Here is a 288,358-nt window from a genome sequence, read left to right on the forward strand (position 1 = left end):
TGCTCACATGCTGGCCTGTGCCCATCTGCGCCCAAGTCTAGGGAGAGTTGAACTTTCATGGCTCTATATATAAATTGTTCCATATGGTGGAGTTCAGCAGCTTTCTTTGTTCCTTTGACCATTAACTATATCTATATCCATATCCATCCATTCATCCATCCTATTTTCTGTCTACCTGGAATCTTCTGACTCCTTCCTATCCCAGGACTGGGTGATTTTGATTGTGTTTCTGCTGTCTATTTACTTTCTTTCCTTCTGTTAGTGGGCTCTGCATTCTCATCACCAGAGGCTCTCTTCTCTTGCCAGGGGAGATGGCCCCTCTCTACTTTTCTACTCCTATACCTTAGGCATTTGTCGTGTTCCCTGTGACAGATAATACTGTATAGGAGAGCAAAGAAAGACTTCCTCAACAGTAGCTAATCAATCAGAGAGATAAAGCTATTTTTACTGGAAGTAAGATATACCAGGGAAGGAAAGGGATCCTAATAAATTATTTAAGATTGAGCTCAGATATTCACTTGTGGGGTGTGTGTGTGTGTGTGTCTGTGTGTGTGCGTGCGCATGCACGAGAGAGAGAGAGAGAGAGATGCTGTTAGGGAGAGATTTAGATCTTACATTTCACTAAAAGGCAAAGGCCATCTAGTTTCTGATTTTGGTTTTTCAACAGTCTTCTATATCTCTATAGTTTTTTGCTTTTTGCTCCTGTTGAAATGCAAAGACATGTCCTTACGACAACCAAGAACAGCCCCTCTATGTTAGTTTTCGGTTACTACCATAACAAATTACCACGGACACAGTGACTTAAACAGCATAGATTTGTTATCTTACAGCTCTGTAGGTTGAAATTCCCACAGCGGTCTCACTGGGCTAAAATCAGTGTTGCCGGGTCTGCATTCCCTTCTGGAGGCTGGAGGGGAGGTTCTGTTTCCCTACTCATTTGGGTTGTTGTGCTGCATTCAATTCCTTGTGATTACAGAACTGATGTCCTGTGTCCTTGATGAACTTCAGCTGGGTTGGTCTCCAGCTTCTAGTGGCAACTGTATTCCTGGGCTCCTGGCCTTCTTTCTCCATTTCAAAGCTAGCAAACATGGGTTGAGTCCCTCTCATAGTTTGAATCTCTCCTTCTTTGGCTTTATCTCTGACTCACTCTTCTGTCTTCCTCTTTCACTTTTAAGGACTCATATGATTTGATTGAGTCTGCCTAGATAACCCAGGATAATATTTTCATCTCAAGGTCTTTAAGCTTGACCGTATCTGCAAAGTCCCTTTGCCAAGACAACATAGTCACAGGTTCCAAGGATTAGGGCGTGGACATTTTCTGGGGCCATTACATATAACACTTTGCCTCTTTTTCTTCTTTTCCCTCTTTTTCTTCCTCCTCATCTTTCTTCTCCCTTTCATTCTTTCCTTCTTTCTTAAAAATGAAGATGAGAGAGAGAGAGAGAGCGAGAGAGAGAGAGAAAGTGTGTGTGTGTACTATCTACTAAGTAACAGGCACTGCACAGGGCACTGGCTAAAAAAGATGAATTAGTTATAGCCTCTGCTCTCAGAGAGCTTACAATTTATTGGGAGAATTCATTTCAATAAAAGATAAAAATCAAGACAAGGTATTAGGTGATATACCTTTCTTATACATTTAATCTCTTTAATCTCTTCCTCTGAATATTCAGATCTTCTTATCCTAAGAACACTCTAACTAAATACTGGCAAGTGAATTAATAAAGAGATTTGCACAATGGCAGAAGGTTTCTAAAGCCTTACCTCTACCAGACAATAGGACATACGCAGTTTAAAAGCTATGCAGTTTATCATAAGTCAGTGTAAATGTACCATAAACTCCATGTAGTCTGAGATGTCTTCCAATCCCTCTTCACTAAGGAAATGGTGGAGTTCCTTGGTCAGGGATAGGTAAAGAAGTGTTTCTGCCTTCTTAAACCTGGGTTTCTTTCTTCTTTATTTCTGTATTTTCTGTATTGGTTCAGTTGGTTCTGTATTTTTTGCAGGCAACAACGTCTCCCTTTTCCTTCTCAGCCAAGCTTCTTAATTCAATTTATTCTAACAAATACAGAGTCCCTATGTATACTAGATACTTACTTGGTGCTGGAGGTACAACGATGAAAGAGAGTCCCTGTTCTTGAAAGCAAAATCCATTTCTGTTGTTTTGACAGCCTAGTGATCCACTCACATTTTGGTATTTGACCTTTTCCCCTTTTATCCCTCTCAGCCAAACCTCCCCAACCTGTTTGGTTAGTGTACACTGCCATGTGCTGAGATATTTCTTCCCTCAGCCCTTGGGCAGTCTGGCAGAGCCCTGGGTTCCATTTACTCTGGTATTCCATACAAAAATTATTTTCTGTGTGTGCCATAATTTGAAAATCTGAGAAGCAATACTCTAAGCCAATAGTTGTCAAGTGCAGTACCCAGACCAGCAACGTTGGCATCTTTGGAAAGTTGTTAGAAATCCAAATTCCTGGAGCCCTCAGGCTTATAGTCCCACCTTCTTCAGAGGCTGAGGCCCAAGGATCCCTTGAGGGGCCAGGAGTTTAAGTCCAGCCTGGGCAACATAGTGAGACCCCATCTTTGGGGGAAAAAAACAGAAAAAGAAATAAATGCGAATTCCCAGACCCCACCCTAGACCTGTTAAATTGGAAACTCTGGGAGTGGGGGCCAGAAATCCATATTTTAATAAGTACTCTGGAGGATTCTCATGCTCCTTAAAGTCTGAGACGCACTGCACTAAGCCACGTTCCCGGTGGTCACCTATGACGAAAATTCTTTTTGCCATTTTCATCTCAGTTCTCACCCACATTAACTTCTCTGCCGTATTTGACTCTTCTCAAAAGGTCATCTTTCCTGGCTCCTGTGACACTTCATTCCTCTGGTCCTCCTACTCTCTTTCTCTCAGATGATTTTTCTCAGTATCTTTGGTTGGCTCCTCTTTCTCTGCTCCTCCTGTAAATGTAGTCACTTCTCAAAGTCCTGCCCTCAGCCCCTCTTCTCTTGCTGTCCTTGGATGATTCCATTTACTCCCCTCATCTCTTTTCTTCAGGTGGAGAGCTCCCAACTCCTACCTCTCTGCTAAGATCCAATGCTGTATTTCCAACTCCTCTTCCACTTCTGCCCTGGCCTATCAGCAGAGCTCAGGCAAACACACAATTAGTTTTCATTTGCAGGTCAAAGTCTGCTTTTCCTCCTAGGTCCCTTAGCCTTAAAAACTAGTTCTCAAATGGATTGTAGAGTCATTCTCAGCTCCTTCCCATCCCCAAGCCCCACATTCTGAGCTCACCCTATCCTTCACAGAGGATTTCATCATGCTAATTCAGTCTCCCCAAATCTCTGTACTTTGTCCTTTCCTCTCAAGCCCATTGTCTTTTTTTGGCTCTCATCTTCTCTCACCTAGGAATTTGTAACAAGTTTTGATGGGCTTTACTTGACTCCAATCCCTCTCCACTTAGTATCTTCTCAAAACACAGATCTGATGATAAAAAAAAATATTTGATCAACACTTCTTTGTTTAAAGTTTTTACCGTGTGGTCCCAATGGACCCTTTACATTGCATTCACCACTGTGGCATCCTATCACACTCTACTTTTTTCTCCTGCCTCCCTAGAAAGAACACTCACTGTTTCCCAAACATACCAGGTACCTCTAGACTCCATGCCATTGCCCAGGCTGTTCCTCAGCCTTGCTTTCTCTAGCCCAGTCGACTCTGCTTGTCGACATCCACATGTAACTTTCAGGGTGCAGGTTGTGTCCAGAGGACGCCTCCTCTGAGGGGATTTCCCTGACTTCCCAGTTGGACTTAATCCCTCTTCCTCCGTGCTCCCCCAGCATTTCCGCAGAGCTCTGTGAGTGCTTAACTCACTTCTCCATGCATTGGAGTCAGCTATTTAAATCTCTCTCTCCTCCACTGGGTCACCTAATACATGACAAGGAGGTCTTAGTCGTCACTGCATCCCCCACAGCACATACTAGGTTCCCAAGAGTTGTCTGCTGAATTGGCCTGATTTTGTCGAAATGGTGCAGCAGTGAAATGGTGACCTGTCCCCTGAGGGGTCGTCTTGTGGGTCAGTGCTTGTCAGGACCTCAGGAGTCAGGCTTGACTGAGAACGCCCAGAGTGCAGCAGGGAAGGACAGTTCACTGGAGACCTGCAAGAGTCGTGTTCTGCCCTCCCTCTGCCTCCTGTTCCCTCCCTCCAGAGAAGGCCCTTGCTGGAGATTGCTCTTCCCATCATTAGCTGTGTTTGTGGAGATTTGCCCAGCTGCAGCTTCCTTTGGTCTTCTCTGTCTTCCATGGTTTGTTGATTTACTTCCCTGTCAGTCTCTTTCTTTGGCTGTGGTTGTAAATAGAGCTGGTGACTGTAAGCTCCGCCCTGCGCAGTGAACCTGCCTCATGTGCATGGCAGGTCCAGGAGACTGTGGGATCCATGTGAAGGGTCACCTCTCCACTCCAAAGCTGCTCTGGGCTCTGGCCCAAGCTGTCCAAGAGGTTTTGTCCTGACTCTCCAAATGGACCTTTACAGACAGAAGCATCACATTCTCCCCATTTCTCCATGATGCTTCCTCTTGCTCCTGTTCTTGCCACCACCACCCTCTGGCCACAGGATGGGCAGGTGGTCGAGGGGACAGTCAGGCTTGTTTGCAGCAGAGGGTGACAAATGACACAGAACATTTCATGCATTACACTCTTTCATGTCTAATTTTTTTTTTTGCCTCTTTGAGAAAGTTGGAGCTGTGCGTGATATAAATTGCCTTAGCCATTGCTGAAATCCTAAGCAAAAGTGGCCTTGTTGGTTAGGAAAGGAGAGCGACAACCTTGAAGCCAGGCCAGGAATATGGGGCTTTATCTTTCCCCCTTCGCCATCTCTCATAAAGCAACCACTTTCACCCTGGAATGTTTTGAGCGAAAGCAGGTTATCCTTTCTCCCACAAGCCAGTTACCCTGTTTCGCCTCCTTGTGTCCCAGGTGATCTCCTCCCTCCCTCACCTTCCCCTCTGCCATCGCCTCTGAACTCTGCCTCTCCCTGAATTCTGGAGAGCCACCAGCCCCTCGGAGGCAGCTGTCTGTGAGCGAGCTGGGAGCGGGAGAGCCACACAGGCAGTGCCATCCTGCTGGAGCCTGCGGTCCTCCCCCGACTCTGCGTGGCAGTGCGCATCATCTGTCAGAGTGCCCCTCTCCCCTCCCTCTGCTTCCCCACCCCCTCCCCTGCCGCTCACTCGCTCTTTCCCTTTTCATGAGATGCAGAGCCTGGAGAGGAGCGGAGCCGGCAGGAGCAGCATGTTGCAGCCGCTATTCTAGGGGCGCTGGGTGAAGTGGGCTGCCCTCTGCCACCCTCTCCCAGGTGCCAGGAGGAGGTGGCTGACTCTATCACTCAGGGCCTCACCGAACCATGCCCAGCTGGGGCCCGCACCAGCCACACCTTCCCAGCTGCGCTGCCCACCGCCAGGCAGGTAAGAAAGAGCAGCTGCTTCCATCAGGGCCTGAGTGGGTCCCTGGGCAGGTCAGCCCAGGCTATAAGTCTTGCTGAGAGGTGCAGGGCACTGCAGGGCAGAAAAGGTTCTGGCCTCCTGTCATTGTCCCCATTTACTCTCTGACTCCTCAGAGGTATTAAGCCCACCACCTCCGCCAGGAGCAAGGGTGTAGAAATATGCCTGTTCTTCCCAGTTAGCAGGTGCTAAGCCTCAAATGTCCTTTTTGTTCTCCATCCTCCTTCCTCAACCCTAACTCCTCAGGTCCCCTAAAACCTGCTTTCTCCTCAAAGGTGATCCTGTTTCTTCCCTCAGCTCCCTTAGGGGGCTCTGAAAATATTGTAGGTTGAATCTGGACGATAACACTGTCTCTTTATTTTTAGTTTCATTCATGTCTTTTTCTGCTGTTGTTTTAAATGGGTTGCTTGCACAGCAGTCTGGCAGCACACAGAATCTGTTTTGTTTCCAGTACATGTGCAGGTCTTTGGTGTTGCTGGTGACTAACGTTGGTGACACATTCCGATGCAGAAGAACTCACAATCACAATGAGTTGGAGGGAGATTAAAATTGGAGGTCACCAATTTCTAAGCAGTGAGTTGAGGGCACAGTTGCCTCCTACAGGGACTGAAGAGTCTGTGGCATCAGCTAAATGGGTACTTCTCAGCACTGTCTAGTCAGTGACTTTTTTTTTTTTTTTTTTTTTTGAGCACTGGGAAGAGGGTTGCTCTTCTCTTTCTGTGATAGAATGGTGACTCAATATCAACCTATTGTTGAACTACATACTGAGAACCTGGCTTGCAAGTGTTTGTAGGTCCTGACCTTGGGGTGCTTAGAGTCTAATGAAATAATGAAGGAAAGCTTACCCCATCCTGAAGTCTGGGTTAATTCTGGATTGTTTGTTCCTACAGATTTGAAGAACTTTAGAGTTTTCCTGGAAAATGGAGGAGGTGCTGGCAAGTGGGAGTGAGATAACTGTATTCATGAGATCATAGTAGTTCTTGGTTACAGTTAAAAGCTCTGAACATGTAACATGGTATTACGCTGATGATGGCTGTTATTATTTTGAGAATGAGAGTCCGGTGAGCAATCACTCCAGTAAACTAGTCTTTATTAACTGTTTGTTCTCCACCCATTCTTAGAGCAGGTTTCCTGAAAGAAGTGTGTGTTAGACTGGAAAGTTGATAAGTGAGTGGGAAGTAGAGTGTGTAGTGTGGCCCACATCTCACCATGGCCAGGTCAAGGTAAGCCTCCCTTGGGTATCACATCCTTCTAGCTTCTTCTTTGTTTAAAGATTTTTTCCACATAGTGTCTAACACAAAAAGGGATCTGAAAACTTGCTCTTATTCTTGTCCAGGTGAATGAAACATGCCAGTTAGGTGAAGGTCTTTCTCCCGTGGGTCAGTGAACTCTGACCTGGAGAACATGGTTCCTTAGTCATAACAGCCATGCCACTACAGCAAGGGGCTCTTAGAGGACAGAGCAAGAGTGTGGATGGACAGCTGAGCCAAACCCTCATCTTTCTGTTAAGAAAACCCCTCCAAGTGTGGATCTCAGCCATGGGTCAGCAGCAGCATGAGCTGAATAGGCAGAGTTGGGGTGGAAAAAGTACTGGAGGTCCTGGGTTCAAGTCTTCTTAGGGCCATTAATTGAATTACCCTGGGCCCTCCACTCAGGGCCAGCGAGCAGCTTCATCTGTAAAATGAGTGATAACAAGTGTCTGGCTCACTTTCAAAGGAGCTTGTGAGGATCAGCTGAAAGGAATGATAGCTCCCAGTGGTCAAGATGTGCTGAACAACTTTGCCAGGTACTTGCCCACATGATGCTGTTTAATTCTCCCAACTTCCTAAGACAAATTGAGGCTCAAGGGGGGTAAAAAAAACTCGATGAAGTTCAGCCAGAGAAGTGAAAGCACCTGTCCTTGTATCATCATCCCCATTTACTCTCTAACAGACTCTTCAGAACCTTTAAGCCCACCACTCTTGCCAGGAGCAAGGGTGCAGAAATATGCCTGTTCTTCCAACTTAGCAGGTGCTAAGCCTCAAATGTCCTTTTTGTTCTCCATCTTCGTTTCTCAATCCCAGCTCCAACTTGTGACTTGTGATTATAAGTAACAAAACTCACATTTGTATAGCACAACCCAACTTGTGACTGCACTATACAAATGTAAGTTTTGTTACATATAATGACTTTATGACTTAGAACAATTTTCCTGTCTATTCTCTTCCAGGCTTTCTGTTTTATGCTTTCTGGTTTCTTCTTTGTCCAAACACCTACATTTCTAGAGATGTCAGAAATGCTTTCTTGCTTCCCCTCTGTGCCTGGGGGTATTTTTCACTGTTCAAGAAATATCAGCATCATCATCAGAACCTTTGCCAGTGTTCTCTGCATGGAATTTGTCAGTGTTCTCTGTATGGAATTTCCCAAAGGCTTTTGAATTCAGCAGTAAAAGGTTCTAGAAGGAAGAGGGTCTCAGAAAAGCTGAGTGGCTTAAGGTTGATTCCTCCCAGGGCCTTGTCTCTCAAGGAAAAGTGTCAGGGGGAATTTGCTCAGCATCTCCGTGCATCAGAGTGCACCCACACAGCCCTCGTCCCTCCTCCCGCCTCCAGCTCAGACATTAACGTGCACCAGCACATGCCCGCAAGCAAGGCGTCTCACTGAGTGCTCTCAGTTCCCAGTTCTGTGTGAATTTTGGAGCAAATACCAGTGGGAGAACTGTCCCCAGAGTCCCAGGCTCCACTCCACTATTCCCTGCTGCTGTTGCTGTGGCTGAACCCCACTCCTGGGTCTGATGGCTGTGGATTCTCCTTGCTGCGTGATTCTAGGTGTCTGGCTAGAATGGAGCTAGGAGTGAGGACATGAAAGCCATTGCCTGAAGTCATTAAAAATGGAGGATTAGAAAGAGCTTATTTTATATTCAGAGAAGGGGGAGAGTGCTGAAGCTGCTCTCTGCCCACAGCTGTAGACTCTGATGGCAAATGGTAAAGCTTTTGTTACTATCTGAGAAGGGGAAGAGATTGATAACCAGCACCCTGGCACTGAGCGATAGGAGGGAAAGCCACATTTCAGTTGTGACAGGGTTTCATGCTTGCCTCTCAGCTCCATGGCTTTGAAAACTACATCCCTCTGCTTCTCCACCTTTGGCCCTCCTGTCCCATCCATGCAGCCTCCACACCTCTCCCCACTGGGTGTGGGGCTTCTGCCTTCTCGGACTCTGATGTTCTCCCTGTGACTTAATGTTTTCATAAGCCTAAGTGATTTACAGCCCATGTTTACTTATATATTTCACTGAATTCTTGCAGTAACACAGGAAGTGGGCATTGCCTTAGTAATTCTGATTTCAGAGATGAGAAGGCAAGGTCCTAAGCCAAGGAGAGCCTGCCATAAAGGGGCAGAGTTGGAGCTTGAACCCTTGCTGCTGACCCTGGAGCCTGTGCCACTCTGTGACTCCACACTGTCTCTGTTGGCCAGCATCCTACACCAAACACAGTTTCCTCACCTACCTGCTGGGGGGCTCGTGTCAGCTCAACATACATTAACTGAGCCTCTTCCTGTTGCCGGGGACCGTGCTACATTTTGGAGGTGTAGAGATGAAAAATACATTTTTTACCTAGGCAATGTACATAGGGAATGTAATGTACCCATGCCTGGGACCTTGCTTGGCACATAGGAGACACTTAAATGTTAGTCAGATGAATGAATGAATGAATGAATGAACCCATGCTTCCTGCCCTTGATGAACTTAGGGTCTGGTTAGGAGAAGAGAGTTGCAGGTACCTAGCTATGCCAGGTGCTGACATAGAGAAGTGTGCCCGGAAGCCATAGGAGCACAGAGGGCACTTCCTGAACTTGGGTGTTCAGGTGAGGCTTTTGGAGAAGTCGTCCTGAAGTGCAGCTTGAGGATGAGCAGGACTCACTCAGATCAAGGACATTCTGGGCAGAGGAAATGAAATAAAGGAGGCCCAAAGCCATGGAACCCTGTGATATGTGCTCATGATTATGGAAAGTGTAGAGTTATTGGGGCCTGAAGGACAAGCCAGGGAAGTGGTAGGTGACTCTCAAGGTAGCCAGACCTTGGGGTGTTTGTGTATCAGGATCCTTCTTAAGCTGGAACTTTATCCCTAGAGTAGGAGGGCTTAAAGGTTTTGAGGAGAAGGAAATGCAGTCATGTTTGTGACTAACCAGGTGATTATGGCTGCAGATTGGAGCTGAATTTAAGAAAATAGGCTGTCTCATGGGGACCAGAGACTGTGAGGACGTGAACCAGGACCATAAGGACATGAGCCAGAGCAGTGGTAGCGAGGATGGAGGGGAGGAGACAGATTTGAAAACTATGAAAGATTTAATCAGTATGATTTGGTAATTGGTTGTCGACAGGAGATGAGAGAAAGGGAGTTGCCTGTAATTACTTTCCTATTTCTGGCTTGAGTTACTCAGTAGATGGTGGTGCCAGAAACTGAGATCAGCAATTCCAGAGGAAGCCAAGGTTTATATGTGTGTGTAGGGGGTGCGGGTGGGGTGGGAGGTGGGCGTGGTGAGGGCGGCGGATAAAATGGGCCAAGAAAAGATGGGAATATGATGTGTCCATTATTTAGATATATTTGCAGTTGTTGGGCCTGTAGGATATCTGAGGGGTATGTTCAGCAACCCAAGGACTATCGGAGTCTACATGATTGGGAGCTATTGGTGTCTACATGATGGGAGAGGGGCTAGAGTTGGACAAAAATATTTAGAAATGGTCAATATACCCAATGTAGTTAGGACTATGGGTAAGGATGAGATTGCCCAAGTAGCATGCAAGGTGAGAGAGGCAGGAAGCTAAGATTAGAGAGGAAGGAAAATACCAGTGTTTATGGGGTGGTCAGAGGAGGAGGAGCCAGCAAAGGAGACCAAGGGGAAGGGCAGCCAGGGGAGTGTAATGTTGGGAAGTCAAAAGAGAGAGATCCAAGAAATGAATGGTCACCATGGCAAAGGCAGCAAAGAGGTTCATAAAGACAAGTACTGGAACATTTCCACATGAACCTCACAGTATGGAGGCTGTGTTTCGGGGGAATGGTGGGAATGGAAGCCAAATGGCAAAGGGGTTAGGACGGGATAGGAAGTGAGGAAGCAGAGGAGACTCTTTCAAGCAGTTTTGCTGATAAAAGGAGAAACACCCAAGGGTGTTTCCCAAGGGGAATTTTTTTAAATAAAAGAGATGAACATTGTTTTTGTTAAGTGCAGAATAACATGTGAGAAAGAGAAAATAAAGATAGAGTTCATAAAGGAGGGTCCATGGGAAAGAATAGGTGGAAGGCCACAGGAGGAAGAATTCACCTTAAATAGACACATCTGAGGGCAGCCGGAAGGAGGTCAGGGTGTGTGTAATATGGATAGATTAGTAGGAGTTGTTAGTAAGTGAAAAGAGGTCCAGGTATTTCATACCTGAGGCCTTGATGATCTTGATGGGACAGGAGATCAGGTTGTGAGGGTGTGAAGAGTTGTGTATGTTGCATGAGCTCTCTCTCTCCACTCTACCTTCCTGCCCTTCAGCTGCCCTCACAGAAACTAGTTGGCCACTGGAAAGGTCATTTGTAAAACCTGAGTTCAGTGTTTAAGGCTGTGATCATAGTAGGAACAGAGAAGGGCTGTGGAGGTGAGCAAACAGGCCATCATTTCTCTCCTTGTCCAGTGTTAACATATGGCCCTGAATTCTGCCTGTATAGATGGGCAGCTCAGCAGTGGGAACAAAGGATGTGGCTGGATTCCATCCAGGAACTCTGAGTTGGAGTCCTGGCTATGCCTCTGAGAAATGTGACATTGGACAAAGTCTTCAAAGTTTAGTTTCTGTAGGTGATGTCTAGGAGTTATACCCACTCTAAACCTCTGTGAATTTTAGCACCTGCTCCCTAGGCATAAAATAATAGACTTTTCTTAAAATGGATTTATTCAAGGGGAGAAAAACTTACAATGGAAAATGTACAGAAAATCAAGTTCCATTCAAATAGTCTCCTCCTTCTGTATTTCAGTTTTCTTGTACTTTGTTGGCTTATTTTACTGAAGCCACACATTGTAGGCACAATTTCAAATATACACAAGTCAAGAGAACAGAACAATGAGTCCCTATGTACCTACCACCCAGCTTCCCACCCAAGATGATGTTGAAGCCGTTCATGATAGCGTATCATTTCAACTATAAATATTTCAGACTATACCTCTAAAAGATAAGGTCTCTTAAAAAAGCCTCAATATCAAAATTGCACTAAAAATAACAATAATGTCTTAATACTATTAAATATCTAATCAGTGTTTAGATTTTCTCAATTGCACTGTATTATTTTTAAAATTTTACATTTGAATCAGGATTCAACACAAAGTCCATGTATTACATTTGGCTGAGGTGTTTCTTCAGCTTTATTTTTAACCCTGATGGCCATTGTCTGCGAGGCAGCACTGTGTAATCCTCTAACATCTCCTGATTTTGTTTCATTTCCCTTGCTGTTGCTATACCATTTCATTTGAGGAGACCTAAGGAAGAATCGCAGGCTTAGACACCAAAGCCTCCAAAATTTAACTTTGAAATTTCTTTCTAGACACACTTAGAAGGGGGAGTATAAAGATAGTGAATAAAGAAAAGAGGCTGGCAAGAGGAAAACCCTGCAGTGAGCGGTGAGGAGACAAATGAATGCTCAAGAGGAACAAAAGGAAATGAGAAAGGTAACAGAGACTTACGTAACCCCCAGCCACTGAGCAGCTTGAGAATCATTACAGATGTGCTATCTTATACATTTTTGTCTCACCTTGCTGAGCAGGTGGTAAAAAAATGAATCTTTAAATAATGGCATTCTATTTATATAGCACCTTTCCCCAAACAGCTTATTAAATAGCTGAACAGACATCTAAGTAATCCTCTATGTAAAATGAGGAAGTAGTAGGAAATTTAATTCCCATTTTACAGATGATAAAATATAGTTGAAAAGACTACGAATAATGATAAAAGTGGCTCACACAGAACAGCTATTTGCCGTTTGTCAAGAATTGTGATGAAGACTGCATTACATTATCTAATTCAATCCTTATAACGAGACTATGACATTGCTATTGTTATTATCTTCATTTTATCCACGATGAAAATGATACTCAGACAGGGCGAGTAGCTTGCCCACAGTTCTGGATCTGCCCTTAATCTGGAAAATTACGGAGTTGGGGTTGAAGCTCAGGGCTGTCAAATCCACCACACTTTCTTTTCCAGTCAGTCTAATCTCCACTAAATTAGGAAACTTTTTTTTTGTTTTTTTCATCTCCTTGCTCACTGGCAAAATTCCATTTAAAGGGAAGCCAAGATCATCTTCAAATATAATAATAGGGTGTGATGTACTGGAATTTACAGGGCATTTCCCCCATAGACTTTCTCATTTCTTTGCATATAATCACCCTGAGAAATAGACCGGGCAGGTGTGTTAATTTGTGTTTTACAGATGAGGAAATTGAAGTTGAAATGTCTTGGTGATGTTCGTTGGTGGTCACAGAGCTAGTAGAAGTAGTTAGTGTCATGGAGCTAGTTAATTGCAGAGTTAGTACCAAAGGCCCTTTCTTCTGATTCCAAATCCTGTGCTTCTTGGTTTTCTTTGAAAACCTCATGGGCACACAGCTTCAGCTGCTGACTTTTCTCCACGTCCCCTCTGATGTTCCTTATGAGGAGTTGAGCAGCGTTATTACAAATTAAATATGTGGATGCTTGAACTGATGAACAGGAAATGAGGCTGCTAATGCTCAGAGGAATGAGATAGAGGTGCATTTTTTAAAGTAGAATTTTGGGCCAAGTGACCTCCTTCTGTCCTGCCCTTCCATGTGTCCTTCCGGTTTCCATGGAAACCCTAAATCAATGCAGCATATGTTGATTCATGTTTCTACTGTTACTAGGAAGCTACGAAGTGGAAATTGCTTTTAAAAGATTTATGGAAGAGCTTTAGCATGCTGACCAGAATTCAAATCTAATATCCAAATGACTGTTTTATTAAAAGCTTTAAATGTGGTATTATCCTAGGTGGTATGTTGATTACATAAACACACAGGGGCATTTGGCAATAAACCTCCTCCACTCTCGTGGCTTTTAAAAATATTATATTGCAAATTTAAACTCCCTTTATCTTCAATTTAATTACATTCTCATGGCCTGTGTGACAATGCCAGGTGCTCCTTTTGCTCTTGATGAATTCCACACTGCCCTGACCAGGCTATTGGGTTAGTTTGCAAATGCCTTATGTACCTGTGCAGCTGACCCTGAGTGTCATTAGCATTCTGTTGACTTCAGTCTTGACCAGAAGGCTGCAGAAGTCTAACATGTTTCTACCATAAAGAATCCTTGGCGATTTTTCAGATTTTTTTTTCACGAACTCAAAATCAAATTTAGCCGACATTTACTCAACACCTGCTCTCTGTGAGTTAATGAGAATTAATAGTAAGGAGAGTAAGTAAAAGAGTCTGTCTTTTTGGAGCACACAGTCACTTGAGAGGCTCAGAAAATATAAATCTCAAGAATAAACTATGCCTGTGATGTGGGCTGTCAGAGGGCCTTACAGCAAGGTGGTGCTATTGGGATGGAGGGGGTTCCTTCTGATTGGGAGAATTCTGAAAAAGGTTTGGAAAGGAGAATTTTTAGCTTAAGGTAATGGGTTTAGGGAAGAAGCTGAGAGTTAATAGGCAGATCAAGGGTGGGGACATTCTGGGCAGAAGGGACAGCAGAGGAATCATGCATGTGTGTGGGATAGAAAACCTGGATAGGCAAACAGGACAAACTCATTGTCAGGCAGGACAAGGAGCTGCAATGGAGCCCATCAAAGAAGATTGCACAGATGATCCACTTTATGGTATCTGTTCAGTGGTACTCTGGTGGTAGTGTAGTGTGCAAGAAGGTTTGTGGGTGGGCAGAGAAAGAAATGAGGGCAGGGAGATCAGTTATTTAAGAGAGGGCAGGAGGTTGTGCAGGTGCTGGGGGTTGAATAACCTCTCATATGGCAGCATCAATGGATGGGAGGAAATGAAGTTGAGAAATACTTCAAAAATATGACAAGATTTAAAAACCAATTTAGGAAGGGAATGGAGAAAAAGAAGCCAGAAATGTCTGTACTTGTTGGGGTTAGGGTTAGGCTTAGGGTCCCTTGTGGGACTTGGGCAGAGTAATGTCACAAGTAAGCACAGGGAGCCCAGCAGGAATGGAGGATGGGGGAGAGTGATTGTTTAGAGACAGTATAGCATGCAGGGTCTGTTTAGAGAGAGTATAGCGTGCAGGGTCTGAGATGTGAGGAACTGTCCAGCAAACCTCTGGAAAAGCGGCCTAGAGCTGAAGAGGCAAGATTGAAGCACTGATTCTGGAGAGGAGTGGTGGGTGCCTGGAGAGGGCAGGGCTTCCCAAGAGGAGTGAGTATAGACTGGGAAGTTCAGAGAGGGGCAGGACAGCCCAGAGGCAGGAGCAGGGCTTGCAATCACTGTGTTCCTGTAAGAAACGTGAGTTGTGGCCAGTTGAGATGTCCTGTGCCAACTGCAGCTAGCAAGTCAGGAGCAGTAGCTGGAAAAGAACCCAGAGCTCTACATTCCTGGGCCTGAGCTCTAAGCCTGGAGAATGTAGAGTCCAAGGTGATGAATTCCTTTCTCACGAGCACTTAACTCTGCTTGCCTTTTCTGTTTATTTGTTTCAGGAAAGAAGACAATGCTAGAATGCTTTACTTTAGGTTCAGCTTAATTCTCCTCCCTGAAATTATGCCCTGGCCTCTTTGGAAGATTATGCTGGTGTCCTCTTGTAAGCGGGGCCTGCACTAGGTCTGTACTTCTCAAACTATGGTCCTCTGTGATTACTTTTTGGCATTTAGGAGTGTTTTGATTAGAAAAAAAAAGCTTGGACTAGTTTTAATGTTCCGTTTCCTTGTGTTATTCATGTCCACACACTTTTGTCCCTCTGCTCTTTATATTCCTGTTCTTTCTTTTACATTTTTCTTGTTTACTATAGCTCTTTTTAAACACTGGACTTATTGACTTCTTGTGACTATATTATTTTCCCAAAGGCTAATTGAAGATTCTGATGCCTGGTTAATATTGATTAGCTTCCACTTGCGACTCAGGCCCATTTGCAGCCCTGCTCTCTTTCCTTGGGGCCTTTACCCCGTGGATACTGGCCGGGGCAGCGTGAGATTTGGAGGAGGCCTTTGTTCCGCTGTTTTAGTGCTGGTAGGAAGTGTCCTATGATGGCACTACCTTTGTGTTAAAGCAAGGAGTAGAGCAGAGGCTGGAAGCATCAGGTTTGGTGCTAGATACCAGCTCTGCCACTTTTAAATGACGCGTCTCTGTTTCTCCATCTGTAAAAGGAGATGATAAAGGTGTTGGCTTTGTAAATTTGTTCTGAAAATTAAATAGATAACTCAAATGCGATGTTTGGCATAGTGTCTGGCACATACTAACTGCTCATTAAACATTAGCTATGTGGATTCACCTTATTCTATAAACATATCTTGAATTAGGGGAGTGCTTATCAATGGGCTTTTATTCACCAGTTTATCTGTGTACAAGTTTCTTATGGTGCCGTGTACCAAGAAAATGTCCAGAAATGAAGGGTTCTCTTTCTGCTTAAGTTCTAAACCCCAATTAGCAACAGGGTTCAAGAAAGGGGTAATAAGAAATGAGAAACTTTTCTTTTGCATCTTATTTTATAACACAAAGTTCCCTTTCTTTAATAGAGGGGCACTGTGGACGATATCAGAAAGAGACAATGAGTCACTGTGGAGGCAGCATCAGAATTTTTATTTCATCTTATCATCAGACAATGAGTAGTTGTGGCAGAATCATTTCACTGAGAGAATTCAGGTTATGTACCAATAGATCTGCCCAGAAAGACTGGGTCCTGGTATGATATAGTAGAAAGAGCTCTGCTGTTAGAGTCCTAAGACTCAAATTCTGGTCCTTGTGCCTCCTCTGGCATGTTGGGTTGCTTTGATAAAGGTACATCACCTTTTCTGGCCTCAGTTTTTTCATCTGTAACATGGGAATAATAATATCCTCTCTGACTGTGGCATAGGATTGTTGAGTGACAATACATGAAAATGCTTTATACATTTAAAAAGGTTTAAAAAATCGAATTCATTTCCATTATTATAAAGCCATCACTTTCTGTCGAGATTTCTCCTGCCTTCTGGGTTTCAGAAACGGTTTGCAGCAAAGGCTATGTGTCTTTGGAGCTAGTTCCTGAGTGGGAGTGTAGACTCAACCTTAGGGACCTAGAGCATAACGAGAAGACAAGCTTTCTCCCAGGGCAGCGGTTTGCAAACTTTAGCATGCATCACAGTCACCTGGAAGGCTGATTACTGTCCCCAGAGTTTCTGATTCTGTAGGTCTAGGGGTGGGGCCTGAACATTTGCATTTCTGATACTTCTCAGGTGATGCTGACACTGCTGGTTCAGGGACCACGCTTGGAGAACCACTACACTAGGGCAAGCAGGAAAAGAGTCCTCCTTCTGGAACTGAAGCAGGCAGTGTGAAGACCCATGTGGGTAAGGAGGTTTGAAAGAAGAAAGAAATGGAAGAGACAGAAAAATAGGGATCATGTGCAGATCGGGCAGAACAAAAGGAAAAGTCTCACTCCATAACAAATGCAAGTAGGGGGAAGTTGCTAGGTGATGGATGAGGGAGAGAGGTGAGTTTCTACTGTAGGAAAAACCAGGTGAGAGGCAGGAGCACAGAGTTGGAAATATGCATGTTTGGGAAGGCAGAGGAGGTGGAAATTTCTCATTAAGAAGTGGGGAGTGGTGTGGTTGGCACTGGTTAGGGTGGGAGTGGAGATGAGCTGGGGGAGAAATGCCTCTGTAGAGTAAGGGGCACAGCTGAGATGTGGCAGAGAGGGCTAATTTCAGGGCTGTGTGGTTTGGCTTGGTAGTGCAGCACAATAGAAATTGGGAGAAAGGGGGTGGAATTTAGATGTGTGACCTGCCCTGTAGCTTTCTTGCTCTCTGCATTTATCACATCACATCACACCCAGCAAGACAGCCCCCCTCCTCCTGGCTCATTAGGAGATTTGATTTGGAGTGGCTCCTGCAGTCAGCAGCTGTCTGGGGCAAGATCTTTACGCTCCCCACTCCCGGTGCAGCAGCCAACCTTCAGCCAGCAGTGGGGCTCATTAGAAGAGGGCCCCCTGGACACTTGACTTTTAGCTCACTGGTGACTGGAAAGAGTTAATACCTATTCTTTGCTGCCCCCCGCACAGCCTCTGGGTGCAGAGGGAGGCAGCTGTGGGCTGTGGGGACTTCTCCCTGAGCTGCAGCCAGAGGAGCTTCAGGTTAGTGAGGCTGAGCTCAGCTCAGGGGCACCTTCTGCATCCTGCCAATGAGGATGGGCGTGCAGACTGTGCCCGGGAGCTGAGCCGCCGCCCGCTGGGTGTAGGCTGCTTCAGTATTTACTGGATGTGACAAGCAGAGAGAAGAGCTTTCAGCGGGGCCGCTTGCTGCCTGGCTCAAGTGGTGGGAGGTGTGTTGTGCATGCCTGTGTGTGTATATGTGTGTACGTACCCCTATGTGTTCATGCACACATGCCCTTCACTCGCCGAGGATTTGACTGCTAAAAGAAAGATCTACTTTTTCCCCAGAGCACCTTAACCCGCAGCCTCTCTGACCATCCAGTTGGCAAAGACCCTCAGGCCATGAGGACTGGCCAAAGACAGTGAGTATTGCCTTTGCTTTTCTCTTTCTTCTCCGGGGTGTCTGTGTGCACCGATTGCATTATCCATATTTAATTAACTTGCCTCTTCATGCATATTGATTGCTTTCTTCCCTCGGAGGCTCTAGTTTCTCTCCCCCTCTTTGTAAATCTTTGCTCTTTGCTTTTAACTTTCATTTTTTCTTTGAGTATCCTGTCTTCCCATTATGTCTCATCCTGTCTGCCCCAGACACACCTGTGACTTGATGCCCACCTATGAGGGCACATGCACTGTGGGGGCAATCAGATCTTTGAACTTCCTGGGCTTTGGGTAATTCCTAACTCTCAGAAGTCCAGGGCCAAATGGGATAAAAGCCCTGAGGTGCTGGGATGGGTAAGGCAGCTGGGTCAGAGGGTCCTGCTGATTCTTATTTATTGGCATCTGTGGTTGAGAGCATCAAATGGGTAGTGGAGGGTCTGAGCAGCAATTTGGGCAGTGCTGGATTTGAAGGAGAGAGACAGGCAACTGAACAGCATGGGCAAGTCAGTGTGGGCTGGCAGTGGAATGGGAAGAGAGACAAGGCGGGGACAGAAGGGTGGGTGATCCCCTGCCCCAAATGACCTTGCCTGCAATGTAGGTGGGTAGTCGTCTCTGGTTCCACTTGGCTCTAGGATAATAAAGGTCCCTGCATGAGTTTCCCCTTCCCCTGGGGCCATATCCCACAGCAAGAGGCCTAGGTGCCCCAAACATGACTTCTAGGGACCGGCACAGCTGCAAAAGCTTTGATTTCACGACTTCTGAGGAAGCAAGTGTAAGCCCGGTTAGGAGAAAGATTAAGGAAATGTCCCTGCAGCCAGGGAACACAATCCGTGACAATGGACCTTCATACACAGTCTAACTAATTTTTTTTTCTAGTTTTAACAAAACAATCTTTTAATTTTATTAATTATAGTATTATTAAAGAAGCTATTTTTAAAAAGTACTTGTGAAATAGTCGCAGTAATATAAAAATAATTTAAATGGTGTAGCTCACATAGGAGTCTTATCTATCTAAATTAGGTTCCTTTTAAAATGGGTTCTATGTTTGATGTCAGAGTCCCCCAGGGGAGCCCTTTATGGATAGGCTGCTCTCCTCACGTGTTTCTTCCTATCAGAGGTCTTCTGTGGGAACAAAGGGTTTGAAGCACTGAGAATGGGACCCTCAGGAGAGGAAGACTGTAAGTCAATCAGCTTTCAACCTCAATGACCCCTGTCTTCCCACACTCATGTCCTTCCTGCTTCGAGTCAAGAATAGGCCAGGCCCCAGGCTGAGGAAGGTCATGTAGGCTCCATATGGGCAAGAAAGGGTAACTTGCATATTCATTTCTTCAGCCTGCACCTGTGATCCCTGCAGAGGAGCAAGCCTGTGTGGTGATGGTGCCTGACAAGCCTCTCTTGGAGTTCCTCCAACCTCCCTCCCACTCCCACTTTCCCGAGTCTCCACGCACTCCCACCTGGGACAGGTTCACTTGGAGGGAGGCGAGAATCAGAGCAGCATCCAATCAGATTATTTTGGAGCAAGTGCCGACCCCCTCCTCCAACCCCGCTTGCTGGTCACTTGGGCCCCACTTTAGTAAGAGAAAGAGAGCAGTAATTTTTGGTTGGCTAGGCCCACGCCTCCCCTGAGGCACACGTCCCACTTTATATTTGATGGCCAGTGGTTGGGGAATCAGGAACTCCTAACCAATAATCAACAACATGAAGCCACCAACAATTTGTTCTTGTCCATCCTTGGTTTGTCGCCCCTGCTAAGGACAAGTGGACATTTGTGGGGCTGGGGGGATGTGTGTGGGGAGGTGTTCCGCTGGCGGAAACCCATCTGAGAGGAAAATGTAGTGCAGTCAGATGAGAGAGGGTGGCCCCTCTTACAGCAGATTCTTTGATTTTAGGTGAGAGGACGTGCAAGGGTAAATTCCTGAGCCCCGCAGTCTTATTTCCTGCCCTGACGTCCCTGCATACCAGCCCAAGCGTTAACCGTAAGCGGATGCCTGTATGGCGGCCTTACTGATGCCACGCAGGTAATGAATCAATGGCCTGTTTTCTTGCCCCTGACCCTTTCCTCTTTTCTCCACCTTGTCACACCCTCTGTTATTTGAGTCTGGCCCAAGCCTTCTGAGCCCATGCGTGGTCTACTTTCATCTGTCCCCATAGGCCTCCTGTGTGAACTGCACGGTTCTTGTCTGTATGCCTCTTGCAAAGTTGTGGCCTTGCAAGCAGGACCTGCCTTAGCTGAAGCCCTCCCATTGACTGGTGAGACAGCTTGGCAGTGACTTGTGGGGTGGGATGAGGGACTGTGCATGAGCTTGTATGGAACAATTTAGGGATCTCTGTGAGTTACTGGGATGGGGCTGTAGAAAGGAGAAAGATGAGGGAAAGCCTCGTTATTTTTAAAAAAGTATCCTTAACCTTTGACTCCTACTTCTACCCTCATTATTTCAGACCTAGCTAAGAAGATTATAATTGAGGTCTTAGCTAGAAAGATGAAAAATAAAAACCATTTTGTCCCAAAGAATATTTTGTTGAAGATTTTTGCAAACTATTTGGGAGAATCACAGTTGTCTTGGTAACAAGTAGCATCCTTTACACTGGTCCCTGCTAAACCTTGTTAAATGGCTTGCGTGGATTTGCGATTTTTTGAAAGTCCTCTTGATTGCTCTTTGAGGGCAGTGACCTGAATGTTTTATGATTGATGATCCTGAGGCACGAGGAATGAACCAACTCACTGAAAGTTGGGCTTTGGTCTGTGGGGCAGCCTGAGCAGGACCTTAACTTGAATTCATGGAATGTGATGACTCGAGGGCCCTCAATCAGCTGCTCGCAAGGCGTGCTGTCAGACACCCTGCGATTTGCAAGCGCGAGTAGACACATAAGATGTCCGCTGTCGCAGGAGAGAGAATAGCAGTAGCCAATGTTTGGAAATGCCATGAAATAGATGGCTTCACAATGCGGCCTGGCTGAGATTCAAGGTGGGAGCAGGGGACGTGCAGGCCCAATTTTTTGCAGGAGAGAGGATATTTCTGGGAACTTGGATGTTCCAGCCCTAGGAGGCTCTTCAGAGATGTGCTGTGGAATACAAATGCTGTCCATCCCTGCCAAATATAATACCATCCCAGCAGAAATTTCTTGGATAAGATTTCTTTGAACAAAGAAAATTACCAGGGATGAAAATCCATTTGAAGTAAAAGAGATTGAATTGGACGACCTCTAAGGTCTCTTCCCACCCCTAGGAAAAAGAGGAAAGAAAGCTAGCCAGAAGGACTCCTTTCAACATGCAGAATGGCATCTTCTAGGACTATTTCTGTGGCAAATTGTTGCAAATGTGCAAGCGGCACTTCCTTTTTCTAAGTCACTCTTAAGTCCTGATTTGATTATACTAAACCCGTCCCACTTACCTTTGCCCTCAACACAAGGAGTTGTCATAGTTAAAGGTGAGGGGTCAGCAAACTTATTCTGTCAAGGGCTAGAGAGTAAATATTTTTGGGTTTGTGGGCCATATGGTCTGTGCTGCAACTACCCAACTCTGCCCTTGTAGTTGAAAGCAGCTTTAGACAATTCGTAAACAAATGGTGTGGTTGTGTTCCAATAAAGTTTTATTTACACAGACAGGCACCTTTTCAGGGCTATAGTTTGTCAACCTCCGATTAAAGGTTAGCAGAGGCTAGCTGGGCGTGGTGGCTTGGGCCTGTAATCTCGGCTACTCAGGAGGCTGAGGCAGGAAGATCACTTGAGGCCAGCAGCTTGAGACCAGCCTGGGTAATATAGCAAGACCGTTTCTCTAAAAAAAAAAAAAAATTAAACATATTAAAGAAAGGTAAAGTGGTAAACGGAGACTAATGTTGGGAGTCAGAAAGAGACATTAGAGTAACTTCTCACTGGATCTGTTATAAGAGATAACTATTTAAGTGCCTGATGTCATTATATAGGTCCTTTGGAAAATAAAACATATGAGAAATGTAAACATACATGTTAAAAATTTAATTATGCTTATTGAGATAAGCCAAAATGTAAATAGGAATACATGAACTTAGTTAGGCAAGCGTAAGAACTGACAAAGGGGACATTGGTTCTTAATTGCTGATTGTACCAATTACTCTTCTCCCCCTACAGGCATCAATCCTATGGGTTGGCTATAGCTAGATTTGTGGGATGAGTGGGGAGAACTTGAGTTGGAACTGGCCTGCCTTGAGGCCCTCTGCTTTGTGCTTAAGACTCTGATATGCACCCTGCACCCTGCAAACATCCCTCTGCTCCTGGTGTTGGTACCCCTTCTGGGTCTTTGCAATCAGGAGCTGCTGCTGCTGCTGCTGTTACTTTGCCCTCCTTGTGGAAAAGCAAAATGTGGATTGTTATTTTGTTGTCACTGTATTTTCTTTCCCTACAGAGAATCCTAATTTAGAAATTCTTCCAAGCTAATGACCTTCATTGACTTACCGTCAACTTGCTGTGTCAGCTTTGAAAAGCATTAAGCCTCTAGGGGGTTGGTTAGGGTACCTATTCAGGTAGTTATTGATTCTCTAGGTGGTCTCTTCCTGTTCATGAAGTCTTCAGAGACCACCTGGGGAAGGGTGGGGGCAGTGCTGGCTCCCGTAGCAGCAGCTCCAGGGGCCCTGTATAGAGCTGACAGCTGTGATCATGAGAGTTTCCCCGTCCTTCTGCCCCTGTGCTTGTTGCAGGAACAAAGGGATGAGGACTCGACTGGGATGCCTGTCTCACAAGTCAGACTCGTGTAGTGATTTCACAGCTATTCTTCCAGACAAACCCAACCGCGCTCTCAAGTGAGTAGTACGGCCACGTGCCATTCCCTGGGTAATACAGCAAGTCATATAGCTCACTTCTTTAGTGAGTTGCTGACCAGATGAGCCACTGGAAAAATCCTGTCTCTTGGCAGCTCCTTTTATATCCCTGGACATGAGTGAAAGGAATGTTTATTTTCCTTTTCAAAACGTATAGCTTAGTGATCTCAGAATGGGAATCCTCTTTTTTTTTTTTTTTTTTCCTAAGTAAGCCATATCATCCATCTCTCATAAAACTGTGGGTGGCAAAGGATACTTCTTGGTTCTACTTAGTTGTCAATCTGAGCTCTCAATTTGGAAATAACTGTTCAAATTTACTCTAAAAATATGCTTAGATTCAAGTAACCTGAATTCAGCACCTCTTCTGTGCTGGTGCTGTATTAAATATCATAGATGTTACCTTGTGTGACCCTCACACAACTATGTAATGGGCATCATTATCCCCATTTCAGAAGTGCAGACATTTAGGTGACAGTAAGAATGGAGTCAGGAGCTGAGTCTAACTTTTCTGGCTCTAAGACCAGTTTCTTTCCATTGTTACCTCGATACCTTTAAATCATGTACTTACTTAGCTTTGTTCTTTAGACTAAAAGCCAACAGACAAAATTCACTGAATTCCAGTCTTGAGGTTTTTTTTCATCAGTTACTTAAGAATGTACAAATTTACAGTGACAGAATTGCAGGAATCCAGGTATAGTCTTCATTTGCTACCTGCACCCCTCCCACATTTTTCCAATTTGTTTTCTTGAGCAAATCTTAGCGGTTGTTGAGGGCAAGGAGGTTATTTCAGAAACATTCAAGACAGATGTTTCTTTTTTTCTAGGAGATTATCCACAGAAGAAGCTACGAGGTGGGCAGATTCCTTTGATGTGCTTCTCTCTCATAAGTGTAAGTAGAATTCAGGTCGTATCATGACATGGCAAATCATCTATTTAGTGAGAGATGTACCAAAGGCCTGTGATGATCCAGGCAGGTATGTACTAGGTGTTCCAGACCTCTGTGGGCCCTGCTCTCTCAGAGCTTCCTGCCTAGAGGAGCATATAGAAAAGAAAATGAATGATTTAAATGCAGTGATATGAGGGCCTTCTTTTCTGCTTTCTGGGTTCAAAGTATGATCCCAAGAAGCCTTCGTATTCTCAGCAGTTTTAGCAAGAGAGAGTTTAGCTTAGGGGTTTGGAATGATGGGCTCACTTGGGAATGAGAGAAGCTAGGTTCCAGCCAGATCTTGTTTGTAGAATTGAATGGCCTCCCCGCAAATTATGGGAGAGTCCTGGGCTATGCATCAGTCAAATGAATATTTTGTGCATTTTATTATTCACTTGAGTTGACAGTTTTTGAGTTTTATTGTTGCTTTTTGTTTTGAGGGTTTGCTATCCCAGCTGCATTTTACCCCTCAATTTCTTATTGAGTATACATTTTACTGGAATACTACTTCTGCTATCCTTCCTTTTCCATTTTTCTCTTCCTCATCTGTAATGCCTTTTGTTTCCCACAAAGGCAGAAATAGTTGTGCATATTGTGGTGTGGAGAGGGCAATTTGATGTCAGCCTAACTTTTCATCTCTTGCTTTTTCTCATTATGTGCAAGTTCAAATTAATGGGCTTTGAAACTAGTGGCATTTAATACCTGGGCATGGCAGAGCAGGGTTGAGGAAGAGGGAGGGGTTTTGTGAAGAGAAAGAAGGCTTCAAATAGACATTTCCTGCTCCTCTTAAATATGTTGCAGTGATATTAGAAGCCCTAACTGATCTGGGAACAGAGTGCTGCTTTTAGTTTGGAGTAGGGTTTCCACTTAATTGGAGAAAATGGTTTGGTACAATTAAATGAAAGGCACTGGGTGGGAGTCAGACCTGCGTTCTTGATTTTGACTCAGCGTTGTTACTAAGTAGTTGGGTGGTCTTGACAGAAACTCTCAGTCTTCAGATGTCTTTAGAAGTGATTTTGCTTTCAATTTGATGAGCAGTTCCCTCCAGCTATGCTGCTGATCTGGATAAACTAATTAATAAATACGTTTGAATAGATTTTGTAATGAAATGCAAAATCTAAGAATAAGTACATATTGTAGCAAGCAGTTTTGTGAGACAAACAGTCACTTTAGTATTCTGTGGATTGCACTTAGGAAGAAAAATAAGACAGCATAGATATAGCATATGTAACATATGGCTACACCCCAAACAGCAAACGTATGTGATGAATTTGCCAAGGTAATGACAAATGTATAATAATATTTAGGATTTGCAGTAATGCTTTTTTTTTAATGAGGCTATTCTGACTTTTTTTCTGGAGTCACATTAGGCTAAACAAGTGTCACTACCAATGTACGCCTTCTTTTCTGGCTGGATTTCATTCAAGGTCATCTTGAAGTTTGGTTTCTATTTTAGCCTCACAACTGACTCACTTAGTTCAAGTCCCTGAGGCTGTTTCCTCATTCTAAAATAGTGAGGGAGATGCTTGCTACCTGTCACTGAATATGAGAAATTTAATAAGAGGACACCTTTCGTTGATTTCGGCTTCTCTACTTAAAGGTTCTCTACTTAAAGGCATTTTGTAAGGATATGGTGGGTTTTTAAAAAAATGATACTTTTATTTATCAAATGCAAAATAGATGTGCCTTGAGAATAATATTACAAATTTTGCTGCCAATTATTAATATTAAGCCATTATGGTCGGAGTTTATGGTGGTGAAATTAGTGATAGGAAGCTTAGGATATATTTAGATTGCTGCAGTAGCAAGACCTAGAAATGTAAGAGGTTTAATTTTATTTGTCTGATTTGATGACTTTTAAATCTGAAGACACTTGTTTCTGCTTCTGTCAGGGATGCTTTTAGTTTTTGGGAATGCAATGACACTTTTCTGAGATGGAGACTCTGATAAGGAGTTACAAGCTGACAGGTGCAGTGGCTCAGACGTATAATTCCAGCAGTTTAGAGGCTGAGGCAGGAGGATCACTTGAGGCCAGGGGTTCAAGGCCAGCCTGGGCAACATGGCAAGACCCCATCTCTAAAAAAATAATAATTCTAACAAATTATCTGGATGTGGTGGCATGTGCCTGTAGTCCCAGCTACCTAGGAGGCTGAAGTGGCAGGATCACTTGAGCTTAGGAGTTCAGGGCCAGCTTGGGAAACATAGTGAGACCCTGTCTGTACTAAAATAAAAAATTAGTGGAGTGCGATGGTGAATGTCTGCAGTCCTAGCTACTCGGGAGGCTGAGGCAGGAGGATTTTGCTGAAGCCCAGGAGGTTGAGGCTGCAGTGATCTGTGATCACACCACTATACTCCAGCCTGGGTGATGGAGTGAGACCCTGTTTCTTAAAAAACAAAACAACAAGCTGACACCAGATTGCTTCTTTGTAAAACTACTGCAGAAATAGGCTTTTTGAACTTTGAAGTTTTGTGATCCTTCTTGGAGTCTGATGTTCTGTTTATATTTCTGTGTAGTATAGAAGTAAAAAGCCAGTGGAGTGAATGTCTTCGAAAAGAAGGGGTCTTTATTCAGGAGTCACTGGTAGAATTTCAAGCTTTTAGAATTTGAACATGTACTCCCCTGTGAAGGCTATGGAGCAGTCAGCCCAGGTTATCTTGAAGGATGTTGACAACTTTCTGAAAGTCTAATTAATTTGAGTTGGTATTGTGACTCAATTAGGGCTGATTAAGCTTTTCCAAAGGGATTGCACGTGTGCTCGTCTCTTAGGAGGGGCAGTGTTGATCAGAGGTTTGTGGAGCTTGCAATTAAGACAATAACATGTCCTAAGAAGTGAAGAGTGAAGAATCCCTGAATGACTGGGCTCCAAAAAAAATGTACATGAGTCTAGAACCCACCCCCTGGTAATTCTCTACATGTAGGCAGCTGTCCCCCTTAAGATTTCTATTTCAGAAAACACAGATGATTATTCCCCCCCCCCCATTCTCAATCTACAGGACATCTTTGCCATCCCTGTTTCGTTGGGTGTTTTGGGCACTCATTTATGTTTAAAAAGATGTACCAAGTGCTCATGATGTGCAAAATCTATGGTAAGCAGCTGGAGGAGGGGAAGCACAAAGATGAACAAGGCACAGTCCATCTCTGGTGGAGAATGCAGCCTCTGAGCGAATAGGCATGCATACCAATAACACAGGAAACAATGCAGTATGCTGACTACACGCTGGGTGGCCTCAAGATTCCAAATAGAATCCTGACATCAGTGCTCCTCTTCAATTCCATCTTGTCAATATTAGAAGACCTAACTGATCTGGGGGCAGAGGCTGCTTTTGGTTTACAGCATGGTTTCCACTTAATTGGGGAACGTGCTTTTGGACAATTAAGCGAAGAGCATTGTCTGGTAGTCAGATCTGTGTTCTCGATTTTGACCCAGCTCTATTACTGGATATCTGGATGATCGGGATAGGATCTCCCAATCTCTTAGAAATTGTTTCTTCATCTATACAATGAAGGATCTGGAGTAGGAGGAGGTGTCAGAAGCTGGATCCAGGATGCTCTCTGTAGCAAACAGAGAGGCTGGGCAATAACCAATCACCTTTGGCAGGTAGTTTGACTCAGCGCTGCCTGCAGGGTTATGTAAAATACTGCTTCAGAGCTGAAATGGCTCCAGCACCAGAAGAGGGGCTATGGTGTCTGTGTTAAAAAGCTTCTCCTCTCCTTGGCTGAGCACCTCATAGGCTGAAATCTCAGGCAAAAGAAAGCAACTCTGCTATTTTTTAAACCTTAGAATTTAAAAAATCTGGAGGGCAAATGTTTGGAGCCATTTTATTTCCAATTATATTTGTTTACAAATGCCATACAAAGTGGAAGAAGCACCCATGGGGGTCCAGGAAGTAACCACTAGCTAAGCACTCTTAAAAACAAAAAAACAAACACTAACAAACGAACAATGAAATTGAAATTGCTGATGGCTTCATTAAATAGGGAAGGATTTCTAATGTGCATTAATTTGTCATCTTTTTCCTGTTCACCAGTAACAATTAGGCTCCATGTCTGTGAGTTGTGCATGTAGTCTGGCCCCAAGAGTGTGTGTGTGGGTGTGTGTGTGTGTGAATGTGTGTACACTCAGGAGACTTTCTGCTCTGCAGCTCATACCCAAGAGAGCAAAGTTTCCTCATTTGTGGAAGATCTTTTCTGACAGGTCTCTGGGAAACAGGCACAGAATCATGTGTATTCTTCTTTATTCCTCACAAGATTCATGCAAACTTTTTTTATTTGTTTAGCTTTTAGTGGAACATTAAGTCCTGAACTCTGAGTTGGTGCTCCCTTCGTCTCCTTCATTCTCTCTCTTTCTTTCCTTCCTCCCTTCCTCCCTCCCTTCCTTCCCTTATTTCTCCCTTCCTTCTTGCCTCCCTCTGTCCTTTAATACTTTTTGAACATAAAAAGTTAGATTTATTCCAGTTTTAAGGTGAAGGTGAAGGCAGGGTTCCCTCACCTTTCCTCTCACTTCTTATGTGTGACCACACACCTGGGTGAATGAGCACCTCACCCCAGGCATTTATTTGGTGTTTTCCCTTGTTTTGCTGTTTGCACAGGGCATGGAGGGTCTCCCTGACCTATCCCACCAGGCCCAGGGAATGCTGGGTTAATGGATAGTACAGTTAAAAGCTCTTCTGCATTTGCAGAGCTGTTATCTATCTCTGAGAACAGGATACCCACAGAGAAACTTTTAGTTTTAAAAAATTAGCCCCTTTTGAGATAATGGTTGAGATATAAAAATATAATGACTGGAGCTGGTCACACAGCAACCAAGCAGAAGACCCCAAACAATCAAATAAACAAACATTAAAATTATCAATTCATGAAATTTCTTAAACTATTCATCTAAATGGCCTGTAGCTCTAGAACATACAGTTGAACAGTCAGGCTTCCATTCACTGCACAGCCCTCCCCACATCCCTCTCCAAGCCAAAAGGTTCTAGAACAGCATTACTCCAAGTGGTGTCCAAGGGAGGCAGCACCAATATCTACTGGGAGCTTGTGAGAAATAAAAATCTGCGGGTCCTCTCAGACCTACTGAATCAGGATCCCTGGGGCTGGGGCCTGGGGATCTTTTTCTCACAAACCCTCCAGGAAGGTTTATGCACATCTCAGCTTGAGAAACCCTGTTCTCAAAGGCACATGAGTAAAACCAGGAATCTGGAGCATGCTGGTGGGGCAGGTGGCCTGTGCTTTCCAAGAAACATACTAAAGACTGTATCTCGTATGGAAGCTTTCCAAAGTGCTCAGACAGCGCATCCCTAGCAGTACATTGTGAAACCCAGTTTCCACATATGTAGGGAGGAGGGTTCCACAGTAAATAAACAAATATGGCAGGTGTACTTTCTGGATATATTGAGGATAAGAGCTAGAAAAAGATGTGCAAAGTAGAGATGGGTGGAAAATAAATGTCTTTGCTTCCTTGCCGTCATCTTCACATTGTTGTAGTTTGTACTTGGACCCAGAAATGTGGGTGCATTTGGTCTTTGTTGAAGGAATGCCTGGAATATATTAGGCAACTATTAAAAGCCTGTTGAGAAAGGTATGAATGAAAACAACTGGACAGGCTTCTAACCCATTCTGTCACTTACCAGCGATGTGACTGTATTCAGATTACTTAACCTCTGTGAACCTCACTTTCCTCATCTGTAGAAGGGGAATGATGAGGCTTACCTTGTACAGTTAGTTGTGAGAGTTCAGTGTGATCATGGTTCTGAAATGCTAATCATGATGACTTCTCCATAGAGGAACTCAATAAAAAATAACTATTCTAATTATTTTTGCTCTAACATAATATTAAATTCTTTGAGAAAACATGCATTTCATGCCTGTTATTTGCCAGAGATGGTGTCAGCTTCTTGATCCCACAGGCAGCTTGAGTTTGTGGATTGGAGGTAGTGTTAGAATTGCCAATAGGGTTTCTTTGAATCCCATAATACTTGTCCCCTTTGCCTCATGAGCTTTTGGCAGGCCCTCTTCAAACCTCCCCATGCATGTGAGGGAATTCCATTGAGGATGTAGTTTTTAAAAGCCCAGAAGGTAAATTTGATATATTCCCTTTTTCTTTTTTTTGTGAGTCCCTGCAGTATTTCTACATCAAACTAACTAGACCAATATTTCTGGATACTTGATTTTCAAAATCTTTTAGGCTATGGACTGGTGTTCATGAGGGTTTTCTTTCCAGGGGGCGGGGTACGGAGTCTCACTCTGTTGCCCAAGCTGGAGTGCAGTGGCACAATCTTGGCTCACTGCAACATTTGCCTCCCGGGTTCAAGCGATTCTCCTGCCTCAGCCTCCTAAGTAGCTGGGATTACAAGCGCCTGCCACCATGCCGAGCTAATTTTTGCATTTTTAGTAGAGACGGGGTTTCACCATGTTGGTCAGGCCAGTCTCAAACTCCTGACCTCGCGATCTGCCTGCTTCAGTCTCCCAAAGTGCTGAGATTATAGGCGTGAGCCACCGCGCCCGGCTACATGAGGTTTTATAATACTTCTCCTTTATTAAAGGATTCCTTCGTGAATGCTAAACCTTCACCCTGCTAGGGGGACACTTCTTTTGTCTACCCCTTAATGGAAATTTCTTGCTGATTTCTTATAATAGTTGCAGATACAGGCTCCACCTTGATTTTCTGGTTATCTAACTCAGCTTCTCCTTGATAAAATAGGAAAGAACATTGGAATAGGAGTTGTAAACCCAGGCTGTCCTTACTCTTCTGCTATCACATCCTAAGAATAAGAAGCCATGCAACCTCAGAGCTCACCATTTTTGTGTCCAGTGTAGGGTTTGATCATAGGCTCTCTCATGTCCTTTCTGGTGCAAAGACTTTAACAATCTTCAAGTCCTAATACAACTATAATAAATCATCTTGCTACATATATACTAATGAAGTAGAGATCATTGAAGAAAATTACGTTAATCACACTACTGAAGTATAATTAGCATATCAAATGGTTGCCAATAAAATGTCACAACTGGAAATAGTTTGTTCTCTACGTAATCTCTCTACATAAATATTACTTAGTCCCAGTTATTTTAAAAATTTTTTAGAGACAGGGTCTTGCTCTGTTGCCGGGGCTGGAGTGCAGTAGCATGATCATAGCTCACTGCAGCCCTGAACTCCTGGGCTCAAAAGATCCTCCTGCCTTGGCCTCCTGAATATTTGGAATTACAGGTGCAAACCACTGTGGCCACCTCCAGTTATTTGTTTAAAAACAATTTATTTCACAGATTTCACAAAAGAAGAGCTGTGATCCTGATGCTATTCTCATCATGAATTTCAAAGCAGTGATTTGTTTCTGGATCAAAGAAGTTTTGGCATCACTATTAGTATATGTATCCTGGATTTTAGAAATGTAATTTCCATTCTTTTCCTCTATCTGGTCTTGGAACCCATTCACCAGCTTATTTTCTCCAGTTGTTCGGGGATACAAGAGGACTCTGGTTTTTAGGACAGCATTTTCATAAATAGAGAACTTAAAATAAATTGTTTTTGTTGTTGTGCTCTTGTATTTTTCCAAGCCTGGGAACTGAGCTAGGCTCAAGCCCACCCTGATGCCAGCTACATCAGGGCTCCTGGGCCTTGAACTGTTACCTAAGCTCCACTCCCTGCTGTACCAGCTGCACTGCTCATTCATAGTGACCCAGTTTCCTTTCTTATGTAAGCATCCTCCATCAAATAACTAGAGGGAGAAAGCCAGCCGCAGGCAGCATGCACAGCTGAGGTGTGTTCTTGGAGATTCTGTGGATGCTCAGGTAGATGCCAATATTCTGCTCACTGTTCCAAGAATTCTGGACACAAGCCTTTCCCTTTCTGTCACTAGATGTGTATCAATCTCAAAAAATTATAATTTTCTTAGCACCCTTGACTTCTTGAAGGGTCGTACAAAGAAAACCAAAGTGAAATAAAAATGAAATGACAAAACAGCAGGTCCTTCTGTCATTTCTCTTCCCATTTTCCCAAACTGTTCACCACCTCCTTGCCTTTCAGTTACTCAGGATTGTTTTGTATTGGGTATGTTATGTTCTGTATGATGACTCCTTAAGCCACTGAAGTACAAGGAATAATAGTCACTAACCTGGATTGAACAATCACTGTCTATGTGTCAGGCCCGCATGTTGTTTACATGTATGAACTTACCACATCCCAGAACCCTATGGAGCAGATGCTGTTAGGACCTGCATCTTACAAGTGAGGGAACTGAGGCACAGAGAGGTTAAGTCTCTTGCCCAAGCTCACACTTAGCTGGTGTGGGTTAGAGCCATGACAGAATCCCAGGTGGAACAGCTTCAGGGGTCAGAGAGTAGGCGCTCTTTCCAACTGCCTGAGATCTGTTGGGGGAAACTGGGGCGGGGGGACTTCAGTTGCCTGGGCTTGGGGAGGGAGCAGGGTCTGGGGTGCATGGGGCCCCGGCAGAGGAAACACAGCTAATGCAAAGCATGTCACCCTGAGAGATGCTGGGAGACACGAATGAGCCTTTCAGAAATAAACCAGCATCCTGTATTTGGAACCAACTACAGTTCACGGACAAGCAGGAGGGTCCTGGTGGAGGGAAAGGGGAAAGATAGAGGAAGAGGACAAAAAGGAAAGAGAACAGGAGAACAGGGAGAGGGGCAGGGAAAGATGCTGAGGAGTCAGGGAAAGGAGCAGATGAAAAGCTTGCTGGGAGGAGGTGGGAGGTGGATGGAAGGGGAGAAACAGTGTGGAGCTGGTTCTGTTCCACGCAGTAGGCTAGGATTTTACGCAGTTGTGTTTGGATTTGTTTGCTTGGTCACATAAGCAGGAAAGGTGGGCCAGGGGGGTGGGTGGGGGAACAAGTGGTCTGTCCACAGAAGCCCGCTGCTGCCATCTGCTCCAGGCAAGAGGAGGGGCTCCTGCAGCAGTGCCCTCTACCACCTTCTCCCTTCCATTATTCAGACTAAAGTATCTCTTTGTTCAGTGCAGGCTCTGGGAATATAAAAAGAGTTGGGGGAGATTGGGGCTGAGAGGGATAGGCATACAAAGTGGGTGAGCAGAGGAGGAGGGGTGAGGGCAGGTGCAGTCTGCACAAGCCTTTGTGATCTGTGTCTGTTGGGGTGTCTTTGCCACAATCTGTTCTCTGTTGCATCTCAGGTCCAGACCCTCCCAGGAAGGGCCCATGAGGGAGGGCCATTCTCCCCTCCTTTCCCATCTCTCAAGCACTTCCCTTGAAATTCCAGGCAACTTTCAAGTTTCTTTTGGTTTTCCTCTCACTCTTTCTGAGCCTGCCCTGGAAATGCAGGCCACCACATTTTGGGCTGAGGCTGCCTGAGAGAACATGGCATCTTTACAAGGCCACTCAGCTGTTCTTCGTTACAGCGTCCCCTGGCCATGGTTGGGAAAGATGCCTTTCTGCTCACACTTCAGCTCTTTTGACAAGAAAAAGCCACCCACCAGGCCATCAGTTTTGTGGGAGAGAAGAGACTTTAGGCAGGTTCCAAGTTATTGGTGGCACCTAATGGCCTCAGTTCTTACCACAGAGAAGGCGACAGCAGGTGTCCTTTTGGTGGAGAATCTCCAGGTCTGTGAGCTAAATGGTACACTTGCTGGGCTGTGGTATGTGTGTGGTGTGTTTGCCTGATTTGGGCTTACAGTCCATCTCTCCTTTGGAGGCCTGCCAGCTGTCACCAGAGGAGAGAGGAGGGTGACTCCGAAGTCACACAGATGTGTGTGCAAAGTCACTTCTCACCTTTTACTGGCCAAGTGACTACAAAGTAACTCTCCATGTCTCACTTTCCTTATTTATAAAACACACTTTGCTAAGACCTAACACTTATTGACTGCTTATAATAAACTATTAGGCACTTTTCCGTGGCTTGCCTCATTTAATCCTTATAACAGCCCAATTCAGTAAGTCCTGACATTATTCATTATTCCCATTTTAGAGATGAGAACGCTTGGGCTTGGAGATGTTAAGGCACTTTTCCAAGGTCACGCCAGGCTGTGTGACGCCAGAGCCTCTGTCTGCTTAGGAGCGTTGATGTAAGGATTGAGTTAATGTATATAAACTGGGCAGCACAGAACTCGGTGATGACACTGACATTGACATTGATGAGTAGAAGGATGGAATTGTGGAGCTGTGAAAATCAATCAGCTAAGAGCTGTGTCTGATACAGGCTAATTTAAGTTGCCATGAGGACACCGAACAGAGTGCTAACTCTACCTGGGAAAGCTCATCATATCCAACCCCCTTAGTTTACAGATGAGGATGCTGGGGCCTAGTGAAGTTGAGTGTGTTGTCCAAAGTCACACAGTTAATGACGGGGCTGATTTTGGTCAGAACTTGTGCTCCCAGCTGAGACTCGTGGAGCTTCTGCCTCAGCAGGCTGCCAGGTAATGAGAGCTGGCTATGAGTTCACCACACATCTCCAACTCCAAATCTCCATCCCTGCCGAGTCGGCCTTAACTGCTTATGGTGTAACTTGGTTGAATTCTCCTGCCTATGCGCACCCTGTTTCTATGTTGACATATGCTCAGATACCCCTCTGCCTTCCTCAGTGACTTTTCTTATTTTCTCTCCACCCCACCTGGAAATGTCACCATCTGTGGTGTCACTTGTGGCCTCCTTGTCTTGCCCTACAGTGGGGGTCCTCTCCCTCCACTTCAGTGGTCACTGGCACAGGCATCCCTCAGGTTACTGTCACACAGAGCTAGAGACTAGTCCTTCTACATGCGTGAGAATGCTGGCTTTGCAGTTTAGCATCCTTGCCACTTACAGACTGTGACCTTGGGGAAGTTATTTGGCTTCTCTAAGCTTTGTTTTTTTCTCCTAAAAAGTGGTGAAAATATCAGGACCTAAGCTATAGATGTGCCATGAGAAGCCAGTACCATAAGATTCATAAACCACTAGGTGCGGTGCTGGGCCCAAAGTAAGTGTGCTATCAATGCTTGCTGATGTTACTTTAAAATTCTTTCTCTGGCTTCAACTTTTTTTTTTTTTTTAACTTCCTGCTTATCTTTCTCCTCTTCCTCTATGTCCCAATTGCCACTTGCTAAATCCTTGCTATTCTCCAGGTTCAAGGATCATCTGCCAGCCTGGAACTGATGGGTTCTCTCTTTGAATAATAGATGCACCATCAAATTAAAAGTTCTTGCTCCCTTTTTGGTGCATTGTAACTCCTCCAGGAATCTAAGTTTAAGCCTTTACAATTGTTTGACTGTTTTTTTTATCACATTCTTATTTACTTTTCCAAGGTCGCTGTTCCAAACCCTTCCCACTCTTAGAGTTCCCCACTATAGCCCACTCTGCATTTGTAATTACTCAATTGATTATTTTAAATTATCACTTAATGTCGGTTACACTAGACTAGCCTCTAAATTCTATGAGGTGGTGACTTTGTCTCATGTGTTTGTGCCGTAGCCCCAAAACCTAGCACGTGGGTGCAGCCCACATTCACAGTGACCTTATCCCAAATTAATAACAAAGATTAAGCCTGTTTGACTTGACATATCACAAATATGTCCCTTTTCTTGCTGTTTTTCTCTATCTTCCTCTACCTCTCTCTTTTTTTCTTTGCCTTTGTCCTTAAGGAAAAGAAGTTCTTTCACTTTTTCTAGGTCCTTCTACTCTAAAATTTGCCTTCACCAAATACTATTCTTTTGCTTCTTTTAATCTCCCATTTTCAATACCCTTTCCCTTCTGTCTGCACACACATCTGGAGAGACCTTGCTTTGGAGTCATATGGACCTGGCTAGGAATCTTGGCCCTGCTCTTGCTGGTTGTGTAATTGGGCCATGTATTCCACTTCTCTAAGCTTTAGTTTCTTCCTGTGGAAAGTGGAGTGATATTATCTATGGATCAGCTTTGTGAAAATAAATTGAGCTAATGTTTTGTAAAGTCCTGAGCAAAAAGCACGGTGTATAGTAAATAAGTAAAATTCCTTGCCCCACATCCTAAATAAATAAGTAAAAACAACACCCTACCTTTCCTAGGCGCTACCATCTTCTCCAGCTAACATGAGACAGACTTTCAAGTTCCTGCCTGAAATGAGAAACTTTCCTGCATTCATACATAGCTCCTCTTTTTGCTCCTTATCCTATTTCTTCTACCTTCCTGGGTGCAACATTTTGTCAGTTAGATTATTTTCTTGAACTTCAGCTCCTGCTGCTCAACTGGTCTTTTCTGATCAGATCAACATTTACACATACCCAAGTCTATCTCTTTTATTTTTATTTTTTTATTTTTGAGACAGAGTCTGGCTCTGTTGCCCGGGCTGGAATGCAGTGGTGCGATCTTGGCTTACTGCGACCCCCACCTCCCAGGTTCAAGCAATTCTCCTGCCTCAGCCTCCTGAGTAGCTGGGATTACAGGCACATGCCACTGCACCTGGCTAATTTTTGTATTTTTAGTAGAGATGGGGTTTCACCATGTTGGTCAGGCTGGTCTCGAACTCCTGACCTCATAATCTGCTCTCCTCGGCCTCCCAAAGTGCTGGGATTACAGGTGTGAGCAACTGCACCTGGCCCTACCCAAGTCTATCTTAAAAAAAAAAAAATCTCTTTCCTCACTTCATGTTTCCTTCCAGCTATGCTGTCTTATTTCTCTACTTTTTTCTCTACCAAATTTGTTGCAGGCATCATCTGAATGACTGTTTCCACTTCATTCAGTCTCATTCACCACCGTACATACCATGGGACACCTAGAACCCCATCACACCATGAAAACTCTTCCTGCCAACGCTTGCTGAATCTACTGACTGCTTCTCAGACTGTATCTAGCTTGACTTCTGGGCAGCACTAGACACAGTGACTACTTCCTTCTTGAAATAATCTCTTCCTGGTCTTTTGTAGTGCTGCAAAATTCTTCTGTCTCTCTGGCTGTTTCACAGGCCTCTTGGTGTATGTTATCCTATAAGCAGGCCTAGTCATTTTCAGCTGTATTACTATTAAATGCTAGTCTTAATGAACTACTTCCAATTACTCAAGTAAACTTTCTTAATTCTAGGCCTTCATTCCTGTGGTTCCCTCTTGCTGAAATTCTCTTCTCCTTCCTCTCCTTCCTTCCCTTGCTTAGTTGCCCTCTCCTCTACCTCCCATGTCAGCTAAGAAGCCTCTTCCTCCCACAGCTCTTCCCTTCCCTCCTCAGGGCCGGCAAAGGCACCCCTCCTGGGTCCTTCATGACCCCTCTGCTTTCTCTATCATGTAACTTATCACACTACATCATAATCATCATCATTATGTTTTCTTGGCTCAAACTTCCCCTTGATGGCATGTTCTGTGAAGTCACGATTATATCTGCTTTTAGCACATAGCATAGCCTGAGTCACATAACAAGTGAATGAATGAATGAAGATGACATTATTGCTATGTTGGATTGAAGGTGAGTATACCTTATATGAAGTTTTCAATGCTACATATTGTTAGCTATGTGAAATCGGGCAAGTCACTTTTCTTAGCATTGGTTTCCTCATCTGTAAGATGAGAAGTAAAGCAAGGCTCCTGGGAGCACTTTGCAGAAGTTATCTCTACTCATCCGCACAAAGACCCAACAGAGCTGAAACCTGGATTTAAGGAGGTGATGCCTGTACCTCATCTAGCACAGGGCCAGACAGTTTCCTTAGCAAGGCTATCTTTACAAGTACCATGAAGGAAGGCAGAAAGATAATATTCTTTCCTTGTTCATAACTGCATTCACCTTGCTCATAAGCACCTGTTTCTGTTTGGTTAAAAATTAAAATCTGACACAAACAACCTTAAACTCTCCCATTAGAAGAATGTAGTCTCTTCTGGTTTAAAACCAACAACAGGCTCTTCTGAGTTGCTTTTCCAAGTCACTTTCCAGTTATTCTTTTAGACAAATTCACAGTCTTTTAGGGCCCCCTCATTCTCCTCCTCATTCACTGAATACAGTGGAAAATGTGGTAAGATGGAGGCAGAGAGGGAACCTCTGGCCTACGGACCCTCAGGTCCTCCCTGTGTTCATTGATAGTGAAATCGTGGACTGGTCACTGCTCAGAGTGCCCCCCTTGCTAAACCAGCCCTTCACTTAGTTCTCAAGGGCACTGGGTCTCCTTCAAGGAGAAAACCTTCTCCAAGAGCACTGAGGCTTCCACAGCTCCAGCTGTTTTTCCCTCCAACCTCTGCCTGTAGCCTCTGCCTCAGGGGTCCCTCCTACAAGCAGTGGGGATCTCCTGGCAGGCAGGCTGGCTGTCTAATCCGAGTTCCCTCTAGAGACTGTGGAGACTTCTGGATCTTCTCCATGGAGAGGACAGAGTGAGGGAGGGGTGACAGAGTTTCCTTGAGAGATTTCATGGGCAAGGATTTTATGATTTTGTTCTCTGACTTACTATGGTTCAACTTATGATTTTTCGACTTTAGGGTGGTGTGAAAGTGATATATATATTCAGTGGAAACAGTACTTCAAATTTTGCATTTGGATCTTTTCCCAGGCTAGCAATATGTGATATGATACTCTCTTGCAATGCTGGGCCAAATAATCTAACACAATGTCTGTTTTATAATAAAGTGCTGAATAGCTCATGTAATTTACTAAATACTGTACCAAAAGTGTTCTGAGCACATTTACGGTAGGCTCGGCTGAGCTGTGATGTTCAGTAGGTTAGGTTTATTAAGTGCATTTTTGACTCTTGGTATTTTCAATCTATGATGGGTTTTTCAGGACATACCTCCATCATAAGTTCAGAAGCATCTGTACTTTGTTACATTAGTAGTTGTTTTAAAAGACATTGCTGAATTGAACGAATGATTCTCAGTCCATCTCTGCCTAAACATTGCCGTGTCACTGTTTCATTTTGATTTTCAGTTTATCTCGGGTTTCTATTCCCTTCCTCCAGAGTTTTGAATCCAATGTAGGAATGGGAGCAGGAGGTGCCCTGAGCAGACCTCTCATTTGAGTCTAAAGTACGTTACTCTCCTCTTCTTTTTTGATACAGGAAAATTTTATTTTCCACCTGCCTGACAGGAAGTAACCTTACATTATATTCTACTTTCTCTATGCTTTGTGGTTTAGAGTTAAGTTAATCATGTGTCCTGGGTTTTGCCTCTGGTGGTCATGGTTTATAATTATTGTCTGCATGTAATTAACAGTAATGCAGCCTTCACTCTCAAAATGACCTGACTTGGATAAGTCTCAACCTCTAGGGTTCAGGTGATCCTCCCACCTCAACTTCCCGAATCGCTGGACACATGCCACCACAGCTGGCTAATTTTTGTATTTTTTGTAGAGATAGGGTTTTGCCATGTTGCCCAGGCTGGTCTCGAACTCCTGGGCTCAAGCAGTCTGTTCACCTCAGCCTCCCAAATGTTGAGACTACAGGTATGAACAACTGCACCCGGCCATTCCTACTTTTTAAAATGACTTTAAGCTCAGGCTTCCAAACTTAAATCTCCTTGTGACTTCAAGCTTAGTGTTGGGAGTCACCCGGAAACCTTTCTCTTAAGTTCCTGGCTCTTGCAAGTAAAGATGTGGCTTTTTTGATACTGTTCTAGTATAGACATTAAAATATGTATTTTGAAAGACAAAGATATACGATGACTTTTTTATTCAGAGAAATGAAAACATTTCAAGAAAGTAAAAGTAAGCATTGAATATATCAACAGCATGGCACCAGCAATCCATCAAATGACCCTGGCCAGTGCACGGTCCTGGTGGATAGTGGTGGACGTCAGATGCCCAGGTCATCCTGTCACCTAGAATTAAGAGTTGTTGGCCGGGCGTGGTGGCTCACGCCTGTAATCCCAGCACTTTGGGAGGCCGAGGCGGGCGGATCACAAGGTCAAGAGATCAAGACCATCCTGGCCAACATGGTGAAACCATGTCTCTATTAAAAGTACAAAAATTAGCGAGGCGTAGTGGCGCACACCTGTAATCCCAGCTATTCGGGAGGCTGAGGCAGGAGAATTGCTTGAACCCGGGAGGCACAGGTTGCAGTGAGTCGGAACTGTGCCACTGCACTCCAGCGTGGCGACAGAGCAAGACTCCATGGCCCCCACCCACCCCCCCCCCCAAAAAAAAAGAGTTGTTAACATTTTGTTCTTCTGGGGAATTTTAGAAAAGAAATAAAAGATTATTGCCAGGGTCTTTTATAACCAGTAGAACACTTCTTTATTCTAGGTTGTATGTGCCCTTCCCCTGAGGACAGTTTATAGAAAACTATAGCTGTTATTTGATTAAAGGGAGTGTGTTGAGGTTGAAATAACTAATAAAAAATATTTTTAAATAAAAACATTAACTGGATGCATAAGCTATCAATAAATGTGATTTCCCTTTCTAACTTGACATGGTAACCCTGCTCATCTTGTGTTGGTTGGAAGCACTGCTTGACAATATGTATGACATTGATTAATAAAAATGAAAAGCCATATTAATTTGTTAAATCACTTGGCAGAAAAATTATGATCAATCTTAATTAAAACATAATTTGATAGGCAATATCTTTTAAAATAAAGGACACATGGAATAAAAGGTCAAAATACAGCACCTCAAAGGTTTTTTTTAAAAGAGGCTTGCAACCCCGTCCAGGTAACAGAATGAAACTGCCGACTGCATTTCAGTGGGTAGTTTACTTTCAGATTTTTTTTGGTAGTAGCAAAGGATGGGACATTCACACTTCCCTCTAGTTCATCTTGTAACAAGTTGTGTGTTTCCTCAGGGTGGTTGACTTGGATTAGGTTAGAGAACAAATAATTTGACCAAATTATTAAATAGCAACATAGCTCACCAGTAGACCCAGGGGATAGAGACACCTGTGCCCCAAATATATTACTACAACTTCCTAAATGTGGCTTCATAATATCACTATGACTCTATTTTTTTTTTTTATGAGACGTATTTTTGGTCTTGTCACCCAGGCTGGAGTGTAGTGGCGTGATCTCGGCTCACTGCAACCTCTGACCCCCAGGTTCAAGCAATTCTCCCACCTCAGCCTCCCAAGTAGCTGGAATTACAAGCATGCACCACCACACCCAGCTAATTTTTTGTATTTAGTAGAGATGACGTTTCGCCATGTTGGCCAGGCTGGTCTCGAACTCCTGACCTCAGATGATCCACCTGCCTCTGACTCCCAAAGTACTGGGATTACAGGCATGAGACACTGAGTCCAGCCCTATGACTCTTGAATATGAAGCACGGCTTGCCTCTGAGGACACTTTTGTGTCTAAGAGAATGGGGTCTTTTTTTTTCTTTTTTTGAGACGGAGTCTCGCTCTGTCGCCCAGGTTGGAGTGCAATGGCATGATCTCAGCTCACTGCAACCTCTGCCTCCTGGGTTCAAGCGATTCTCCTGCCTCCCTGCCAAGTAGCTGGGATTATAGACATGTGCCACCATGCCCAGCTAATTTTTTTTGTCTTTTTAGTAGAGATGGGATTTTACAATTTTGGCCAGGCTGGTCTCGAACTCATGACCTCAGGTGATCCACCCACCTCAGCCTCCCAAAGTGCTGAGATTACAGGCGTGAGCCACTGCACCCAGATGAGAATGGGGTCTTCAAGAGGGTGTGGAGGAGCAGTGAGCTTGGACAATTAGGGGCACCCTCACACTATTACTTCCTTTCTTTCTTCTACAGTTCTTAAACTTAAGCTGCTTCCTATCTCTCTTCTTTTCTTCCTCCCACATCCGCAGATGGGGTGGCTGCATTCCGTGCCTTCTTGAAGACGGAGTTCAGTGAGGAGAACCTGGAATTCTGGTTGGCCTGTGAGGAGTTCAAGAAGACCAGGTCAACTGCAAAACTGGTCTCTAAGGCCCATAGGATCTTTGAGGAGTTTGTGGATGTGCAGGCTCCACGGGAGGTGTGTTGGCAGCGGCGACCATCCTGTCTATCCATGGCTCCTAGCTTGCATTTCTCTCCTCAGAGAGGATCTGAGCCAGGCTTGATGAGGACTTTCTTATACTAAACTGAGCCTCATCACTCTGGTGGCCCTTGATGAAAAAAGGATCATTTTTAAGAAACTGAAACCCAGGGTTTCCATCAAAGGAGCTCCATTAGGAGTGTTTTAGTTATCTGTCAGTTAAACATGTGCTAGCAGGAACTGTGTTGCTACAGAGATTTTGCAAGAATAAGTGCTACCGAGTCTATGTTCATTTTCCTGATGGAAGGCAGCATAGCTTAATGAAATGTGGATCTGCTTTGAAATCTTGTTTCAATTTTAGCTCCACCACTTACTAGCTATGAGATCTTGGTCAAATTACTAAACCTCTCTGGGTCTCAATTTCCCCAATGTAAAAGCGTACCTACCTTTCAGAACATGAGAGATAAAGCACCTGTTCAGTATTTGCCACTGCTCATTAATGAGTAATTACAATTATTTACATTATTTAATTATACTTATTTGTAATAATAGGACGAATTTCTATTATACTGCTGTTGTGAGTTATAATACAGAATTTCACTTGGGAGGGGAGGGTTTAAATGAAGAAAAATGTTTGCTACAAGTTTAAGTGCATTGCATTTTTAGATTCCTTCAATTATGCTTTGACTTGGGATGCGAGAAGTCTTTACCAGTTGGCTAGGATGCTACAGGCCCTTTATAATGCTGTTTGGAACACAGATGTACATTCTAACCAGGGCCTCCCTCCACAGGGCATTTGTTTCCTTAGTAGACAAGAAAGGAGAGGAGAGAAAGCTTACTTCAGGGGACTTGCGTTAACAACTGGCTTGGATCTATCCCTTTGCCTGCCATGGTGAAGGTCCCTGGATTAGGGATTCAAGTAATTTGGGATTTTGCCTTGGCTCTGTTACTAACTTTCCATACTACTTTAAACAAGCTTTTTAGTCTCTTCTTTCCAGTATTGTTGTCTATAAATTGGGACTGAGAATATCTGGTCTTCAGACCCCACAGGATTCTTGCTGTGATCAAAAGGGATGACCTCCATGGAAGCAATTTGAAAAGCAGAAATCACCTTAAACATGTAGATGCTGTCATTAATAATTATTGCATAGTTAGGGCCAGCTGCCAGAAACCTTGGCCCTTGAGGGCCTGTGACCTTGCTCTCTGTTTGTATCTCTAGGTAAACATTGACTTCCAGACCCGAGAAGCCACGAGGAAGAACCTGCAGGAGCCATCCCTGACTTGCTTTGACCAAGCCCAAGGAAAAGTACACAGCCTCATGGAGAAAGACTCTTACCCCAGGTTCCTGAGGTCCAAAATGTACTTAGATCTGCTGTCCCAAAGCCAGAGGAGGCTCAGTTAGACCTCAGAAGGGAACTCCTGGAAATCACCAGCTTTCCCCTCCACTTGCTGCCAAGATCATATTCTAATGTGAAATGTCATAGGTGTTCAAAAGCGGTGGCATTGGGGGTGGGAGGCTGGGGGTGAGGAAGGAATGAAGGGCCATTCCAAAGTATGACCCAGCTGCCAGAGCTTGGACTCTATTCCATTTACCCACGTTTATGTTTTGGTTAGTGGTAGCGCCTTGCCGCTGTCACCCTTTTCTGGGTCAGCAACTTGCCCTTCATATAATGCCTTGGGTCACCTCTGCTGAGAGGGCAGATTTGCTGTGCTAGGCTAATCTGTAAATAATGCAAATGCAATTCCCACCACCTCCACACCCTCCTCGGTTAGGATTCCTGACTGTCCACTTGTTGTAAATCCCTGGGAGGAATAGCTGAAAGACTTGGGCTCAACTCTGTGATTTGTAGTGGCCAGCTCTGCTCACTGGGATCTCACAGCTTAGGAGAGAGGTTTCTGTGGAATTCCAGGTTTCTAGTTCTGTCATTGACAGGTGACCTCTCAGAGAAGGAGTGAAATCCATGGAGTTGTTTGTTTCTTCCATTTCCATTGGACCAGTGTGAAAAACTGTGATTACTTCCCATCTTGGCCTAGGAAATTCACAAGACTACCCTAACCTTACATTTCCAGAAAGAGTCTTGGGTGATGTTCTTCATGACTTCTGAAGTGGAACTGCCATTAAGAAAGATACAGCTTGCAAATCTTCCTCAATTCTACGAAGAACTTTTCCAGAAGTCAAGAGACGAGGGCAAGTAGCACCAGTAGACTTCTATTCAAAGGGGTACCATGTAACCTGTCTGTTGCTCAGTGTCTTCTCTGCCCTCACCTCTCTGCAGCATCATACATCACTGATGTCTTAGGATGACAGCTTGGCAAAGGAAGGTGAATTCCTATAGCATGGAGTGCTCCCATGGTGCCTAATACTTTCCCTGTATCTCCACCTCCCCCCTTCCATGCCGGTCATGTAATTATGATGGGGGAGAATGGGAATTTAGGCTGAAACTCTTTCCAGCATACTTCCTGGGAAAATGCTTTCTTAGAAAGATCTCTCTCTTGGATACTATGAAGCAGCTTCTTTCTTGATCTTTGACCTTTTGGAATTGAGCATGAAATAGGAGGTGTGGCTAAGAAGATCACTGTGAACATCTGGACGTGGAGAACCTTCCTAAAATGCTTTCATGGTACCCTGCAGCTGCTCTTGGAAATGTGTCAGGCAATTCTTCCTTGGAGGATGAGTGAGCAGCCTGGAACCTACTCTAGCCACCCAGGAAAAAGCTGACTTTGGCACAAGACTAGTGCCCAGGAGATGAACCTTTAGCAGAGAGACCGGAAAGTGAAAGAGGGGCATGTAAGAGGCTGGTTTCCAGGTGGAGAGGATAACAGAGTGGAGTTACTAATTGGAATAATTCACGACCAGTGGATTTGGATTCATTGCAGATCTACAAAACGTTCAGCTTGACTAAGTGGAACAGCACATGATTAGGCATAAGCTCTGGAGTGCAGACAATTGAGAACTGGGCTGAACCATTCTCCTTTTAAGGGGTGAGGGGCCTTTTAACGTTATGCTGGTGGCGTTCTAGTGCTTGTGTTCCTCTCCAGTAACTTTGAGAATCTCTTCCTTTTTTAGCTATAGCTAGACCAGGCCAAGAAAGCCCTTGAGTCCCACTAGTGCTAGGGCCACTGCACTGCTACAGCACATTGTTATCTGTGAGTGAGGGTGGGTGTGACCGTGTGAACCTCAAGGGGAGAGAAGAACACATGTCTCCTAGCCCTCACAGACACCGAAAAGACCTGTGGAATTTTGTGTTTGAGAACTCCAAAGCCTCAAATGGGTGTTCCTAGTTAGATCAGGTAGTATCCTCCTAACCGTGGTTAAAAAAACAAATCATTCTTTCTTAGATAAAGCTGCCAGAATTAATTTAATGATTAAATTCTCTAACAGGGTATTTTAAACATTGTTTACATATGAAATGTGCATCTGCTGCCAACTCTACTGTCGAATATGAGGTGCATATCAATTGGAACTGCACAGAGTTATAGAAATGTGAAACATTCTGAAAGGGGCTTTTTCTCCACTTCCACTATTCCAAGGAGAAAAGCCTGAACAAGAGTGTCGTGCGATGGCCTCATAGAGAGGCCTAGAGTTCTTGCCAACTATTGAGGAAACGAAGGCTGCAGATGGTGGTGTCATGGCGCCCTGGTGACTTCCTCCCACAATGGGGAGGTGTGAAAGACCAAGCTTGGGGATCCTGAATTTTGCAGCTAAGCAAGGGTATGTGGGCATTTGTCCATGTGTAGAGGAACGTGATAGCTAAATTTATGGTACTCCTGTGGAGCGTCTCTGTGTGTTTGTGTGTGTGTGACAACTGTGAGCATTAGACTAGTACACGGCAGACATGATCTTCCCGTGGGGTGGAGCTTTCCTCATACCTTGTATGCCCTGCTTCCCACAAGAGGCACAGAGCTCTCCACTCTGATGCCTACTTTCAGGCACTCTGGTCGTGCCAACCCAGATTTTGGTCTGTGATGAAACAAAGAGAAATGTTTACAACATCTAGAGCAATATCCAAGCATACCTCATCCCTGAGCTTCCATGTTTCCCAGTCCTGCCCTCTCTCCCATTGCCTCTTCCGCAAGCCCATGTCCTTGGGTATCACTTCCATTTATTTCCTGTCTTCCTTGGCTCCTCAAGCCGAGCCTGTGCTGTGGACTTGCCTTCTGGACTTGAGGCTTGCTCAGTCCTGGGCCTATGCAGGCTCCAGGCAAGCCAGGGCAGGGCAAGTCCAGGCAAGTCTAGGCAGAGCTGTGACTTCTAGAATTGCTCTCCATCCCTGAGTGATCTTGCCCCACTGGAGGGCTAACTTGTTTGGGGGCTGGTGTGAGATTCGTCATTGCCCTTGGCAAACTAAATAGAATACTGTCAGTATCAACCATTCATGGCCTTGGGCACCTCTGGGGTGAGGAAGAATCCTCTGAGGCAGTCCTTCTCATTAAACTTGAGCATGCACAGGAATCACCTGGAAAGCCTGTGACAAGTGCTAATTCCCAGGTGCACACCCAGAGATGCTGATCTGATAGACCTGAGATGGGGCCCAGAAATCCACATTTTTAATAAGTTCCTAGGTGGCTAGTGGCCTGTGGACTTGGAAAAAAGATGGTCTTAGACAGAGTCTCACGACCTTGGCTGCTCCTTAGAATCACCTAGGGAGTTTTTAAAACCCAGATGTCCAGGTCCCACCCCAGAACAGCCAAATCAGAAGCTTTTGTTAGAGACCCAGGCATCAGTCATTTTTAAAGCTCCACAGGTGATTCCAATGTGCAGCTGAACTTAGGAAGCATTGAGTCTAAGGAGTGAGGAGGAACACAGCGGGGGGGGGGGGGGGGGGGGCTGGGGGAGGGGGGAGACACAGCTGTGTGGGCCAAGGGGGCTGGTGTATCTCCACATGCAAGCATGTAGATACCGAGGAACCTGGCCAGCCCTGCAGCCTGACTCGGGATGGCTGCCTCTATGCCCTCTGCGTCTGACTTGCTCCTTTGAGATAAAGGTGTTTTGGCCCAAGCTGAGTGCATTGCTGGGCAGCGGCCATGCTGAAGGTGGTAGCTGAAGGGACCCTTGATCGAAAGACGCTCTGCCATGCTTTCTGAGTCCTGTCTCCTCCAAGCTTGTCTCCTAGGCTGTTTCCCCTGTCTGTTTTCCTGCACCCTTGTGTTTGGCCATTTTTGCATTAGGCTGTGTCTCTGTACCCAAGGCCACGTGACAAGGTAGTTGGAACCCCCACTCAAGTGGTGAGTGAAGAGCGTCGTGGTAATAATAATAGTAGTAACACAACTTCCAAATTTCTCAGTGGAGAGTGTCACGTCCTGGGGGTATCAAGATCTGTGAGGCCTTTCCAAGCCCTCACCATTCCCTCTTTGGTCCCAGGTTGAGTGGGCAGCTGGGAAGGTCCTAGTTGATTTTAATCTCCGGTGCTTTCCCCAGAACTGCTGCTCTGAATAAACCAAAGCTATGAAAGAGTGTTCTGCGCAGGCTGCGGGCCCAGCCTCTGGGTGCAGGCCCTGGGCACTTGAGCTGAGCAGCTCAGCTGGCTCTGCTGTGAGGGAAAGCCGTGAACTTAACTGTGCTGAGAGCTGGGTGAGGGCAGAATGGGGAAGACTGAAGAAGAAGGAGCAGGTGGGAGAGACCAGCCGCTAACATGGTGTCTACTTCTCCGTGGATCAGAGGAGAAGGGATGAGTAGCAAATGCAGAGGCAGGGTGGTCTCCCAGCAACAAGGATGTCCAGAGTTCTCCTGACCCTGTCTGCACCCACTTCCATGCAAGGCAGAGGCATCACAGTTTTCCATCCCAGGCCACCCTTCACTCTTCCAAGTGTCAGGCCTCTTTAAATCTGCATCCCTTTGGGTTAGAAGCAAGAGAGGTGGCAAAGTCTCCCTGGCACTGAGAGCCTGTCCCACCATGCCACTCGGCATGAGATGGTGGAAGAAGAAGCCAAGAGCAGAGATGCCTTCCTGTCCCCGTGGCCTCTCAGGACTCCACAAGATGCTGTGGACCAAGATGAGAGATTTCAGGATGGGGCCACTGGCCTTCCTAGGTTGGGCTCTGGGTCCTTTCAATAAACTGTTCCTTTCCTGATTCTTACTCCCTTTTGGTCCTTCCACTCCCTTCCCTCTGCCAGGTATGGAAAAGGTGGCTGGGCTCGGTGTGCGCTCCAACCCCGGTAGCATTAGCTGAGTCACGCGGCGAGCACACAACAGATTTGTAGCAGCTCATCTGCCATATAAACCGCTTGGCTGATGGAGTCCTCATTGAGTTTTTTCATTATCGTGTAAAGTGGAATCATGTCATTCACCTTTACTATAAACAAGGCTGTGAGAACATAATAAACAGAACCTGAACAAGCTGCTCTCTGCGCTCTGTCCACATTTCTGCCCAGCTGACTCTTTATGAGGAAACTGTCCACATCACACATGGACTTGCTGGAGGGAGGGCACGTGGGCCCACCTGGCAGTGGCTGGCACAGGGCTGGCCATCAGGAGAAGCAGGGGTGTGGGTGGAAATGGATTGGCCTGGCTTGGGGATGAGCGTGGGGTGGAGAGTGACTATGGGTTATGAAAGTGGCTTTGAAACTGTAAAGTGCTGGCCCAGTTTGAGGTAGTGTTTTTATTACTACCATCTACTGCTTGAAAATGCAGAGAGAAAAAAAGGATGGGGATGGTTTGTGTATTTGTTCAGCTGGAGCAATCTGGAAATGCAGTGGGTTCATACTGCTTAGGGCTGTACCTCACTTTATACAATCAGTGTGTCCCCAAAAAGTGTGTATTAGTCATCAGATCTTTAAGTGCCTCTGGTGATCAGGTCCTGTGGAGGGGATGGAAGGAGAATAAGGCACTGTATCTGCTCACAAAAGCTCATTCTTAAAGTAGGGTGATAAGACAGAGATATGCAAAACCTTAACCATCCAAATAATTGAAAATGCTCTGGAAAAGGTCTGTCTTTAAAGGAAAGCTGACATTTCTTCAAAGATGAATCCTTTGGGTTAAAAGAAAAGTCCTTTTGTAAAGCAAATGATCACCCTCAATTCCAATTTTGTAGACTGGGCAGGGAGTAGTGGCAGGTTGGGCTGCTGCAGACAGGGGTCCGCCACTTGGGAGGGGGTGTGGCTGGTTTCTGTCTTTCTGGCTTTGCTCTTCTACTCCTTCTACCCCTATTCCCACATGGGGCTCCTGACCCCTCCAGGAGAGAGTGGAAGGGGAAAGATGAGAGGTCAGGGATGAGGGGTGTGGGTGGGGGGTCAGGCCTGATGTAGATGCCATCTGAGATAGGCTGTGGGCTCTCCAGCCTTGGAGGACTCTGTGGAGGGGAAAGGGGAGTCCTTCCTGGTTCATTGGAGACCGTGTGTCTTGGGAATCTGCTCCCTGCAGTCTCCCAGTGAGGGTGAATGATTCCCTCTGGCGGGTGGACTGGTCCTTCCTGACAGTGCCCCAGCTTCTCTCTGCTGCAGTCCGCTTGCCCACTTGGACAGGTCCTAGGTTGAACTCATGCTAGTCTTCTCTCCAGAGGCCCACAGTGGGCCCATTGGGACCATTTGGATCTTATTTTTCCCTAGAATTAGAAGAAAGCAGCTGCTCTTCTTGCTCTGTAGCCAGAGCCACCAGCCAGCCCGCTGCTAACATTTTTTATTTTCCAGGCTGGAATAGACACCCATCTCCTGGGTCCTCAAGCATCAGGGGGCACATGTCAGGCTCCAAGGACCCACAGAACCCACACTCCCTTGGAGTGAGGTGAGACGTAGGCACCCTGCCCGTCCTTCCAGGGGGCTGGGGCTCACAGCACACCAATAGTTCTCTCCAAAAACTTTCACAAGTTCTCTCCAGCCCCTGATCTTTTGCCGAGGGATGGATTCTCAGTGCCATTCACTTGTTCTCCACTCCCTCCCTGGAGTGTTGGCTTGGTCTGGAACCCGCTTTGGTATCTGAGATCACTCTCCTAGGCCTTGACAGAGGCTCTTACACGTGTAAGACACTTAGCACTAAGCCTGGCATCTCACTAACACGCAGCACATGTACAGAAACAAAAGCCAAGTCCCTTCTGGTCCTAGGATCTACAAACAAAGCCATGGAGAGAGAGAGAGACAGAAGAGATCACTGAGATAACTTCCTCTGGAGGATGTGCTTCTTAGTTGGGGCCTGTCTTAATCTGTTTGGACTGCTGTAACAAAGTGCCACAGACTGGTGGTTTATAAACAACAGATATTGTTCTTCACAGTTCTGGAGCCTGGAAGTCCGAGATCAGAGTGCCAGCATGGTCGGGCTCTGGGGAGGGCTCTCTTCCAGGTTGTGGACCGTCAACTTCTTGTTATATCCCCACATGGTGGAAGGAACGCTACCCAGCTCTCTGGTTTCTTATAAAAGTCACTAATCCCATTCACAAGGGCTCCACCCTCATGGTCTAATCACCTCCCACAGGCTCCACTTTTTAATACCATCCCATTGGGCTCATGGTTTCAGTATATAAGTGTTGGGGTCTGGGCACAAATATTCAGTCCATTTTAGAGTCTGTCCTGGTCCCCTATCCAGAAAGGGTAGTAAAGCTGGAGGGAAAGGGTGGGGACATGCTATGTGTGCTGCCTCCCATGTTCATGCCTCATACCACAGCACAGAGGGACATCCCAGTCCACACTCTGGGTCACTGGCTGGATGCTCAGCCATGGAAACAGAAAAGCCACAAGCCTGAGAGCCTTTGACTAGGGTTACGTGAGCACGCTGTTCCTGGTAGTTTGGGCTGTGATGCCAGATTAGGTTTCAATCTCAGCTTTAACTCTTACAAGTTGTGTGATCCTAGGGAATTTACTTCCCTGTGCCTCAGTTTTCCCATCTGTAAAACTAAAATAATAACAGAGTCAACTGCTTGGGGTCATTATGAACATTAAGCTAGGAAGAACGTGGCACCTAGTAGGCACACAGTGTGTGCTAAGTGGCATCATTCTCTCATATTGGAATCACTAGGGAGTCAAGCCAGCACCTTATTCATAGCTCACTTGCTTCTCAGATAAGTGCAAAAGAAAAACACTCAAAGCAAATGATATTACAGAATCGACATCACATCCCTTCCCTACTAAACTCTAAAATCCCTGAAGGTAGAGAGAGATTGTAATTCCAGACCCAGACTCCCTGGGTCTCTTTTGTTTACTGCCCTAGTTCCTAAATATTTATTGGAAGAACATTACATCTACAAGTGTTTTTTGAGCACCTCTTTCTTTTCTTTTCTTTTCTTTTTTTTTTTTTTTTTTTTGAGATGGAGTCTTGCTCTGTCGCCCAGGCTGGAGTGCAGTGGCATGATCTCGGCTCACTGCAAGCTCCGCCTCCCAGGTTCACGCCATTCTCCTGCCTCAGCCTCCCAAGTAGCTGGGACTACAGGTGCCCGCCACCATGCCCGGCTATTTTTTGTATTTTTAGTAGAGACGGGGTTTCACCGTGTTAGCCAGGATGGTCTCAATCTCCTGACCTTGTGATCCACCTGCCTTAGCCTCCCGAAGAGCTGGGATTACAGGCATGAACCACCACGCCCGGCTGAGCACCTCTTATAGATTAGTCACTTGGGTAGATTGGGGGTGGAGGCAAGAAATCTAAAACCTGGACTTTCATAGAACTTACTTGATTCTTAGAAAGACTTAATGCTTTATAAGCCTTGGCACTTACCAAATGAGTGGTATAGAAAGTAAATGGCTGCATGATGAGAAGCTGCTATGCTAATAGGAAACACTTAGGGGCCAGGTACTTTACCAGCAATTTACACGGTTCATCTAGTTGGGTCCCTGCAACAGTTTATTATTACTGTTATTATTATTTTAGAGATGGGTCTCATCTATCACCTAGGCTGGAGTACAGTGGTGCTATCATAGCTCGCTGCAGCCTCAAACTCCTGGACACAACAATCCTTCCACCTCTGCCTCCTAAGTAGCTGGGATTGCAGGTGTGCACCACTATACCCAGCTAATTTAAAAAATTGTTTTGTAGAGACAGTGTCTCACTATGTTGCCCAGGCTGGCCTTGAACTGGGCTCAAGCATTCCTTCCACCTCAGACACCTGAGTAGCTGGAATTACAGGGAGGAGCCACCAAGCCCAGCCCCTGCAACAATTATATGAGGCAACGTATGAGTTTGCTCGGGCTACGAAAACAAAGTATTACACACAGAGTGGCTTAAACAAGAGTTTTATTGTCTCACAGTTCTGGAAGCTAGAAGTGCAAGATTAAGGCGCTGGCAGAGTTGGTTTCTTCTGAGGTCTCTCCTTTTGGCTTGCAGATGGCTGCCTTCTTGCTGTGTCCTCACAATCTTTCTTCTGTACTCTAACCCTTGGTGTCTCTTCCTCTTCTTATAAGAACATCAGTCATATTAAAGCCCCATCCTAATGGCCTCATTTAACTTAATCGCCTCGTACAAGCCCTATCCCCAGATACAGACATATTTTGAGGTACTAGGGTTAGGCTTCATCATAGGAATTTGGGGGACTCAGTTCAGCCCATCACAGATAAACACTATTATTAATCCCCATGTACAGGTGAGGAAACCGAAGCACAGAGAGGTACTTCAGTGATCTACCCAAGGCCGTACAGTGTGTACGTGGCAGAATTGGGATTTAAAGCCCCGGATTTAGAAATCCAGAGCTGGTGCTCTGAACCTCTACTGTGCTGTGGACTAGACGGAAATATGGGGAAGAGATGGGAGTGGGGCAGGTGCATAGGTGCCAGGGGGCAAGGAAATGGGGGTGGCGGGGTGTTGTCAGGGGTGCTGGAGCTAAATCGCTCATAGGATGTCATGGATGAGTCCACACCAATGCTGGTCTGCTACAGATGAAGGTAGGAGGAGAAATGGGAGGGTCAGTTCTCTCTGTCTTTTGCTCGCTCAGAAATCTGAGCTCCTGGAGAAGCTGGAGGCCTGGTGGGAAATGGTGGCTAAAAGACATGCTGCAAAGCCCACTGGAAATTGGACTAGCCAATTATCCACCCAAGCTGTTCGTTTCCAGGCAGCGGGTACAGGCGCAGCCATGCGAGTTTGTCCCACATCCTCGGAGCATGTCATCCTTCCTGGGGAGGCGGAGTCCTGGTCTTGCCCACAACTCCGAAGACAAGTGTTGCTCCATCCCCTGAATCTGCCGAAAGGAGAACACACCAGTGGGGCGCAGGCTGCAGGCATGCCCTTCTCAAGGACAGAGAAGTAGCCCCCATCTCCTCTCACACTAATACCAGCTCATAGGCACCACGAGTGGCAGGGGGCTCTCCCCAGAGCCATGTGATGAGGGAATAGAGGTGAGATTTGGATGCAGACAGGCCTGAGTTCAAATCCTGATGCTGTTGCTTACTCAGTGTGTGTGAGATGCCGGGGATGGTACTTGGCCACTCATAGCCTCAGTTTTCTTACTAGAAAAAGGGGGATTACAAAACCCACATTTCCAGGCAGGTTGCTGCAAGGATGAGAGATGATGTGCAAAGCATCTGGAGCAGGACCTGGTATTGAGTAGGTGCTCAAAAATTAGAAGCTGTGAGTATTGGAGATATCCTGGCTTATAGACATCTCAGCACTAGGTCTCTAAATCTTTATTTCATTTATTTTTTTTTTATGAGATGGAGTCTCACTCTGTCGCCAGGCTGGAGTGCAGTAGCATGATCTCGGCTCACTGCAACCTCTGCCTCCCAGGTTGAAGCAATTCTCCTGCCTCTGCCCCCCTGAGTAGCTGGGACTACAGGAGCGCACCACCACACCCAGCTGATTTTTGTATTTTTAGTAGAGACAGGGTTTCACCATTTTGGCCAGGATTGTCTCAATCTCTTGACCTCATGATCCGCCTGCCTCTGCCTCCCAAAGTGCTGGGATTACAGGCATGAGCCACCGCACCTGGCTAGTCTCTAAATCTTGTCTGGGGGACAGAGCATGTTGTGGAGCAGTTAGCAGCAGAGAGTCAATGGAGTTGGGTTGAATGTAAGTGTACTTGCAGAAAAGGAGGCCCTCTGTCAGCTAGAAACAAAACAAAATGCCTTTCATTCAGAATTGTGCTCTGCCCCAACTAGGGTATTAGCAGCCCTCCTTAGGTGCCCTATGAGCTAAATATAACAGGGATGATGCACTGGTCACATAGGCTTTTCACTGCAACCTCCAAAATGCAAGCAGATTAACTGGATATTTGAGGTGGCAGAGTTAAAAAAAAAACCCACAAAATCCCTGAGCCAAATCAACTGATCACGTACTTTCGACATGCTCTTATCTCATTTATCCTGAGATGACCAGAATTGTACTTTTGACTTAACTTTTGGGAAATACTGGAAACATAACTGATGTGGATGTTCTCATTCAAGGCGTAGAGTTTGTAAGTGGCTCTGGAATAGATTAAAATGGAACTCATCTTGATGACAGAATAGCTGCATGTAGGTTTGCTGGGGGTTTTTTGTATTTATTTATTTATTTATTTTTGAGACAGAGTCTCGCTCTGTCGCCCAGGCTGGAGTGCAGTGGCACGATCTTGGCTCACTGCAACCTCCGCCTCCCAGGTTCAAGCAATTCTCCTGCCTCAGCCTCCTGAGTAGCTGGGATTACAGGCATGCGCTACCACGTCTCAAACTCCTGACCTTGTGATCGACCCGCCTCGGCCTTCCAAAGTGCTGGGATTACAGGAGTGAGCCAATGTGCCCAGCCGGTTTGCTGGATATTAAGGGAAATGGTTTTAATTGTATGTTCTAAAAATGAAATTGTCAGGATTTTCCAGTAAGTGCTTTATTAGGTCAGTTTTTACCAATAAGCAAGATTGATTGAAACCTGCAACTCCTCAGAGCCTAGATCAGCAGCATCTCCCAGGAAATAGTGAGGAGGGGGTGAGGAGCTGGGAAGGGGTTGTGGGACCGTGTGTATCATAATCACATGCAAATCACAGCAGCCTAGGAGACAGTGGCATGCTAGGTCAGGGCAATCTTCCTCTCCCGCCTCCCTGCAACATGGGGAGAAGGAGAGTTGGTTTCTGGGGGATGAATATAGAGAAAGTGCTCATAAGCAGTCTTGGCCCTCATTTTGGCCATGGCATGGTTGAAATGGGGCAGGCCCAGTGAGGACTGATCCAAGACGAGAGGGAAAATAGGCTTGCATTCCGGACTCAGGGGCTGCAGTTGCTGTGATAAAGTGACTTGCAGAAGAGAAGGGGAGCTATGGGACCCTCGCTCATCCCGCTGGCTAACGGCCCTTTGCAGGTGACTCTGTGGAGAGACTTGTTTCAGCCAAGAGGACACATCCTCATGCAGAGGGGCAGCATCTGGGCCTGCTCTGCAGCCATGGAGACAAACTTGCTCTGTCAAGGGAGCAGCTGCTGGCCACCTGCTCACCAGTCCAGGCTAAGCCCTTTTCTGAGCAGGAGTGTAGGAGCCTGATCCCTAGAATACAGGGCTGGAGGTACAGTAGTGAGCGAGCATGGTGTGTTTTTGCTAGCCTGGGCCATTAGTTTTCCAAGGTGGCCCGGGTGCCCACCCCACCTAAGGTCCCATACACAGGGAACTCTCAGCATGCTGAGGTTCCATGCATAGGGACCCCTCAGCTGTCCTTGTCTGCTGACCTTTTTGTCTCAGTAACACCTAGACCTGCTCCCACTTCCTTGCACCAGAAGCAGCATCTGTTGCAGAGCTGGACCAGCTAGCAGGAGGCCGGGCAGAGATTAGTAAGGCCAGGCCACTTTGGAGGAATTCTGGGGCTTCAGCCTACTCTCCTTTGTCCTCCACAAGGACACATGCGGTCTACGCTGTGGGCCCGATCAGAGCCAACAGTTGCCACACTGCCTCTCTAATGTTCATTCTCTCCCTTTTTACCCAGACTATAAACTCTCAGAGGGCAAGACTCAAATCTGATACCTCCTGGCTGGGACACTTATAGGATACATGATTAATACCTACATGCTGTGCGATGATGCATCAAGGTAACACGGGGCTGTCCTTCTGTGCAAAGATGATATCCTGACCCTCTATATGTAGGGCTTCAATATTAGGTCATTTTTCCAGCTATGATCCACACTCTCCCCTTATCTCCCTTAAAATCTTTAGTAAATTCCACCAGAAGAAGGCCAGGCTGAAGGAAGATCTGTGGCCTTGGGAAAGAGTGAGACTCCTGTCCCTGAGCCTGAAGGGACTCCGAAGAGGGGTTTTATAGGCCCTACCACGACGTAAATAGACACAGATCGGTGAACCCTGTAAGCCTGAGGGCAGCGAACAGCTGGTGTGCCAAGGGCATATTTGCCTGGTAATTTTAATTTTTATTTGAATGCCCATCTGCCCCATCGCTGACATCATAGTGCAGCTGCAGGTCTTGTTTTTCCTTCCTGTTTCATGCGCCTGCGGCATGGCCTTGCACTCAGGGATAATTAAATGGCTCTGTGGGTGGCCTCACCCTGGTTAGTGGATGTATGGGTTGGGGTTGGGGGCAGCCCAGGCCAGAGGGCCAGAAGTCTCCAACAAGGGAGCCTCAGGCTTTGTGTCAGTGTACCATGGGGGAGGGTGGGGCCCGACTGGGGCAGAGCCTGGGAATACCTTATTTGACGGGAGGGAGTAAGTGTCTTGGGAACAGGCTTGTCCTGAAGCCTGGAAAGATTTGCCCCTTCCATAAGAAAGCCCTCAGTCCTGGAGATTAAAGGGTTCTTGTTCCGAACCAGGGCCAGAGTTTTCCTAACCTCTGGGGCTTACCCAGCATAGGCCGAGGCACATGAAAACAGGTATACAAGTGCCCAGAACCTTCAGTAAATAGAAACTCTTGTCTCAAGCTTGTATAGTTTCCTCATTACTCTGATTTCCCCCTACATCCCCCATCTCCAATTTTTTCCTCAACTTCTGTTCTTTAGAGCAGTCCTGGATTCAAATCCTGATTCTGGTTATTTACTAGCTGTATGATTTTGAACAGTCTCATTAACTTCTCTCAGCCTCAGTTTCCTCATCTGTAAAATGGACCCAGCAACTCCACTCCTAAATATGTTAATCTCAGAAACATTTTTTATGTGAACACCAGAAAACATGTACAAGAATGCTCTTAGCAGCACTGTTAGCAATAGCAAAAGACTGGAGACCATACAAAGGGCTCTCATGAGAAGAATGAGAAGGATAAACTGTGGTACATGTGCACAGTGGAATATCATAAAGCTGTGAAATGAATGAACTCTAGGGACACTATAGTAACCATATAGATGAATCTTAGCAAAATAATATTGGAAAAAGGCAAGTTATTTTATTACAATTTAAATATAATCAAAATAAACAATATATTTTAAGATTTCCATATACATGGAATAAATCTAAAAGAGAGCAAAGAAATGATTGGGGATGGGGTTGGCTTGGGTAAGGGAAGGTGTAGCAGGATGAACCGCAGACAAAACTTCTCAGACACCGAGTTAAAGAAGGAAGTGGTTTATTTGGCCGGGAGCATCAGGCAAGACTCCTGTCTCAAGAGCCGAGCTCCCCGAGTGAATAATTCCTGTCCCTTTTAAGGGCTCACAACTCTAAGGGGGTCCACGTGAGAGGGTCATGATCGATTGAGCAACAGAGGGTACGTGACAGGGGCTGCATGCACCGGTGGTCAGACTGAAACAGAACAGACCCGGAAGTTTCACAATGTCTTTTCTATACAATATCTGGAATCTATAGATAACATAACCGGTTAGGTCAGGGGTCAATCTTTAACTACCAAGCTTAGGTCAGGCAGGCCCAGGCCTGGTTTTGGGTCTGGTTCCTAGGCTTCGGGCCAACTGCTTTTAGTTTCGCTTTTCTTTTTTTTTTCTGAGTATAAAACAATATAAAACAATATGAGAAGGTCTGTCTCTCTTCTCTCATTTCCTCCCTAGTAAATAGAAATTCTTTTCTCAAGCTTGTATAGTTTCCTCATCGCTCTAATTTCCCCCTACATCCCCCATCTCCAATTTTTTCCTCAACTTCTATTCTTTAAAGCTGTCCTGGTTTCAAATCCTGATTGTGGTTATTTACTAGCTGTGTGATTTTGAACAGCCTCATTAACTTCTTTCAGCCTCAGTTTCCTCATCTATAAAATGGACCCAGCAACTCCACTCCTAAATATGTAAATCTCAGAAACATTTTTTATGTGAACACCAGAAAACATGTACAAGAATGCTCTTAGCAGCACTGTTAGCAATAGCAAAATACTGGAGACCATACAAAAGGCTCTCATGAGAAGAATGAGAAGGATAAACTGTGGTACATGTGCACAGTGGAATATCATAAAGCTGTGAAATGAATGAACTCTAGGGACACTATAGTAACCATATAGATGAATCTTAGCAAAATAATATTGGAAAAAGGCAAGTTATTTTATTACAATTTAAAGATAATCAAAATAAGCAATGTATTTTACGGTTTCCATATACATGGAATAAATCTAAAAGAGAGCAAAGAAATGATTGAGGATGGGGTTGGCTTGGGTAAGGGAAGGGAGGGGAACAAGCAGATGAATAGATGTAAGTTACCATCAGTGTAATTCCTGGGTTGGTTATAGGTTCAAGGGTATTCACCAAATCAATAAAATAAATGATTGAAAGAGAGAACAAATAAATATTTAAGACCTAAGCATGCACTAATAAGTACAGCATGAAACGAATCAAGGATTATAAAGATTAATTCAATTTTGTGCACTGAAGTCTATTAACAAATATGATTGCAGGGATTGTGAGATTGCATTAAATGAGATAATGTACATCATGACCTACTAATGCACTAGCTGTCATCCAGTAGGTGTTCAAAAATAAAGTTAATCTCTCTATTCTCCTAGCCAAGCAGGGACCTTATCATGCTTCCCATAATTCAGGATTCTTAGTGCTTTGATCCTTTAGGGCCGAATCCTAAATTGCCCACTAACTTCCTTCCATTTCTTCCCTCCCTTCCTCTACCCTCCTGCTCCACCCCAGAGCAAATAAATCTTCCCTGTCCTATGTTACAGAGTTGTGGGAACAGGATATATGAGAAGGCTTTGAGACTATTCAGTGCCCCCAGTACACTCTTGTTTTCCCGTGTGCCCTGCATTCCATCAGTGAATGAAAGAAGGCACAACTCTTGAGCCTAGGTAGCTTCCAGTCCTTTGTGAGGCTCACTCACAGGTGGAAAGGACACATGGCCATGCTCTTGGTGTTCAGAGGGGAGAGAGACTGTGTGATCTGTAATATTCTAGGAGGATACTGGAGAAGGTGGTCTGAGGTTGCACCTGAAATGACATCCATGGGCTTAATGGAAAGTATCTTGGATTGGAACTTGGAGCTATAAAATCTTGTAAAATCTTGAGAGTCTCATTCACTGGCTGTAGGTGGGCAAGTTAATTAGCCTTACTGAGCCCTGCTTTTCTCATCTGTGTAATGCAACTTGGAATGCTTGGAATGTAAACTAAGCACACATACTCACAACCAACACAATGCTGGGCACAGAGTGGACATTCCAAAAACATTTGCTGAATCTGAACCCCATATCCTCTCCAGAACCCTAGTTTCCCTCTGGGAGATTGGCTGGTGCACTCACTCCGACTGGAGTGGAAATGGCTTTATCTAGATTTGGCAGGAAAGTGTCACTTTGAGTTTCAATGCTGACAAATTGGTAGGACAGATAGGTGACATTTGTCATGGGGTTGGAAGCAGTTTCCTGATTCCCATCCATGCCTCCTGAGCCCCATATCTGTGGGAGCAGAACGCTGGGAAAAGATGTGACAAGTCACATGCACAGGTGCCTCTTTTCTCAACCATGTGCCACATGGAACCAAGGAAATGGGACAATCAGAGCAGTCCCAGGAGGGAAAAGAGATCACTGAACAGCAATTCTGGAGAGCCCTGATGGTGAGGGAAACTGGGGGAGAGGGCTGATGAGGGGCACTGGTGATTTTATAAACCATAGGCCTTTTAAAGCTTGTTAGGCTTGGCTGGAGAAAGTTACCTCTTTTTATCAAAAATGTGACTTAGCCCAGTCCAGCAGCATGATTCGGTCTGTGAGACAGACAGGAAGCCTGGAGTGAACTCTGCCATTTATTTTCAAAACAGAGATATACTGAACACCCATTATGTGCTGGCCAGGGTGCTAATTAAGCTTTTTATATACTTAAAAAAAAAATCTTCACAGTATCTAACAATTGAATGTCTCCAAATATTCATTTTCTAGGTAAGAAACAGACTTGCCACAGTTTCTTAGGTCAGATGGGGTTACCCAGAGATAAACAGTGAAAATGTGGGTGCAGAAACCAGGAGTGGGGGTGGAGGTGACTGATGGTGGTGGGTGTTGCCCGCTGCCACAGACAGGAAGTGAGGGCATCCTGTATCTTAGGTCACCCCTGCCTGTCTAACTCAGAGGCGGGGGTGGTGTCTGCGGATTTTGACTAGGGCACAGTTATGAGACTTCAGAGGGTAAGGTGGCTCTGGAGGTCCCCAGCTCAGTTAGAAATATCCCTGCCATTCATTACTGACCTTTCCACAGAGCCAATCCTGCCACACTATGTGGTAAATGGAGGGTGACTAATGTGTGCCCATCACAACAGCCACATTTGCATTTAGCTGAGACAAAAGCCTCAGTTACACCAAGTTGGGGATAACAGTTGGTGAGATTTTAAGCATCAGTCAGAATTTGGGAGAGAAGGAAGAGTTTAATCACAAGGCCCTTTGGGTGCCCTGCTCACCATGCAAGAGGAGCTGAATTTTGTCCTGGTTGAAAATGCGGCCTGTCTTCTCTCCCCTACCCTCCTTATGTTTGAAACTCTGGGATATTTGCTTGTCTTTGTGTCTTTGTGAGTAGGGAAGATATTTGGGAGCTCTTTTTTGAGATAAGGTATATGAAAGTGTTTTATAAATAGTAAAAGGTTACATAAGAGCAAGGCGATGCTTTTATTACTGCTTCCTATGGAGCCAGCTGCAGGAGAAGGCCTCTGATCTCACTCCCAATAGGAGCCTTTCTCCATTCACTGGAGCCTGACCCAGATTGGACACTCAGGAATACATCTTATGTAAGATTTGGCTAAATTGAACAAAGCCCATCTTTCCAGTCCACGTTTGGGTTGATTTATTTCAATTAAAAGTTTCTATTGAGTGTTCACAATGTACACAGGCACTGTATATAGCTAAAGATATAAAGGAGAATAATATATACATGATTCCTATCTTCAAGGAATTTACAGTTCAGTGGAGAGATTTTTAAAAAGGTGGAAATCCTTTTGTTAAAGAAAATTTTAGTTAAAACTCCAATACCTAAAATGAAAAGGGAGCTGCTTTGATGAAGGTGGAAATAGAAGAAAGGAGAGGCAGAGAAGGTAGGAGAGGAGGAGGGAGGCCAGGGTGCTGTTGGCTGGACCTCACCATTGCCCCCAGAGGCCTTTCAAGGGTTTCTCAGAGGCCAGTTCAAGCAGCCACAATTTCCATAAGGTTTCTAGAAGAAAACAGAAGAATATTGTAATGGCTTGAGGAGCGGCAAAAATTTCTTAGGACATAAAAAGCTCTAAGCATAAAAGGAAAAAAACTGATAAATTGGTCAGGTGCAGTGGCTCACACCTGTAATCCCAGCACTTTGGGAGGCTGAGGCAGGTAGATCACCTGAGGTCAGGAGTTCAAGACTAGCCTGGCCAACATGGTGAAACCCCATCTCTATTAAAAATACAAAAACTAGCCGGGTGTGGTGGTGAGCTCTTGTAATCCCAGCTACTTGGGAGGCTGAGGCAGGAGAATTGCTTAAACCCAGGAGGCGGAGGTTGCAGTGAGCCAAGATCACGCCACTGTACTCCAACCTGGGTGACAGAGCGAACTCCATCAAAAGCAAAAACAAACAAACAAACAAAAACTGATAAATTATACTACCTCAAAAATGAAAATTTCCACTTATCATGTAATACTGTTAAAATAAATAGGGAAGCCAGATTGGGAGAAGATATTTGCAATATATGTATCTGACAATAGACGTGTGTCAAGAATATGTAAAGAATTCCTACAACTCAATAGAAAACAAACAAAATACAATTTTCAAATTAATCAAAAGACTTAAACAGACACTTCACAAAATAATATATATGAATGCCAATAAACCAAATCAAAACCTGGTGAACACCATCACTTGTTAGGAGAATGCAAATCAGATAATTTGCCAAAAGTTTGCTTTGTAAACAGTGGTGCCAGAATTGGAAACAGCCTGTGCCCTTCTCTGTTCCATGGATCTCCAAGTACATTTTCCTATTTTAGTTATACAATGTTTTTCATATCCCTTCTCTGCCTCCAAATTATTTTTATCTACAGTACTAAAGCCATGAGGAGACAGCTAGATTTCCATAGATGTCAATGGTTACGTAATTCTTCACTTACGGCCCTGGAGGCCTCTTTTCTAAGTTCACAAATGACATATTAATATTTCTCTTTGCTAGGGAGTAATCTCCCAGTGAGCTGCAGTTACTGCCCTCTGTAAATATGAAACACACATTACTATTAGTGTATTACCATAATGGTTCTCTCCTGCCCATAAACAGCCGCACATGTGAAATATAAATGACAACCAAAAAGAGTGCTAAGGGGCCCCTGCTCAGAGCTGCAACAGGGTCTTCCAGGGACTAGGGACCATTAGGAAAAATAATGCCAAAACCCACAGTGAAGTTCTACTATGTATCCACTAGAATATGTAAAATGAAAATCCAGCTAACAAAAGGGGGTTGGTAAGGCTGTAGCATGACTGCAATTCTTATATAGTGCTGGTGTAAATGTAAAATGGTACAAAGCACTTTAGAAGGCAACTTGATAGTTTCTTATAAATCTAAATCTATACCTTCCGTATGGCCCAGCTACTCCGCTCACAGGTCTAAAAACATATGTCCACAAAAAGACGTATCTGCAAATGTTCATCACAGCTTTATTCACAATAGGCAAAAACTTGAAACAACCCAAACAAGCAAGACAATGAATAAGAAATTGTGGAATTCTACTCAGCAATGGAAAAAGACGCACTACTGATAAATGCACCAACTCAGATGAATCTCAAAAACATGCAGCGTGCAAGAAGCCAGATGCAGAAAGACTACATTCTGTATCAAAGTCTAGAACAGGCAAACTAATCTATGTTTTAAAAACATCAGGAAAGTAGATGCCTGGTTGGGGACAGGGTGGCAGTGGGAAATTGGAAGAGGGTACAAGGGAACTATCTGGGATGATGGGAATGTTCCATGTATCAATATTGAGGTAGGTTACATGAATGAATGCATTTGTCAGAACTTCCTGAATTAAAACTGTTAAGATCCCAGCATTTTGCTTTCTGTAAATTACATCTCAATATGAAATGTTAGGCAATGACATTCTGGAAAATAAAACTGTAGATGGTAAAAAGATCACTGATTGCCAGAGGCTTTGGAGGGTGGAATAGACAGAGCACAGAGGATTTTTAGGGCAGAGAGATGACTCTGTGTGATACTGTGATGTGGATGCATGTCATTATACATTGTCCAAACTTGTAGAACACAGGGCACCAAGAGTGAACTCTAACGTAAACTATGGACTCTGGGTGATAAGGATGTGCCAATGCAGCTTCCTCTGTTGTAACAAATGTACCCCTCTGGGGGGGATACTGATAGTGAGGGAGGCTGTGCATGTATAGAGGCTAGGAATCTATGGGAATCTCTGTACCTTCTCCTCAATTTTGCTGTGAACCTAAAACTGCTCTAAAAAATAAAGCCTAACTTTAAAACATATTAGGCAAATAAATCACTAGTTTCCTATTTCAAGAAGGCAGAGTTGAGTCCTTTCTGTACCCTTCTTTCTTAAAAACAATGGGCAAACAATTAGAATAAGAAACAGCAAAATAAACTTTAGCTTGTGAAACTAGAATAACATCTGTAACCCACATGAAGACAGACAGCAGAGGGAGGAATGACAAATGACTCACCAGAGAGGATGGAAGCCAAACCTGATCCCAGAGGGTGAGCAGGGAAGGGTGGGGTGGGGGTTAACTGACAAGGGGCAAGTTCTTTGCCTCAAGAGTCCCTGAAAGGCTCAGGTACTAGAGGAATCAGCAGGAAGGTGGGCAAGAGGGATGCTGATGGAAGCAGGACTGTTTCAGAGCCTGCTGAGAAGGGTTCACTTTACCCTTCCCTCCACTTCCCTAAGATACCATCTGTATAAACCCACAGATTCCTTCTCCTTTTCCTTTTCTGTAAACCTGAACCCTTCTAAAGGCTTTAGGTCTGGGAAATCCAAAGCCAGGAAGATCTGCAGGCTACTTTTGTTTTTCTATACTGTACAATACTTGCCTGACAAAATAAGGTGCGGAGTCAGCTATTTGCTTGAATGAAGGGAAATAGGAAATTTTAGGTAGAAAACACACACAGACACAGACAGACACACACATACATTAATATTGCCAAATATCATCTAGCTACTTACACAGAAATATTTTATGGCTTGTTTATTATCCATTTTTTAGTATTATACCTTATGCAGTATTTCCACCTTAAATAAATCTGGGGGGTAGAGCAGACACAATTATTCCCTACCATAGTGCAGATAAGGGGAATTGAGGCACACAAAGGTTATATGACTTGTCTAAGGTCAAACAACATGCTGCTGTCTAACCTGAACAACAGTCCTGGACTCTGGGCTCCAAGATCAGTATTTCAGCATTCAATGATGAGTGCTTATTGCTCTTCAAAAATATGGGCAGACAGACAAAAAAAAAAAGAGAGAGAATATACTGTATGATTCCATTTATATACAACTCTAAAAAATGCAAACTAATCCATAGTGACAGAAAGCAGATCAGTGGTTGCCTGGGGCTAGGAGGGTGGGGAGAAGGGGAGCAGGGATTACACAGAGGCATGAGAGACTTTCGGGATAGTGGATATGCCCACTCTTTTGATTGTGATGATTTCACTAGGTGTTTGCCTATGTCAAAACTTGTCAAGTTGTCCACTTCAACCATGTTAACTGTATGTTGATTATCCCTCACTAAAGCTATTTTAAAAAATATGGGCATAAATGACTCACTTGCTGGGCCTTCCTGCAATAATCATTTCCACCTTTTTAACATTTACAGAACATCCAAATACATGCTAGATATATAGAGGGGATATATGCAGAGGGGTACAATATCCCCCTGCCTTCATGGGGAAAATGCTTAAAAGAGAGGGTTTCAAACAGGGAAGTAAAGAGAACAAACATTTACCGAACATCAAACGTATTATCTTTTTCGATCTTCACTAAACTCTGCATGACGGATATTATCATCATATCCACTTTCCTGGTAAGGAAATTCTCAAGCCAGTAATAGCTGGGGTTTGAGGGAGCCAATAACAAACACCTCTGCTTTTCACTCACTTCCTGAGTTGAGAACCCTTTGACACAGGAGTCAGATACCTGATGATGAAAACGTCAGCTTTATTACAGAAAAAGCTGGTTTTGAGGGCTTGGCTAAGAGCCACATGCTGCCAAATGGGTGTGCTAACAGATTCTCCTGAATTGAACTTAATTCTCAAATTGCAGACTTCCTCTCAGGCTCCACTAAACTTACCATAGAGTAGGAATTGCGGGTCTCCTGGGGACAGGCCACTCCTGAAGAGAAGTGGGTATGTCTGGTTCCTTTTTCTAAACTCACCAAGCAATGAGTTGCTACTTCTATGGGTAGGGCTTACTAGATTTAGGGGGAAAGTTGGGGGGAGAGGTCACAATTATAACTTTAGGGCAACCCCTTCTCATGAAAACACAGGAATCAAAAAGAAGCGTTGCCCTGAAAGGTTAAGTGGGATTCAGACCCAGATTCATGTTCCAAAGCATTTACTACATCCATGGTTTTCATTCTAAAAATTTTGTGCAAACTAATTTATGTGCACCGAATCCTAAATTAAATGGACTACAGGACATTGGATTTGAAGGAACACAGTGGTGAACTTTTTGCTAATGGGTAACTTTTTATATTCTTTCATTCATTTAAATAGTTTTTGTGCACCTATCCTGCAATAGGCCCTGAGCCCATCACTAGGCAGGCCAGGATAAATGTCCTGGCCTCTCCCTGTCCTCAGGGAGCTGGAGGACTCATCAGCCATCTCCAAGTTTCAGCTCTGGCCTCAGCTTTCTTTTTCAGCATATCTTCTGTTGACTGATTCCTTTTGTGCCTGCTATAACCAACAAACAGGATTTCTCCTTGAGGCCTCAACACATAACACCCCACTCCCTTTCTCATCCCTTGACTTTACTTATACTGTTTCCTATACCTGGAATCCAATTCAGTTAAGCAAACATTTTTGAGCATCTGCTGTGTTAGAGCTGTGAGAGGTAGAGCTACAAAAAGGAATAATATCTAGCTACAGTATCCTGTAAAGCTTGGCCTTTAAATGTTTAAATCCTATCCATCCTTCAAGGTCCACTTCCTCCATGAAGTCTTCTTAGGTTCCTCAATCAGCTGTAATCACTGGTATTTGCCTCAATTGTAGCTTTGAATGATGCTTTCACCTGCTGACCGAGGACTCCTCAGCCACCTGTACCTAAGGGAGCACAATGGGAATACCCCATAGTTCCATGACTCACCTCTATAGCCGCGTCCCTGAAAAATCGAGTCTTTCATTCCCATGCCTAAAATGTTGCTGCCCAGCATACAATGGGCAGGAAAGGACACAATCAATGGATGGCAAAGACCACCACTTACTTGGCCTCTCCCTATACCTTGCTTGGCTACCTCCCCCCGAGTTCACCTTTGCCTCAATGGCAAAGGAAGACCCTCCTGTTGCCATGGCTATTGGTCCTCTCCCCATACCACTCTCCTGACCTCCCACCACAGCCCCTGCACTTCAAGCTTGAATGCGCCTCAGCTGCAGATGCTCTCACCTCCCCCTCCAGTCCAGGACCTCAGCCTTTCCGGTCCTTCCTTTCATTCCTTCCCACAGTCCTAACCCTTCGCTAGGAAGCCAGAGCTGCTCTGTCCTGGGCCCAGAGCCAGGTTATATTTTGATGCAACCCTAGGGACTCTTTGGGGTTTTTTTCCAGGTTTAGACTTATCGAACATCTTGCCAGACCAGGGAATATAGTCAGATTTCTTTTTCTGCTGCCTATACAGGAGGGAGAAGTGGGGGAGTCCCCTTCTATTATTAGAGAAATTTTGGTTTGCAACAGAGATTCAACTCAAACCAGCATGAATAAAAGGGAGTTTTGGTGAGAATACTGGAACACCCCATGGAATCTGTGAGCAGAAACAGTGAGCAGAACCCTAAGGAATGCAGAAGCCCTGACTTTCCTCCTCTTTTCAGTTTCTCTCTGTGCACTACCTTTCTCTTTTCTTGCTGACTGTTCTCTGTTTACCAGTTCACATGGCAAAAAATGGTCAATAGTTCCCACATTTACATCATCAGTCTTAACACAAAGATATGGCCAGGTGTGGTGGCTCACGCCTGTAATCCCAGCACTTTGGGAGGCCGAGGCGGGCGGATCACGAGGTCAGGAGTTCGAGACCAGCCTGGTCAACATGATGAAACCCCGTCTCTATTAAAAATACAAAAAAATTAGCCGGGCATGGTGGCGGACGCCTGTAGTCCCAGCTACTTGGGAGGCTGAGGCAGGAGAATCGCTTGAACTCAGGAGGTGGAGGTTGCAGTGAGCCAAGATCGCACCATTGCACTCCAGCCTGGGGGACAAGAGCCAGACTCTGTCTCAAAAAAAAAAAAAAAAAAAAAAGACACTGAGAGGGAAACCAATCTATCCTTCAGCCTGGGGTCCAAAATTCCCAGGTAAGAGACGGATTGGCCCAGGTTAATCTGAATGTGCTCAATCTGGTCAAGGAGGCAAGATCACATTATCAGAGCACAGCATTTCTGCTGCAACCACGTGGACACAAGAAGGGAAGGGAAACTTTCTACAGAGGGGTACTGGGGCCAAAATCCAAAAGGTGTCTCCCAGACCCTCTCATGGAGCAAATTTTAACAGCCACCTCTCTAGGAAACTGGTCCCCCTCATTCTACATCTGGCCACCTAGACGATATTGCTGATAATATGCTATTTACAGTTGTATCTTTTGCACCACTCCCCACCCCTCCTTAATCTCCTGGAGGACAGGGGCATGCTTAGGGTTGTTTGTGCCCTTCAGTGCTTATCCAGTGCCTGCACTCAGCAGGTTCATCTCATGTCTGCTGAGAGAACATGATGTTTACATGTACCAAGAATTGTTCTGGGCCCTTGACACATTAACACATAATCCTTGAAATAATCCTATGAGGTAGGAACATGTGAGGAGGGCGAGGAGAGTATGTAACTTGTCCAAAATCACAGTTAGTCAGTGTCATAGCCAGGATTCAAACCCAGGTGGTCTGGCACTCTGCTCTTAGTTCCTGGCCAGTAGACTTCACCACCTCTCCATCTGTGTTTGGTGAGTTTCTACCTTAATCCTCAGGTTTTCTCAAGAGAGCCAAATCTGTAGATGCACACAGGCAGCGGTGTTTCTGGATAAGAAGGGAAAGTAGGAGTCAGGAGGTACTTGGCTCTTCCAAGATGGAACTGGCTACTCTCTCTTTCATGCCCATACCTTACCTGTGCACAGGTAGCACCTGGAACTTTTTCCTTCACCGATTTGTTTATGTGTCTGTTTTACATACATGACCAGTAGTGTTTGTTTTTAAAATTTATTTAATATAGTCTTATTTTAAATAAAAGTATTGCTGGGCAACTGGTTTTAAGTTGTATATGTAGAAGAAAATAATAAAATTAACTATCTCTTATTCATCTCCCCTCTGCTCCACCTCCCTTTCTCCAGTGAAAACCACTTTCAATGTTAAGGTATTCATCTGGTACTTCCCCTATATTTCTAATTCACAGAGTATGTGGCTGTCTCTTGAGTCATTAATTTCAGACATTAGTTATAGACTTCCTATTATGGTAATGAAGATATTAAAATCATGTACATTTTCCTCTTTTCTGCTAGCTCCCTAGTCCCCCAATTGCTGGTTAACAAAGCTTTTGTTATTGTGATTGTATAAATATTGTTTGCTATTAGGCCAAGTAATATATCTTATTTACCTGTACATTCTTGCATATTGTTTTTCTTTTTTCCTGGAGTTAGTAATTGCCTCTAATTTTTATTTGTTTAGTTTTCTATCAGCACCTGACTAAGCCCTCCCATGTGCTCCCACAGCTCTGTGAAACATGGCTCAATAACATTTCCACATTGTCAAGTCTATCAGATTTTTTTTTTTTTTTTTTTTTTTTTTTTTTTTTTTGCCTCTGAGACATCTTTCCTGGAGCTCTTTGACGTCTTATTCAGGGTTGGCTGCTCTCATGGCCCACTGTTGTCCTACCCTTCCTTCCTTTGCCTACTTCCTGAGAACTCCTTCTACTTTCCTCTTATCTCTCAAGTTCTGTCTTCCACTCCATCCTTTCTTGTTTTATGGACTTACATATTTTCTAGTGTAGCTTTCTGTTGGTACATGGGAGATAATGTTTTTGAGACTTTTCTGACTGAAAATCTTCATTCTCTGCTCACTCTTGAGGTGGGTGACATAGAATTCCAGGTTGAAAATAATTTTCACCAGGCGTGGTGGCATTCACCTGCAATCCCAGCTACTCAGGAGGCTGAGGCAGGAGAACCACTTGAACCTGAGAGGCAAGGGTTGCAGTGAGCTGAGATCGTGCCACTGCACTCCAGCTTGGGTGACAGATCAAGACTCTGTCTCAAAAAAAAATTTATTATATTATTTAAAATACAATTATTATTATTTTCACTTAGAACCTTGGAAGTGTTCAATGTTATTGAGAAGACTGATGTTATTTCAATTCCTGTGTATTGTTTGTGGTCTGTTCCCCCATCCCCCTCAATCCCCCGGTCTCTAGGTTCTTAGGACCACCTTTGTATCCTAGGGTTCTGAATTTATAATGATGTCTGGGTTTTTGTATTCAATATGAGCTGAGCGCTTGGTAGCCTGGTCAATGTGGAGACTGGCACTTTGGGGATGGTTTGCTTATAGGATTTCTTTGATAATTTCCTCCCCACTGTTTTTTCTGGCATTCCTATTAGTTATAAATGAAACGTCTTGGCTTTATCCTTTAATTTTCTTTCTTTCTTTTCTTTTTTTTTTTTTTGAGACGGAGTTTCACTCGTTACCCAGGCTGGAGTGCAATGGCATGATCTCGGCTCACTGCAACCTCCACCTCCCAGGTTCAAGTGATACTCCTGCCTCAGCCTCCCGAGTAGCTGGGATTAGAGGCATGCGCCACTGTGCCTGGCTAATTTTATATTTTTTAGTAGAAATGGGGTTTCTCCATGTTGGTCAGGCTGGTCTCGAACTCCCGACCTCAAGTGATCCACCCGCCTCGGCCTCCCAAAGTGCTGGGATTACAGGCGTGAGCCACCACGCCCAGCTTTATCCTTTAATTTTCTAATTTATTATTTCCAATGTCCCTTTTTTTCTGACTTTCTGAAAGATTTCTTCAACATTGTTTTTGAACACTTCTGTTGATTTTTTTGGTATCACATTTTTAATTCCCAAGAGGTTATAATTTTTCTCTGTTTCTTTGAAAACAAAATTCTGTTCTTGTTTTATAGTTGCAATATTTTCTCTTATTTCCCTGAAGCTATGAATGATGGGTTTTGTTTTGTTTTAATTTGTTTCCTTTCTATTCTGTTTCCTGAATTGTTTCTGTTTCTCTTGGGTTCCCTTTTATTGTTTACTTTAGTCTCTTTCTTTCAAGTTGAGGGCTTTGCTCTAAGGTCTGGTGATCCTTGATTGTTCACTCATATTTAAAACCAAGGCAATAAGAGTGTGACTGAGAGCTCTGTGTGTATGAACAGGACTTTTACAGCAACTCACTGTTTTTTTCCATAGGGAAGCCCAAATGTCAGCATCTGGTCTCTTCTCTGGAGTGGTTTGATCTCTCCATTGGAAAGAGATTCTCCTGGGGCTGGGACATGAAGGAATAAATAGCTTCTGGATTATTAAAGCAGAAGTGGCCTGGGTCTGTTTTCCAGGGCATCCCTGGGGACTCAGCGAGAAGCTAGAGAGGATTGGCTGAGAGGGCAAGGGGTCCATAGACAGCACTGCAAGAGGTTCATACAGACCAAGAGAAATAACCGAGCAGCAGAGAGTCATCAGACTCAAGCAACATGTAGACAGGGATTGGCTATCTCAGCAGAAACCTGAGTGGACACAAGACCAAACACCAGAGGATCACTCACACCCACTATTTGGTACCTTGGCATTGTATAAAGCCTCATAATCTTGGTATCACTCATGGAGAGGTAACTTGGGAAGGTCTGATTTCTTATTTGTTTGTTTTGTTGCCTAACAGTCTGCACAAGGAAAACTCTGAGAAATCAAGGTAAGCTATAGGAAATAGAAAAAATAGTTTGTGGACTGAGATTCATAACTGGTATGCACTATTTGCATATAAACAAATGCCAAGTGTATAAAATAACAATGACATTAAATAAATTCCTAGGCTTCAAATGCAGGAGTTCTGAATAGGCTTCTTAGGCTCCCTGGCTGCCCTCAGCCTCTACATTCTGGGTCTAGGTTGTATCTCTCATTGGAGGAGGCTGAAGAATGCTTCTACCTGCATCTCTGTAGTCATACATCATCTGGGAATCACCAACTCTACAATGGGAAAGCTAAATAAATGCAGCTGAAACTGTTGACATCTCTGGAGAGAATTTCAATCTTTTAGTTTGGGAATCACACATGTGATATACATAGGCATGCACACGTGAACTGGGTTCTTAACTCTAGCCATCACGGGAAAGATGGGGGAATCAAGCTCACTTTCTTCCCAATCCCTGCCCAGGGGTCTCTAGGCAGGGCCCCACTGCCTCTGGAGATGCAACCACAGTCCTAAACAGGAATCCAGGGCAGGAGTCTGACAGTTCCAGAAAGGCAGGGTGAAAAAGAGAGATGAATTCAGAGCAGTGAGGCACACAGGAAGATGCTGAAAGGGACTGGACTCTCTCCTGAGCGCTGGTGAGAAGCAGCCCTCGCTCCCCTCCTCCATCTCCCTGAAAGCCCCAGCGCTGAGACAGTGTGTCACCATTATTTTCAGCAATTCTGCTAAGTTGTGTCTCAGAGAAGGGAAAGAAAAATCTCCAGAGGTTTGCATGTTTGATTCACACCTAACACAGCAGCTGTCTGCTGCCAGGAGAAACACTTCTGTGTAGATTTCCAGCAGCAGCCGGAGACAATCCTAAACCTTATTGCCAGTTTGCCTGTCGTGTTTTCTCAGGTCTTGGGGAAAAGTGTGAATGATGTAATGCCACTCCCCACTACTTGCTAGAAATGACTCAGGCACTGGCACTTTGGGGAAAAATAGAAACCTGACCCAGGGGAGGGCACATAGCAAGAGGGGGCAGCAACCTCTCCACCACAACCAGAGGCGATATGTTTCTCTCTTCATAGGTGCACACAGATTGCAGTTCAATAATACTTTATGCTTATCTCAAAGGGGCTTAAACAGTGCCTCATTAAAATCTCATGGCAGCCTCATGATGTATACTAAAGACTCTGCTCCATATTGCAATGGGAGAAACCTAGTCCTGAAAGGTTGGCTGGGGTAGCCCGCATTTAACCAGTAATAGAAAGGCCCAGAAATCCATATTTGTTTTTACTGCCTCTATCTCTCCTCTTTTTCCTCATTCTTTTTGACCAGATTACCCCTTTTAAAGGACTGATTTATTACTACACCACTAAGTATATGCATGCAACCTGATTAATAAAAGCCAAGAAAAAAAATCATATTCACAATACAAATGTCTTAGGGGATGATCTTTTTTATCAAGCAGTAATTTTTTCACTTTATAAGATGATTCACCTGGGAATCCATTAATGGTGAACTTCCTTGGTATATTTAAATATTGATTTATAGATTGCTGCTTGCCAAGAAAAGTAAGGAAGTGGGGGCAATAAAACTTTAAGCTAAAGTGCCTGATTGTCAATGAGAGCTGAAGAGCAGGTGGAGATTAACAATGGTTTTTGAAATGATGATGTAATCCAATCAGTATAGAATCAATTCACAAACATTCAGCTCACATATGTGTTTGTGTAAAGTGAGCCCTACCTGTAGCAGTGTAAACCCATAGGTGTAGAACCTCAGAGGACCTTTATGGAAGCTATGAGGGCTAAAGGTCAGCGGGGTGGAGGAGTCTGCCCTGACACGGGAGGAACCAAGTGGCCTCACAGAGCTCATCTACCTGGGAGGTTGGGACGGCTGCAGTGGTCAGGGTATCAGGAGGGTCTGTAGGTGGTGGGCAGGGTCAGGGGCTGTAGAGACCGTGGTCATAAATTCAGATGGAGTGTCCCCTCTCCCCACATGTCATGGCTGGGATTTTGGAGCAGGGATCACTTCTGTGCTGATAACTTTTTGCCTTTCCCCTTAGGAGGCAGTGTGTGCTCCCCAGAGCATTACAAACCTGAGTTCAAATTTGGGCTCCACCCCTTCTTACACCGGAGAACCTGGACAAGATTCCTAACCTCTCTAAGCCTTTAGATTATGCATTTGAAAATGGGGAGAGTAATTAACTACCTTGCAAGGGCTAGCCTCAGAAATGAAGGCTTATTTCTGTGGTAGATTTGCATATAAACAGGCACTCAAAATTAGTAGCTACTATTTTTTATTGGAAGAGAGGCTGAAATGCTATCAGGAAGGGAGAGAAAAGGCTGCACCAGCCAAACTGGGTCGTGTGTGTTTGATGGGATTTCAACAGAGTGGATGAATTGTAAGTCCCCCTCCCCACCAAGCCCTCTCCCTCCGCTGTGCTCAGGTCTGTATGCTCAGCAGCACTGGGAATGGTGCCAGAGGCTGCGTGTTTGCCCAGTACAGCTTGGAATTTTGCATCAGAAGCAGCGGGGTGCGGATTAGGCACACTCTGGAGGTGGTGATGCAATGCAAAGAAATGGGGTGGTGGAGAATCCGCTGTGGGGTCAGCGGTGGCTGCCGCATCCGGTTTAGGGGCGGCAGAGCCAGCGGGGTGTCTGGGGAGTTCCAGCGTTGGTTGTGGAGTAGGATGTGGTGTCTAGCTTTCAGCAGTAGCACCTGTTTGGTCCTCATCAAAGTGGTTTAGAGGAGGGACTTTTGGCTGCCGAGCCTCCCTTTGTTCTTGTCTGTATTCTGAGACATCCTGATAATTCTGTGGGTTACCCCAAACTCTTAACAAAGTTTTTTCTCTTTAAGTCAGACAGAGTCCATTTCTGCCCTTATGAACAGAAATTCCAACCCAAACCATCTTACTGAAAGTAGTTCTTCCTTTTACTCAATTCCTTTATGGGATGAATCTCCACTGACAATTATTTTACCAATTTGAAACTTGTTCATGATCTTTCTTCGCTTCCAGAATGCAAGCTACTTGAGGGACCTCGTCTGCTGTCCTCACCATGCCTTTCCCTGCCAGGCTCCTAGGAGCTGCTTGGCGGCGAGTAGTGGTTAAGCCCACAGAGGCTGGGGCCAGACTGCCTGGCTTTGAATGGTGGCTCTACAATTGTGAGATTCACAGCCCCTACTTACGGTTGTGGGAATTAAACCAGTTAATACACGTAAAGAGCGCCAGGCACGTACTGTTTATGAATGAATGCACTTAGCAGAAATTCAGTTGAGAATAACGGTTGTTTTTCAGGATTTTAAGATCTTTGTCCCATCACCTCCACCCCCACACTCTGGGAGCGATCCTTTCCCAAGGGTCAGGCTGAAAGTTTGCCAGATTGGAATTTCGGGTCTGCTGGGTCACAGAGCCAAGGGCCCAGTCTTCAAGGTGATCTCCACTTCGGAGCACTTTATGCCGCCCACGTTTTGTTCTATAACAATCCCAAACTGGCCCTCCGAGCCTGGGAAGTCGAGTTTCTCCGAAACCACTGAGTCCTGGAGAGCCCCGCGGCCTCCCGCCCTTTCTCCGCAGCCTGAGAGGGCCAGTGGGGCCGCCGCTGCTTCCTGGAAGAGCTTCGCCTTCCGGAGCCGCAGGCCGCGGAGCTCACAAGAGCTTCGGAGCAGGGCATCTCGCGCGGACAGGGCTGGCGATGGGCAGCCGACCAAAACGCCGCGTTCCTGGTGACTGCTTTTCCCTGGCAGGCACGCGTTCGCTGCTCTGCGGCCGCGGCTCTTCCGGGGCCGAGGGCCTGCGGCGCGTGAGCCGACGTCTGTGTCCTGCGCAAGCTGCTGATGGCGCCACAGAGCCCGGGGCGGCGAGCCGCGGATATTTGCTGCTCTATTTTAAGATTCTCTGTCCTGTCTGTTTCCGAGCAGTTGTCACTTGGTCAGAGGAAAGGGAAAGCGGGGGTGGAGACAGTGAGGCCCGAGCCTCGGGCGCTTATTACTTCCAGCTGGGTGGAAATTCCCATCCCTCCGAGAAGACAAGCGTGGCCCCTCTCCTCCCGCTCCTCCCACTCCTCCGCCCCCTCCCCCAAAACTGAGTGAGTCAATTCGTCGCTGGTCAGGGCAAGTCTCGCTCATTTTAATAACAAAAATAAGGATAATGCCGCACTATTTGCACAGCATCTCAGACTTTTCAGAGCACTTAAGCACTTTTCAAACACTTTCCTTTTTTTTTTTTTTTTTTTTTGGAGATGGAGCCTCCGCTCCGTCGCCCAGGCTGGAGTGCGGTGGCGCGATCTCGGCTCACTGCAATCTCCGCCTCCCGGGTTCAAGCGATTCTCCTGCCTCAGCCTCCCGAGTAGCTGGGATTACAGGCGCACGACACCACGCCCGGCCATTTTTTTTTTGTATTTTAGTAGAGAGGGGGTTTCACCGTGTTGCCCAGGCTGGTGTTGAACTCTGGAGCTCAGGCAGTCCGCTCGCCTCGGCCTCCCAAAGTGCTAAGGTTACAGGCTTGAGCCACCGCGCCCGGCCTCAAAACACTTTTCTCCACTTATTGGCCAAGACACATTATTACTCCCTGTTTGCAAGTGAGAAAACAGAGGCACAGAGAGGTTAGTGTTTGGACATGGTCACACAGCCAGTTAATCATATGACCACAGAGGCTGGATCTCCTGAGTTTTAAACTGAGCTGTCATTCAGTCCATAGCCATTTATTGTCTTTCCTCCCAGCCACGGCGCCTTTCCTGTGCTCATGAGCTTCTGTGTTATGAAGAATGAAGCATCAAAGGGTAGTGTATGGTTAACTCTGGCGTCTTCCCACTCCGGTGGCTTATTAATTCTCAAGGACAGCCTCATAGGAGAGGATATTCAGGCATGCAAGCAGTTATTGAGTACCTACTGTGTGCAGCTACTGTACTTTTACACAGCCTATGGGAGAAAGTTTCTTAGCACATAATTACAATGAAATGTGATTAAGTTGTTGATAAACGCACAATATTAGGGAAATAGAGAAAGAGGTAATCCATGTTGTCACGGGGCAGCCTTTAAAGCATTTCCCCCAACTTTTTATTATACAGATTTTCAGGCATGCAGAATAGTTGAAAGATTGTTATAATGACTACCACTTTGATTCAACCAGTATAGATATGTAGATAGATAGAGAGATAGATATAGATACTGCCCCAGAAGCAAAAGTTTTTCTCTGATCTTCTTTTGCCCTCCTGTCTCAGTCTCATTCTCCCACAAGGCAAGCCATAGGAACTAGGAACTAGAATTCCCCTTCTCCAAGGCAGCCGTATAAACCAGAACCCCTTTTCCCCAAAGTCAGCCATGAAACCTAAAATCATTACTCTAATTTTCTCTTCATCTTTCTGTGTAAAAACTGACCATAAAGAAATGATCTGTTCTACGTTGTTCCAGAGAGGGTCCTGCCCCACATCCAGAAGGAAGGTGTGAAAAGAAAATATCTTGGGCCCCTTCAAGCTGGGAACCGCTCAGGGCCTCCCATTCTATTCGGAGTCATCCCTCAGCTCACAGAGATAACAAAGATAGATGCATATTCTGATTGTCTCCTTTGGAAAGACTTATCAGAAACTCAAAAGAATGCAGCCATCTGTCTGTCAGCTACCTGTGACCTGGAAGGTAGGGGGCTTGGTTTGAGTTGTCTCCATCTTTCTGGATAGAGCTAATGTACTTCTTACATATATTGATTGGTGTCTCATGTCTCCCTAAAATGTATAAAACCAAGCTGTGCCCCGGCCACCTTGGGCACATATCATCAGGACTTCCTGAGGTTGTGTCACAGGCTGGCCCTCAAACTTGGCAAAATAAACTTTCTGGACTGAGAGCTGTCTCAGATTTTCTGGGTTCACAGAGGAATGCATGCTCAGAGAGGCCAAGAAGAATCCAGACAGGCAGGCCTTGCTTGGTTTCCCCACTCAGTCTATTAGCATTAGATCATACCCTTTTTGTTCAATCATATTTCTACATGGCTGTCCATACTTTGTTGTACCCAACCATAAAAATGGACAATTTCCCCTGTGTCTTTGGGTCTTCATTTTGAAGGCTCATGTGTACTCACATTAAATAAATTTGTGTGACTTTTATCCTATTAATCAATCTGCCTCATGTCAGTGATTTTCAGTGAACCTCCAGGGAACCAAAGGCCTTGTCCTCCATAAGATGAAGAGAGTGGCCCCAGGGTCAAAGGCTGCTGAGAGCCACAGTACCTAGACCCTCTTTAAACTGCACCTAGGCAGCTAAAGTTCCTTTCCTCTGCCCCCTCTAACCCCTCCCAAGATGTGAAGACTAGACTGAACTGTAAGAGAAGGTAAATATTCATTTTGGGAATCCTCTTGGAGCTGGGAATGTGAGTATTTCAGAACTCAGAGCAGGAAAGAACTTTTTGTAACTGTGGGAGCTGGGGATGGAGGAAGTCTGCAGAATGCGTAGCTAACTGCATGGACAGTCAGATGACCCAGTACCAAATCATGCACGATCCTTCTATCTCTTCCTCCATTAACCTCTCTATGCTTCAGTTTCCCCATCTGTAAAACAATGGTCAGAGGACCTTCTTCAGAGGTTAGTGTGAGGATTAAATGAGACGAGGACTGTGAGAGCCATAAATGTAGAGCACAGTGGAAGTGTGCACACCAGTTGTTAGTGACTGTCATTGTGTTTACTGCAGCCAGGGTGTTTGGGACGCCTGGGGACTTGGATCCAGAAAGTTCCCCTGTGGTCACATTTGGAGCAGCACTACAGCTAGATGGCTGGCGGAGGAGGCGTGGCTCACCCAGGCTCAGTCACACAGCTCACCGCGTGTGCCCCCCTGCTCAAATGTGTGGGGCCTATTAGGGAGAGCTCATTTCTATCTCTGCAAAAACATCATGCACCCCCTGCTGTGCTCTTCTCTCTGTCCACCTGGGCCTGTTTCTAGGACAGCTGCTGTGTCAGAGGCTGAGGGCCTGGGAGCTTGTGAAAGGACCACCTGTTCCCATTGCTTTCTCCGGCCCTTCTCCCCCGCCGCCACTCTGCCGGCCCAGCCTCCCAGCTGCTCACACATCACACCACGTTTCTCCCTCTGCTCAGGTGTTGTGAGCACATTGTGAGAGGCATGATCCCTTCCAACTTGTCGCCACATTACAGCTAGTGTTGGTGCTTTTGTTGAGCCTCCCCTGCTTTCCTATAAAATGGTTTTTCTTCTGTGCCCCTGCACCAGACTGCCCCACCCCCACCCCCTACTCTCCCTGTTGACATGGGGACTCCTGGAAGGTGACTCAAAGGAGGAGGAGGTACCCCACAGAAAGTAGGTCCTTAACTCCCAGGAGATGACAAAGCCCCTCCCATGCCTCTGACCTGACATCTCTGCACGTGTGTGTGGTATTCACATGTTGGGGCTTGCTGTTCCTGGGGTCCTTGTGTCTCATCTGTGGCCTAGGTAAGCACCTAGAAATTTCTGACTAGAACAAGGAGGAGAAATGGCCTGAAGTAGCAGCCAAGGTCCAGGGGGAGAGATGCTCAGAGGCTAGGGAACATGGGGACAAGGCATTGAATAGCCCTGGGGTTGGACCTTGTGGATAGAACTGGGTTTCTAGCCTGGCACTCCCATTTACTAGGTGTGTCACTGTGGGGAGATTACTTACGCACCGATGTCTGTTTCCCCTTCTGTACAGGTGGCATCTGTAAGGCCCTGAGTCCAGCGTTGGATCATGGAGGGCCCTAAAAATGGTAGTTTCCTTTTCTCTAAGACAGGGCCTGGAGGAAGACCAGACATCAACCTTCCAAGCTGGCTGAAATCGTCTTACTGTCTGACACAGAGCCGGATTCTCCCTAGTACATGCTGCTCTGGAATACCTAGGAGAGGAAGAGGAAGGAGGCAAGGTAAGCTGGGGGCTTTTCACACTAAAGGCCTACAGAGGGGTAGGTGGAGTCGGCATAGGTGCCATGTGTGTTTGGTGTCTTGCTTCCAACTCTAGCTGGGCTCTGGAGCCACTGATGTCTGCTTGACCCTTCCCTGATTTTGCTCCAGTTTGCTCTGCACTGGGAGACTGCAAGCCACAGGGGGAGGGGAGTGTAAGAGGGCTGCAGAGTAATAAGTTTCACTGCATAATTCAGCCCTCCTGGGACCCATTTCCAGAAAGCTGACTGGCTGAAGTTTAGCTGAGAATGCCTGCAATCTGGAGGATCTGGGGCAGGCAGGGTTGACAGTTAATCTCCAAGGATATTCACCATGTTTGGAGTGGGATTCATTCACTCATTATTTAATGAGTGTCTCTATTGTGTTAGACACTGCACTAGGCACCGAGATTTGGGCTCCAGACCTCCCTGAGGCCGTTTTAGACCTGTCCAAGTAAGCATCCACATCTCAAAGGCAGCTTTGGAATGGAGGAGAGAACACTGAATGTCTCTGGAAACAGAGGTAGTCTGATATGTTGAGTTTTCCAAGAAATGAGGGTGGTTGGCCACTCATAGAGGTTCTCCTCTGCGAAGGTCTTTCAGTTCCCTGCCCCTACACACACACACACACACACACACACACAAACACACACAATATTTGAGAGTAAAACAATGTTCTCTCCTCACCTATTCTATATCCCCGTTCTCTTGACACAACAGTTAGGCCAAAGAGCAGAATACTTTCCTCTTGCCCACGATGTTACACATCAGCACTGGCTGTTGCCTTGGTGAGAGAATATGGTGTGGTGAGCGATGGTCAGAATCCCTCCTCTACTCCCAGATTAGGGGTGGCACCTGTTAGATTTCTTCTGGTGCTTATTTCCTTCTAGAGATAGAGGCACCATCTGGGGTGCTGTGCCTGTCTGACTTTCCAGTTCTAAAATAAAAATGTGCTCCATCCTCAGTTTGCAAAGGACTAGGGGACGGGAAATATAAACATCACCTTTCAGTCATTTGCAAATCCCAGGCCTCACGTTTCCCCCCTCTAATCTTTCATTCTGACTGGCTTCTCAGGGTCTTGGAAAATCATTACAGTAAAATGCAGATTCTAATAAGCCTTGTTTCTAAGTCTTAGTGAATGGAAACGAGATACTCTCAGAAAAATGACTTTTGTGACAAAGGTGAAGAAGGCAAGGAGGAGGTATGGTGGGAAAGAGGAAGACATTTAGAAACTCAGGCTTCTTAGGTAACTCTCTTACTTCGGAAATGGAAGTGTTAAGGTGAGATGGGCCCATTTATTACTGATGACTTACTTGGTACTTTAGGGAATGCAGCAAGGTGATGGCAGGGGTGGGCAGGGGTTTGCAGAGTGGAGACAGCATGGGCTGGTGAGCACAGGGAGAGGTGGAGGAAGCTGGGCGCTGGCAGGCAGGGAAAGTTTGGGAGCCTGGAGGGAGGTAGACTATCGGGTTATAGGGTGGGGTGAAGTGGACCTTACAGTCAGGCAGATAAGCTCACGGGTTTCAGACCACAAAACGCTAAGATCTGGGCCTGGGAAGGGCCAAGCCAGCATGTGAGAACCAAGAAAGCATAAACCTCAGAGGGCCAGGCGCCATCCCCCAGCTCTCAGGTTCCCAGGAGGATGGGGAGGAACAAAGGTCTTGGGTTTTGACACATCCCAAAGACTTTGGGAGCTGCCCCTGGTCTCCCTCCCAGGTGGGAACCAGGCTTTTCCATGAGCAAAGGAAGATGGGACAGCATGGGCTGGAAAGTGTGGCAGGGGAACACAGAGCTGAATTCTGAGTTTTCCTGAAAAAGAGATATAAAAACCCACATGCTAACAGAGGGACTTGAGCAGAGAAAGGGACTCTCCACAGCCATACTCGGGAACTGTATACACAAGGGACTGGGAAGTGAAGCAGCAGAAAAATCCGGAGCCTGTGATGACATCACAGCTAAGGGCAAAGACAGGAAGTGGAAAATGTGAATGGGGAGGGAGGAATGGAGTGAGCAAGAAAGAGAGGATACAAGGAAACAAAACTGCAGAAGACAGAAGGATGACCTGGAACATTGTGCCATGATTCCCCAAGGATGTGCTTCATTCTTCTCATAGCAAGCCAATTCTGAGTTCTAGAAATATACCACACGGCAAGCCGACGTAGTGTTTGCTTAGGAACCCAGGTCCTGGAGTTGGACTATCTGAAATCAAAACCCAACTCGACCACTTAATAGCTTTGTGGCCATAGGCAAGTTACTTAACCAATCTCTGTTTACTCAAATGTAAAATGGGGAAAATATATTACTCATCTTATGAGTGTAATTGTGAGCATTGAAAGAGATACTTCAAGTCAAAGCACACAGAACAGAGCCTGGCACATAGTAAGTGTTCGATAAATGTTAGCTTTTATTATTTGTGTTGAAACAGAAGCCATCTACCCAGCCAACATTTATGGAACATATGCATAACTGAGCATGGTGATAGGGGCTGAAGATAAAAAAAGATGACCAAGGCAATAGTCCCTGCCCTCCAGGAGTGCACAGAGGAAACAGACTGTACATTGATTCTATCAGTACAGGGCAACAGGGATGGCTCAAAGGAGGCCTGGCCAACTCTGCTTGCAGATGGCGGGGAGGGAGGAGGAATTAGGGATGGTATGAGAGAATAGAAGGCAGTTGAGCTAGGTCTCAAAAATAGGTAGAAAAGTCAAGAAAAGTCAATACCAATGTATGGTTCTAGGACTTAGACTAGTGGTCACCTCTGTTTAGGGGAGAAATTTGCTGGAGCAGGCATGAGGAGTGATGGAAGCCATAGCTTGATTACATATTGGTTACATGGGTGTATACATTTGTCAAAACTCATTGAATTGTACTCTTAAGATTTGTGCATTTTATTATATGTAAATTGTATCTCAATATATAAGTAAAATCAGTTTATTGAAAAATATTTTTTTAACTGAGTAGTACAGGAAGGGGAAGGACCTTCAGGCCAAGAGAATTTTATGCGCAAGGGTTTGTGGGTATAAGGCAGCATGATGCCCAGGATAATGTGCCAACTGCTGAGTTTGGCTGGAATTTAGGGTGTATAAAGGATGTGAGACCAAGTGGTTAGAGCCTTAGATGCCTTACAGAGGAGTCTAGACATCATCCTCCAAGTCTAGGTTTGGGAGAAGTGGGGAGGGAGGGAAAAGAAGAAACCAGAGAGGACTAATATAGCAGCAAAGGAAGCTGCATGCAATACCCTAAACAGTAATCATTAATCATAGTAAAAGTAATTTCCTACAACCAGGCTGAATTTGGTCAACTTCTCCTACCCAGGAGGAGAGGGTGCCCAAAGTTTTTGTCATGAACCAGCGGGGAAATGTCCCCAGTGATTGCCTATTTCACTTCTGCTGGAGATGATCACTGCCTCCTCATTCAGCTGCTTCAGGATACGCTCTTAAATCTAAAAGTGGCATCCAATTGTGTCCCACAACCCTAAGTGCTTCTGCAGCATATAATAAATTCCTTAGTCTTTCTGCACCTTTGCTGTACCTGCAAATGATAAGAGCTTTTCCTGTTTCTTTCACTTTCATGCCTCCTCCTACTTCTTCTGCTTCTCACTGGCTACCATGGCTCCATCACTTCTTTTTCAATACTGTCAACCGTCTCCAATCAGCCTCTTCCCTTGACATCTGTTTCTGTGACAAACAGTTTCCTTTCACTTTCCCTGCTCCCCACCATGCAGTTCTATTTCCTTAGCTAGATTATAAGGTCCTTGAATTCAGGGAAGAGCCTTAAAAGCTATTGTTTTCCCACCAACTTGGGAATATAGTAAATTCATAAGAAATATGTATTTGTAGATTGATGATTGAATTTGGAGGACCTAAACCACTGTGGGGATCATCTGAGCTGAATCAGAAAAATGGAGGAAGAGTTCTCATTTCCCCTTACCATTATCAGTAGACAAAGATCCCCACCTAGACTTCTGCCTCCATGGAAAGGGTAGTGCTGGGGGCTGGGAGCTGAAGGAGATGAAAGGCAATATGGCTGGGATGCTGTGGGACATTTAATCTTGACTACGGCTTTGCCCAGACTGCTGACCTCAGATGACCCAGGGTGCAGAGCCGTGCCCCCATGCTACCATCCATTAAAAAGATCACATCTGCTCTGGGAGTGCTGGGCAAAAATGAGGTCAGGTTTTGTCCAAGCCAGTGCAATTCATAAGCGAGCTCAACTTGCTGGATTTACAGCAACTGTCGAGTCATCCTGCATTACCGAAACTGCAGATATGAACCGACCTGCTGGGAAGAGAATTTGGGATAAATTGTGAACTTCAAAAAGTTTCTGCCTGGAAACTGAAGAGGTAACCATGGCAACAAAGAGGCAGGTTGAACTCGGAGAGGGCCGTTCATCTAGAGTAGGGAGCTTTGTGCTCTCAGATTTGCTGGTCTGTGCACTGTGCATCAATTCCTTTGTTTTTTTTGCAATGGCGCGATCTCGGCTTATTGCAACCTCTACCTCCTGGGTTCAAGAGATTCTCCTGCCTCAGCCTCCCAAGTAGCTGGGATTACAGGCACCCACCACCATGCCTGGGTATGTTTTTGTATTTTTAGTAGCGACTGGGTTTCGCCATGTAGGCCAGGCTGGTCTCGAACTCCTGACCTCAGGTGATCTGCCCGCCTCAGCCTCCCAAAGGTCTGGGATTACAGGCGTGAGCCACTGCTCCTGGCACCGTTTATTTTGCTTTCTTTATCAGAGCAGGAGAAAGTACTAGCTCAGGAATTGGGAGATAGGATCCAATTTCCAGCTATTTCCTGTTCCAGTACACTTAACTAAGAGTGCCTCAGGTGTACTTAACTAAGAGTGCCTCAGTATACACTGCCTATACTGTATTCCAAGAGGCACAAAAAACTCACTATTTTTCCTTATTGCTAGCAAGCCCAGTATCCCTATTAAGTAAAACTGAAAGCTATTATAACATTTATTAAGTGCTGACTACATGTTGAGCACTGTCATATAAGCACCTTATATGTTGTCACGGATGCTGTGCGGTGCCACCCAGATCCCGTCTTGGGGACTGTGATCATCATTTCCCAGGGTGTTAGTCTCTCTCCAGGAATTGCTCTTGACAAAGGGCACTGCCTTAAGATTAGGCTGTCTTCTTGGGCAGCTGTATGCAATGAATGGTCTTTATGGGGTTACCAGGGCCTTGTCCTCTTGCTTCAGTGGACAGTTCCAAAGGGCCAGCTGAGCTTCCAGGCATTCCTTGGAACCAGCTGGGGTCTCTGTTGAAATGGCATGGCCTTCAACTCCTCCCTCTGCCCAGACCTGCTTTCTTTACTCCCTCTTAATTCTGATAACTCTCCCCAGTAAACCTCCTGCATGCAAGTGTCTACCCGAGTCTAGTTCCTAGGAACTCAAACTAAGAATTAATTTATTTAGTTCTCACAACCACCTTATGAAATCAGTTGTTCTCTTTGTAGAGACAAGGAAATGGAGGCATAGAAAGGTTAAGCAGTTTGCCTAGTCTCCCATCAGTAGCCAGTTAACAGTGAACGTGGCCTTCCTGCAGCTGGGTCTTCAGCAGGTCACCTGGCAGAGCCATGACTTGAAACCTGAAAATCTAACTCCAGACCCTGTACTTTTAACCTCACATACAGCCTCTTAATAGCAATCCCAATGCCTTTATGGGAAGATGAGGTGAGAGGAAGGGCATTTATTACCTTTATGTCAGAGATGGAGACAATAAGGTATTAACTGCTTAAACCCAGTATCGTCCACAGGTATAGCCGTGACCGGGTACTAACCTTTGTGTGTGTGTGTGTGGTGTGTGTGTGTGTGTATGTGCAATGGAAAAAGAATGGTAAATTCACATTTGAATTTTGGAGCCAACACCTACTAGCTGCACATCTTTGAGCAAGTTATTTAATAACTAAGACTTTGAGCAAGTCTTACTTATGTGCCTAGCACATAGTAGGTGTTCAATAAATTACTCATCCCTATTCCACTTTTCTGTCATCTCCAACTGTGATCTTGTGCAAGTTTATTTAGCTTTCTGATTCTCGATTTCTTCATCTATAAAATGGAGATGATGATGAAGAAGAGCTTACTTAGCCCCGTGTCCATCATGGTAAGAGCCTCGTAAAGGGTACTTATCAGTATAATCAGATGCTGTTTTGCCCAGGTTTGCACCCTGTGCGCCTGTCCTTCAGGACCCAGCAGGCTCAGACTTACCTGCGATCAAAGAAAGCCCTGTGTGCCTCCCAGACCCACCACCCCCGTGCAAACTCTCTCAACACGACACCGCTGCGTGACTTTCCTGCTGTTACTAGAGGTCGGCAGGTACTTTTCCCTAGGAAACTGGGTGTGCACGTCTCATCCCCGTGCCAATTCTCTTGCCGCTTTTCCTTCCTCACGCGGCGTCCTCTGGGCGGAGGGTGCAGCTCCGCGTGCTCCAGCTGCCGCGAAAGTTGCACCCGGCCCAGTCTGGCTGCGGGCCCCGCCTCCGCCTTCTCAGCGCCCAGCCCCACCCTCCGATTGGTCAGCAGTGCCCAGCCCCGCCCCGCTCCTCCGAGGGGATTAAAGCCACGGCCGCTCAGTCTGGGCGCTTGCAGGCTGCTAAACCCAACCGCAGTTGACTAGCACCTGCTACCGCGCGTTTGCTTCCTGGCGCTCGCGGAGCCTCCTGGAGCCTGCCACCATCCTGCCCACTACGTGCTGCCCTGCGCCCGCAGCCATGTGCCGCACCCTGGCCGCCTTCCCCACCACCTGCCTGGAGAGGTAAGGGGAGGTTGTCTAACTGCTTGGGGGAAGTCCCACCAACTCTTAGGGAGTGGAGCGGCAGGCCTGGGGACCTGGGTGGGCGCGGGGATGGGGCGCTAGAGGCTTGAGTAGAGAGGTAGAGGCGCACTTGATGCCACGTGCTCAGATTCCAGGAGCAGGGAGAAAGCAAGGGGAAGGGAAGCAAGGGCCCGCGGCTTGCTGCCATCCCCATCTTCTGACAAACTGCAGTCGTGCTCAGGTGACCTGCTGAAGACCCGGCTGCGGGAAGGCCACGTTGACATTTCCAGGCAGCACTGAGCCTGCCCATTTCTTAAGCATTTGTTTTTCATTCCTCAGACCAGAGCTAGGGGCATTGCCTCCTCTGCCCCTGGAAGACAGGGAGATTTTTTTTTTTTTTTTGGTGGGGTGTGTGGGGGTGGGGGCTCCCACTGTTGAGGATGTGTCCATATTCCAGAGAGCTACTCAACAGCTTCCAATCGTTACTGGCTGGGAAGGAAAAAGTAAAGATGAAGGCAGGAATCAGTTTCCCACACAGTTCAGAAATACTTCTGAAAAGAATGCTGAGTTCTTTTCTGAATCAACAGGCACGAAGAGAGATCAGTGTGACTTTAGGGAAAAGCCCATATATGCAGCGTGTGTATTACCCAGAAAGTGTAAGACCTACCACAGCATAGCTCAAACATTGCTTTTGTTGCTTTGGGGTTGATGATGCTGATAAGAGAAGCACTCTTGGCCTGGGGACAGCCAAGAGTTTCCAGGAACTCTTGAGGCTAAAGTTTGGGTGGCGCCACCCAGAGCTCTTCTGGGACCCATAAACCTCTCCACACTGGCTGAGCAAATGAGAGAATGCTTTCATGTTCCTGATTTGTTTTTCAGAGCCAAAGAGTTCAAGACACGTCTGGGGATCTTTCTTCACAAATCAGAGCTGGGCTGCGATACTGGGAGTACTGGCAAGTTCGAGTGGGGCAGTAAACACAGCAAAGAGAAGTAAGTGTTGCTGACCAGCTCAGGGCTCCGCGAGGGAAGGGAGTGGGAAGGGAGTCATAAGGAGGGAAATACAAGGAGAAGCCAGGACACGCTAAGTGGACCTTGGCAACACCTCCCTAGAGATTTTAGTGGGACTTGTTGCTGGTCTGTTACGACTACTTGGCTCATGGGTGAGTGGGTAGGTGGCTCCAGGGCTCCAAGTCCATCCACGGATGAGGGCACACAGGGCATGAATGCCTAGTTCCCAGACTCTCCCACCTCGGGATTCATTGTACATGCATCCAGGGCTAGGACAGAATCCAAGACCACTTGAAGTTTTCTAGTATGCACCTTGCCTAGAAACTCTTTGATATTGGCTATCAACTGTACCAAACTCTGGAGTTATGTGTAGATGTAATCTCTATTTATGAGGACCTTATTTCCTTGGGAAGGTGTACAAAACAAATCTTTGAGAGTCAGGGGAATTGAAATAGTTTTTGGACAGAGACGAGACAGGCTTAGAGATATTGACTGAGGACTAAAGAGTCCCTGGCTTTGATTTCTGGTTGCTGAATTGTGCTCTAGAAAGCACTACTGCTTACCCTAAGTCCAACTAAGAGTTTGAGGTGTCAGCTTCAGCAATCACCAAGCAAGCCTTTCTGTGAATTTTATGCAGTTTTCCATCAGAGTTCTGGCTAGAATTTGTACTATGCTTTGGTTTGTTGATTTTTTTTCTTACTCTTTTTTTTGCTTTTTGTCTTTTAGTAGAAACTTCTCAGAAGATGTGCTGGGGTGGAGAGAGTCGTTCGACCTGCTGCTGAGCAGTAAAAGTGAGTAGGAGCCTTTTGTGTCTGTCTCTGGGTGGCACGTGTGTACTCATGTGCTTTGGAGCCAGCCCCAGGACTGCTGAGAGCCTGGGCAGAATAATAGTAGTAGTAATAATAATAATAATGATCCCCTAGTGTGCCAGCCTCTATTCAACATATAAAGGCAGGTCATTGTTCAAGAAAATTATGTTCTAAAAATAGAGCCATTAAGTGCAATTGCTTTCCTTTCTTCTTGTATTCCCTGCTGTCTCTCCGGCTGACCTATTTCCTCTTCTTTCCCGCAACCCCAGATGGAGTGGCTGCCTTCCACGCTTTCCTGAAGACAGAGTTCAGTGAGGAGAACCTGGAGTTCTGGCTGGCCTGTGAGGAGTTCAAGAAGATCCGATCAGCTACCAAGCTGGCCTCCAGGGCACACCAGATCTTTGAGGAGTTCATTTGCAGTGAGGCCCCTAAAGAGGTTAGAGCCCCCATATGCCCAGTGAATCCTCACGACCCTGCCTGCTCCTTCCCCTCTGAGAATCAGGGCTAGTGGGGAGGAAGGGCTAGGTGTAGAGGTAGAAGGGCCTTACTTGGCACAGGGGTGAGTGGGCTTCTGTGACCAGAGACTAGGAAAGCCAGGCCCAGTGCCACTCCTGGGTGCTTAACCCTAAGACTCATGATGGGGCAGGCTGTGTTGGCAGGTTTTTCGACTTCTGTCCATACCCACCTTTATAAACCCATCCGTTTTTAGAGGCTTAAAACACTTACCAACTGGGGAGACAAGGTCAGCACAGGGACCTTATGTAACCTGGCTCAGTCCCCAGGCTGACCTGCCTGAGGCCTGCTGGTCTGTGGTCTGTGATTTTTTTGTCTACCTTCTCTCCTGGCCGCTAAACGCATGGCAGCTGCATTTGCTAAAGAACACAGCGCCACCTGGTGGAGAGATAAGAGTAATGCCTTACTTTTGTACCTTATTTTTGTTTTCTGATCGCTGATTGATTCCACATAATTCTGTAAAGGTGTATTGAGCCCCAATTATATTCAAGACACTGTTACAGTCACTGTGTATGTCACAGTGAGCCACACAAAGTCCCTTACCTAATGAAACTTATAATTTTAATGGGGGAAGATGCCAATAACCAACTAGACAAAAATATGCCAGGTGATGAGCTATGCACTCATAAAAATACAGCAGGAAATGAGAGACAGGGAGTACCAGAGGTAGGGCCTGGGAAGACGTAAGGTTTTCCATTCTGTAAAGGGAAGTGAGGACATATGAACAGAGATAAGAAAGAATTCAGGGAGGGAAGAACATTCCAACATAGGAAGCAGCAAATGCAATGGCCAGAGCCTGCCTGTCACAGTCACGGATGAGCAAATGGACCTGTGTAGAGCAGGGCAAGAGCAGGAGATGAGGTCAGGCATGAGGAGGATGGCCAGGTGTGGGCTTGGGGAGCCTCATGGGCCCAGCAAGCCCTTTGGCTCTTCCTCTGAAAGACATGAGGAGACAACAGAGGAGCTACCAAACTGAGTTGGGTTTTTAAAGGCTCACTGTAGCAACTGGGTAGAGAACAAACCACAGGGGTGGGGGGTAAGGTAGCAGAGAGACCAGGTAGGAGGCCTTGGTGCAAATCCCAGGAGAGCTGATAGCGACTTGAAGCAGGGTTGCTGTAGAAGAAAGGGTGAAAGGGGATTGCGTTTGTATACATTCTTGATAGATCCTCATGTTAATTCTGAGAGATTGGAGGACAGACACTGGATCAGATGTGGGTACAAGCCCAGAGCTGAAAAGCTAGTGATCAACTCAGGAGCCACCACTTCCTGATGCAGCATCCGGTGCTCTTTCCAATGCCCAACCTGCCATTGGCCCTCCCTCAGCCATGCCCACCCTCTTCCCCAACTCACCCTGTGTGTATCCTCCTTCCCGTAGGTCAACATTGACCATGAGACCCGCGAGCTGACGAGGATGAACCTGCAGACCGCCACAGCCACATGCTTTGATGCGGCTCAGGGGAAGACACGTACCCTGATGGAGAAGGACTCCTACCCACGCTTCCTGAAGTCGCCCGCTTACCGGGACCTGGCTGCCCAAGCCTCAGCCGCCTCTGCCACTCTGTCCAGCTGCAGCCTGGCCGAGCCCTCACACACCTGAGTCTCCACGGCAGTGAGGAAGCCAGCCGGGAAGAGAGGTTGAGTCACCCATCCCCGAGGTGGCTGCCCCTGTGTGGGAGGCAGGTTCTGCAAAGCAAGTGCAAGAGGACAAAAAAAAAAAAAAAAAAAAAAAAAAAATGCGCTCCAGCAGCCTGTTTGGGAAGCAGCAGTCTCTCCTTCAGATACTGTGGGACTCATGCTGGAGAGGAGCCGCCCACTTCCAGGACCTGTGAATAAGGGCTAATGATGAGGGTTGGTGGGGCTCTCTGTGGGGGAAAAACGTGGTATGGGGGTTAGCACTGGCTCTCGTTCTCACCGGAGAAGGAAGTGTTCTAGTGTGGTTTAGGAAACATGTGGATAAAGGGAACCATGAAAATGAGAGGAGGAAAGACATCCCGATCAGCTGTTTTGCCTGTTGCTCAGTTGACTCTGATCGCATCCTGTTTTCCTAATTCCCAGACTGTTCTGGGCACGGAAGGGACCCTGGATGTGGAGTCTTCCCCTTTGGCCCTCCTCACTGGCCTCTGGGCTAGCCCAGAGTCCCTTAGCTTGTACCTCGTAACACTCCTGTGTGTCTGTCCAGCCTTGCAGTCATGTCAAGGCCAGCAAGCTGATGTGACTCTTGCCCCATGCGAGATATTTATACCTCAAACACTGGCCTGTGAGCCCTTTCCAAGTCAGTGGAGAGCCCTGAAAGGAGGCTCACTTGAATCCAGCTCAGTGCTCTGGGTGGCCCCCTGCAGGTGGCCCCTGACCCTGTGTTGCAGCAGGGTCCACCTGTGAGCAGGCCCGCCCTGGGGCCTCTTCCTGGATGTGCCCTCTCTGAGTTCTGTGCTGTCTCTTGGAGGCAGGGCCCAGGAGAACAAAGTGTGGAGGCCTCGGGGAGTGGCTTTTCCAGCTCTCATGCCCCGCAGTGTGGAACGAGGCAGAAAAGGATGCTAGGAAATAAGTCTTTTGGCGGTCCCTGAGAGTCCTGCTGAAATCCAGCCAGTGTTTTTTGTGGTATGAGAACAGGCAAAAAGAGATGCCCCGAGATAGAAGGGGAGCCTTGTGTTTCTTTCCTGCAGACGTGAGATGAACACTGGAGTGGGCAGAGGTGGCCCAGGACCATGGCACCCTTAGAGTGCAGAAGCTCGGGGGAGAGGCTGCTTCGAAGGGCAGGACTGGGGATAATCAGAACCTGCCTGTCACCTCAGGGCATCACTGAACAAACATTTCCTGATGGGAACTCCTGCGGCAGAGCCCAGGCTGGGGAAGTGAACTACCCAGGGCAGCCCCTTTGTGGCCCAGGATAATCAACACTGTTCTCTCTGTACCATGAGCTCCTCCAGGAGATTATTTAAGTGTATTGTATCATTGGTTTTCTGTGATTGTCATAACATTGTTTTTGTTATTGTTGGTGCTGTTGTTATTTATTATTGTAATTTCAGTTTGCCTCTACTGGAGAATCTCAGCAGGGGTTTCAGCCTGACTGTCTCCCTTTCTCTACCAGACTCTACCTCTGAATGTGCTGGGAACCTCTTGGAGCCTGTCAGGAACTCCTCACTGTTTAAATATTTATTTATTGTGACAAATGGAGCTGGTTTCCTAGATATGAATGATGTTTGCAATCCCCATTTTCCTGTTTCAGCATGTTATATTCTTATAAAATAAAAGCAAAAGTCAAATATGACATCCTGTCTTCAAGTGCTGTGTGGGTCAGGGGAAAGGGGAAGTGTTGTGGAGAGCTCTGGGGAGGAGCTGGCTTTTGGGAATTCCACAGGACAGGCGAGTAAGCTTCCATGGCACAGACAGAAGTACAGGGAGAGCTCGATGTTCACCTGGTACCTGCCAGAGTCAAGAGAAGGGATAGGTTCTAACGAGGCTGCTATGATCAGTGACTTTTTAAGCTCGTGACAGCCCCACTTGTGTTGGGCTGTTGTGTGGATTGGACTGGGCTCAGCCCACTGTCATTTCAGAGCCCATATCTTTTGCCCACCTGGCTGGGACTCGGCATGAGCCATTTCCAATTCTGCCTGTAACAGTGCAGGGGTCAGTACCCCTTGGTCAAGTAGCAAGACATCATCAGTTAGGTGGTGACTTTTGTAGGATTTTTACTTTTAAAAGTAATTTGTAATTAAATTCAATTACAAATCTTTTGTAATTTATATTCAAGAAATTATTATTCTTTTTATAATTTCATAGAAGTATCTGAGATGAGGTATATGAAGCCACTCTGTACATGAGGCTGCTCCATTCCATGGGCCAAGGGAATAAGGGTTGAACTGTGCTTGAAAGAATTTGGGGGTACGGAGACAGGCGCGGTGGCTCATGCCTGTGAGCACTGAGGCTGAGGAGGGTGGATCACTTAAGCCCAGGAGCTCAAGACCAGCCTGGGCAACATGGCAAAACCCAGTTTCTACAAAAAGTCAAACATTAGCAGAGTGTGGTGGCACATGCCTGTAGTCCCAGCTACTTGGGAGACTGAAGTGGGAGGATGGCTTATGCTGGGGAGGTCAAGGCTGCCATGAGCTGAGATCACTCTACCGCACTCCAGCCTGAGGGACACAGTGAGACCCTGGGGGTAGGTTTGCAAGGATCAAAATCTGTTCTTCCTCTGCTAATTGCCTGCTTGTTCTCCTTTTTCATCCTACTGAATCCCTCTCATTTTTTTCTGGTTACCACTACTTAAAAAAATGTTTTCTTCTCTGTTGAATGATCTGTTTATACACAGATCTGGACCTTAAATGAACCTTTATTTCTTCCCTATTGATAGTCTGAGTAAAGTGATCAGACTTCAGGAACATGGGGTAGAAATCCCCATAGAATCACATCTTAAGCACAGATCTAAGGAGGGATTCTGTGGGTGACACCAGGGAGGATCCTGAAATTAAGGGCCTGGGAAGGAAGACAGGGACCAACACTGTGGCAGGCCCTGAGCTCTGTTAGTCCTTACAACAGCTCTGTGGAGTGGGTCTGAACACTTTATCATCCAGAGAAGGAAACAAGCTCTGAGAGGGAGGGACATGCTTGGGGCAGCCAGCCAGTGAGTGGCAGAGTGGGGATCTGAACTCAGTTATGCCATGGGGGAGTCCAGTCTGTGAAAGATGGGTGGAGGAATGTGACTGATAAGGGAAGGAAGAGCGGAGGACCCAGAAAGACAGGGAGGTACTAACACTCGCCCTTTCCTACTGCTCTCCTTCCATCTTTATGCCTTTAACATGCATGTATTGAGTGCATGGAAATCCCTCAGACCCAAATGCGTTGGGTCCAGCTTCTGCACAGGCTCACCAAGGCTTCCTTAGAGGACTCTCTCATCCTCTCCAATCAGATACCACAATTTCCCGGCGGGTCTCCCTACCCCAGCCTCTCTCTGTGCTGGTTCATTTTCCACACTGTGCCAGTCTTCAGCTCTAAAGCACAGATCTGAGCACTTTGTGGCTACGTTAAAACCCCTCAGCGGTTCACTTTTGACTCTAAAATAAAGTCCAGCTTTAATCCTGACACACAAGGGGGTCTCTGACCTGACCCAAGTCCCTCTCCAGACGTATCTCCTGCCTGGACAGCCTTCATTCTCAGACTTTTCCCTTCTCTCTCTCTCTCTTTTTTTTTTTTTTGTGGCTACACATGCTGTTCTCTCTGCCTAGAACACCTCTTTCTCCTCTTTTTTAGAAAAAATTGGGGGTTGAGGTGCGAGGAGGAGAATGCCAACTTTCAAAATCCAGCAAAAACATCACCTCCTCAGTGAAGCCTTCCCAGATGTCCCCGTACAGAGTTAATTGCTCCCAACTTGCATGATTCTAAGACACAGTGTTCTTACTTTGATTGTAGCACATATGGTATTCCTCCATAACTTCTTTCTTCATGGCTTTTGCTCTCCTATTAAACTGAGCTCTTCAAAGTCAGGGTCATATTATTCACCTTGGTGAGATGGGGCAGAACAGACTACAGCAAAGCAGTTCTCCAGTCCCAGCTGTGGAGCCGGAATGTTGGGTTGGAATCCTAGCCATTCACCTTGGAAAGTTGCTTAAGCCTCAGCTGTAAAATGAGGATAATAAGAGTAACCGTCACAGGGAACACCGAATGAAATAAAAGTGTGCGGCACAATGTTAATGCCTCATGACTATTGGCTATTATTATTATCTGATTCCCAGTACTTAGCACAGTGACTTGTATACAGTAGGCATTAGTCAAGTCAAAAAGTCTTTTGACTTCTTGAATAAAATGGCAGGATCAGAATTTCAACTCAGGATTCTAAATCTACTTTTTTTTTTAGCTGCTTCAGTACCATATTTTGTCTGATGTTTACAGCATTCCAGAATTTCAGAAAAAGAAATGGAAGGCGGGAGGCATTAAGTAAGCCAGGGTATTAGAGGGACCATGGGATTCCTGGAAACCAGGTCAGCCAACGCTGTTTTCAAATATGTGCCCTGTGACTGTGCAAGGCTGCTTGTCTCTCACCCTCTACTGCCTCACTGTGGCCATGCCAGGCAATGCAAGCTTTTAAAGTTTGGCTTCTTCCTTTGGAATTATACATCCAATGGCTTTAATTTGTTTCACTGTAGTTTTATTTATTAATGCATTTTAATAAACATGTGAAATTTTAACAGAAATGAGAATTATTAATATCACTACTGAGACAGCACAGCAGGTATGGGAGTTAAACCGAGATTCTTTAGTTTATAGGGATGAAATTACTTTTAAAAATGGAAGCTGTAAGGTAGAGAGAAAAAAGGTGTCAGGGGGCCGGGCGCGGTGGCTCAGGCCTGTAATCTCAGCACTTTGGGGTGCTGAGGTGGGCAGATCACCTGAGGTCAGGAGTTCAAGACCAGCCTGGCTAACATGGTGAAACCCCGTTTCTACTAAAAATACAAAAAATTAGCCGGGCATGGTGGCACGCACCTGTAATCCCAGCTACTCAGGAGGCTGAGGCAGGAGAATCGCTTGAACCCAGGAGGCGGAGGTTGCAGTGAGCCGAGATCGCGCCATTGCACTCCAGCTTGGGCAACAAGAGCAAAACTTCCAATTAAAAAAAAAAAGTGTCAGGGCCTATTGCCTTGCTGACTGCAAAGTAATTTACTGTCACGAATCTTTTAAATTGGTCCAGTTATTCAAATTGCTTTAAGGAAGAAAAGAAAGATTTGAAATTTACATAACTGAGGTGTGCTCCTAAGGGTAAGAGATATACGGTGGTTAGGCGCTGGATAATGGAGTTGGAGTCCCCATCATTTAGAAAAGATGTTTCTTGATTTACAGTGTTGGTGATTTTCAAGCTTTGATCTGTAACCTGGAGAATGATTTAATTTAATCTTTGAGAAAAGCAACAATGTGTGGATTAATCTTATGATTGTAATGGGATGCCACTTAAGGGACAGTTCCGTGCTGGGGAGGAGAATTGCCTTAGCTCAGTTAATCTCACAGTTCCAAGGGGCAGCCTCACAGGCAGCGTGGTATAACCTAATCATGGAGTCAGCAGGTTCGGAAGTTAGGCAACTGAATTAAGTTCCACATCTGCTATTTATCAGCTGAGTAAACTGCAGCACATTACTCAATTTCTCAGAGCCTCACTTTTTCCTGTAAAATGTGAATAACAATAATATTGTCTTCATAGGACTTTTGTGATGACAATGAGAACATTTAGGAAAAATATTTATCATAGCACTTAAAAGTAAGTGTTCAAAAATTGTAGCTGCTTGTATGTGGCAGGCAATGTTCTAAGTCCTTCGCGTATGTTAATTTCTGTAATCCTCATGATACTCCTATGAGTTAGCTACTATTATTATCATCCTCATTATATAGACACAGAAATCAAGGCCTAGAAAGTTTAAGTAAATTGCCCAAATTCAAAGAGCTAGCAAGTAGCTATATCAGTTAGCCATTGCTACATAACATCAAACCATTCCAAACCATTCTCATATTACTGATGTGAGAACATCAGTGTAATCTTTCTTTCTTTCTTTCTTTCTTCTTTCTTTCTTTCTTTCTTTCTTTTTTCCTTTCTTTCTTTTCTTTTCTCTCTTTCTTTCTTCTTTTTCTTTTTGAGACAGGGTCTCATTCTGTCACCCAGGCTGGAGTGCAGTGATCAATTCGACCCCATTGTCTTCTCACCAAGATCCAAGAAGGGCTTTTGGCAAGTAAAATGCAATTTATTCCTAAGCTTAGAGAAAATCTCTGCAGTCCCAGCGATCTTTCTTGTCAAAGGAAGGAAAGGTTAAGAACATTGCTTAATTCTAACATCTTGAGTGTGGGAAGGAGGGAGCCAGAGGGAAGGAGGAAGCTATCCTTACATTTCACCTTGGCCTTGGTTTCTCTCTCCATGTTCCCAGCCTGGAATTCGCATCCACTGCTGGGAGGGGTCTCTTCTGCTCTTGGTGATTCTGTCTTCAGAGTCTGGGCCTCTGAACCAGCAGCGACTAGGGTCTCTTTGTGGACAGACTGATCTCTCCTTCTGCCAGGACTGTTGTCAGACTCCACCTGTCTCTTGGGGCACCCCCCTCCTTGATACTCCTGGCTCCCATGGAACAAAACAATTCTGCAGAATGCCAACAATAATTGATGATGTTGTCCTATGACTACAGTGGAACAAGACAGAAATAAGGCCACTTCTTAATGAGGACTGAACACGAGGCGAAGAAAAGATGCCATACCACCATAAAAGTAACCAACACCCCCTCTCCTGGGTAACATGAGCCACCTGTTCCTTGAGCAGTGACAGTGCTAGCTACACTTTGTTCCTCCTGATTCCTAGATGATCATAATGAAGGCACCAAAGTGCTTCTGCTTCCTGACACCACCCAATTGAGAACAAACCTCTATTTCCTTAAACCCTTCCCCAAATCACCTGACAAAAAGCTCAAACCCTAAAATAAGTATCCTGATTCCCTTTTAGAAGATATCCTGGGGCTGGGTGGAATGGCTCACATCTATAATCTCAGTGCTTTGGGAGCACAAAGCTGGAGGATTGTTTGAAGCCAGGAGTTCAAAATCAGCCTGGGCAACACAGTGAGAACCCATCTCTACAAAAAATATAAAAAATTAGCCGGGCATGGTGGTGCATGCCTCACAATGGGTCCTAGTTATTTGGGAGGCTGAGGCAGGAGGTTCACTTGAGCCCAGGAAGTTGAGGTTGCAATGAGCTATATGATCTATATGATTGTGCCACTGCACTCCAGCCTGGGTGGCACAGCAAGATCATGTCTCTTAAAAAAAAAAAAAAAAAAGCAGGGTGCAGTGGCTCATGCCCATAATCCCAGCACTTTGGGAGGCTGAGGTGGGCGAATCACAAGGTCAGGAGTTCGAGACCAGCCTGGCCAACATGATGAAACCCTGTCTCTACTAAAAATACAGAAAAATTAGCTGGGCGTGGTGGCAGGCACCTGTAATCCTAGCTATTCGGGAGGCTGAGGCAGGAGAATCGCTTGAACCCAGGAGGCAGCAGTTGCAGTGAACCGAGATCACACCACTGCACTCCAGCCCAGGTGACAGTCCAAGACTCCATCTCAAAAAAAAAAAAAAAATACTCTGCAGTTCCTGGGATGAGTCCTCCCTCGCTGTAGTTGGTAATACACTTGCCTTGGTTTCACTGTAGGTATGATTCTGCTCACTAGACTTTAACATATGTCATTATGACCAGAAAGGTCAGCATTCTCCAAGAGTTTTTACCAAATCATCTGTTCAGGACAAACTAACATCCACTGTTACCTCTATGCTACCACCCTGGTCTGGGCCACCGTTGACTCTCAGCTGGATTATTGCAACAGCCTTCTAACGGATTTTCCAACTTCTCCCTTTGCTTTCAATCCCCAGATTCTTCTCAGCACAGGACTGATAATGATCCTCTAAAAAAAAAGCAATGGAGATCATGTTACTCCTCTGCTCCAATACTCCAATGGCTACCATGTTGTTTAGTGTGGAAGCCAAAAGCCTTACAACGGACCCTAAGGTCGCGCCTGACCTGAACCTCTGCTTATCAACTCCCCTCCCTCACTCTGCTCCAGCCTCACTGGCCTCCTTGCTGCTGCTTGTTCCCACCAGGCATGCTCCCACCTCAGGACCTGTGTGCTTGCTGTTTCCTCTGTCTGCTGTGTTCTTGGTGCAGACATCTGCATAGCCTGTTGCTGCATCTTCTGCAAGTCTTTGCTCAAACGTCACCTTCTGAACAAGACCCTTCCCGACTACTTTGTTTAAAATCACCATCCCCATCCTGGCACTTTTAACCCTCCTTATTCTATCTTATTATTTTCTGTAGATTTGTCGCCTACAATACACTACATGATTTAGTTATTTTGTTCATTATCTTGCTTCAGTAAGAATGGGGGCAGGGGCTGGGCATGGTGGGTCACACCTGTAATCCCAGAACTTTGGGAGGCCGAGGTGGGTGGATCACTTGAGGTCAGGAGTTCGAGACCAGTCTGGCCAACATGGTGAAACCCTGTTTCTACTAAAAATACAAAAATTAGCCAGGCATGGTGGCTCATGCTTGTAATTCCAGCTACTTGGGAGGCTGGGGCACGAGAATCACTTGAACCTGGCAGGTGGAGGTTGTGGTGAGCCGGGATCACACCACTGCACTCCAGCCTGGGTGACAGAGCAAGACTCCATCTCAAAAAACTCACACCTGTAATCCCAGCACTTTGGGAGGCTGAGGCGGGTGGATAATGAGGTCGGGAGTTTGAGACCAGCCTGACCAACGTGGTGAAACCCCATCTCTACTAAAAATACAAAAATTAGCTGGATGTGGTGGTGTGTGCCTGTAATCCCAGCTCCTCAGGAGGCTAAGGCAAGAGAATCGCTTGAACCCAGGAGACAGAGGTTTCAGTGAGCCAAGATTGCACCACTGCACTCCAGCCTGGGTGACAGAGTGAGACTCCGTCTCGAAAAGAAAAAAAAAAGAAAAGAATGGGGACAAGCTGTTTCTCTGTGATGTTCAGTGATATAGATCAAATCCTTAGAGCAAGTTACTTAACCACTTTATGCTTCAGTTTTCTTATCTGCAAAACGGAGACAAAAATAGTACATACATCATAAGGATAAGATTAAATAATTTAATACATATATAAAGTGTTCAGAACAGTTCCTGGACCATATTAAAGAGCTATGTAAATGTTTGTCATTATTAACAGAATCATCCACATTTTCATCACTCTTACTAATATCATTAGTTCTGGTAGCAAGGCAGCATAGGTCAAGATATAGAGGTAGAAGCATATGACATAATGTGACGAGGAACTGGAGGCTAGCACTGATGATGCCCATGAGGAGTAGGGACAGGCAGGGACTGTATTATAACCTGAAATCATGATATGTTGGGTTTTTCGACTGTTTATGATCTATTTCTGCCTATTAAGATGCAAGCTTCGAGAAGAACTCCGTGAGGAACTGGTATGGTAAATCACTCTATGCCAGATATGCAGAATAGGCACTGGTAACATAGTCAGTGCTCAATAAGTTTGTTTTTTTTTTTTTTGAGACAGAGTCTTGCTCTGTCATCCAGGCTGGAGTGTAGTGGTACTATGTTGGCTCACTTCAACCTCCACCTCCCGGGTTCAAGCAATTCTCCTGCCTCAGCCTCCCGAGTAGCTGGGATTACAGGTGCACAACACCACACCTGGCTACTTTTTGTATTTTTAGTAGAGACGCGGTTTCACCATGTTGGCCAGGCTGGTCTTGAACTCCTGAACTCAGGTGATCTGCCTGCCTCGGCCTCCCAAAGTGCTGGGATTACAGGTGTGAGCCACCGCGCCTGTCCAACAAGTATTAATTAAATGAATAATGGGTTAAGGATTTTTGAACTTTGTCCTGAAAATGATGGTGGGTCAATGATGCAGGGTGGAACAATGGATGAAGGGCTAGGAAGCAAGTCATCAGTTTCTTGCTATAAATGATGACAAGGACTCGACTGGTCATCCCTTTGCAGATGAAAGCAAGAGACTTGGTGTTGGGATGAGGATGAGGGGTGGCCTCCGGGTGATGGTGCCATCTGTGGAGATGGAATAAGTGGGAGGAGGGGCAGATTTAGGAAAAGATGAGTATTTCCATTTGACACATATTCAAGATTTGTAGGTCTAAAGCTCAGCAGAGAGGCTGGGGTTAGAGAGCGAGGCCTGGGAATCCCTGGTGTATAAGGGGTGGTAGAGGCCCCGGGTCTGGATGGTGTGACACAGGTGGTCGTCAAGTGACCATGCACTACTTGTTGTTCACAAGTCCCAGGGCTTTGTCTCCCCAGCAAGACTGGGTATTCTTTGGGGATGGAAATACTTTCCACTACAGCACTAAGTACACAGTACACAGCTCATTGCTAGGAAGATAGTCAAGAACAGAACTTGTAGAGCAGAAAGGAACCTTCAAAACCAAGTTATAGGAGAGAACTGAGGCCCTACATGGTTAAATCACATGCCTGAGGTCACTCAGCTAAGCAGCCACAGAGCTGGCTGTAGGATCAGGTCTCCAGACTGCCAGTCCGGTACCCTCCTGAGAAGGCCGCACTGCCTCAGAGCTGTGAGTTGAGTGAGCTGAGACAGGTGACAGGGCTTGGGCTTTGGGCTTACTTAGCTTCTATGAGCCTGCGTTTCATAATCAACAAGATTGTCAGGGGTTAACTGGGACCATGCTGCACGTAAAGCATTGTGTCTGGAACACAATAGGTGCTCAATATGTGTTTACTTTCCATTCCTTTCTTCCAAGAAGACCAGAATTTGCAATGACAAAAGAAAGGACGCAAGAGTGATGGATGCAGTTGGCTGCTGCCACCTGAAAGGCTGCAAGACTGAGAGGTGAGTGACATGACCCCGGGCATCACATTCCTCATCAGCAGACAGAAAGTGGCTATTGCTTTCCTCCAGAAGGTGTGCAAGTAGAAGCTTTGCTCCTGGTGCCAGAGTGAGCCTGTGGCTGCTTTCCCTCCCACACTCCTCACTCCTTTCTTGGCTCCGCCCTGCTGGCTCAGTGACGCAGCAGGAGGAAACTGCTCGGGCTGCAAGCAGTCTTCCAGGCTTTGCGGCTGCCAAAGGAATAATTGAGACGTCTGAGTTGAGCAGGTAAGGCAGGCAGAAGGAGGAAAGCTAGAAAACCTCGATAAGTCGATCCTGAAGAATTCTTGGGCTTTGGAGACTGGAGAGGCCAGGGGCTGGAGGACTTGGGAAGTGGGAGGGGAGCTCCCAGCCCTTGGCTGCCCGGAAGGATCTTCCTCAGTGCCCTTCCAGAGTTCTGTCAGAGTCCACACGTCATTTATCCATGTCCTCAGTTTCTCAGGCATCTCTTTGCGACTTACTCAGGTCGCACAGAGAAAGTGAAATTGAAAGCAGGATTGTCTGTTGGAGTACTTCCGCAGGCTCGTCTCTTCTCGACTCTGATGCGTCACTCAGGGCTTCCTTGATATTTCCTCTCCTTCCCGGCTCCTTTGTTTATACCAGCCCACCTCACATCTGATTGTAATGGGGACGGTCTACACAAACACTTTGGTTCAAAGATTTCATTGCCTGGTGATCGTGTATGTGTTGCACAATTAATTAAACTTCTAAGAGGCTAATCAATTAACCTCTGAGGCTTTGAAACTGTCAGAGTGGTGAGATTGCTGAAAAAGGGTTGCTTCGTGAATTCTATAGCAGATGCAGTAATTTAAATATTCAGGTAACAGTTTCGGGCTGTCTGATGATTGAACTGGATCTGTAATTCTCAGATCTGATTGACAGTTGGACGAAATTGATAGCTGCCAGTTGCCTATTCGTGTAGTAGCTATATGCACATGTGTAGGGAGAATAGAATTCACTAAGCAATTTATTTTTTCATAAAGGGATATAATTAGCTCTAACATTCATTGAGCGGCTAATATTTGCAACACTCCATACTTTAATGTACTTTACACACGACTGTATTTATTTTTGTCTCCATTTCAGGAAATAGAAAATTGAGATTCAACAATCCAAGGTTACAGGAAGTAATAGTAAAAAATTACACAGCCACAAGCTCAAACTTAGATCTCCCTAAGGTTAGAGTACAAGCTCTTTTCACTACTGCAGATACTCCTTGACTTATGATGGGGTTACATACAGATAAACCCTTCCTAAATTGAAAATATTGTAGGTCAAAAGCACATTTAATACACCTAATCTGCTGAACGTCATAGCTTATCCTAGCTTACCTTAAATGTGCTCAGAACACTTACATTAGGCTACAGTTGGGCAAAATCATCTAGCTCAAAGCTTATTTTATAATAAAGTGTTAAATGTCTCATGTATTTATCGAATGCTATGCTGAAATAAAAAACAGAATGGTTGTATGTGTACTTGAAGTGTGGTTTCTACTGAATGTTTATTGCTTTTCCACCACTGCAAAGTCAAAAAATCATAAATCAAAGTCAAAAAACATAAGTCAGATATTGTCTGTACTTTAAATAGGGGCACAGGGTTGTACAAAGAGGACATGCACAGAGTCAGCAAACACAGTGATCAACCTTCCTGGTGACATAAGAATGCAAAGGGAAAAAAAGCCAAGAAATATATTTTTCTTATTGAATGAGGGTTCTTCTTTTTTTATTGATAAATAATTGATGTGCATATTTTCATGGTCTTTTTTTTTTTTTTTTTGGAAGCCACCTGTCTCTGGTAAGAATATATTTATATGACATTGAAAGCAATTTGTTAATATAGGTTAAGAATCCTAAATACAATCATATCTTTTGAATAGTCATTAAATTCTTTGAAGTCTATCATATGAAATCTATCATAAGATCTATCAAAAGAAAATAAACTAAAATAAGCTGAATTTGCTGCAACATCATTTAGAATTTTTAAATTTTTAATTTTAAAAAACCCTTTAAAAGTTATTTTTGAAAACCACTCAGTAATGGAGAAATGAAACAACTGTATGATTTCGTATTACATAGTCATGAAAAATGTTTTACAGGAATTTGCAATAACATAGGAAATGACTTATAGTATGGTATTAAATGAAAGGAAGTAGGATACAGTTACTTACAGAGTATAATTCCAAATGTCTTTAAAAATATATAGAAATACACTAAAATATTAACATTGGCTGTTTCTGGGCATTGGGACTAGAGAAATAATTTTCTTATTTTGAATTTACATATATTTATAATATTCTGTAATTTAAAAGTTTTATAAGAAATAAATATATATATTTAGAAAAAATGCTAATATAATTAATTTCTCTGATTCAAGTGTTTTCTCCCTATTGTAAAATTACAAAGCACCTCTCTTCGTTGCCAGGTGGAATGTCAGAAGACTGAGAACATTGTTCCTTCTTCATACTGCTGCTCTGTTGCCAGAGAATCCCAATTTACACTCAAAGCTTCTTTGATTAAGTGCTAGGAGATAAGTTTGCATTTTCTCAAGGAAAAGGCAAAAAGTGGTAGCAGGTGGCATTTACCGTCATGGAGACCAGGGATCATAACAACCCCCAGGAGGGACCCACGTCCTCCAGCGGTAGAAGGGCTGCAGTGGAAGACAATCACTCGCTGATTAAAGCTGTTCAAAACGGAGATGTTGACCAGGTCCAGCAATTGCTGGAAGATGGAGCCAATGTTAATTTCCAGGAAGAGGAAGGGGGCTGGACACCTCTGCATAACGCAGTACAAATGAGCAAGGAGGAGATCGTGGAACTTCTGCTTCGTCATGGTGCTGACCCTGTTCTGAGGAAGAAGAATGGGGCCACGCCCTTTATCCTCGCAGCGATTGCGGGGAGCGTGAAGCTGCTGGAACTTTTCCTTTCTAAAGGAGCAGATGTCAATGAGTGTGATTTTTATGGCTTCACAGCCTTCATGGAAGCCGCTGTGTATGGTAAGGTCGAAGCCCTAAAATTCCTTTATAAGAGAGGAGCAAATGTGAATTTGAGGCGAAAGACAAAGGAGGATCAAGAGCGGCTGAGGAAAGGAGGGGCCACAGCTCTCATGGACGCTGCTGAAGAAGGACACGTAGAGGTCTTGAAGATTCTCCTTGATGAGATGGGGGCAGATGTAAACGCCTGTGACAATATGGGCAGAAATGCCTTGATCCATGCTCTCCTGAGCTCTCACGATAGGGATGTGGAGGCTATTACGTATCTGCTGTTGGACCATGGGGCTGATGTCAATGTGAGGGGAGAAAGAGGGAAGACTCCCCTGATCCTGGCAGTGGAGAAGAAGCACTTGGGTTTGGTGCAGAGGCTTCTGGAGCAAGAGCACATAGAGATTAATGACACAGACAGTGATGGCAAAACAGCACTGCTGCTTGCTGTTGAACTCAAACTGAAGGAAATCGCCGAGTTGCTGTGCAAACGTGGAGCCAGTACAGATTGTGGGGATCTTGTTATGACAGCGAGGCGGAATTATGACCATTCCCTTGTGAAGTTGCTTCTCTCTCATGGAGCCAAAGAAGATTTTCACCCTCCTGCTGAAGACTGGAAGCCTCAGAGCTCACACTGGGGGGCAGCCCTGAAGGATCTCCACAGAATATACCGCCCTATGATTGGCAAACTCAAGTTCTTTATTGATGAAAAATACAAAATTGCTGATACTTCAGAAGGAGGCATCTACCTGGGGTTCTATGAGAAGCAAGAAGTAGCTGTGAAGACGTTCTGTGAGGGCAGCCCACGTGCACAGCGGGAAGTCTCTTGTCTGCAAAGCAGCCGAGAGAACAGTCACTTGGTGACATTCTATGGGAGTGAGAGCCACAGGGGCCACTTGTTTGTGTGTGTCACCCTCTGTGAGCAGACTCTGGAAGCGTGTTTGGATGTGCACAGAGGGGAAGATGTGGAAAATGAGGAAGATGAGTTTGCCCGAAATGTCCTGTCATCTATATTTAAGGCTGTTCAAGAACTACACTTGTCCTGTGGATACACCCACCAGGATCTGCAACCACAAAACATCTTAATAGGTGAGTCCCCAATCCCCAATTCTCTCTTAGAAATTGTGGGATCTTTGTTTATGAAAGGAAAAGTTTTTCATTGCAGAGAGGAGAGGCCTAGAGTAAATGTGGATGATTCAATTTGAGGATCATTATTAAAACAAATTCATAATTACAGTTCAGTGTCTCCTGCTACCAATTATAACTGGGTTCTGTTAGTCTACATGAAGGTTGGTAGATGCCAACAGAATACCAGGCTAGCCTTAGATTGCCATTGGCAAAATAAACAGATGAAGGCATGTCATGGATCAAAGTAGCTCCAGAAATTTGAGAATCCTAGAGGTGAGTTCCTTCAGACAAGGTGGCAGTAACCATGAAACTTACTGACAAAATTAAGGTCAGAGTTGAGGATGTCAGGACAAGATGTGACGTAGTGAAGACACAGATTCCAAGGCAGAACAAGTCAGAATCCACTGGTCCAAGCCAAACAAAGGGAAGGAAAATAGCATTTTCTTTTAAATGTTAAAAGAAAAGCAGGGCTGACCGTAAAGTCCCAGGAAGCAATATGGTGCGGGGGAGCAAGCCAGGGCTTCAGCGATGATTAGGGTGGCTTGAAGCCTAGTCTCACTAGTTTGTAGTTTTGTAATCTCAGACAAGTCACTTGATACTGTGAGCCTCAGTTCCTCACTTGAGGCTGATAATGCCTCCTTCATAAGTTTGTTATGAGGTCTAAGTGCAATGATGAAATAGTCATTTGGTACATCATAGGTGCTCAGGAAAGGCTGTTCTTGCCTAAAAGGTCTAAGCAGAGTACATACCTTATCCATAGACATTCACTGAGATTTAAGCTCAGTGTAAGGGAACAGCTCCTTTACAAATTTGTGCTTTCGGCCCCTGGAATTGCATGAACGAGGAGATGGTTAAATTTGTCCTCATCCCTTCCTACCCCCTGGCCTGGAAAAAATAAAATGTAAGTGCTGCTCTTGGCAGATACCTAACAGATCAAATGAAACAGTGCACATGGCAGTGTTTTGAGGGGTGAATGGCAATACAGATATAAGGTTTATTATTGCCTGCACAGAGATGATGATTTTTATAGCATGTTACATATTTATATAAATCAATTGACTCTCACTTTATAGAGAATGAGTATTTTCAATGTGCCTCTGCAAACTTTTCCTTAGATTCTAAGAAAGCTGCTCACCTGGCAGATTTTGATAAGAGCATCAAGTGGGCTGGAGATCCACAGGAAGTCAAGAGAGATCTAGAGGTAAATTCTACAATCCAGTTTACCTTTCTTCTTTCTGCTTCCTTATTCTTTCATGTAGTAGTCAGGGTTCTCTAGAGGGACAGAACTAGTAGGACATATGTATATATGAAAGGGAGTTTATTAAGGAGAATTGACTCACACGGTCACAACATAAAGTCCCATAATAAGCCATCTGCAAGTTGAGGAACAAGGAAGCCAGTGATGGGTCAGTCTGAGTACCAAAACCTCAAAAGTAGGGAAGCCGACAGTGCAGCCTTCAGTCTGTGGCCAAAGGCCTGAAAGCCCCTGGCAAACCACTGGTGTAAGTCCAAAACTCCATAAGCTGAAGAACTTGGATACTGATGTTTGAGGGCAGGAAGCCTCCAGCACGGGAGAAAGATGAAGGCCAGAAGTCTTAGCAAGTCGTCTGCTCTTTCATTTTCTGCCTGCTTTATTTTAGCCATGCTGGCAGCTGATTAGATGGTGCCCACCGAGACTGACTGTGGGTCTGCCTCTCCCAGTCCACTGACTCAAATGTTGCTCTCCTTTGGCAACACCCTCACAGACACACCCAGGCACAATACTTTGCATCCTTCAACTCAAGTTGACACTCAATATTAACCGTCACAGTTCATTACCTTATTTCCTATGGGCAATTGGAGGGCATTCTATTTTAACCAGGAAAAAAAGAATGTTCAAGGCTTTCCCCATCTTGCTCACTGTCCTGACTCCCCTGTAGGCCGTGGCATTTCCTTGGGCTTCTCCCGCAGCAGAGCTTTCAAGATGACAATGGGAAGGTGCAACAGCTTGGGTTGGTGTGGAGTTGGCTGTCACTGTGGACCCTTACTGTATCTCTTTGAATCTCTCTTCCTCCACTACCTTAATAAGTAAATAAACTGAGCATGCCACATCTTCTCTCCAGGAGAGAATTTCAAATATCTCCAATATTCATTGAGGAGTTATTTTTCTACCTAAGAACAAAGTAAGTGAGGTTTCTTTCACCACAAACTCAAACTCGTGGGCTACACTCTGCAGAAGGCTGGATACTAAGGTTCTCTGAAAACTCCTGGGAGGAGTGAGGTCAATTCCCAGCTTGAAAGAACCTAAGCTTGGCCAAAAAGATGAAGACTCTGAAATAGCTGTTGCTCCTGAGGGGACATGGAGATTGGCCGCTGTAGACCAAAGCCCCCAGGCTGATTCTGACCCTGTCAGAGTAGGTCTTTCCTGGAGAGTTTTACAGGGTGCTGCACTTTCAACCCAATGGGCGAGACTCTCCACCCATATGTCTGGCCTCCTGGTTTGGTGGCATCAGATTTCAGCTCCTTCCTTGACTGGTGGCTAGTGCAAAGAGTTCCTTAGGCGACCTTCTTCTTGGCCTTTCCTCCTGGCCACAGCCTAATCCCTGGGGTCATCACTTTGCCTCTCCTGGCCTGGACTGACTTTTTTATTTGCTGCGTGATATAGCCTCAGACCCAAAGTCCCAGTTCCCAGCCAGGCTGTCAGTTCTCCCTGTGTTTAAAGCATTCTCCCTTTCCTCAATTTATCTATATTCTGTCCATACATTTGAGGCCCAGCTCAAATCTCTCTTCCTCCAAGCAGTCTGCCCTAACAACTGTGACTCATATGTATCTTTTGCTCTTCATAAAACTAAGTGGTATGGGCGATATACTGCCTTGAAGAGGTCTGTATGCACACATCTGTGTCTTCCCTCCCTAACAAGCCTACAGATTCCTTGAGATTCCTCCCATCATCTTGTTTGCTAATAGCGTGCACCACTCCTTCCAGGGTTACCCAAATAATTAGTAAGCATCTTTGGCTTGATTTATGGCTTTTGTGCAGGACCTTGGACGGCTGGTCCTCTATGTGGTAAAGAAGGGAAGCATCTCATTTGAGGAGCTGAAGGCTCAAAGTAATGAAAAGGTGGTTCAACTTTCTCCAGATGAGGAAACTAAGGACCTCATTCATCATCTCTTCCATCCTGGGGAACATGTGAGGGACTGTCTGAGTGACCTGCTGGGTCATCCCTTCTTTTGGACTTGGGAGAGGTAAGTAAAACTTTGTGCAGATGCCACAGGCCTCCAGGATGGAGAGGGTAAGGTGGTGCAGACAGAAGTCTGGGCTGCAAATCAGGAGACCCAGGCTTTTTTCTTAGCTTGGGATTTACTGGCTGTGTGTCCTTGGAGAGATGACTTAACCTCTCTGGAGTCTGCTTTTCATTTCTGAAGAATAAGGAGGGGAAAAAAAGAGATGCTTGCCTCTCCTATCATGCAGAATTTTTGAAGACATGGTTGTATTACTTTTATTAAAAACCAAAATCTAGCCAGGCGCGGTGGCTCACACCTGTAATCCCAGCACTTTGGGAGGCCGAGGCAGGTGGATCATGAGGTCAGGAGTTCCAGACCAGCCTGGTCAGCATGGTGAAACCCCGTCTCTACTAAAAATACAAAAGTTAGCCGAGCGTGGTGGCAGGTGCCTGTAATGCCAGCTACTTGGGAAGCTGAGGCAGGAGAATTGCTTGAACCCGGGAGGTGGAGGTTGCAGTGAGCCAAGATTGTGCTACTGCACTCCAGCTTGGGGGACAGAGCGAGATTCCATCTCAAAAAAAAAAAAAAAAAAAAAGAAAGAAAAACCAAGAAAGCACAAAAAACACCAAAATCTAACGGTTTTCTTTTTCTGGAAAAGGAAAGGGGGGGATGGGATGATCATGATCATTTAGATCATTTAGTCATCTTCAGCCGCTATAGGACGCTTCGGAATGTGGGAAATGAATCCGACATCAAAACACGAAAATCTGAAAGTGAGATCCTCAGACTACTGCAACCTGGGCCTTCTGAACATTCCAAAAGTTTTGACAAGTGGACGACTAAGGTATGTACAATTCCTATAGTGCAGGGGTTAGTCCAGGAATAAGAATTTGTGTAATGTTTTATGTTAGTTTTTATATCTTATTTTACACCAGTGGCAAACCAGAGGCTCAAAGAGGTGATTTTGCCTCCTGCCTTCCCATCCCTATCCCCCTAGGCTCCCCGCCGGGGTGTCTACTTCTACTTTCAGAAGCTGGCCCTCCCTCTCTCCTGTTCAGACCCATGCCCCTCTGATAGACTGTTATTCAGGCTCCCCCTGGATGGCCTTATCCCAGCCCATGAGCCTTTCCCTCACTTAGCTGATAATCCTATTGCCATTATGGCACAAGCAGCTGACTAAATAGAGCTTAATCCAAGGGAAGTGCTTCACCATGAGGTGTTTCAGTCCAGGTACAGCCTGGCTGCCTCCACTGCCTGTAAACAGCCCAGCTCTCAGGATCCACACACAGACCTAGGAAAGATGATCTTTCAAATTGCTCTCTTTAAGAAAAGTTCCACCTAACTTGCATTAATTATAGTGGAACTCTACAAAATTAGTCATCATCTCAATCTAGTCAGTACTGTCAGAACTTTCATTATTAATTAACAAACATCTATACAATACCAATTATGTGCTAGGCCCATGCAAGGCCTTGAGCATACAAAGCAGAATACAATGTGTCCCTGTGGGGCTGAGAAGCCCACGGAAATGATGCTGTGGGATGTGTGCTGGGCATCCCAGGGACATGTGCAAAGCACTATGGGAGAACCCATAATCTTCAGGTCTTGGAAACCAACAGCTTCCTATCCTAGACCTGACCTGGGACTCTGCTTCTCCTAATTCTTGTTTTGCTTTCCTTCCCTCACTGGTCTCTATACTGCACATCACACTCATAATTACTGGCTTACGGTCCATTTTCCTTGCTAGACTGTAAGTTCCATGAAGGCAGAGACTACCCATTGTCTTGTCAGTTATTGTATCCCTGGCATGGAGTAGATGTGCCATGACTCTTTACTAAACGAATGTCTATCAAACTTTGGCTAAAATTTTAACTTGTAGAAACAAAGAAATTTGAAAGCAGCTATGATAGTGATAGCTAATGATTACGTAGTATCATTATGATTATGTGGCAGCCATAGTTCTTGAGACTTTACATGAGTTACCACATTTAATCTTTAGCACAACTTCTGAGACAATCATCTATATTTTGCAGATGAGCAAGCTGAGGCACAGACAAATAATTTTTCCAACTACACAGAACCAGTAAGGGGTGCACCAGGATTTGAAGCTGGGAAGGATGGCTGCAGAGGCCATGTGCTTAAGCCACACCACTACACGAAGCTATGATGGCATCAAGTCTACCAACTCATTTACTCACTGAGGAAATTGAGGCTCAGAGACCACACTCAAATTACTCATGCCTGGACAGTCAGAGATTGGCAGACCTGGAAAGAGGAACTTGTTCTTTTATTTCCCAATTTATTGGTTCTTTTCCCTAAATTCCATGGGCTTATATTTAATTTTGATAGTCTTCAGGTTTTAACTTCAAGTTTTACCTTTTAATTCCCATTTTACACTTTGTTTTTCTGTTGACTTGCCCATTTTCATGGTCACACAATTAATTTTGTCAGCATAGGTCTGGAGCCCAAGTTTTCCAGCTTGTATGACTGTATTGGTTTTTGACTTGCCCCATCCTGCCACACATACGTGCTTGGCGTTTCTCACGGGTGTTCTGCACAGAGTGCACCTGGCCAGTCTCAGCAGCATCCTCAGTAGCATTGCTCTTTCATCAGTTACTCTTCCTAAGTGACCCACTGGATTCTTGACTGTTGCATCTTGATCTCGTAGCCCAAACTCTTTCTAAATATGAGAGCCATCTATGGCTCTGTATCTATGAGGGTGACAAGCACAGAGAAAGAGGATGACATTACTGTGATATGAAAGGAGTTGCCCTGGGACACCTGCAGGCAAGGAGAAACAAGTAACCTTGTTTAAAATATAAATTTTAGAGGGTGCTAGCATAGTTTTGTTACATGGATATATTGTGTAGTGGTAAAGTTGGGCTTTTAGTGTAACCATTACCTGAATAACGCACATTGTACCCATTAAGTAATTTCTCATCCCTCTCCCTCCAACCTTCCCACCTTTCCAAGTCTCCAATTCTATTATTCCACTCTGTACATCCATGTGTACACATTATTGAGCTCCCACTTATAAGAGAGAACATGTGATATTTGACTTTCTGTTTGTAAGTCATTTCACTTAAAATAATGGCCTCCAGTTCCGTCCATGTGGCCACAAAAGACATGATTTCATTCTTCTTTTTTATGGCTGAAATGGCCCAGACACATTTTCTTTATCCAATCATCTGTTGATGGACACTTAGGTGGATTCCATATCTTTGCTATTGTGAATAGTGCTGTAGTAAACATATGAGTGCAGGTATCTTTTTGATATAAGATTTCTTGGGCTGAGTGCAGTGGCTCACACCTGTAATCCCAGCACTTTGGGAGGCCGAGATGGGTGGATCATTTGAGGTCAGGAGTTTGAGACCAGCCTGGCCAACATGGCAAAACCCTGTCTCTACTAAAAATACAAAACTTAGCCAAGCATTGTGGCACACGTCTGTAATCCCAGCTACTTGGGCGGCTGAGGCATGAGAATTGCTTCAGCCTGTGAAGCAGAGGTTACAGTGAGCTGAGATGGTGGCACTGCACTCCAGCCTGGGTGACAGAGTGAGACTCTGTCTCAAAAAAAAAAAAAAAAAAAAAAAAGATTATTTTGGCAGATACTCAGTACATTCTCTTTTCTCTGCATCCTCATCAACATCTGTTACTTTTTGACTTTTTAATAGTAGCCCCTAGTATAAGATGATATCTCATTGGTTTTAATTTGCATTTCTCTGATGATTAGTGATGTTAAGCATTTTTTCATATGCTTTTTGGCAATTTGTACGTCTTCTTTTGAGAAATGTCTATTCTTGTCATTTGCCCACTTTTTAATGGGGTTATTATTTTTTATTGTTAAGTTGTTTGAGTTCCTTGTAAATTCTGGATATCAGTCCTCTGTTGGATGCATAGTTTGCAAATTTTTTTTCCCATGCTGCAGGTTGTTTGTTCACTCTGTTTATTTCTTTTGCTGCGCAGAAGTTTTTAGTTTAATTAAACCCCATCTGTTTCTTTATTTTCATTGCTTGTGCTTTTGGGGTCTTAGTCATGAATTCTTTGCCTAGACCAATGTCCAGAAGAGTTTTTCCTAGGTTTTCTTTTAGTATTTTTATAGTTTCAGGTCTTACATTTAAGTCTTTAATCCATCTTGAGTTGATTTTTGTATACACTGAGAGAGAGATCTAGTTTTAATCTTCTACATATGGCAGTCTAATTTTCCCAGCACCACTTGCTGAATAGGGTGTCTTTTTCCCAGTGTATGTTTTTGCCGACTTTGTCAAAGATCAGTTGGTTGTAGATATGTGGCTTTATTTGTGGCTTCTCTATTCTGTTCCATTGATCTATGTGTCTATTTTTATACCAGTACTGTGCTGTTTTGGTTATCTTAGCCTTGCACAATAATTGGAGGTATATCATAATGTGATGCCTCCAACTTTGTTTTTTTTCCTTAAGATGCCTCTGGCTATTTGGGCTCTTTTTTGGTTTCATGTGAATTTTAGGATTTTTTCTCTAATTCTGTGAAAAATGATGTTGGTATTTTGATAGGGATTGCGTTGAATCTGTAGATTGCTTTGGGCAGGGTGATCACTTTAACAATATTAGTTATTCCTTTTGGAAATAGAACTAAAAAAACAAAAACAAACAAACAAACAAAGCCGTTCACTTTGGCCATGGTTGCCAGGCCCAGTTTCAGTCTGAATAGCCCTTTTAAAGAAAGAAATGTAATCAAGTACGAATTTGAAAGGGTGGCCACAGGATAAAAATATTGTATAGTATAATGAACGAGTTTCCTAGTATAGTAGTCAAAGATTTTTTAACCATATTTTAATATATTTAATTTCTTATGAAAACAATTTACTTGGAAAATACAGACACACATTTGAACATACTTACAATCTCACATCCAGACACAATTATATATATAGTTTTAATTTTAAAAATTTTTTAATTTTTTTGCCAGGTGTGGTGGCTCACACCTGTAATCCCAGCACTTTGGGGGCCAAGGTGGGTGAATCACGAGGTCAGGAGTTTGAGACCAGCCTGGCCAACATGGTGAAACCCTGTCTCTACTAAAAATACAAAAAAAAAAAAAAAATTAGCTGGGCATGGTGGTGGGTGCCTGTAATCCTAGCTACTCGGGAGGCTGAGGCAGGAGAATCGCTTGAACCCGGGAGGCGGAGGTTGCAGTGAGCCAAGATCGTGCCACTGCACTCCAGCCCTGGTGACAGAGTGAGACTCCGTCTCGAAAAAAAAAAAAAAAAATTTTTTTTTGAGATGGAGTCTTGCTCTGTTACTGAGACCGGAGTGCAGTGGTGCGATCTTGGCTCACTGCAACCTCCACCTCCCAGGTTCAAGTGACTCTCCTGCCTCAGTCTCCCAAGTAGCTGGGATTACAGGCAGCGCCACCACGCCCGGCTAATTTTTTAGCAGAAATTTTTAGTAGAAACGAGGTTTCACTATGTTGGCCAGGCTGGTCTCAAACTCCTGACCTCAGGTGATCTGCCCATTTCGGCCTCTGAAAGTGCTGGGACTACAGATGTGAGCCACCGCACCCAGCCCAGACACAATTATAGTTAGCATTTTGGTATACAGCATTTACTTCCATTTTTAAATTATTTTGCTTTATTAATTAGTTGGTAATTATAGAATATATGAATATATTCAAATTTATATTTTGCCTTTTGGTATGAATATTCCATCAGGATTTATTTTGTGTTGCTACCACATTTTTGTGTTATTTTTTGTTTTTTTAGATTAATGAATGTGTTATGAAAAAAATGAATAAGTTTTATGAAAAAAGAGGCAATTTCTACCAGAACACTGTGGGTGATCTGCTGAAGTTCATCCGGAATTTGGGAGAACACATTGATGAAGAAAAGCATAAAAAGTAAGTGTTGTTTTCATTCCCACAAATTATATGTGAAATGAGAACAATTTAAAAAATCCAATTCTAAGTTCATATCTACGATGGAAAAAAGAAAATTTATTTTGATGAAAGAAAAGTAATTCCTTCCCTCTGTGTGTAAAAGGGCTATCACTGTGGCCTTACAATTAATGAGGGACATGTCCAGCAGGCTTTCGTCTTCCTTGTCATTTTTTTGTTGGATAAATGGTAAAACAAATTGAACAGGAGCTAGTGACTCCCTTCTGTGAAGTAACACAGGAGACTGGACAGCTAGATAAAGTGAAGGTAGAGTTATATACGTCTAAAAATAGCCCACATTAGTTAGATCAGCTTTTGCTGACAAAAATGTTAGTTGCAAACTCACAAAAAAGCCTTGCAGTTCAGGGCTCTTCTGGATTTTGGAATTGTAGGTAGAGGATTGTGGCATTGCACTATTTCCATTTTATGAAAGAACAATCTAAAGTTCAGAAAGATTGTGGCCAAAGGTTGCACAATTAGTTGAAGAGTCAGGGGAGGAGTCTTGCTCTGTCAGATTCCAAAGTCCTTATTTATTCTACAATAGAAATCAAGCGAGCAAAGAGATCTTCAGGGCCATATGCTGTGAAGTGGGGAAGAATAATTTGGGGCAAGCATGCTAAACAATTTGTGTTTTATTTCAGGATGAAATTAAAAATTGGAGACCCTTCCCGGTATTTTCAGAAGACATTTCCAGATCTGGTGATCTATGTCTATACAAAACTACAGAACACAGAATATAGAAAGCATTTCCCCCAAACCCACAGTCCAAACAAGCCTCAGTGTGATGGAGCTGGTGGGGCCTGTGGGTTGGCCAGCCCTGGGTGCTGATGGACTGATTTGCTGGAGTTCAGGGAACTACTTATTAGCTGTAGAGTCCGTGGCAAATCACAACATTCTGGGCCTTTTAACTCACCAGGTTACTTGTGAGGGATGAGTTGCATAGCTGATATGTCAATCCCTGGCATCATGTATTCCATATGTCTATAACAAAAGCAATATATACCCAGACTACACTAGTCCATAAGCTTTACCCACTAACTGGGAGGACATTCTGCTAAGATTCCTTTTGTCAATTGCACCGAAAGAATGAGTGCCTTGACCCCTAATGCTGCATATGTTACAATTCTCTCACTTAATTTTCCCAATGATCTTGCAAAACAGGGATTATCATCCCCATTTAAGAACTGAGGAACCTGAGACTCAGAGAGTGTAAGCTACTGGCCCAAGATTATTCAATTTATACCTAGCACTTTATAAATTTATGTGGTGTTATTGGCACCTCTCATTTGGGCACCTTAAAACTTAACTATCCTTCCAGGGCTCTTCCGGATGAGGCCCAAAACATATATAGGGGCTCCAGGAATCTCATTCATTCAGTATTTATTGAGCATCTAGTATAAGTCTGGGCACTGGGTGCATGAATTCCACTCCTTCCAGAACCAACTGCATTGGTTTTCCATGACCTTAAGGCAGTAGTTCTCAACTAGGGGGAAATTTTGCACTGAAGAGAGCATTTGGCAGAGTCTGAAGAAGTTTTTGGTGTCACAGCTTTGTGGGGAGCATGCTATGGCATTTAGTGGGTAAAGACAAGGGATGCTGCCAAACCTACCTTGCACAGGACAGCCCCTGCAACAGAGAATTATCCAGACAAAAATATCAATGGTGCTGAGGTTGAGAAAACCTGCCTTAAGGGGCTGGGATGCTTTTGAACTAGCTTAGGGCCCAGGACTGTGGAGTGTGTGGACCACCCCACAGAGGAGGGACTCAGATTTATTTACTCTTGCTGGATCTGTAGTGATGGAGTTTCTTCTGGTGTCAGCCCCACAGGAGGCTCCCAGGCCTCCCTCACTTCCCATACCCAGTCTGGGAGCTCTTTCTGGCTCCCAAGCACCCAGAGCTGTCCTCCGCCTTTTAGTTTTGGTTCCTCCGCTGGAATGTAGGCTCCTCACGGGCGATGGCTATCTTTTCTTGACTTTGTATCTTCACTGCCAAGCAAAAAGTCTGCCAAGTGGCAATGTTCAATAAATATTCATTGAATAATGAATGAACTGTCTTCGTACATGAATAATAATACTGTCTTACATTTTTCTGGTGCTTTATAATGTATACATTACATCTGCGTATTTTATTTTATTTAATTTTCAAAACAATCCTTTAAGGTCAACATTGTTATCCTTATTTTGCTGATGGGGAAACTAAGGTTAGAAACATTTTGATTTCCTCTAGGACGTATAGCTAGGAAGTGTTACTATCTTGATTTGAACAAATTTTCTGGTGCTAAGTCTGATGTTCTTTCCATGAATCATTGTGGTGGTTGAGATGGAGCTTTGTAATGGGAATAAAACAGTACCTTAGGTTCTTTCTGAAAAGGAGGTATCTAGCAATGGATAAATAGATATCACTGAATGAAATTAAATGTTGATTAGGAACAAATTCAAGGCTTAAAAAATACTTTATGAGCAGCAAGATTGCTTTAACTTTTAAAATGAAGCTTTGGTTGTCTGATTTGTAATGAGCACCTGGATATGTCAATTAAAATGCCCATTTGTGAAGCTTACTCAATAAAACTTTAAATTGTCTTATTTAGTCTGATTTTCTTTAAGTGACATTTCCACTTTAGGGAGTGGGTGATATCTACAATAGAAAATATTCACTAAGTAATTCCTGGGTAAGTTTTAAGAAAGGTCATCCTGCTGTCTGAAAATGGGAAAAGGAGCTATTTTTGACTTTCTAGTAATTCTGGAACAAAGTGGGCCTATCATGTAGTGAGAGAAGGGAGGAAATGTTCATTTTTCCCTCTGCTTGAATTCTCTGAGAGTTTCTGTTGACATTCTATAAACATTTCTCGTTCAGTTGTCATCGTCACAAACATTTCATTGAGCATGTGGTTCATATCGGGTCCTCTGTTAGGCAGGCTGATTCTGTACTCTTGCTTAGGGGTAAAAGCTCTATCCCTGTGTGCTTTACTCAGCAGTTGGTGGCATTTACCTGTCTCTCCAATAAGCCTGGGAGGGCAGAGGTCATATCCCATTTCCTCACATGGTGCCTGGTGTGTTATAAGTGTGTAGTGTGTTTAAGTTATAAGATACTCCTTGAATTCACTGGTTGAGTAGAACCTTTAACATTTGATTTTCGGTGGGTCTTTGCTGGAGCTGCGGCCTGGGAGAGAGGTAAGTCTTGGAGCCGACCCCTGGGGCAGCTCTTCCGTTCTCTACCCCATCAGCTTTAGGACACAGTGGGCTTTCAAGATAATTTGGGTAAAGAACAGCACAACCTTCCTCTGGAGGAGAACCTGGGAAATTCAGCTTTCCTTTTTCCTTTCTGTGGAGATTTTCTCTCAGGCTTGCCTAAGTGCCTAGTACAGTGCCTGGCATATACTATGCACCCAGTTTTACTTGTTGCTGTTCTTAATTACTGCTATATAGTGAATTGTGTCCCTCCCAAGTTCATACATTGAAGCCCTAACCCCTCATTGTGTTAGTATTTGAAGATGAGGGTCTTTGAGAGGTAATTAGTGTTGGATGAGGTCATGAGGATAGGGCCCTCATGTTGGGATTAATGACCTCATAAGAAGACAGAAAGAGCTCTCCTTTCTCACTGCCTTATGAGCACACAGAAAGAAAGTGTCCATCTGCAAGCCACAATGAGAGTCTTCACCAGGACCCCAAGGGACAAAAGTGACTAAGACAATCACCATAGGCTTGCAGCAAATGTTTATGCTCCTCCGGTCTTCTCCTATCACATGAACAGATTTTTTTTTTTTTTTTTTTTTTTTTTTGAGATGGAGTCTCACTCTGTCGCCCAGGCTGGAGTGCAGTGGAGCAATCTCAGCTTACTGCAAGCTCCACCTCCCAGGTTCACACCGTTCTCCTGCCTCAGCCTCCCCAGCAGCTGGGACTACAGGCACCTGCCACCAAGACTGGCTAATTTTTTTGTATTTTTAGTAGAGACAGGGTTTTACCATGTTAGCCAGGATGGTCTCGATCTCCTGACCTCGTGATCCACCTGCCTCGGCCTCCCAAAGTGCTGGGATTACAGGCATGAGCCACAGCACCCGGCCATATTTTTTTTTTTAAGGAATGTTTTTTCATCACCTCCACAGTGTTTTTCATTTGTGTAAACTTTTCATTGCTTTATGGCCTATTTGCTTAGACTAAGACCAAAAGATGGGCCAGGCATGGTGGCTTACATCTGTAGTCCCTGCATTTTGGGAGGCTGAGGTAGGCAGACCACTTGAGATCAGGAGTTCAAGAAAAGCCTGGGCAACAAGGTGAAACCCTGTCTCTACTAAAAATGCAAAAAAAAAAAAAAAAAAAAAAAAAAATTAGCCAGACCTGGCGGCATGTGCCTGTGGTCCCAGCTACTCAGGAGGCTGAGATGAGAGGATAGCTTGAGCCTGGGAGGCAGAGGTTGCAGTGTGCAGAGATCAGGCCACTGCACTCCAGCTGGGGCAACAGAGCCAGACTCTGTCTCAAAAACAAACAAACAAAAGAGCCTGCCAAGACCAGCTCGGTCGGGGAGACCCTAACCCCATGGCGCTAGAGGAATTAAAGACACACACACAGAAATATAGAGGTGTGGAGTGGGAAATCAGGGGTCTCACAGCCTGCAGAGCTGAGAGCCCTGAACAGAGATTTACCCATGTATTTATGAACACAAGCCAGTGATAAGCATTGTTTCTATAGATTATGGATTAACTAAAAGTATTCCTTATGGGAATTAAAGGGATGGGCTGAAATAAAGGAATGGGCTCTGGCTAGTTATCTGCAGCAGGAGCATGTCCTTAAGGCACAGATCGCTCATGATATTGTTTGTGATTTAAGAACGCCTTTAAGCGGTTTTCCACCCTGGGTGGGCCAGGTATTCCTTGCCCTCATTCTGGTAAACCCAAAACCTTCCAGTGCGGGCATCATGGCCACCATGAACATGTCACAGTGCTGCAGAGATTTTGTTTAAGGCCAATTTTGGGGCCAGTTTATGGCCAGATTTTGGGGGGCCTGTTCCCAACAAGACCCAAAGATGGTACTAACAAGAGGAGAGAAGTGGGTGGGGAAAAAGCAAAGGAATTGGATTTTTTGAGGCTCTAGAACACCATCAACAGGATTCTATGTTGATAATATTTATATTTAATATTATTTATTAATAATATTTATTCAAAAATAATAACATAACACTATGTTAGCCACTAATATTGGCCTATAAAAATTTAACCCACGAATCTTGAAGTGATTTGATGTCCACAGCAGGCGTGAACCCAAAGCAATGAGAGACATAAACACAGAGAATTTCACTTTCTGCTCACTGAACATTCTCTCTTCTTGAGAATCAAGTCTTTTAAAAAATACATTTTGTGAAACTGAATAATCAGCGAAGACTTTGTTTAGCTCTTTTAGCAGGGACCAAATGACTGTGACTCAGACAAGGTAGAAGATTATGTGTCTTTCATGTTAATGCCTCAGCTGTTCAGCAGACCAGGAAGTAGGAAGTTACGCTCCATAAGTCAGTGAACAAATAAGACCAAAATCCCTGTCCTCATGAGGTGGGAGCAGGGTGGGGAAGAAAACCAACATCCATAAGGACAGAGTATACTAGAGGGTAATAGTAAGCAGGAAGAAAGTTAAGCAAGGTAAGAGGTGGTAGTTAGGGAAAGTAGATTAAAGACGGGGGTCAGGTGGACCGCATCAAGAGGGAGCCTACCAAGTGAAACTGCAAGGAAGCAAAAGAGCAAGCCGTGGAGGTATTTGAGGGAAAGCAAACAGAGGGGACAGATAGTCAGTTCAGAGGCCCTGGGGCCTGTTCATACCTGAGCTGTTTGAGGAGCACAAAAGCATGGTTGCCATACAGAGTGAGAAAAGACCAGCAAGAAGAAGGGAAGACAGAGGGGTCAGGGAACCAGGGAGGGAGGGCCCCAAAGCACATGGAAGGATTTGGGTTTTTACTGAGATGGGAAGCCCTCGGTGGACTGTGGGCAGAGGAGTGGCATGATGTAGCTTAACACTTAAAAGAATCACTCTGGGTCCTCTGTGAACAGAAAGCAGAGGGCAAGAGTAAAAACAGGAAGATCAGTTAGGAGACTATTAAATAGTTTGTGCAAAGACTTTAGTAGCCGATGCTGGGTGACGGCAGTGAGGTTGACTTCAAGTGGGCAGGCAGACTGGGGATGTATTTTGAAGGTAGAGCCAACAGGATTTACTGACAGAGTGAGATATGGTGTGAGAGAGACGAGTCCAGGACAATTGTCAGCATTTTGGCCTTGAGTGACTGGAGGAGTAGGGCTGCTATTAAATGGAGGTGGAAAGGCTTCCAGAGGAGCAGGTTTAGAGGGAAGACCAAGAGTTTCATTTGGGACATGACAAAAGTGATATTTCTAATAGACGTTTAAGTGGAGATGTCATATAGGGTTAGATGTGTGGATCAGGAGTTCAGGGAGATTGGCTGGGGAGAAATTCGTGAGTCATCTAATGATAGTATTAAAGGCCTTGCAATGAGAAATGATTATTGAATGAGTGTAGGAAGAAAATAACAGGGAGAAAGAGGAAGAGAGGTCAAATAGTTACTTCCATCACTTCTGCCTACATTCCTTTGGGCGGAATTCAGCTACATGTCTTTACCCAGCTGCAAGGGAGGTTGGGGAATGAAGTTTCTGCTTGGGTAACCAGGGGTGCAGCTAAAATGTAGGGGGTTCTATTACTAAAAATATGAAGAGGAGAAGGGAAATAAGAAGAGGAACAGTTAGCAGTGGCTTCCAACTTGGTGTTTTTATGATGCATCTAATGAAAAAAGGGAACAAAAGACAGAGAAAAAAGTGACAAGAATAGGAAGAACAAGAAGATGGGACTGGGGAGAGAAAGTTGAGGGAAAGGAGGGAGGGGGACAATATGAAGGTGGGAATGCAGAGGAGTTTGAGTATATGAGGAAAAGAGAAGAGGTGAAGTAGGATAGAAAGAGGAGAAAAAAGGTTAGGGAGGCGTAGAGGAGGGAGGAAAAAGGGGATGGAGAAGTGTGACAAAAAAATAAAAAGACAAGAGATTAAAGTGGAAGCAAAGAGAAGGGGTAGCAAATACATTCTAGAAAGGGGGCAACATAGTGAAACCCCACCTAAAAAAAATAGCTGTGGTGGTGTGAGCCTGAGACTACAGTGAGCCATGATCATGCCATTGAGCTCTGGCCTGGGCAACAGAGTGGGACCCTGTCTCAACAAACAAACAAACAAGCAAACAAATAAAAATCGAAAGGAGAAATTTGCCTTATAGGCATCTGCCAGTTACCCACATCTGAGTGGAAATTGAGGCTTATGTTTTACCAGTTTTTATACTTGAATTAATCTCACTGATATGCAGTAAGTACTGGCTGTGTGCTGGGCCCTGAACACATAGAGATGAGGGAGCTTTTTTTCACTTCCCATAAAGAACAGAACAGCAAAATAGCACCTGTAGGGTGTTACTTTTTAAAAAATCTTGGGTAAATGATGTGGGTTGAAAAAGACCAGAAGCAAAAAAAGTTGAACTTTAAGACATAAGCCAATTTAAAAATGAGTAATCAAATGTATTATAAGTTTAATAGTTGTGTCCTGTGAGAAACCCAATTATGTTATAATTCATGTTATTTGATAAATAATACAATGAAAGTATCATAAATAAAGACTCACACTCTTTTTACTGTAACAAGCTATTTTAACTTTTTGTATTTTATCTTGAACTCATTTACATGCATATGAGAGTTTCACATAATTGACACCCTAGTGTATTAGTTCATTCTGATGCTGCATTTTTACTTAGATAAAATTACTTATATTACAAATATAGCATCATATTGATTTATAGTAATTATTTAAATGAATATCTAATACTCTGTCAGGTTAAAGTATCCAAGATTGTTTACACATTTTCCTTTGGCTGATTTATAGTTTGCTTCCATTTTTAATATGACTAATACTCCAAAGATCTATGTCACACATATAATTTATTCCTTAAAAAATATATATATAGTTATTTTCTTCCTTCTAAATATTACTGTGAAAATGTATACATAATTATTACTTGAAATATGTGACATACCTGGGTGGGTATGTTTAATTTTAGTTCATTGTGGGAAAGTTAATTTTAGAAAAGAAGAAAGAATAAAATAAATAGCACTTTGTAATCTTGATACAGAGTAATCAGTGTTAAACTTCTGATATAGATATATATTTTTTTGAGACGGAGTTTCACTCTGTCGCCCAGGCTGGAGTGCAGTGGCGCAAACTCGGCTCACTGCAACTTCTGCCTCCCGGGTTCAAACAATTCTCCTGCCTCAGTTTCCCAACTTCTGGTATTTTTTAATATGCATATACATTATATTATTATGTTCATAGCAATATAGATTCACGTATCTGCATACTATTAGTCATAACTTGAGTCATAGCATAATGCAGCTTTTGTATCTGCATTGACTTCCATTCTGGATATTTTCTCATATTATTAAATACTTGTCTGCAACATGCATCATGATTTATCTAACTGCATCCCTCTTACTGGACAGTTAACATTTTTATTTACTGCAATTAACAACAGTAAAATTAATTTGAGATCAGCCTTTGCACACATCTCTGATTAATTCCTTAGAGTTAAATATTTAGAACTTGAATAACTGGTTTAAAAGTTTTCATATTTTTATGAGTTTGAAATATATTAGCATATTGTATTCTAGAAGGGCTGCATCAACTTACAATTTTCTTTTGTCTATATGAGAATGTCTGTTTTCCCTCACACTTAACAAGAGGCAGTCTCTTTATTTAAAAAACAAACGAACAAAAAATAGCTCTATCAGTTTCATAGGTAAGAAATTAACTCTCCTGCTTTATTTTGGATTTTTTTGACTACTTCTGAAGCCAAATATTTACACCCTCTATTGGTAGATAATGATTTGTGTGACTGCCCATGTTCTTTCTCCATTACAAAAAATTTGAAGTGTTCATTTTTTGTCATTTTTAAAGAGCTCTTTATATATCAAAATTATTCACTTTGTCAAGTATCTTCTATGTAGTCCTCTTTTTAAATTGTACTTTTAATTTTGTTTATGAGAAACTTTGAAGAATAGAAACTTTAGATCATTAAGTAGTACAATACATTAGTATTTTTCTTTCAGCTTTTTGCCTTTGTGTTATGCTTAGAAAGTCATTCCCTTTCCAAGATTATTTGCCTTCACTTTGAATTTTTTAAATTGTTCTACCTTTTCAATTTAACTGAAATGCTTTTGGCATGTGGCCTTGCATCATTTTAAATTGTATGTATGGGTGGAGGGTGGCCAAGAATTTCTATGAAAATTTATTAATATTAGCTATGAAAAAGTGATTTGATATTAAAAAATGGGTTTTTATTCAACTGTTAGCAAATTAAGCTGTTATCCAAAGGAAGACTTACCTGTAATGCTGATTTTAGTCTTAAGAATCTATAAGTCTCAATTTTACTATGTTAAATGGAAAGACATCCTATGTTCATGGATTGAAAGACTTAGTACTGTTAAGATGACAATACACTCTAAGTTGAACTCCAGAGTCAATGCAATCTTTATCAAATCCAGTTGACATTTGTTTATTTACCTATTTACTTATTTAGCAGAAATTAAGCTGATCCTAAAATATGGAAATACAACAGCCCCAACTTAGCCAAAACAATCTGGAAAAAGAAAAAAACAGAACAAATTGGAGGACTCTCACTTCCTGATGTCAAAACCTATTACAAAGCCACAATAATTAAATAGTGTGGTACTGGCATAGGAACAGACATGTAGATTAATGAAATAAAACTGAGAGTTCAGATATAAACCTTTACGTTGGTCATAAGCTGATTCTTTGCCAGGAGTATGGAAGACAATTCTATGGGGGAAAGAATAGTCTTTTCCACAAATGGAGGTGGGATAACTGGATATACACAGGCAAAAGAATGAAATCGATACCCCTCCTCACACCATACACAAAAATTAACTCAAAATGAATAATACACTTAAATATAGGAGCTAAAACTATAAAACCTTCAGAAGAAAACATAGGAGTAAATTTTTGTGGTTTTTGGTTAAGCAATGGTTTTTTTAGATATAAGACCAAATGTACAACTTACAAAAGAAAAAATAAGAAAATTGACTATATCAAGGCTTGAAAGTTTATGCTGCAAATAACGCTAAGAAAGTGTAAAAACAACCTACAGAATGGGAGAAAATATTTGCAAATCACATATCTGATAAGAAACTTGTATCTAGAATATATAAAAAGCATTTACAACTTAAAAATGAAAAACTAAAAATAACCCAACTTAGAAATGGGCAAGGGATTTGAACAGACATTTGTCTAAAGAAGATGCACAAACAACCAGTATGCATACATAAAGACATTCAACATCATTAGCCATTAAGGAAATGCAAATAAAAACTACAATGAGGTTTCACATCGCACTCACTAGGATGGTTAAAATAAAAAAGACAGACCATGACAAGTTTTGGTAAGGTTGTGGAGAAATTGAAACACTTATACATTCCTGGTGGAAATGTGAAACTGTGCTTTGGAAATCATTCTGGTAGTTTCTCAAAGTGTTAAACAGACTTACCATATGACTCATCAGTTCTACCCCTAGATAGACACACAAAGAAAATAAAAACATAAATCCTCACAAAAACTTATTCATGAATGTTTACAGCAGCACTATTCATAGTAGGCAAAAAGTGAAAAACAACTCAAATATTCATAAACTGATAAATGGATGAATAAAGTGGTATATCCATATAATGGAATATTATTCAGTGATAAGAAGGAATGAGTATTTGTTATGACTTAGATGAATCTTGAAAACATTGTGTTAAGTGAAAGAAGCCAGTTAACAAAAGACTAAATGTTGTGTGATTCCATTTATGTGAAATGTCTAGAAAAGGCAAACCTATAGAGACAGAAAGTAGTTTAGTGGTAGCACAGAGCTGGGGAGCATGGTGAGGAGAAATGGGGAGTGATGGCCAGTGGGTATGGGGTTTCATTTGGGGACAACAAAAATGTTTTAGGATTAGACTGTATTGACTGTAAAAACCTGTGAATACAGTTAAAAACTATAGCGTATACAACCTAAAGGAGTGAATTGTATGGTGAATTGTATCGTACTTCAAAAAAGTTGTTAAATTTTTTAAAAATATGTTTTTTAATTTTAGAGACAAGATCTCCCTCTGTTGCCCAGGCTGGAGTGCAATGGTGGGATCAAAGCTCATTGGAGCCTCAAAGTCCTGGGCTGAAGTGATCCTCCCACCTCAGCCTCTTGAGTAGCTATGACTACAGGTGTGTGCCCCGACACCCAGCTAAAAAATCTTTTAAAAGATGCAAATAATGTGAAATTGCTGACATATTTTAGATCATGGAGTACCTACCTGCTACAACATTCTTTCTTTTTCTTTTTTTAAATAAAGGTTGGGGAAAGATGATGTCATAGAAAAACCTTTAAATTTGACAGTCATGCTATAATAATCCAAGTAAAATGCCACAGAGATTGGGCTAAATTGAGAGACTATGTAGGTGTGAGAAAAATTTACAAACATATTTCTTTGGGAGAAAGATATCACTATGTTTATTTTTAAGAAGTTGGTAAAGCACATTTGCTGTCACGTTCCTGGAGATAATCCCAGAGTCACTGCAGACTAAAGACATTGAGGCAAACTGGCACTGTTCTTGAAGCCACAGAAATGTTGAGTTATCATCAGGAAGACAACTAAAGAAAAGTCTAAAGCTGTCTATGTCACTAATTCCTAGCATAAACACACAGAAATCATTGAGAATGGCAGGGCCAGGAGCAGAACAACAAATGCCACATGGATAACACTTTTTTTAAATAAGACCTACAGAACGGTAGCCAGTCCAGAGAAGGCTGACTGAACTGACCAAAGACAAAGTCCTCTGTGCCCATTCTGGTTGCCTGTTTCTCGTTTTTCAGCAATAAAGCGTATGTGATACAAATCAGTAGTTCTGAATTCTGGCTGCAAGTTAGAATCACTTGGGCTCGACCCTAGACCAATTAAATCAGAACGTTACGTGGGGCTTAGGCTCCAGCATTAAAAAATCTCGCACGAACTTCCAGTTTCTCATCTGGTCTGTTAGGAGCTTAGAAGTCATCACTCCATCTTAACAACAAGTAAATAGTGAAGTTACTGACAGATTTGAAAACAGTTACATACACTGTAGGATAAGAAGACACACAAAGGTGTTGCTGTTTGCACAGTAGATTGTTTCTGCCAAATTTGTGGTCTTATATATGAATGCGTGCAGAATGGATTTATGAATACCCAAAGCAACATAGAAGCATGGCATAGAAGATGAGAAAATTTAATAGGAAGTACTCATGTCCATTTATATCAAATCATAGAAGAATTTCAAAATAAGTAGCGCCATATAGAAAATGAATGTGAACACATTCTCCAAGGAGAGACACACCCTAAAAGAAAAAAAAAAACAACTATTCAAGATGCAAGACTTCAAAATATCATGATCATAAAAGTCGGTCCACTCTTATGGACTACTTCCAAGCAATTGCCCATAATATGTAATATACCTTTATATATGTTGAATTTTTTTAGTTTTTTTGTTTTGTTTTGTTCTCCTACTATTTTAAATTGTCACCATTTTTTTGACAATTTGTTATGTATTCCATCTTTGCATCATTTCCAATACTGGGGGTATAAATTGTGTAAAGACTTTTAGAGAGTTCTAATTTGTTTTATGCATTTTTTGCAAATTTGACTCCTTCGTTGACTTTGTCCATGTATGTAAAAACATTGAAACTTTCTCAGTAAATGAAGAGATGATCCTTTTTGTACATCTGCTTTTATGACAGATAACATTTCTCAAGATCTCAGTTCTTTGGGCAACTGCGTATGTGGTAGTAGTGGCCTAGTGTGGTTTTTTATTGATCTTGTCAAAATACTTAGGTTGTGTGTCATAATATTTCAGATGACTGCAGTTATAAAGCTGGGTGCACACAATTACCAAGCATAGTGATATGCATTATATATTTTGTTTTTGACTTGCTTCCTTATGACTATGGTTTGTCTGCTCATACTGTTATGTTTGTGTGGCTGTCATTAGCATAGCTGAGTATTTACACTTACCAAAATGTTATCATTGTCTATTTTATCATGTCAAGTGGCTTATGAAGAGTTCTGCTGTGTTTTCATGTCTTCCAAATACATCCCCTTTTAAAATGTAAATAAATATTTTAAAAGAATTTTAAAAATTATTTTTTCCAGAATTGTGTTTTCAGGATTTTGATCTTTCAGGCTTGTGATTTGTTGAATTTTAGACTTTAGGGATTGTGAAATCTTTCAGGATTTCAGCCTTCAAGATTATAGCATTTGGGATTGTGTCTTTCATGATTATGGCCCAACCCCCTGGCAAAGAGGTCTGATTTCCCAATTCTGTCCTTGGGTGCAGCTACAAGGCGCCCTATCCTCAGAGCCCAGGGTTGCTCCTGGAGCCCCTGTGTAACTAGCTCTGGGTACTGCATTTTCCCTCACAACCTCCCTGGAGTTCCTGTGTAACTAGCTCTGGGTACTGCACTTTCCCTCACAACCTCCCTGCACTCTCCTCTGCCTTTGTAAGTTGTCCCTTTACCAAACCACCTCAGATTACCCTAATTAGAGAGTGCCATCTCTCTTCTGCTGGGACCTTTCCTATGTTCTCCTGGGGCCTCTATCCTTCCTCACTATCCATGGCACCACACCGGTCCCTGGTCCCTAGTTCGCAGCATATGAATGGGTTTAATTTCCAAATTTCTTTGACAGATGGTAGCTGGAAGCAGAATCATCATATCTCACAGAAACAATACCATCATTGGCACTGAATTTGTCAGATGAGGCCATCAGTGCCCATTTAGACCAACTATAATTGATGTTTTACACCCAGCCATCCTCTACCCTCCTGAAGGTGCCCAGAGGACTTGTGGTTCCCCTTCCCTCCCCGCTTTCTGTAGCCCTCTGGATTCTTCTTGCTCCTCCCTTCACCTGCAGGGACTCAGCACTCATAGCTCACTTTCACCCTCAGAAAGTCCAGGATGGGGCCTCGGGAGGCAGGACTGGAGAAGAGTAATTCCCCCACCAAAGCAGATGCTCCTCTCATCCCTGCTGGGACCCTGCCCCAACCCCAGTCCCAGCCCCAGTGTTGTGTATTCAAATTCCCAGGCCCATCCCATTTTGGTTGGAGGCGGGGAACAGGGGGTGTTGCTAGATCAAACATAGGCTGTTCAGTTAAATTTGAATTTTAAGTAAGCAACAGATAACTTTTTTAGTATCAGTTAAATATGTCCCATGCAATATTTGGGCATACTTAAGCTAAAAAAGTACTCATTGCTTATCTGAAATTCATATTTAACCCGGTGCCTGTATTTTTATCTGCTAAGTCTGGCAGTCCTACATCTCTTCCATCTTTTTTTTTTGTTCCACTGTTCCCATTTCCACCTACCCAAACCCATATTTCGGCACAAATACAATTCTTGAAAAAAAATGACTCGTGTAGACTCTCTGATTTTCCTCTGGCATTTAAGCAAATTGTTGAGTCTGTGTACAGAATCTCCACGGGACACCAGGAAGCGTCACATATTTTGAAGCCACTGACAAGATGTGTAGTGCTGGCATCTTCCTGCCTGCATTACTTTGCCTATAGAATGAGGCTTACAATTCCTAGCCCTGCTGTCACATAGTAAGTGTGCAATAAAGGCTAACTAATATTTTAAAAGTACGTATCTGTCAGGAACTCAGGGTGTGCATGTAGAGGGCATGGAAAGAAGTCTCATTACTCCCTATTAATAATAAACATATAACACACAGATATCTTCCAAAGGACTATGTATGTGTTAGGAATTAAACGGATCTTGTGGGGTTTTGTTGTTTTTTGTTTTGTTTTGTTTTGAGACAGGGTCTCATTCTGTCGCCCAGGCTGGAGGGCAGTGGTGCGATCTTGGTTCATGGCAGCTTCGACCTCCCAGGCTCAGGTGATTCTCCCACCTCAGCCTCCCATGTAGCTGGGACTTGTGATGCCTTTTTCATTCTGCCCCGAAGGACCATGTAACTTTTTGGAGAAAATACGTTCAGAGTTTTCCCAGGAATAAATTATTCACTATACCACTCCTGACCAACCACTTCCTTCATGTCCTGGGAAGTTTAGGGAAAAGATAGAAGGAGGGAAAGCAACTAAAGTCCCCCACCGTCCATCTGTTCCTGGCCTTATGCTGTGCTCTTGGACTACATTATATGCAGTCAGTCCTCAAACAACCCTATGAGGTAGACATCATCAGCTGCATTTCACATATAGTGTTGGGAGTCAGCGAGGGTAAGTAATTTGCTGATGATCACAAAGTTGCTAGGAGCAGAGATGGGATTTAAACAAGACTGTCTCATGGAAAACCATGAGCTCTGACGGAGGGTGCAGGGCCTTCTGGTCTGGACTCTGTTTGCTGGGGGAGGGCCCACGTGTTAAAGTCACTGGGTGGGACTAGCCGGCTTGTGATCTTCATCTGGGAAAAGAAGTATTGTATCCACGAATCATTTGGATTGGAAATGACCTTGGGAACCCTCTTGGGAGCAACTTATCATTTTCCCTGTGCTCTTTTACTTATGAAGAGGATGGCAGGCCCACAGATTGTGAATGTGGACATCCTTTATTCTGGCTAATGACCTGCAGCCCTGGAGGTGTATGGGTGAGGGCTGGCACCCTGAGGTCCTGCACATACGGGCCACCTCCTCGTCCGGATGACACTTGGATCAGTTGGAGGCTCTCAAAATGAGGGATAGATGTATTTTCATACTTCTGTATAAAGAGGGGAGACTTCATGTCACTCTCTGACATGTATCAGAAAAGGCTTCTATATAGATGACAGCAGGTCTCAGTCACTCTTGCTGTTTCTGCTTTCCTCTGCCTCTTTCCATCACCCTTTAGTCTGAATGGGCTGTATGAGATTCCTAAAAAACAAAGAGTTCTTAAAGCATCAAGATTTATTGGAATACAGAAAAATTCACGAAGACAATAGCATTTGCTATTTCTTCTTTATGGTGGTCGTCACAACTGTAATTGATAGTTGAACTGATTTTCTGTTAATAGCACAGTCTGACTATAAGGTCAGTGAAAGCATGAACTTCACATTCTGTTTTCTCCACTGCATTTCCAGCACCCAGCACAATTCATTTAGTCAATGCATTCAATATGTATTTATGAGGCAACTATTATCTGCATGTCACTGTGCTAGGTAAGGTGAAAAATAGTTCTTGGTCTATTCTAGGTACAAATAAAAATAGGACTTGGTCTCTGCCCTACAAAAGCATGTAGTCTAGTAGGTGAGACACATACATGAATAAGTATCTCAAGGAGAGGAAAAAATGTGTCTCAGAAACTAAGAGGAGAGAGTAAGAGGAGAAAGGAGAATCAGGAGGTATCACAGTGTGATGTCTGTGTGATGGAGAAGAAAGGGAAGGGCCCTTTAGACAATCACCAAGTTGCTGGAGAATGGCATGTATGAGATAGAGAGAGGAAAAAGATAAACCTGGAAACCTGGACTGAGGCCATATTAGCAATGGCCTTGTTTGTCCCACAAAGGAGTGAGACTTTTCCAACCAGGTGAAGGAGGGGAATAAAAGCTTTCACGCTGAGGAAGTGAGCAGGTCAGATTTGTTCTCAGTGTGTGGGATGAAGCAGAGTGTGTTGGGTGTGTGTGGAGAGGGGAATGTGGTGACTTCACAGGGCCAGTGATGGGGACAAGGGCCCGACAAAAGCAGTGCCAGTGGGATAGAGAGGAAGGTCTGGATAGCAGCGACATGTCCAAGGCAGAGTGGCAGAACTTCCCTTTCCTGCATGTAAAATATGGGAGGGGAGGCAGAGGAATGAGTTGAGGATGATTCTGAGTTTTCTAGCTTGGAAGATGGGGTTGATTGGAGAAAAGAAATAAAGGGGCCAAAACTGATTTGGGATACATTAAATTTGTGCTGTGGATCCTGTTAGAATGGATTAAATTTGCAGTGGATCCTATTAGAGGAGAAGCTAGGGGCTAGGGATCTCAAGCAAATGGGAGAGTGCGTTGTAAGAAGGTAAGTTCAACAGGAGAGCCATAGGGGGCACCGATATTTAAGGAAGAAGCAGACGAAATGTGAAGAAGAATCAGAAAGAATAGTCAGAGCTATGACAAGAGAAAGAAAAAAATGGTGTTCCCAAGTCTCTAGGAGGCAGTAATCGCATCAGAGGCCCAGATTGTGCATTCATACATTCTTTTCTAAGGAAGGTGGTCTAGAACCGTGGTCGGTAGAATTTCTGGTGACCACCCTAGGATATCCATGCTCTAAACTCTAGAATCTGTGAATGTGTGACCTTACATAGCAAAAGGAATTTGGTGGGTGGAATTAAGGCTAAGGACCTTAAAACAGAGACATTATTCTGGATTGTCTGGGTGGGCCCTTAAAAGGGAGTTGGGAGGCAGAAGAGGGAACCAGAGAGATGTGATGATAGAAGAAGAGGCAGGAGAAATTCACAGAACGGGCAGGACTTGACCCACCATTGCTGGATTTAAAGACAGAGGAAGAAGGCCATGAGCCAAGGAATGCAGGTGGCTTCTCAGAAACTGGGAATGGCTCTCAGCTGACAGCCAGGAAGGGAGACCTCCATCCTGTACCTACAAGGACTGAATTCTGCCAATAACCTGAATGAACCAGGAAACAGATCCTCCCCAACAGCCTCCAGAGGGGAACACAGCCTTCCTGACATCCTGATGTTAGCTTGAGTCCCAGGTCAGACTTCTGACCTACAGACTTGTAAAATAATAATTTGTGTTGTTTTAAGCCACTAAGTTTCTGGTAACTTGTTATGGTAGCAAAAGGAAACTAACACAGGAACTGAAGTAGGCCAGGTTCCTTACCTGGTCCCTCTTTCTTGGCCTTTTCCTTAGATGGCAGTAGCCCCTGGATCTAGTGTTGGGATGCCTTTTCCTCCCCTCCCATATTTTTTGTTCAAACTAGACCCAAGACCCAAATCTAATTTCAAGGGCAAAGAAAAATATTAAAGCAAGGAATGCAATTTGTTGGGCTGTGGGTCAGTCTTGTCCCTAACTAAGTTTTGTTTTAACTGTAATGTTACAGACATTTTTAATTTCTCACTTTTTTCCTTCCTTTCCTCCTTCCTTCCTTCCTTCCTTCCTTGCTTCCTTCCTTCTTTTTTTTCCTAAGTAGAAGCTCTGGCAACACCAGGTTGGCTGGCCTGAGCGGACTGTCTCTGACCTCTTTGGGACACGTTCTCCAGTTCACCACAGTCTCTACCACTCCCTCTTATCTCTCATGGACTGCGTTACTCATTTATACACCCTGCCTGTATTCTACAGGTGACAGACTTAGTGACACTAGACTAACTGGCATTAGAACATGTTAGATCTGGGATCTTTGAAGGGAGCATGTAAGAAACCGAAAGAAGCAATCAACAAAACTTAACAAAAGAGAAGATTTTTTTTTCCAACTCAGGGAAGACCTAATAAGTATCATTAATCCTTTTAAATAACATGTTTGTGTGTTTGCATACCTACACATGAGTATAACCATGGTGAATGTGGAGAGAAAGATAATTAAGAAATAGGAAGATGGGGCAAAGATCTAAGTTCAAATAGATCAGGAAAAGTACCTTTCTTTTCCTTAAGTGTGGCCCATCTATTGCCAACATGCAGGTTCACCCATGTCCCACTCCAATGTGAGTGTATTTCAGTATGTAACCACGAGTTAGTATTTTGCTAGATCCTTGTCAGTCGCCTTGTTGCTGGCCTAACATCCTCTCTAGTTTCATGCCTGGGGCTTGTGACTTGTTCCTTTTTGATGAAATGCTTCCCTGTTACCTCAATTCCACTAACTGAGCTCTTCTTTATTCCTTACCTGGGGTCTTGCCTTAGTTTTTTGCCTGATTTTTAGGAACTGGGATTCTGTTTCATGCCCACTCTTCATTCTATTAATTGCAGTCCTGTTCTAAAGCTCTAGCCCTGATAGGGAAGGGAAGACTCATGCCCTTTTGTCTAGGCCTTCCTGTCTTGCTGGGCCTTCTCCCAGGGGCCCAAGGGGCTCTCCACACCTGGCCTTTTTTCAGCCTCCTCTAGAGTCATGTCTGCCCACAGTCTTCCTGGATCTCCTGCAATCACAGCCCCACCAGGTGACCTCAGAGTCTCAGGTGTTCACGAGTTCTGCTCCAACATCACCTTTTTCATCCTTGTGAAAAGTCTGGGAAATAAAAAACATCGGCACAGCAGGAAGCTTTGGCCGGAAATTTGAAAGTATTCTCCAAAAAGCTTTCCAGTCCTTTCCTATTCTGTAACCCACAGAGATGACAAGCCAACCTGTCCTCAGTTACCTCAGGTGGAGGGCTTGTTCAGGAAATTCTGACTCATTTTACTTCTGATTTTTTTTCTCAAAGGAGAGAAAATAGGCCTATTCATTTAAAATTATGACAACAGTTTAGGGCTTTAGGTCAAAAACCTTAAAGTTTTTTTATCCACTAGTTGGCAAATGAACAGAACTCTCGGGAAGAACTATTCCTTTTGTGCATGAAAAGTTGCATAAAAGGTTGGCATAGAACAAGAACAGGACAAAAAATCAGAAATTGTGTGTTCTAGTCCAGATGCTGCCATTTACTGCCCAGTAATCTTGGGAGAGTCACTTACCTTCTCTGTGAGTCAGATTCTTTAACTGTTTAAAAATAAATGATTTCTGACATGGTTGCCCACAGGGTTGTTGTGAGGACTTACTGAGACAATGAGTGTGAGTCATGTCTAAATGAGAGATCCTACCATTAAAAGACACCATCTGTCCCTGCTGATAATTATAGCACCTTGCTCCTGATTGCCTTCAGTGATCTTTACATCCATTTGTCATGGGATTCTTTAACAACCTGAGCCAGGATTTGCACACGGCCATGAAGATGTGGAGCAAGACCTAGAGCCCAGGTCTCCTGACCCAACTCACTGTGGTGGAAAGAAGCGCTTCCTCTCATGCTCTGCCCAAGTCTTACCCATTGCAGTCTGGTCCTGCCATATCTGGGCTGTCAACCCATTGCCCTTCTTGATCGTTTCTGGGGAAGATGGTACCAGGACCTTTCATCTTTGACCAGAAAAGTTTCTGTCAGTGTTAGGAGGCCTCTAAGAGATGATTTGCCTCTGCTGGGGGTCTGGCTTGATTACTTCTCTTTTTTGGTGTAGGATAATTTTTGTCTGAAGGGAGAGAAAACAGCCAGTTATCACAATTATGATGCAGTAATTGAAGCTGCATTCTCTGTTAGTTTGCCGCTGTCATTTCCTTTAGGAATGGCAATAGCCAAAACTGAAACCTTCAGGCTTCAGAATAGGGCTTCTCACATTCTTAGTCTCACCTTCTTCCCCAAGGCCTTATAAACTCTGAAGCCATGCATTGCTTTTCCAGTGTAAAGAGCTTCAAAGTATCTGGTTTGTCTTCTGGGCACTGGGACAGGCAAATAATTCCTGGGCAGCTTCAAGTCCCTGTTGGAAGGACAAGTCTGGAAACAGGCCTGAGAAGTGACATGGCTGGCAAGGACACCAGGCCTGTCATTCAGAGGCTGCTGTCTACCACCTTGGCCTTCAAATAACTCTTTGGCACTCCTCAGCTATGGTTTTCATGACCCCTGGGGATTCTCCCAGAGCCCTAACTTAGCATCAGTTTCACTTGGAAGCTTGTGCAGAAGTGAGTTAGGCTGAAGCAGATTTTAACAGACTCAAGTCCCTTCTGTTCTTATTGCCAATATCCTGCCAAGCATTAGAACAGATCTTCTTTCTTTCCCACCTTATGCACCCTGCCCTGAGCAGCCTGGAATATTTAGGAAGCTGGCAATAAAAGATCATCTGAATAAAGAGAAAGTAGGATACATATACACAATGTAATACTAAACAGTCATAAAAAGATAAAATCATGTCTTTTGCAGCAACATGGATGGAACTGGAGACCATTATCTTAAGTGAAATAACTCAGAAATGGAAAGTCAAGTATTGCATGTTCTCAGTTACAAGTGAGAGCTAAATAATATGTACACCTGGACATTGACCGTGAAATAATAGACACTGGAGACTTGGAAGAGTGCGAGAGTGGGAGGTGGGCAAGGGTGAGAAATTACCTAATGGGCACAATGTATACTATTTGGATGATGACTACACTAAAACCCTAGACTTCACTACCTCCCAATATATCCATGTAACAAACTGCACTTGTACTCCTTAAATCTATAAAAATGAAAAATAAAAATCAAAGATCATCTGGGACACTTCCACAGCAGCAGTGTTCTACTGAAAAGTGGGTCAGAGACTCCAACTTCTTAAAAGTGCCTGTCCTAGTTGGAGGTGAGAAAGGACCCCCACAGAGAAACACCTCCTTAACTTCCCACCAGAGGCAGCAAGCTCAGTTTCTAGGTTCTGCATGCCGAGGAAAGGCAGGGTATGAGGCTAGTCTCTGGAAAGTTTATACCATCTCCCATTGCATGCTTGGACATAGCAGCTCTGAACTGAAGAAGAGGATTTCCAGCTCATGCCTACCCCTGGACGGGATGCAGCTGCATGGCAGATACCACGAGTCTTGGCTGAGTACGGTTGCTTGATGAAGCTAACGAGAAATACAGAGAAAAACTGCATCAGGACACAGACGCAGTCACTGAAAGGCCTCCAGCCTGGAGGACCATGCTGGGTGGGCTTCCACGGACACCTCCAAGGTAGGGGTTGGAAAGTGAAGGTAAGGCAGGCCTGTTCCAGGGATATTCAGGAGACCTGGTTTCTATGCTGCAATTTGTGTGTTTGTGTGTGTCCCAGGAAACCTTTCATCTGGACATGAAGGCCATGATGTCAATCACATAGACCCAGGGAAGTAAAATAGGAGATCAGGGCAGATGAACACTAGAATCACAAGACTTTAGGGCTGTTTGGAGCCTATGGATCACAGGCAATGTTCCATAGTGGCCTCCCCCATGAAGCAATGAGGAAACACATACAAATGGGCAGGTCAGGTATGCTGGCATTTCATGCCTGTGAGAAGCAGAAAAGCAGTATTTCCAACTTCTTCCCCTAATAGAAGCTGGCAGTTGGGATAGAAAGGGAAGGTTTGTTAGGAGAGACTATGTGGAAACAAAGGCAGGGTTAGTGTGTGGGAGTGGGGTTGACTCCTTGAGACTGAAGATGGGGAAGAAAAAGAATATAATATGGCCTCAGTATGCGAGGTTAGAACTGCAGGTTTTGTGACAGGGAAGAGATTCATAGCAGGAGCCTCCAGGAAGCAGGAGGTATGAAATGGTGTGTTCAAACCAGCAGTTGGTCTCAGTGTGAGGGGGAAGTAACAATTAGGACATTGTGATAGTCTCTTAAAAAACATCATACGTCATGCCTGGAAATGAGAAGAGGAGTCAGCAGAGATATAGAGAAGCTTAAGGTACCTGCCTTCCCGGGGTTACAAAAACCAAGAAGACAGGATTATTTAGATGAGAGTCGCTCACAGAAGCCATGGAAGGAGGTCAGGAGACTAAATTTTCACCTCCTCTCTGCCACTCACAAGCTATGTGATCTTCAGCAAGTTACTTCACATTTGGGGGGTCTCAGTCTCCTTATTGTCAATAAGGGGATTGGCCAAGCTGGTTTTAAAGTCCCCCTCTGATTGAGTAGCAAACTATCAGTGGGGATCCAATTCCAACTCACAATTTTGAACTGAACTTATTGCTTCCCGTTGAGGCTGCAACCACTCAATACCTCTGAGCAAGGTGAACCTTAAGATGGCATTGTCTCCTGGGGAAGGACAAAAACAAGCATTGAAAACACCTGCAACAACTACTGAAATAAGTCTCTCTAAGTAAGCAATAAAGCTCTTGTTTAACACACTTAGATTACAAAATGTTAATGATAAAACATTATCTAAATCTAAATCTTTGCATGTGAGATGCTATGGTTTGAATGTTGCCTCCAAAACTCATGTTGAAATTTAATTGCCACAGAGATGGTATTAAGAGGCAAGACCTTTAAAAGGTGATGAGGCTGGCCAGGCCCAGTGGCTCATGCCTGTAATCCCAGCAGTTTGGGAGGCCAAGGCGAGTGGATCACCTGAGGTCAGGAGTTTGAGACCAGCCTGACCAATGTGGCAAAACCTCATCTCTATTAAAAATATAAAATTAGCTGGGCATGGTGGTGTGCACCTGTAATTCCAGCTACTTGAGAGGCTGAGGCAGGAGAATCGCTTGAACCCAGGAGGCGGAGGGTGTGGTGAGCCAAGATCATGCCATTGCACTCCATTGCCAGCCTGGGCAGCAAGAGCAAAACTCCATCTTGAAAAAAAGGAAAGGTGATGAAGCTATGAGGGGTCTGCCCTCATGAATGGATTATTGCCATTATCATGGGAGTGGGTTTGTTATAAAGGTGAGTTCAGCTGTCTCTTATTCTCTCTCACACTCTCTTGCCCTTCTGCCTTCCACCATGGGGTGATGCAGCGTAAAGCCCTTTGCCAGATGTTAGTGTCATGCTCTTGGACTTCCCTGTCCCCTGAATCATGAGCCAAATACATTCCTTTCTTTATGAATTACCCAATATGAGGTATTTTGTTTTAGTAACACAAAATGGGCTGAGACATGAGATCAGGGATGTGAGGCTGAGAGAGGGGAGCACCATGCTCAAGGTCTCACAGCTTGTACATTATGACTCTCTGATGCTGCTCCCAGATTCATAGACCTGTTTTCTTTGGTTTTCAGAACTTTCCCCTGAAAGACACCCAGCCTTGTCCTCACCAGCCACTGCCCTGTTCACCAACCTCTTCCTTGTTAAAATTCCCTTTTGCACAGGGTGCGGTGGCTTACGCCTGTAATCCCAGCACTTTGGGACGCTGAGGTGGGCGGATCACAAGGTCAGGAGATCCAGACCATCCTGGCTAACATGGTGAAACCCCTGTCTCTACTAAAAATACAAAAAATTAGCTGGGCACAGTGGCAGGTGCCTGTAGTCCCAGCTACCCAGGAGGCTGAGGAAGGAGAATGGCATGAACCCAGGAGATGGAGCTTGCAGTGAGCCAAGATTGCACCCCTGCACTCCAGCCTGGGCTGCAGAGCGAGACTCCCTCTCAAAAAAAAAAAAAAAAAAATTCCCTTTTGCTCAAGTACCAATCACAGCTGTATGACAGAGATACATTCTGAGAAATGTGTCATTACGTGATTTTGTGGTTGTGTGAATATCATAGAATGTACTTAACACAAACCAAATGGCAGAGCCCACTACACACTCAGGCTTTATGGAATAGCCTATTGCTGCTAGGCTACAAACCTATACAGCATGCTACTGTACTGAATGCTGTTGCAATTGTGACACCATGGTATCTGTGCATCTAAACATATCTAAACATAGAAAAAGCACAGTAAAAATACAGTGTTATAATTTTATGAGACTACCATTGTATATATGGTTTATTATTGACTGAAACATCATTATGTGGTGCATGGCTGTGTGTGTGTGTATATATATATATGTATGCATATTTACTTATTTTTTATGAATTTGTACATAAGTAAATATGTGTATGCTTTTATATATCTGTTTTACATATATATGTCTGCTTTCATAAAAATTATATATGTATAAAACACATTTATCACATTAAAACTATATATATGCAGTTTTTAATGTTGTCACTTAACGCTATAAAATAAATGCTTTCTTAATGGGAGGGTTTAATGGAGATAGAGCAGAGGGCTTCTTAAGCAGCAGAAAAGCAGATCATCCTCTCCATGTACCCTCAACATAGACTGTGACCGGCACGCACAGAGGCGTCCTGGAGTTATTGCTAGGGAGAGGTACCCTCTGCTAGCACTGCTAGGGACAGGTAATTCATGCTTTACCCTGAGTGCTCTGTCTCCCTGAGGGCCAAGTAAATGAGCTGTCCCGGCTCCAGCAAACACCCTCAAGGAAGTCTTGAATTGGCCCCTTGGGCCCTTGCTTTCTCTTCGCAAGTCTTGGTTGCTGGAGACTGGGGCTGTGAGTCGTGGTGGAGCTTACCTCCACTCGAGAAAGGATACTTGTCCGTAGATTTAGGAGGGCTTTTTCTGTCCTTGAACTTCTTCCCCCTATACTGTAAGTAAGAGCGGGTCGCCTTCCAGAAACAAAACCTGTGGGAAGAATGGCTTCTGGTCATAGGAGGGAACCCCCAGTGGAGGGGGCTGGAGCACCGAGCACAGGGGAAACAGGGCCGGGCCAGTCCTCAGAGAATGTGGGTGTCCAACAGAGAAGAGGAAAGCATCCTGGCCTTGGGATTCTACCTGCCAGTGGCCTTTGTTCCGAGGCCTCCTCTTTGTCCAGACCTGGCTCCAGCGCGGGCCTGGCATGGGCAGTTTGTTGGGGCTTCTTTCTGGAACCATCAGTGAATGGAGCCTGTAAAGGGCCTGCTATCCTGAAGCCTGGGGTGAGGTTAACCCCTGGGGTGCACCCCAGCATCAGACTCTGACATCCCTATCTAACCCCACCTGTTATGGCCAGAGTGTCCGAAGGGCTTTTGCTCAGGTCCTAATCCTAGTTTCCACCCTGCCACTTACTGACAGCCTTGACCACCTCACTCTATTCCCAGCGGGCCCTTCCCTGTAATAGACCTGGTTTCTCATGTGAACTCAGATTTATGTACTCTTTATGACCTTTATGTTCTCTAGAAGCCTGTGCAATACTCCCCATCATCTCTTCCTTCCTGGCCCCAAGCCCCTTGTTATCCCTACCTTCAACCAGTCCTTGGATTGGATCCCTTGGAGGTCAATCTTGGCTAAGACTGAATTTATTTTCTATGGCACTTTGGATCTGGTGGTTTTGCCTGCTGCCCTCCTCCCCTCTCCTTGAGGGACAGTCTGTTCTATCTCAATAGGCTTTTCCCATTTCACTTGCTGAACTGGGTCTCCTTCCCCAATGGACCTCCCAGTATGCTGCACATGCATTATTTATGGTGATGAGAGACCAAGAGACCTGGTTTCTAATGCTGGTTTTACCACTTACCAAGTGATTCTAGGCAAGTCCCTCAACCACTCTGAACCCCAGTCTCCTCATCTGTAAAACAGGGATAATAATACTCCTCCCCACCCACTGTGTAGGGTTGTGGAGAGGTTCGTTTAAGATAATATATGTAAACACAGTTTGCATAACATAAATTTCTTTGTAAGTATGTAGGAAAGTAAGTAAAGAAACTGCAGGAGGAACAGGAATCCAAAGAATCCCTAAAGCATGTCTCATTTTTCTAAGCACATGGGAGACAGCTAAACACTGGCTCATTCAAGAGAAGTATATATTTCCCAGAGGTTCCCAATCCCTCCAAAAGTCTCTGGGTGAATATCTATTTAGTCCTTGCTAGGAGAACTAGAGTTAAGTTCTAGACAACATTTGATGTTCAAAAGGTTAAATTGCTTGTCTTGAACTTAGATTTTTGTACTTCTCTTGGTTCTGTATTAAATAGTTTATTACCTCAAGGATTTTAAGATAAAGGTGAGAGATTGGTAAGCAATTTCACACTTCTATTTTAATAAAGTAACTTTTTTTTTTTGGTGGAAGATGGGAACTTCTAAGAGTCCAAGTCACATGATAATCTAAGTGTCCTGATTAGCTTTGTCTGGGAACATTTCAGCCAGGTGTCCTCTGGTCACTACCACCCAAGGCACTGCCATTCACCATGTGGAAGATATGAGCTGGAACTCTGGCAGACCACAGGAATAAATAACCAGCTGGGAAGGCTCAGGCCAAATCTCCACAGGACAGGTTAGAAACAAGTGGGCCACAGATTGCATTTGGCCACAAAATATCTGCATATATTTTGCTTGTTTCATTTTTGGTTTTTGGCCTTCACAGGTTCTTCACCATGTTTTAGTTTTGTTAGTTGCCATATTTGCCACTTTAACCTTGGGAGAGATGAAATACACATTTCAATGTCTAGCTCCTCTTGATAATTGGAGTATCTAGCAACTGTGCTCCCTCAGTGGTAATTCTGGGGATTTGGGCATAACAGAGCAAAACACTTCTGGCTTACTTTCCTCATGTAGCTTCTTAAGCACAAGCAGTTGTGTTAGTCTTGACAGAATTTCTCCCCAAGGGGCTGTGGTTCACTCTTACCTTCTTGTGAGAAACCCAGGCCTAAGAAAACCTCACATTCTTGCTCCAAGCAAGCATAGAAAGAGGAGGGGTGGGAAACCAGGTGTTTGGCTCTCAGTCTTACTCTGCCTTCCATCTGTGGATTCAGTGTTTGGTGTTCTGTGTGAGGGATGGAGTGAGGTGAATAGGATAAGAAAACACCATCTTAGTTCCCCCTAGAAACTGGAAACTATGAAACAGAGTGCTAGAGGAAGGCAGAAAACTCTCTCCAAACTAAGTGTGTTTTCCTGACCTAACAGTCACTGAATAAGGAGAAACAGTTACCTTTTCCAGAAGTACATAACGACGGGGAAGACAGACATGATAGCCCCATGGAAGACGCTCCGATCTAGGTAGCCCTCTGTGATGGCAGCAAGGATGGCATCCTTCTGGAACTCAGGGACATTCACCTACCCACAGAGTGGGAGCCTGTCACTGGCGGAGGCTCCACGGGAAGGCAGAAAACCTCTCCTGGCCCCCAGAACCCCATGACCACCCCCTCTCCAAAAGGCATACGGTTTTCATGGAGTTGCTAGGTAAAGGATATGTAGTTAGCCAGGACTTATGAGGTGCCTGACAATTAGCTTTCTAATTGTCCTTGTGGGGGAAATGCTTCTTGGTGAAAGGCCAGAGTGGAGTGGGAGTCTTTCTTACCCTCAGCTTTGGAGGGATGTCAGAATTCAGGAAGAGTTTTTGGATAATGTTCATTTTGGACCGCATTAGGATCACATCATTCTCATTGTATGCCCGGTTGACCTGCAGCATGTGGGCTGAACTGACCAGATCATTAAATCTAAAAAAGAAATGTGAAGTAGGAAATCAGGAGGAGAAGATGAAAACAGTGACTAACAAGGCACCCAGCCTAGACTCATTTCTGGCCCAAAAAAGGCAAGGCCAGTTCTAGGCCAGGTTGTGACTTTATTCATTCAGTCATAATTCATCCATTGGCAAATACTGAGCACTTATCACCGGTCAGATAACATGTTAAGTGCCCCTTCAAGTGAATTTCTTCACCACAAACCGCCTTGTTTATCCCACCTTCCCTCCTTTACCCATTCTGGCCCTACAGCATTGCACCTCTAATGACTTCAAGGCCTAAGGACTATCTTGCTCTTCCCTCTCCTGTGCTGACTTGAGGCAAGCCCTGAGATGCAGGCAGGTCCCACTCCTGTAGAGCACTTTAGGCAACGAGAGGAGGTTTGGACTTAATTCCAGTGGTAATGGGAAGCCAGTAGAACATTTTTTTTTTGAGACGGAGTCTCGCTCTGTATCCCAGGCTGGAGTGCAGTGGTGCGATCTCGGCTCACTGCAAGCTTGGCCTCCCAGGTTCATGCCATTCTCCTGCCTCAGCCTCCTGAGTAGCTGGGACTACAGGCGTCTGCCACCACACCTGGCTAATTTTTTGTATTTTTAGTAGAGACGGGATTTCACCATGTTACCCAGGATGGTCTTGATCTCTTGACCTCGTATCCACCCACCTCGGCCTCCCAAAGTGCTGGGACTACAGGCATGAGCCACTGCGCCCTGCTGCCAGTGGAACATTTTAGGAAGGAGAATAATCTAGTCTGGTTTATGTTTTTAATAGGCTACGCTGGTTGCTATACAGAGAATAATGTGTAGAGGTCAAGCAAGGAAGAAGACGCAATGTGGTGGGAATCGGAGCAGCAGCAGGTGAGGCTATTCACTCTGACTAGTATCTCCCTCTGCTCCTCCATTACCTCCCCCTACATCCTTTATTATCTGACTAACCTCTACTCTTCCTTCAAAATTTAGCTTAGATTACCCAAGAATTTTGGGTCTCCCAAGAAACCATACCTGAGGACTTACAGTTGTCTAAATACACTTCCTATGCCTGATTCTCCCATAGCACCTATCATCCTGAGACATTTCCTAACTTTTGTTTGTGTCTTTTCTGCCATCCTCATTAGTTTGTGGGATCTTAGAAATAGAGAGCACGTCATAGTTGTTTTTTGTATATCCAATGTCAAATCCAGTGTTCAGTAAAGAGTGAGCAATCAACAAGCATCTGTGGAAATGAGCTAAATCCATCACTGGGGTGAGGAGAAGATCTCTTAACCAAACTCTTCTAATTGATGCATGAATTATCAGGTGTCTACATTTTTGAAAAACACACTGACTGATGCCCATGACATGCTGACTGCATAGATTAGTGGGACACCTTTAGTACATTCTCATCTTTCTCAAACTAGTAGAAGTGAATGTGTACCAGGAGGTGTGTTGCTTCCCAAGTATCTTTCCCTATTGTAAAGATAATTAGTAACTATAATTGCTATAATTAGTAACTTGTGAAAACTGATAAAATATGAACATTAAAGAAAAGTTATTATTTCTATGAAAACAAGTTAGAATGTTTTGGAAATTCTAATGAAGGCAAGTAGCTTTTTAAAAAAGTGTTGTTGGCTGGGTGCAGTGGCTCACACCTGTAATTCCAGGACTTTGAGAGGCTGAGGCAGGCGATCATGATGTCAGGAGATCGAGACCTTTCTGGCCAACATGGTGAAACCACATCCCTACTAAAAACACAAAAATTAGCTGGGTGTGGTGGCATGTGCCTGTAGTCCCAGCTACTTGGGAGGCTGAGGCAAGAGAATCACTTGAACCCAGGAGGTGGAGGTTTAAGTGAGCCAAGATGGTGCCACACTCCAGCCTGGCGACAGAGTGAGACTCCGTCTCATGAAAACAAAAACAAAATACTATTGAGTTAGGTGTGGCCAGGCAGTTTAAAACATAAAAAAAAAAGGTATAAAAAGCCAGAAGGATTAAATTGCTTCACAGTAATCTTTAAATTCTGTTCCACTTTAAAGAAATAAAAATTCAAATCAGTAGACAGACACTTTAGGTTCCAAAATGTTAGCATAGAAGCAAGTTGGCTTCATTCTCCCATATGGAAACTCAAAACAAACAAATAGTACTGAGATTATTACCAGCACTATCTCAGAACTCAAATATAATGAGACAGAGGAGAAAAAAGTAAAAAGAATGAAAAGCAATCAGGACACCTACAAGATATAGAAAATTACTTCAAAAGAGCAAATCTAAAAATTATTGGTGTTCAAGAGGGAGTTGAGCAAGAGCAAGGAAAAGAAAACTTATTCAAAACAATAACAGAAAACATTCCAAAACTTGACAAAGACATACATGTTTAGGTACAGGAAGGCCAGAGAACATTAAATAAATTTGACCCAAATAAGACTACCCCAAGTATTATAGTAATCAACTCTTAAAGGTCGAGGACAGAGAGAGAATCCTAAAAGCAGAAAAAGAAGAAAATAACATATAAAGAAGCTCCAATTCACCTGGCAACAGACTTCTCAATGGAAACCATAAAGGCCAGGAAAATTTGAGAAAACATTTTCAAAGTGCAAAACAAAAACAAAAACAAAAACAAAAACAACCCCACCATCCAAGAGTACCGTATCTAGCAAAGCTATCCTTCAACTATGAAGGAGAGCCTTTCCTAGACAAACAAAAGCTGAGAGAATTCATGACCAACAGACATGTCTTACAAGAAATGCTAAAGGGAGTTCTTTATTCTGAAAGAAAATGACACTAACATGCAGGAAGGAAGCCTTTGAAGGTATAAAACTCATTGGTAAAAGTGAGTGCACAGACCAATCCAGAATATTCTAATATAGTAATCGTGGTGTGCAATTCACTCATAATTCTAGTATGAAGCCTAAAAGACAAATTTGTCAGAAGGAACAATAGCTAAAGCAATCTGATAAGAGATAAGCAATATAAAATATGCAAATTGAGAAAAAATGTCCAAATATTGAGAGGATGGAGTTAAAGTGTAGAGATTCATTTTAGTTTTTTCTTTGTTTCTATTCTTTTCTTTGTGATGTAAGATAAGCTGCCATCTCTTTAAAATAATTTGTTATATCCACAAAATATTTTTGGTAAGCCTCATAGTAAACACAATGCAGAAACCTATAATAGTTACACTAAAAATAAAAAGCAATGAATTAAAATACAGTACCAGAGAAAATTACTTAATCACAAAGGAAGACAGTAAGAAAGGAAGAGAGGAGTTCAAAAACAACCAGAAAACAAGCAACAAAATAGCAGTAGTAAGTTCTTACTTATTAATAAGTATGTTGACTGCAAATAGACTCAATTCTCTAATTAAAAGACATATAGTGGCTGAATGGATAAAGAAACAAGACCCAACTACATGCTACCTACAAGAAACCCACTTCAGCTATAAAAACACACATAGACTAAAAGTGAAGGGATGGAAAAAGATATTCTATGTGAGTAGAAACCAAAAAAAGAGCTGGGATAGCTATAGTTATATCAGATAAAATAGGCTACAAGTTGAAGACTCTAAAAAGAGACATAGTTATTATATAATGACAAAGGGGTCAATTCAGTAAAAGGATATAACAATTATAAATATCGATGCATCCAACATGAGAGCACCCAAGTATATAAAGCAAACATTAAAAGATCTAAAGGGAGAAAAAGATTCCAATACAATAATAGCAGGAAATTTCAATACCCCACTCTTAGTAATGGACAGATCATCCAGATAGAAAATCAACAACAACAAAAAATTGCAGTTAAACTACACACCACACCAAATAGGCCTAACTGACATTTACAGAACATTTCACCCAACTGCTACAGAATATACAATCTTTTCATCAGCACATGGAACATTCTTCAAAATAGACCACAAAACAAGTCTCAACAAATTTCCAAAAGTAGAAATAAAATCAAGAATCCTATCTGACCATGATGGAAAAAAAACTAGAAATCAATACCAAGCAGAACCTTGGAAACTGTTTCCTACAGTATATGGAAATTAAACAACATACTCCTGAATGACCAATGGGTCAGTGAAGAAATAAAGGAGAAAATTTAAAAATTCCTTGAAACAAATGAAGATGGAAATACAACATTCCAAAATCTATGGGATACAACAAAAGCAGTACTAAGAGGAAAGTTTAGAAAATAAATACTTACATTAAAAAAGTAGAAAGACTTCAAATAAACAACCTAATGTTGCCCTCAAGAAACTAAAAAATAAGAACAAACCAAACCCAAATTAGTAGAAAGAATAAAATATTAATAATACCAGAGCAGGAATAAATGAAATTAAGACTAAAAAATACAGAAGATTAATGAAACAAAAAGTTAGTTTTCTAAAAATATAAACAAAAGCATTAAGCCTTTAGCTAGACTGATAAAGACAGAGAGAAGACCCAAATAAATAAAATCAGAAACAAAAAAGAGACATAGTCATCAGAGATTATGATGTACAACTATACACCAACAAATTGGAAATCCTAGAAGAAATGAATAAATTCTTGGACACATAAAAACTACCAGGTTGAATCATGAGGACATAGAAAACTCAAATGAACAGATAATGAGTAACAAGATTGAAGCCATAATAAGTTTCCCGTCAAAGAAAATGCCAGGACCTGATGGCATCAATTCTACCAAAAATTTAAATAAAAACTAATATTACTTCTGCTCAAACTCTTAAAAAATTCAAAAGGGAGAATACTAAAAATTCATTCTACAAGGCCAACATTGACCCAATACCAAAAGCAGAGAAGGATGCAGCAAAAAAAGAAAACTACAGGCCAATATCACTGATGAACACAGATGCAAAAAGCCTCAACAAAATACCAGCAAACCAAATTCAACCACACATTGAAAAGATCATTCACCGTGATCTAATGGGATTCATCCCAGGAATACAAGGATGATTCAACATACGCAAATCAATAAACATGATATATCACATTAACAGAATCAAGAATAAGAGTCATATGATCATTTCAATAGATGATGAAGCATTCAATAAAATTCAACATCTCTTTATGGTAAAAACCATCAACAAATTGGGTATGGAAGAAATATACCTCAAAATAATAAATGCAAATATATGATAAACCCACAGCTAACATCATATAGAATGGGGAAAAATTGAAAGTTTTTCCTCTAAGATCTGGAACAAGTCAAGGATGCCCACTCTCACTACTCTTATTCAATATAGTAGTGGAAGTTCTAGCCAGAACAATTAGGCAAGAGAAAGAAACAAAGGGCATCCAAACTGGAAAGGAAGAAGTCAAATTAGCCTTGTCCACAGCTGACATAATCTTATCTTTAGAAAAACCTAAGGACTTCACCAACAGCCTATTAGAACTCAGACATTCAGTAAAGTTGCAGAATAAAAAATCAACATGTGAAAATCAGAAGCATTTATATACACCAACAATGAACAATCTGAAAAAGAAATCAAGAAAGCAATCTCACTGACAATAGCTACAAAAAGCATAAAATACCTAGGAATTAACTTAAACAAAGAACTGAAAAATATATACAAGGAAAATACTGATGAAAAAATTGAAGAAGACACACACAATTGAAGTATATTCCATGCTCATGGATTGGAAAACATAATGTTATTAAAATGTCTACATTAACCAAAGAAATTTATAGATTGAGTGCAATCCCTATCAAAATACCAACGGCATTCTTCACAGAAATAGAAAAAAAAAATCCTAAAATTTACACGGAACCACAAAAGACCCTGAATAGTCAAAGCAATCCTGACCAAAAAGAACAAAGCTGGAGGCATCACTCTAGCTGACCTCAAAAGATACTACAAAGCTATAGTAACGAAATCAGCATGGTCCTGGCATAAAAACAGACACATAGACCTGTGGAACAGAATAGACAATTCAGATACAAATCCATGCCTTTGCAGCCAACACACTTTTGACACAGGTGGCAAGAATGCGCAATGGTGGAAAGGACCGTCTCTTCAATAAATGGTGATAGGAAAACTGAATGTCCATATGCAGCAGAATGAAACCAGACACCTATCTCTCACCATATACAAAAATCAAGTAAAAATGTACTAAAGGCTTAAATCTAAAACTCTGAAGCTACTGGAAGAAAACATTGGGGAAACATGGCAGGACATTGGTTTGGGCAAAGGTTTTTGTGTAAGAAGCATAGGGAGCCAAAGCAGAAACACACAAATGGATCACATCAAGCTAAAAAGCTTCTGCACAGCAAAGGAAACAATCAACAAAGTAAAGAGACAACCCTCAGAATGGGAGAAAATATTTGCAAACTATCCATCTGACAAGAGATTAATAACCAGAATATATAAGGAGCTCAAACATCTCAATAACAAAAAACCCAAATAATCTGAATTTTAAAGTGCAAAAGATCTGAATAGACATTTCTCAAAGGAAGATATACAAATGCCCAACAGGTATATGAAAAACTGCTAAGATCACAAATCATGAGAGAAACGCAAGTCAAAACCACAACGAGATATCATCTTACCCTAGTTAAAGTGGCTATTATCAAAAAGACAGGGAATAACAGATGCTGGTGAGCATGTGTAAAAAGGGGAAACCTTGTACCTGGTTGGTGGCAACGTAAATTAGTATAGCCACTGTGGAAAACAGTGTGGAGCTTCCTCAAAAAGCTAAAAGTAGAACTACCATGTCATCCAGCAATCCTAATACTGGGTATATATCCAAAGGAAAGAAAATGAGTATGTTGAAGAGATATTTGCACTCCCATGTTTATTGTAGCACTATTCACAATAGCTGGAATATGGAATCAACCTAAGTGCCCATCAGTGGATGAATGGTTAAAGAAATGTGGTGTATACAGATACACAATAAAATAGTATTAAGCCACAGAAAAGAATGAAATCCTGTCATTTGCAGCAACATGGGTGGAGCTGTAGGTGATTATGTTAAGTGAAATAAGTCAAACACAGAAGGACAAATATCACATGTTTTCACTCATATGTGGGAGCTAAAAAAGTGGATCTCAGGTAGTTACCAGAAGCTGGGAAGGGTAGGGGGTGGGGTGATGAAGACAGTTTGATCAAGAGGTACAAATACACAGTTAGACAGAAGAAGTAAGACCTAGTGTTCAATGGCTCAGTAGGGTGTCTACAGTTAATAATCATCTATCGTACATTTCAAAATATCTAGAAGAGAGTAATTTGAATCTGTCTAGCATAAAGAAAAAATAAGGAAGATGATGGATATCCCAGTTACTCTGATTGATCTTTACACATTATATGAGTATATGAAAATATCACATACATCTCCAAAATATGTAAATCTATTATGTATCAATTAAAAAATTAATAGACTGCTTTTGGGGTATAGTCTATACAAGAAAAATTTACAGACCTCCCATTGTGGATTGACTTTGGCTTTACATAAAAAATTTGACAGGTGAAACAAAATTGACAGGTGAATTAATATACACTAATATGTCTTAACTTAAAAATATCTGTTTAATGTCATACAGACACACACACAATTTGTATTATTATAATTCCTGGCTTTGACTAAAGAATATTGGTCTCATGGTGTATAATAGGACTTTTTCAAATTTGTAAATAATGGAGAAAAACATGCTCCCTTTTCTGGGACTAAGTAACTGCATTTTAACAGTGGAATTTCTGGAATACTGAAGAGCTTTTAGCACCCAAAGAAAAGAAAGATGGAAATCAATTGAGTGGAAGCATTCAGTAAGATTTTCAGAAGGAGAGACTCTTACTGGACAGGTCTGAAATCACTGTGTCTCTAACAGATCAAGCCAGTTTCTGCTGGGCAGTCCTAAGGATGAAAAGTCATTTTCAGGGCAGAAGAAGGAGAAGTGGAAAACTTACTTCTCCATTTCAGAAAAGAAATATAGATCATTGATCGCAAAGTTGACAGTGATAATCCTGTGGCCAAATATACGACGCTTTACAAGGGTTATTTCTCCATTCTCTTGGTCTGCACTCCGGACATTTGTGGAGGGTGGAGCTGAACGTCCCGATGTGTTGTGTGCTGTGGTGAAATCTGAGAGAGAAAGAAGAAGGAATTACAATTTTGTTTGATCAAGTCACTCTTACCCTCAACCTGGGCATAATAAAAAGAAGAAAGGAGACTGTGGATCCATCCTTTTGGCCTATTGAAATAGTCACTTACTGCCATTGGGCTCAACCTTTTACTTGGACTTGAAAAAGTCATCTACTCAGATAGTATGACAACACACATAAAACACAAGTCAACTGAGCACTGAAGGTGCTTATCTAATAGAAATAGAATCACACCACAGTTACGCTAATCCCTAAGGTTTCTGCAGAGACTGAAAATGAAACACGAGATGTGACCTTCCAAATGGAGTGTGTAGCACTGATGATGCTTACTCAAGTTTTATCAGGAAGTAATTTAGGAGCAAATGAGGAAAGCAGCACAAAGAAAAAGTCAAAATATCAAGAGTAAAGAAGTTTACTAAGGAAACCGAGGGTAGAAAGCTAGAGTACAGAAGAGACTAACGAGTAAAGGAGAGCACAAGAGCCACTAGAAGATTTGGATTGTGTGTCAGAAAAATAGAATGCTTCCTTTAGAAAGTTTCTTGACTAGATTATATGCAAAGACATCTATTCATAGGGATTCAGGTCTGAGAAAAGAACAGGTTTGGGCTGGATCTGACAAATAGACCCTAGTTAGTTATCTGGCTGGGTTTCAGAAAAATGTCTAATCTGGCTCTAGAATTTACCATTCTGCCTGCAAATCCTTTATTCTGGAGTGCTGTTCAGGACTTTTTGAAGTGGGTGTGGTGCTCCCTATGGTGTAGGTGGGGTTCCTTTTGGTTTAGTGTTGTATATAGAATGGGAGGGTAACTACAAGAGTCCATAAATACCTAGCACTTGTCATGTCTCAGACACTGTGCTTGACCCTAGGGTTACCATACTGAATAAGACGTAAGATCCCTTTCCTACTATCTTTCAATCTTTCTCTCTTAGACTTGAGTTTGAAGGGAAAAAAAGTCTAGATAACAGTGGAAATTGATATGATGGTTAGGGATTCTGGGAAAAGAGGGTGATAAATTCACCAAACCTGGAAGCCATGGGATGCTTGTAAACTGGCTCTGGTGGTAGAGGGGGAGACCTAATTTGTATTATTCACTGGTTTAGATAGTAAATATTCTCACTGTAATAGATTTTTAGCTACTGACATTTGTTGAGTAGCTCACAAAATTTCAGGATATTTAACAGCTGGTTCTTACCAATCAGTATGAGCAGCTCCAGCTCACTATTACCTGGGAATCATATTTGACTTCTTCCTCTTTCCACATCCAATTAGTCACCAAATGCTGTTGATTCTACTTTCTAAATATATTTCAAATGTATCTACTATTGGTCTTTCTTGCAGTGACATTTGTTTAAAGCATCATCATCTTTCATTTGTTCCAAAAGCCGCTTAAGTGTTCTCGAGGTCAGGACTAGGTCCCTGACCTGCTAAGGTGAGGGAGGTGCCTAGGACACAGTTTAAGGAAGCATTCACTATCAACATGTTACAAGTACGGGGTTGGCATCTGCATGAGCCTGACAGTCAGTGCCTCCTTAATTTTTGTGTGTTATATGCCTCCCTTGACTTACCCTAGTTCCAGCCCTGACTGTGCTTCCTACACTTAATTTTGCTTTTGTGTAGTATATTCCCTACATTACAGTCAGGATGATCATTCTAACTTGGCTACAGTTACAAATCTGCTGAATTTTTTTTTTTTTTTTGAGAGGGAGTCTCACTCTGTTGTCCAGGCTGGAGTGCAGTGGTGCGATCTCAGCTCATTGCAAGCTCCGCTTCCTGGGTTCAAGCAATTCTCCTTTCTCAGCCTCCTGAGTAGCTGGGATTACAGGCGTGTGCCACTACACCTGGCTAATTTTTGTATTGTTAGTAGAGACAGAGTGTCACCATATTGGTCAGGCTGGTCTAGAACTCCTGACCTCTGGTGATACACCCACCTTGGCCTCCAAAGTACTGGGATTACAGGCTTGAGCCACCAGCCCCAGCCTGCTGAAACTTTTTTATCGGAACGTCCACTTTTGTCCAAGATAGAGTATCAAGAACTGGATTTATCCTCCCTTCCGAAACGATTTTTAAAAATCAGACAAAATATATTGGAATAGTTTTTAAGACACTGACTGTCAGAGAATTAAGGACAGTGATCACTGAGACTTGGGAAAAATGAGTGAGCCCTACTCTTGCCCCACTTTACCACCTTGAGGTAGGATCCATTCCACAGTCAGGGAGGGAAAACCCAGGTCAAGTTCAGTGGACTCTCTGAGTTAAGGAGCTGGACCAGGAGATGGACCTGAGAGTCCAGTGAGACCAATGTGGCTAGAGTTTACAAGACAGAGTTCAAAGAGGAGAGGGAGAACCTGGAAATCTGCAGAGGTTCCCTCAAGTACTCAGCAGAGTGCTGACCAGCTCAAGATATGAGGAAACTACCCAAAGCTTGAGAAAACATTAAAGAATGGTCCTTGGTGCTCACACAGAAGCAGAAATAGTGCCTGTTTCCACCGAGAGATTAGAAAAACTCATAATTTATGAGGAATCTAGTAGAATACCAAGGAAGGTTTTACGTCAGTAGTGGAGAATAGCCATACAAATAACATGGCTCTGGATTCACTTAACCAATCATAAAAGGAAGATCCAAAAGAATAAAACTACTTTCGAGTAACTTAACTGTATCCCAGAACAAAGTTCAGGCATATTTTATAGGAAGACAAAAATATCCAACACCTAAAAAGATAAAATTTACAACGTCTGGAAACCTATTTTAAGGTTCTTATACTATGGGTTGAATATACTTTATCTGAAATACTTGGGACCAGAAGTGTTTCAGATTTTGGATTTTTGGAATATCTGCATATACACAATGAGACATTTTGGGGATGGGCCCCAAATCTAAACAGGAAATTTATTTATGTTTGTATACTCCTTATACATATAGACTTAAGGTAATTTTATTTTTTTCCTTGGGGACACTGAATAAATTTTGTATTGTGCCCCTCCCTGCATTTTGACTGCAACCTGTTACGTGAGGTTAGGTGTGAAATTTTCTATTTGTGGTGTCATATCAGTACTCAAAAAGCTTTGGATTTTGGAGGATTTCAGATTTTGGATCTTCAAAAGACACTACTTAAAAAATCAAAAAGCAAGCCATCAACTGAGAGATATATTTTCAAAACATGTCCATCAAAAATATATCCAGATTATATAAAGAATTCTTATAACCCAATAAAGGCCAAGACAACAAAGTTTTTTAAAAATGGGCAAGAGATACGGACAGACACTTCACTAAAAAATGCACTGTATGTATGGCAAATTATATGGTTTGGCTGTGTCTTCACCCAAATTTCATCTTGAATTCCCATGTGTTGTGGGAGGAACCTGGTGGGAGATAATTGAATCATGGGGGCAGGTCTTTCCCATGCTGTTCTCATGATAGTGAATAAGTCTCACGAGATCTGATGGTTTTAAAAAGGGGAGTTTCCCTACACAAGCTCCTCTCTGCCTGCCGCCATCCACGTAAGATGAGGCTTGCTCCTCCTAGCCTTCTGCCATGATTGTGAGGCCTCCCCAGCCACATGGAACTGTGAGTCCGTTAAAACCTCCTTTTCTTCCCTGTCTTGCGTATGTCTTTATTAGCAGTGTGAAAATGGACTAATATGTCAAGCAAGCACATGAACACATACTCAACATCATTAGTCATCAGACAAAATAAAAATTAAACTAAAACAAGATACTATTACATACCCTCTAGAATGGCTAAAATTAAAAAGACAGATAATACCAAAGGTTGGTGAGGGTGGGGAACGGTTGATACTTTCATACATCAGTGGTGAAAATGCAAAAATGGTACAATCACTTTGGAAAACAGCTTGGCAATTCCTTATAAAGTTTAACATATACTTACCACATAACCCAGCATTTCTACTTTCAGATATTTACCCAAAAGAAATAACATATGTCCACGCAAATACTTCTGCTTGAATATTCATAGCAGGGTAATTCATAACAGCCCCAAAGTGAAATCAACCCAATATGTAACAATTGGTGAATGAATAAACAAATTGTGCTATGGTATAATGGAATACTACCCAGCAATAAAAAGGAATGAGTTACTGATATATGCAATAGCATAGACGAATCTCAAAAGCATCATGCTATGTAAAAGAAGCTGGTCACAAAAGACTATTGCATGCATGCATTAAGACTACTGCTTGATTCCATTTATATTAAATTCTTTAAAAGATAAAACTGTAGTAATAGAAAGCAGGTCAGTTGTTGCCAGACCAGAGAGTAGTAGTGGAGCGGGGAGGGTGTTGGTTAAAAAGACACATAAAGGAATTTCTTGTGATGAAGCAAGTATTCTATATCATGATGGCAGAGATACTTACATTCATCAAATTGCACAATTAAAATTAGTGAATTTTACTGTATAAAATTGTAGCTTAAAAACTGATTCTAAAAAGTAATTTAAAAATAAATGGGAAGAAAAGAAAACAAAGCAGCAAGAATGCATAACTCTTGAGGATTTTTGTTCAAAAGGGAAACAGACAAATGTGCCAGATAATTTGAGGGGAATGTAGAATCAGGGAGAAATTATTATTAATTTTTGGTTGAGAGGCACTATGCCATATTTGGTGCCGATTGAGTAATCCAGTAGAGAAAATAAAAATGATGCAGGAGAATAAGCAAAAATGGATGAATGCCCTTGAGTAGATGAGGGTCTGGATGCTTCCTTAGGAGAAAAGGACAGGCAGCCTACTCAGTGACCAGAGCCTGTGAATACAGAGGAGGCTGACCAAGTGATTCAGAGGAGGGAAACTGTAAAACTCCTCTTTTGATTGCTTCTGTTTTCTCAGATATCAAACACACACACACTCTGGCTTAAGAAAATCAGTAAGATTAATGGAGTGGAAGTTCCAATGGGAATCAAAGTTTGTTTGAGGCAGGAAACTATAGAAAGAGTATGAAAACACATGTACATTTTAAAAGGCAATAGTAAAATAAATGCTTGTGTTCAAGATAGGGGTTGCATCTGTGATGGGTAAAGGGGGAGTTCTATTGAAGAGGGGCACCAGGTGTCATCTGAGTTATGCCATTTTCTATTTCTTGGCTTGGATGATGGGTATTCAGCTGCTCATATAGTCACTTATAAGTATGCTATATTTCAAATAAAAGAACTTAGACCAGTGGCAGGCTGAGTGTCACAAGCTCTTCCCTGCATCTAAGGGGAATTGGAAGTCAGGTAGACCTCCTATTAAATTGGATAAGTATAGTTCTTGGGTTCTCACATAATGTTGGGGAAGTGGAAAGTCAAAGAATGATGAAACAGGACTTCCTACCATTCTGGGGCATGAGGGCTTGAGCTGGTTTTATTTAAAAGAAGAAACAAAAGAACTAGAACTTTTTTTTTTTTTGAGATGGAGTCTCGCTCTGTCACCCAGACTGGAGTGCAGTGGTGCAATCTCGGATCACTGCAACCTCTGCCTCCTGGGTTCAAGTGATTCTCCTGCCTCAGCCTCCCGAGTAGCTGGGATTACAGGTGCACACCACCACACTCAGCTAATTTTTGTATTTTAGTAGAGATGAAGTTTCACCATGTTGGTTAGGCTGGTCTCGAATTCCCGACCTCAAATGATCCACCGGCCTCGGCCTACCAAAGTACTGAGATTACAGGCGTAAGCCACCGTGCCCAGCCTGCTGGAACTATTATTGAAGCCAAAATATTTTATTGTGAAACAGTTCATAAATGATAATACAAACTTTTTTCAAATTAAAATAAATGATATTAAAATACCAATAGAAAAATAGACAAAGGGCATAAACATTCAAGAAAGAATACAAATGGCCAATAAATAAAGATGTTCAACTCCTAAAGAAGTATAAATAAGAATAGACTATCTGGCACATTATTTTTCATTTACCAGGTTGGCAGTTTTTAAAATGTACAACACACTGTGTTGATGAGAATGTGAGGAACCAGACACTAGTTTATATGGTTGGCAAGAGTTTAAATTACTGCAATGAATGTTTTTGGAGGGCCAAAATTTAACTGTTTTTAACCATTTACCCATCATTCCCGTTTTAAGGAACTTGTTTCATAGAAACACACAATTGCAAAATATGTATCTTTTGCAGCATTGTTTAAGTGAAAGTTGGAACAACCCAAATGTCATCAAGAGAGTCATGATTTGTCACCGCCTATCCTTCCAGTCTCATCTCAAGCATTTGCCCCATCTCATTAATCTCTAGTCCAACTGGCCTGATGGCAGTTTTTGAATTGCACAGTCCTCTTTCTTATTTTATGATTCTGTGCATACCTAGAAATCACTCTCCTCCCATCCCACCTACCTAACTTGGTCATTTCTGAAAACTCAACTTTATGTCATTTTCTAGGAGACATTTTCTCTGGCCCTACTGCCTTGACTAATAGGATCTCCCTGCAATTATCATTGGGATCACTCATCACAATTATATAATAATAGCAGTAACACTAGCTAACCCTCTTATAGCATGTGCTATTGCCAAGCATAGTTCTAATAACCCTGTGAAATAGAAACAATTCTCATTCCCATTCTATAGATGAGAAAATGGAGATACAAAGTAATTTTCCCAAGGTCCTTCAACTAGGAAGTGACAGATTCAAATCTAGGCACTCCGGCTCCAACATCTGTGGCTTGTATTTTCTGTTTGAAATCCGTAGGTGCCACAGGGCAGATCCTCTGCTGCAGGCTCACTACTGTTCACTACTGTATCTCCATCACCTGGCAAACTGCTTGCCTCATAGTAGATTCTCAAAACGTGTGTTAAATGAATGAATGAATGAGTGAAGCTGTTGAATTAATCCATATAATGGACGTTTTATGGCAGTCAAAAACAAGGCAGATATATGTGTACTGACATAAAATGATGTCTAAGATACATTGTTGAACAAAAAAAAAAAAAAAGAAGCAAGTTACAAATCAAATATGTGGCATCAATTTTGTGGGAAAAGTAAATATTAAGATACATATACAGAAAAATAATTAGGAGGTAGGTTTACAAGCATTAACAATGTTATCTCTTGAGGGACTTTCACTTCTATACTATATATTTCTGTAATTTTTATTACCTCTTTATTAACAGCATGTATTAATTTATAAGCAGAAAAATTTTGAAAATAATTTTTAAAGAGCAAATTCAAAAACATAAGGAAATTATTTTGTAAAATGTGAGATTTTGCAGTACCTTAGGTTAATTATTCCCTACCCTTGCTGGCTCCTTAAGCAGAGGCTTCTGGTCTTGCATCCTCTCTAGGAAGGCCTGGGCCTGGCTTTGCACACAGGACCTGGGGTTTTTTGCTAGACTCCAGGCTGCCACAGGCATGACACAAAGCAATAAGCTTCTTATGTGGGCTGACCCTCATGGCTAAAATATCAACAGGGAGTGGGGGTAAATACAGAAATGACTTACTTTCCTTGCTATTTTGCATTTCCTGGTGAAGATAGTCTTCAAATTCCTGGCGCTTACTAGGATTCAACATAAATCTGCGGTACTTGCAAAAACTCCTGATAAAGCTGATCATTCTCATCCAGCCTTTCTTCTGGGGAAAGAAAGAGGAGTATAACATGTTCATTAGTATGGTTGCTGTTCACCGAGAGTCTACTGTGTGCCAAAACTTGGTATTCACTACATTTAATCCTCACAACACCTCCGTAAAGGAATAATTTTTAGCTCCAATTTAAAGGTGAGGAAGCTCAGGTTAGAGAGCTTGTACAATCTGCCCGAAATTAAATAGCTGGTCAGTGAAAGATTCCAGCTTCAACAGACTGGAGCCATTTGCCCATGCTCCTTCTACCAAAGCCTTTCAACAGTGAAGATGTGAGATGCCGTGATTGGGAGAGGGAGCATGAGAGCTAAAAACTGGAAGAAAAGAGGACAGAAATAAAGAACCAAAGGCTCAGGCAAATTTGGAAACATTGAAGGAATAAGGAAATGAGCAAAACCATTTCTAAGCACTTAAAAAAGAAAATATAATTATTTGCACCCACTCATACACCTACACACACACACACACATACACACACGAATTTCATAAGTTTCTTCATCTGTTTTTTAATAGGTACCCAGGAACCACTGTACATTTTATTTGTCCTTCAAGAAATTGATACTTAGAGCCAGAAAGACTCTTGTTGATTAACTAGTTCAGTTGTCTCAGTCTACAGAGAGGGAAACAACATAAGCCTGGCTTTAGACAGAAAGCAGTGAAGTACAAAAAGCACTGAATTTAGGATAAAAAACTTTGAGTCTGGAGCTTAGCTTCTCAGAACCTAATTGTGTAATTTGGGTCAAGTTACTTAACCTATGTCTCAATGTCTCCATGTGTAAGATAGAAACAATAGCCTTCAGGGTTGCAGTGAGACTTAGTGGTTATATATGTAAACCTCAATGCAATGCTTGGCAAACAGTAGATATTAAGTACATGTTGATTTCCTTTTATCTTATTTTCTAGGAACAACTGGAAGCTCTGAAATTAAATCAAGTGCACTGGTTCTGGGTACAGTAATCTTTTTAGTAGTCTATATGACCATTCGTGGTGCCCTGACATGGAGTTTATTCATATATGGAGGAAATACAGAGGAGAAAAGGAAGAGTAACACATTTTCATCCCTGAGTATTGGATCAATGGACTTAGGTATTATTTTCCGAGATATCTTAGAATGATCTCTGGAGTCAGATCAAGCTGGGCTAAAATTTTTCTGATACTGACCAACTCTAAAACAAGTGAATCTCTAAGGGGGCATGTATTTTTTTGTTGTTGTTGTTCTCAAACCATAGAGACTTTCCTGAGTAACATTCCTGTCTCCTCTTTCTTCCTTTTTTCTGTTCTCCCATAGGAGAAAGAATGAGCTAGATAGTTTGAAAGAAGGAAATGGTGTTCTCAGCACTTTGCATTCTCTCTCTGGTTTGTTTGTCTGCAAGACACTTGCTACAAGCTCACCTTTTGTTATACAGTAAGAGGCTCACCCTGGTAAGTGAAGGTCTAAGTTGTTCCGTTAGACCAGTGACTGGGTTTGTAAGTTTAATTTGGGTGCAGAGGACCAGCAAAACCACTTTGCTTCATTGCCAATCCATGTCCTCTACACTAACTTTCAACTAGAAGAACTCCATGTGTCCAACCCCTGTACCTATTACTCAGTTGACTCTAATCACAGGTAGAGAAGAGAGGGACTTGCTTAAATTCCTAGTATAGTAATTTATCTGAGTCTCAGATTCTTCCTTTGCAAAATGGGGATTTAAAAACCTACCCCCAAGACGATGGTTTTCTTGTCTCTAATGTCTTGTTTCACTTTCTTCTTCACTAACCTGGGATTCCTGTAGGTAAGTTGACACTATCTTTGAGGGCTTCCTAGACGAAATTTGTACTTCACTTTGCACTTCCACCTCCTGATGGCAAGGTGGGAACAGGTCTTGATAATCTTTAAACCTGTCAGAAGGACATCAGTAATATCAAACAGGGCAAAAACCTGGCACATAAAAGATGACAGTCCAGGCAAACCTACCTCAGCTTCTGGAGGAAGTCTCAGTGGTAATTGGGGAATAGTAAAATACTAAAAAATTCTCTTCTTACTCTATCAGACCTTTGTTAATGTCAGCCTAACCTTCCTGATCAACACTGTATTGTTTCTTGTTAATGCAAACAAACAGAAATGTGTGTGTGTGTGTGTGTGTGTGTGTGTGTGTCAGATAGATAGGTAGGAAAGTTCAAGATAAGTTTGAATTTTTATTTTGTAGAGAGGCTCTGGCAATGAGCTATGAAAATGGATTAGGAAACCCTTGATGCATATGGCTTTCAGAAGCCAAGAAGCAACTCCAGGAAGAATCCTTTCCTTAATTGAGTATACTCACCACTTTTCTTCTATAGATTTCATAACATGTCCCTGGAGCGTTAACAGTGTGCTTGTGGTGACATGACGCATGGAAGCGATTTCTTTGATAATAGGGGCATCACACTGCAGCATTTCTTCTAGAAAATGCAAGAGAGAAAAGAAGCTGTAATCCTCATCTACCATTTCTGAGATAGCTGGTGGTTTTTTTTTTTTTTAATCTTAGAGTCTCACAGCCCCCATTTTCAATCTGGCTAGACTCTGATCCCGCCATAGTTTGTTTGAAAATCTCCAAAGCATATTTGAAATGCTATGTACAAATGCATTTGTAAACTAAATACTTTCCTCACTTAGTTTCATTCAAATTTGCAGGATGAGTGCTTAAGGGGAAATAAATTTTTAAAGGACTTATTTCTGCAGCTGGTTTGAAAAACTTGGATTTAGAGAGAGAGCAGAAGGGTAAAGGATTATAGTTAAATTGCTGGGCAGACGGGGAATCCAAGATTCCAGATAAGTATTGTGAGGGCAGTTTGTTTCTCCAGTTGTTCAGAAACTGCTGTGTTCATTAATGAGACTTGAAAATAATCAAAGATAGGATCTGGACACTCTTCCTCTTCTAGCTCATTCAAAATATTGTACAGATCTCAACATCCTGAGATTCAACAAATAAATATTGCTTACAAATAAAGATTCATTAATTTGACCTATTTTTCTATATTTTCTATATTCATAAAAATTTATTTTCTTATCTTGGTTTACTACAAGCAAAAACCAAACACACAAAAATACCATCTGTGACAAAACAGGAGGCTCTATCTTCATTACTTTGCATTATTTGCAACTTCTGCTTTTGGCCAAGATTTTATTTACCATATTTACCCTCCCACCTTAGGAAACAAAATAAGACACAATTTATGAAACAAAGATTTTCAGGCATACAGTTCTCCTTCCCAGTACAACTCTCTTCACAATTCATGGGTGGTGGATATTCCACCTTTGCAGGCAGCTAACTCTTGGTTTTTGTATCTAACTTCAGGCTAGTTGGTTTAATGGTCAAATGACTTGAATTTGAATTCAAGTTCTACCAAGTGTACAAGCTAGTTAACCTCTCTGTGTTTCCTTTACTTCATTAGGAAAGTGGAGCTGCCTATCCCTATATTACAGGGATTAAATAAAATTCTATTTTTAGAATTAAATAAAATTAAATGAGAGGATACATGTGAAAGTATCTTAGACTTGGCTCCTTTCACTAGTGATATAGTTTGGCTCTGTGTCCCCACCTAAATCTCACCTTGAATTGTAATAATCCCCACGTGTCAAGGGCAGGACCAGGTGGAGATAATTGAATCACGGGAGTGGTTTACCCCATGCTGTTCTTGTGCTAGTGGGAGAGTTCTCATGAGATCTGATGGTTTTACAAGGGCTTCCCCCTTCGCTGGGCACTCATTATCTCTCTTGCCACCCTGTAGACAGGTGCCTTCCACCATGACTGAAAGTTTCCTGAGGCCTCCCCAGTCATGTGGAACTGCGCGTCAATTAAACCTCTTTTCTTCATAAATTACCCAGTCTCAGGTATTTCTTTACAGCAGTGTGAGAATGGACTAATACAGTAAATTGGTACTGGGAGTTGGGCTGTACCCTGTAAAGCCACAAGGGTGGAGCTGACCAAGGCTGTGGGAGCCCACCTGTTGTATCAGTGTGACCTAGATGTGAGACATGAAGTCAAAGGAAATCATTTTGGAACTTTAAGGTTTAATGACTGCCCTACTGGATTCTGGACTTGCATGGGAATTGAGCTCCTTTCTTCGGGCCAATTTCTCCCTTTTGGAATGGGTGTATTAACCCAATGCCTGTATCTCTATTGTATCTAGGAAGTAACTAACTTGCTTTCGATTTTACAGGCTCACAGGCGGAAGGGACTTGCCTTATCTCAGATGAGACTTTGGACTTGGACTTAATGCTGGAATGAGTTAAGACTTTGGCGGAATGTTGGAAGGGCATGATTGTGTTTTGAAATGTGAGAACATGAGATTTGGGAGGGGCCGGAGTGGAGTGATGTGGTTTGGCTCTGTGTCCCCACCCAAATCTCACCTTGAATTGTAATAATCCCCATGTGTCACGGGCAGGACCAGGTGGAGATAATTGAATCATGGAGGTGGTTTCCCCCATGCTGTTCTCATGATAGTGAGTGAGTTCTCATGAGATCTGATGATTTTACAAGGGGCTTCCTCCTTCATTTGGCACTCATTCTCTCTCTTGCTGCTCCATGAAGAGGTGCCTTCTGCCATGATTACAAGTTTCCTGAGGCCTCCCCAGCCATGTGGAAATGTGAGTCAATCAATCCTCTTTTCTTTATAAATTACCCAGTCTCAGGCATTTCTTAACAGCAGTGTGAGAATGGACTAATACAACTCGTATTAAGATTTTGAATTTATTATTACTGTTCTCTGCTTTTGCCTACCCTCTTAATCTGTCTCAATATTGCCCCATGTGGCTGCTGCTCTGAACCGCTCTCTCTGGGGGCTCACATGAGGTAGGCGATTTCCCAGGCTATTCTCCTAAGACACTAAAGAGAGAGAGAAAACAGGATCAGAAGAGGATGCATACCAGGAGAGAGTTGGCCTTGGAAGAAAGTCTTGATTACATTTTCTATGAGAGACTTGCAAATCTTTTCATTGGTCTCTATACTGATCTTCTGTACAGCTGTGAGAAATTGCAATGGGCTTTTAGCCTTCCGTTCCTTGAGGAACTCCCCGAAGAACTCCAAGTGCTGTGTATTTAAGAGGACTTCTGTCAAGTTTCTGGAAAACAAGAAAGCATCTTTGGTAGAGAGAAAGGAATGATGATTCTGGATTCTGTTTCAATTAGGAAATGGGGAAGTGCATTGACCAGGCTATAAGGCCTTTAGCCATATGTGAAAAGCATTGTGGATGGATTGGCTAAATCTGTCTATTTCTTTGGTGATTAACTTGAACTTTTATGTACCATTTCTAAGCTTGGTCCAATATCTTCCTTCCTAATGGAAGATGAAGGAAGGAAGATATTTTAATGAGGACAATATTTTCAAGGGAATTCTCTTTTTACATTATGGGTTCAAAACGACTCCTAATTAGCAGTCATTTCTGTGAGGTGGAGCATGATTAGCAGTTTTTGATTAATGTTTCTAAATTTCCTTTGCTGATTTCTTCTTTCACTGCTCCTTGAATAAAGGTGCCCCTAATGTTTCATCTTTAATCCTCTATTCTTTTGCCTTATGGTTTTTCCTGTGTAATCTGTGCCTCCTCTGTGATTTCAATTTTTATTGATATGAGGAAGGGATTTTAAATTTTATTGATATAGCAAAACTATATCTCCAGTTCCCATGAGCTCCACTTCTACATTTCAACTGCCCACGTCAAACCTCATCTTTATGTTATAGTTATTATTTAAACCTCTTTACAAATACCCACATCTTGACCAACTTCTTCTTCCTTTATACACCTATTTCATCAAGTATAATGTTAGCCATAGATTTTTAATAGATGCCCTTTATCAGAATGAGATAGTTCCCTCCTATTCTAATTTTATTGAGAGTTTTAAAAATCACACGTGTATTAGATTTTGTAAAAGCCTTTTTTTCTACATCAATTGAGATAATCATGTGAATTTCTCCCCCCTTATTTTATTAACATGGTGTATTAACTGGTTTTTGCATTCCTTGTATTCCTAGGATAAATTCCACTTGGTAACCCAGGCTGAAGTGCAGTGACACGAACACAGCTCACTGAAGCCTTGACCTCCCAGGCTCAAGTGATCTCCCCGCTTAGCCCCCAAGTAGCTGTAACTACAGGCGTGCACCACCACGCCCTGCTAATAATGTTTGTGGTGTTTTTTTTTTTTTTTTTTAGAGATGGAGTTTCACCATGTTGCCCAGGCTTGTGTTAAACTCCTGAGCTCAAGCAATCTGCCTACCTCAGCTTCCCATAGTGCCGAGATTGTAGGCATGAGCCACCATGCCTGGCCACTGATTTTTTTTATATATTGCTGGATTTGATTTGCTAATATTGCATTGAAGGTTTTCATATCTAGAAACTAGAGGGAGTATTGGTCTATGGTTTTCTTTTCTTATGATGTCTTCAGTCTGGCTTTGGGATCAGGAAAATACTGGCCTCATAGAATAAGTTGGCAAGTGTTACTTCTTTCTCTGTTTCCTCAAAGAGTTCATGGAATATTGACATTATTTATCCTTTAAATATTTCATAGAATTCTCCAGTGAAGCTGTCTGTGCCTGAGTGTTTCTATGTGAGAAAATTTTAATTACTAATTCAATTTTTTTCTTATTATAGATTTATTCACATTTTCTACTTTTCCTTGAAACATAGCTAGCTTACTTCAATAATTTGGGTATTTCTAGAAATTTATGTATTGCATCTAAGTTGCCTAGTTTGTTTCTTGCATTTCCTTACAGTCTTATTAATTTCTGCAGGGCAGTGATTATATGCCCTCTTTAAATCCAGATTTTGATTATCTGTGTCATCTTTTTTCCCGGGGTCAATATATCTTACAGTTTAACAATTTTATTAATCTCTACAAAAAACTAACTTATTTACCTGGATTTTCTTTGTTTTTCTCTTTATTTTATGTATCTACACACTAATAGTTATTATTTATTTTATTTGAGTTTAGTTTAAATATATAATCTCACTACCTTTGGTATCATTGTTTCTGATGTGAAATAAACTTTAATCTTGCTGTAGTTCCCTTGAATATATGTTCTTTTTCTCCTGCAGCACTCAAAATTTTTCTGTCTTTTTATTTCAACAGTTTGATTGTGATGTGTCTATGTGTGGATCTCTATGATTCTTTTGTCAACTTAAATCTGTTATTGATGGCCTCTAGTAAATTTTTCATTTCAGTTATGTACTTTTCAACTCCAGATTTTTTCATTATATTTTATAATTTCTATCTCATTATTGATATTCTATATTTGGTTAATCATTATCATCATACTTTCCTTTAATTCTTTAGACATGATTTTCTTTAGTTTGTTGAACCTATTGCTTGGAAGTCTTTAGTCTAACATCTGAATCTCCCTAGAGAGAGTTTCTGTTGACTGCCTTTATTCTCCCTGTGGATGGACCATACTTTCCTGGGATTTTTGTTTGTGTGTGTGTCTTATAATTTTTTGTTTAAAGTTGAATTTGGTATAATATGTTATCACAACCCTGGAGTCTGAATTTACACCCCATCCCTCATCCACCAAAGGTTGCTGCTGTTGATGGTTTTGTTTGCTTTTTATGTTTTGTTTTTTGTTAAATGACTTATCGGGCTAGTTCTGTAGAGTATATCTCCCCTAAAGTGTGTGGCTACTAAAGTGTCTGCTCAGTTTTTTCTCTTTTTAATTCTTATTTTTCTTTTTTATACCAGTTTTCAGGGCCTCATGATCAGCCAGTGATAAATAGATAACTGGGTTCCTCTTTGGTGTCTCTTGAGCATCTGTACAGCATTTGCACAGTCCCTTGGGAATATCTTGCTCCCAGATTTCCCTTTTTTACTTTTAAATGTTTCACTGCTTGCCCAACTAGTATCACTGCCTTAAGTGGCTGTGATAGTGGCCTCCCAATTTTTTGACCACAAGGCTTACTATTGGTTTTGACAGTGCTCCTGGTCATTGGCTTTTTTGTGGAGCTTCAAACCATATCAGTGTCCTCTGTTGGCAGCAAGATGGCTGGTACTCATGGCTGTCAAGCTTGGTGATATGAGTGATTAGAAGTTACAATGCTACAGATTACACTATTCTTACTGAGGTTTGGTAGTTTTCTTGGATAAGCAAATTTTTATTTGTTAAATGCCTTCAGTTAATTTACAGAGTTCTGAAATTCTTTTTGACAGGTTTTCCCAGTTTTACTTTTATGGAGAGACTACTTAGAATGTTCTTGCTCTACCATTCCAGAAGTCTGATTTTCTCCCTTCATTGCTTTGTACATCTGTCTTTTCCCTTCCACTTCCACTGTTTACCTCAGATCTTTATCATTTGCCTGAACAACTGCAAAGACCTTCCAACTATATTATCTCTGCCTTCAGCCTCTGGATGTCTGACTCCTTATACTCTCATTTCTGTCAGACTAATATTTTAAAAATCCATATAGTAGATGTTTCTGCCACCTACTGCTCCAACAAACCCCAAAGAATCCCCTCGTTGCCATTTAATCAATGCAAATTCCTTAATAATCTACCCAATACCTTTTTCTAATTATTTGGTCTCAATCTGGCTTTTTATGTTTTATGTCCCTTCACCGCATGCACTCTATACTTCAACATCACTGGACTATTTTTAAGTCTTTGAATATTATGTTTATATTCATGAGTTTATAGCTTTGTGCTGTATCTTCACCTTTGAGTAGGGTTTATCCCTACCTACAAAATACTCTAATTTCTTTGTAATTGAATTTGCACATGCTATTCTGAGCAACTTCTGATATTCTAACTTTTCCTGATCCTCACTCAAAATTTCTCTCTCCTTTCACTCCCATAGTAATTAGCTAATATTTTATCATAACATTTTAAGGTCAGCCTTGCATTGTCCTTAGTTACATAATTAGATTAAGGGCAAGGACTATGTCTTAGTTTTTGTATCATTAGCACTCACAGAGTGTCTAGAATACAGTATATAATCAATAGGCATTTACTTTTTGAATAAGGGATAGGGAAAAGGTTTAAGAGAATTGCAGCTGTGGTATCCCTGAGCTATTCTGCTTGGTCTTAACTGAAGTCATGAAACTAGATGATATGACCCTGATATGTCTTCTAGGACTTAATGATCTTACAGATATGTGATTTAAGACTTCTGTCATATTCATGCTTAAGTAAATTGGAAAATAAGTATTTCTATAGGCATAATGGAGACCAGTGACTAGGACAAATTAGAAAAGCAAAAGCGACAAATGATTGAACCTCAGAGAATAATTTCAGTTGCTGAAAGGGAGGAAGATCTATCTAGAGTGGTTAGAAGAGACAAAAGACTTATCACCCTCAATGAATATCATCAATAAATGAAAACGTTCTTGGCTGGGTACAAATGCCTGTAATCTCAGCACTTTGGAAGGTTAAGGTGGGAGGATCACTTGAGCCCAGGAGTTTGAGACCAACCTGGGCAACAGGGCAAGACCCAGTCTCTAGAAAAAAAAAAAAAAAAAGCCAGGCATGGTGGCATGTGCCTGTAGTCCCAGCTACTGGGGAGGCTGAAGCACGTGGATCACTTGAGCCTAGGGAGGTTGAGGCTGCAGTGAGCTGTGATTGAGCCACTGCACTCCAGCTGGGACACAAAAAGTGAGACTCTGTCTCAAGAAAAAAAAATTAATTAAAAAAAAGAAAATGTTTTGTGGGAGTTTTTTCTACGCAAAATATTCTCCCGGAGATTTTGACTAGCAAATGTATATGTTCTACTATATCCTCAACATGTAGAAGAGGACCTTTTATATAGCTAGCCATTATAGATAGATAATAGATAGTAACTGAATAAAAATGAATACATGAGTAAGTGAATGCCATGGCCTACAAGAAAATTATAGTCAAGTCAAGAAGTTGGAAAACATACCTAAAAAGTAAAGACTGGTAAAAATAGTACATGTAAATGCTTGATATTGTACTTTAGACCTTTAGGGTTTCAGAAGAGAAGGAAGTTATAGCAAACATAATATTTGGAGAAATTTTTATGTATAGGTGGCACTTATACTAAGGTACATGGAAAGAAAGGTGGGTGGGCACTCCTCAAAGAAAAGGCCACAGAGTATTTGCCTAGTTGTGGGACCTTACCAGAGTTTGATTCTCAGATTGATTATAAGTGGAGAGAGACAAGAAGTAAGGAACCAGTTAGGAGGCTACTACAGCAGTACATAATCCAGAAAACACAAACAGGCAAAGAAACATGTATAAAGATGTTTATTGTGATACTATTTATAGCAATTAAAAAATTAAAGACAATGTAAATGTCTATATAAGTTATACTACACTCATGGAAGGAGGTAGATCTGCACATACTGACATGAGATGTCTATGATAGTTTAAGTTTAAAAAGTTATTGTATAATATATACATATATAGCATAGTGCTAATTTTAGAAAATAAATGATTTAAAATACTAAGAGTGTCTGTACCTGTATGTATTGTATATGGAAAAGGGTCTGAAAACCTACACATAGAAAGATAAGTTTACCATTAGACATGTTGAGGTTTTTCAAAAGCATGTACCTGAAGATGTTGCTGTAAACAGATTCTATATCTCACCTGGGTCTCATTGATGGCTTCCTTACAAGAGTTCTGTTGAGCAAGGACATTTTCCTATTTGAGCGTGAAACTGTCTTTGTTTCCTTGATAATTTCCATTTTAAAATCTAAAAAAAAAATCACTAAGTTGGAGAACACTATATTATAAGCAATGAAAAGGGAAAAAGTAGCAAGGATATTTTTCAGACATAAAGTTCATGTGAAAAAATCCCTGTCCCCACAACTGCTGCCATCTCAGGTTAAGTTCATCTAGTGTTAAGAACAGACTTAGGGATGACTGATACCCCTGACATGAACATCAGTCCAGGTTATGTTATATAAGTATGTTGGCCTTTAAGTCTAGCGCCCACCTTCCTCAGAGAGATTGCCTCTCTCTTCGTTACATTAGTTAATGTCAAATGTCAGGCCTCCTCCAACCAGCTGCTTTTACTAGACCATATTCCACATGACATTCCGTCTTCCTTGACACTGCTATTGTCCTATCCTAAATATTTCCACTTGTCCCCTGGAATCCCTGCTTTGTAATAAGCAAACTTTCACAGATGCTTGACTTCTTCTTTTAAGAGTTCCCTCCATCTTCTTGTTTTAATAAAAACCATTTTCTTTCCCACGGCACTGCTTCCCCTGTAAGTTTCTCAAATGATATTCTAGCACACCATGCAAGTTCAGAATTGGTGTCTGGTTCCCTATTGCCATTTAGAAACCATTATTCTCCCAAATATATCAAAACATCATTATTGCCTGGGCACAGTGGCTCATGCCTATAATCCCAGCACTTTGAGAAGCCAAAGTGGGAGGATCACTTGAGGCTGGGAGATTAAAATCAGTCTGGACAACACAGTGAGACTCCATCTGTACAAGAAAATTTAAAAATTAACTGGGTGTGGTAGTATGCACCTGTGGTCCTAGCTACTTGGAAGTCTGAGGCAAGAAGATCAGTTGAGCCCAGGAGTTTGAGGCTACAGTGAGCTATGATGACACCACTGCACTCCAGCCTGGTCAACAGAGTAAGACTCTGTTTATAAAAATAATTTTAAATAATAAAAACAAAACTTTATTATTGAAGAACAATAGATTTCATGGATCTCAGTATTATAAGAGCCCTTTGAGGTTAATATTGCAGAAGAAAACATAGACTATGAACTCATCAAGGGCAGAGATGGTGTATTACTCATCTGACTTACAGAAATTAGAACATGACCTAGTTATATAGTCATTGTTTTAAAATGGTTTTTAAATAGAATGTACCCACACAGGAAATTTGTGTGTAGTTTGGCAATACTTTCAGAAAGCATACAGAAAGTATTAAAAGCAATAGAAATATATGTTGGATCTAAATAAATGCAACTAAGTGAAAAAAGAAAATCTAGACTATGGAAGACCAGATATAAAATAAACAAATAAATAAACAAAACAAAACAAAACAAAAACCCTCCCAATACAAAACACCTAGAAATATTGCATAAAAATAATACACTTTCAAAGTGAAAGTAAATTTATAAAAAATTAAGACAAAATCAATATATAGAGGTTAGAAACGATGAGGATACTAAAAACCAGGAATGTCAGTTTATAACAATACTTTAGCCACCCTAAAGGCATTTGCAGTGTTAAAGTCACAATGGGACACAAGACAAAGCCATAGGTCTTTAGAAAATGGGCAAAACATTGGATATTGCTTTTATTCTTAAGACATTTGACAATTATGTAAACAAATTGCTACTGGGGAATTTAGCAGAGCTTTTGGCAGATTCTCAGGGCAGAAGGGGGCAAAAGGAGAAGAGGCCCTGATAAACACCTCAAACTTTCAGTTGGAACTCCAAAGACTAAAGAAAACAATAAATAGTTCATCATGAAGGGAATGAGAACTAGCTTTGAAACAACTTAATCCCTGAGTAAATTAAGGTTATCTGGATGCTACTAGTTTAGTGTATGTCAGAAGTAAAAATCTTCTCTGGAGGAAAATAACTTCATCCGGAGGTTCAAATTGGCTCTACAAATTTTCACCAATGATGTTCACATAAATCAAGCAGAAATAACAAGATATTTTAAAAGACTTCACCAAAAACCAAGGGGGGGGAAAATGGCACTTGAAATAAGCACAGAAAATTCAAATATGAACTTTAAAGTGACTATTATTAATATAATTCAAGTAATTATAAGACAAAGGAAAATATCAAAATAGACAATATTATAAGAAAATGTAAATTCTAGAAATAAAAAGTTTAATGATTATAAGTAAGAAAAGTAACAACTAGTAGATGAGTCGAATGACAGATTATACACAACTAAAGAGAAAATTGTTGAACTAGGAGTTAGATGCAAAGGACATATCCAGACTGAAACACACAGAGGGGGAAAAATGAAAAATACAGAAAAAAGTGTACGAAATATACTTAAAATGTCAAAAATATGTATAATAAAATCATCAGAATAGATAGAATGGAGCAGGAAAAATACTTAAGGAGATAATAACTGAAAATTCCCTAAAACTGACAAAAGATATCTAGTCCGGAAGTTCTGAAGCTACAAGTAGCATAAAACCTGAGGCATATTATAGTAAAGTTACACAAAAGCAAAGACAAAGATAAAATGTGAGAGTAAAAAGAAACAAGGGAAAAAAAGAACTATTTTCTTCTACTAAGCAATGTCAATGAAAACTGACAGGTGACTCCTCAAATTGAACTAAGGAAGCCAACAGACAATGGGATAACATTTTCAAAGTGTTAATAGAAAACAACTCCAAGAAGAATTCTCTATCCAGAAACTATATTCTTCAGAAATAAAAGCAAAATAAAGACATTTTTCAGATGAACACTAAAGGAAATATCAAAGGGCATTCTTTAGACATAAAAAAATTTCCAGATGGCAGCTTGGCAGAACAAAAATCAATGAAAAAGAAAGAAACAGTTAAATATGTGAGTTAACCTAAATAAATATTGACTCATAAAACAATAATACATATGCAGTAGGAATACTGGTTTACATCAAACTTTAATATGTCAGGGATGCATTTGGAAATCTATATGGTAGTCACTAAAATAAGAAGAAAACACATGATCAGAGAAAAAATATAGAAATTATTGACCTACCCCCCCCATTTTAATCTAAAAGAAAACTAAAAGGAAAGAAAAAGAAATATAGAACAGAAAGGACAAATAAAAAGTAGTAACATATTGTACCAAAATGGCAGCATGGAAGGATGCTGGCTTCACTTCCCACCCACCACACCCTAGAAAAACAAAAACAAATGTACAATGCTGAGATTTTTGCCGGAAATATCCTGGAACTCAAATATAATATGAGACAGTTCCCAGAGATGCAGAGAAGTGAAAAAACTCTGAGCAGATGGTAAGATAATTGGATTTCCACATCTGAGATACCCCTCCCCGCATTATGCCCAGCAACAGTGCATGGAAAGTTTTCCCCCAACTTGCTGTTTCTACAATGCAAAAAGTGAGATTGAGGTTTAAAAGCAGCTTCTCCACCATCTTGGGTTTTCTGGCAGGGGAAGCATCTTCATGGGAAGAATTCAGAGTGCCTGAAGGGAAATTTGTTCCTGAGGAGAGGCAAAGCGGGTAAGTGGGGCTACCATCCCCAGTTCTGGAAACTCTGCTCTACAGATCAGCCAAAGGAGACGTCAAATCAGAGTGATTGTTCAGCAACATCACACTGTAGGAGGTTTGTCCCACAGGTCCCATAGGCACAAATCCCTAGCTAGCCTTCCCACACTGCCAGGATATTCCCTTTGGGATCCCCTCCATTTGGGAAGAGCAGTGCTCCAATCCTTTACTAGAACTGAGGCAATTCTGAGGTTTAGGTACCTCCTAGAGCTGAAAAGGAGGCTGTGACCTAGTAGACCAGCTTGGGCAACGTGGTGAGACATCATCTCTATTAAAAAAATTAGCTGGGTATAGTGGTGCTTGCCTGTAGTCCCAGCTACTTGGGAGGCAGAGGCAGGAGGATCACTTGAGCCCAGGAAGTTGAGGCTGCAGTGAGCCATGTTTGTACCACTGCATTCTAGTCTGGGTGACAGAGCAAAACTCTGTCTCAAAACAAACAAACAACAAAAAACCTCTAAGCAAATATATTCACTATAAAACAAAACAAGCCAGACAGAGAAGACTGGAATAAATAACTCTTTAATGCAAAGACACATATGTAGACCCACAAGAAACAAGAGCAAACAGAGAACCACAATCTTCCCAAATGGATCAAAACAAGGAACCTGAAAATAACACTAAGGAGATGGTGATATGTGAGCTCTCTGACCAAGAATTCAAAATAGTAGTTTTAAGAAAACTCAGTGATCTCCAAGATAACACAGAAAAACAATTCGGAAAGCCATTGAAGAAATTTAACAAACAAGTTGAAATAATAAAAGAAATTAAACAGAAATCTTGGAACTTAGAAATACATTTGCTGAACTTAAAAATTCATTAGAGGCTCTCAACAGCAAAATGGATCAAGGAGAGGAAAGAACCAGTGAGCTTGAAGACAGTCTATTTTAAAATACACAGAGAAGAAAAAAGAAGAAAAAATATAAAAATCAACAAAGGTTGCCTACAAGACATAGAAAGTGATCTCAAAAGAGAAAATCAAATTACTGGTGTTTGAGAGGAAGTCGAGCAAGAGCAAGGGATAGAAGATTTATTTAAAAAAACAATAATAATTGAAAACTTTCCAAAACTTGAGAAAGAGATAAGTATCCAGGTACAGGAAGGTCAGAGAACACCAAACAGATTTGACCCAAATAAGACTACCCCAAGGACTATAATAATCAAACACCCAAAAGTCAAGGACAGAGAGAAAAATACAAAAAAAAAAAAAAAAACAGAAATAGAAAAGAGGCTAATAGCATATAAAGGACCTCCAGTTCATCTAGTAACAGACTTCTCAATAGAAATCATACAGACCAGCAGGGAGTTGAGCAACATTTTCAAAGTGCTGAAAGAAAAACACTGCCATGCAAGAATATTGTATCCAGAAAAGTTATCTTTCAAATATAAAGGAGAGGTAAAGTCTTCCCTAGAGAAACAAAAGCTGAGAGAATTCACCAACACTAGACTCATTTTACAAGAAGCACTAAAGGGAATTCTTTGATCTGAAAGAAAAAAACACTAACATGAAAAAATATAACTTAAGCAAACAAATGAAAAAACATTTGAAGGTATGAAACCCACTGATAAAATTAAGTACACAGACAAACCCAGAATACTCTAATACTATAATTATGGTGTTCAACCCACTCATAACTTAGTATGAAGCCTAAAAGACAAAGCTATCAAAAATGATAACAGCTACAGAAACTGTTAAACCATTAGTAATACGTAAATTAAGATAACTGAAGTCAAACTGTGGGAGGGGTGGAGTTAAAGTGTAAAAATTTTTTAAAAATATTTTCCTTGTTTTTATTCTTTATGATTTAAGATAGATTAACTTCTTTATAAAATAACGTATCTATAAGATGTTTTTTGTAAGGCTTATGGTAACCACAATGCAAAAATCTATAATACATTCACTAAAAATGAAATGCAACAAATTAAAACATACTACAAGAGAAAATCACTTCACCACAAAGAAAGACAGTAGGAAAAAAGGAGTTATAAAACAACCAGATAATAAGCAACAAAATGGCAGTAGTAAGTCCTTACTTATTGATAACACTGAATGTAAATGAGCTCAATCCTGCAATTAAAAGGTGTAGGGTGGCTAAATGGATAAAGAAGACCCAACTATATGCTACCTGCAAGAAATTCACTTCACCCATACAGATGATATGGACAGGAGATAGAGACGGGAAGTACTGGGTAGAAGAGGGCAGTTCCCTGGCAAAGGGCCCGCTCCCAAGCCTGGAAACCCACGACCCTAAATGGGAACAGGCATTTCTGCTTTTGTGCCTGAATGTTGCCTTCTGGCCTGCCACCTCTCTCTTTCCTGTGGGTAAAGGAATATCGGTTGTTTCCCTTCACGGAGGTCTACCCGTCACATAGGACCGGAGTAAAGCCCTGGGGCAACAAAGGCATTATTTGTTGCTGGAAGACCCCAAGACTGAACTCCATCAGCCGAGATACCTGGATTTTGCTGTGCTATCTCTTCTTTCACGGTTTGAAATGGCTCCTATCTCTTCTTTTATAATGTTAAGGATTTTGATGCAGACTGTGGCAATGACATTAAATAGAATGAGCATTTGGCCCAGCCATCAGAGGTGCAATTCAGAACGATGTGGTTTCCCTTTGGTGCGACCCTGAATCCCACCCCATGGCCACAGGGGCTCCTCTCCTTATCCCCTCCCCTTCTGGCTAGGGCACCTGGGCGAGTCTGCAGCACGTACGAGCTGCACCCAATGGCCACGGTGCGGGTGGGAAAAAACCACGGCTGCCGCTGGCACCCTGCGTAGCCAGCTAGCCAGTGCCTCCTGTTTGCCGTGCCGGCGGAGCCATTCCCCCCATGGCTGAAGGATCCTCACTGGTCTAAACTGGCGGAAAGATACAATAATTAAAGGAACCCATTTGCTCAAAGCAAGAAGTTCTTCCCCCACGCCCTCCACCCCGCCCCCCCCCCTTTTTTTTTTTACTTTAAACTGTTTTCTTTTCTTTCCTTCCCCCATGCACTCTGCTTATGATAGGGAGGAGCAACCCCTGCTTGCTAGTAACTGCAAATTCGCCAGGGCCCATTTGAGACTTAATCTAAACAGATCCGTGCAGCCTCTGAAATACTTTTTTTGTCCCAAACTCGATTCCAGGCTCCAGGTTGCAGCCCTAGAAAGGAAAACCAGATCTGAAGGATTCAAAGCCAGGCAACAGGCACAATGTAAATGCGCAGAACCAATTCCTGTGGACTAAATCCCTGCTTCATGAAAGGAGACCATGCTCCATGGCATAGATAAGGCCCAGGGAACGCAAAGTTGCCAACAGTAGCGGGATGGAGGCATAGGTGAGTGCGAACAATTCCTATTTTCTAGGCCCTCCCTGCTTCACGGGTGTGGGCTGCAGTGACACCCGTGGGTGGCACCTGCCATGGTTGCTGGGACTCGGGGATGAAAAGATGGAAGAGAAAGGAAGACTGCCTGTTTTCTCTCTCCCTCACACCCTGAGTTTTCACTGAAAGAAGGAAGGGAAATGAGGGACACTTCTACTTTCCTGTCTTTCAAAATGGGCAACCAGCTCTCTTCACCACCACCAGCTTATACTCCTCTGGAGTGTATCCTGAATCCTTGGGACTACTTTGACCCTCAGAATCTGGAGAAAAAAATGCCTCATATCCCTCTGCACAAAGGTTTCACCAAATTATGAAGGATTGGCTTGGCCTCAGGAAGGAACCATTCATTTCGATACCATCTGGCAGTTGGACCTTTTCTGTAGAAAAGGTCCTATCCAGCTTCAGTCTCATGCTTGCCCCCTCCTAGAAGTCCTCCCTGTAGACAAGCCCCAGTCTCACTCTTGCCTCCAACAGATGCCTGGTGAATTTGGTTTTAGTAAGGTCCAGGTCCCCTTCTCTCTACAGGACTTGAAGCAAATTAAGGGGTATCTTAGCAGGTTTCCAGATGACCCCGACAGATATATAGAGGTTTTCCAAAATTTAACCCAAGTATTTGCACTCTCCTGGAGAGACGTGATGTTACTTTTGAATGGGACCCTGAGGAACACTGAGAAGCAGTCCACTCTGCAAGCAGCAGAGAGATTTGGGGATGAGCTTTGTATCACATATAGCATCAGGGAAGGGGGCGAACTTTATCCAACTGGAAGAGAAGCAGTACCAGTGAATGACCCTAAATGGGATCCCAGTGACGAGATGGGAGACTGGAAGAGGGGACACTTTCAGGTATGCATAATGGAAGGCTTATGTAGGACGAGGACCAAGTCACTCAATTACAGCAAGCTATCCATGATAGACCAGGGATTTAATGAAAATCTCACTGCAGGCTAGGCACGGTAGCTCACGCCTATAATCCCAGCACTTTGAGAGGCTGAGGTTGGTGGATCACCTTAGGTCAGGAGTTCAAGGCAAGCCTGGCTAACGTGGTGAAACCCTATCTCTCCAAAAATACAAAAATTAGCCAGGCATGATGGCAGGTGCCTGTAATCCCAGCTACTCAGGAGGCTGAGGCAGGAGACTCGCTTGAACCCAGGAGATGGAGGTTGCAGTGAGCCAAGATCACACCATTGCACTCTCATCTGAGCAACAGAGCGAGACCGTCTCAAAAAAAAAAAAAAAAAAGATAGGGAGAGAAAAGAAAATCTGATTGCCTTCTTGGAGAGGCTAAGAGGAGCCTTGGTAAAGTACACCTCTCTATCTCCTGATTTTGTCAAGTGACAGCTAACCCTAAAGTATAAATTTATTATTCAGGCAGCCCCTGATATAAGGAAGAAGTTGCAGAAATAGGCCCTGGGACCAGATAGTACTTTGGAGAACCTCCTGAAAGTGGTTGCCTTGGTCTTTTACAATAGAGATAGGGAGACACAAGAAAGAGGCAGAAGCTTAAGAGTCACCATGCAAGTCCACAAACCCCAGAATTCCCAGAATGCACCTGTTAACTACTACCGATGTGGCAAAAACAGTTATCTCTCTTCTAAAGTTTAACTGCTCCCATACAAGGTTTAATTTCTTTCACTAGGGCAAAACAGCTTGGGGTGCAAATTGTTAGTATATTTCACTTCTTATTTCTGTAATCTTTGGCACTCGATTCTTTCCTTGTATAATACACATGTTTAACCCATGCATACTTAACCTTATAAAACTTTTTTTTTCTCTCTCACCTAGGACATCAAACTCCAAATGGTCAGGCAACCAGAGCCTCTGAAGATGGCTTCGTTTTGCCAGAGACCCTTAGGTAGATTGGGGAGGAATCTGACTTCTGTTTTCCCCAAAACAATGCCCCCTGTCAGCAGGAAGTAGCTCAGGTTGGGCATCGTCCATATTCTAATGGCAGTTAGATGTGCCTCTTCAGAGGGGGAAAATGATATCAACAGGAGACAGAGAAATACTGGGTAGATGAGGGCAGTTCCCTGGCAAAGGCCCCACCCCTAGGCCTGGAAACCCACAACCCTAAATGGGAACAGGTATTCCTGTTTCCATGCCCAAATGTTGCCCTTTGGCCTGCCATGCCCCACCCTGTCCTGTGCCCATATAAACCCCAAACCCCAGGCTCCATGGACAGACAAACAAAAGAGCAGAGGAGCAGAAGAGTGGCATGGCAGAGAAGGAGAGGAGAGAAGGAGCATCAGAACATTGAGAGGAGTTCAGCTGGGGACAGTCAGAAAGAAGATCAGCCATGGGGTAGCCAAACTCCAGGGAAGATCATCTCCCCACTCCATCCCTTTTTCAGCTCCGCATCCATTCTGCTGAGAGCCACCTCCATCATCCAGTAAAATCTCTGCATTCACCATCCTTCAAATCTGTATGTGACCTGATTCTTGCTGGACACCAGACAAGAACCCAGGTACAAAGAGTGCACTGAGCTGGTTAACACTTATGCTGTCTGTGGATGGTAGAGCTAAAACAGCACTGTGGCACACACACTGGGGCTTTGAGAATCGCAGGCACCCACCTGTAGAAGCTACCGTGGGGCCGGAGCCCAAAAGCACTTGCCCTGGCTCCTGCACCTGCCTGTCTGCGTGCCCCTCCTCCCATAAGGGGTTTGAGCATGCAGCAGCCGAACAGATGAGCCACACCCCTGTTGCACCTTCTGCAGAGGGGGGGTCAGGGAACTCTCCCATTTCACATATACAGACTGAAAGTGGGGGGATGGAAAAAGATATTCCATACAAGCAGAAATAAAGAGGCAAGAATAGCTATACTTACATCAGATAAAATAGACAACATATCAAAGATGGTAAAAAGAGACAGAGAGTCACTATATAATAATAAAGAGGTCAACTTAGCAAGAGGATAAAACAATTATAAATATTTATGTGCCTAACACCAGAGCATCAAAGTACATAAAACAAACATTAATAGATATAAAAGGAGAGAAAGACCGCAATACAGTAATAGCAGTGTTAGAACTGATAAATCCAGTAAGGTTTCAGGATACAAAATCAATATACAAAAATTAGTAGCATTTATATACACCAACAGTGAACAATCTGGAAAATAAAAAGGAATCCCATTTATAATAGCTACAAAAATATAAAATATATAGGAATCAATTTAACCAAAGAAGTGAAAGATCTATACAAGAAAAATTACAAAACGCTGATGAAAGAAACAAAAAAGAAGATATACACAAATGAAAGGCTACTCCATGCTCATGACTGGAAGAATTAATACTGTTGAAATGACAATACTATCCAGAGTAATTTATAGATTCATCCTATCGAAACACCAATGACATTCTTCAGAGAAATTTTTTAAATCCTGCAATTTATATGAAATCACAAAAGACCCCCAAATAGCCAAAGCAATCCTAAGCAAAAAGGACAAAACTAAAAACATCATACTACCTGGTTTCAAAATTTACTACAAAGCTACAGTAACCAAATCAGCACCATGGAAACAGATACATAGACCAATGGGACAGAACACAGAGCCCAGATATAAATCCATGCCTTTACAGCCAACTCATCTTCAACAAATGTGCAAAGAAGATACAATGGGGAAATAACAGTCTCTTCAATAAATGGTGCTAAGAAAGCTGGATAACTGGACAGGCGCGGTGGCTCATACCTGTAAACCTGTAATCCCAGCTCTTAGGGAAGCCGACACGGGCAGATCACCTGAGGTCGGGAGTTTGAGACCAGCCTGACCAACATAGAGAAACCCCATCTCTACTAAAAATACAAAATTAGCCGGGCATGGTGGCACATGCTTGTAATCCCAGCTACTTGGGAGGCTGAGGCAGGAGAATCTCTTGAACCGGGAGGCACACGTTGCAGTGAGCTGAGATCACGCCATTGCACTCCAGCCTGGGCAACGAGAGCAAATCTCTATCTCAAAAAAATAAAGAAAGAAAAGCTGGATAACTATATGGAGAAGAATGAAACTAGACCTCTATCTCTCATCACATTCAAAAATCAAATAAAAATGTATTAAAGACAAAAATCTAAGACCTGAAACTATAAAACTATTAGATGAAAACATTAGGGAAATGCTCCAGGACATTGGTCTGGGCAAAGACTTTTTGTGTAAGACTTCAAAAGAAAAAAAAGCACCAGCAACCAAAATAAAAATATACAAATAGGATTACATCCTAATATTTATTCACAGTAACAAAAACAATTATCAAAATAAACAGGCAACACATAGACTGGGAGAAAATATTTGCAGACTATCCACCTGAAAAGGGATTCATAACCAGAATATATAAGAAGCTCAAACAACGCAATAGCAAACCAAATAATCCAATTTAAAAATGGGCAAAAGATCTGAATAGACGTTTCTCAAAAGAAAACATACAAATAGTCAACAGGTATATGAAAAAATGCTCAACATCACTAATCATCAGAGAAATGCAAATCAAAACTATGAGAGCCGGGTGCAGTGGCTCACGCCTGTAATCCCAGCACTTTGGGAGGCTGAGGCGGGTGGATCACCTGAGGTCAGAAGTTCAAGACCAGCCTGACCAACATGGCGAAACCTCATCTCTACTAAAAATACAAAATTAGCTGGGTGTGCTGGCAGGCACCTATAATCCCAGCTACTCAGGAGGCTGAGGCAGGAGAATCACTTGAACCCGGGAGGCGGAGGTTGCAGTGGGCCGAAATCACCCCATTGCACTCCAGCCTGGGCAACAAAGAGTGAAACTCCATCTCAAAAAAAAAAAAAAAAAAAAAAAAACACCACCACCAACAACAACCATCACCACCACCAACAAAATTACAATGCGATATGATCTCGTCCTAGTTAAAATGGCTTTTTATCAAAAAGACGGAATAACCGATGCTGGTGAGGTTGTGTAAAAAGGAAAATACCTGCACATTGTCGGTAGGAATGTAAATTAGTACAGCCAGTATGAAAAATAGTATGGAGGTTTCTCGGAAAATTAAAAATAGAACTACCATGTAACACAGCAATTCTATTACTGGGTATATAGTTTAAAGAAAGAAAATCAACATATCAAAAAAACATCTGGGCTGGGCATGGTGGCTCACACTATCAGCATGTTGAGAGGCTGAAGTGGGTGGATTGTTTGAGCCCGGGAGTTAGAGATCAGCCTGGGCAACATGCCAAAACCCCGTCTCTAAAACAATAAAATAATTAGCTGGGTGTGGTGGCATGTGCCTGTGGTCCCAACTACTTGAGAAGGCTGAGGTGGAAGGATTGCTTGAGTCCAAGAGGTCAAGGCTGCAGTGAGCCATGATTGCACCACTGCATTCCAGCCTGAGTGAGAGACAGACCCTGTCCCAAAAAGGAAAAAAAAAAAAATCTGCACTCCCATGTTCATTGTAGTACTATTCACAATAGCCAAGATATGAGATCAACCTAAGTAATCATCAAAAGATGAATGGATAAAGAAAACATGGTACATATACACAATGGAATATTATCCAGCCACAAAAAAGAATGAAATCCTGTCTTTTGCAGCAACATGAATGAAACTGGAGGTCACTATGTTACGTGAAATAAGCCAAGCACAGAAAGACAAATATCACATGTTCTTACCCATATGTGGGAGCTTAAAAAGGGACTTCATGAAGACAAGGAGTATGATTGGTGGTTACCAAAGGCTGCAAAGGTTAGGGGGAAGGAAGGAAGAAAGAAATTGATTAATGAGTATAAATATATGGTTTGATTGATAGAAGAAATAAGACCTAGTGTTAGAAAGATGAGCAGAGTGAGGCCAGGCGCAGTGGCTCATACCTGTAATCCCAGCACTTTGGGAGACTGAGGCAGTCAGATCACCTGAGGTCGGGAGTTCGAGACCAGCCTGACCAACATGGAGAAACCCCGTCTCTACTAAAAATACAAAATTAGCCGGGCATGGTGGCACATGCTTGTAATCTCAGCTACTTAGGAGGCTGAGGCAGGAGAATTGCTTGAACCCGGGAGGTGGAGTTTGCGGTGAGCCAAAATCGTGCCATTGCACTCCAGCCTGGGCAATAAAAGTGAAACTCTGTCACAAAAAAAAAAAAAAAAAAAAAAAAAAAAAAGAAAGGTGAGCAGGGTGAATATAGCAATATAGCTTACAACAATCTATTGTATATTTCAAGCTAGCTAGAAGAGAAGAATGTTAATTGTTCCAGTGCAAGGAAAAACAAATATTTAGGGTGATGGATATCCCAAGTATACTAATTTTATCTTTACAAATTATGTGAATGTGTTTAATTGTCACATGTACCCTGAAACTATGTACATCTATTACAGCAGCAGTTAAAAAAAAAACTTAAAATGGTAAGGTAGCATTTTAAACCCAATGTATAAGTAATCATATCAAATGTAAGTGGACTAAATATGCTTACTAAAAGGCAATTGTCAGATTGGATTTAAATGGAAACAAAAATATAAGAAATAAGATTAGACTTAAAAGGGGCTTAGCTTAAATATAAGAACAAAGGGATATTAAAGAATAAAAAGATGGGATAAAAGGTAATGACTATCAAAATGGAGACAAAGACTATAAAGCAGGAAGTGTTATTAGAGAAAAAGAATTATTCTAGCAGGAATCTATAATTCCAAATTTGCTTGCATCTAACAATGTCGACTCAAATAAAGCAAAAATTGAAAGTACTAAAAAGATAAATGAAAAAATCCAGAGTAGGAGATTAGTAATGTCTCTTTTAACTGATAGCAATGAAAACCACAACTATCGTAAAAATACAGAAAATGTGAATGTGCTTAGCCAAATACACCTAACTAACATTTACAGAATACTGCACTCAACATTACATGTCTTATAGACATTTAAATATAATGAGAGTATCACAAACAACTTCATGTCAACATATTTGAAATGTCAAATGAAATTGCCAAATTCCTAAAATATACAACATACTAAAATGGCATAAAAAGAAACAGAAAATCTAAGCAGTCCTATATATTTTGAAGAGATTAAATCTGTGATTAAATTGAGATTGAGACTGAGGCAAGGGTGTCTCAATGTAATGCCACATCTATCTAGGTAATGGAAGACCTAGTAAGAGCAATAAGGTAATAAAGGAAAATCAAATATATAAATATCTTAAAAAATGAAACTCTTTATTCACAGAGGACATAATTGTGTGTATCAAAGGAATTTGCAGATGAACTTGTAGAATTAGCTAATTCAGTAAAGTTTTGAAATACTGGTTTATTACATAAAAATCCATTATATTTCTATATGCCAGACAAAGTTAAAAATAAAACTTTAAAAATTTACAAGTACATCAGAAAACATTTATAAGTGCATCAGAAAACATCAAAGGTCTAGAAATAAATATAATGGAGAGATATAATAATATTAAGTGGAAAACTATAAAAATTATTAGTTTTAAATACAAATTAATGAATACATGAATAAATGGAGGAATATGCCAAATCCGTGGATTAAAAGATATAGTAGGAAATGATGTCACAGAAAATGGCAAATGAGGGAGCTCTCAGACTTCAACCCTCCACAAAAGCAACTAAGGATACGACAAAAATGGTGAGAATCAGAGCTTTGGAGAATTCTTGAATCTAGTCAAGAATTTATGACAACCAGGGAAAGTCTTGGTGAAGAAAGATGAGGATGCATTGTGGTAAAGAAAGTGTGGCATTTTAAATTGTCCACATACCCCCCACCACCAATCTCCACATCAGTGGTGGCCATGATGACAGCAGCCCATATTGTAATGCAGGTTGCTAGTGCCAGAAGGTGAAATATGAATCTTATTTTCAAAAAATTGTGGTTGTTTGTTTTGACCTAAAGTTATCTGGCTCCCTGAACAACTGACACAAGGACTAGCCTTTATTTTGCCATACTTGGAGTGTTTCCAAGGATGGGGAGGCTTCCCAAGTGAAATTACTAAAAGAATTTAAGGACACAAGTATTGACCACCACAGCTTGGGCCTAGGGACAACAGTTGGGATAGCATTTGACAGACCAAAAAGCTGGGAAAAGATGAAGTTGGGGAAGGATACATAAGGGGTAATAAGGGTTTTCAAAGCTTGTATGTATACCAGAGAATCAGGAAGTCCATATACATACCTAGAACTGGATGTATGCTCAGAAAAGGCATTAGAAGACCCAAAACTTTCACCTCTGGCTGAAATTTAGTTTCCAGGCAAGCGAGGAGTGAAGGCTAAAGAAGAGTTATATAAGTGGTCTAGCTAGCTAAGTGTTGAAAGAGCATCCTAACACAGAGCCAATCTACAAAGACCGGTAATTTATTTTTTTCTTCTTTTGTTTTCTTTTTTGGCTCCAAGAATTTAAGGAAACTGTCAAAACACTATATGACCACAGGCTAACAGAACTAAGACTTCAGTGGCCACATATGATGAAGAATACAGACTTTACAAAAATAGTTGAGAAAAGTCACTAAATAAACAAACAACACCAACCCCAAAGGCAGAACAACAAATCCTGGGGAGTTTCTAATTTCCTTGGGAGAATCTAATTTCCATAGTTGCTACATTATAATATTAAAAAGTCCAGTCTTCTACAAAAAAACTATGAGGTATGCAAAAAAAAAAAAAAAGTATGGCCCATTCACAGGAAAAAAGAACCAATGGAAATTGTCCATGAGAAGTCCAGCCATTGTACTTACTAGTCTTTAAATCAATTGTCTCAGATATGCTCAAAGAACTAAAGGAAACCATGAGCAAAGAAAGTTACAAAAACCCGGGAGAATTATGTCTAACCAAAAGAGAGTACCAATAAAGAGAAACTGGCCGGGCATGGTGACTCACACCTGTAATCCCAGCACTTTGGGAGGCTGTAGGCGAGCGGATCACCTGAGGTCAGGAGTTCGAGACCAGTCTGGCCAACATGGTGAAACCCTGTCTCTACTAAAAATACAAAAATTAGCTGCACATGGTGGTGTGTACCTGTAGTCCCAGCTACTCAGGAGGCTGAGGCAGGGGAATCGCTTGAACCCGGGAGGCAGAGGTTGCAGTGAGCCAAGATTCCACCACTGCATTCCAGCCTGGGTGACAGAGTGAGACTCTGTCTCAAAAAAAAAAAAAAAAAAAAAAAAAGAGAGAGAAATTACAAAAGGGACCAAATAAAAATTTGGGGGCTGAAAAGCATGATAACTTTGTTTTTTAAGAAACTTTTAATTTTTGTGGGTACTTAGGTGTGTATATTTATGGGATACATAAGATGTTTTGATACAGGCATGTAATACATAATTATTACATCATGAAAGATGGAGTATCCATCCACTCAAGCATTTATCCTTTGTGTTACAAACAATCCAATTATGTTCTTTTAGTTATTTAAAAATGTACGATTAAATTATTATTGATAATAGCCACTCTGTTGTGCTATCAAATACTAGGCTTTATTCATTCAAACTCCTTTTTTGTACCTATTAACTATCCTTAACTCCCCCTCACCACCCTACACAACCCACCCTTCCCCCACCCCACAATTACCCTTCCTAGCCGCTGGTAACCATCCTTCTACTCTCTATCTCCATGGGTTCAATTGTTTTGATTTTTAGATCCCACAAATATGTGAGAACATGCAATGTTTGTCTTTCTGTGCCTGGCTTATTTCACTTAACATAATGACCTCCAGTTCCATCCATGTTGTTGCACATGATTGAATCTCATTCTTTTTATGGCTGAATAGTATTCCATTGTGTATAGGAGCACATTTTCTTTATCAATTCATCTGGATCCATTTCTTTATCCATGTCCATCTTGATGCTGTTCATGATAGCCAAGATTTAGAAGCAAATCTTGCATCAAGATGGACGTGTAGGTTGCTTCCAAATCTTGGCTATCATGAACAGTGCTGCAACAAACATGGGAGTGCAGATAACTCTTCGATAACTGATTTCCTTTCTTTTGGGTATACCTAGCAGTGGGGTTGCTGGATCATATGATAGCTCTATTTTTAGTTTTTTGAGGAATCTCCAAATTGTTCTCCATAGTGGTTGTACTAATTTACATTCCCACCAACAGTGTGCAAGGGTTTCCTTTTCTCCACATCCTTGCCGGCATTTGTTATTGCCTGTCTTTTGGATATAAGCCATTTTAACTGGGGTGAGATGACATCACATTGTAGTTTCAATCTGCATTTCTCTGATCAATGAGGTTGGGCACCTTGAAAAGTACATTAATTTTGAGCTAAAGGAAAATAAAAACATTACATGCCAAAACCTATGGGATGCAGTGAAAACACTGCTCAAAAAGAAACCTACAAATGCATATATTAAAACATTAATTTCCTTTAGCTCAAAACATTAATTTTCAGCTAAAGGAAAATAAAAACATCACATGCCAAAACCTATAGGATGCAGTGAAAACACTGCTCAAAAAGAAACTTATAAATGCAGATATTAAAAAAGAAGATACCAAGTAAATAATCTAGCCTTCCAGATTCGGAACTAGATAAAGAAGAGCATGCTAAATCTGTTTTTGTTGTTGTTTTTTAGAGATGGGGTCTTACTCTGTTGTCCAGGCTGGAGTACTGTGGCATGATCATAGGTCACTGCAGCCTCAGCTTCCTAGGCTCAAGCAATCCTCCCACCCCAGCCTCACAAGTAGCTGGGACTACAGGCATGTGCCATTATGCCTGGTTAATTTTTTAATTTTTTGTAGAGACAGGGTCTCATTATGTGCTCAGACTGCTCTCAAACTCCTAGGTTCAAGGTATCCTGCCTCGGCCTCCAAAGTGCTGGGATTACAGGTATGAGCCACTGCACCCAGCCAAGCTAAATCTAAAACCAGTAGAAGAAAGGAATAATAAAGACTAGAGTGGAAGCAGACAAAATAGGGAGTAGAAGCATCTACTTTCTGAGAGCAATAGAGACCGTCAGCAAAAACAACAGCTTTTTCTTTTGAAAAGATAACAAAATTGGCAAACATTTAGCTAGACTTATCAAGAAAAAAAGGGAAAAGAATTAAATTATTAACATCAGAAATAAAAGTGAAGACATTACTACCAAACTTACAGAAATAAAAAGGATTACAAGAGAACTACTATAAACAATTTTATGGCAACAAATTAGGTAATCTAGATAAACAAAGTTCAAAAAATGCACAAACTTCTAAAACTGACTCAAGAAAAAATAACGGTTTGAATGGGAGATTGAACCAATAATCAAGAACCACCCAACAAAGAAAACCTCAGGACCTGATGACTTCACTGGTAAATTCTACATAACATTTCAAGAATTAACATCAATTCTTCTTAAACTCTGCCAAAATATTGAAGAGGAGGAGATGCTTCCTAACTCATTCTGAGGTCAGCACGATCCTAATAATAAATCAGACAAAGACAACCCACGAAAGCTATGGACCAACATTCCTTATGGATATAGATGCAAAAATCCTCAATACAACGTGAACATATCAAATCCAGTAGAATATTAAGGAGGTTACACATCAAGGCGGGGCGTAGCGGCTCACGTCTGTAATCCCAGCATTCTTGGAGGCAGAGGCAGGAGGATCACTTGAGGTCAGGAGTTCAAGACCATCCTAGACAACATGGTGAAACCCCGTCTCTAATAAAAATTCAAAAATTAGCCAGGCGCAATGGTACACACCTGTAATCCCAGCTATTCGGGAGGCTGAGGGAGGAGAATTGCTTGAACCTGGGAGATGGAGATTGCAGTGAGCCAAGATGCACCACTGCACTCCAGCCTGGGCGACAGAGCAAGACTCTGTCTCAAAAAAAAAAAAAAAAAAAGAAAAGAAAAGAAAAAAGAAAAGAAAAGAAAAAGAAAGAAAGAAAGAAAGAGAGAAAGAGAGAAAGGAAGGAAGAAAATCATCTCAATTGACAGAGAAAAAGGATTTGACAAAATCCAACATTCTTTCATCATAAAAATTATCCAACAAACTAGAAATAGAAGAGAACATCCTCAACATGATAAAGGGCAAAGTCACAGGAAACATTATAGTCAATGGTGAAAGACTGAAAGCTTTGCCCCTCAGCTCAGGAGGAAGACAAGCATGCCTTCTTTCACTGTTTTTATTTAGCATTGTACTGGAAGTTCTAGCCAGAGCACTTATGCAAGAAAAGAAAAGAAAAATGTCCACATTGGGAAGGAACAAGCAAAGCTATTTTATTCAGAGGTGACACGTGACACGATCTAATGTACAGAAAATTCTAAAGAATCCACAAAATACTATTAAACCTAGTAAACAAATTTAGCAAAGTTTTAGGATACAAATTCAATATGCAATAATCAGTTGTATTTCTATATACTCACAATGAACAATCTGAAATGAAATAAAAATAGTTCCACTTACAATAGCATCAGAAAGAATTAAATACTTATAAATGTAATCATGAAAATGTAAAACTTGTAAACTAAAAATTACAAAGTATTGCTGAGAGAAATTAAAGAAGACTTAAAGAAAAATATATCCTGTGTTCATAAATTGGAAGATTGAATATGGCGATGCTACCCAAAATGATCTATAGATTCAGTACAATCTCAATTCAAACCCCGATGATTATTTTTTGAAAAAATGGAAAAGTTGGTCCAAAAACTCACATAGAATTGCAAGCTATCCCAAATAGCAAAAACGACCTTGAAAAAATAAAATTGAAGGACTCACATCTCCTGATTTTAAAACTTACTATAAAACACAGTTATCAAAATAGTGGCACTAGTATAAAAATAAACTTAGAGATCAATGGAATTGAATTTTGATTCCAAAAATAAAAACATACATGTACAGTCAATTTATTTTTGACTAGCATGTCTACACCATTCAATGGGGGGAAAGAAGAGTCTCTTCAACAAATGGTGCTGGATCAATTGGCTATTCAACCACAAAAGAATGAAGTTAAACTCTTTCCTCACACCACACAAAAAAATTAACTCAAAATGAATAACAAACTTAAGTGTAGATGCTAATACTTTAAAGCTCTTGGATAAAACAAAGAGGTAAACCTTCAAGACCATGGATTTGGCAAACATTTTTAAATATGACACTAAAAGCACGAGCAAAAAATGAAAGAAAACACAAATTGGACTTCACCAAAATTGAAAACTTTTGTGCATCAAAGAACATTATCAACATAGTGAAAATACAGCCCACAGAATGGAAGTAAATATTTGCAAATCATGTATCTGGTAAAAATCTAGTATCTAACTTTTCAGACAAGCAAATGCTAAGAGAATTTGTTGCCACCAGACCTGCCTTACAAGAGGTCCTTAAGGGAGTGCTAAATATGGAAATGAAAGACTGTTATTGACTACCACAAAAGCACACTTAAGTACATAGGCCATTGACACTATAAGGCAACTACAAAATCAAGTCTGCATAATAACCAGCTAATGAGGACAGAATCAAATCCACACCTATCAATATTAACCTTGAATGTAAATGGGCTAAATGTCCCAATTAAAAGGCACAGAGTGGCAGGCTGGATAAAAAAGCAAGACCCAACTGTTACTATCTTCAAGAGATTCATCTCACATGCAATGACACCCACAGGCTCAAAGTAAAGAGATGGAGAAAAATCTACCAAGCAAATGGAAAACAAACAAAAAAGGCAGAGGTTGCTATTCTAATTTCAAACAAAACAGTCTTTAAATCAACAACAATCAAAAAAGACAAATAAAGGCATCACATAATGGTAAAGGTTCAATTAAACAAGACTTAACTATCCTAAATATATATGTATGCACCCAACACAGGAGCTCCCAGGATCATAAAACAAGTTCTTAGAGACCTGCGAAGAGACTTAGACAATCACATAATAACAGTGGGAGACTTCAACACCCCACTGATGGTATTAGAACTTTGAGGCAGAAAACTAACAAAGGTATTCCAGACCTGAACACAACACTTGACCCAAATGGACCTAACTGGCATCTACAGAAATCTTCACCCCAAAACAACAGAACATACATTCTTCTTATCTGCACATGGCGCATACTCTAAAATTGGCCACATAAGAGCCAGGTGCCGGGGCTCGCGCCTGTAATCCCAGCACTTTGGGAGGCTGAGGCAGGAAGATCACCTGAGGTCAGGAGTTCGAGACCAGCCTGGCCAACATGGTGAAACCCCATCTCTACTAAAAATACAAAAATTAGCCAGGTGTGGTGGTGGGTGCCTGTAATCCCTGTTCTTCAGGAGGCTGAGGCAGGAGAATCGCTTGAACCCAGGAGGTGGAGGTTGCAGTGAGCCAAGATCGTGCCATTGCACTCCGGGCTGGGCAACAAGAGCAAGACTCTGTCTCAAAAAAAAAAAAACAAACAAACAAAGGAAAGAAAAAAGTTGGTCACATAATCAGCCATAGAACAACTCAGCAAATTAAAAACAAAAAACAAAAAACTGAATTTAAACCAACCACACTGTTGGCCCATGGCACAATAAAAATAGAAATCACTAAGAAAATCACTAAAAAGATCACTCAAAACCATACAATTACTTGGAAACTAAACAATCTGCTCCTGAATGACTGCTGAGTAAACAATAAAATTGAGGCAGAAATCAAGAAATTCTTGAAACCCAGGAGAACAAAGATACAACATATCAGAATCTCTGGGACACACACATTCTTTAGCTCGAACCACTAATAAGATCTGATTGCAGTGACACTCCAATAGCAATGAGTTAATCTAGTTTCTTGATTTTGGCTTTTAAGCATCATTCTCTAAGAAAAGGAATGAGGCTCTTCAAATAAACGACTGATTCTAGAGCTAGACAGGGAAAGTAGAAGATGCACCTGGGAGGCATATACAAAAAAGCAAGAGCATGCTCAAGAGACATTCCAAAACGAGACATAAGCCAGCTTGAAATGGGTGCCACTTACCAAACTGGGGAATATTTGAGCACCAAAATAATCACAGTAATGAATTATAACCCATTGAATAAAAAAACGAGTTCATATAAATTAATGAATTAAGAGTGTAAGAATGAGATATTTACATAATTTTAAAGTACACCCCCCACAATACTTATTAATCATGATAGGAAAAATAATAAATTTATAACAAAGAATCCTGGCAGGTACCACATTAACCAAATGATCAAAGGGAAGATCAATGCCTATAATCTCAGTGCTCTGGGAGGTCAAGGCAAGATCTCTTGAGGCCAGGAGTTCAAAAACAGCCTGGAGAGCATAGTGAGACCCCATTTCTACAAAAAGAGGGGTGGGAACATCATCAGTAATGGAACAAAGCAAAATCGTGCACCACTTGCTGCAGTGAAAAGAACTGCAATGATATTTCTGAATAACCTGAATGCATAACCTGAACCTAATCATGAGAAAACATCAAACAAAAATGAAGGGACCTCTGTAAAAATAGACTTGGAATCTTCAAAAGTGTCAAGGATATAAAAGTCAAAGAAAATCTGAGTAAGATGACATTCAATAAATATTGAATTTGGTCTGCAAATGAAGTGGTAGTAATGTATCAGTGTTAATTTCCTGATTCTGATCATTGTATTGTGGCTTTGTGGGAGAATGTCCTTGTTTGTTGAAAGTATACACTGAATTATTTGAGGATGGTGGGGCATTAGGTTGACAGCTACTGTCAAGTGGTTCAATAAAGGATTTTTTTCCTGTACTTTTTTTTCTATAAGTTAGTTGTTATTTTCAAGAGAAAATAGCAATTTTTATTTTCAGATATATAGTATATCTGTCTCTTGAAAAAAATATATATCTCCTGACAGATATATATATATTTATATCAGGAGATATAAAATTATATATATATAATATATATCTCCTGAAAAAGATACACAGACACACACACACATGCACACACACACACATACACACAGTCTATTATCTATCTATCTATCTATCTAACTATCTTTCTATCTATCTCTTTTTCATTCCTATCATAAAGAAGGACAAGAAGCAGTTCACATTGATGTAGGATGGACAGCATATATATTTACTGTCTTGCCATTATTATATTAACTTTTCTATCCTCTGACATAATGTAATTCAATGGGCCCCAAATCATCTACTCTGCAGAATATTACATTAGTCCACATTATCAATAGTATCATATACATTGTATCACATGTATCATATACATTGGGCAAGATAAACAATAAAGGCTAAGCATTTTGGGGGCCTTAGTAAGACACATATGCTCCAGAGGTGAATAAATCCTACCAAGACTGAAGGGTCCACTATATCAGTAAAGGTTCTAGAATCCAGTGTGATCTGGTGCATATTTGGACATCCTCTCCAAAATAAAGGACATAGATTGCATCTTGCATCTTTCACTACTAAGAAGGAAGCATAAAATCTGGTAGACTTCTTTATGTTTTAGAAACAGCATTATTTCACACTTGAAAATACTTTTCTGAAATATAAGGCTGCCAGATGTTAGGGGGACCCAGAGTAGGAAAGTATTTTTGCTGCAAGTTAAGGTTCTGGTATAAATAGCCCTAACACTTAGGCCATACAACACAACAGATCCCATGGTTTTAGGAGTATCAGTAGTGGGAAAAGACAATGGAGTTTATGACAGACCTGAAAAGGATAATCTTGAAATAGATCCATAAAGTTCTGGAGTAAGGCCATGTTATCTGCAGCAAAAAACTTCACTGTTCACAAAATACTTCAATGTGCTATTGAGCTATGGTAAAGTAAGAGAGCCTGTCCATGTGATATCAAGTGAGCATACAGACAGACCTACCCATCCGATATGGTTTGGATCTGTGTCCCCGCCCAAATCTCATGCTGAAATGTAATCTCCAATGTTGGAGGTGGGGCCTGGTGGGAGGTTATTAGCTCATGGGGTGGTTTCTTATGAATGGATTATCACCATCCCCTTGGTACTGTCCTCACCATCATGAGTGAGTTCTCATGATATCTTATTGGTTAAATGTGTAGCACCTCCCCGTTTCTTCCTTTGGCTCCAACCACGTGAAGTTCTGGCTCCCCCTTCACCTTCTGTCATGACTGTAAATTTTCTGAGGCCTCCCCAGAAGCCAAGCAGATGCCAGCATTATGCTTCCTGTATAGCCTGTGGAACCATGAGCCAAATTAAATATCTTTTCTTTATAAATTACCCAACCTCAGGTATTTCTTTATAGCAGTGTGATAATAGATTACTATACCGTCATAAACTGGGTTACTCAAGATCACCCAGTCATAGGTGGCTCAACAGTAATTCATCATAAAATGTAAATGATACATGTGGAATCAGGCATGAGGCAGGTCAGAAGGTACAAGAAACTACCTAAGCAGGTGACCCAGACACCCATGTCATTACCACTGTGGCACTGCCACTTCACTGTCATCACATCTATGGCTGGTCACATTGATGACCAGCTGACAGAAGAGGAAAAATGCTGAACCTGTTTCATGAATGGACCATCTCAATATCTTGGTGAAAATAAACAGCTGAAGCCCTCTATCAGTGGTGATCCTGAAAGATGATGGGGAGAGAAAAATCCCCTGCAACGCCATAAGCAGAACTTTGGCGGCGAACCTGTGCATTCGTTTGTGTGGAAAGAGAAGTAGCCCAGGATAAGAATATATACATACTCATGGGCAGTGATGAATGGCTTGGCTGGTAAGCCAGGGGCTTAGAAGGAGAAAGATTAGAATACTGGGACAAAATGGTCTGAGAATATACACATGTGGATGGATCTATGAGAAAAAACATGACATGTGGAGATCTTTGTATTGCATCTTAAAGCCCTCCAAAAAACAACTACCATGAAAGAGGCACTAAACAACCAAGCAGACAGAATGACACTCTGCCAGTTGATGCCAGCAAGTCTCTGTCATAAGCCACTGTAGTGCTGGCACAGTGAGCTCATGGACAGAGTTCTAGGTGGCAGGGATGGAGGCTATGTACAGACCAACAGCATGTGCCCCATGTTTGAGTGCCAAACACTCAAGTTGCTGGCAACAGAAACAAATGCAGAGCCCCCAGTACCCAGTATAGTAACATCCCTAATAAAAGCCAGCCACTTAGTGACAAACCGATTACACTGAACACCTTCTATTCTGGAAAGAGCAGCAATTCATTTTGACTGGAACTGATATGTATCTTAGCTGCAAGGTCTCAGACAGCATCACCACCTCGGGGCTTATAAGTGATTGATCCCTCAGTGGGATCTCACATAACATTGCCTCTGACCAAGGGATACACTTTATAGCAAAGAAGGTGTGGCAATGGCCAATGGGTCCCACAAAGATGAGATCTACTAGTTCTATTTCCTTTGAGAGCTGCTGGCTTGATGAAGTGATGGAGCCACTTTTTGAAGGCACAGCTGTGAAAGCAGCTTGAAGCTACCAGAATGCTGGGGGAGAATGATGATACCTCAGGAAAATGAGGCATCATCTTCCAGGATAATTCAAAGACCATTATAAGGTGTGTCTTCAGTAGTAGAATAAATGGGCCCAGGTACCAATGAATGAAAGAAGTGTTCCATTTACCATCAGTATCAGAGACTTACTTAGGGAAATTTGTCATCTTTATACCTTTAGGTTCTGTAGGTCTAGACCAGTGCTGTCCAATAAAAATATAATGTGAGCCACGTATATAATTTAAAATTTTCTAGTAGTCACATTGAAAAAGCTAAAAAGAAAAGGGTGAAATTAATTTTAACAATGTGTTTTATTTACCCACACGTACCAGTCACATTTCAAGTGCTCAATGGCCACATGGGGCTAGTGGCTCCTGTAACGGACAGTGCCAGTCTAGAGATCTTAGTTCCTGGAGGCAGAATGCTTCTACTAGAGGAAATAGTAGCTGTTCAATCGCATTAAGCTCCTTATGCCAAGAAGTCAGCAGGCAAGCAAAGGAGTCACTGTATCGATAGGGTAATTGATCCTAATCATTAAGATCATGTTACATAGCAGATACTGGACAATTCACTTGCCACTCTTGGTATTCCCTGGCCCAATTTGTATGATAGGTTGACAAGTGAAGCAGCCACAGCCTGATAAGTCGTGATGACCGGGGGCTCAGGTATCCCAGAGATGAGAGTCTAGTAAGACCCCAAGACCAGCAGAGGTGCTAGCTGAGCATGAGAGGAATCTAGGATGGGGAGCAGGAGAGGAAGAAAAGGAATATTAGCAATGGTCTTCAGATAAGGTAGAGTAATGTGAGCCTGCCTTTCTCAAATACGTTTCCCAGGACAAGAAACTATCAGATTCCTGGAGGAGCTACTCCAAGATGAGGTGAAATTTCTATACAAAGCAAATGGACAGTAGTGGGTGGTACTGGGTACTACCCAGAACCTCCCTTCAGGGCCAAAGCACTCATTCCCCTAGATGCCTGAGTGTTGGCTGCTGATGGCCCAGAGAGGAGGCCCCTTCTGGAAGTTGCTTCAGCCAAAGGAAACTGCCTGGCTATAAACCCTAGGTTATATCCTTCACAGGGGCATTCACATCTCCCGTGGATCAATGTGGAAGAACTAAAGCCCAAATTAAATTTCTTACCTCACTGAGGGACAACTCTGAAGGGCCACCCTGGCACCAGAGTTTCTTATGGCATCTGCTGAGGCCTGTTGTGATTGCTTCACAGTTCAGCATCTACCTCTCCCCAGTCCTGCCTTCCTCACTCTCTTAGAGGTATTATTCCCAAGAGCACTCCTTAACAAACATCCCTTTACAAATCTCAGCCTCCAGGTAACTTGACAGAAGAAGAATTCACATTAATTAAAACCCCAGAGTGATAACTAGATAAGAAAGTAGAAATGAACAATCTTAACCATCATCACTTCATTCATTTATGATTACATCTTATTTTCATGATGCTCTTCTGTGGTTTCGTAGGAGAAAAAAGACATAGTCATTAGCCCCTAACCACCTCTCCATTTCCAACAGAGCATGGTTCCTCTTTTGGCTTATGTTCCTTAAAGAACACAAGATTACAGATTTTCTCTTAGATTTGAAAAAACCTAGTTGCCTCGTCTATCCCTGATTTTAAACACTTGCCTATTTTAGGTGCTTTCTCACAGTATATTTTGTAGTCATCACTGATCTTCTGTATGGCCATCTTTGGGTTCTTGTAGCAAAGCTCCTCAAAGGACATTTTAGTTATGTCTGTGAAGTAAGGAAAAACAAAGATAGAGTTTAGTTGTCCAAAGTCTGGGTTCAAAGATTCATATACTTTTGTTGAAGGTATTGCCTTTAAAATGCTGGGCGCGGTGGCTCACGTTTGTAATCCCAGCACTTTGGGAGGCTGAGATGGGCGGATCACAAGGTCAGGAGATTGAGACCATCCTGACTAACATGGTGAAACCCTGTCTCTACTAAAAATACAAAAAAATTAGCCGGGTATGGTGGCGGGCGCCTGTGGTCCCAGCTACTTGGGAGGCTGAGGCAGGAGAATGGTGTGAACCTGGGAGGCGGAGCTTGTAGTGAGCTGAGATTGGGCCACTGCACTCCATCCAGCCTGGGCCACAGAGGGAGAATCCACCTCAAAAAAAAAAAAAAAAAAAAAAAAAAGGTTATTTAAAGTGGCCAATAGTGTTTTAATGGGATGTTTACAGAAATAATACAAGTTCCCTAAGCTAAATTATAGGCTAGGAAATAAGCCTCCTCTCCCCTCCAGAATGAGAAGATCCTCTCCTTCTTAGGGAAAACTGACCCATGGAGATTATTTGCCTGAGGGATGCTAGGGTAACCAAGATATGACTTGAAAGAGCTACTATTTTTTAATTCATATATGAGAAGTAACTCATACAAATGAGTGGCGACTCCTTCAAAGCATCCATCTGTTGAGGGATTGAGTAGCAAATGTATTTGTTCTTTTGCAGAGACAGGTTTTTGCCATGTTGCCCAGGCTGGTCTTGAACTCCTAGGTTCTAGCGATACTCCCGCCTTGGCCTCCCGAAGTGCGGGCATGAGACCACAACTACAAATGCATTTCAAACATTCTACTATTGCTTCAAAAAAAATTGAAGCCCCTAAGAATAACAAATGGCAAAGAACATGCTATGCTATGTTTTCCCTTTCTCAGCTCTGACTTTGGGAATTACTTTCAGAATTAACTTACCTATCTGAATATTATCAATAGTTGCAAATCATTGTCCTTTGGAGTGGATTTTTTTTCTAGAAAGAGCCATATATCATCTTAAGTTATGCATGATGAATTGAGAGGGAATACCTTTTTGTATCCAAAATGTGGTGAGACAATGAGGCTGAGATAGAAAGAGACGTTTTAACAATGATCTGGTTAACAGAAGCAGAATAGTAGCACCTTACTTCCTACCGAGGAGAAGTATTCATTTGGGTTGTGAGTTCTGGGATTTAGAGTATATCTAAATGCACAGAGTTCTCCTGGAACTCTCTAGGCAGTTCAGTACTTTCTGAAGCTATACTGTTTGAGTCTATAAAGAGTACTGGGGTGTGGACCCGTGAATGTGAGTCATCATCATCATCATCATCACCATGATGTGTAATCAAGGAGAATCTTGATCATAAGTGTTAAGAGCAGTGGGTTATTTCTGCAGTGGATCCAGGTTTCTAGTCCTGTATCAATTCCTTCCTTGCTGAGCAACCTTGGGCAAGTCTTTTTACCATTCTGGAAGTCATGTTTCCCTGTATAAAAGATGATAGTGGTCGGGTGTGGTGGCTCACACCTGTAATCCCAGCACTTTGGGAGGCTGAGACAGGTGGATCACTTGAGGTCAGGAGCTCGAGACCAGCCTGGCCAACATAGTGAAACCCTATCTCTAATAAAATACAAAAATTAGCAGGGCATGGTGGCGGATGCCTGCAATCCCAGCTACTCTGGAGGCTGAGGCAGGAGAATTGCATGAACCTGGGAGGTGGAGGTTGCAGTGAGGCAAGACAGCACCACTGCACTCCAGCCTGGGAGACAAAGGGAGACTCCATCTCAAATAATAATAATAATAATAATAATAATTTTTTAAAAGTACCATACATAGGCTAGGCATGGTCACTCACACCTTTAATCCCAGCATTTTGGGAAGCCAAGACAGGAGGATGGCTTCAGCCCAGGAGTTCAAGCCTAGCCTGGGCAACATGGCAAGACCCATCTCTACAAAAAATAAAAAATTAGCTGGGTGTGGTGGTGCATGCCTGTAGTCCCACCAACTTAGGAGGCTGAGGTGGGAGCTTTGCTTGAGTCTGGGAAGTCATGGCTGCAGTGAGCTGTGATTGTTCCACCACACTCCATCTCAAAAAAAAAAAAAAAAAAAAGATAATGTTCTAGCTCTGGTACTCTGTGAGTTTAGGGTACAGCTTGAGACACCAACCTACCTGAGATTCAAGGCTCTGATTTGGCCAAATTCAAAGAAGGCCCTTTATTAGGCCAGACTTGTGCTCCAAAAAAGCAGTGATAGAGGAAGTAATGATATGTGCTTTGGAGAGGGACAAGGAGCTTCCGTGGAGGGTGGTTCACATTCTTACTGGCTATCCCTTGTGTCCCATAGCCACCAAAGTAACGCCTATTGCCCAACATATGTGTGGTGAAACTTACCAGCCATCTTTTCATCTACTTTGATCTTGATTCCTGGGAAAGAATCTAAGATCCTCAGGATTTAGAGAGAGAGTGGAATCTCTATGGTTAAAAAAGAGGGCCTGTTCATGCTAGATTTAAATAACTTATGCCCAAGCATGGCTCTGACAGGCAGGCATCCAGGGCATCTTGGTTTATATATAGAGTGCATATTAAAGTTTTAAAAAAGAGCCGGATGTTACATTCTTTTGGTAATCTAACAAGTACCATTTACTTAGCACCTGCTTACTATGTAAATACATTACCTCTAATCCTAAACAAATTAGGGGCCATTATCTCTACTACATAGATGAACAAATTAGGTTCAGAGAGATGGAGTAACTTGCCCAAGCTCACAGAGCATATGAATGGTACAACTGAATTTTCAAAGCTTTTGCTTACTCTTTATCCATGTTTTTCAAAGTGTAGGTCATGACTCACTAGTATGCCAAAAAATAAATGGTGACATTGTTAGCTTTTATATGACATGAAACATAATAGAATAAAGAATGTTGGAGTACAGCATCTTATGTAATAAGGGCAAGTATTGCTTTAGAAATTTTTTTTCATATATATGTGCACACATATACACAGGTATATATTTAAGGAATTATGAAGTCAAACGTATATATTGTGGATCAAAGTTTGAGAAATATGCAGTATTCCAACTGCCTCAACATAGATAATTAAAGCACTATGCTCAATTTGAATAATAATGACTAACATTTACAATATTGAACTCTTAAGTGATTGTCAAACATTGTACTAATAGCTTTCATAGATGATCTCAGGTCACCTGCATAAGTTTGTTATTATTCCCATTTTACAGATGAGAAAACTGGGGCTCAAAGAGAAGTTAAATACATTGCTCAAGCATACAAGTGAATAGGAGAGCACGGGTGTAACCCCAGACTTCTGGGACAGCAAAGCCTTTTGCTCCTAACGATGTCTCTCCACTGCCTGGGTGGGCTGGTGTGTTATGTAAGGGAAGGGTGACTGTAAAATATGTTCACAGAAATGTGCTTGGACCCTGTTCTGGAGGAAATGTGGTGAGATGGAACATGCTTATCAGATGCATGAAATGAAGTATTCAGCATCAACTGTGGTGGTGCTTTGGTGGGCCAGAGTCTAGCTACACTTGAGCACTCTGGCTCCCTCAGATCCAGCAGGGAGCTCTACGGTCAGTCTGTCTGGATTCAAATCCTGACTGCAACTTACTCTGACCCTGGGGAGGTCACATCCTCTCTGTGCCTCAGTTACTTAGTACTTACCTCATAGGCTGTTTTGATGACCAAATTAGGTAATCCCTGCATTGCATAGTGCTGACGCTTAGTAAATAATTAGTCAATGTTCAATATTATTTTCCAGTTTCCCATATGTAAAGGTCAAAAAAATTACAGTGACTGCTCTGACCTGTTAGAAACACTGGAGATGTCAGCTCTACCTGGAGAGAGCCTCCTTGCTTCAGGTCCTCAGTAGCTATCTTTCGCCACTGCATATAGTCCATTTCCTTCATGTCAGCCAAAGCCTGGCTTAACTCTAGAGACTGCTGAATCCTCCTATAAAGAAGAATGTTCTCTTCTTTGCCTATAAATTCTCTTTTATGCTGTCTGGAGCTGATGAACCTGTTCTGTGTCTAAGAGAAGAGGGTGAGGGGAAGATGGCATTTGTTACAGGAACTAGACTAGAAGCAATAATTTTGTAATAACTCAGTGCTCCATGCCTCCCTGTTACATGGTCTTATGCAGGTTGTTTTCAATTGTTAAGAACCATTGCTCCTTTACATGCCAACCCCCACCCTTTTCTAATCAAACTCATTTTCTATAAGGAAGAAATTTTCTGTGGTTGTGACTTTTTCAAAGTCATCTTATGCACTGAGTCCTTTTCCTTGAGAGGTTTAGCTTTAGAACAACAGGGACCATGCTGATCTTTGGTTGACTCCAGGAAAAATAACAATTTCATTTACTTTAACACATAACCCTTTTAAAACAGTAATTACTCTTTCTTCTTCCCTCATCCTCATGATTCCTTCCTAACCCAAAGTCCTTCCTACCGTAAAAAGGAGAAACCAGTAGTCCTCTTCATCTAGAAACTCATCATACCAGGGACTGAGCATCTGAAAACCAAACACAGAATATGCATTATGAGGTGGATGGTCAGCTTGCTGCATCTTTCCTGCATATGTTCACCTGGGAGCAGAGTAGGCTGAAGATTCTGGGTTCTGTAATTTGGAGATCTAATGGAACAGCAAACATTAGCTATGACCAACCAGGAGGCATTCTTTTATCTCTGAATAGAGCAGCTAACACAGCCTCTCTCTAAGTCTCAGAGGAGAGCACTAAATATTTACTTAAGAAGAGAGATGACAAATAATTTACAGAACCATTACTTAACATCTGCATATTATTTCATTCTGTTCCAAAGTAATATCTCATTTTTTCTCAAAATGGCCCTGAAAACCAAGCATCTTTCTTTGGTGTGTCTACTCATATCTCCCACTTGAAGACCTTACCCTTTTGTGAATAACATTTTATTACGTTAAAACAAACAAACACACAACAATAAAACCTATGAGTTAGTGCTTAGCTAGATATATTAACCCATACTATCAGTTTCATTCATTCATTCATTTGACAAATGCTTTATGAATGCCTCCTATGTGTCAGGCACTTTACAAATTGCTGGGAATATAGAGATCAACATGCTGCAAGTATCGCTATAAGGAGCTCAGCTTCCAGCGTGAACAGCAGCATAACACATGCTCTAACAGAGGTACTAACAAAGCTGCTGATTCAGTCAGGGAAATCCAGGAAGAATTCATAAAGGTAAGGAGGTTTAATCTAACTGTGCACCTTGCAGGATAAGTAGGAGCTCACCACAGGGAAGTTGAGTAAAGATCATGCCATGCAGTAGAAAGAGCTTAAGCAAAGGCATCAGGATAGGAAAGAACATGTTTGGGAATCATGAGTACTCCAGTGTGGGCTGAAATGTAGCATTCATGTGAAGAGCCCAGGGATGGGGAAGTGGCAAGAGAGGAATCAGGGATGCATTGGAATTATATATAAGGGACTTGAATGCCTTGCTGAGTAATCTGGGGATTATTTTGTAGGCAATGAATTGTTGATAGTAATTTTTAAGAATGTAAGATTATCTCCACCAGCTGCCTCAATCATGCAGCGAGAAGGTGAGTTTAGGGATATAAATTTTAGTAGCTTTAACAAATCTCCTTGGCTCCTGGGAAACTTGAGTGAAGTGTATTCCTGAGACAATTCAGTTCAGTGACTGAATCCGAGCAATATGTAATGTAATGTTACTCATTAATAAATAAACTGTAAATATATATTAAATATGAATAATAAAAAAGCATGTGTGAAATGAGCACCCTATTAACATCCCTTTTGGTTTAAAAGGTTTATGACTAGGCCGGGCGTGGTGGCTCATGCCTGTAATCCTAGCACTTTGGAAGGCTGAGGCAGGCGGATCACCTGAGGTTGGGAGTTCAAGACCAGCCTGACCAACATGGAGAAACCCCGTCTCTACTAAAGATACAAAATTAGCTCGTCATGGTGGCACATGCCTGTAATCCCAGCTACTTGGGAGGCTGAGGCAGGAGAATTGCTTGAACCCAGGAGGCGGAGGTTGCAGTGAGCTAAGATCACACCATTGCACTCTGGCCTGGGCGACAAGAATGAAACGCCGTCTCAAAAAATAAATAAATAAGTAAAAAAGATTTATGACTCAGGCTGGGTACAGTGGCTCATGCCTCACGCCTGTAATCCTAGCACTTTTGGAGACTGACGTGGCCAGATCACTTGAGACAAGGAGTTTGAGACCAGCCTGGGCAACATGGTGAAACCCCAGCTCTACCAAAAAATAAAAAATTAAAAAATTACTGGGCATGGTGGCGTGCACCTATGGGAGGCGCATGCCACCCACAGGGAGTACCACAAATTAGCTACTGGGGAGTTCAGGTGGAAGAATCATCTGAACCTGGAAGGTGGAGGTTGCAGTGAACCAAGATCGTGCTACTGCATTTCAGCCTGGGAAACAGAGGGAGACTTTGTCTCAAAAAAAAAAAAATTATGACTCTACCTAATAATTAATAGATAAATAAATTTATTTCTTAAGAAACAATGCTTAATAGAGCATTTTCAATTAAAAGAAACAACTAGATATACATTAAAATAATAGTCATAAATAATAAATATGATAAAACAGCATCTAAAAACCCTATAATAGTTTTAATAGTTTTTTGTTAGAATGTATTAGGATTTTCTTTAGAATTGAGCTTGTCCATCACTTGACAAACCCTCCCGGCCCCTTCTCAGAGCAGTGTGTGATGCAATAGATCAAGGTTCTGCAAACATTTTCTGTAAAGTGCCAGATGGTAAATATTTTATGATATGTGGGCTATATAGTCCATTGCAAGTACTCAACTATGTAGTTGTAGGACATGGTAGTATGTAAACAAACAGGCATAGTTTTGTTGCAATAAAACTTTATTTATGGACACTAAAATTTGAATTTCATGTATTATCCATGTGCCCTAATATGTTCTTCTTTTGATTTTTTTCCCTACTATAAAGAAATGTTAAACCATCCCTAGCTTGCTGGCCATGCAAATACACGTGGGAAGCCGAATTTGGCTCCCAGACTGTAGTTTGCTAACCTTGCAATAGACTGAGCAGGAATCTGGACGCTGGCTCTGCACTTGTCAGTAAATAGCAGTGAGACCTGAGAATTTGGCCCATCAGCTGTACAATGAGAGAAGGGATGACAGAATCTCTAATGACCTATTCTAAGGTTATATGTGTCTGATAAAAGATCAGAAGAGGATGAACATGTATTTACCTACTCACTACCAGGCGCTGCATATAGAGTGTCTTTGAGGCAGCCATTATGATCCCCAATGTACTGATGAGAAAACCAAGGATCAAGATGAGTGATGTCAGCAAGATGGCTGACTAGAAGCCCCTAGCACTTGCCCCTGCCTCCATAAACACAGCTGAAACAATACATGAATAACTACATTCTAATAAAAGTTAAAATAACAAAAGGAAAGTGTACATTGAAGGAGTAACAGAAACCCTGATGAACACAGAAACTCAGGATAGCCACAGAGAGAATGAAAGGAAACACTGGGCCTCCACCACCCACTCCCCGAGCCTGGATCAGCTGGGGACCGGGAGGAACTTCTTCCTATTGTGAAAAGCTAGGCTAGAAGATCTCAGCAGCCCTCATTAACACATTAGACACCTACAGTCCTCACCACTGGGGTCCCCTGCAGTCCTCACAGGCACTAAGCCCAGCTGAGGGAGCTGCCTAACGGCCACACAGCTATGCTCCCACCAGAGAAGGAGTTGACACTGTGCCGTGCCTCCTGTGGCCTGCAAGACTACTGTGCTATACCATCTTGGAAATGGTATTACTGCTGGAATGTGTCTTGCTCCAGGGGCAAGCAGCCACAGCTTCCCTTCATCCCTGAGGGTAAACTGCTGCCAAACCACCCCCACCTGATGGCCTGACATCCCCAAGCCAAGTTGCAGGCAGCTGTCACACTCTTCCCCTTGGGGCCAACCACAAGTGGAACTGCTCTGCCCACTTCTACCTAACCCCTTCAGGCTGAACATTAAGCTCTACACTCCCTCCTGGCGAAATGGCACTTTGGTAGAATTGCTTCATGTACCACACTCAGCTGCAGCTGCACCCTGCCCCTAGGGGCCTGAACTGAAATGGCACACTGCCTCCTGAGGAAACAGTGCCTAGTTGGAGCTGCCCCATATTTCTCTCCTAGTCACTGCTGAGCCCCGAACCTGTGAACTGAAGCCAAAGCTTCACATGCCTTCCTGGGAAATTGATGCATTGGTGGAACTGCTCCATCTATCCCTCCAGTTGCTGCTGTACCCTGGGCCCTGGGAAAACAGAACCTTGGCTGTTCAGAGCAGTCACATATTCTCATGCTTGATTTAAAGCAGTGTCCTGCCTCCCAGAAGAGAGGTCATGTACACCAATACCTAAGCTGAGTGGCATCTTACATCCCAGGGAAATAGTGCCTGGGCTACCTGGAATAGTCACACCCCTGGGCCTAAGCTGAAGTGGCACTGAGCAGCTGTGCATTCCAGGACTAAGATGACATAGTACCCCAGGTCCCAGGGAAACAGAACAGTGGCTGAGCTGAGGCACCCCACACTACAGGCCAAAAGAATTATAGTACCCTGCTTCCCTGTAGCTGAACTAGCCCTCTAGAGTCCTAGCTGCTAAGACATCCCTTTCCCTGTATCCCAAGTATTCTAGCATACTTGGTGCCACTGCACCTGGCTTCAGAGTCTGGGATACTTCTGAGCCCCACCGTCCCAGGGTCTGGAGTCACCACTACACGGTGCCTCATTCCTAGGGACCTGAGTTGCCACTGAGCCCCATTGGCTCAGGTTCCCAAACCCACTCTGTGGGCCCGAACCTCCAGAGTACCCCTTCTTCCCCAAAGCTGGACCAGAGCTGTGCTCTGTCCCTCAGGGTAGAATTACAGTTACAACCGAACCCCGGGGCTTGAGCTCCTAGGGGATGCTGCAGAGTCACATATCCTGGCTCTGTGGGCAGCCTACATCCAACCATTCCACATAAAGTGAATGTGCACCCCAAGACCCAAGTGGTACTAATCTGTACAATAAACTCCTGTGACACAAATTTACCTATATAACAAACCTGCATATGTGCCCCCGAACGTAAAATGAAAGTTAAAAAAAGAAAATAAGCAAAATAATAGAAATATATGTCTATAAATATTACATATACACATTATGTCTCATTTGAAATATAATACAAGTATATTTTATGTGTATGTCATAGATGTACATTATATGCACATACATATTCACATACATTATGAGAATTTTACATTTATTTTATATATACACATATATTAAGTATGTATTTTTAAAATTATTTTTAAGTCCTTTATTAAGGTATGATTGACATACAAAAACCTGTAGAAATTTAATGTATACAACTTGATGTCTCTGAAGATAAGTATACACCCATTAAACTGTCATCACAATCAATACCACAAACCTGTCCTCCAAAAGTTTCCTCCTGTTCCCTTTGGTTTTGTTTGCTTTTTTTTTTCTTTTGTGGTAAAAACACTTAACACAAGACCTGTTCTCTCAGTGAATTTTAAGTATACAATATAGAATTGTTAAATGATATTTCATATGTTGTACAGTAAATTTATCTCTCGTGACTGAAACATGGTACACTTTGATCAACACCTCCCTGAAGCTGCTGGCAACTGCCATTCTATTTTCTGCTTCTATGAGTTTATCTGATTTAGATTCAATACATAAGTGAGATTATGCAGTATTTGTCTTTCTGTGTCTCACTTATTTTAATTAGCATGATGTCCTCCAGGTCTCATCTATGTTGTTGCAAATGGCAGGACTTCCTTCCTTTTAAAGACTGAATAATACTGCATCATATACACCACATTTTCTTTATCCATTCATCTTTTGATGCACATTTCAGTTGTTTTCATATCTTGGCTATTATGAATAATTCTGCAATGAACATGATAGTGCAGATATCTCTTCAAGATCCAGATTTTAATTCCTTTGAATATATCCCCAGAAGTGGGATTGCTGGATCAAAAGGTGATTCTACTTTTCATTTTTTGAGAAACCTGCATACTGTTTTCCATACTGGTCACACCAATTTACACTCCCACAAACAGGAATGTAAATTTGGGCATCCAGTGTGAAAAATAGTATGCAGGTTTAGTGTCAGTGTATAGAATCACAACTGTTTTTGAATATTGATTTTATCCTGCAACTTTACTGAATTCGCTAATTAGTTTTAACAGTTTTTGTGGTAATTTTAGGGTTATCTACATATAAGATCATGTCATCTGCAAACAGAGGCATGATAGTTTTACTTTTTCTATATACTTTCACTTTTTCTATATAGTTTCACTTCTTCCTTTTCTATTTGGATGCTTTTTTTATTTTTTATTTTTCTTGTCTACTTTCTCTGGCTAGGACTTCCAGTATTTTGTTGACGAGGAGGGGCAAGAATGAGGATCCTTAGCTTGTTCTGGATGTTAGAGGAAATGATTTCAGCTTCTTGCCATTGAGTATGATGTTGCAGCAAGCTTTTCATAAATAGCCTTTATTGTGTGGGAGTACCTTCCTTCTATATGTAATTTTTGAGAGTTTTTGTCATGAAAATATTTTGAACTTTGTCAAGTAATTTTTCTGCATCTATTGAGCTGATCATGTGATTTTTACCTCTAATTCTGTTAATGAGTTGCATCACAGTGATTGATTTGCATAGGTCAAGCCATCCTTATAACCCAGGGATAAATCCTACCTGGTAATTGTGTATAATTCTTTTAATAGGCTGTTGTATTTGGTTTGCTAGTATTTTTTTCTTTTCTTTTTAAAGACAGTATCTTGCCTGTCACCAGGCTGGCATGCAGTGTCACGAACATGGCTCACTGCCGCTTCAAATTCTTCCAGAAATCCTCCCTTCTCAGCATCCCAAGTAGCTAGGACCACAGGCACACACCACCATGCCCAGATAATATTTTTATCTTTTATAAACACAGAGTTTTGTCATGTTGCCTAGGCTGGTCTGGAACTCCTGGGCTCAAGCAATCCTCCCACTTCAGCCTCGCAAAGTGCTGGGGTTACAGGCATGAACCACTGCACCTGGCCATGCTCGTATTTTCTTGTGAATATTTGCATCTGTTTTCCTCAGGGATATTGACCCGTGGTTTATTTTTCTTCTTGTGTCTTTGTCTGGCTTTGGTGTCAGAGTTCTAGCCTCATAAATTACTTTGAAAGTGTTCTCTCTCCTTATACTTTTGGGAAGAGTTTAAGAAGGATTGGTATTAATTATTAAAATATTTGATGGAATTCACCAGTGACGCCATCTTGTCCCTGGTTTTTCTCTTTTGGGAAGTTTATTATTACTTCTTCAGTCTCTTTTACTGTTATTGGTCTGTTCAGGCTTTCAATTTCTTCTCGACTTAGTCATGGTAAGTTGTACGTTTCTAGAAATTTATTTCTTGTAGGTTGTCCAATTTGTTGGTGTATAATTATTAATAATAGTCTCATTATCCTTTTTATTTCTGTGAGAATAAATTGTAACATCTTTTCTTTCATTTATAATTTTATTTATTTGAAACTTCTCTCTCTTTTTTTAAGCCTAGCTAAGGATTTGTTGGTTTCATTTATTGCTTAAGAAAACAAACTTAGTTTTATGTTTTTAAAAATTGATTTTCTATTCTCCATTTCATTTATTTCTTCTCTAATCTTCATCCTCTTCTTCCTTCTGATAAGTTTAGGTTTCGTTCTTCTTTTTCTGGTTCTGTGAGGTGTAAAGTTAGGTGGTTTATTTGAGATTTTTCTTTTTTAATGTAGGCATTTATTGCTATAAACATCCATCTTAGTACTGCTTTTGCTGCATCCCATAAGTTTTGGTATGTTGTTTTTATTTTCATTTGTCTCAAGTATTTTCAAATGCCCTTTTTGATTTTTTTTGAGCTACTAGTTGTTTAAAAGTGTGTTGTTTAATTCTGTGTATTTATAAATTTTCCCATTTTCTATTCTTGATTTCTAGTTTCACTCCATTGCACTTGATAAAAAAAAATACTTGTGGCCAAGCGTGGTGGCTCACGCCTGTAATCCCAGCACTTTGGGAGGCTGAGGCAGGTGGATCGCCTGAGGTCGGGAGTTTGAGACCAGCTTGGCCAATGTGGTGAAACCCCGTCTCTAAGAAAAATGCAAAAATTAGGTGGGCATGGTGGCGGGCGCCTGTAATTCCAGCTACTCAGGAGGCTAAGGTAGAGGAATTGCTTGAAGTCAGGAGACAGAAGTTGCAGTGAGCCAAGATTGCGCCACTGCACTCCAGCCTGGGTGACAGAGCGTGACTCTGTCAAAAAAAAAAAAAAAAACTTGTAATGTTATTTCATTTTATTATTTTAGAGACAGGGTTTCATTCTTTCACCCAGGCTGGAGTGAAGTGGTATGATCACAGGTCACTGTAACCTTGAACTCCTGGGCTTAAGTGATCCTCCTACCTCAGCCTCCCAAGCAGTTAGGACTACAAACATGTGCCACCACGTCTGGCTATGGAATATTTTTAATCTTAAATTTGTTAAGACCTTTTTGTGACTTAGCACATGATCTATTCTGGAGAATATTCATGTGCACCTGGGATGAATAATTATTCTGTTGCTGTTGAGTAGAAAGTTCTGTATATGACCGTTAGGTCCAGTTGCTTTATGAGGTTGGTCAGTTCTGCTCTTTCTTTGTTTATTTTCTGTCCGTATGATGTATCCATTATGAAGAGTGGGGTATTGAAGTCTTCTATTAAAGCAACACAATAATAATAGGAGATTAAGTTCTTCCTTCAGATCTGTCAATGTTTGCTTTATATATTTAGGTGATGATGCTGGGTGCATATGTATTTATAATTGTTACAGCTTCCTATTAAATTGACCCTTTTATCATTGTATAATAACTTCCATTGGCTTTTGTGACAGCTTTTGACTTAAATTCTATCTTATCTGATTTAGTATAGCCAAATATGCTTTTTTGGGTTACCACTTGCATAAAATATCTTTCTTCAACCTTTCACTTTCAGCCTATCTGTGTTCTTAAATCTATCATGAGTCTTTTGTATCTTTGGGTCTTGTGTTTTTATACATTCATCTACTCAATGTCTTTTGATTGCAGAGTTAAGACGATTTACATTTAAAGTAATTATCGTTAGGTAAAGACTTACTGTTGCCATTTTGTTAATTGTTTTCTGTTTTGTAGTTCTCTTCTTCCCTCTCTTTCTCTATTGCTGTCCTTCCTTTGTGATTTGATTGTTTTTTGTAGTGATATACTTTATTTTCTTTTTATCTTTTAGGTACCTACTATACATTTTTTGTGGTTACCATGAACCTTGCATTAAACATTTTATAGTCATAAATCTGTTTTAAGCTGATAACAACTTAACTTAAATTGCTTTAAGCTGATAACTTCAATTGCATACAAAATTCTACACTTTTCTTCCTACTTGCCATAGTTTACATATTTGATGTCAGCTTTTATTTTTTCTATATTGTGTTTTCATTAACTAATTTCGGTGGTTATAATTATTCTTACGACTTTGTCTTAATTTACACACTAGTGTTCAAAGTGATTTATATACCTTTATCACAATATTACAGTATTATGTGTTTGTCCTTATATTTACCTTTAGCAGTGAGGTTTATACTTTCATATGCTTTTGTATTGTTATTTAGCATCTTTTCATTTCACCTTATTCTTGAAGTTCCTTTAGCACTTTTTGTAAGGCAGGTCTAGTGGTGACAAACTCATATTTTGTTTGGGAAAGATTTTTTTTAAACACTTCTTCACTCTCAAAGGATAATTTTTCTGGGTAAAGAATTCTCAATTGCCAGTTTTCCTTTTCTTTCTTTCAGCATATTGAATATATCATCCCACTCTCTCCTGGACTACAAGGTTTCTGTTGAGAAATCTGCTGATAGTCTTTTTGAGCCTCCCTTTTATATTACAAGTCACGTTTCCCATTCTTCTTTCAAAATTCTTTGTCTTTGACTTTTAATAATTTATCATATGTCTGAGTATGAAACTCTTTAGGTTCAGCCTATTTGGAGATCTTTGAGTTTCAGAAATCTAGGTATCCATTTCTCTCCCTAGATTTGTGAAGTTTCCAGCCATTATTTCTTTAAATAAGCTTTCTATCCCTTTTTCTCTTGCTTCTCCTTCTGAGACTTCTATGTGTATATTGGTTCACTTGATGGTGTCCCATAAGTCCTTTAGGCTTTCTTTGCTCTTTTTCATTCTTTTTATTTCTGAAATGATCTGTCTTTGAGTTCATTTCTTTCTTCTGCTTAAAACATAAATCTGTTTTAAGCTGATAACAGCTTCAATTACTTTAAGCCTTTGAAGCCTAATCAAGCCTGCTGTTGAAGCTCTTTATTGAATTTTTCAGTTTAGTCATTATATTTGTCAGCTCCAGGATTTCTATTTGGCTCTTTCATTGTTTTTTATTTTTTATTAAACTTCTAATTTTATTGATGCATTTTTTTCTGATTTTGTCCATGTTTATCTGTGTTTTCTTATCACTCATTGAGCTTCTCTAAGATGATTATTTTGGCTGGGCATGGTGGCTCACCCCTGTAATCCCAGCACTTTGGGAGGCCAAGGTGGGAGAATAGCTTAGGGCCAGGAGTTGGAGGCTACAGTGAGCTATGATCATGCCACTCCATTCCAGCCTGGGTGACAGAGTGAGACCCTGTCTCTCAAAAAAAGGATTATAGTGTTAAACAGTTTAGAAATTCTTTATAAAAAGTACAAGAAAAAATTTTTTTCAGATGTTATTTTGAATTATTTGGTCAAGCAGTTTATGGATCTCCATTTCTTTAGGGTCAGATAGTGAAATGTTATTAATTTCCTTTGGTGATATTACATGTACCTGATTTTTCGTGACCCTTGTATCCTTGCATTGGTGTGTGTACGCTTGATGGAGGAGTCACCTCTTCTGGTCTTCACAGACTGGTTTTGCCACACACAAAAAGGCCTTTGCAATTAGCCAGTCAGAGATTCTGGGCTGGTTAGCTGGCAATGTTTATAGGCAGGCCTGCTGTTGGGTTCCATGAGTAAGGTCATTATGTCTATGGGTGGGTGAAGCTGGAGCTGTACCTGTGGGCAGATGGAGTTAGAGCCTGGTTCAAAGGCAGTTGGGGCTGTCTCAAGGTCTGCAGGTGGTTTGGGTTATAGCTGAGTCCACAGATGGTCAGGGATAAAACTGAGGCTGCTAGCAGTCTGGAAAAGCCATTGAATGTGGCTGTCTCTAGGTCCATGGGTGGACAGGGCTGCCTCAGAGTCTGTCATCAGGACTGGGGTCAGCAAGCCTGTTATCAGGGTGTGGTTCCTGCTGGATCTCAGGGCAGACGATATTTCCTCTGTGACTGCAGTTGAGCAATGTGGAGCTGGGTCACAGGGCTGCTTCCATGTCTAATGAGACCCAAAGGCATTGGGCCATTAACAGGGTGTTAAGCAGGCATAGTTTCTGCTAAGACCATGGGAGGGTGGGTCTGGTGGCAAAATTATGGACAAATGATGCTGGACTGAGTCCACAGGAGATGAGGCTGATTCTGGATCTGCAGCCAGGATCCTGATTGACAGGCCTGCTACTAGAAGCATGAGACTGCTTTTTCAAAGCAGCTTTCCTTGGTCTTGAACTCCACTGGGGTGGTGCAACCTCTGACTTGGGTCCCAAAGCTCATCAAAAGGCACTTTTTTCTGTGGATAGTTGGCAAGTCCATGTTTCTATGGGTGAACAAAAGCTGGGGACCTCCTATTTCACCATATTGCTGATGTCACTCTGAGTATGTATGTATTTAGTGATATGTGCTACGGACAAAAATAAAATGGGGATCTGGTTGCAATTTTATATCAAATGGCCAAGGAAGTCCTCACTGAAAAGGTGACTCTTTAATGGAGACCTGAGGGAGTGAGAGACTAAGCCATGCAGTTATCTGTATGTTACAGAGCACAGCCAAGCTGGCAGTGTGCCTGGCACAGTTGATGATGAGCATGGGGTGGGGGTGGAATAGTAGATGAAGCCAGAGAGGAGAGGTGGCATGCAGATCATGTAGGGCCTTGCTAGATTTATTAGGGACTTTGGATTTTACTGAAAGTAAAAATCTTCATTGAGACAGCCATCTGTTTTCAAGGTTCTCACTCATTTCCTTTTATTTATTTTCAGTTAAATTACACTATGTTTTGACAGAATCACTGTGGTTGGCATGTAAATGAGTTGATGAGGGGCAAGGGTAGACACCGAGGCATCAGTTAGAAGACAATAGCAATATTACAGGTAAGAGGACAGGGCTTGGGTGAGAGTGGTTGTAACAACGGTGGAAAGGAGTGGTCACTTCTGGATTTCTTAAGGTAATGCCAACAGGGTTTGCCAATAGACTAGACATGGGTGTAAGACAAAGAGGTGAGTCAAGAATGATATAAAAATGTTTAGTCTGAGTAACTGTGATAGGCTAGTCTTCTCCACGTACAAATATCTTCAGTATCTTTGCACCAAGTCCCAGGCAGAAGTATTTGCTGTGAGAATCTGCTGATCCAGAAAGCACAGTCCCAGTCTGAATCTCTGTCGTAAAATGCCTCCACAAAATGCAGAAAGACCACTGTGCTTTAATTAATCAAAAATTGAGCAAAGGAGAACTTTGGCTGTGGATCCACTAGACTGATCTATTCTGAAATTACCTCACTGTACAACCCTGGATAATTATGATATACTGGAAATCATGCCAGACTTAGAGCCGAAAACTCCAGGATTCTGATCCTGGATCATCTACTAGCTAGCTGCATGGCTTTGGGCTAATTCACTTACTCTCTGTGTGACTGAATTCCCTTATCTGTACAAGAGAAGCAACAAGACTATTCTGTCTGTCTCTTGGGAGTGCTAAGAAGCATAAAGGACACAATGTGTGTGAATGTGCTTTACAAGGTAAATACGTTATAATGCACTAAATAATTTGATGTTTTTTTATCTATTTGCTCCTCCAGATCTACTTTCTACTCTTCTTCACCCTGTTTGTGCCTTGGAAGATTAACCTGTATGCGCCACATCAATCTGTTCCCTTGTCCTCTGTTTGGGTTTATCAGATGAGGTGTCCTGGCAGGAGATGGGAAATCAGGAGCAGAGTGAGCTTGGGGTATCTATTTCTCCAATCCCTCCAAACTAGATCACTGTGAACTAGTTATATCCCCCAACTGATGATTACAGCTTCTGCCAAGTAAGTGTCCCACTCCATACAGCTCTTTCTCTCCTGATTCTAGTAATTGCTTCCTGTCCTCAGTTCTTCATACCTAGGAATGACAAAGGTGCCCTGCCCTTACTGACTTTATGGTATGACACTATCCCTGTGGTTGCCCCACTGCACCACCCATTCCTTTGTGAGTAGTCCCCCTTATTTGTCTCTCATCTGTTACCCAACTTAACTTTGCCGTTTGCTTTCTGCTAAGAACTTGATGATACAATAGCTATATGATGGGCATCACTTCCTGTGAGTCTTCAGAGTATTCTCTTGCTTTTATCTAATGTTTTGAGATAAAAATAAACTCATCCTAATTGAACATTTCCTTGATGGCTAGTCTAGTAAAGGGAGACCTTGCTTTTCAATACATAATGTTTATAACAGAAATTTAAAACTCTCCTCATAGAATACTCTGAGGTTCATGGTTTGGGGAGGCTTCACATAACAAGAAAGTGAAGAAGGAATGGACATCAACCACTCCCCACCTCCATTGTACTTTAGAATTTTTGGCTGATTTGGGGGACGTTGCAAAATTTGTGCCTTGAGACAGCGGTCCCCAACCTTTTTGGCACAGGGACCAGTTTTGTGGATGACAGTTTTTTCCATGAACTTGGGGCTGGGGGGATGATTTCAGAATGAAACTGTTCCACCTCAGATAATCAGGCATTAGATTCTCATAAGAAGCATGCAACCCAGATCCTTCATATTCACAGTTCACAGTACTGTTTGCACTCTAATGCTGCCACTGATCTGACAGAAGACAGAGCTCAGGCAGTAATGCTTGCTTACCCGCTGTTCACCTTCTGCTGTGCAGCCCACTTCCTAACAGGCCATGGACTGATACAGATTTGCGGCCCAGGGGCTGGGGACCCCTGCCTTAACAGATCAACCAACTCTTCAATATGTAAAGGTTTATGTGGGTAATTATATAGTCACTTAGCCAGTATAGGTGACCAGATGGGATTTTTAGTCAGTTTTGACCTAATTTGCCAGATATAACTTATTTCTGTGAGGCATGGCCTACCTTGCAAATCTCCTTCTGGGCTTTGGGAATCCAGGGGATCACATCCCCAGAGGGCAATAGTTCCTTCAGGCCCTGAATGGTTTGGGATTTGAGTGGTAAGCATGGACCAATCTGCTCATTCAGGTAGAGCTCGCAGATTCTGTCACCCAGCAAGTGACGAAAGATTGCATTACCATTCTTTTTGTTATTCAGAAGGACACTGAGGAAATGCTGCAGGTCCTGCCAGAGGTCAAGAAGTTGGATCTCCACTTTCAAATTCAGCTTCTTCAGGTGGTCCCGGAAAGGGTTCCCTGCACAGGCATCAGCACACAAGGCCAAGTGGATGTATCCTAAGGAGAAGCTTTGCTTGATGGCCTTCTGAATTGTCATCTTGGAGGAGTGATTGACAATGGGGATGACAGTCCTCAGGTGGGTAGAGACCTTTGTCTCAAAGGGAGCTTCCATGTGGAGGTGGCTCTTGGCTTTATTCTTCATGCTGGATATTTTTGCATAATGCATATCCTTTTCCAGGGAACTGATTCTTGTTTCCTTTGAAGAAGCCATTTTCAGGGAAGGCATTTGTATAACCACCTTCTCTTGAGGACATGTCTCCTGTAGGGGCATACCAATAGCATCTGGCTTGAGATCCATTTCCAGAGACCAAGAGTCAGGATCTACCAATTGCCACATCTTCCTCTTGGCTTTCCTGCTTGAGTACCGTTTCTGAAAGTGGTGGCACTTCTTGATGCTCATGTTCAGAGGGAGCCCTCCTATGTGGGTGTAGCAAACGCTGTATAAGCGAGTCTCGTACTCTTGCATCAGACCATGGCATGCTTCCTCCTTGGCCATGGTCATCTTGGTGTGGGTGTAAAAGTTGGGAAGCCAATAGCTCTGGAGTTTGAACAGAGCCACTTTCTGCATGTGGCTCAGGATCTCCCTCCTAGTGGTTGATTGGTTGGGATGCCAGATGGAGAGGTTCAGGAGGGACTCTGGAAATAATACAGAGAAATCATGGGTGAAAATGATGTGATGATGGCAGTGATGATGGTGTTGGAGAGGTTTTTAATTTTTTTCAAATGTCTTTGTATATAGCATTTTATTAGTTCCTCACATAATCCTGGAGTATGAATAGTTTAAATATAGAGTCGACACATTTTTATGGTTTTCTCGGCACACAGGGATCCCTTTATCTTATTCTCCATAGAAATAAGCCATGCTATGGGATTCCTCTAGCTACTTTTTAGATTATTAAATGTTATTTTAAAGAAAAGCAAAAGCACAAGAAAAACGATTAAGAACAAGAGACATCTACATCTGAACAGGATTTTTGATGAAGAGGTTTGGACTGGATAAGTAGAACTAGCCCTGATTTTAATGTCATCAATTCTCAATTACCTATGTGAGTAGAGAGGAGTATGACTAATCCCAAACAGCACAACTTTTGGAGCACATTTGTATTTGAGTTAGGAATGCCTCATCATCTAATCAATGAACAAACAAATATAAATAAATCTTACATTCTAGAGAAGAAGTTGGCAAATTTTTATGTAAAGGGCCAGATGGTAAATATTTTGGCTTTGTAAATCACATAAAATGAGCCCTATGAAAATGTAAAAACGGTCTTAGCTCACAGGCCACATACAGTGCATTAGGCTGGTGGGCTGCAGTTTGTTCTAGAGAATCCCAATTAAAAAAATAAAATTACAAAAGTACATAGACTTAAATGTTACAGGTGCTTTTCAAGTATCCTGCCCCAATTCCTCCCCCCTCCTTCCAGCCAGCCTTCATTGGCAGGTAGTATCTTAGAGAGAGGCAAGTGCCAGCTTAAGGACAACTGTGTCTTTCAACACTTTCCTGGTTAAGGGTTGGGGTTGCCACTAGCCTCTCTGATACATAGAAGATGGAAAGAAGGTGGGGTTTCCTGCAAAGAAGGAGACTGAGGATTATCAGACACTGGATTTACTTTTTTGTTGCATCCCCCCAAAAAGATGCTTTATAATTCTTACTGATGTTCATGTTACAGAGGGTTACCACCCTGGAGCCCTCCTGCAGATGAGTGGCCCTCAGCATGAGGAGGAGGGACAGGTAGTAGTCTCTCACTTCCAGGTCCATCTCATCTATGCTCAGGATCTTCTCAGCAAGGATCCAGAAATCCACCAATTCTTCACCTACAGGTGAGACAGAAGAGGCACAGAGCTATACCCTAGTTTTGCCCCTTTGGTGGTTGCATCTGGGTGAATCAACTGACATCCCCCACCAGCCTGTTCCACTGCATCAATCATCATTCCTGGTGATTGGTTCAAGGTATCATCTCTAGAAAAGTTCTACTGTGGGGGAGAATTAGAGGCATGGGGAGAAGAGGCTTAATGCATGGGAATCCTTTGACTTTTTGTTGCTGGTGTTAGAAAAACCATCACTGGAGGGAAAACTGCAAGACTCTGGGGGTGGATTATGAAGTAATTAAATTTTGTCCAAAAAAAATGAAGATTGGGGGAAAAAACCACATTTCCTAGATCATGGACTGAGAATGGCCTGCAGAAAGACACCAGAGCCAAAAGATGCCAAAGACTACATTCCCTTTTGTTAAAACTTGGCCAGGCCTGAACTCTGAGTGGCAAAGTGAAAGATGTAGTCCATCTAGTTCTTCCCTACCTGCTCCTTGGAGATCCAGGATTTCACCCTTAAAATTAGGGCTAAGGCCTGGATGAAACTTAATGTTGTTGAGCTGGAGTGTCAGCCAGGGCCAGCTACCAGCCTCCCAGAACCCAGTAACTACTGGACCCAATAGAACAGAAGCCAGTCTTCCCATCACTCCCACTACAGGGATTTGTTTACGTGTTCCTTGTCCATCTCCCCACGAAAATGTCAGCTTTGTGAAGCAGGGACTTATGGCTCTTGTTCACCTTTGTAACCCAACCTACCAGCCCAGTGGCTGCCACATAGCAGTGCTTAATGACACTGTTAAATGAATGAATGAATAAACGAGTAAAAGGGACTCTGACTACTTTTCCCTTAACCTACACTATGGACCTCAGTTTTCAAAGATTTTTATCCAAACTGCATTATTAAACATTTTTATATTCAACACAGACACACATAACTGTTAACTGGGGCTTAGGGCAATCTGAAAACCATTAGGAACTTGCAAAAGCCCCAGGAACAACCCCAAGAACCCACCTGCACTGCCTGTGAGGTAGGAATAGAAGCGCCACATCCCTCTGACCCCGCCAATGCATTTCTGGAGTAGCCACTGGTCTGCCTTTTTCCATCTCATCATCTTGGCTGCCAGGAAAATTCCACCATAAGAGAGGGAGAATGAACTCTTCCCTTGACCCCTCTCCCAGCCTTGCACACTGCCAGACCCCCATTTGTTTAGTGTGGTGAGGACAAATTGTGACCAGTTAGATGAGCAGGATCCAGATTATGTGGTGCTTTTGAAGCTAGGCACCATCTGGTGACATGTGTTAAGGTTCATGGGAGGGACCCACAAGCATGCACACAATTCACATAAACACCCTCCAACCAAAGCCCCTTCCCTTCTACAGTCTCAACCTGACAGGGACTTTGCCCTTAGTGTGCATTTTAATCCATCTTTACCTACATATATATTGAAGGGGGTTAGTTGAATATAGCAGGTGATTTCTTACAACATTTTACTCTGTGAATACTCCTGAATCTTAAATTTGCCTGGGGTGAAACATATTTAGTTTCCTTTCCCTAGTGAGCCAAAAGTTACTAATTCAACTTTAGATGAAAATTTTATTCATTCATTCTTTCAGTACATGTTTATTAAATGCCTACCAAGTATCAGGTACCAATATAGGTGCTTGAAATACATCAGCAAACAGAACAAAAAATCCCTGCCTCCAAGGAGTCTATATTCTTGTGAAGGAGACAGGCACATAATAAGCATAATAAAAAAGTACATTATCTAGTGAGGTTGAAGGTTATAATCAGAATAGAAAAAATGTGGAACGGGATAAAAGAAATTGGTAGTGGTTCAATGAGGAGACAAGATTTGTACAAAGAGTTGAGGAGGTGAGAGAGGGAGCCATGTGAGTATCTACAGAAAGAGCATTCCGGGTAGAGGAAAAAGCCAGTGCAAAGCCTTTAAGTGGAAATGTGTCCGGCATGTTTGAGGAACTGCAAGGAGGCCAATGTGACTGGAATGGAATGAGTGAGGGGAGGGAAGTAGGAAGAGATGAGGTAAGAGAGGAAATGGGGCCAGTTCTCTAGGATCTTGAAGGTCACTGTAGGGGTGTTGAATTTCTCACTGACACAGGAGTCATTGGTAGTATTGGGGGTGTTGAGAAGCAGTGCGGACAGTGAGAAAAGGAGTAATATGATCTGAAATACATTTTTTCCCAATATTTTTATTGTGGGAGAGTACATGTAACATAACGTTTACCATCTTAACTATTTTTAAATGTACGGTTTAGTGGCGTTAAATGTATTAATAATTTTGTACAACCATCATGACCATCCACCTCCAAAATTCTTTTCATCTTGCAAAACTGAAACTCTTTACTCATTAAACAGTCACTGCCTATTTCCCCCCTTCTCCCAGCTCCTGACAACCACCATTCTACTTCTTTCTCTATGACTTTGACTCTCCTAAGTACCTCATATAAGTGAAATCATACAGTATTTGTCTTTCTGTGACTGGCTTACTTCAATTAGCATGTCTTCAGGATTTATTCATGTTGTAGTCTGTCATAATTTCCTTTTTATGGCTGAATAATATTCCATTGCGCATATATATATATTTAAAATCTCACATTTTGCTTATCCATTCATCCATTGATGGTTTCTTGGACTGTTTCCACACTTAACTATTGCGAATAATGCTCCTATGGACATGGATGTACAAATATCTCTCCAGACCCTGCTTTCAATTCTTTTGAGTATATACTCAGAAGTTAAATTGCTGGACCATATAGTAATTCTATTTTTAATTTTTGAGAAACCTCCATGCTATTTTCCACAGTTTGTACCATTTTACAGTCCTGCCAACAAATGCAAAAGAGTTCCAATTTCTCCACATCCTCACCAATGCTTGTTATCTTATTTTTTTGGTACACAATGGGTATGCGATGGTATCTCATTATAGTTTTGATTTGTGTTTCCCTAATGATTAGTCCCGTAGAACATCTTTTCATGTGCTATTGGCTATCTGTATATCTTCTTTGGAGGAATGTTTTGTTTAATTAAGTCTTTTCCCTATTTTTGAATCATGTTGCTCTTTGTTGTTGTTGAGTTTTAGGTGTTCTCCATATATTCTGGATATCAATCCTTTCTCAGATATATGATTTTGAAGTATTTTCTTCCATTCTTTAGGCTGCCTTTTTACTTTTGATAGTATCTTTTGATGCACAAGTTTTTTGATTTTTTATGAAGCCCAATTCTTTGTTGTTGCTTCTTCCTTTCCTGTCATATCCAAGACATCACTGCCAAATCCAATGTTGTGAAGATTTTGTCCTCCGTATGTTTTTTCATGGGTTTTATAGTTTTATGCCTTAAATTTAGGTCTTCAATCCATTTTGAGTTAATTTTCATATAGGGTGTTATGTAAGGGTCCAATTTCATTATTTCGCATGTGGACATCCAGTTTACCCAGACCGTTTGTTGAAAAGATGGTCCTTTCCCCATTGAATGGTCTTGGCACCCTTGTCAAAAATCATTTTACCATATATGTGAGGGTTTATTTCCGGGCCTTTTATTCTACTCCGTCTTTCCATATGTCTGCATTTATGCCACCACACTGTTTTTTATTTATTTATTTTTATTTTATTTTATTTTTTTATTATACTTTAAGTTTTAGGGTACATGTGCACAACGTGCAGGTTTGTTACATAGTATACATGTGCCATATTGGTGTGCTGCACCCATTAACTCATCATTTAACATTAGGTATATCTCCTAATGCTATCCCTCCCCCCCCCACCCCACAACAGGCCCCGGTGTGTGATGTTCCCCTTCCTGTGTCCATGTGTTCTCATTGTTCAGTTCCCACCTATGAGTGAGAACATGCAGTGTTTGGTTTTTCGTCCTTGTGATAGTTTGCTGAGAATGATGGTTTCCAGCTTCATCCGTGTCCCTACAAAGGACATGAACTCATCATTTTTTATGGCTGCATAGTATTCCATGGTGTATGTGTGCCACATTTTCTTAATCCAGTCTATCATTGTTGGACATTTGGGTTGGTTCCAAGTCTTTGCTATTGTGAATAGTGCCACAATAAACATACGTGTGCATGTGTCTTTATAGTAGAATGGTTTATAATCCTTTGGGTATGTACCCAGTAATGGGATGGCTGGGTCAAATGGTATTTCTAGTTCTAGATCCCTGAGGAATCGCCACACTGACTTCCACAATGGTTGAACTAGTTTACAGTCCCACCAACAGTGTAAAAGTGTTCCTATTTCTCCACAACCTCTCCAGCACCTGTTGTTTCCTGACTTTTTAATGATCGCCATTCTAACTAGTGTAAGATGGTATCTCATTGTGGTTTTGATTTGCATTTCTCTGATGGTCAGTGATGATGAGCATTTTTTCATGTCTTTTGGCTGCATAAATGTCTTCTTTTGAGAAGTGTCTGTTCATGTCCTTTGCCCACTTGTTGATGGGGCTGTTTGTTTTTGTCTTGTAAATTTTTTGAGTTCATTGTAGATTCTGGATATTAGCCCTTTGTCAGATGAGTAGATTGCAAAAATTTTCTCCCATTCTGTAGGTTGCCTGTTCACTGTGATGGTAGTTTCTTTTGCTGTGCAGAAGCTCTTTAGTTTAATTAGATCCCATTTGTCAATTTTGGCTTTTATTGCCATTGCTTTTGGTGTTTTAGACATGAAGTCCTTGCCCATGCCTATGTTCTGAATGGTATTGCCTAGGTTTTCTTCTAGGATTTTTATGGTTTTAGGTCTAACATTTAAGTCTTTAATCCATCTTGAATTAATTTTTGTATAAGGTGTAAGAAAGGGATCCAGGTTCAGCTTTCTACATATGGCTAGCCAGTTTTCCCAGCACCATTTATTATATAGGGAATCCCTTCCCCATTTCTTGTTTTTGTCACGTTTGTCAAAGATCAGATAGTTGTAGATATGTGGCATTATTTCTGAGGGCTCTGTTCTGTTCGATTGGTCTATATCTCTGTTTTGGTACCAGTACCATGCTGTTTTGATTACTGTAGCCTTGTGGTATAATTTGAAGTCAGATAACTTGATGCCTCCAGCTTTGTTCTTTTGGCTTAAGATTGACTTGGCGATGCGGGCTCTTTTTGGTTCCATATGAACTTTAAAGTAGTTTTTTTCCAATTCTGTGAAGAAAGTCATTGGTAGCTTGATGGGGATGGCATTGAATCTATAAATTACCTTGGGCAGTATGGCCATTTTCATGATATTGATTCTTCCTATCCATGAGCATGGAATGTTCTTCCATTTGTTTGTGTCCTCTTTTATTTCATTGAGCAGTGGTTTGTAGTTCTCCTTGAAGAAGTCCTTCACATCCATTGTAAGTTGGATTCCTAGGTATTTTATTCTCTTTGAAGCAATTGTGAATGGGAGTTAACTCATGATTTGGCTCTCTGTTTGTCTGTTATTGGTGTATAAGAATGCTTGCACCACACTGTTTTGATTGCTGTAAACTTGTAGTAAGTTTTGAAATCAGAAGGTGAGTCCTGCAGCTTTTTTGAAATTTTTTCAAAATTGTTATGGCTGTTTGGAGTTCCTTGGAAATTTTAGGTTTGACGTTTCTATTTCTGCAAAAGATGTCATTGAGATTTTGATGGAGATTGCGTGAATCTGTAGATTGTTTTGGGTTGTATTGGCATGTTAACAACATTAAGTTTTCCAATCCATAAATAAACATCAGAGGCATTTGTTTATGTCTTCTTTAATTTCTTTCAGCAATGTTTTGTAGTTTTTATTGTGCAAGTCTTTCACCTCCTTAAGTGAATTCCTAAGTATTTTATTCTTTTTAATGCTATTGGTTAATGAAATTGTTCACATAATTTTCCTTTCAGATTGTTCATTGTAAGCGTATGGAAGTGCAACTGATTTTTTGTTTTGTTTTGTTTTTGACTTTGTATCCAGCTACTTTGCTGGATTCATTTCTTAGTTCTAACAGTTTTTTTATGTGTGGAATCTTTGGATTTTTCTACAAAATACTACATTATCTGCAAATGAAGATCATTTGACCTCTTTCTTTCCAATTAAGATGTCTCTTATTTTTCCTTCTTCTTTTGGCCGAATTGCTCTGGTGAGAGTTTCCAGTATGGTGTGAAATAGAATTAGTGAAATCAGGCATTTCCTATTCCTGATCTTAGAGGAAAAGCTTTCAGTTTTTTGTCATTGAGTATGATGTTCACTGTGGATTTTTCGTATGTAGCTTTTATTATGTTTAGATAGTTTCTTCTTAATCCTAGTTCGTTGGACATTTTTTCATGAAAGGGTGTTGTATTTTGTCAAATGTTTTTTCTGCATCTATTGAGATGATTATGTAGTTTTCTTCTTTCATTCTGTTAATGTGGTATATTACATTCATTTATTTTCGTATATTGAGGCATCCTTGCATTCCAGGAAAAATATCCCTTTTGGTCATGGTGTTTAATCCTTTTAATATACTGTTGAATGTGGTTTGCTAGTATTTCATTGCAGACTTTTGCATCAATGTTCATCAGGAATATTGGCCTATACTTTTCTTTTCTTATAGTGCCTTGTTTGGCTTTAGTATCAGGGTAATGCTGGCCTCAAAGAAGGAGTGAGAAAGTGATCCTGCCTCTTCAATCTTTTGGAACAGTTTAAGAAGAATTAGTATTAATTCTTCTTTAAATGTTTGGGGTATAAGTCAACAGTAAAACCATCAGGTCCAGGACTTTTCTTTGTCAGGAGATTGTAGATTACTGTTTTAATCTCTTTGCTAGTTATAGGTCTACTCAGATTTTTATTATTATTATTATATTTTAAGTTCTAGGGTACATGTGCACAACGTGCAGATTTGTTACACATGTATACATGTGCCATGTTGGTGTGCTGCACCCATTAACTCATCATTTACATTAGGTATATCTCCTAATGCTATCTCTGCCCCTCCCCCCACCCCATGATAGGCCCCGGTGTGTGATGTTCCCCTTCCTGTGTCCAAGTGTTCTCATTGTTCAATTCCCACCTATGAGTGAGAACATGCGGTGTTTGGTTTTTTGTCCTTGCGGTAGTTTGCTGAGAATGATGGTTTCCAGCTTCATCCATGTCCCTACAAAGACATGAACTCATCCTTTTTTATGGCTGCATAGTATTCCATTCTACTCAGATTTTCTATATCTTTTGATTTAGCATTAGTAGATTTTGTGTTTCTAGGAATCCTTCTATCTCATCTAGGCTACCAAATTTGTTGGTGTACAATTGTTCAGAGCACTCTTCTATAATCCTTTTTATTTCTGTAGAATTGATAGTAATGTCCCCACTTTCACTTTATTATTATTATTATAAGATAGGGTCTTGCTCTGTTACCTAGGCTGGAGTGCAGTGGCATATCAAATGCCTCATTACAGCCTCAAATTCCTGGGCTCAAGCAATCCTCGTTCCTCAGCTAGTACTATAGGTGCATGACACCTGTCTGGATTTTTTATTTTTATTTTTTGTGAATACTGGGTCTCATTATGTTGCCCAGGCTGGTCTTGAACTTGTGGCCTCAAGCAATCCTCTCATCCTGGCTCTGTAGAGTTCTGGGATCACAGGCATGAACCATCATGCCAAGACTCATTTTGAATTTAGTGATTTATAGTCTTTTTTAGTAATTATTAAGTCTTCTCTTTCTCTTTTCTTTTTTTTTTTTTCTTCTGAGCAGAGTCTTGCTCTGTCACCTAGGCTAGAGTGCAATGGCATGATCATGGCTCACTGCAACCTCTGCCTCCTGGGTTCAAGTGATTCTCCTGCCTCAGCCTCCCAAGTAGCTGGGATTACAGGATCCCGCCAACATGCCTAGATAATTTTTGTATTTTTAGTAGAGACAGGTTTTCACCATGTTGGCCAGGCTGGTCTCGAGCTCCTGACCTGAGGTGATCCACCCCCTAAGGCATCCCAAAGTGCTGGGATTACAGGCGTGAGCCACCACCCCTGGCCAGTCTTCTGTTTTTCTTAATCCACTTAACTAAAGGTTTATTTTGCTGACTTTTTCAAAGGACTAATTTTTGATCCCACTGATTTTCTCTATTTCATTGTTATTTGCTGTAATCTTTATTATTTCTTTTCTTCTGCTAGCTCTGGGTTTAATTTGCTGTTCTTTTTCTAGAGCCTTAAGTTGTAAAGTTGTGTTATTTGAGATTTTTCTTTTTAAAATGTAAACATAGCTATAAATTTTCCCATTAGCACTGCTTTTATTTTATCCCATAAGTTTTGTTGTTTTCATTTCCATTTATCTCTAAGTATTTTCTAATTTCCCTTGTAATTTTTTCTTTGATCCATTGTTTAATACTGTGTTAATTTCCACAATTTTGTGAATTTTCTACTTTAACTTCTGTTATTTATTTCTAATTTCATCCTTTTGTGGTCAGAGAAGATACTTTGTATGTTGTCTTTTAAAATCTGTTGAGAATTTCTGGCCTAATATATAATCTATCCCGGAAAATGTTCCATGTGCACTTGAGAAGAATGTGTATGCTTTTGTTGTTGAGTAGAGTGTCCTGTATATGTCTTTTAGATCTAGCTAGTTTAATGTATTGTTGAAGTCTCTATTTCCTAACCTATCTTCTGTCTTACTATTCTATTCATTATTAAGAGTGGGTATTGAAGTCTCCAATGATTATTTTAGGATTGTCTATTTTCTCTTTCAGTTCTGTCCATTTTTGCTTCATATATTTTGAGGGTCTGTCATTAGGTGTGTAGATGTTTATAGTTGTTACATCTTGATATGTTGAAACTTGCATTAACAAGTAATGTCCTTCTTTGTCTCTTGTAAACTTTTTTTAAAACTTAAAGGCTATTTTGGAAGGGGAGGGAAGACAGTGCAGGATAAAAATAAATAAATTAAATAAAGTCTATTTTGTCTGATATCATTATAGGCACCCCTGCTTTCTTTTGGTTACTATTTACATGGAATATTTTTTCCATCCATTCATTTTCAATCTATGTCTTTGACTCTAAAGTGAGTCTCTTACAGACAGCATGTAATTGGATCTTGCTTTAAAATTTATTCTGCCAATCTCTGTCTTTTTATTGGAAAGTTTAATCCATTTACAGTTAAAGTTAATTTCCTTTTTTTTTTTTTTTTTTTTTTTTTTTGAGATGGAGTCTTGCTCTGTCGCCCAGGTTGGAGTGCAGTGGCGTGATCTCCACTCACTGCAAGCTCCGCCTCCCAGGTTCATGCCATTCTCCTGCCTCAACTTCCCAAGTAGGTGGGACTACAGGCGCCTGTCACCATTCCTGGCTAATTTTTTTGTATTTTTAATAGAGACAGGGTTTCACCGTGTTAGCCACGATGGTCTCGATCTCCTGACCTCATGATCTGCCCGCCTCAGCCTTCCAAAGTGCTGGGATTACAGGCATGAGCCACCACGCCCAGCCTAAAGTAATTTACTATTAAGAAGAAACATGTCATTCTGTTATTTGCTTTCTATACACCTTATAGCTCTTTTGTTCTGCGTTACCAGGATTATTGTCTTCTTTTGTGTTTAATTGATTTTTTGGTGAAACATTTAAATTCCTTTGTCATTTCCTTTTGTGTAAATTCTGTAGCTATTTTCCTTGCAGTTATCATGAAGATTACATTTAATATTGTAAGTTTATAACACTCTAAGTTGATTTATATCAGCTTAATTTCAGTCACAGACAAAAACTTTGCTTCTTTGACAGCTCTAACTCCACCTCTTTTGGTTGTTGATGTCACAAAATTACATTGTGTTCCCCAAAATATAAACTGATAATTAATTAATGTGCATTAATATCTTAAATTATGTGGAAAACAAAATTTAATGTGGAGTTACCAACCAAAGTTACAATAATACTATCTTTTAGACGAGTAGTTATTCTTTTAAAACATATATTAATCTCTTAAATCTTGAAAAAACAAAAAAGGGCAGTTATAAATCATTACAATGATGATAGCTTTTAAATATTATTTTATTATGATTTTATGATGTTAGTATTATATTTATTTTTATTGAGATCTTTACTACATGTGGCTTCAAGTTACTGTCTAGTGTTCTTTCATTTCACCCTGCAGGACTCTCTTGAGCATTTCTTGCGGGAAAGCTCCCTCAGCTTTTGTTTATCTGGGAATATCTTAATTTCATCCTTGCTTTAGAAGGACAGTTTTGTTGAATATAGGATTCTTGGTTATTTTTTTTTTTCTTTTAGAACTTTGAATATATCAACCTACTGCCTGCTGGACTCCACAGTTTCTGATGAGAAATCTGCTTATAATCTTATGAATATCCTTTGTAAAGTGATGAATAATTTCTCTCTCTTACTGTTTTCAACATTCTCTCTCTGTCTTTGGCATTCAAGAATATAATATGTCTTGGTGTGGATCTCTTTGAGTTCATCTTACTTGGAGTTCATTGGGCTCTTTGAGGTCTATATTCATGTCTTCCATCAAGTTTGAGAGGTTTTTAGCCATTATATATTCAAATATTCTCTTTGCACCTTTCTTTCTCTACTCTTTTTCTAGACTTCCATAATGTGTGTGTGTGTTGGCCTGCCTGATGGTGCCCCACAAGTCCCATCAAGGGTCTCTGTTCAGTTTTCTTTAAACTTTTTTCTTTCTGTCCCTCAGATTTAATAGTTTCTACTGTCCTATCTTCAGGTTTACTGATTCTTTCTTTTGCCTGCTCTAATCTGCCTTTAAATCTTTCTAGTAGAATTTTCATTTTAGTTGTGCTTTTCAGCTACAGAATTACTTTTGTTTTTTTAAGGTTTTTCTCTGTATTAATATTTCCATTTTGTTCATTTATCACTTTCTTGACTTTCTCTACATCTTCCTTTAGTTCTTTGACCATATTTAAGGCAGTTGTTTTAAAGTCTTTATCTAGTAGATCTGCCATCAGAGCTCTCTCAAGGACAGCTTCTTTAGGTTTATCTTTATTTTCTTTAAATTGACCATACTTTCCTCTTTGTGTGCCTTCTGATTTTTTTTTTTGTTAAAAACTGAATATTTGAACCTAATGATGTGTTAACTCTGGAAATCAGATTCCCTCCTTTTCACAGAGTGTGCTGGGGGGTTTTTTGTGGTTAATTTTGTTAGTTGCTATTATTATTATTATTACTGTAGGATATCTCTGTGCCAAGAATTGGCCTGAGGCATAAATTTGTCTCCCTATATCTTTTCTGAGCCTGCAACTTTCTTTAAGCATAGGCAGTTACTTTCTAATTTTCTCCATATATGCAGTTGTTTTTGAATGCCCTAATCCTTAAGATCTGCCTCCCAAAAGGAAAAAAAAAAAAGAGAAAAATGAAGAAGGGGGAAGATGTCAGCTCTGTAAATCCCCTAAATATCACTTCAGCTAGAGGGAGAGGGGCTTACAACAAAGGGAAAGTATAATGAGTGCCCACGTCTTTGCCTGTACTTCTGTGATCAGAAGTAGCAATTGGAGCACAGATCCTTAATATTTGGAAGACAGGATTCTTTTTGCCCACCCTGGCTCCTGTAAGCTGCCCCAGGAACATGTGCACAACTGTGTGCCATGGGGCTGGGGTTGAGGGTAAGTAGCTGCCATTGTGCAAAGAGCTGAAATTGAATGAGATCAACTACAATTTACTGTCTAAAGTTTCCCCCCAAAAGTTGCAAGTTTCAATAGACTCTAGAGTTTCAAAATATTTACATCATACAGATTCTGCCAGTACAATTGTTGTCTAGATGAGGAAACAGATTCCTAGTGCTTCCTATTTCATCATCTTCCTGGGAGTCCCTCCAGCACCACCACCAATTACTTTTTAAGAGGCTCACTCTGGCTTCTATGAGCAAGAGAGCAAGAGCAAAAGCAAGGAGACAAATTAAGAGATGATTTCATTAATTAGGTAAGAAATTCTGGAGGCTTAAACCAGTTGGTAGTAATGAAGGTGGTGAAATCTGTTTGTTCTAAATTAGGCAATTTTACTATGTTCTGCGGCCACCATTAATTTTCTCATTTCTGGCTACAGTGAGATAAACAGCCCAGTCCATCAGATTCCTGCATATTTCTCTTGATACCAATATTTCATGCTAAGAGTTTACCTATTGCCAAAACATGGGCTGGGCTATGCACATATCTATAAATTCAGCCAGTATTTGTACCTTACTATAGTACTGACAGGCATAAGATCATTATGAAGTGTGACTTCCTATATTTCTACACACACACACACACACACACACACGCACACCAATGCTTACCTCCTTCTGGGGACTTAATGAAACTGATGAACTCCTGACAGAGAATGTAATGGAAACACAAGTTTGTTTTACAGAAGAAAGGTAATCGGTATTTTTCCAACCAGGTCAATAACCCTTTGTATTTGGCAATCTAGAGTCAAAGCAAAATAGAAACAAAAATGCTAAATGAAACTGAACTGCTAAAAAAATACAACTTAGTAAGTGGCAACTAATCATCTCACACTTGCAGTGTCTGGCCAGAAGGATAGGTGTGTTGATTAAAAATAATTTCTATAAACCTGGAACCTGGACTTAAGAAAAAGAAGTATCAAAGAGGAGCAGAGACTTGCAAAGAAGTAAATGGATCAGTAGAAAATAAAAAGCTTGATCTTTCATGAAAAAATTCTTTCTTATCCCTGAGTGAAGTTGTTAAAGAAAAAATCTAAGTCTTGCTTGACAGAAGAAAAGCAGAAAAGATTTGGGTCTGTGGTGTCAGATCATAACTCTATTCAACTTGCTTCTTTGTAAACACACTCATAATTTCTAACAAGCTCCTAACCCCTATCAATTGCACTATATGTACAAAAACAAAATTCACACATAGCATCATTTAGAATACAGGATATATTCTGAAGGATCAAGCCACAGAGAAAGGAGGTAATTTTTTTCAGCTTTCAGGGTTATCCTTGGGAAATCAAACATAAGCTTCAGAATAGAATGTCTCTTCTCAACTCTCCAGAACTCAGGGAAAGCGAAACCTTGTTGTTATCAGGGTTTAGAGTGGTCTGTCTGATTCTACATGCCCCCTTGTAGGGGATGTGGAAGCCATTGGTAAGTCTAAGGTCTACATAGTGGAAAAGGAAAACAGGAGTGGGGACAAGGGGAAAAATAAGAAAAAAGAAAAAGGGCATAAAGAAAAAAATTGGGAGAAAAACATGCCTCTGGAGAATAGTGGAGTAGTCACTAGAAATTGCAGAGAAGCATCTTATCTTGATGTATATCTGATAATGCATACTGACAATAATTATGTGGCCCATGGGCTGCCACTTCCCATCCGACACCCATTGCAGACATTGCCAGTCAATTCCCAGACTCTTTCTTGCTTAGAAGTGCCCTTAAAGTTCTTCTCAGGACAGTTTCACAAGTGTCTAACCTATCACGGTAGATGTGAGAATCCCATTTGCTAACTATGGACTAGAATATAATGGAAATAATTCACCAGCAATTGCTTGGATAAGAGGTAAAAAATGTAAAAAGGAGAAATGTAGACCTGGATTGATGCTGTCTGTTCTACTCACCTGCTTTACAGTTTCTCCTATAGTTACCCTCTGGACCTCCTCTTTTTCTCCCTCTCCCAATTCACATTTCAAGTAGTTCCCTCAGGCCAGGCACGGTGGCTCAGGCCTGTAATCCCAGCAATTTGGGAGGCCGAGGCGGGTGAATTGCTAGAGCTCAGTAGCTCCAGACCAGCCTGGGCAACATGGTGAAACTCCGTCTCTACCAAAAATACAAAAAATTAGCCAGGCATAGTGGCATGTGCCTGTGTGGTCCCAGCTATTTGGGAGGCTTAGGTGGGAGGATTGCTTGAGCCAGGGAGGCAAAGGTTGCAGTGAGCTAAGATCGCACCACTGCACTGCAGCCTGGGTGACAGAATGAGACCCCATCTCCAAAACAAAAACAAAAACAAATTAACAACAAAAAACAATTATAGTTCCCTCATTCTCCACCCTAAACTCTCTACCTCTGAAGAATTTTACTCACCAAGTTACAAGGTATTTCTGGCCACAAGCTCCACTGTGAATTTTCAACAGTATAAAGTGGTGTCTGACCAAAAACCTGCAAAACAAAGCTAGGAAACAGTCAAGGGAGTAGAGCTTCTCTTCATGTATATGACACAGTCCCTCTACAGCCACAGAGGAAGGGAGGTTCCATGGCTCTTTTATTTCAAGGGACACTAATTCTTAAATTTATTCTACTCCATCAACTTGCCCTGCACACATGCAAACAAGCTCTAAACAGACTGAATTGCAAGATTCACTCATCTTTTGGCTCCACCATGCCCCAACCTGGGAGCTATCTTTCCTGTGGAGCCTGAGCCGACCTGAGAGCTATTTGCTTGTGTGCAAAGGCCAAGGCCCATGATATTAGAACGTATTTACTTTGTGTACTCAGTATTCACTTTTCTCCCTGGACTTAGCAAATGTCTAAAATGTTTTCCCAGTGAAAAATAGCTTTGGGTTTACCTAAACTGGAGAAGACAGAGAGGACTAAAGATGTGGAGACTGGGGATACAAATTACACAGGGAGGCATTGAGAGTGTCCAAAATTGATAATGTAATTCTAGGATACCATCCCCTTTTGTCATGGAAAAGAGACTGTCACCTAGGCAACCACCTTTGAAATGGATGGGAAAGGACTTCTATGTTTACAGGTATGTAAACTTAAGCAGTCTCATCATGGGCAACAAAATGTCTTCAAAGTGTCCCAGAAGTATTTGCAGAAAACTAGACGGGCTGAAGCTCCAATTACTGGCTGAACTCTTAGCACATCATGTCAGTCTGACCATCTCCCCTAGATGAACAGCCTCACACTTTTGTTAGTCTATGGCCCTCTTCCCTCAATCCCATTTGTCCCTTGTCACTGGCTGTGAGGTGCTGAAGGAAGGTGATGTTGCTGTCTGCATGTTACAATTGTAAGTCTGTAAAGGAGACTCAGTCCTTAGGGATCTCTCTCTGCTCTGGACTCAGTGTGTAACACAACACACACTGAGTAGGGTGTTAAGCTACCTTTAAGGAGTGGCAGTAGGACTGTGAAGTTGTGAGATTATGTGGGAGTGGGGTTTGGAAGCAGTTTCACTACCCGACATTTATACCATAGAGGGCACAGGCTAATGTGGAAAACACATCAGGCCTGGAGCCAGCAGACCTGGTCAGCTCCTAGAACCGCCCTAGATTCACTGTGTGATCTTAGGCATATCATTTAACTTTTTTGTTTGTTTGTTTGTTTTTGAGATGGAGTCTGGCTCTGTCACCTGGGCTGGAGTGCAGTGGAACGATCTCGGCTCACTGCAACCTCCGCCTCCTGTGTTCAAGTGATTCTCCTACCTCAGCCTCCCTAGTAGCCGGGATTACAGGCATGCGCCACCATACCTAGCTAATTTTTATAGTTTCAGTAGAGATGGGGTTTCATCATGTTCGCCAGGATGGTCTTGAACTCTTGACCTCAAGTGATCTGCCTGCCTCGCCCTCCCAAAGTGCTGGGATTACAGCAAATCATTGAACTTCTGAGATCCATTGGTAAAAAGGGAAAATACTTCCTACTTCACACGGTGACTATGGGAATTAAGTGGTAGAAATTTGTAAACTTAAGGAGTATTCAACATGAACTACTACTGCTGTCTCTCTTTATAGGCCACAGCTGCCTAAGTGGCCAGGACTTTCTTATACTCTTGGCTGGAACTCCCCTCCCCAATCACTCTCTGTTTCTAGAACATTATTGTGAATTGTTTTAATTGTGTTGGTGAATTAACTGATTAACGGGTCTTAAGATTACTTCTCGGCCAGGCGTGGAGGCTTACGCCTGTAATCCCAGCACTTTGGGAGGCCGAGGCAGGCGGATCATCTGAGGTCTGGAGTTTGAGATCAGCCTGACCAACATGGAGAAACTCCGTCTCTACTAAAAATACAAAAGATTAGCTGGGTGTGGTGGTGCACGCCTGTAGTCCCAGCTACTTGGGAGGCTGAGGCGGGAGAATCACTTGAACCCAGAAGGTGGAGGTTGCAGTGAGATAAGATTGTGCCACTGCACTCCAGCCTAGGCAACAAGAGCAAAATCTGTCTCAAAAAAAAAAAAAAGATTACTTCTGAAACCTTCATTAAGACAGTGGCAGAGACAATAGTGAGAAACACATAAAAGACCCACTCCCCGAGAGGCCTTTTCCTTATCCTCATTTTAATCCTGTTGCCTGACACCACCATCCATCCAAGCACCCAAGCCTGTTACCCTTGCTTCCTTTCTTCCTGTTACCACCTTGCCCAACATTTAAACAGTGACATGGTCCTATATTTTGTTTTGTTAACAATCTCCTCTACTTATCCCATCCTCCTCTCCCCTTTCCCTTCAGACCCTCATTACTTCCCACCTAGATGATTGAAACAACCTCCTAACCACTTTCCCTTCCTCCATTAAGGTCTCCTGCCCACCCATTGGCCAGACCTCTGCAGAGTAGTTTTCTCAGATGAAAGTCTGAACATGTTACTCCTTTACTTCAAATCCTTCGATGGCTCTCTAACACCTTAGGGTAATGTCCAAACTCCTAGGCATAGTTTGCCTGATCTCCAGGGCTTGGCGCAGCCTGCCTGTGCAGCTTATCTCTTGTAGCATCTCACCCTTACAACTGTTCTTCAGCCTTCCTGAGTTACTTACAATTTGCCCCAAAGTGTCAAAGGATTGTGTTCTTTGGTGCCTTTACTTTCTCTGTTCTGTCTATAATGCTTTTGTTTTTCTTGCTACTCACTCCCTAGTCTTTTCCTCCTATTTTTATTCTTTTTTTTTTTTTTCTTTTTGAGGTGGAGTCTCGCTCTGTCACTTAGGCTGGAGTGCAGTGGTGCAATCTCGGCTCACTGCAACCTCCGCCTCCTGGGCTCAAGTGATTCTCGTGCCTCAGCCTCCTGAGTAGCTGGCACTACAGGCTCCCGCCACCACGCCCGGCTAATTTTTGTATTTTTAGTAGAGACAGGATTTCACCATGTTGGCCAGGCTGGTCTCAAACTCCCAAATTCAGGTGATCCCCCCACCTTGGCCTCCCAAATTGCTGGGGTTACAGGCATGAGCCACCGTGCCCCGCCTCCTCCTATTTCTTTATGCACCCTTTCCTCCTCACCTTCTGCTTCCAGTTACCTGTCAAGTACCTCCTTGTCTTTTAATATTTGTCTTGTGTCAGCTTTTCCTGACTTTTCCAGGTAGGGATGATCTCTCTGTCTCATGAGTACTGTACTCCCACTGCCTCCTAAAAACTTCTGTCATGTCACCCAGACCTTCAATAAATATCTCTCACACTAGACTGGGAATTCCATGAGGACAGGAATGCAGGGATGGTGTCATTAATATGTGCATCCCCAATACTAAGCCCAGCCCAGGGGCTGGCACAAAGTAACCACCCAATAACTATGTGTGGGATAGAGAGGGTGCTTCTCCCACTTGAGTGAAATTTCGCCTTTTAGTATATACCATCTTATGGGAAAGGGTGCATCAAGATGAGTCACAATTCATAAGGCACCAGTGTTAAAATGTCACCAAGGATTTAAACCAAAAAAGATTCAGGATAAGTCCAGGTTTGAGTTTAAGAACACTTTGATGTTTGAGGTTTGTTTTAGTTGCATAGATTAAGGAAATAGATAGGTTTGTTCCAGTCAACAACAATTTCTATGCACTAAACACCTGGTAAAGGGAGTAGAGCAGAATAAATAATCCTCAGTCCTTGTCCTGCAGAAATTCACTGTCTCATAATCTACTGGGGGCCACGCACACACACACACACATACAACTCAAGAGAGTTGCAAAGTGCCAAGGGGCTCAGAAGCAGAGAAGTTCCCATCAGGAGGTTCCAATGCTGAGGACCTAGGAATTCCTTAAGGAGAATGGAATTTAAGCAGAGATTTGAAGAGTATTTAAGATTTTTGTAGGCGGAACTATAGGAAAGGTATTCCTGGCAGAAAACAGACACAGCCCAAGGAGAGGTTCAGAGGTGGGGGAATGCCAGGGGTACCCAGTGAGGGTAGACCTCTGTCAACAGAGCACTTGGAATCAGCAGAGGGTATGATGAGAAGTAACTTTGGACAGGTAAAGGCAAGTAAGGAGGCTGGGGATTTAGGATCTGATGACATCAACAATGGGAAGCTTTTGGAGATTTTACAGGTGGTTCTGGTTCATGTTTATTTGCTCAAATTAAAAGAGTTTTTTATTTAAGAAGACATTTAGTAAAACCCCAAATAACAACAAACAAAAATAGTCACTCAGCTCTGTGAGATTCACTATTCAGCTGCTAATGAAATATTTGTATTTAAATCTGAGAATGCTTACCGGGAGGGAAAGAAATGTGTTGAAAAAATCGGCAAAGACTTCATCCTCTAGCAGAATTATAAGATTTGTAGAACCAATTATCTCTATATGGAGAGAGAGAAATAAAAAACCAAAACATGAACCAGAATTGCATTCAGGTTCAGAAAATGAAGCAATCGAATGGATCATTTCACGTTGCCAAATCTCAGCATGATGACAGCCTCTAGGGTCACGCAATTCAATTTGCATGTCCTTCTCCAGGACTCTCTTTTTCAATATCATTCTGCTTAAACACTCCCAGCTGTGGGGAGCTCACTGACTCAGGTATGCCCATTCCGTTTATGAAGAAGGCGAAGTGGTAGATTTCTTTTTTCCTACTGTGACTGTCTTCCTTTATCTTATGTATGTAAAAATCACGCCCTCTGAAGCTTGACAGAATTCACTTAAGTCCCCTTAAAAGGGACAGTGCTTCCAGTATTTATAAAGACATCACAGACGTCTGCTTACCTCCAACCCCGCTGGCTAGTCACCAGGCAATTCTTCAACCCATTCCTCACATGGCCTTCTCTCCATCTGGTTCTCTCATTGGCTGGAGTGGTACTCACAACTGAAATACTTCAAATGCTTCCCAGAGCAGAACATAAGAGAACCCTTGCCTGGGTTGCATCTGATGCTAGTGTAATGGGGCCTGAAGTGGGGTTAGCTTTGGGGGCTCTCATATTACACTATTAACTCCATTATGCTTTTACTTATGAGGTCACATTTCAGAAACCAAGGGCAGGAATGTACATTTATTCCAGTCAAATTTCAACTTGGTAGGTTTGGTTTAACATTACTGCCTGACAAGAGCTTTCTTGAATATTAATTTGATCATGCAACATACTTATTACTTCTCTCAGGTGTGATCATCGTGCTGCCCAAGTTAATTCAAGAAGATAATGTCATAAAGCCAAACACGGAGACCCCAGGTGAATGAAGCAACTAACTCCTCTAGTAAATAAGTTTCCTCTAATTTACTGTCTATGCTCCTTAGAGCACAATATTCAGCTAGTGAATAATAAACTAATTGTTTTATCAATGGCCCACCATCACTCAGTCATACCCAAAGTTCATAATGAAAGACTGAAAAATGGGTCCGAATACTATGCCCTAAGCTCATCTCTCAACCTAAGCATCTGATGAGGACAGTAAGTGCCATGCACAGTCACAAACATGTAGTTATGATATAAGAAAACTAAACAATCATTTTTCCTGATGACACTGGTGGTTGTTGGCTTCATATATTAGAAATAGAATTAGAAACTCCTGGCCAGGCATGGTGGCTCATGCCTATAATCCCAACACTTTGGGAGGCTGAGGCTGGTGGATTGCTTGAGGCCAGGAGCTCAAGACCAGGCTGACCAACATGATGAAACCCTGTCTCTACTAAAAATACAAAAATTAGCCAGGCATAGTGGCGGGAGCCTGTAATCCCAACTACTTGGGAGGCTGAGGCAGGAGAATCGCTTGAAGCCAGGAGGTGGAGGTTGCAGTGAGCCAAGATCGCACCACTGCACTCCAGCCTGAGTGACAGAGTGAGACTGTCTCAAAAAAAAAAAAAAGGAAACCCAGATAAACACTATTGTGAGTGACAGAGCTGGTATCAGCACTTGCCCTCTGTTCACATACATCTTTTTTCTTGCTGTCAAGTGCTATGTGTGTTTTATGTGTACCCCTCCCAAGCCCTCTGCTCTTCTTTTTATAAGCAGTCCTTGATTTATTTAATCTATTCCATATGGGTGATTCCAAAATCTGTGTTTTCAGTCCAGGCTTCTCTCCTTCACTCTGGTTTTAAATATACATGAGCTATGGACCAGCTCTACATGCATATCCATCAGACACTTTCATCTCAACATGTTCAATGTGTCCAGGCCTCCCAACCTGCTCCTTTTCCTACATTCCCAGTCCCAGTTACTGGAATTATCATTCAATAAATTATCTAATCCTGAAAACTGAGGCTCTTCTCTCTGTCTCTGTCCCTGTCTCTCACTCTCACTCTCACTCTCACTCTCTCTCACTCTTGCTCTTACTCTCTTGTTCTCTCTCTCTCCCCTCCATGCCCCTACATGCAATGGGGGACCATGCTATATGGTTTCTCTTTGTACCTATCTCTGGAATCTGTCTTCTCCTTTCCATCCATAAAGTTACTCTTCCATTACAGGCCTCTATGCTCTCTCACCTAGACTTCTGCATCAGCTTCTTAAATGGTCTCCCTAGCTCCCACCTCTTGCCCTTCCAACCACCCTCCACGTACTGCCACCATAATCTGTTGATATTATTATTGTTAAAGTCTTTCAAAATCTCCTCGATGTCCTAGAAGGTAAAGTCCAAACTCTCTAGTGTAGTATCTGAGGCTTTACACCATCTGGCTTTTGAGTTTCCTCCCAGCCTCATTTCCTGCCTCTCTGCGCACTCTGCCTCCTGTTTGCAAGCTAAGCCAAGGCATTGCTGTTTCCTGCATGTGCTAGGTACTCTCACTTGAAACCTCCATGTCTTTGTTCCCATATTCCCATTGCTTCAAATGTTTTCTTAAGTACAGTCAGCTCACAAATTAATAGTCATCCATTAAGAACTGGTTTACATATAATCTTGGTGAACCAAGAAAGGTAGAATCTACTGCAATGGTAGAATTCATCACTATCTCCCTATACCATCACGTATATCCTCCATTATTACAATTAACAAGTCTTACTGTTTTTATCCATTGATATATCTGTCTTCCTCATCAGACTGAGCGTGTGAGAGGAGGGACTTTGTTTTTTCACCTTTCTTCCTCTAGGCTCTAAAAGTGTTTGCACAATGTCTAAGTTCTGTAAATGTGGAATAAATTGTTCTTTCAAAAGATAATCTTCAATCTTTTTTTTTTTTTTTTTTTTTTTTTTGCCAAAGTCTCACTCCGTCACCCAGGCTGGAATGCAGTGGCATGATCTCAACTCACTGCAACCTCTGCCTCCCAGATTCAAGTGATTCTTGTGTCTCAACCTCTCAAGTAGCTGGGATTACAGTGCATGCCACCACACCTGGCTAATTTCTGTATTTTCAGTAGAGATGGGGTTTTACCATGTTGGCCAGGCTGGTCTTGAACTCCTGACCTCAGGTAATACACCTGCCTCAGCCTCCCAAAGTACTGGGATTACAAGGGTGAGCCAACGCTCCCAGCCGATGATTTTCAATCTTTTGGACTTTTGTTTGTTTATCATTCATAGAGTCTAACATGGATTTGTTGAATGAGTATATTACTGAGCCCATCTGAATACAGAAAAGTGGGGTTTGGCAGAAATTCCCTAGTGATTGTTTTTCATAGCTACACACACCGCTGGTGGCAAGGGGCTTGACTATGCTAGGGCTTGCCATTGCCAAAACAGTCTTAAGGAGATATAGAGACAAGGCTCTGTACATCCTTCCCTTCCTCATCCTCTCATTTCTCCATTCTTGTTTTTCCTTCTTACCTGTTCTGCCTTCAAACTTCCTAATAATTTGAGAAGGCTTTTAGCACCCATTCCACGCCATAATAATATTGACTTGGCAACAAATGAAATCACTGCATAATCTCAAACCCCATACCAGTCTTCTCTCTGGAGGAGAGGTGGCCCAATCCACATTTTACTTCCTCCCTCTTGCCTTAGTTGTCTTATGAATAAGGCCCTGTACTATCCTCGAAGATCTGGTGGCAGAAGGTAGGAGGAAGGGGAAGAAGGAGAAAGAGAAGGAAAACAAAGGCATGAATAACACAAAAGTCACCCATGGTGCCCCTGAATGGCTCAGATCTATTAACAATTGGGAAGATGAATGGTTTGCCTTATTTGAGAGACTCAAGGCCTTGGAGACATCCCTCGCAGAGACTCACCAGCACTGCTCATGTTGCCATGCTCTTCCTGACACAGTAATTTGTTAGGGGCAGAATTACCCCCGAGTCAACAGAACTTTATCCATTGTGAACACGTAATGACACCTTCTCTAAGGGGTTCCAGATTCTATCTGGCAGTGATCTACTTACCTCTGGTGTAGGCCTTAATCTGAAGATAAGTCTTTATCTTACCTAATCTGCTGAATCCCCTTGGACATACAAGACTCCTCCTATACTTAAGCCTTTAGTTCATACTATTTTATTTGACAAGTTCTTTATAATTGTGCCCAAGATCTCTTGTCTGCTCCAACCTCTCCCATGCTAGGGTGACTTTTGCATTGCTAAACTCAGCTCCTAAGGGTCTTGTAAACGGTTACATTTGATGTAATTTTAATAAGCAGTATCTCCTGGATATTCTGCCCATTTAAAACATCAACCTCCATTGCTTCAGCCCAGGAGTTCAAGGCTGCTGTGAGCTGTGATCACACCACTGAACTTCAGCTTGGGCAACAGAGTGAAACCTCATCTTTAAAAAATTAAAATTAAAACATCAGCTTCCAAGAGGTTTGAACTCCCTTTCTCTGAAGACTCTTCAGGCACTTGGTTTTCTCATTAAACAACTCTTCATTTCTCCTGTTCTTCCCTAATAGGAAGTAAATATTAAGATGAGAGACCAAAAGCCCTATAATCCTTCAAAATTTAGCCAAGAATTACTGAGAATAGAATTCTTCAGTGTCACACCCAGAGAGGGCTTTTAAGTCTTGGGATTGTAGGGAAGCTTATATAATGTCCAAAAGGCTTTCCTATGGGGGGTGGAGGGAAAACTGAAAACTGGAAGGATTATTGTTAATAATGAATCGTCAATACAATATCACTTACATTTGAAAAAGTGCTGTACTTTCTTTAGAATATATAAAGACCAAATACTGCATTTTAAAGTGATTTTAGTGAGAAGAGATTCTTGCTTTACATCTTGATGTTCTATGTATTGCAAGATGAGATTGTAGCTTACCATACTTCTTCAATCTGTTATCAATTACCTTATTCACCTTATTAATTAGTCAGTTTAACATGCACACATCTTAAGAGAGTTCAGTGTGAAGCACTGCATGATTCTACAATATCGTATTATTCCTTGAATTATCACCTCTTTTGCAAAATAAATAGAGTCATGGTCTCCTCCTAAAATAATGGCATATACAGTAGTAATATATGCTCACATTCCTTAAGATGGAATGCTTTCAGACTGTTTTCAATCAAGCTGTGTGCACCTACCCTTGAGTCCTAATTGCCGCCCCACCGTCTTTCCCACAGCTCAAAAAGGCTGACTATTGGAGCCATTAACAACCAAATGGGGTCACTCTAAAAACGGTAAAGATGAAAAGCCAGTATCACTGGCTAAATCTTGAAATGCATAATGGTTAGATCCCTGGCCCTTTCATGACCTTCTAGTTCCCAAAAGAAAAGGGCACCAGATGTCTCCCAAATGTGTGGTAGTAAGAATTACCTTATTGACAGGGTTGTTGTTAAAAACCTAAATTGCCGGGACCGTCCCCTGGCAATTCTGATTTAGAAGGGGTGGGGCTCAGGAGTCTGTATATTTTCCAAGTGCCCCTAGATAATTATTATCATCAGGCAAATATAGAAAATACTGGGGCCAGATGCAGTGGCTCACGTCTGTAATCCCAGCACTTTGGGAGGCCAAGGTGGGTGGATCACTTGAGGACAAGAGTTCAAGACCAGACTGGCCAACATGGGGAAACCCCTTCTCTACTAAAAATACAAAAAAATTAGCCAGATGTGGTGTTGCGCACCTGTAATCCCAGCTACTCAGAAGTCTGAGGCACAAGAATTGCTTGAATCTGGGAGGCAGATTTTGCAGTGAGCTGAGATCGTGCCATTGCACCCCAGCCCGGGCAACAGAACGAGACTCTGTCTCAAAAACAAACAAACAAACAAAAAATTGGTTTCTAAATGAAATAGAGCTGGATTCACATCTCAGATCTGACATTTACTAGATCTAATCTGGTTTGCAAAACTCTGGGCATCTCCTTTTCCCAAGTGCACAGTTACCCTGGAAATGACAGCAGGTCTCTTTGGCAAAGATTAAGAAGAATATTCACGGTAAATACTTGCAAAATATTGCAAGATTCTTCCTAACTGGTAAAATGCTTTTTTTTTTTTTTTTTTTTTTTTTAAATTTCAGAGCTTCTAGGTCTGACTCAGGGCTGAAAATTGGATGAGGGGCCTGATTCTCTACCATGATGGCTCATTTTAGGCTCCCGTTCATTCACTCAACAAATATTTATTGGGCAGGTCTATGTGACACAAACTGTTCTAGGTGTTTGTGATGCATCACTGAATAAACAGTCTAAAATCCTTGCCATCACAGAGCTTATGCTTTCCAGTAGAATCTTATTGAATGAACACACATTTTTTAAGGACCCCATGATCTATAACCACTACAAAGAATCTGTGGGTTAGATCATTCAGATATCCACACAGGCTCAACTGCCTATTATGATAACTACGCTTATTTTGTTTTTGATGGTTAACACGACCTCCAGTAGAAATAAGAACCAATTTCAACTACAACACCTTTTTCAGCATTTGTGGTTGTCCCCATTGTGCCACTACTGCTAGCACCACCGCTATTGAGTGTTTGTTGTCATAGGCACTGCCATGCATAACCTCTCATTGCTCCTGAGCTTCTGAGTCTTCCTTCAAGATGAAAAGTTTTGGGCTGGTCACGGTAACTCACACCTGTAATCCCAGCATTTTGGGAGGCTGTGGCTGGTGGATCGCTTGAGTCCAGGAGTTTGAGACCAGCCTGGGCAACATAGTAAGACCCCACCTCTATTAAAAAATGATTTTTAAAATTAAATGTGTATATATTCTATATTTAATTATATATCATATATTTAATTTTAAAGATTAAATGTATATATCATATATTTAATTTTAAAGATTAAATGTATATATCATATATTTAATTTTAAAGATTAAATGTATATATCATCTATTTAATTTTAAAGATTAAATGTATATATCATCTATTTAATTTTAAAGATTAAATGTATATATCATATATTTAATTTTAAAAATTAAATGTATATGCCATATATATCATATGTTTAATTTTAAAAATTAAATGTATATGTCATATATATCATATATTTAATTTTAAAAATTAAATGTATATGTCATATATATTTAATTTTAAAAATTAAATGTATATGTCATATACATTTAATTTTAAAAATTAAATGTATATGTCATATATATCATATATTTAATTTTAAAAATTAAATGTACATATCATATTTAAATTTTAAAAGTGAATGTATATATCTATATTTAATTTTAAAATTGAATATGCATTATATATAATTAAATATAAATTTATAAATATAAATATATATACATAAAAGTTCTGGGTGGAGGATCTGATTGCTGAGTCCAGGACAGGATATCCATGTCCTTACTGCCAGGGCCAGGAGAGAGACTGTCTGGCCCCCTCTGGCATCCATAGTGGGAGACAGTCCCTCCAAGACTCACACAATAAATTTTCACTCTAAATAAAAAAGAAGGTCAGAGAGTGAGTGACCAAAAGGTTTTTGAGATACACACACATATCTCTATGTTAACTGGATTCTGTGCTTAGTCATATGCATCTAAGTTTAACAGGAAGAAGAACTACATCATGTTTACTGGGTGCTTGGACAATACTTGCTTATATACTTTTCCTGCTCTTCTCTCTATCCCTCTGTCACTTCGTTTAAATGGGTCATTCAATACCAAATGGAGAGCGAGTGCCCTTTCCAGGCTCGTGTAAATATGGTGCCCTCTGGTGCACGGTGTTGAACATTACACTTTTCTTTTCAAAACTCCACTCTGTAATTTGAAGGTTTTGTTTCTGTTTTTCCCCAAACATAATCTTCAGTTCGTTTTACTTTGCAAAGTAATTAGGATCACTGTCAGAGTGCTCACACCTGCTGTGACATGAGAAGTACAGAAAGGCCCTTATCATCCAAATAGTAGGTCTGCCTATTCCACCATCGTATCTGGCCTTAACTATAATTCTTTGTGGCTTTGTAGGCGCCTGCTAATATTATTTTACCTGGAAGATACATGTTGTGAGATATAATATTTGGAGGCAATCATTTACTACAAGAGATGAATTTATTAGTGTCAGGCTTCTGAGCCCAAGCTAAGCCATCATATCCCCTGTGACCTGCACGTACACATCCAGATGGCAGGTTCCTGCCTTAACTGATGACTTTCCACCACAAAAGAAGTGAAAATGGCCTGTTCCTGCCTTAACTGATGACATTACCTTGTGAAATTCCTTTTTCTGGCTCATCCTGGCTCAAAACTCCCCCACTGAGCACCACCCCTGCCCCCAGAGAACACCCCCCTTTGATTGTAATTTTCCTTTACCTACCCAAATCTTATAAAACGACCCCACCCCTATCTCCCTTCACTGACTCTCTTTTCAGACTCAGCCCGCCTGCACCCAGGTGAAATAAACAGCCTTGTTTCTCACACAAAGCCTGTTTAGTGGTCTCTTCACACGGACGCGAGTGAAAATTAGTATTTAACAAGACTTCAAAAGTACTCAAAATGGAATGGTTCTAAGGGTTAACACGTGGTTTTGGTATTTCTTTAACTTTCATCTTTGTGGAGAAATAATATCTTGAAATACTAATACTTGGGTTTTTGTTCCCAACCCTTGCAGATGACTTTTCCTCTATTAGTCAAAGATCTTGCGTCAAGATGAGGTCAGATTATAATAGCAAAAAAGAAAAAGTCAATTTTACGTTAAAAAAATCTAAAATATGCTCTTAATATCAAAAAGGGGAGGTGTCACCAGGGGTGGTGGCTCACAGCACTTTGGGAGGCCAAGGCTGGAAGATCACTTGAGCCCAGGAGTTTGAGACCAGCTTGGGCAACATGACAAGACCCAGTCTTTACAAAAATCAAACAGAAAAAAAATTAGCTGGGTGTGGTGGTGCCACCTGTAATCCCAGCTCTGGAGGGTGGGTTGTGGGGGAGCTGAGGCGGGAGAACTGCTTGAGCCAGGGAGGTCGAGGCTACAGTGAGCTGAGATGGTGCCACTGCATTTCAGCCTGGGTAATAGAGCAAAACCCTGTCTCAAAAAAAGAAAAAAAAAAAATCAGGAGGAGGCCTGAGTGAAGTAGAAAACAACTTTACCATATCAATGGGAAAGCATGTACAGGGGAGCAGATTCCCTGCCCCCTCAACTTCAAGGGTACTAGAGGAGGTTCAACAAAGCTAGAGGAAGGAGGAGCTGCAAGGCTTGGCCAAGGCAAATATATCCAAGGTTGCTGGGGAGAAACAAGGGGCTGGAAGCCAGAGGTGACAACCAGGAAAAGGGCAGAACCTACAGGGGGTGCTGCAGAGCTCCACTGGTCCCCAGGACCAGAGAGAAGCACAGAATCTGAAATGCACCTGAGGCGTATTTTACTTCCATGCGAGGGACCCCTGTTCATCTCTAGTGGGGAGCAGCATTGTTGCCTGATCGTTCCAACAATGCAGGTGTCAGCTTTCTGTGGACGCTGCCTGCTGGTCACATGCCAAACATCCAACACATGCATGCCATCCCACATTCTGAGACGTGGCTGAGCCCCCACCTCTCAATGACATTGGGAAGCACCCTCCACCCCCACAATAACTCAGAATGCCCACCAACCCCCAAAACTAGGGGGTGAAGGTCCCTGACAACCAAACAACTCATTCCTGCTGCACCTTCACTTTTGACTGAGAAAATTAAAAAGGAAGAGTAGGGCCAGAACCAAAGGATGCATTTGCTTTAGGAACTAGAAAAAAAAAAGGAAACAAGAAAGTTGATAACCCTCTAGAGTCCCTGATCCCGCCCTGTATCCTAACTGTATGCTTTAGTCTTGTCAGGAGTGAGGAAAGCTTGACAGATTCTTCATGTCCTGGAGAAAGCAGGGGAATGGCCAGGCGCGGTGGCTCACGCCTGTAATCCAGCACTTTGGGAGGCCGAGGCGGGCGGATGATGAGGTCAGGAGTTCAAGACCAGCCTGGCCAACATTGTGAAACCCCATCTCTACTAAAAATACAAAAATTAGCCGGGCGTGGTGGCATGTACCTGTAATCCCAGCTACTTGGGAGACTGAGGCAGGAGAATCGCTTGAACCCAGGAGGCAGAGGTTGCAGTGAGCCGAGACCGCGCCAGTGCACTCCAGCCTGGTGACACAGCGAGACTCTGTCTTGAAAAAAAAAAAAAGCAGGGGAGCAGCAGAATGGGAGGCATGAAGGCACTCTTTGCAAGAGTCCCCAGTAATTTGACTCTACTTGGCGTTCTACCCTCCTTGACACCCAGCTATAGCATTATGTGACATAGCTAAATATCTAGCTACCTTAAGCCACTTTCTTAACCCTTTTGAGTTTTAGATTACTTACCTCTAAACCTCCCTGATAAGACATTTGTGAGGATTAAAAAGAAAAATACGGAGCATAAACAAGCCATTGAACTTTATTATACATGAGAACCACAAAGGAGTGGTTCTGGATGAGTTTATTGCTTGGAAATCAATCAGATATGTACAGAGCAATGGGCTGAAAGGCCTGGAAGAAGAATTTTCTAGACTACACTTGGGGAGACGGGGCTGAAGAAAGTCTGGAAGCAGACAAGCCTCTGAGCTCTCACTACATGCAGGGTGTTGCTTTGTTCTATTAAACCCTGCAGAGGGCTGGACATGGTGGCTCACATCTGTAATCCCAGCATTTTGGGAGGCAGAGGCAGGCAGATCACTTGAGCCCAGGAGTTCGAGACCAGCCAGGGCAACATAGGGAAAACTCGTCTCTACAAAAATAAAAAATTAGCTGGGCATGGCATGACGGCTTGCACCTGCAGACCCAAGTTTGGGAGGCTGAGGTAGGACGATTGCTTGAGCCCAGAAGATTGAGGCTGCAGTGAGTGGTGATTGCATCACTGCACTCCAACTGGGCAATTGAGTGAGACCCTGTCTAAAACAAACAAACAAACAAAAAATCCTGCAGAAGAAGTTACCTTCAAGGGTCCCATGTTTCATTTGATAAATCACAAAGTAATCAAAGGAAAGACCTCAAGAACATTCTAGGAGATCTGAAGAGTCAAAAACAGTCTCTTCAATATGAGCATTGAAGAGGTCCAGAACAAGAAAGAATGAGGAGGTGGTTATTGTAATGGGTAGATTATCATGTACTAAATATGACCAGCGGTAGGAATTCTATGTGCTGGGTGAAGGATATTTACAAAAAGGCCCAAAGGCAGGATATCATGAATTTATTTTAATGTCCTCATGGAAGGAGAATGAGGGATGCAGAGACATGCAGGGCACACAGATTACTGTTGCTGGAATTGAGGAGAGAGGGAAAGGGAGCGAAATACTTGGGGAGCTAAGAGTGAGGGCCATAGTTGCATGCCTTGTTTCATTCTCCTGTCCTCTGCACACTGCTCAGGAAATGAGACTGAGAGAAACCAGAAGGGGAAGGAGGGTATGCCTGTCCCAGAGAAGTCTGATGCCTCAGCATGAGACACCTCTGAAAGAAGGATGCAGGATTATCCTCTCTGGCAGCTCCACCTCCCACAACTTCTCATCCAGATGTCCTGGAGTATGCAGGCAATAGAGAACCAATTGTGGCACATCCAGGTTCAGGCCTTAACAAAAATGTAGCAATACCACCAAAAGGAGAAGCCATAGATCCAGATCATCAAAATTGGCACTGAAGATCACATGCCAACAGAAGAAGGTGGTGACAAACATAATGTCATTTCTGTCATCATCCATCCATTGATATAGCCAGAGATTGGTTTGAACAGCATAAAGCCTATGTGCATCAGCCAAGAGCCTGTGATCATATACAAAAAGGCCTTCGTGATCCAGATCAGTGGCATGTTGGGAGCCCACAGCTCTGCGGTCACCACCAGAGTCAGCAGGAACATGGCCTGGGTGAGCAGCACGTGAGACTGAAGCTCCACTCCTTCTGTGTACTGCAGGTGAGACACCATCAGGGGCAGAAATATGAACATGCCCAGAGCCTGGGCACCTTGCTCCAGAGCAGCACATCTCTTGGGCAGCAGGTTCTGGCTCACCATGTCTACACACCCACTCAGCAAGAAAGTCATATAGAGAGTGAGATGCTGCCACTGTTTGCGGAACATAAAGTTTCTCTGATGATACATCTTGCTGATAAGTACAAACTGTCTAGGAATGCTGTGCAACTCTTGGGCTACTAAAATGCAGGCACTCAATATCTTCAGCAACCCATTGTAGTATATTTGCCATAGCCTCGCCCATCTTCCTTTGCTCCAGGGATGGTGTGGTGGATACTGGACAGGGGCATTGCATATTAAGGCTCTGGAGACAAGTTGTGCATGATAAAGTCCATAGAAGAAGAAAGACAGCCCTGGGTACAGATGACCCTTGAAGCCTCCCATTGAACTGAAAGTAGGTCTGATCAAAGGCAGAAGCAAAAGGCTCAGGAATGACCATTCACTCAGGGCCACCTCAGTCTCTAGAATGTGGAGGGGGCCTCCTAAGGCTTAGTTATATTCTCTATCCAGCCCACTGAATCCACATACAGAAAGGAAATGGTTTTGGAGGAGGCCCAAACCTATGGTTGGGTGGGTGTCATGGTTTCCATCTGGTCTTCTGCTCTGGTTCATTGGTAATCAGCTAACCGTTGACAAACAATGAAATAAGCATATTGTGCAGCATAATCCTTGGGCGTCTGCCATTCTCAGAGACTATGCTAGAGGTCCCCCTCCTGCCTCTCCTCCCACAAACCCTTGACCCCATCACTCCCTTCCTTACCTCACTCCTGTACTAGTCTGTTCAGGCTGCTGTAACAAAATACCATAAACTTGTGTCTTATAAACACTAGAAATTTGGCTAGACACAGTGACTCATGCCTGTAATTCCAGCATTTTGGGAGGCTGAGGTGGGAGGATTGCTTGAGCCCAGGAGTTCGAGACCAGCCTGGGCAACATGGTGAGACCTCATTTCTACCAATTAAAAAAAAAAACAAAAAAATTCTTTTAAAATTAGCTGGGTGCAGTGGTGTGCACCTGTAGCCTCAGCTGTTCCGGAGGCTGAGGCAGGAAGATCCCTTTAGCCCAGGAGGTCAAGGCTGCAGAGAGCCATGATCACCTAATCTTGTGGCCTTTCATTAGCCTTACAAAGGTAGTTTCAGGCTGGGTACGGTGGCTCACGCCTGTAATCCCAACATTTTGGGAGGCCATGGTGGGTGGATCACTTAAGGTCCAGACTCCAAGACCAGCCTGGCCAACATGGTGAAACCCTGTCTCTATTAAAAATACAAAAATTGTCTCCCTCTCCCTCTCCCCACGGTCTCCCTCTCCCTCTCTTTCCACGGTCTCCCTCTGATGCCGAGCCGAAGCTGGACTGTGCTGCTGCCATCTCGACTCACTGCAACCTCCCTGCCTGATTCTCCTGCCTCAGCCTCCCGAGTGCCTGCGATTGCAGGTGCGTGCCGCCACGCCTGACTGGTTTTCGTATTTTTTTGGTGGAGATGGGGTTTCACTGTGTTGGCCGGGCTGGTCTCCAGCTCCTGACCACGAGTGATCCGCCAGCCTCGGCCTCCCAAGGTGCCGGGATTGCAGATGGAGTCTCGTTCACTCAGTGCTCAATGGTGCCCAGGCTGGAGTGCAGTGGCGTGATCTCGGCTCGCTACAACCTCAGCCTCCACCTCCCAGCCGCCTGCCTTGGCCTCCCAAAGTGCCGAGATTGCAGCCTCTGCCCAGCCGCCACTCTGTCTGGGAAGTGAGGAGCGTCTCTGCCTGGCCGCTCATCGTCTGGGATGTGAGGAGCCCCTCTGCCTGGCTGCCCAGTCTGGAAAGTGAGGAGCATTTCTGCCCGGCCGCCATCCCATCTAGGAAGTGAGGAGCGCCTCTTCCCAGCCGCCATCCCATCTAGGAAGTGAGGAGCGTCTCTGCCCAGCCGCCCATCGTCTGAGATGTGGGGAGCACCTCTGCCCCGCCGCCCCGTCTGGGATGTGAGGAGCACCTCTGCCCGGCCGCGACCCCATCTGGGAGGTGAGGGGCATCTCTGCCCGGCCGCCCCGTCTGAGAAGTGAGGAGACCCTCCGCCCGGCAGCCGCCCCCTCTGAGAAGTGAGGAGCCCCTCCGCCCAGCAGCCACCCCGTATGGGAAGTGAGGAGCCCCTCCACCCAGCAACCACCCCGTCTGGGAAGTGAGGAGCGTCTCCGCTCAGCAGCCACCCCGTCCGGGAGGGAGGTGGGGGTCAGCCCCCACCAGGCCAGCCGCCCCGTCCGGGAGGGAGGTGGGGGGGTCAGCCCTCCGCCCGGCAGCTGCCCCGTCTGAGAAGTGAGGAGCCCCTCCGCCCGGCAGCCACCCCGTCCGGGAGGGAGGTGGGGGGGGCAGCCCCCCGCCCGGCCAGCCGCCCCCGTCTGGGAGGTGAGGGGCGCCTCTGCCCGGCTGCCCCTACTGGGAAGTGAGGAGCCCCTCTGCCTGGCCACCACCCCGTCTGGGAGGTGTACCCAACAGCTCATTGAGAACGGGCCATGATGACAATGGCGGTTTTGTGGAATAGAAAAGGGGGAAAGGTGGGGAAAAGATTGAGAAATCGGATGGTTGCTGTGTCTGTGTAGAAAGAAGTAGACATGGGAGACTTTTCATTTTGTTCTGTACTAAGAAAAATTCTTCTGCCTTGGGATCCTGTTGATCTGTGACCTTACCCCCAACCCTGTGCTCTCTGAAACATGTGCTGTGTCCACTAAGGGTTAAATGGATTAAGGGCGGTGCAAGATGTGCTTTGTTAAACAGATGCTTGAAGGCAGCATGCTCGTTAAGAGTCATCACCACTCCCTAATCTCAAGTACCCAGGGACACAAACACTGCGGAAGGCCGCAGGGTCCTCCGCCTAGGAAAACCAGAGACCTTTGTTCACTTGTTTATCTGCTGACCTTCCCTCCACTATTGTCCTACGATCCTGCCAAATCCCCCTCTGCGAGAAACACCCAAGAATGATCAATAAAAAAATAAATAAAATAAATAAATAAATAAAAAATAAAAAAATAAAAATAAAAATACAAAAATTAGCTGAGGATGGTGGTGCATGCCTGTAATCCCAGCTACTCAGGAGGCTGAGGCAGGAGAATCACCTGAACCCAGGAGGCGGAGGTTGCAGCGAGCAGAGATTGCACCACTGCAGTCTAGCCTGGGCTATAGAGTGAGACTCTGTCTCAAAAAACAAAAAAAAACAAGAAAAACAAATGTAGTTTCAGTCTCCAAACAAGGAGGGAGTCAGTTTTAGGGAGGGACTGCTATCTTTCTTGCTTCAAAGTTAAACTATAAACTAAATTCTTCCCACAATTATCTTGGCCTATGCCCAGAAATGAGCAAGGACAGTCAGCCTGTGAGTCTAGACGCAAGATGGAGTCAGTTAGGTTAGATTTCTCTCACTGTTATAATTTTTTCAAAGGCAGTTTTGCTGTGATTTGAATACCCACTCCAAGACTCATGTTGGAATGTAATATTGCCACAGTGACAGTATTAAAAGGTGGGACCTTTAAGGGGTAATTAGGTAATGATGGCTCTGCTCTCAAGAATGGATTAATTCCATTATCACAGGAATGGATACTTAGTGAGCACCTCATAAACAGAATGAGTTCTGCCCAATTTCCTCTGTCTGCCCAATTTCCTCTATCTGCCCAATTTCCTCTCTGTCTCTCTCATGCACTCACTCACCATGTGATGCCTTCTGCAATGCAACTCACTCACCAGATGCTGGTGCCATGCTCTTGGACTTCCCAGCCTCCAGAGCTGTGAGTCAAATACGCTTTTGTTCTTTATAAATTACCCAGTCTGTGATACTCTATTATAGCAACAGAAAACAGAATAAACAAGTAAATAAATAAGAATAAATAAGTAAGTACTTTAAGTTTACAACAAGTAAACTTTCCAGGCAGTTCTTTCCACTCCATCCCCACCCACTGCCCTTGTTCAGGTATCACCAACTCTGAGTTATTGAAACATGTCTAATCAAGTTCCAATACTCATCTGTTCCTTTCCAAATAACAGATAGATGAGCTTTGGGAATTGAGAGCTAATCATAATATTGACTAATTTAAGTTATCCAGTGGAATCTCACGGCCTTGTAGATAAAATCCGTGCCTTTAGAATAAGCTTCAAGGATCCTTATGCTTTGGCCTGGTCTCATTTCCAGTCCCTTCCCACATGTGCCATTGCCCCAGGCTTATCAGAAGCTTCTAGTTCAACCTGGAATCATCTTTCTGTCCCCTACACCATCTCTCTCTGGAGAACTCCTCTTCTTCCTTTTTCCTTCAAGTTTCAGCTTAAGCACTGAGTCCTCCCAGCTGGGGAGAATACTTCTCTATGCAACTTGTACATATCTGTATCATTGCACTGGTTACACCATTTCATAACTGTTTATTTACGGAGATGTCTGTAAAGTCAGAGACTATGTCTTGTCATCTTTGCCTCTTTAGTATCTAGCCCCATGCCTGGAGGTGCTGAATAAATGTTTGATGGATGAATAAGTGAGTAAACTATCAAATGATCATGTAGCCTCTACTGTAAAAGGCTTTATAATCTAGTTATGAAGACAGAACAGATACATGCAAACGATGCCAGGTCACTGTTTGCTAAGTGCAAAGTGCCAAATGAGTGGAAAAAATGACCAGAGCTATGCAATTAAAGAAGAGAGCTCACTCCAACTGCAGAATCAGGGCATATGTGATCATTCTTAGTTAACAAGATGAAGAGACTATGATATGAGAGTTCAAACCTTGACTCCTTTGTCTTTGGGCACAGAGATGCAGAATGAAAAGATGTGGAACACTTGGTGTAATTATAACTTCTCAGCCAGAGACACAGACCCTTTTGCATAAACTAGTGTTTTCTAACACTTTTTTTCATATCTATGTCCCTAAGAAGCCTTTTTCAACATGTTTCTACTCACCACCTTCTCCCTATGAAGACTTAACGTCACTCTGCATGTCCAAAGGTAGCAGGAGCGGGGAGTTGTTGCTATTGAGCCAGATGTACCACTGACACCTAGGATGGGGAAGGAGCAAGTGGTCAAACTTACCAACTGATGTTCCACAACCTTCACACATGGCCTCTACCTGAGACAACTCTCCAGGTATGCCTGTGGATACTTCGTTGCTCTCTGGCTTACCCCTCAGGGATAGTCTCTAGGGGGCATAAGTCCCAACAGTAAAGTGAGGGCATTGCTACACATCAGAGTCATCTTGGGGAGCTTTTTAAAAACACAGATTACCAAGTTTCATCCTGACCCTAATGGGCTGGAGCCCAGGAATCTGCATTATGAATCACACCCCTCTCCCACCACTGGTGATTCCAGTACAGACGGTCCTTCACCGGTGCTTGGAAACCACCAACTTGGCCATTAAGCCACACCTGGACACCATCTCCCCACCCTCACTGACGCACAGATTCACTCAGGAGTGTGTGGCAACATCTTTATAACGGCAGAAGCCAGCAAAGTTTACCAGGAGAGGCTGGCACTCAGCTGGGGACAGGGAGGGCAAGGGAGGGAGCAGGCCAAGAGAGGGAGGCATAGGAGAAGGAGAAAAAGAGAGATAGAGAAGGCTGAGAGAGAACACGGAGAAGTCAGAAAGAACGCAAAGAGGTTGAAAGCAGTCCAGATTCTGAGAAGGCAGAAGCAAGGAAGGGGGTTCAAGGAAGCCCGAAAGCTGCACTTTCTCTCTCAAGGGTGTGGGTGAAGTTAGAATTCCTCCTGGTCCAGGCCCCTGGATACATTATGGGTTAGTAATTAAGAAAATGAGGAACCTGACTGTGTTTGAGACCTGGTTTGGCCATTTTCTAGGTGGATGTTTTAAAACAAGTTATTAGGCCAGGCGCAGTGGCTCACACCTGTAATCCCAGCACTTTGGGAGGCCGAGGTGGGCGGATCTCTTAAGGTCAGGAGTTTGAGACCAGCCTGTCCAACATGGTGAAACTCCATCTCTACTGAAAATGCAAAAATTAGCCGGCTGTGGTGGTATGCACTTGTAATCTCAGCTACTCAGGAGGCTGAGGCAGGAGAATCACTTGAACCCAGGAGGTGGAGGTTGCAGTGAGCCGAGATCGCACCACTGCACTCCAGCCTGGGCGACTAAGCAAGATTCCATCTCAAAACAACAACAATAACAAGTTGTTTATCTTCTCTAAGACTCAATCTCCTCATACGTAAATGAGGAATTATGGGGATTCCACGAAACATTGTATTTTAAAGCAAGTTGTAAATATAAATACCTAGCCAGGCTTGGTGGTGTGTGCCTGTAGTCCCAGCTACTCAAGAGGCTGAGGTGGAAGGATTATTTGAGTTCAAGACTGCAGTGAACTATTGTTATGTAACTGCACTCCAGCCTGGGTGACAGAGCAAGACCCTATCTCAAAAACAAAACAAAACAAAACACCAAAACCTAAATAAATAAATCCTTTTATATTAAATCTATGTATTGTATTATATTACATTATGTGCTAAATATATTAAATGTATAAGTATATATAAAATAAATATATTAAATAAATAAATACCTTGTTAGTCTTAGCACTGGGTGAGACCAGTAAAGCTAATTTCTTCCAAATTTCTCTTTTTCTTTTACAGATGAAGAAGCTGAAGCCCACAGAAAAGTGACTTACTGGATGTCACATGGTTAGTGGGTTAGTTGGTAATAAAATATACTCTGAGATGCTCAGTCACAAAGCAACTGTCAACAAGAAACACAAGAACACCCCACCCAGCTCAGCACAAGGCACAAATGTTAAGTGGGCCAAGGCTGTCACTGCAGTCTTTTGAGAGCCCTTCTTCCCAGGGAGCCCGCAAACTCACGGGAGAGCCGAGCACTCAGGCAGGTCTATGAGCTGGATCTTGATTTTCAGTTCCACACTGTCTAACCTCTCAGTGATATTGTCAGGAGTAGAGATCAGAACTGGAGGACGAGGAGAGTCAGCACCAAAGAACAGCAACCATCTCTGCAGAAGTGTCTTACGCTAAGAGATACCCAGTGCCATCCACATGCCTACCATTCAAATGCTCGCTTGTATAAATCCTGAAGTCTAGAACACAATTGATAAAAGCTCTAAGCAAATCTCCAGTTATTTTGAAGGCAGAAGGGAAGAGGCTGGTCAATATGGAGTCCAGAAACATAGATATTTAAAAGTAAGAATTTATCTGACTTTATCCAGTATTGCCAAAGAGAAAGATGTTATTTGGGAGAAAAAAAGTAATTATTACAGAAGTGAAATCATTTTGGAGAAGGAACAATTTGTCTAGCTTTTCCTTTACCTGCTGTATTTTTCCTATGCATGTACCCAGTTATCTATATGCTGAGTCAATGTTCACCAGGAGGTACTAATTAAGTTGTCCCTAGGAACTGTAATCCCAGGGCACGAGAAGAGGAAAGTGTGGATGGTGTGTGTGCATGTGTGGGTGGTGTGAATGGGGGATGGGGCGTCTTCTAAGCAGGCATGAGTATTTCAGTCATGGAAAGATAGCTCCTTTAATGTTAATGAATAAATAGGCCTTCTGGTTTATATATTAGTGTCAGTCAGTCCTTCAGAATCCTAATCAAATGATAAACTTGAGTTTCTGGATCTGTAAAGCTGAGATTTTGGTCCTGCTCAGAATTTATCCTGCCTTCTGTGATCCCCACATCCCCACCCCTCTTTCTGCCATTTCAGCTACAACAGTATCTAATACTGTTCAGATCACATACTTGCAAAACATGTGGAAACGTGTGAGGCAGTCTGGCAGATGCAGCTGCAGGCAGAATTGGAACCTCTGGCTTAAGTATGGTCATGTTTTTCCATATTACCTTAATGAGCAGGGAGATTGGGTCTACATGCCGAAGAAATTTGACCCTATGGGACAACAAACTTGCTCAGCTCATCCTTATTGTTTTGTTTTATTTTTTTACTTGGAAGTCCAAAATCATGCTCAACACATTCTGCTGGATTCTCCCCAGGTGACAAATACTCGTGACACTGAAGCACAATTAAATTAAGAAATGCTTCGGCTGGGCGCGGTGGCTCACGCCTGTGATCCCAGTACCCTGAGAGGCTCAGGTGGGTGGATCACCTGAGGTCAGGAGTTCAAGACCAGCCTGGCCAACATGGCGAAACCCCGTCTCTACTAAAAATACAAAAGTTAGCTGGCCATGGTGGCGCACACCTGTAATCCCAGCTACTCGAGAGGCTGAGGCAGGAGAATTGCTCCAAACCAGGAGGCAGAGGTTGCAGTGAGCCAAGATCGCATCATTATACTCCAGCCTGGGCGACTCCGTCTCAAAAAAAAAAAAAAAAAAAAAGAAAAGAAAAGAAAAGAAAAGAAAAAGAAATGCTTCAAGGTGCTTCTGACCTAATAATTGTGACCTCTTCTCTGAAGATCTCTTAAATTTCCTGTCTCTTCTGCTGCCTGCTACTCCTCAGAGACTCTGTAACCAAAGTCTTCAATCTGTGAGCCATGAAGCCTTTTTACCAGCCATGCCCTTTGGAATTCAGTCTTATCAAGTTCTTTGATCATGCTTGTGTGAGGCAATCATGGTATAATCTCCCATAAAGTGAAAAAGTTTGACTCTTTTCTTCATATTTTAAATTACTACCAGGTTATTAAAGATAAAATGGGTCTGGTGCAGTGGCTCATGCCTGTAATCCCAGCACTTTGGGAGTGTGAAGTGGGAGGATTGCTTGAAGCCAGTAGTTTGAGATCAGCCTGGACAAAAAAGCAAAACCCCATCTCTACAAAAAAACAAATTAAAAATTAGCCAGGCATGGTTACACTAGCCTGTGTCCTGGGAGGCTGAGGTAGGAGGATCCCTTAAGTCTAGGAGTTCAAGGCTGCAGTCAGCCATGATCCTGCCACTGCACTCCAGCCTGGGTGACGCCGAAACCCAGTCTCAATAAATAAATAAATAATAACAATAAAGATAAAATAATGAAAGAAAAGAAATTACATATTTGTGTATAAAAGGAACACCCCAGAAAACTTAACCTACTCCACTGCAATTCAATGAATATTTCTTAACCAACTATAATCTGCCAGATCCTGTGCTAAAAGCTGGCATTACAAAGATACATAAAATATGTTACCTAGCCTTAAGGAATACAAAAACAGTATGTTTTGAATTCTTTAAGGCTAGGTAACATATTTTATGTATCTTTGTAATAGCAGCTTTCAAGGCTACCAGTATCACCTGGGAATTTATTAGAAATGTAGAATACCAGGCCCCATCCCAGACCTACAGAATCTGAATTTGCATTTTACCAAATCCCTAGTTGATTTGTAGGCATATAAAGTTTGAAAAGGACTGATTAGCAGAAAAGACTAAACTAAAATCATCTTTAAATTTTATAATGGTGGTTATTTTTAAAAAGTGCAATGGGAACATAGAGGATGATGTGGTTAATTTTGGTGGTGGAAAGTTAGGGAAATCCTTATGGAACAGTAGACATTTGCATTGAAATTTAAGTGGAACAGGCCAATAACTTGGGGGTGGGGAGCGGGTGAGTGTAGGAGCATTCTGGTTGGGAGGTGGGAGGTAGGCCCCCTGAAAAGCCAGCCTAGGACAGAGGGAGTAAGATCTCACCCAGGGATGGATGGTCGCACCCAGCCTGTCAGTGCCACGCTCCCCTTAGCACTGATACAGATGAGGCTGTGGAGTCGCTCATGATCCTTGTCACCAGACCTCCATGCTAGGAGCTGATCAGTGTGTGGACAGGGAGAGGGCTCTTCCCAGCTCCACGCCCTCAGTGACCCCTCAGGCATAAGGGGCTGATATTTGCACTCAGCAAAGGATGCCGAATCTCAGATCTCGTGCCAGGCCACCTGGCCCCGGGCAGTAGCTCTGCAGAGCGACCTTGGTAAGAAGTAGAGGCACGGATTCCCACGGATTCCCGGCAGCCCAGGCTCTGGGGAGAGGGCTTCCCTTTCATTCGGATTGTGAGGAACGTTGACTCTGGAGAAATTAGAGAAGTTATGAAAAATAATGAAAAGGGTTTGGGTTAGGAGTCCCAGCCTGGCATCTTGCTGTGTCTTTAAGGAAGTCTTTGGGCCTCCACTATAAAATGAGGACGGACCAAATGATTCCCAAGTCCTTTCTAGCCCTGATAGCCTGTGATTCTGACAGCTTCCAGTTTAAGAAAGGTCTGCCATTTTCCCCTTTTTCAAACTACTTTGATTCTCTTGGAATTCACGTCTCCGTAGCAAAATAAAACATTCTTGGGGACACAATCAAAAAAATTAGCCGGGCGTGGTGGCGGGCGCCTGCAGTCCCAGCTACTCGGGACGCTGAGGCAGGAGAACAGCGTGAACTCGGGAGGCGGAGCTTGCAGTGAGCCGAGATAGCGCCACTGCAGTCTGGCCTGGGTGAAAGAGCGAGACTCCGTCTCAAAAAAAAAAAAAAAAAAAAAAAAAAAAAAAAAAAAGGCACCGTCTGGTCTGGGTTGGATTGTCCATCAGGGTTATATTTAGGGAAAATATATATGTAGTGATTAATGATGAAATAAATATTAAACATCAACTATGCATTTTGCTTGTCGGCTGAGTGGGATATCAAAGCAGCAGCTTGGGTTCTGGCCAAAAATAATCTCACATGTATTTGGAGAAATAGGACACATATTAGTGTAGGAACCAAGGTATATGTTCCTTACGGCCCTCTGAAGGTTCGCTGAAAAACCACTGACAAGATGCAGATTAATAGAAGGGCATACCAATTTATTCACCGTGTATACATGGGGAGAATCACAGAGCAACTGTCCACCTCCCAGCGGGGTTCAGAAGCCTACATACCATCCTGGCAAAACAGGTTATGGTAGCAGAGAGAAGAGCGATCTGTTGAGGGGATTACTAAGGTGAATTAATGGATCAGTGAACAAAGATTAACTTGTTCATTATCTTGTGAAAAAGCCTGTTCAGGTGTGGTTACATTCTTGGTCTTACAGGGAGCGGAAGGAGAAACAATTGTTTCTCTTGGGATCTCAGGCAGATAAAGGTTTTGGGAAAGACAGCGGGGTGGGGAGGAGAACAGAGAGACCTTGAGGCTTCTTCAGTTCAGCATGTCAAAGTGCCATATTGTAGGATATCAGCTTCCCAGCCCCAACATTAGTAAAGAAGAAAGCAGTATATAATTCCATAATAAAATATTGTATTAATGATAATTGTTAACATTTCACAGTGCTGAACACTTTACAGGGATTACTTGATTTACTCCCTACAGATACATGAGGTAAATCACTTAGGATGTTTTTGGCTATAAATAATAGAGGACCCTAAGCAGTAAAACATTTATTTTCTCACGTAGCAACAACTCTAGAGGTAGTACAGAGCCTGAGCTGCTAAATTCAGTGGCTGAACAAAGTCATCAGGGATTCAGGTTACTTCGAGGCTTTCTCTCTGTCATTCTCATTGACCTTATCTTCAGATTAGCAACCATTGTGGTTTCAAGATGGCTACAACACTTCCGGTTACCTCATCCTCACAGACGTCCGGGGCAGAAAAGAGAGCTTTATTCTATAAATATATATCTGTATCTATATACTAGATAGTATATTTCTTTATATTCTTCACATTTATGACAAGGGAGGACTTTATCCAGAGACCCTGCAGCAGAATCCTCCTCACATCTCCCTAACTAGACCTGGATTTCCCACCCACACCTCAATGTATCACCATGAGAGGAAAGGGGAGTCCCCATGATTGACTGGGCTCCATCTGCTTCAGTCTCTGCAGCGACGCAGGCATCCAGGCCACCTCCTCTGATGCACAGGAGAGGAAGGAGAATAGATACCAAAAAAAAAAAAAAAAAAAAAAAAAAAAAAAGCCAGGCACCGTGTAATCCCTGCATTTTGGGATCCCAAGACAAGACGATAGCTTGAGGCCAGGGGTTTCAGACAAGCCTGGGCAACAGAATGAGACCCCATCTCTAAAAAAATTTTTTTAAAAATAGCGAACCATGGTGGCACACACTTGTAGTTCCAGCTACTTGGGAGGCTGAGGTGGGAGGATCGCTTGAGCCTAGGAGTTCAAGGCTGCAGTGAGCCAAGATTGTTCTACTGCACTCTAGAATGGGTAACCCTGTCTCAAAACAAAACAAAACAAAACAAAACAAAACAAAACAAAACACCAAAACGGGGGTTCTATAAGAAGAAAGAAGAGGCACGTGGCTATTAAGAAGGCAAATAATTATTTTCATTTTACAGTTCAAGAAACTGAGGTTTTGAGAATTTAAGTAACTTGTTCAGGGTCGTACAACTTGTAAGCAGTAGAGTTGGGATTCAAAACAAGCCCATACCCTGGAATATTCCAGATCAGGTCCAACATCACCTCATCCTAAAGCTCTTCTGACCCGCACCTCCAAGCCATTCTTCATTCCAGGGTCACAAGGCTCGCCTGCCCCCTTGAGCACTCATGCACATCTACTGTTTGCCCCTCCAGGGCAGGGACTGGGTCTCATTCATCATTCTCTTTCTCTTTGCCCCTATGTCCCCAACATCATATTTATTTGCTTTTTAAATAAGTCTCCATTTACCCTCCTCATTGGATTTTCCTTTTCAGGATAGAGTATGTCTCCTTTCTTTTGCCTCTTCCTCACCCTGGCCACTGCCTAAAACTTAGCCTTAACACCTGGGAAAGATTCAGAATAAAGAAGGGCTCAGACTTTGGACCCTGACAGGCCAAAGTTTCCATTCTAGCCCTGCCACTGACCAGCCATATGGCTTCAGGCAAATGACTTAATTTATCTAAACTGTAATCTTGTTATCCACAAAATGAAGATATTTACCACACAGGGTTATGGGTGAGAATTGAATGAGATAACGTGAGTTTAGCATAGCCCTGAATAAATAAGAGTTATTATAGTGTCTTTAATTAACTAAAGTAATAAAAATGAAAACTAATGTTAGCATAGTATGTTGCAGTTTGCAAGGTGCTTGCACGTACACTATCTAGTCTGATCCTTATAAAAGCCGTGTTAGATGAAGGATGCTCTCTACCTGTGACTACTGGGGCAACTAAGCCTGAGTGAGTTTCAGAGCCTTGCTCCTTTCAGACCGTTCTGTCACTTCCTGGGGTGCTACTCTCCTACCATGTTTGTGTGTCGCTGACCCTCCTTGTTGGGATTGCCTCTGTTATGGGTTCAATTGTGTTCCTCCCAAAATCCATATGTTGAACCCTCTAGTACCTCAGAATATAACCCTATTTGGAAAAAGTATCATTGAGATGTAATTATCTAAGTTAAGATGAAGGCGTACTGAAGTAGGTTGGCCCCAAATCCAGTGCGACTGGTATAAGGGAAAATTAGAATGTAGACATAACACAGGTGGATTGCTATAGCTATAACACAGGTTATAGCTGTAACACAGGTTATATGGAATGAAGGCAGAGATATGGATAATGCTTATAAGCCAAGGAATGTCAAAGATTGCCCACAAAGCACTAGAAGCGGAGGAAGAGGCCTGGAACAGATTCTCCCTCACAGCCTTCAGAAGGAACCAATTCCGCTGCCACCTTGACCTCAGAATCCTAGCTTCTAGAACATGAGATGATAACTTTCTGCTGTTTAAGCCACTCCATTTGAAGTGCTTTGTGACAGCAGCCCCGGCAAGCTAATATAGTCTCCTTAGGCAGGGGGCTCTAAATGCAGTTCTGAACCCACTTCAGTCAGGATTGCTTTTTCCTTTGGGAGCCTCATCTGCTTGTGCTGGACACCACTGGATTTTACTAATCCAGTACCAGATTTTACATTAATATCTTAGTTTGGCATGTATGCACTCCCTGTACATGGAGTGTGAATTTGGAGACGTTTCAGATTCTCATGGGAGCTTTGTTTTATTTTCCACCTGGAGCTCTTAGCAGAGAGTAGTTTCTTTTCTATTTCTTGAGCTGGTCGGAGAAGTTCATCCAGCCTCCCTTACGAAGAAGGGGCCCCATTTCCAAATTTCCTAATCCAGCTGTTATGTAGGAATCTGAGCTTTATTTCCTTAAGATCATATCTCCTGTCCCCATTTTTGCATGGAAACCCCAGCTATTAGGACTTATATCTGGGGCCAGTCTCACCCTGCCAGCCACAGGATCAACTCATGAACTTGTCTTCTAGCTATGAGTCACATATTATAGTTCATCACCTGGGGATTTTGGTTTTCTTCTTTAGATCTTGACTAAAAACAATTCTTTTTTTTAAGGCTGTATCTTATTTATTTTATCCAGCAAGTCTTTTCCTGCAGGGGTGGGAGGTGGGGAATTAAATCAGCCAGTCATGTTGCTGAAAATGGAAGTCCTTGGAGTAGGTATTAGAGAAAAGTCTGTTTTCTAGAGAAAGTAAGGGCATTTGAGTTGGGGCAGTTCTCACATCCAGGTGGGTGCTTTGTTTCTTCTTGGGGCATGGTTCAGCCAAGCCATTGTAAGCATGTGGTGGGGAGGGGGTGTTCTACAATATGGAAAGAGCTGCTCCTGGAGGCTAAGGTTCCTCCCACAGGAGGGTCCTTAGTGTGACTCTCTCTCCTCCTCTCCATTCTCATCAGGAACCTTTAATACTCAGGAAAAATCAGAGAACATTGCTGGACTGGAATGGAGTCCTGGGCCACCTGAAAAGGATTTCCATTTCTCCTGTCCTTGGAAGGAGAGACATAAGAGAGCCAAGTACAGAAAATCCAAACTACTTAAGTCAAGGTTAGAGCACGACAAATCACCCATTAAACCCTTTTCAGTGTAAGGTTTAGCCCGCTAAACCCTTTTCAGATCATAAGTAAGAGTACCTGCCCACTCTCATTAGCATTATTTCCACCATGGACTCACACCCATAAAAGACAGCCCAGTTTCTCAGGTGAGGGAAACAGATGAGGGTCTGCTACTTTAAGGCCTCTGAGAACATGAAGTCCCTCCTAGGTGGTCTTACCAGTCCCCCTGCATCAACAAGATTTGGTACTGTGGTGCTTTAGCCAAGTATTAATAGTTACCCAGCCCAAGATGTTCCAGAACAGCCTTGTGCCACACCACATTGAAAATCAGGCCTGGGCCCTGAATATGCCACTGCGAGAGGAAACTTGCTTGAGTTTCCCATCAAGAGAAGTGAGAACTTCCATATTACCCAGAGCAACAATTTGCAGTTATTGGGGTCATTCTGAAAGTTGACTCAGGTGCATCAAAATAACTCTCATCATTTGAATGGGCATAAGAATCAACAGCTTGGCTATGAGAACATCAGGCAAGAGAGGACATAGCTATTTTTCCTGATTTTCTGCCTACGCAGATGTAAAAATTATACATAAACATTTTCACACTCTCTGAGCGGAAGTAATGTCACTCACTTTTTTTTTTTTTTTTTTTGAGGTGGAGTCTCACTCTGTCACCAAGGCTGGAATGCAGTGGCACAATCTTGGCTCACTGTAACCTCTGCCTCTCGAGTTCAAGTGATTCTCATGCCTCAGCCTCCTGAGTAACTGGGATTACAGGTGTGTGCCACCATGCCTGGCTAATTTTTTGTATTTTTGGTGGAGATGGGGTTTCACCATGTTGGCCAAGCTCTGCCACCCAAAGTGCTGAGATTACAGGCGTGAGCCATGGTGTCTGGCCATGTCACTCATTTCTGAAGTGAAAAAACTGGCTTTAGCCCCCAAGACTGTCAGGAAATGGACCCTTCATCATCCACCTCGATTTCCCCTTTCCTCTAAGAACCCCACGGCTAATACAGTCTCAAAATCTGTTGAATAGCCAATCATTCTCAGAAAAGGGAGAGGCATGAATAGTGTTCTTGATGTTGCTATGGTAACAAGCCCCCACCCTTCTTACCCTCCACCTCTCACCCTCATCTACCATGGGGAACTGACTTCATAGCTCCCTAGTGCTGTAGCCCACTGAAATAAAGGGGCTGCCACAGCTTGGTTCCTGCTCGAGCCAGCAGGGGCTTTTTTAGGAGGACAGCTCTCTGAGCGACCACATTCACTCTGAGCCACCTCCAACACCAGTGCTTCTTGCATGGGCCTCAGAGCCTTCTGTCCCACTGGATCCCATCAGCTCTTGCTGTTTCCTCTGAGGTCTTGCTCAGAATGAGTGATTGCACCTACTGCCAGCCAAACCCACAGTCTTGTGCCCTTCCCAGTCTCTGGGATTTCTTGCAGGGTGGACTGTTGCTTGCTTTTTAATCTCCTAAAACCCAAAAGGTCCATCCTGACCCTTCTTCAATAGTTTGAGTACTGTACCACCAGAAGGGGCTTGCATTTTAGGGAAAAAACAAAAAACAAAACAAAACAAAAAAACTGTCTTCTCTCCTGGGTGACTAGAAGGATCCAGACTTCAGGAACACAAAGGCCTATTTGCCACCCTTTTGGTAGACCCAGGACAAGAACTTTCATCCCTTCTTTCTTTTTCTTTTTCAGTTTTCCAGTTTTTCTAAATTAATTTTTTGGCCAGGGACAGTAGCTCATGCCTGTAATCCCAGCACTTTGAGGGGGTCAAGGCAGGTGGATCACCTGAGGTCAGGAGTTCAAGACCAGCCTGGCCAACATAGTAAAAACCTGTCTCCACTAAAAATACAAAAATTAGCCAGGCGTGGTGGCGGGCACCTGTAATCCCAGCTACGCGGGAGGCTGAGGCAGGAGAATCGCTTGAACCCAGGAGGCAGAAGTTGCAGTGAGGCAAGATAGTGGCACTGCACTCCAGCCTAGGTGACTGAGGGAGACTCTGTCTCAAAAAAGAAAAAAATAATAATTTTTAAAAAGTATCATACATAGGCCAGGTGTGATTGCTCACACCTTTACTCCCAGCACTTTGGGAAGCCAAGACAGGAGGATGGCTTCAGCCCAGGAGTTCAAGACTAGCCTAGGCAACATGACAAGACCCCATTTCTACAAAAAATAAAAAATTAGCTGGGTGTGGTGGTGCATGCCTGTAGTGCCACCAACTTAGGTGGGAGCATCACTTGAGTCTGGGAAGTCACAGCTGCAGTGAGCTATGATTGTTCCACTGCACTCTAGCCTGGCCGATAGCACAAGACCCTGTCTCAAAAAAAATTTCACATATAATATACTGTGCCACTTATACTTTGATGGCATAATAGCCATTTCTGCTCAATATTTATTTATTTTTGAAATATCTTGTTGATTTAAAGTTGTGTTTTTGTTGATTTACTTTATTATTCCAGAAAATGAGGTATGATGACTTTGAGATTTGAAGCTTTTGCTAGTCCTCTGAGCTTAGTAATCGTTATGCACACGGATCACTTTTTAGTGACAATGAAACTTCAGTTTACCTGCCATCAAATTGTTTAGGAAACTGGAACGAAAATAGTTTTTGGTTTTTTAGTCTTAAAACCATTTTAGACATTAACATTGTTAAAGTGTGTTGAGCCATCTTTGATAAAGTATTTTGAATGTACTTAACTTTTAATTGTTTATGGCTCACTTACTTGTCCTGTCCCACATCATACAGGAGCACCATGAGCGGTGGGAGAAGGATGCAGGGTGAGTGCTGTGATTATTTACACTTAGCCCCAAACTATTAAGACCTTTTAGGATTTTGTTCTGCTTGTCAGAGTTTATTCTCTTGTCAGACTGCTGTCTTGTTCTTTCCACTGTCAATGCGAATTTTCTTCTTCAATTAGTATGTTTCTTATAATCTCCTATTAGGTAGGGAATGAATCAGTTAGGCAAACTGGTTAACATTGTGTCTAAAGAAAGTAAATTGGCTCTGAGTAAAGTGGCTCTTTGCATAATTTTCACTACCCGAGACTTCAGAACATTGATTCTAGCTGAAGTTTTTAAGGGTAATCTTTTGTTCTTTTTTTTTTTTTTTTTTTTTTAAAACAGAGTCTTGCTCTGTCGCCTAGGCTGGAATGCAGTGGTGTGATCTTGGCAAACTGCAAACTCTGCCTCCGAGGTTCAGCGATTCTCCTGCCTCAGCCTCCCCAGTAGCTGCGATTACAGGTGCACACCACCACACCCAGCTAATTTAGTAGAGATGGAGTTTCACCATGTTGGCCAGGCTGTTCTCCATTCCTGACCTCAGGTGATCCGCCCGCCTCAGCCTCCCAAAGTGCTGGGATTACAGGCATGAACCACTGTGCCTGGCCTGTCCTTTTTTGAACATTCTCTATATTTTGAATACTTGAAGTTTCTTATATATGATTTTTTAAAAGATAGTGGAGTGCAACTGAATGTGGATTCTCAATGATTCCACGATAACACCTAATTCCATGCACAAAAGTGTCAATCTGGGCACCCTTTCACATTTCCTTCTTGTGTGACATTGAATATTGCCCTGTCTTCTCCTCTCTAAGCATTCATGCTGGCAGCACATTGTAATGAAAAAATTGGCTTTCAAAATTGGGCCATCCAGTTGAATTCCTAATTTTTCTCGCTACATAAACTTGGAAAGTCACATAGCAACTCTGAACCTCAGAAATCATCATCTATTTTAAAAGACTGATAATTGTACTTAGTCACTAGGGGGCTGTCAAAATTGAGAATAATAATGCTAGTAAGAGTATTTTCTAAAAATATTATCATTATCCAAGGCAACATTTTCACATGTCCATGTTTTATCTATTTTATTCTTTCTTTTTTATCTATTTATCTATTTTATTCTTTAAGCTTTTAGTGCTACTTTGCCAAGGTTTATTGTGAGTTACTCTGTGACAGATGCTAAGTTAGGTTTTATATGTTTTTTATCATTCAATCTCACAAAAAATCCTAATTTATGTTAATAGTAATGCCAATTAGTATCTTCATTTTGAGAATGAGGAAACTGAAGCTTAGAAAGCCTAAGTAATTAACCCAAAGTTCATGCAGTTAATACACGTTACAGTCAGGGTTTAAGTTCAGACAGACCAATTCCAGACCCCAGCCCCAAGTCTCCACATAATGACAGAATTCAGATATCTTGGCTTGGGGTGTTGGGGCTGGGGATCAGGGAAATAGAAGAGGTGATTTAGGGGATGAAATTTGCAAAGGCCCCTCTGATCACACCCCAGAGGCAGTCCTGGCTGCTGGTTCCCATAGTTAACCTTCAGAGTTCCACTTTGAAGGAATTCAAACTCCCTTCTAGAAGGAGGTGTCAGACCTTCTTCCCTCATAGGGCACAGTGGGCTTCTATGCCTGCCCATATGTAGCTGACACTGCAGCTTCTCCATGGCAGAATGAAACAAGCAAGGCCATAGCACTCAGGGAAATATATCTGATGTCTAGATAATCCCAGCCAGGGCCTAAGACCTCTTCACAGCCCAGCTACTAACCAGCCTTCAGATTTTTTATTTGCAATAAGAATTTGTAGCTTTAGATATTTCATTCCAAGTCAAACAGGTTTATTTGAAAAGAAAAGTAAAAAACAGTTAATAATCCAATAGAAAGCTATAGTTTTGAGCTACTGATAGAGCCAAAACTCACCAGTTTACAAATATTGTCTTTGCCTACTTGTTCCCTCTGCCCATGCAGCTGCCCAGCCTCTCAGTATCAAAAGCCCCAAGATCAAAGTAGGCTTTATTCCTGGAATGCAAGATTGGTTAAACACACAAATCAATAAATGTGATTCACCACATAACGAGAATTAAAAACAAAATCCATATGATCATCTCAATAGATGCACAAAAAGCTTTCAATAAAATCCAACATTACTTCATGATTAAAAACCCTTAACAAAGTAGGCATTGAAGGAACATATCTCAAAATAATAAGAGCTGTCTATGACAAACCCACAGCCAACATCATACTGAATGGGCAAAAGCTGGAAGCATTCCCTTTGAGAAGACGAACAAGACAACGATGCCCACTCTCATTGCTCCTATTCAACATAGTAATGGAAGTCCCAGCCACAGCAATCAGGCAAGAGACAGAAATAAAAGACATTCAAATAGGTAAAGAAGAAGTCAAATTATGTCTCTTCACTGGTGATATGAATCTATACCTAGAAAACACTAAAGGCTTTGCCAAAAGCTCCTAGAACTAATCAAGTTAGTAAAGTTTCAAGGTATAAAATTAGTGTAAAAAATCAGTAGCATTTCTACTTACTAATAATAATCAAGCTGATAGTCAAATCAAGAAAACAATTCCATTTACAATATCTACATACACAAAAAATACCTAGGAATACATCTAACCAAGGAGGTGAAAGATCTCTACAAGAACTACAAAACACTGCTGAAAGAAATCATAGATGACACAAACAAATGGAAAAGCATTCCATGCTTATGAATTGGAATAATCAATATTATTAAGATGGTCACAGCAATCTACAGATTCCAATGCTATTTCTATCAAACTACGAATGTCATTTTCCACAGAATTAGAAAAAAATTCAGCCAGGCACAATGGCTCATGCCTGTAATCCCAGCACTTTCAGAGGCTGAGGCAAGAGGGTTGCTTGAGCCCAGTAGTTCAAGACCAGTGTGGGCAACGTAGTGAGACTTCATCTCTATTAAAAAAAAATTTTTTTTTTTTTTTGAGACAAAGTTTCACTCTTGTTGTCCAGGCTGGAGTGCAATGGCATGATCTCGGCTCACTGCAACCTCTGCCTCCTGGGTTCAAGCAATTCTACTGCCTCAGCCTCCTGAATAGCTGGGATTACAGGCACCCGCCACCACGCCCAACTAATTTTTTGTATTTTTAGTAGAGGCGGGGGTTCATCATGTTAGTCAGGCTGGTCTTGAACTCCTCACCTCAGATGATCCACCTGCCTCAGCCTCTCAAAGTGCTGGGATTACAGGCTTACAGGCGTGAGCCACCACGCCCGGCTATTAAAATTTTTTAAAATGAAAAAGGTATTCTAAAATCATATGTAACAAAAAAGAACTCAAATAGCCAAAGCAAAATGAACAAAGCTGGAGGTATCACATTACCTGACTTAAAGTTATACTATAAGGCTACAGTAACCAAAACAGACACATAGACCAATGGAACAGAATAGAGAACCGAGGAATAAAGCCACACAGCTGCAATCATCTGACTTTAACAAAGTTGGCAAAAATAAGCAATGGGAAAAGGACTTCTTATTTAATAAATGCTGCTGGGATAGCTGGCTAGCCATATGCAGATGAATGAGACTGGACCCCTACCTTTCACCATATACAAAAATTAACTCAAGATGGATTAAAGATTTAGATGTAAGACCTCAAACTATAAAAGTCCCAGAAAAAAACCTAGGAAATACAATTCTGGATATTGGCCTTGGCAAAGAATTCCTGACTGAGTCCTCAAAAGCAATGGCAACAAAATCAAAAATTGATAAATGAGACCTAATTAAAGAGCTCCGCACAGCAGAATAAACTATCAACACAGTAAACAGGCAACCTAAAAGATGGGAGAAAATATTTATAAACTATGCATCCAACAAAGGTCTAATATCCAGAATCTATGAGGAAGTTGAACAATTCAACAAGCAGGCTGGGCATGGTGGCTTACGCCTGTAATCCCAGCATTTTCGGAGGCCGAGGTGGGCGGATCACTTGGGGTCAGGAGTTCGAGAACAGCCTGGCCAACATGGTGAAACCTTGTCTCTACTAAAAATACAAAAATATTAGCTGGGCGTGGTGGTTCACTCCTGTAATCCCAGCTACTCAGGAAGCTGAGGCAGGAGAATTGCTTGAACCTGGGAGGCGGAGATTGTGGTGAGCTGAGATTGCACCACTGCACTCCAGCCTGAGTGACAGAGTGAGACCTCTGTCTCAAAAAGAAAAAAAAAATTTGACAAGCAAAAATATAACCCTATTAAAATGTGGACAAAGGACATGAACAGACACTTCCCAAAACAAGACATACATGAGCCAAGAAATGTTTAAAAGAATGCTCAATGTCACTAATCATCAGAGAAATGCAAATCAAAATCACAATGAGATACCATCTCACACCAGTCAGAATGGCTATTGCTGAAAACTAAAAAAATAACAGAAGCTGCTGATGCTGCAGAGAAAAGGGAACACTTATACACTGTCAGGAATGTAAATGAGTTCAGCCACTGTGGAAAGCAGTTTAGAAATTTCTCAAAGAACTTAAAACAGAGCTACCATTTGACCCAGCAATCCCATTACTAGGTATATACCCAAAAGAAAATAAATCATTTTGCCAAAAAGACATATGCACTTGTATGTTCATCACAGCTCTATGCGCAATAGCAGAAATGGAATGAACTTAGGTGCCCATCAGTGTGGGCTGGAAAAAGAAAATGTGGTACATATACGCCATGGAATACTACACAGCCATAAAAAAGAATGAAATTATGTCCTTTGTAGCAACATGGGTTCATCTGGAAGCCATGATCCTAAGCTAATTCATGTAGGCAGAGAAAACTAAATACCATATATTCTCACTTATAAGTAGGAGCTAAACATAGGGAATTCATGGACATAAAGATGGAAACAATAGACAGTGGGGACTACTAGAAGGGGGAGGAAGATAGGGAGACAAAGGCTGAAAAACTACCTATTGGGTACTATGCCCATTCCCATTTAGGGCGACAGGATCATTTGTACCCTAAACCTCAGTGTCACACAATATACCCATGTAACAAACCTGCACATGTACCCTGGAATCTAAAAGTTCAAACAGAATCCCCAAGATCAAAAAGAATATTGAGTCATAGTCTGAAGAATTTCGAAATGATGGCATCCTCCTGTTAGAGCTTTCCTGATAACATGGACCATATGAACAAAATAGGATTGTCAAAGAGTAGACTATCATCTGCAGCTGAGTGGACTTCACCAGGCGGAATTGTCAAGTTTAGGCCAGAAAAACATCAGTGCTTCTCCTGCAGTTGTCCACTTGCTCCGTCATTTACCAACTGGCCAGAACAGGATATTTTTAAAAATTAACATTGACAAGAAACATTCTTCTTATGCAACAAACACTGTAGATAGTTAATCCTCATAATCAGCATCATTCTTATTTGACATGTAAAGTAATCGAGGCTCAAGAACTTGTCAAAGACCATGCAGCCAGGAGATGGAATTGGGATTCAAAGCCAGGTCCAGCTGGGGCCAAAGCCTGGTTTGCTTGTGGCTGTGCCATACTCACTGCCTCTCGGACCCATCCTCACCACTCTATCCTCTGGGTAAATGGACTTCACCAACATGCCTGGCCAATCTCAATACCATATGTGACAAGATGAATTACTGTGCCTCTAAGGTACTCAATTAGGTCTGAGTTTTCACTGTTTTATCACCTGGATCCATGGAAATGGGAGAGGGGCCATTAAGGCATACATGCCCCTGTCTGAGAAACCAGAGCTTGCTGCTGACAGCCAGATGAAAGGACGGTGCCTGGCTTTCTGCACAGTATGTTGTAAAGCCAGCATCCAATGCATTCATTCAGGAGGACCCATTCTCCCCAGCCCACCCTTAAATGCCTAAAGCAAGTTTCTATTTCCTATGACTCTTTATCCCCAGGATTTTACTCCCAAGATTGCCCTAACTCAGAGAAGAAACTGAAGGTTGAGTTAGCTTAGCGTAAAAACATGCACTTCTCATTAGATTGTCCAGAGCGTGAGTTGTAACCTGCCCCATTTCAACACTTGGAACAGAAGCACAGCACAGAAAAATAGAACTACGGCTACATTCCCATTATGTCCCTGACTGCTCGAGACCTCTGGCTTGTTTGTTATTGATCAGACGCAACATAAACGCCACAATCAGGCCTTCAAGATAGATCTGTCAGCTCTCTCTCCAGGTCCCTCTATTCAAGCCTTCTGGTCCTCCCACCCCTTCACCTCCCCTTATACCAACCCCCCCTTCCCCCTGCAACTTTGGCAGGCAAGTTGCTCCTCCCCAAACCCCTCTCCCTCCCATATTTGTGCCTTGGCTTATGCTTAAAACTCCCTTTCACCTCTATGTTCCTCCTCTAACAGCATAATTTCTTTTAAAACTCAAATGAAAAGATGGTCCTATCCCTGCAGTCCTTTTTACTAACACTTATTCAGTAGGCCCCCAGTTACTGGGCACCTCCTATGGGTCATGGAGCTCCTTTTTGGACAACATTTATTGAGCCTTTTTTATGTCCTAGGCATCAACTGCCTTGCATACCACCTTATTTCTCTGCTCCTCTTTACAGGAAATCTCAGATATGCCGTTTATAGTCATTTCTCAATTCCTGTCTTCCCCTGCTGTTTGAACCAACTTCAAACAGAGTCTTGACCCCACCTCTCCACTGAAATTGTTCAAAGTCGGTAATGATTTCTGCACTACTAAACCCAGTGGTCAATTTTTAATCCTATTCTTCATTAACCTCTCAACAATATTTGATACAAGCATCTGACAACATGTTATTTTAATGAAGAAGTGTTATTTAAGAGAAGCAAGATAACGTTCCAGAAAATATTTTTCTTCATATTTCACCTTATGAACTAAAGGCAGAATAAGTACATTTTTCTATATACACAAAATCACTATAATTATATCAGCTATAATTGGAGTCTGATACAAGTGTGGTGATTCAAACAACTGATGTTGCTGCTAGCAATGTATTTTTCCCCCAATGTTGAATAACTTTTGATAGAATTCTGAACAAAACAAAGTACATTTCTTTATTTAAATGATTTAATTTTAAGTGTATATTAAAGTTGTACTAAGAATACTTTGTAGAGTGGAGACAGGGTATAGGCTCAGAAATTATAGGTGTTTTGCCTGTAAACCCAGCATGTTGGCAAGCCAAGGAGGGTGGATCACTTGAGGTCAGGTATTCAACACCTACCTGGCCAATACGGTGAAACCCAGTTTCTACCAAAAATTACACAAATTAGCCAGGCACGATGGTGTGCACCTGTAGTACCAGCTACTAGGGAGGCTGAGGTGGGAGGATCGCTTGAATCTGGGAGGCGGAGGTTGCAGTGAACTGAGATTGCAACACTGCTCTCCAGCCTGGGCAACAGAGTGAGACCCTGTCTCAAAAAACAGAACATTAAAAAAAAATGGTAGAGTTTTTGTTTTCCCCACTTAAGTAAATGCTTACCAGAACATTCAAAACTTGTGTGGCTCATGAGATAATTCATTTTGCTTGATACTCTCTCATACATTGTGGAATATCTAATGTACCTGGCCCTGGCCCATGAAATGACGGTGGCACTGTCAGTCATTGTGAAAATCAAAAATGCCCTTTAAAATTTCCACAGTGCTCCTTAGGAAGGTGATACTTTGTTGAGAGACAATCTCCCACAGATCTGTCTCATTTCTGCATGGCTCATGAGCGGGGCCACTGACTGGCTTTATTCTGGACTGTCTTTTCAAGGATAACTGTACAGCAAAAAGCTTTGGGATATAGAAAGAGTGGATCCACTGGCGCAAAAGGTAGGTATGTTTCTTGCTCATTAGAAAAGGTTCAGGCCTCCTAACCTGGGTTCCTTTCCTCTAATGCGACTTACTGCATGTGCAGGCATCTTCTGCACTCTTCAGGAAGCTTGAGGAATTGAGACCCTGGGATCTGGGGTAGCAAACTGCAGATACTCTGGCTCCTGCTATTGCTGCAGTAAAGCCCTCTGTCTGTGAGCTGAGAGTCTTGTATCTTTTGCAGCATCCATGAACCTGTGGCAGGCTAACTTGTTAGCCTGTAAATTGGAGAAAAATCTCACTTTCTTCATAGTTCCTCATACCTACTCCACTGAAAATCACCAGAACTATATGCTAACTCCCAAATCTATCTATACTCTCTTCCTGACCTTTCCTTGAACTCCAGACTTTTATAACCAGCAATGGCCATCAATACTTAAACATCATTCAGGCATCTCAAATTTTTTATTTTTATTTTTTTATCACTCCTACTATTCTGAACAACTCAAACTTTAAATGCCCCCATGTAAACTCCTAGTCTTTTCCCAAAATTCTTTTCTTCCCAAGGGTGTGCCTTTTATTAAAGTTGTCACTGTTCTCTACCAGCTCCTAAATTGCAGGTATTGGGTCTTGTCTTTGTGGCTCAGACAGCTCCTAATGGTATGGTAGATGACACAAGCTGTGGCTAACGAAATGAGCTCAACCCATCCCAGTGCAGGCTGAAAGCAGTTTATCTTTCTTACTGCAGCCCCCTATAAACCTGCCTTGTGGAACTAATTTTCTTTGCTCTTGGGGAAAAACCTCAGTCACTCAGATAACAAAGGTCCAGTCCAGTATAGTCATCAAATAATTCATCCCAATTCAAGGTAATATCTAAACTATAAACATCTGTCCAACTTAAAACTCCCCTCCCCCTTGCTGGGCTGCTTAAGCTGAGGAGCCTGCAGAGGTTGGAGGTGGCTGTGGCAGGGCCTTAGTCAGCTTCTCTCTTCCTGGCTTCACCTCCTACCCACTCTGTAACTGCCCTCTGTTATCCTGCTCCCCCGGGGCCCAGGGAGGAGAGACTGGGGAAAGAGAACTGTCTTCTGTGGCTGATGCATTTGCTCATGCCCTCTGAGTCATCTCTCTCCAGAGGTGTCTCTGTGGCTGCTGCAGAGATCCTGAGATCAAGCACTGAGGCATCCTTGATGTCTCCAATACCCCTCTTCCAGACAGTGAAATAGAAGGAGGAGCCTTCTACTCCTCCTCTAACTCCAAAGGTCTCTTTTACCCCTCCAGGGTGTCTTCTGGGGGAAGAACCCATGAAGAAGATCCCAATGCTGCTGGCTTCCCTGGGGTTCATATGTACACCCTACAGACAACTGCCACTGCCCTTCTCCCATCAGTGGGTGTGTGCTCAACTCCCACTCTGAGCCCCTCCTCCCTCTGACCAGGCAGGCCCAGCCCCACATGAGGGTCAGACACAGCCTCTTGGTCCCTCAGACCCCGAAGAACACACGCCTGCTCTCCTCATGGCATCCTTGAAGCCTTTCGCACGTGGTTGAAGGGCAGGGGTGGGTACCCCTCATCTTTCCCACTATCAGGGGAAGGGTGGGCTGCAGAGAGTGCACAGGACACTGACAGATCTCTGCAGAGAAATCTCCCTTGTCAACCTCTTGCCAACCTCTATTCCTTACATGGGCTAAAGCTGGGGATGACCAAAGACTGATGGCGGCACTGTATTTCAAACTCCTGCATAGGCGCTCCAGCACCATGCCTTGGAATGACTGTGGGACTTCCCACCAACACTTTTATTACTAGCTTCTGCTGAAACTCAGAGACAAGAGGATTGGCTACTGTGAAGATCTTGTTTCAAATGTCGGTTGAAATTAATTCCAAAAATGGAAAATGACAAGATACGGCTCCAAAGGAGGTCTACTTCTCCCGAGCCATACCCAGAAGACCAGTGCTGTCAAGAACAGAGCATCTGATGAATTCTTAAGCACCTTGCTGGGAACATCTTCAGACTGGGGAGGCAGGGAAAGAAATGTCTTTGAAAAAAGAGTTCTTTGGGGATGTGAATGTGGCAGGACACTGGGAATAAAAGATCACACCACTGGGGAAGTTGTAACAAGGAGGGGAACAGTGGGAGCATTCAGTCTGGAGGTTCCAAGCCAGAACTCATTCTCCCCAGGACGCTGAGGTCCTTTTATGACAGAAGGGAACTGCCCCTGCTGGGGGCTGCCTTTGGCAATCCCAAACCTCCTTATTTAAATATCAGTACTTCTCAACTTCTATCTGAAAGTGTATTATTTAAAAATGAATAAATAAATATTAGTGTTGATCTCCACTCTCCTTTTTGCCCCAAAACTCCATATCCCAGTAGAAAGTCTTGGAGATCTGCTTCTTACTAGCTTAAGGACTAGAATAAAGAAGGAGAAACAGAAATACATGTGAGAGACACTAACCACCATTATTTGAGCATATACAATGATCTACCTCCCTAGCCTATTACAATACAAATCATTTGACCTTTACAATTCTGAGGAGTGGATGGAACTAGCTTTATTTAACTTATAGGGAAAACGAGGCTCAAACTGATTGAGAGATTTTCCCATGAAAACACAGATGGAAGAAACAGGGTAGGTATAACTTGCTTCTCCCAGAACATTCCCTGGACTTTCCTGCCAGTGCTCACATTGTGTGTTCCACCTAAAGGGCCACTGTTTTTTTTTTTGACATAGGGTCTCACTCCATTGCTCAGGCTGGTGTGCAGTGATGTGATCACGGCTCAACCTCAACCTCCTGGGCTCAAATGATCCTCCCACTTCAGCCTTCCAGGTAGCTGGGACTACAGGCATGCATCACCATGCTCACCTGGCTAACTTTTTATTTATTTTTTGTAGAGCAGGGTCTCACTATGTTGCCCCGTTGGTCTCAAACTCCTGGGTTCAAGTGATCCTCCTGCCCCAGCCTCCCAAAATGTTGAGATTACAAGTGTCAGCAACTGCACCCAACCCCCATTATTCTTAAAAGGGCAACTCTCATCTAACTCTTGCATCTGGCCATCTCAGATGACTCCAAGGTGGAAGCAAGCGCATCTTCCTCTATCAGATGGGACTTTTACCTCTTTTATGACATGTCACCGTCTTCTCCTAATGTGGCCACCTATGTACATCTTATTTCCTCTCCTAGAATGTGAAATCCTTAAGAAGAGTAACAGTGTCTCATTCAACTAGGTATGACCCAAAGAATTTCATAGGAGCATTAGAGAAGTTTCTTGCTCACAGTAGGTGTTTGACACACGTTGGTTGCATGAGAAACACAGAGGCATTGCAAAAGATGAAATCTCAGGTATGCTGGTACCACAGCCCCTTGTTTGCAGCTCAGATGAACTAGATCTGAGGGTTCGCTGTCATCAAAAGCAAACGCTGGCCAGTTGCCAGAGGGCATCTACCCCATCCTGGCTTCTGCTTCAAAGTTTCTCCTAAGTCCCGGCCGCAGCTCTCTTGATCTTTCCCTATTTGCTCATTAAAGTTAATTTTGGACATGAAAAGATCCAGAACCAAATATTTCATTAAGGCCAGGTCTTAATGCAGCAACTGCGACAAAACAGGTAAAAATAGGGCAGAGGTTCTGAGTATGAGGCCAGCAAATGTGGCACCTGTTTAAACCTCAGGCCCTCTGTTCATGGGCTGATATCTTCAGTCAGCTTGGGGGATGCTAAGAATATCAGGGGAAGCCAATTATGTCTCTTTATAGAGATATTTTAAGTATTCAAGGAGCTCCTCAGTTCTCCTTCTTGGGGTATTAAAGAAATAACTGGCCAGGCACAGTGGCTCACACCTGTAATCCCAGCACTTTGGGAGGCCAAGGCAGGCTGATCACTTCAGGTCAGGAGTTCGAGACCTGCCTAGACAACATGGTGAAACCCCGTCTCTAGTAAAAATACAAAAATTAGCCAGGCGTGGTGACGCACCCTTGTAGTCCCAGCTACTCGGGAGGCTGAGGCAGGAGAATCACTTGAACCCAGGAGGCAGAGGTTGCAGTGAGCTGAGATTGTGCCAGTGAACTCCAGCCTGGGCGACAGAGTGAGAATCTGTCTCAAAAAAAAAAAAAAAAAAGAAAGAAATGACAATTTTTGTAAAAAGTGTCGTCTAGAGTCCTGGAAAAGGACTAAGATACCAATTATTAATAATTATTAATATCAGCTACCATTTTCTGAGTTACTACAAAGATTGTGCTGAGTATTTTTACATAAATTATGTCTTCTAATCCATATAGTAACAGTAACCCTCTGAAGTGAGAGAAGTTAAGCTATTGGCCTGAGCTCTTATAACTACTGAATGGCAGAAAACAAGACAAAGGTGAGGCTCCAGCCGTGGCAGGAGTAGTCCTAGAGTCCATACCACTAAATGCCTCACTGTGTTGCTTGTTAGGGTATCTCAAAATGTCCTTGTCTTTTTTTTTTTTTTCTTTTGAGACAGAGTCTTACTCTGTCGCCCAGGCTGGAGTGCAGTGGTGCGGCCTCCGCTCATTGCAAGCTCTGCCTCCCAGGTTCACGCCATTCTCCTGCCTCAGCCTCCCGAGTAGCTGGGACTACAGGCTAATTTTTTGTATTCTTAGTAGAGACGGGGTTTCACTGTGTTAGCCAGGATGGTCTCGATCTCCTGACCTCGTGATCCGCCCATCTTGGCCTCCCAAAGTGCTGGGATTGCAACTTGTCCTTCTTAACAGGAAGAAAAGACACTAGCCAATAACTGCTGCATTAGATGGTGCTGCTCTGAGTGAGGTACCAGTGAGGTGAGGCCTTGATGTTAATTAAATCTCATATATAAAATTCATTTATTTGAGGAATAAAAAAGTAGGGGCTTCACACAAACTATTGGTGCTATGAGAAACCAAGGACATCTTTGCCTGTGACATGCCTCTATGGCATGTCAAGATTCTTAAGATCCAATGGGATTGTTTGTAAAGTTTGACAAAGCTGGAGCTGGAGGAGTGAGGAAAGCTGGAGAACACAGAGACATGGTAAATTGTCCCCAATCTCAGACTTCTCTAATCTTCCATTCTAACATACTTATCTTTGTTTTAGGGGAAATTTTAATTCTAGTAAGTGTAAGTTACTCATTCCTATGGAATTCTTTTTAAAGGAAGAACTGGGGTCCAAAATATATTAGTAAGTCTAAATACATGAATAATCACAATAAATTTAAGTATCTTAAATTCCTTTGTCAAAGTAACACAGATTTTTCTGAATACTCTAAGCTATAGTGTTAAACTATATAATATTTAAAAGACATATTCTTAAACTAAGGGGGTACAGAAAGGCTGAAAAATAGGCATTAAAGTATACTAGATAAATAATAAAAGAAAGCACATGCTATAATGCTAATATCTGACAAAAGAAAATGAAATGAGAAGCATTAACAATTAAGAGGGACAAAGATATTTTTCTTTCAATTGTATTCAATTCACCAAGAAGATATAATTTATGAATCTTAATGCATTGACAATGTGGCATTATATTTTTGTATATATAAATATGTGCATTAAATAAATGCTGATGGAAATAAAGAGAAATAATACAGAGCCATGGTCAAAGAACATAATACATTCATTTCAGAAATAATCATATCATATACAAAATTAATAAAAATTATTTTGAATTAATTTTGAAGATTTGAATTAATTATTTTGAAAATTTGAATACTGCACAGGAATATTTATTAAGAAAAAAATACATCCCCTTGCTCCCCACCACCCCGCTCAAAACAGAAATAACATCAACATAAAAAGAACGGTAAAAAGAAAACAAAATAATTTATTTGGAAATTAAGACATTCTTCTAGGTAACTTTTGTGTTAAAGAGAAAATAAAAATAAAAATGGAAAAACTAGTAAGAAGTGAATGGTAACTCCATGTATCAGAGACTCTAGACTGCAGCCAGAGTAGAATCAGAAGAAAAAGGAAGTCTCCTCCAAACCCTCCAGGGATTATGATTAAGGGGTGGCTGAGCTAGTTGCCCCTTACAGGTTCATCCCACATTGCCAATTCCCCTGAGCCTTCAGACTTCTTAAACTAGAGTGGCACTATCCAATACAGTAGTCGCTAGCCCCAAGTGCTAAATTTAAATTAACCAAAGTAACAATAAAATTTAAAATTCAGTGTTTTAGTTGTTCTGGCCACATTTTAAGTACTCAATAGCCACAGGTGGCTGGAAGTTATTGTGCTGGACAGCACAAGCTACAGAACATTCCATCGTAGAAATAGAAAGTTCTGTTTGGCAGTGCTTCTCTAATGTTTGCCAGGGACATTCCAAAATGTCAATTCCACTGACTGTAGGCCACCACTGAGTCCAGGTTTCAACTGGCCAACCTAGCAGACTGTATGTACTACTTCTATTTGCTCAAGCCAACATATTAAATTCAGAATCTCAGGGAAGTAAACTCATATCAAGGAATGTGGTTAAGTCAGCTCTTCAATTTTACTTTAGATGGTCAAATAGCTTTAGGATTCATTCATAGCCATGCTCCCCAAACTCTGGCCAAAACTGATTGGTAAAGTCTCATAATTATTGTAGTGTATCAGTTTCCTCTCCCACCTCAGACCAGGTCTTGTACATCCTTACCTTGGACCTACTCTTGTTATGGTCCTGGAGGTACTTAGAGAAGTGGGAGTGAATCCTACAGAGGTCAGCATCCCATGGGGATGGCATTCTCCCAGGTGCAGTGATTGACAGGTGTTTATACAGAGAAAGGTGCCCATACAGAGAAAGGTGCCCTCTCTGGTGGGAAGAGGGGTTTCCTCAATCAAAAAAGGAGGTCATATGGAATTGGGGAGTTCAAAGTTTTCAGCCTGCCCAGGCGCAGTGGCGCACACCTATAATCCTAGCATTTTGGGAGGCTGAGGCAGGCAGATTGCTTGAGGTCAGGAGTTCAAGACCAGCCTGGCCAACATGGTGAAACCCCGTCTCTACTAAAAATACAAAAATTAGCTAGGCGTGGTTGTGTGGGCCTGTAGTCCCAGCTACTCAGGAGGCTGAGGTGGGAGGATCACTTGAGCCTGGGAGGTGGAGATTGCAGTGAACTGAGATTGTGCCACTGCACTCCAGCCTGGGTGACAGTGAGACCTTGTCTCAAAAAAACAAAACAAAACAAAACAAAAAAACCAAAGTTTTCAGCCTCACCTTTTCTCCCTCTCATATCTCAGGATCTCACTCCTTCTCCCACCAATGCCCTTAACTTAGTCTTAGAGACTGGCAGGGGCAAGCATTTAATTGGTTCTGCCACTGTACAAGCCATACAATACAGCATTTGATGTCATCTTTGCCATATCTGCCATGAAACTATAAGAAATAAGGGATTCCTTTAAAGATGGCATAAAAGTGCTTTCATTTCCCACCCATCTTCTGAATTGAGTATTTAAGGCCTTCAATTTTTCTTTTCACTCTGTACACTCTCTTGGGCAGCACTGTCCAATACAACCTTCTGCAGGGATAAAAGTGGTCTCTACCTATGCTGCCCTATAATATAGCAGTCACTAGCCATATGCAGTTTTTGAGCACTTGAAATGTGGCTAGTGTGACTGAAGAACTGAATTTTAAATTTCATTTAATTTTAATTCATCTTAATTTTAATGTAAATAGCCACATGTGGTTAGTGGCTACCAGACTGGACAGCGCAGCTCTAGGGCACCAAAAGGAGTTAGCTGACCCAAAATTTTTATAATCATTATTGTCATCATCTTACCAATTTGCTAAAGCCACTTCCTCTCCCAACCCCTTGTCCTCCACTTGCACTTCAGTCCATGCAATAATGGTGTAATTGCGATGCCACCATAACTTGGAAATGAAATGTCTCCTTTTCCCTGGCAAGGAGGTTATCCATGCATTTCTCAAGTGTGAGAGCAACCTAGCCCCAGAATTCTATCTTCAGGGCCACTCTTGATATCTGTTACTCTATCAATCATTGATCTAGAATTGCACACTCAAACGGGGTAAAACTGTTAACTAAAGGGGCCATTTAAAACACTGTTGGCAGGAAAGCTAACATACCCAAGGGTTAGCGACAGTAAAGAGCCACTAACCACACCTAGGCACAGGGAAGCAGCTGACCAGACCTGAGGGGTAGGTCTAGCTGTAGGAGCTGGCCTCCTGCTGGAGCTGGGGCCCTCTGTAGGTGATGCAAACAATCTCTGCACTCAGCAGAGAGGCTACCTGGGAATGGATACGTCAGACCCACTCTCCTCCTGCTCACCACCCTCCTTCCTCCTTCCTCCTTCCTGTGCCTTCCTTTAACAAACCCAACCAGAAGCCAGAATGTGAAGAACGTTGTTATTGCCATCCATAAAGTACAGCCTCCAGAGGCATAGAGGGTGGGTAAGGGTGGAGGGTGGTTCTAGAGTAGCAAACAAAACATTTCTCTGTTTGTGCTACTACAGTAGCTCACCCATGTTTGAACTATTAAGAAAAAAGTCTGGACAGATGAGGCCTGGACTCTGACCTTGTGCTGATTCCCCATAGAAATGCCACCTGTGAGTTCCTGATGAAGGCAGCTGGTCTTCCCTCTCCTGGAGCTATTCCCTAATGAAATCAAATGAGTTACAAACATTAACAATGACAAACACAGTGAGGAAAACTGAAGCAGCCAAAGTGGGACAAATTAAAAAGGTGATTTTGAAAGAATCTTATAGTAAAAACATAGTAACGGGCAGTTTTCTATGACATGTCTAGAGATGATTCCTTGTATCTACCCCACAAACAAATCTTGTTATTGAAATCCTCTAAAATGCATTCTACACATTACTCAGCATGATACTCTGTAATTCTAAATAATTCTTTAATACAGGTTTGTATATGTAGTGTGTGAGTATGTGTACTACACTTTTAGCAATATTGTAAGCTCTGTGAGGACAAGATTACGTCACAATTAGTAAATTCATATTTACTGGATTCCTGAGGACCTTCTTGCTCACTGGAGCATTTCAGGATGCTATACACAGTGGTAAAGGCTGTGCCTGGGGCCCCTTGGGACTGTGGGATGGTGCACTGGGGAGACAGGCATGGGGGGAGACTCACCATGGAGTAGACAGGCCACAAAGGACCTCCTCGGCTCTTTTGGTCAGTCTGAGTTTCCCCCACAAAACAGCTTTCCCAGTACTCTGTGTCTAGATTCTGGAGCTGTCTTGCAGTTCTGCTAATCATTCACCACCTTTGGCTTCTTTCTCAGCTACTGTGGGCAGTGTGTCTGGTTTGGGATGGGTGATTCCTATCTTCAAAGTCCTGGGATCAGGATGTTCATGTTTTAAATGAACAACATGTAGCTTTGATGCCTGGCCAAGGAGGGGGACGGGACACCACAGATAGAAGGTTATTTTGGGGCTATTTATTCTGCATCCATATCATTTTCAGCCTCAAACATCTGGTGTTCTAGTGCACACTTCTGCCCTTCTCCTCCTCTGACTGTCGACATCCCTGTTCCAGTTTTCAGGAGTTAAATAGGGTAGCCAGAAGATGAATGGTATTTGTTTGTCCCCCACATCCACTGCATCCCTAGACCCACTGCCCCAAAGGCAGTAGAAGTAATATTACTAGTGAACAAATTCAGCCCACCTGCATGCCTGCAGTCCATTCTAGGTAGAACTAGGTTACTCAGAAGCAGGCACTGGTTCTTTGCTGATGGTAAACACTTATAGGAGCATTGGAGTTCACTGCACCAGGAGCCACTTTTCCTCAGGGCAGTTCAGTGATTTCCCAGAGCAAAGGCAAGAACCAAAGGGAATCCCAACCATTTCTCCTCCCTGGTCCGCTCCATCACAAAGTCACACCCACAACTTCCCTTGTACCTCCTCTCCCTAAGCATGCAGCTCTTTGAAGTTTTCTGAATGTTTTGACCACTAGCTAAAAGAAGACAATTGTGGGGTAATAAATACTCCCTTTCTATGCAACAACCCTGTTCTCTCTCTCAATTTAGAAAACACATGTCGAAGTCGTTCCTTCCTCTAATGGAAATAAAGGCTTTGCTAATTAAGAGAAAACTGGGACCAAAACCCTGATCTCCTAATTTCCAGTCAATCTTTTTTTTCCATTTCATCACCCTGTCTTCCTAAAGCTGGGTTTCTACAACAAAATGTCAACAGTGGTTATCATCAGGTTATGGGATTGCAAGTGTTTCTTTTTCTCTCAGTTTTGGCTTCTGTATTTTTCCAGATTTTTCTATAAGGGTTATGTATTAGCTTTGCATTAGCTTGGATGAACTAGCTGCACTAACAAACAAATGCAATAATTTCCATTCCTTAATTTTAAAAAAGTTAATTTCTTTTTATATTCATGCATAGTCCAAAATGAGTGTTCATGATCTGCGTATAAGCCTCCTACAATGAGTAATCCAGGAAATCTGTCCCTTATACCTTGGAGCTCCTCCATCCTCAACAAAATATGACTTTTAACTAGGCTGGGATATTCTGTATTAAGCCAGAAGAAAGAAAAGTAGCTAGAAAAGTATGTGAGGGAGGATTTTATGGGTAAGAACAGAAAGTAATATATATCACTTCCTTCACACTTCATTGGCTAGGACTCAGTTATAAGCCTGCATCTAACTGCAAGGAAGGATGGCAAACAAAAGAAGAAAAAGAAACAAATTTTATGAATTGCTAGCCAGTATATGCCACACTTGTATACATATAAAAAAAAGGTTGAAGTTAAAATGGAATAAGGAAGTCAAGTCCCTCTGGAAAGCAATCTTATGCTCTCTTTCCTACAGTATTTTCACATGCAAATCTCCATTCTCCCACTGGCAAAAAGTGGCCTCCACCCACCAGGGTATAGAGAGATTGGATTTTCCTGATACAATCATGTGTCACTTAATGACGGGGATATGTGCTGAGAAATGTGTCATTAGGTGACTTCATCATTGTGCAAACATCTTAGAGAGTACTTACATAAGCCTAGATGGTATAGCCTCCTACACACCTAGGCTAAAAGGAATAGCCTATTGCTCCTAATCTACAGACCTGTACAGCATGTTACTGTGCTGAATACTGTGAGCAATTGTAACACATGCTAAGTATTTATGTATTTAAACATACCTAAACATAGAAAATATACAGTAAAAATATGATATAAAAGACTAAGAAAAATAGTATACTTGTATAAGGCACTTACCATGAATGGAGCTTGCAGGACTGGAAGTTGTTCTGGGTGAATCAGTGAGTGGTGAGTGAATGTGAAGGCCTAGGACATTACTGTATGCTTTTATAGGACTGGCAGTGCAGTAGGTTTTTTTATGCCAGCATTACTGTTACAGGACCAACAGGTTCATTTGCCCACTGTGCAGCAACAGATCAATATGCCAAGACAGCAGGGTTTGCAGCAGAGAAAGAGTTTAAGGATTGCAAGGCAGCTGAGTGAGAAGATAGGAGAAACCCTCAAATCTATCTCCCTGAGGAATTTTGGGCTGAAGTTTTAAGGGGATCATGGAGGGCAAGAGGCTGGAAAATTGAGGTAACTGATTGGTTGGGGTAAAGGCGATGAAACCATCAGGATGTTGAGACTGAATTCTTTAGTGAGTCGGTTCTTTGTGGGGTCTTTCGGACTAGCTGACATCAGTAGTTTCACTGATATATAGGACCTGAAAGAATATCTCAAATGAAAAACGTAATGTTTCACAATGCTCAAGTTGTTGCCTATAGAGCAGTTAAGGAGAACTACAATCTAGGCTCTGCATGATTCTGGGGCAATAGACAGCAAAAAACTATGAGGAAGCAGGTCAGAGAGCAAGCTCACCTAATGATTAATGCTGAATGTGCTGCAAGCTTGGTTTATTTTTATTTCTCCCCCTTCCTTCTTCCCTGATTAAATTTATAAAATTTATATGGACAGTTTCATCACCACAAACACGTGAGTAATGTGTTAAGCTATGATGTTGGATAGCTATGATGTCACTACATGACAGAAATTTTTCAGCTCCATTATAATCTTATGGGACCATGGTTGAATATGTGGTCCATTATTAGGCAGCACATAATTTTATTAAGTAAGTGTGAGAAATATTTGGATGAGATGGGATTAAGTGGGGACATACTTGGATGGGAGAGAGAGCTCAGAGGCAGCGCTGTGACCTAGGTGTAAACTCTCCTTGTCCCCACTGGGGGTGTCAGCACACAGATGCTGTCTCTTTGCCCTACAGCATTGCTTGTATCATGAGGACAGATGATACAAGATGTGGAGGATCAAAGTTAGCATGGTTCATGTTCTATGATGAACTTCCTCTCCCCTAAGCACACTTATCACCCTCAGAGAAATTCCTATTCCATGTACCCTCTGTAATAAACCCAGAAATATTTGTGTGCCTAGGGATGCCTCACATTCCCTGTACCTTGTTCTCCACACCCTCTAAATGAAGACTTTCACATATTTTGGAAATTTGCCTCTTACCAAATATATGGCATCTTAGTCCATTTCTTGTTGCTTGTAACAGAATACCTGAAACTGAAAAAGAATTTATTTCTTATAGTTATGGAGACTGGGAAGTCCAACAACAAGGGTCTGCATCTGCTGAATGTCTTTTTGTTGATGAGGACTCCCTGAAGAGTCCTGAGACAGCACAGGGCATCAAATAATGAGGGAGCTGTGTGTGATAGCTCAGGTCACACGTCCTCTTCTTTTTTTTTTTTTTTTTTTGAGACAGAGTCTCACTCTGTCACCCAGACTGGAGTGCAGTGGCACAATCTCGGCTCACTGCAACCTCTGCCTCCCAGGTTCAAGTGATTCTTCTGCCTCAGCCTCCCAAGTAGCTGGGACTACAGGTGTGTGCCACCATGCCCGGCTAATTTTTTGTATTTTTAGTAGAGACAGGCTTCACTATGTTGGCCAGGCTGGTCTCGAACTCTGGACCTCAAGTGATCACCCGCCTCAGCCTCCCAAAGTGCTGGGATTACAGGTATGAGCCACCACACCTGACCACCCACTATGTTTCTTATAGGGGTTATGGTTTCAGGTCTGACATTTTAGTTTTTAATCCATTTTGAGTTAATTTTTGTATATGGTATAAGATGAGGGTCCAATTTCATTTTTTTACATGTGAACTTCCAGTTTTCCCTAAGACATTTATTGAAAAGACTATCCTTTCCCCATTGAGTATTCTTAGTTCTCTTGTTGAAGATCAGTTGAACATATATGCATAGGTTTAATTTCTGGGCTCTCTATTCTGTTCCATTGGTCTATGTGTCTGTTTTTACGTCAGACATAAAATGTTTAGATTACTATAGTGTTGGAATATAATTTGAAATCAGAAGTGTGATGCCTCCAACTGTGTTCTTCTTTCTCAAGATTGATTTGTCTATTTGGGATATTTTGTGTTTCCATTTGAATTTTAGAATTACTTATTCTACTTCTGTGAAAAATGCCATTGGAATTTTGAGAGAGATTGTATAGAATCTATAGATTGGTTTGAGTGGTATGGACATATTAAACATTTTAATTCTTCCAATCCATGAGTATGGGATATTTTTCCATTTATTTGTGTCTTCTTCTATTTCTTTCTTCAATGTTTTATAATTTTCAGCATACAGATCTTTTGCCTTCTTGGTTAAATGTAGTCCCAACTCAAAACAACAAAACAAATAACCCAGTTTAAAAATGAGTAAGGAACCTGCATTTCTGGACATTTTTCCAAAGAAGACATATAAATGGCCAGTGGGTATGTTAAAATGTGCTCAACATCACCAATCACAGAAAAATGCAAACAAAAATCACAAGGAGATATCACTTCACATCTTAGAAGAGCTATAATAAAAAAGACACGAGATAATGAGTATTTCTGAAGATGTGGAGAGAAGGTAACCCTTGTACAATATGGTGGAAATGTAAATTGGTTCAGCCATTATGAAAAACAGTATGGAAGTTTCTCAAAAAATTAAAAAAGGACTATCATATGATCCAGCAATCCCACTCCTTGGTATATATCCAAATTAAATGAAATCAGTATCTCAAAGAGATATCTGCACTCTTATGTTACAATAATCAAGATACAGAAACAACCTAAGTTGGGGCCAGGTACGGTGGCTCATGCCTGTAATCACAGTACTTTGGGAGGCTGAGGCGGGTGGATCACTTGAGCCCAGATGGATCCACCAACAGATGGATAAGTAAAGAAACATATATATATAATGGTATATTATTCAGCCTTAAAAAAGAAGGAGGTCCTGCTGTTTGCAACAATATGGATGAACCTCAGCTGGGTGCGGTGGCTCATGGCTGTAATCCCAGCACTTTGAGAGGCCAAGGTGGGTGGATCGCCTGAGGTCAGGAATTCGAGACCGGCCTGACCAATATGGTGAAACCCCATCTCTACTAAAAATATAGAAAATTTAAGCGGTGTGGTGGCATGCACCTGTAGTCCCAACTATTCGGGAGGCTGAGTCCGGAGAATTGCTTGAACCCGGCAGGCGGAGGTTGCAGTGAGCTGAGATTGTGCCACTGCACTCCAGCCTGGGCAACAGAGAGAGACTCAGTCTCAAAACAAAAAACAAACAAACAAACAAAAAATGTAGTACACTTTAAATACAGTAGTCCTCCCTTGCCTGCAGTTTCATGTTCTTAGGTTTCAGTTACTCACAGTTAACTGCAGTCTGAAAATATTATAGTATTTTGAGAGAGAGAGAGAGAAATTATATTCACACTTTTATTTCAGCATCATTTTATAATTGTTCTATTTTATTTTGAGTTATTATTGCTAATCTCTTGCTGTGCCTAATTTGTAAACTAAACTTTATTATAGGTATGTATACATGTATGGGGAAACCAGTATATGTAGGGTTCAGTACTAACCTATCCCAGGTTTCAGGCATCCACTGGGAGTCTTAGAAAGTATCACCCATGGATAAGAAGGGGCTATATAGACATTAATTTTTATAAAAAAAATAAATGGGGGCTGCTTTGCCTATGGAGTAGCCATTATTTTATTCCTTTGCTTTCTTAATAGATGTGCTTTCATTTTAAAAAATAAAAAATAATGAATAAATAAATAAATGGGGCCAGGTATGGTGGCTCACGCCTGTAATCCCAGCACTTTGGGAGGCTGAGGTGGGTGGATCACTTGAGCCCAGGAGTTTGAGACCCAGCCTGGACAACGTAGTGAGACCTCATCTCTACAAAAAATAGCTGGATGTGGTGGCGCGTGTCTGTTGTCCCACTTACTCAGCAGCTGAGGCAGGAGGATTGATTGAGCTTAGGAGGTTGAGGCTGCAGTGAGCCGTCATCAAGCCACTGCACTGCAACCTGGGCAACAAAGCGAGACACTATCTAAAAATAAAAATAAAATAGAAATAAAAATAAATAAATGAAGACTCTTGCCTTGGATGCAACCCCTCATATGCAGCTGGCTGCTACCTAGTGCTTAGAACTCTTTCTGCCTATATGTGTTAGACACATAGTAAATGATAATTAAAGAGAGAATAAAGTTGAGGACCTAATTCACATTAAAATATAAGCAGCTTGTTGGATCTACTTATCTCAACATATCTGCATTTTAATAAAAAATTATACCTTAACATTCCAAAATTGATCTCAAAAGGTGACATTTTACATTCATCTACTGTTCTGTGGAAAGATAATTTGGGGCAATTGAGCTGCTTTCTTTGTGATCCCCAAAAACTGTTATAAAAGAATGAAGAGGACAAGAGCTTAGTATCTATATATATGAGCACACATCCAAACGTTTATAAACTTTTATGTCTAGGAAGAATGTATTTGCTCTCAGTATATGACCCAACATATGAGTAAGGAGTCTTTTTTTTTGAGACAGTCTCGCTCTGTCACCCAGGCTGGAGTGTAGTGACATGATCCTGGCCCACTGCAACATCCGCCTCCCGGGTTCAAGTAATTCTCCTGCCTCAGCCTTCCAAGTGGCTGGGATTACAGGCACTCTTTACCATGCCCAGCTAGTTTTTGTATTTTTAGTGGAGATGGGATTTCACCATGTTGGCCAGGCTGATCTCGAACTCCTGACCTCGAGATCTGCCTTGGCCTCCCAAAGTGCTGGGATTACAGGCTTGAGCCACCATGCCTGTCCGAGTAAGGAGTCTTAAAGGATGCATTAAGGTTTGTGAGTAACCCAGGTCTTCTCTGGATAATCTCCGTGCTTAGGCACCTCTCTTTTTCTACTCCGAGCATTGAACAGGGGCAGAAGGAAGCAAGCCATGAGAGAGAGGGACAAGTGTAACCAGAAGGTCCTCAAGGGTCCAAAAGCAGAGCTCCTGAGAGCACAAATTCCCACAGGTGCATACTAAAAAATATTTATGTTTCTACTTTGGCAGAACTCAATTCGTTCCCAGTGTACTGGAATGAAACGGAACAATGAGACCCACCTCACTAAAAACCTAGGCTCCTGTCCAGAACTTTCCAGTCTGTGAGAGAGCAGTGGGCAGAAGGAGATGATAAAAGTAGGTAGAACTTAGCTCTGTATATATAGACCCAAAACTCTAGAGGCCTGTGAGGGAAAGGAGAGCGGAGAGGTCCTGAGTATTGTTCTTCACGCTTCAGTCGGACAGGCCTCTATTCCATGGGAAAGTTCATTGGCCATTTTTACCTGGGGCTATTTCTTTTCTCTCATGGACTATATCAGGCCACAGTGGTCTCCAAGGGCATGATACTCAAAGGTTGTCTCCTGTATCCTTTGTGCTCTCCCAGGAATAAGCAAAGATGTGCCAGGCTGTGGAAAATAGCCTATGGAGGATTACTAAAGATAGTGACTGGCTCCCTCTTAACATTTTATGTGGTTCTCTGTCTTGATGGCAGGATGGTGCTAATGAGCAAGCAAGTGCCATCAAGGTTCATGTACCCCAAAGAGTGGCAGCACCTCACCATGTTCATCCTCCTCACTCTTAATGGCTGTGTGGACTTCATGAGCAAGAACATGCTGCCTCAGAGGTGTGTGGGCCTAGAAAAAGGTACCCTGGTCCTGATCATCTACGAGCTCCTGCTGCTGATGGTGTCACATATTAAAGATTCAGAAGGGGTGGAGCTGCACGTTCATTCTCCGCTCATCTTGGTGGTGTTCCTGCTGTTGCTGGTGTTGACTACAGAGCTGTGGGCTCCCAACATGTGTCATCTCCAGCTGATGGAGACCTTTCTTATCCTGATCATGGGCTCCTGGCTGATGCAGGCAGGCTTTATTCTATACAGAACTGTCTCTGGCTACCCATGGCAGGACGATGACATCAGTGACATCATGTTTGTCACCACCTTCTTCTGCTGGCATGTGATGATCAATGCCTCATTCCTGTTGGGAATCTATGGCTTCTCTTCCTTTTGGTATCATTGTTTCAGACCCAGCTTGAAGCTGACTGGGCCCAAAGAAGCTCCATATTATGCAAGCACTCCAGGACCCCTCTACAAGTTGCTACAGGAAGTGGAGCAGTCAGAGAAAGAGGACCAGGTTCTCTTTTTTTCAAAGAGCTCCCCCTGAGACAGGGCCTACAGTGGCAGGCACATCGTCCAACATCATCTTCCTCCTGCGGGCTCCTTAGCCACGAACATGGCACCCTCTTTGGTCCCCAGTGAAGGGAATGGCCCTGAAGGACAGTAATTGGCCTCGACTGTTGTCCCTGTAGCTGGGCCTCAGACTGCTGAGTAGATAGGGAGAGAGAAACCTGAAGAGGGGGCACAGATGGGGTTATGTGGATGGGCCAAAGTGGGAGAGGAGGAAGAGTCCCAAAGGGGTAGGAATGTGGCCAAGAAATATCCATAGCGGGAAGAAAACAATCAAAGGGAGGCCTCTGAAAGGAGGAGGTAGGAGCCCAGCAGTGATGCCCCCACCAGCTGCCTGGCCTGGTTTTTACCTAAGGAATAAAGACTTCTCACAAATCAAG

General features: G+C 42.4%; 6 protein-coding genes and 1 pseudogene across 31 annotated transcripts; 4 read left to right on the top strand and 3 right to left on the bottom strand.

Moving 5' to 3' along the window:
* The first annotated feature begins 5,213 nt into the window (after positions 1–5,213).
* Positions 5,214–48,014, top strand: RGS8 (regulator of G protein signaling 8). 9 transcript variants are annotated; one of them, XM_063794821.1, is made up of 10 exons: positions 6,391–6,710; positions 12,039–12,162; positions 15,144–15,264; positions 16,872–16,985; positions 18,074–18,147; positions 20,053–20,181; positions 22,837–22,938; positions 23,780–23,844; positions 41,509–41,675; positions 42,895–48,014. In XM_063794821.1, the coding sequence occupies exons 6-10, from the start codon at positions 20,156–20,158 to the stop codon at positions 43,075–43,077; spliced, it is 543 nt and encodes a 180-aa protein (XP_063650891.1). In that variant the 5' UTR covers positions 6,391–6,710; positions 12,039–12,162; positions 15,144–15,264; positions 16,872–16,985; positions 18,074–18,147; positions 20,053–20,155; the 3' UTR covers positions 43,078–48,014. The 9 variants fall into 9 exon arrangements, with proteins under 9 accessions (XP_009437628.1, XP_009437623.1, XP_063650884.1 ...); XM_063794825.1 differs by lacking the exon at positions 15,144–15,264; XM_009439353.4 differs by lacking the exons at positions 6,391–6,710; positions 12,039–12,162; positions 20,053–20,181 and adding an exon at positions 5,214–5,451 and having other exon boundaries at positions 42,895–46,481.
* Positions 48,015–78,651: 30,637 nt separating this feature from the next.
* Positions 78,652–91,144, top strand: RGS16 (regulator of G protein signaling 16). 2 transcript variants are annotated; one of them, XM_003308627.7, is made up of 6 exons: positions 78,652–78,772; positions 84,951–85,546; positions 86,426–86,536; positions 87,281–87,345; positions 87,633–87,799; positions 89,252–91,144. In XM_003308627.7, exons 2-6 carry the CDS (start codon positions 85,503–85,505, stop codon positions 89,471–89,473), a joined length of 609 nt encoding a protein of 202 aa, XP_003308675.1. In that variant the 5' UTR covers positions 78,652–78,772; positions 84,951–85,502; the 3' UTR covers positions 89,474–91,144. The 2 variants fall into 2 exon arrangements, with proteins under 2 accessions (XP_003308675.1, XP_016789291.1); XM_016933802.4 differs by lacking the exon at positions 78,652–78,772 and having other exon boundaries at positions 85,366–85,546; positions 87,284–87,345.
* A 9,225-nt stretch (positions 91,145–100,369) lies between these two features.
* Positions 100,370–116,060, top strand: RNASEL (ribonuclease L). 2 transcript variants are annotated; one of them, XM_524990.5, is made up of 7 exons: positions 100,370–100,487; positions 102,681–104,324; positions 105,479–105,564; positions 107,383–107,588; positions 108,279–108,411; positions 113,309–113,442; positions 114,120–116,060. In XM_524990.5, exons 2-7 carry the CDS (start codon positions 102,845–102,847, stop codon positions 114,304–114,306), a joined length of 2,226 nt encoding a protein of 741 aa, XP_524990.2. In that variant the 5' UTR covers positions 100,370–100,487; positions 102,681–102,844; the 3' UTR covers positions 114,307–116,060. The 2 variants fall into 2 exon arrangements, with proteins under 2 accessions (XP_524990.2, XP_016789274.1); XM_016933785.4 differs by lacking the exons at positions 113,309–113,442; positions 114,120–116,060 and adding an exon at positions 109,601–111,161.
* A 13,055-nt stretch (positions 116,061–129,115) lies between these two features.
* On the bottom strand, positions 129,116–237,293 carry RGSL1 (regulator of G protein signaling like 1). 16 transcript variants are annotated; one of them, XM_063794862.1, is made up of 24 exons: positions 237,212–237,293; positions 233,347–233,429; positions 229,027–229,101; positions 227,287–227,416; positions 216,103–216,207; positions 214,932–215,093; positions 212,947–213,914; positions 199,131–199,193; positions 198,491–198,713; positions 194,548–194,655; positions 167,602–167,707; positions 161,944–162,137; positions 159,359–159,476; positions 158,816–158,936; positions 156,923–157,052; positions 149,296–149,470; positions 141,261–141,399; positions 140,892–141,016; positions 138,507–138,616; positions 136,173–136,259; positions 135,027–135,093; positions 133,499–133,697; positions 132,566–132,711; positions 129,116–129,435 (listed from the first exon to the last, which is right to left on the bottom strand). In XM_063794862.1, the coding sequence occupies exons 1-22, from the start codon at positions 237,222–237,224 to the stop codon at positions 133,664–133,666; spliced, it is 3,336 nt and encodes a 1,111-aa protein (XP_063650932.1). In that variant the 5' UTR covers positions 237,225–237,293; the 3' UTR covers positions 129,116–129,435; positions 132,566–132,711; positions 133,499–133,663. The 16 variants fall into 16 exon arrangements, with proteins under 16 accessions (XP_063650932.1, XP_063650947.1, XP_054512491.1 ...); XM_063794877.1 differs by lacking the exon at positions 135,027–135,093; XM_054656516.2 differs by lacking the exon at positions 132,566–132,711 and having other exon boundaries at positions 129,116–129,283.
* A 7,602-nt stretch (positions 237,294–244,895) lies between these two features.
* Positions 244,896–246,400, bottom strand: LOC100614142 (transmembrane epididymal protein 1A-like; annotated as a pseudogene).
* Positions 246,401–276,210: 29,810 nt separating this feature from the next.
* LOC100611080 (uncharacterized) lies at positions 276,211–280,129 on the bottom strand. The gene is made up of 3 exons (XM_009439311.3): positions 279,567–280,129; positions 278,992–279,071; positions 276,211–278,356 (listed from the first exon to the last, which is right to left on the bottom strand). The coding sequence occupies exons 1-3, from the start codon at positions 279,690–279,692 to the stop codon at positions 278,290–278,292; spliced, it is 273 nt and encodes a 90-aa protein (XP_009437586.1). The 5' UTR covers positions 279,693–280,129; the 3' UTR covers positions 276,211–278,289.
* Positions 280,130–287,133: 7,004 nt separating this feature from the next.
* LOC107966662 (transmembrane epididymal protein 1) lies at positions 287,134–288,155 on the top strand. The gene has a single exon (XM_016951365.4). The coding sequence runs from the start codon at positions 287,134–287,136 to the stop codon at positions 287,953–287,955; it is 822 nt and encodes a 273-aa protein (XP_016806854.3). The 3' UTR covers positions 287,956–288,155.
* The last annotated feature ends 203 nt before the right edge of the window (positions 288,156–288,358 follow it).

This window comes from Pan troglodytes, chromosome 1 (assembly GCF_028858775.2).
Source record: "Pan troglodytes isolate AG18354 chromosome 1, NHGRI_mPanTro3-v2.0_pri, whole genome shotgun sequence".
In the NCBI taxonomy this organism is placed as follows: Eukaryota; Metazoa; Chordata; class Mammalia; order Primates; family Hominidae; genus Pan; species Pan troglodytes.

Coding starts and splice junctions, on each gene's coding strand:
- RGS8 (XM_009439348.4), top strand. Junction 22,939..23,779: donor AAACCCAACCGCGCTCTCAA/GTGAGTAGTACG, acceptor CTTTTTTTCTAG/GAGATTATCCACAGAAGAAG. Junction 23,845..41,508: donor TGTGCTTCTCTCTCATAAGT/GTAAGTAGAATT, acceptor CCACATCCGCAG/ATGGGGTGGCTGCATTCCGT.
- RGS16 (XM_003308627.7), top strand. CDS start 85,503: ATGTGCCGCACCCTGGCCGCCTTCCCCACCACCTGCCTGGAGAG. Junction 87,346..87,632: donor CCTGCTGCTGAGCAGTAAAA/GTGAGTAGGAGC, acceptor CCGCAACCCCAG/ATGGAGTGGCTGCCTTCCAC. Junction 87,800..89,251: donor GCAGTGAGGCCCCTAAAGAG/GTTAGAGCCCCC, acceptor TCCTTCCCGTAG/GTCAACATTGACCATGAGAC.
- RNASEL (XM_524990.5), top strand. CDS start 102,845: ATGGAGACCAGGGATCATAACAACCCCCAGGAGGGACCCACGTCCTCC. Junction 107,589..108,278: donor TTCTTTTGGACTTGGGAGAG/GTAAGTAAAACT, acceptor AGTCATCTTCAG/CCGCTATAGGACGCTTCGGA. Junction 113,443..114,119: donor GATGAAGAAAAGCATAAAAA/GTAAGTGTTGTT, acceptor GTTTTATTTCAG/GATGAAATTAAAAATTGGAG.
- RGSL1 (XM_054656517.2), bottom strand. Junction 194,656..198,490: donor ATCTCCAGTGTTTCTAACAG/GTCAGAGCAGTC, acceptor CTTACTTCACAG/ACATAACTAAAATGTCCTTT. Junction 159,477..161,943: donor CCAAGGCCAACTCTCTCCTG/GTATGCATCCTC, acceptor TGCATTTTCTAG/AAGAAATGCTGCAGTGTGAT.
- LOC100611080 (XM_009439311.3), bottom strand. CDS start 279,692: ATGATTAGCAGAACTGCAAGACAGCTCCAGAATCTAGACACAGAGTAC. Junction 279,072..279,566: donor TGTGGCCTGTCTACTCCATG/GTGAGTCTCCCC, acceptor TGATTTCATTAG/GGAATAGCTCCAGGAGAGGG. Junction 278,357..278,991: donor CTATGGGGAATCAGCACAAG/GTCAGAGTCCAG, acceptor CCTCCTTGCCAG/GGAAAAGGAGACATTTCATT.
- LOC107966662 (XM_016951365.4), top strand. CDS start 287,134: ATGATACTCAAAGGTTGTCTCCTGTATCCTTTGTGCTCTCCCAGGAAT.